At 44.6% G+C, this 285243-nt stretch overlaps 5 protein-coding genes and 1 non-coding gene across 25 annotated transcripts; 3 read left to right on the top strand and 3 right to left on the bottom strand.

Moving 5' to 3' along the window:
- The first annotated feature begins 22184 nt into the window (after positions 1 to 22184).
- Positions 22185 to 50225, top strand: KMT5B (lysine methyltransferase 5B). Of its 9 annotated transcripts, none has more exons than XM_058827873.1 (10): positions 22185 to 22816; positions 29581 to 29817; positions 30453 to 30600; positions 39886 to 40051; positions 41210 to 41319; positions 43113 to 43279; positions 43932 to 43951; positions 44102 to 44238; positions 46025 to 46221; positions 47547 to 50225. In XM_058827873.1, exons 2-10 carry the CDS (start codon positions 29664 to 29666, stop codon positions 49010 to 49012), a joined length of 2565 nt encoding a protein of 854 aa, XP_058683856.1. In that variant the 5' UTR covers positions 22185 to 22816; positions 29581 to 29663; the 3' UTR covers positions 49013 to 50225. The 9 variants fall into 9 exon arrangements, with proteins under 9 accessions (XP_058683856.1, XP_058683934.1, XP_058684254.1 ...); XM_058827951.1 differs by having other exon boundaries at positions 29578 to 29817; XM_058828271.1 differs by having other exon boundaries at positions 22189 to 22816; positions 46025 to 46212.
- Positions 50226 to 80490: 30265 nt separating this feature from the next.
- Positions 80491 to 102515, top strand: CHKA (choline kinase alpha). Of its 2 annotated transcripts, XM_058828562.1 has the most exons (12): positions 80497 to 80886; positions 84089 to 84200; positions 91124 to 91177; positions 94899 to 95012; positions 95637 to 95770; positions 96041 to 96145; positions 96511 to 96569; positions 98231 to 98318; positions 99245 to 99353; positions 99835 to 99941; positions 100273 to 100354; positions 101116 to 102515. In XM_058828562.1, the coding sequence occupies exons 1-12, from the start codon at positions 80576 to 80578 to the stop codon at positions 101173 to 101175; spliced, it is 1335 nt and encodes a 444-aa protein (XP_058684545.1). In that variant the 5' UTR covers positions 80497 to 80575; the 3' UTR covers positions 101176 to 102515. The 2 variants fall into 2 exon arrangements, with proteins under 2 accessions (XP_058684613.1, XP_058684545.1); XM_058828630.1 differs by lacking the exon at positions 91124 to 91177 and having other exon boundaries at positions 80491 to 80886.
- Positions 102516 to 137403: 34888 nt separating this feature from the next.
- Positions 137404 to 150474, bottom strand: RNH1 (ribonuclease/angiogenin inhibitor 1). 4 transcript variants are annotated; one of them, XM_058862204.1, is made up of 10 exons: positions 148389 to 148409; positions 146717 to 146822; positions 144889 to 145059; positions 142889 to 143059; positions 142076 to 142246; positions 141123 to 141293; positions 140462 to 140632; positions 139355 to 139525; positions 138462 to 138632; positions 137404 to 138248 (listed from the first exon to the last, which is right to left on the bottom strand). In XM_058862204.1, exons 2-10 carry the CDS (start codon positions 146800 to 146802, stop codon positions 138161 to 138163), a joined length of 1371 nt encoding a protein of 456 aa, XP_058718187.1. In that variant the 5' UTR covers positions 146803 to 146822; positions 148389 to 148409; the 3' UTR covers positions 137404 to 138160. The 4 variants fall into 4 exon arrangements, with proteins under 4 accessions (XP_058718187.1, XP_058718162.1, XP_058718171.1 ...); XM_058862179.1 differs by lacking the exon at positions 148389 to 148409 and adding an exon at positions 150383 to 150474 and having other exon boundaries at positions 137405 to 138248; XM_058862188.1 differs by having other exon boundaries at positions 137405 to 138248; positions 148303 to 148444.
- Positions 150475 to 155859: 5385 nt separating this feature from the next.
- TRNAA-AGC (transfer RNA alanine (anticodon AGC)) lies at positions 155860 to 155932 on the bottom strand. The gene has a single exon. It is a non-coding gene; the product is annotated as a tRNA-Ala (tRNA).
- Positions 155933 to 156028: 96 nt separating this feature from the next.
- LOC131574544 (USP6 N-terminal-like protein) lies at positions 156029 to 239590 on the top strand. 5 transcript variants are annotated; one of them, XM_058829040.1, is made up of 17 exons: positions 156029 to 156109; positions 168270 to 168351; positions 187705 to 187854; positions 200921 to 201204; positions 206812 to 206885; positions 207413 to 207498; positions 208333 to 208372; positions 209091 to 209171; positions 216973 to 217080; positions 220103 to 220212; positions 220770 to 220818; positions 221890 to 222010; positions 222908 to 223002; positions 224480 to 224545; positions 225937 to 226036; positions 227238 to 227390; positions 227581 to 239590. In XM_058829040.1, exons 5-17 carry the CDS (start codon positions 206820 to 206822, stop codon positions 228864 to 228866), a joined length of 2361 nt encoding a protein of 786 aa, XP_058685023.1. In that variant the 5' UTR covers positions 156029 to 156109; positions 168270 to 168351; positions 187705 to 187854; positions 200921 to 201204; positions 206812 to 206819; the 3' UTR covers positions 228867 to 239590. The 5 variants fall into 5 exon arrangements, with proteins under 5 accessions (XP_058685023.1, XP_058685004.1, XP_058685012.1 ...); XM_058829029.1 differs by lacking the exon at positions 187705 to 187854 and adding an exon at positions 166674 to 166767 and having other exon boundaries at positions 156068 to 156109; XM_058829021.1 differs by lacking the exon at positions 187705 to 187854.
- Positions 239434 to 279284, bottom strand: HRAS (HRas proto-oncogene, GTPase). 4 transcript variants are annotated; one of them, XM_058829047.1, is made up of 8 exons: positions 278895 to 279284; positions 258687 to 258754; positions 251372 to 251434; positions 249752 to 249905; positions 245019 to 245197; positions 242642 to 242801; positions 241798 to 241922; positions 239434 to 239727 (listed from the first exon to the last, which is right to left on the bottom strand). In XM_058829047.1, exons 4-7 carry the CDS (start codon positions 249860 to 249862, stop codon positions 241803 to 241805), a joined length of 570 nt encoding a protein of 189 aa, XP_058685030.1. In that variant the 5' UTR covers positions 249863 to 249905; positions 251372 to 251434; positions 258687 to 258754; positions 278895 to 279284; the 3' UTR covers positions 239434 to 239727; positions 241798 to 241802. The 4 variants fall into 4 exon arrangements, with proteins under 4 accessions (XP_058685030.1, XP_058685031.1, XP_058685028.1 ...); XM_058829048.1 differs by lacking the exon at positions 258687 to 258754; XM_058829045.1 differs by lacking the exon at positions 251372 to 251434 and having other exon boundaries at positions 278895 to 279283.
- Between the last annotated feature and the right edge of the window lie 5959 nt (positions 279285 to 285243).

Genomic DNA, 285243 nt, shown 5'->3' with positions numbered 1-285243 from the left:
CTAGGTGGACGAAGGAATATCAGTGTAAATCAAACACCAGTGTTCACACACGCATCCCCACCCCAAGCTCACGCTTCTTGTTTGCCCTTTCTAAGCACTTTGTTCCAAAGGTTTTTGTTTAGCCGGGATGCTCAGGGAATGGCAGCATTTCATACCAATAGCTGCATACTGACACAAACAGAGCGGAAACAAAGGAACTGCCTCTAACTCGTTTACTACAGTCTTCACGGATTAAAACAAAAAAACAAACCAACAGCCATCCAAGACACCAAGAACAGGAACAAACCCTCAGCTAACTGGTAACTTCCACAGCTCTGAATTCCCAGTCTCACTTTCTCCCGTCATTCTCCGTGCTGTGTTTTGTAAGAGCAAGTTTGCAAGAACAAAGCTCTGCAGAGAAGCAGATAATATGCACATATAGTGCCTTCTACTTGGCACTCCAAAACCAAGCTTTTCTCCAGGCTGTGGTAATAGTAGTGTGGAGTAATAGCAGTGTACAGAGATTAGTCAACGCATGATACAAAAGCAACTCAAACATGCTAAAACAACTTCCTAGAGAACAAAGTAAATAGAAAGTAAAAATTACACATTTTGCTTAACAGCTGCACCAACAACATCAAACCCATCAGCAAGTATCATCAGAGATTTAATAGCCAGGGCATTGTCTCTTTCAGTAAGCAGTAGGAATATGTATCAATTGGCAGGCTCAGGATAAAATTCCTTGAGTTGGGGCAGCAGGGGTCTAAAGCAGAGGAAGGTCAACACTTGAGCCTTCTCCAGTTGCTTGAGTTTATCTCAAGTGTAGCAATTCCTTATGCTGTACAGGTCAGATTTAGATTCCTGGGGACCCAGGATTTATGCAGGGCTGCAGACTACACATTCCTGCCAATGATTTGATGGGATTGCCACTGCTGCATTCCCCACAGAATGCTTCTGTATCATACCATTGAGTATAATCTGACTGCACAAGGCACAGCTAAAGGATGGTATGAACCTTAACTACTGCACATTCAGCTTCAGCTTTCAATATATTCATGTGTGCAGGTGTGGGCTGATTCCTGAAATAAATGGAAAGTGAGAAAGTGCAAATATTTAATCACCATTTCTTGCCAATCCTGCCCCTCAGTAGGAAATGTGATGCCGAACTAGGACCACACATTTTCACTTTTTCTGTATGAAAATGACAGAGGTCTCAGCATAACCTAAAAGAAAGCTGAGGAGGCAAGAGGAAAACAGTAGAATTAGCAGGTAGATCCTGTGAGAAACTGAGACCTTTTCTATCCTGCCTCTGTAATCTAGCTGGAACATCTGCTATCCAAGTTGACATCAGCAGTCCAGCTAAAGAGAAATGCCTCCTGTCCCTTTACAGCCCCTGATGTGTTGCATCAAATGCTGTCAGTTCAAATTAAGCACTGATGTTTTCTCCCTGTGTCCTGCCCGCTGCCTGACTTGTTGCACATCTGCATCCAGCTGCAGTGTATGTACCCTGGCAGAGGCTGGTAATTGCCCTGCTCCCTGAGTGGTTTGAGGATGCAGCATGGCCAAGTTGGCAAATCACCATAGTAAGAATCAGCCCTGCACATCTCCGAAACTGGTCCTTTCCCTCACTGTTTATCTCCAACTTTTTGTTTAGACAGAAAGATTGCAATCTAGCAGCCATTCAGAACAGAAGTCTTGTGCTTGTGCAGTCCCCAGAAAACAGATTTCCAGACTCTGCTAAGTACATGGTCTCAAATGAAATGGAGCAGCACTAAAAATAAGTGGAGTGCACCCATCTTCTGTGGTACTGTATATTTAATAGTGTTTCATATCCAGATGCTTCTACTTTTTCTAAAGACCAGTTTTCTACTGATGTGAAATATCAACAGGGACCATTCAAAAAGTACAAATAGATACAATACTGAAGCAAGGATTTTTGGAGGAGATTAAAAATCTCAAACTGTCAAGATGTAAAATTATATTCTTCTGAAAACTGGAATATATAAAACTCATATATAATTTTTTTGGATCCTGTGGCTTGTCCTCCCAATTCTTAGATTAAATATCTTTCTGGATCTAAGACTGTCATGGTTCAACACCAGCTGGCAACTCAGACAGATAGAGCCACTCACTCAATCCCCCACAATGGGATGGGGGAGAGAATCAGAAGGGTAAAAGTGGGTTGAGATAAAGACAGTTTAATAGGGAAAGCAAAAGCCATGTGCATACAAGCAAAACAATACAAGTAATTACTTCACCTCCCATGGGCAGGTGTCCAGCCTTCCCCAGGAAAGGAGGGCTCTGTCTTGTATAACGGTGACTTGGGAAGGCGAACGTCATCCAGCCCTTCCTTCTTCTTCCCCCAGCTTCATGTGTTGAGCACAATGCCGTATGGTCCGGAATATCCCTTTGGTCAGCTGGGGTCAGCTGTCCTGGCTGTGTGCCTTCCCAAATCCTTGTGCACCTCCAGCCTCCTCGCTGGTGGAGTGGTGTGAGAAACAGGAAAGGCCTTGACTCTGTGTAAGAAGAGCTCAATGATAACTGAAGCATCCCTGAATTTTCAGAGCTGTTTCCAGAACAAATCCAAAACACAGACCCACACTACCTATTGTGATGAGAATTAACTCTACCCCAACAAAATCAGCACAAAGACCAAACACTCTTCATTTCCTCTCATCTCTTAAATGACATCACTGGACTATTGAGCATAAGAGATTAAATCTCGGCAAACACAAATTTCCCTCAGAACACACTGAAGATCATCTTTGACACCATGCCAGACTCTTAAAGGCTACCAAATTAACGCTGTTTCATCTCCACAAACTAGCAGGCACTGAGATTCCAAGGCTTTTAGAAGCCATGTGCACAAGGTTTCAGACTGGCTACTTCAGGAAGACAAGTGTGGGTCAGAAAAATCTTTTGCTTTGCTCTGGGTTGGAAAAACACTTTTATCTCTCCTGATTTTAGAAACTATCTTCCTTTTTCAGATGCTCCGATAACATTTTAGAGCTTCATCTGTTGGACAAAATGATTTTTACAGTCCAAGCTTTCTTCCTATATTCATCCCGGAGATGTTGCCCTTACAAACATCTTGCCTAATGCAGCCGTTGTCTCCAGCTGCCATGATGCCCCTAGGTCCATGTGGCGATGGGAATGTCTTCCCTACCCCCATCTGATTGGAGCAATTCCTTGCTAGGGCATATTTTTGATTTGTCAAGACACACATTTCATTGCAGAGCTGTTATTTGTTGAGCAATAAAGGAAGCTGCCTTCTCTTGCTAGTACAAAACAAGGTGCTCAGAAGGAAATGTCTCTTTTTGCAATTTATTCACAAAGCCTGCCCAAAAGAAAAACAACAGAAGAAGTACAGGTTTAGGTCCCTTAAAGTGTCCTGAGAATTGTATACACTATTTGATTAGACTGTAGTGTGATATAATGGGAGCACTGGAGCCATAATGAACCCACAGGACATCCTGACAAGTTTCCAGACTAAACATAAAACCATAGTCTCTTGACTATTTCATTTGTGTTTCTTTTTCCCTTGCATTTCTTCTCTGGTTCCCAGAGCATTAATTTATCTTGTCCACAGCCCTGAAAAGCTTCTAAATACTATGAATACTGCATTCTCTGCCTGCTCCCTCTCAGGCAGAGCATTGCCTTACTACTGAAGTCTTCAAGAGGGTTTCCAGCCAGGTAAAGAAGTGCAACTGGCACTTGCTGGGACTTGCACATACAACCACACCCTTTCAAACACTTTAGAAGGAGTGTCTCTGAGCAGGTTTTCCCTCTGAGAGACGTGATCTTCCACCTGATGACCTCTGGAATGGAAATTAAGAAGGAACGTGTCTTAGTAGGCCATGCAAGTGTTGGGATAAATTCTGCTCCTGGTACTGCTGAGAAAATCCTCTACTCCTTTTTTCTTTCAACCCTTCTTCCCAAATTGAAGAAGCACTTCTCATTTGATGTGTCTATTAAATTTAGAGACACCCCGCTGCATAAGAAAGGCTGATGCAATGAAGGATTCTGCAGTCTCTTTCCAGCACCTCATGGTGCTAAAACAAATACCAGACATTCACCATGGAACACCAAACAGGTGAGCACAACCCAGCCCAAACTGGTCATGCCATAGGGAAAACCTCACTTACAGCAATGTGGAGATTGAAAACTGGTGGGCTTCCAGTGTCATCATAGCATGGAGTATGAAAAGAGCCAGCCCAGATCCTGAAATCCCTGGAGCACATGCAGCAGAAAGCTTCATAGAGGCTAATTTACACCTGCTACTCTGCAGTTAGTTTGAATATCTCCATGGAGTTTTCCTGAAGGCAGTGCTTACTATAAGGACAACTAACAATGATCCCTCTGTGATCATATAGCAGAATAAATTGATTGGAAAGAGCACGCAAGAAGTGTTTGTTAAAGCAAAGAATCTACTGCACTTCATTCTTCCCTCCAATTTTTGCACAGTTTTGGCACTTTCATTTAGCAAATGTTGTAGTGCCTCTCACTGAACAAGAATTAGGTGTTAGAATAAGCCTCTGCCAATAATGCTGACTACACACTTGTGATGCCAAGCAGATGGAGAAATGCAGCAGAGTGGCATCACATGGATTTTATTAATTTCTCCTTTCTGCTTCTATCCTAGTCTCCACTATTACAATAAAGATTGCTGAATCTACTGAATCCTTCCCCATATAGGGTCAATATCCAATTGCTTCTGCAATATGGTCTACTGCTTTATCAGTCCAGTCTTACATGTGTCATAACAATGTTTTCATCATTTTCTTTGTGAGGTAATTCATCAGTCTCCTAGACAAAATGACGGTAGTGCATAGGTCTAAAAATTAGGCAAGAGAAGCTGTATTCTAATTCCTCTGTAAGACATCTGGTAAACAAACCTGGCTCCACAACTTCTCTCTTCAAGTATTTCAACTACTACCAGATAGTTATCAAACCTCTGTAGCATGGCCAAGTTCCTCTTGCTTGAGTCTTTTTTTTTTTCCTCATTGTCCTGTTTGAATGTAAATGTAATGCCTGGTTAGAACCAGTAGCTGTGTACTGTCACTAGGTAATTTTTAGCCTTGTTCCACACACAATGAAGTGACCAAGCATTTCATTTTAATCCAGATGTTCCCAGTTCTTTATTGAAAGTTGCTAAGATAGGTTTGACACATTTTTCTAACCACTCTGAGTTGCTCTGTTTTCTCAGTTTCCCATAGAGATCTTTCTCATTTAATAAAGCCTTTCTTCTACCAGAATGAAGTATGTTGGATCAGACATTAATTTTTTCTAATGTCTGGCACTTGTCCTTGTTAGGACAGAGATCAAATACACCCATAGAGAGAGGATTCCTAATTGTGTAATAAATGGTCCTTGTTTAACCCAAGGCTGTATGTATGAGCAGAGGCTTCTGCACAGTTGAAGTTGCAACATTTTTTAGTTTGCCAGTAACCATACTCTTATTGGAAGTCTTCAGTGACATCTACACAAAGGCCCAAATCCTAAGAAGTTGCTTAAGCAACAAAGTGGAAATTAGAAATCCCATTACTCATGGGATTGCAAAAAAAATATAACTTATTCAAAGTGATGACCAGGACGTGTATTCAGCAATTCTGAAATGCAGCCATGCTCAGGATCTTCAGCCCAAACTCTTATATAAAATAGGGTGAATCACAATGAATACAACTGCCTTGAAGGTCTCTCAAAGACCACTGGGAGCTTGCCACACCTGTGCAGCAACAATCAAAAGGAGATCCATCCTTGTCAAGATTTGAACTGAAACTCTGTCATACATGAAACTTGAAGTTAGTTGATAATTACTTCTGTAGCCAAGCAGTAGTAGGTTAAAATTTTATAATATGGGGATTGGAATCAACATAATAGGAAGAAGGCAGCAACTAAGAAGAAAACTCAGCAGAGAATTCTGAGGAGACAGTACCTTTTCCTCATATCTTAATTATCACTGAAAGAAATGCACCAGGACAGGCTGGGGGGAACCTGCTGGGAAGCAGCTCTGTGGAGAAGGACTCGGGGATCCTGGTGGACAACAAGCTGTCCCTGACCACAAGTGTCCTTGTGGCCAAGAAGGCAAATGGGATCTTGAGGAGCATTATGAAGAGCATTGCCAGCAGGTCAAAGGAAGGTGATCCTACCCCTCTACTCAACCCTGGTGAAGCACATCTGGAGTCCTGTGTCCAGTTCTGTGCTCCTCAGGACAAGAGAGACATGGAGCTCCTGAAACAAGTCCAGTGGACGGCATCAAAGAGTATTAAGGGACTGAAGCATCTCACAAGGAAATGCTGAGGGAACTGGGCCTTCAGCCTCAGGAAGAGAAGACTCAGAGGAGACCTCATCAATGTTAGTAAGTATCTGAAGTGAGGGTGCCAAGAGGAGGGAGCCAAGCAATAGGAAAAGAGGCAGTGGTCAGAAACTGATGCACAGGAAATATAATCTGAACACATGGAAGAACTTCTTTCCTGTGTGGGTGATCACATGCTGGATTGTCCAGAGAGGGTGTGGAATGTCCCTCACTGGAGATATCCAGAATCTATCTGGACACAATCCTGTTCCGTGTGCTCTGGGATGGCCCTGCTTAAGCAGGAAGGTTTGATCAGATCACTGTGGTCTCTTCCAACCTGACCCATTCTGTGATTCTTTGAAATGGTCCCAAACAGACAAATATGATTATATACTTTTAACATTCTGGATCCTAAAAATTGAGATTCAGTTCTAAAGCATGAATCTGTAACACAAAAGGCTTTTTAGGTATAATTAAGTACAGTATTTTGCTAAATCGGGAAGATAATTGCCTGCCTGGCTGCTGACTTCGAAACATTTCCATCACTTTTTTAAGAAAGAAAATGTAGTGTCTTAGTGATTCCCCCTATTATTGAAAGACTTTTCTTCTTCTTTAAATGGGCCATCATAAATGCTCAGAGATTCACAAGGAATGCACAAAGCAAAAAATGGTGTAATGCAAGCACGCAGTTTTTTCCTCCCTTTAAAACATACTACCTATCAAAGAAAACACATATCTTAGTTTAGCTCCAGACCATTCAGAGATGGGTGAAATATTCATTCAGAAATTCAGGAATTCATTCATGTACAAGAGAGGAGAAAGTGCTGTTGCTGAAAGGAATAAAAAAAGGGAGGGGAACCATAGATACGAAACATAATATTCCTCAAGCTATTATGTTGTTATACCCACTTGTGTTAATATCCAATATTTCTTATTTTAAATTGCAACTTGTATGCCCTGTATTTTAAGGCATCAAATTATACTGCCATATTGAGGATTATTTAAACAATCTCAGTAAGTAGGTCAGTCAGTAATTTACTCTTGTTTTATTAGAGGCTGCTAAAAGAAAAGAGCAACACCGTTATTTGTTAAATTAACAGCTAGACCCAAATTGTTGGGGGAAAAAAAGTCATTAGTTGAGGAACTGTTTTGCTAAGATTTCTAGCATAATGAAAAGTATGGCAAAACCTTTGTTTACCACAAAAATTTGTGTAGGGAGCAAACACAATTAGAGCAGCCTCCTTCGCATAGCAGGTTGGATTAAGCATCAGGAGGAACAAAGCAAAGAAGAGCTCTGATGACCCAGGGGACCAAGACAGGGGATGCATTTGGTCTTGTGCAGCTTCATTAGACCAGGTTTTTCCACAACCAGAATGGAAAGACTCTAGAAGCTGCTGCTGAGAGAAAAGAAAGAAAAAAGGATCTCAGTCAAATTTCTTTAGAATCACAAGCAAGAAGCATTCAGTTATGATTTTGACATACACAAAAGCAAAAAATTATTAAATTGTACTTATGAAACGAGAACAGCCTTCTGGCACTAGACCTCATATATTTACTTGATAAGTAATCTCCAATTTCCCAGTGTTCCCACTGGAAATTCTCTCCAGTACTGTAATGCATCAAATGAATTCTAAAGAGAAGGTATTGATTTTGATGTGTGGCTGTAGGTAAATATATAAGGCTAGAATAAAGCATTTAAAAGGCACTAGCTGAATGGCATAGAAGGGGTGAAAAGGGCAAAGATCTGCTCTTAAAGGGACACATCAAGGCCCTGACACTCATTCTTCCTTCTGAAAGCAGCATCAGCAACCCCTCCATGTGAATACTCTGTGGTGAGGGATTTTCATGGGTTTGGCTAGAGATGGTGGTAATGTCCTGCCTATGCATCCTCATCACCACCCAGAATGGACAATTGTGCGCACTAACACTTAGAGTCATAACAGAGCTAATAAATGGTAATATTCCTTTGGCTCAGTTATTTTACATCAGTATAACTGTTCCCAGGCTGTGGTAATAAACCAAATGTTTTGCTGATGTTGGCCTCAAGAGTTTCCTTGAATGCTAGATCTCAGTTACAGTTTGTCTTTTCCTTTGCTTAGAAACGTTGTTCCATAAAAACAAGTTTTATTCATGAACCTAGCTGTAGCTGGCCTTCCTCAGTGCAAGAGACTGATTCAAAAGTTCAGCTTCCTTCTCCTCCCTCACAAAGAAATTTTTTTTCATAACCTGTGAAGCAAAAACATAATTAAATTTCCAAATCACTGCTACAGGATTTTATGTGAGGCTTAACTTTCCAGAAGAGTATGCAATAAATCAGAAAAACTTTATTAAGAGCTAATTTAAAATATCCTGGTAATTTTTTTGCCCTTACAGAAACAGAGAGAAAGTAAGATCATCACATTGTTCTGCTATAGAAAAGAAGTAATTTGGGGCAGTGAGCAAGAAATGGGTAGTCAGAAGGTCAGTACTGGGACAATTCCTGGTCTCTATTTAGTTCTCACTTTTCTAAGCTCACAGCCTGTAGAGGGTAACAGGATCCTCCTATTAAATATTGGAGAATGTTAAGTAGTTACAGAATACAATTTTTGAACTTAGTACAAGAACCAGCTTTCCACAGAAGGCAGTATGTCCAAGTCCCTACTGTTCAGAGCATTAGGAAACTTTGGACAAATGCATACACACAGGCATTTGCACTTCTAAGGACTCAGGAAAACAAGTATAGACACAAAATATGAAAGTCAATCCATTAGGGTACCAGCCCGATAGGGGAAAAACATTTCATCAGAAATTAATTTTCAAGGAAAGCCCTAGATCCTTTTCTGGCAACTGTCTTGTGACTTACTAGCCCAGATACCTCAGACAGTCTTGTAGCCAGCAGTATCAGCTCCTCTTCTCCATGTAACCAGGAATCAACCCATTTAGGACATCATGCATCACATTTCATCTGGCAATCCAGAAGCCAGCACAAATAGTTGTTTCCTGAAGAAAACACTCTGCCCATTGACTCTTGAAGCTCATGCTAATCCAGAGGCACAGGCAGTGTGAAGAACACAGAGTTTGTGTGAAATCCTTCAGGTGGCACAAGCATAGACTGCTGTTTTATCCAAATTCCTAACCTAAATTCATTCCTGACAGCTCAGTGGTGACCTCATTGTGTCCAGCCCTACATCCTGCCAGTAGGATAATGCATAGCTGAATAAACAAACCCAAACAAGAAATTCAATACCTTGCAGATGGCATGGCCTGAGTGGTCTCACTATTACCTTGAAATGGCTCTAGCACTGAGGAGAAGCTGACAGAAAAACTGACAATTCTCAATTCACTTTGAGATGAGGAGCATGAGAGAGTCAAAACAGGTAAGCCAAGCTTACTAGTGTCTTTTGCCAAGGCCATTAGAGAACATATGTGTCCCTGCCACAATGCCTAAGCATGTCAGTATTTCCACAGTCAAGGGAATCAGAGAGATGACCCAAAAGGATCAAATGTTGACCACAGGAAGCCACAAAACTAATGCAGTCACCCAAGTTTGTACAGGGTATACAAACTATCCAGGCTCCAGAGAGTCAGTGGGAGTCAGGCATCATGAGGGATGAATCACCTTTTTCACAATTCTCTCCCAAAATATGAGGACTAAGCACAGACTTATAAATAAGAGAGAGCTAACAGCAGGACAGCAAAGAAGATCCAACAATCCCTTGTTTGAAAGCAAGCCTGACTCTGTGCTTTGCCCCCACAAAAATGGCCTTGTCAGTCTGTCCTGTCTATACCTACCATCTCACCATAAGAGGTTACAGAGACACAGTACATTAACATATTTCCTTAGAAAAATTCCACTTCACAAAACCTTTTACTTCAAAAGAAACTGAAAATTAACATAAAAATCAGATCATCTGGCCCATGAGATATGAGAAAACTTTCCACAACAAGAAACAGAGAGCTGAACAGCTATATTAAGGCAGCAAGATTTTGCAAAATGCCTGCTCTATAGCGTCTGTCTGATATCATGAATCAATAGGTTACTGGCCTATGACCTGTGGAGTTTCCCTTCCTTTATGGAGCAGAGAGGAATATGGGCTAGGACATGTTCTAGCAGAACAACTCAGTAGTACAGCACTTAGGCATTAGCTACAAAATGCTGATGAAAAATACACCAAAAGTAGAGCCCCTCCTGGAAATTCCATTTACTAGTATTTTAACCAAACACATTTTTCTGCCTTGAGTAAACAAGCATAAGAGGAAAAAATGAACAGCTAAGAGAGGTTTTGGACTTTTTTTCTTTTTTTTTATGTCTAGCTTAAGTAACAGATATCTGGCTTCTACACTGATGACTTCTCAGTTAGGAGGGGCCATTTGGCTTTTAAAAGATTAACAGGGACTGTAACTAGATTACTGCTGCTTGTTTGTCAAATGTGTAACCTAAAATTCCATCCCCAACACAAAGCAATTGGAAGAAGATGCAAAAGTGTCTGCATTTCTGTGTAAATGCAGAAGGTACGGCCTCAAATCCACACAAAGAGTTCAGGTTCAAAGATGCAGCAGCCTCATGAGGGGTGTCCACTGCCCAACCCGAGCATGGCCAGATGGTCAGAGCAGCTCTGACACAATGCCTGGGGGAGGGGGCTTCACAGCAAAGTGGCCTCTTTGGGGCAAGGATGCTGAGGCTGGCCAGCCCTGTCCTACAAGCTCTGCCTGCTACAGCTAATGGATGGATACTGGATGAAAAGGATAAAAGCCTAGAGAACAGTCTAATGGTTATTATGGCGTATAATAGGACTGGCAGACCAGGGATCATACACAGACTGTAGCCTCACAAAGAAGCTGAGGCAGGGTAGGATCTTGCAATCTAGAATCCTGGAGATTATTTTACTACTAAAAAAAACACCAAACAAAACATAATTGAAAACATTTATCTGTTCTGTGTATCTATACTTCCTGGACAAAAAAAGATAGCAGAAACCAAAAGCATACCTGTATCAGATGTTAGGTGTTACTATTAAAAAGTTAAAGTGAATTTATATTATTTAACAATAATAAAAAGAAGACCAAGACCTTTTTGAGAGCTATAACAAAGAACAAGTTCTGATTTCAGTCATGGAGTCCTTTAAAGACATTGCTCTTACATACCAGGTCTAAGGCTTTCTTAAGGAGAGGAGCTCACTACCAAAAGCAAAGCTGGACTGGAAAAAGGAAGGTTATTTTTCTGTACTTCTCAGTTTCAGCACAGAAGCTATTTCAAAGCAAAGAATAAAGTTGCTGTATTTCTTGAGGCAGCTGAGGAAAACCTTCAGGGTTTGCTGTGAAGGTGCAGTAATCTCTGCATTCAGCACAACACTGCACATGCAGCAACATCTTTGGCAGCTGGGCCTTACACACAGTGCCCTTTATGCACAGGAACACAAGGCAGTCCTTAATGCCTGATCTCAAGCCTGGAATTCTGTTCATGAGACAGAGCCTATCAGACTACTTAGACATTTAAGAGGACATTGCTCTTACCCTCAAGGTTCCTCAGTGAAACCAAGGCCTTCCCACTGACTTCAGCTTTCCCTGAAAAATCACTGCATCTTGTAGCCACGTAGACAGCTGTTCCCTACCATCCCCCTGCCATGTCACCATGTCATGCCATTTGAACCCAGCAGCCTTTTCTTGGGAATAATCATTTATTAGCTGCCAGCAAGTAGCTATTTTTCCAGAGTAGTTGAGATGTGAAAAAGGCTGTATTGATAAACTGGGCTCTGAGCCCCTGAGAGAGAGAACAGCCTCTCCCTGCTCATGGCAGGTCAGGCAGATATGACCTCTCATGCTGGAAGCAGCTTTCTGACATGATGGCACATCATGTTCACCTTTGTGTGAAAAAATACTGACTAGAAAACCCAGAGCTCCTTAAAAGAAAAAGGGGGTTCCCATCAATATTAAAGAATCAAGAAAAATTTCCCCTATCATCAGATGTTCTTTTGCATTCAGATAATGGGAATGAGAATGGACAGCAAAGCAGGAGAAGCAAAACTGATTTGTTTTATGTAGATTTGTGTGCAAGTATCTTCTCTGATCACTCCATTCATGTTCTCACTAACTCTAACAGGAAAACTCCTTTTTTATCCTGGTGTGTCACTGGCCAGATTTCCCTGTTTATCTCTACCTCCCCTCAGAGGCATCTTGGAATTCTTCAAAGTAAATGGGTTTGGCATTTAAGTGACTGGCCTTCAGCTACAGACTCAGCACCCTGAATCATGTGAGCCAGACATGCCCTCAGTCTTGGAGCACAGGCTGCATCTTTGTCAACACTTCATTAAAGCAGTATCTCCACACTGGGCCCTCCTTGCTGCTGCTGGTGAAACTATACCCTCCTAGAAAGCTGATCCAGGTCTTCAAAATCCACAGAAATTTCAAGAAAGCCAAAACTGCCAATCAGCCTTCGTCTTGCAAGACCTATGACTGCACTGCCATGACCATGGTTACTTCTGTCTGAAGGCTGAGAAGGAATGTCAGAAAGTTACAGCAAATCAAAATGAACTTTTTTTCTAGTTCACCTAGAAAGCTGGATACAAGTTCATTCTTCCTCTAAATAAAGGGAAATGAGGAAGATGTGAAAGGCTGAATTTCAGGAGGATCTTTTACTTCACTGCAATGCACTTTTCAAACACCCTTAAGTCATACTGCAAACCTCTGGGGTAGACTTCATTAACTTACTGATAGGGAATAAGAAAGAAGATTAGAAAGACAATGAAATAACAGAGGGAGACAGGAGATTAGTGAAATGTTTCACATGCAAAACTAGAACTGCATTGAGGAATCTGTCATCCCAGCCTTTCCCTATCCTCTAATAGCACCATTTCCAGCAAAGGATTTTGTGTTTCCATTATGCTCCCTCTGCAAACTGCTAGTGAAGTGTTACAACTGAGAAGAAAAGCAGACAGACAGCTTCTGAGACTGACCAAGAGGAAGGTGCTGTCTGCAGAAAAACAAAGTCAGAAGAATAGGCAGGAATGTCTAGAACACATTACAACCCTTCTTTTCTGATTCTATCCTTCTGTGATTTAAAAATACCAGCCCACTCACCAACTTCAGAACTTGCAATCCTGCCTCTTGCATCTACCACTGTGGTTTCACACAAATGCCAAAGTCATCAGGATGGAGTCCATAAAGGAGAAAAAAAAAAACAAAAAAAACCCACCAAAAACAGAAAACAACCAAACCCTGTCAGGCAAAAAAAATCCCTTGTTGCCAAGGTAAAGCCCAGTCCAGATGTGTGGGTAATTTCTCACTTGCCTGTATGAAAAAATGAGTACAGACAAAATTTCCATCTCTTGCCTTCCATTCTGCTTCCAGGAATAACACAGTCTTTCCATACCTTAGAACAGAGGCATTAAGCCTCCTCCATGTACATCCATGGCAGTAACCAATTTTTTTTTTTTTCCCATGCTTTAGTCCCAGACAGAGCTGAGAGGAGAGTGAAAAGGCCTTTTACAGTAACATATTTCAATGTGCTTTACAGCCACAAGGAAGCAGGTCAATTATGACAGTTCCTAAAGTGATAATAACTGAGGCAGATTTACTGCACTGCTCTTTGGAGTCCAGCAAGACTTTCTATCATATTTAGGGAAGACATCTTATCAAATCTGTAATTCCATTGCACTGAGATACACATACTCATCACAAGCACACTGAGGGAAAGCCTAAAAAGTAAGCACAGACAAATGATTTATTTTTCTTTCACTCTGAGTAAACAAATTATTTATCACAGAGACTTTAGCAGAATTCAATATTACATGAACAAAGTAGGCAACTGTCCATTATGACCAAAATTTTGAAAAGCAGACAGAGACATAGGTGCCCACTTTGTGACATTTTACAGTGATCTCTGATTGCCAAAAGAAGAGAGCAACAATTTCTCTCAATCAGCCTAAGCTTGGCACCTTAAATGGATAATGATTTTGAAAAACCAAAAGCAAAGTCATTGACAATTTCACCTCTACAGAGTGAAATTGCCTTGGACCTTCATGAACCTCTCCTGAGGCTGATCAAATAGTTTCAGGGCCAACAACGTGTAAAATGGTGTGACACTCCCATCTGCAGAATTGTAAGGGCGATACAGCAAAGCAGATACATTGCACTCTAGAGTTGAATCACCAGAGGAACACCAAGACTCCTGTATGTCTTTCAACATCAAATAAAACCAAAGTGGCTTCTCCCACATAACTGATAGGTGGTACTGTATCCAAATGTCTAACAAAAATTGGCTGGCTTTAAAAGAGATTTTTTTCTGGCTTCATTCCAAACTGCTCTCAAACCTGCCTCCATAAGATGCAAGCCTCCAATGTAACAGACATTCAAGAAAAAAATATGCTCAGCAGTTGCATATATTAAATCCTGAGACATTTTCCACTATTGCAGGTGTTGTTAGATTATCTGGTCCAAACTTACTTCAGCTCATACTTTTTATTCTTAACCAAAATACATAAATTAAGCAAAACCAGATTTTTTTAAGTCCTCTTCCTGCCATTCCCTAAATTAACCTCTTACATTCTTCCAAAATGTGTAATCACATGGTAGAAGACATTATTTCCCTTTCTGAGCAAGAAGTGAACAAGTAAACTCCATTTTGTTCAATGGAAATGCTGCAGAGATGCACTCAACTCATTTTTTGCCACTTGACAGAAATACTCTATATTTTCCTTTTATTTTCCCTTTTCCTTTTTTTTTTTTTTTTTTTTTTTCCAAGGAGAGAAATTTTTGTGCCAGCCCTGGGATATGAAGTCAAAATTACAAGTGCACAAATTATCCATGTTACTGCACCATTGCTGGGTAAGGCAGCCTCTTTGAAAACAATAGCTGAGGCTTGAGGTATCCACAGGGAAAAGAGAACATCGTGCTTGATTTACTGCCCTTCTCATGGGATTTACTCTTGGCAAAGTGCCTGTGTGGTTTATGTCAGAAGGGATACATGATTTGCATGTGCATCCAGTGCTCTCTGTGAGGTAACTCTTTACTGCTGATGGAACATAAAAGCACTGAGCATGCCATGAATTAAAAAAAACCAACAAAACAAAACCCAGCTAAAAAAACTCTTGAGAACCATCCTCCATCAGGAAAAGCCAAAGGCCTGAGGCTCTGGTAGGAGAGGGAGAAAGATGAATATCCGCATCTCTCTCCAACAAATCCAAAAGCAATGATGAGAATAAATTACTGTTAGATTCCATAATTAGATAATGGCAGATCAGTGTCAGTGCATGAAAATCTGCATCAAGAACATGAAAGAAGCACATTTCTGGATCCTTTTTGCCCTTTTTCTGCTCTGAACACTTTAGAAACAGACACTACTTTTTCCAGGTGTGTATTAGTACAAGCAATATAGATAAATATAGATGGACAAATAACACTTTGACCAGCATACTCAGATGGAATCAGATCAGTGTCCATCAGAAATATTCCATGATCCTGTACATTTAAAGACAAAACAAAAAAACAAAAAAACAAAAAAAAACCACCTCAAAACCAAAATAACTCCCTCCAAGAAAAGAAAAGCACCCACCCAAGGTTTTTACAAGAACAAAGGTTGCAAGGTGAAATCCATGGTTTTGCTCTATCACTTGACACAAAGGTTCCCACTGCTGCTCACACGGCTGGAGACCATTCACTAACAGAACTGCAAATACCATCTCTCTGGACTCAGCAATCTGTAATGGATGAATGAAATTCCTTCCTCCCTTCTAACAGGTGTGGTCCAGTCAGCCCAAAGGGTCTGCATAGGAGAACCTGGTTAACTGCTATTTACCATGAGAGATATTAAGCACTTCATTGTTTCTTCTGGTGGCCACTCAGGATTACATCAGCTGTAGAACAACTACCTCTGCTTCATCTCTATTTTAGAGGACCTGGGGGACTGACAGCACCAGGCATCTTGCTGCTGTTTGTGGAAAAAAATTGTCTCAGAACTTGCAGAATAACCAGGAATGGGGAGAAACACTCTGTATCCTTGGGACTCTGTCGGCTTGCACGTCTTGATTTGCCTGTCTGTGCAGGGAGGAAAAGGCTGGTTATAAAGAGAGACACAGAATAAGCAGCCTTCCTTGTTGGTATGGCAAAAGAAAATGAAAAACTCACACCAATACAATGAATTTCTGAGTAACAATGGAGCTTTGGGAAGACAGTAACAATTTCTCCCTCCAAAGCATGAAAATCACAGAGATCAATACAGCTTAAGAGAAATACTTGCCAAGCTCTAAATATTTTTGCATAGCAGCCTTCATACAAACTGCATCCAAAGTAAGCAAGCAAAGCAAAGACACATAGAAACAAGGAAAAGCAACCCCAGCCAGCCTGAGTTGAGTTTGAAAAGAAAGGGGATGGATTCAGGTACAATTCAAGAGGAAATGGAGGATGCTTTCACAACTACCCTGAAAGTTGCAAATCATGGGCCGGCCGTGGTCCAGCTGGTCACCTGCTGTATGCACAGTTCCTATGAAGCTGAAGGTGAGCTAGGAGAGTCAAGTTTCCAGAGATATGCTACTACAAAACCATAAGCAATTTTAAAAGCATCCAGAAGTGAGCATTTAGTTCCAGGAAAAACAAAGCAAAACAAAAAAACCCACATCTTTATTCAAAATACCTTTTTGATACCTTTCTCTGCATTTCTATAATATCTAACATTGTGGGTCCCTGATGTGATTGGATTTTGTCCATGACACTCTAAGAGCAATAACAGACTTACTGAAATTAGTAAACTCATCATAAATTGAAAGATCTTTGCCTCAAGGCTGTGAACAATACCTGGAGCCTGTTTTCCTTCAAGTTCTAACCTTTGTTTTCTGTACAAATACCACCATCCTTCTATTCATACCTCTCACACAAGAGACAGGTCAGACAGACAGACACTGGTGAAGGAAAGGAGGAGCAAAGCTGTATTTGCTCAACAGCAAATCAGAATTCCTTGCTGAGGACAATACCTGCAGCACCATTCCAAGGACTGGTGAAATCTAAACTATCAACAAAAGAAGCTAATCTCAGAGAAGAGAAAAGAGAAAACTGGAAGGGTTTTCACTGGGTTCTAACTGTCATCCAAACATTTGCTGTGAGTACTCTCAAGAAATTCTGCATCTTTAGCAAACGTAATGTGCATAGTTATTTGCAAATGAATTCTGACTGTTCCTTCCTGCCATGCAATTCTTCATAATTTATTCTCATCTCCCTTTTCCACTTCCTCTACAACTCGAATTACATTTTGGAAATACATCTTGTTTGAGAAACAGGATTTAATATCATCCTAATCAGCTCCAATTTTTTGGGGAGGCAGAAGGAGGAATTGAAATTAATATTGTTTCAGTTGCTTTCATATGTTAGAAGGCTGTGACAAATCTAGGATACATATTCAGAACATTTTTACTTTCACCATTCAAGAATTTTATGGAAGAAAGGAAGGCTTTCTCCCTGAACAGGGAGAGTCTCCTCCCTGTACACAAATACTTTTGGTTTCCAGGCACCTTTTCTAGCCTTCTATGTCTCTTGCCTTCTTCCTAAACAGCAAAATCCAGTCATTACTAGAGATATTAACCACTTACAGCTAAACTCCATTTTGCTCTCAACTCTCTCCCAGCTTTTTGTGCTGGACACAGCCCAAGGTGTGCAGAGGCTGTGACTACATTGAGTGACAGAGGTTCCCGTACCTGAAGATAATGACATCGCTTGTATTTTATGGTGGGGGCAAAAAAAAACCAAAACAGGACTTATGTAAACCTCTACAGATATTGATTAGCTGATTTCAAAAATAAAGAAAAGTGATGATGTTGATATGCAGCAGTGAAGAAAATCTGCCTTGAATCACAGGCAGGTATCTGAGCCTTTATAGTCAGCATTTCTTCACTGTGCCCCTGTATTAGAGTCACAGAAGAGATCCCTATAATCATCAAGAAATTCAAATCTACACATTTTATAAATAAAAATCTGCAGACCCTGAGTGAATACAAGGATGTAATTCAGCCTAGGATTTCTGCAGCTGTTAATAAATCACTCAAGCTGCACTCTGGCAGCTTATGACATCAGCAGATCCCCTCAAGTGAATTACAGCCATTCATTTACACAGAGGAGGCCATCTATCATCTATTATTGACCATCTGCTACTAAGAATACGCACATTTTTGATAAATTAATAAGCCTGTGGCGGGAAACATATTTTATTTTCTTCCTAAGCATAGTCACTTATGATATCCAGCTTTGGGTTTGTGACTGTCAGTCAAAACCAACTTGTGACATCAGCCAGAGGTGGTCACACCTTGATGGCTTGGGTTCACTTGCCAGCACCTCAGGCAAGGCATGGTGGCTGTTGCTTAATATCCTGCTCCTGCACAGAGGGAAGGGACTGATTCTCTCACAGGTACCACAGGAAGGTATTTACTCACCCAGCACACAAAGAAAAAAATTCTCAAGAGTGACCATGCCAACAGAGGAGTGTTGCTGTTTGCAATGTGAAACCTGTTACCTCTTTGCACATCATTTCTTCCCAGTAGTGAAAGTGGCAGCTACAGAGCAACTCCTTGCCCTGCACAGAATATAAACCACCACCATAAATGAAAGATCAGGGTCATTAGACCTGATGATTTCTTCTGTCTCCTTCCATGTAAGACTCTCTGCTTCCTCATACTTCACCTCCACTCAGTGATATTGCTGGGCTCCTAAGACTGTGAGATCTGATGGTAAGGATTTGGGCACAGTATTTCCAGTTTAGAATTCCAACACAAGTTCTATGTAAGACATAGCGCAAGTCATGATGTGCTTTAAAACTTCTGTGGCATGAGGGTGCCTTAGAGCCTGGCAGGCATGCTAAAGAGACAGAACATACATGACAACTCGGCTTTGACACTGGCACAGGAACACTCCCAGATGTCTGTGCCACAGCTGCTGATGCTGGGGCTCTGTAAAAGCACTGCAGAATAAAAGTCAGGAAAAAAAACCCAACGCCTGCATGGCAGAGTAGAACTGTCAAGCAGGTGATGGACTTTTCAATTGTATGTTTGCAGCTCTCCACATCACCCACTGCCACAACCTGTAAATCAGATTTGCAAATAAAGTCAGAGTGGGCACAGAACACCATTTGCTCGGCTAGAGCTGTATCTTTTTCAGCTTAAGCTGGATTTGGCTTCATATCAATAGAAAGGTTTTGTTGCAGGGTGGTTTGGAAGAGGGAGGCTCGGGGCTGGATTCTGACCCTGTAGCCATGGGCAGAGGTCTGGGCTCACACAAAGCCCCAGAAATCACAGTGCAGCAGCTTCTACACACAGCTCAAGCCACCTTTTGCTTCTTACAAGATACAGCTTGTACAAAACCACTCAGTACATTAATATTTAACTAACTACAAATTTTTAGTAAAAACTGGATGACCAGAAACGTTTACAATATTAGAGCTGTGCTCTCATAGCATATATGGGATGCTGAAAATGAAAAAAGTGGGAACATCTACAGAATCTGCAAAAAGCAAATTTTTTTTTATAACTATAACAATTTAGGAAGACTACTTTGGGAATTTAAAACTACTGATTCTTGCCAATGCACACTGAAACTCATCTATGGCTTGCTGCATGCTGAAAATCTTTTGGTCTAATAGTACCAGAAAAAAAAGTCTCCAGAAGTCACAAAAGCAACATAGACACGTTGAGTAACCTATGACTGACTGAAATTTTTACATCTTTAACAACTGAATTTATCATTCCCATCCTTTGATAACTAAGTAGAAAACAACAGAGGTTTATTACCTGAGATTTTTCATGTTCTGGTGAGGGTCTAGGCTAATGTGGTAACATTAACTTCAAAAGTAAAGCCAATGTTTAAATTAACCTAAATAGTTTCTAAATTGAAGTCTGAACATACTATACAAAATATAATAAATTACCACAATTACATTTAGTGGGCGACAGTTGCCATTTTTGGTTTCCAAAACAAAAACAATCCAAACCAAATCAAACAAATAAACAAAAAAAACCCAAAACCAAAAGGCACGTTTAACATAGTAAACTTATTCTTGAAGCATCCTATCATGATTTGACCATGGTTTGATCACCCAACTTCCTTATTTTTGAAGACAGTATTTTGTTCTATTGAATCAAAGGCCTACAATGCAAAACCGCTATAATGCGGAAGAAACAACAAATCCAGCTGTAATTGAAGTGGAAATAGTGATTATTTTTTCATTTAATTTTTGCCATTGTTACCAGAAGAAGAAATAAGTCTCAGATAAATGAATTCTGGAAAAAAAAAATTAAAATAGTCCTTTCAGATGCAGCCAGGGCTTTGTCAGCAGATCACCTGCCAGAGTCTAGGGAAAGGATGTAAACAGGGGCTTTTCTGTGTCCTGTTTTCAACCACACTAAGGATTCGCCAGCCAGAGCTATGGAAAATTCTTGTTGCCGTAAAGACTGAAGTCAGCATCTTCCAATCTAGCAACATCCAACCTTCCAAGAGGACTGGATTAGCTGTTCCCATAAACCTACAGAGCAACCTGGTGCACTAGAAAGCAATATACACATATTATTAGTAATATTATCACAGTGCTACTGCTCGCAATGCTGCTGACAGTCCATTCTGGTTTGAATTAAATCTTTTAGACATTTATAATTTACCTGTATGTTAACCTGGTTTAGCAACTGGGTAGGCAAAATTTCAGCTTCAGAGGCAATTTCTTGTTATCAAATTAGAGTAAAATCAATTTGTCTAGCAATTTGGCTTGTTGAGACACATGGCATTTCCAAATATCATCTCGCTGGTGTTATTAAAGCAAAATTAAACAAAGTCACATGCAAAATTACGTTCAATTGAAAATCTTTAGCAACCTACTATGCATAAAGCTGAGGATTTGGTATTCTGGGTGAGTAGCTGTTGACAGGATAGATGTTACACGGCGAATATTTCCCTTAGAAAAAGGGGTTTCTGGTTGCCTTAGACTGAGTGCAAACAATCCAAAAGCTCTAGGAAACTTATAAAAATAAAGCTTCTATTTGAGAATAGTTTGTTCTGCCACAAGCGTATTGTACAATAAAATACAGAATGTGCAACGTGAAACATCACGCACATCACAGAATTCCTGAACTTCCACGAGGAAAACGTTGGCCCGCGCGCTTTCCAAGCCCGGCGAATGTAGTACCGCTCAATAGCTACTGCACTGACGAGCATTTATTCCCCACAAGCGCCCGTTCCTGCCCCTGGGGGCTATCGCAGCCGTCCCGCCCCGCTATCGCGACAGGGCGCGACATTGACGCCGCCGCCTTTGTTCGGGCGCAGGGGGCGCGGCCGCGCCCCGCCACTGGGGGGCGCTCCCGGAGCCACCGCTCCGTGAGGGCCGCGGCCACCGCCCGCCGCCGCTGCCTTCGGCGCTGCCCCGGGGAGGGGAGGAGAAGGGAGGGAGGTACCGTCCCAGCCCTTCCAGCCCGCGGGGGCCATTTTTAAATGGCTCTGTCAGACAGCGGCGCGGGGGGGGAGCAGGTGCCGGAAGAGCTCAGTTTGCGGTCCCACTCCCCTCTCAGGCGGGGCAGGGCGAGCTGTCGCCGCACGAACCGCCGAGACCGGCACGGCAGGGGAACCGCGAGGCAGCACAAGGAGGCCCACCCCAGCTGCATGCCGGTGCGCGCCCCGCGGCGGGGAGTCCCCCGCGTTTAAAGGGCAGCACCGCGCGGAGGGATCCCGGAGCGGGACTTCTTCCCCGCACACACGGCCGTGCGGGGCGGCCCGGGCCTCGTTCCCCTCCCTCGGCGGGATCCCTCCGCCGCGCCGGGCGGTCATGGGCCCCGCGGCCGCCGCCGTCCGCGCTCCGCGGCCGGACGGGCTACCCCGGCTGCCCCTGCGCCGCCCGCGGTGAAGCGGCGGCGGCAGGAGGCGGCGGCGGGGAGCGGCGCGGCTGGGGGCGGGCTGTGTTTCCTTGCCAGCGGTGTATCCTTCCGCGGCGGCGGGAGTGCGCGGCGGCGGGTGTCCGCGGTGTCCCTCCGCCGCCGGGAGCGCAGGGGCACTCGGCGTCTCCCCGGACGGGGCGAGGAGGTCGCGGGCTCCGCCGGGAGGAACAAGAAGAAACTTCGGGGCGCGGCGGCCAGCGCGGCGCTCGCCTGGCTCGGCGGGGCGGCGGAACGAGGGCTCCCCGCAGGGAAGGAGGAGAAGGAGGAGGAAGCGGCGGCCGGTCCGCGCCGCCACCCCGCGGGGTCTCTGCGGGGGAGCCCGGGGGACTCTTTCTCGCGGGGCGCGGCGGAGGGATCTCCAGGCGGCTCTCCCCGCCGCCTCCCCCCTGCGCCGCTCGCCCCTCGGCGCCGCCATCTTGGATTTTAATCCGCCATTTTTTTTCCTCCCCCACTCGGAATTATTTTTTATCACTATCGCCGCTTTTTTTTTTTCTCCCCCCTTCCTTAGTTTTCCTCCCCAGTCCGCCCCTGCCTGACTCGGTCTTCACTTTCCCCTCTTCAGCTTCCTCCCTTCCCCCTTCCCTCCCCTCCCGCACCCTTGCCTTTGATGATTCATTTTCCCCCCGTGGCAGCGGGGGCAGCGCCGGCGGCGGGGGACCCCCAGCGCGGGGCGGTGAGTTTGTGTCTCTGGGGAGGGTCTGTGTGTGCTCTGTGGGGCGGGGGAGGTGCCGGGGCCGTGAGGGGGATGCGCCCCTGAGCACGGCGGGGGGGGCCCGTGAGGAACCGCGCCCGGCGTCCGGCAGCGTGCGGGGCCGCCGCGGGCAGGCCGGGGGCGGCTGTCGGGGCGCTGACAGCGGCGGGCGCAGCGGGGACCCGCGGGCGGAGGGGCGGCCGCGGGCGGGGCCGGGCCCCGGGGCCGGGGGCGGTGGGGGCCGCGCGGGGCCGGGGCGTGCGGCGGCGCCGGCGCGCGGAGAACGCCAGGGGGCAGCAACGGGCGCGGGGGCGGCGCCGCCCGGGCCGGAGCCGGTCCCGCTCCCGCTCCCCTTCCGCCGGCCCGGCCCTGCGCTCTGGGCCGGGAGTTTCGGCCAGTTGCAGCAGTAGTTCCACGTCTGGGTGGATGGTTTTAGTGTCCCTCTCGATCTTGCCTCGGTTTAATGGAATGGCCGGACTAGTTGCCTTGGGGGGTTTTTGGTATGTTTTTATTTTTTTTGGTTGGGGGTTTCTTTTTGTGTTTTTTTATCGGAGGATACATGCCATTAGGGAAGGGGTAAAAGGCATGTCTTCATGCAACATCTGTATCTGAAACTTTAAAGTGAAGTTACCTTTAAGACGTTACTCTCGGAAACGCGAAAACCGGTGAGTGAGAGGGAGAGTGCGTGGTGTTTTGTCAGGGTGTGTCACAGGCAGTGGGAGAACCTGAAGTGTAGAACTTTGTGGAGTTTTCTGGTGCCTTAAATTCAGTGCAGGGCAACATGTCTCAGGACAAGATGACAGTCATAATTTGTGCCGGGGCAGGTTTAGGTTGGACATCAAGAATTGCTTCACAGAAGGGGTGATTAGACGTTGGAATAGGCTGCTCAGGGAGGTGGTGGAGTCACCGTCCCTGGAGGTGTTTAAGGAAAGACTGGACGTGGCAGTTAATGCCATGGTCTACTTGAAAGGGTGGTGTTCAGTCACAGATTGGACTCGATGATCTCAGAGGTCTTTCCCAACCTAATTGATTCTGTGATATGAGATGGCAGTCTGATCAGTGTTTAATAGCGTAACTATAAATACATACTGGCAGGTTTTTATCAATGAGGATAAAATGTGTATTGTAGGATAGGTTCTCATGGAGCCATGCCTTGTTTTCATAATCTGACCACTATAACTATGGATGCAGCTGCTTCAATTTTCACCAATACTGAACTTTTCAGTTCTTTGCTTTTTTCCTTGCGAGTAAAAATGTGGGAGGAAAGCAAGGCTTATTTGGTTGAAAAGTTGAGTGTTATTGTTTCTTTATCAGGCTTCTTTTCTTATTAGGGCCAGATAGACACATGCATCTCTGCTCTATACCCACTAGAACTCACAAACTGGAAATTCAGACTAATGTGAAGCAATTGCTTAATGTATTGCATATAAAGTTAAGGAGTGGGATGATGTATCCTTGTGTACTCAGTAACAGGACTGACTGGGGCTGCTGAACGCTTTTCTTGCTCTGTTAGCGCTATCCTATTCTAGGACTACATTTCCCAGTGTGCTCTTCACTGCAAGCACCACATGCTTTAAGGCAACAGACAGTTGCCCAAGTCAGCTTGGTAAGTGTAAGGTGTGATATTCCTGTGCCAAACCAGTGCTGTGGTTTGAAGATGCAAAGAAGTCCCAGCTTAAGTACTCCTGACCATTTCCCTGACTGTGTTCTCCCTGCCCCATAACATCCACTCATGGTTCAAGCCAGCCAGGTTCAAATTTGTCTGGTAACTCTCCTGATTCGGTGACCAAATCATTCAGGTCACTTGGCTCTGCATTTGTTTTGCTGGCGCAGGGGGAGGATGGTATGGAAGTGGGCACAAGCAGGTGGGGAGGCAGCAACACTACTTTTGGAATTACACTGGTTTGGGGTCTTCATTGATCTGTTTAATCCAGCCGTGGTGGGGCTGCCCTGAAGTGAACCTGAATCTGTGTAAGTCACATAGCTGCACACACAGAGTTAATTTGGGTTATGGAGAGGTCCACGGAGCACTGGAATTGGTGGAGATAGTTGTGTGAATTGGCAAGTGGGAGGAAGGAGGTTCTCCCTCTCCTGGAAGCAGCAAGCTTTTATATTGTCTCTGACTGCTGAACACTGGAGTTGTTTCAGTGGCTTGGGGTAATCACATAGGCTTTGGGGTGCTATGCTCAGCCTCACCCTGAGAGAGGACCCAGTGGAGAACATAGCAGGGCAGGGGAGAAGGGGCAGGAACTGCTGAAGTGTAATTTGCTCTCTGACACTCACTTTGTGCTGGTACTGGATTGCTTCTGTGTCTGTACTGTGCTTGGATTACTATCCAAATTGACACACAAAAATCACATGACGGCAGAAGAGAAAAGGGGAATGTACAGGCTGAGCTGTTGGTGAGAGATTGGAGCCTGGGTTTGGGTCAGTTTTGGATCCAGGTGTGCTCTCTCAAACCTGCATCCTGGGCCTGCAGTTCTGCAACAGTCTGGACTGACCAGAGTCAGTTTTGACACAGTCTTAGAGCCTCCCCATGCCACTGTTAATCTCTGTCCAGTTCTGCACTGAGCTTATTCTCAGCACTAAGTAGCTGAAAAGAAACACTCAAAAACATTTTCTGGGGGTCCCATTTACTGAACCAGTTTATCCTAAATGTGGTTACCAAAATAAGACTTGAGACTGTTTTAGATAGCTTCTTAAAGCTGTGCAAATTTTCCTTCAACTTTGATTTTGATCAGTCATTTTTATTCTGGTGATCCCATAGAGAAACTAGTTGCACAGTTTTGCTCTGCTTTCCAAATTCTAAGTTCTGTTACTTTTTGTAGGGCTATCTATAATGAAACCTATGTCTTTTCTCTTGATACCTCTGATTTGTGCAGAAGAGCTGAGGCTGGGTTTATTGTTTTGGGGGTTTTTTGTGTCTTATATTTGCTTTAAGTCGCTGTCTTGTTGAAGCTTCTTGCAGCTATTGTTAATTTAAAGGAAAAAAAAAAAAACAACAAAAAGGCAAGCCAAAATGTAGGTGTTAGAGTTCTTTAAAATAATAATAATAAAAAAATCCATAAACTATATTTTAAAGGAGGTCCATTGCCTGTCTGTGCTAATTGTGTTTGTGCTTCAGTTGTTCAATGGTGCTTCTGAATGTGACTGACATGCAAATAATGCTCAGAAAGTGTTAATAGGTTTAATAAATTTAGAATCAAGTAAATGAAACTTGAGTTTTCATTTTTGAGAGTACTGTTACAATGAAATGCCAGATACCTCAGTGAGAGGTAGCAAATGCAATTGAGCTATGTTTTAGCATTTGAGGAAATGTGCCTGTTAAACTAGTGTAATAGAATTGCTAAAAGCAGTGTCATTTAAAGAGTAGTGCTGTTATTAATAAAGGGTTAAAACAGCCGTGTGATCATTCATATTGAAATATAAAAGGTCCCTTGGAAGCTCTAATGGTGCTGGTAAAACTACTTCACAGTTACAGGTAAACCTGAAGTCCTAAGTGGTCCAGGTGTGGTGTTAGATCTTGATGGCAGAGCTCTGTAGCAAGAGTTTTGAGGCATCTGGTGGTCTAAGTATATTTAAGTGTTTCCTTGAATGGCAAGATAGTGTTCATCTCTGCCTTTTCTCTCTCAGTTCCTAAAGGACTTGTCGGTATGAATCTGATGTAGAAAGCAGTGAGGACAAACCACATTGGACAAGATACTAAATACCACGTGGTGGTGGTTATTGGTTCATCTCTTGCTCCCTTTCAGGTTTTCTGTTGGCATTAGTAGCTGTGATATTCATGGAGAAAGGAATCCTGGCTGTTGTTTCTGGCTTTTTATATCATGTCTGGAAAGCAGTTTTTTGGTACTGGGAGAAGGACTCACAGAATTCCAGAATGGGTCAGGCTGGAAGGGACCTCAGTGGGTCCTCCAGCCCAACCTCCCTGCTCAAGCAGGGCCATCCCAGATCACACAGCGCAGGAATGTGTCCAGATAGATCCTGAGTATCTCGATTGAGGGAGACTCCACATCCTCTCTGGGCAGTCTGTTCCACTGCTTGTTCACCCACACAGTAAAGTGATGCTTCCTCGTATTCAGGTGGAACTTCTGTTCATCTGTTTCTGCCCATTGCGTCTTGTCCTACTGAATAGAGGCTGAAGAAGCACACTTGCTGTCTTCAGGTTTGTAGTTTGGCTGATACTAGAAAACAGAGGCAGCAGTAGATGGAGGCAAAGGTTTTCTTGCTCATTAGGCTGGTGAGCCCTGAACAAATAATGTTTTTTCACCAGAATTCTGCTGTACATCACTAAATGACCTGATTTTACTTGAGTAGGACTTACGTTGCTGTCTATAGGAGGCTTGTAGGAGACTTAAATTGCTGTTTTGGAGCAGAACAAAGTATTTTTCCTAACGTTTAGTATAGTTTGAGTATCATTCTGTGCCACGTTGCTTCTTACCTTTGCAGTGGTACTTTCCTTGTCATTGCTGTTACTGATGAAGCAGAAGTGTGTTACCACAGACAGTACTCAACCTACCCAAACAGCCCTTGCGAAAGATGGGTTCCTCCTGTGACTACTGTACCTGGTGATTGTCAGGAAGTACCACAGTAAGCATTTCCCCCAGACTGCTGGATACGATACAGGATTCATCTACAGTCAGACTTCATGGTAATTTTGTTCACCTGTACTGCTTCTGAGCTGTAGCACAGCACAGCGTGGAGTTCAGTCCTGGTGTACAAAGACACCAAGACTGAATTTCATGCAAGTCTTTAATGTAGTTTCTGTTTTAATGCTGTTTATTACCAAAGTTACAAAAACATGGCAGAATGGGGGTTAATTAGAGTATATAGACCTGTAAGATTAATAGATTAAGAAATAAGAAAAGCAAAGTTTGAGAGTGGGTTTGTCATTAAGTGTTTATGTCAGTCAGTCAGTGGCAGACCTTCACAGAGTTGGTCTTCTGACAGAAGTTCAGGTGGGATGCTTAACAAGGAAGTTTAAGGGGATTGGTTGTTTTTGAAGTTTTGTTGGGGTTTTGGTTTTTTTTAGATGATTGTTATCATAAACTTACATGTATATGTTATCAAGCAAGCTCTGTGAATTAAAAAAAGCCTATCCAAGAGTGTTTTGGAGGTATTTTGTAAAAAGGGCTGTGTCTACTTGTAGTTGAATAAATAGAATTAATCTTGAGATTAAACAAAATCCCTTCTGTTACTGGCAGCAAGAAAATTCTTTATCCACTGAAACAATCTCAGTTTTTCTTGATACTGATGCAGTAACTGAGCCAGCTTTTGCTCAGTGTGATTCTGTTACACTTTGTTGATAGTTTTTACTGCCCTCTGTAACAATTTGTAAAAGGTTCTAAAATCCATCAGTTTCTGGGTGATAGGCTCTAGCAAGATGTTTGAGCCAGTGCATCTGTTAATATACAGTACACTTGTCTGTACTGTGTTTCCCTAATTGCCTCAATCTTCTTCATCTTTGTAAATAATTTAATTACAAATTATCTGGCTATAAACATTTCTTTAGGTAGCTGGATCACATAGGTGTCTAAGAGAAGTCTAGTCATTTACTACTCTTACCTGATAAAAAGCAGAATTTCTACAATAGACAGTATTACAAGCATCTGTTAGTTTGTTGTGACTTTCTTTCACCAGATTGAAGTGTGTGTTACAATGGCCTGTTACCAGCTGTGAGCAGAGTGCTGACTTTTTTTTTTATAATTACAGTAAAGTGAAAAGGCACAATTTATTTCTTTGTGAGGAAGCAGTAGGGAGGAGGGTGAATTAAAATCAAGAGAACGAATAACTAATGCATAAATGCAATTGTAAAATAGTTGTGTAAATCAGATCTTTTCCTGCAAGTTATACAGAGTGAGACACAACTGTGTACAAAAACATTATTAGCTTTCTTATAATTATTTATGCAAAAGACATTAAGACTACAGACAAAAACTATAATGTGCTTTTCTAGACATTTATATACTGTAAAATTTCAACTCTACTTGTGACCCCACTTAGTATTGGTATGTTGAACCACGTGTGTTGTGACTGGTTTGTTTTTTAATATGGAACCGTAAGAATAGTAGCCTGGGTCCTCTAGGTCATTGCTGAGGGTTTCTTGAACTCTGATTCTTGAATAAATATTTAACATCTTTCCCCTAGCCCCATTTCAAAAATGTCCATTTTCTGGTTGGGTTTTTTCCTTTGTTTTTCTAAACTCTGCTCATCTTTAGTTCTTGGAGGATGCTTGTAAAATGGTCTTTGCTGTAGAGTTCCCAATAGGTTATGGATTTTATGTATTAGGAGATGAAAACTTAATTGGATATGTATTTGAAAATACTGTGGGTCTGGAGTCACATAGCTCTGGGCGTGTTTATCCATGTGTCCATATGCCTGTACAGCTATGTCCATGGGTATAGTCCAGCTCTTAAAAATGTGCTGTCAGTAGCAATTTACCAGCTTTAGAATTCCGTCCTTGCTGCCAGATGCCATTGTAAGTTGTAGGACAATAGTTCACCTGTTCACAGTTCCGTGTACCAGTGCTAATGAACAGCTTTTCTTTTTTCCCAGTGCAGATGCAGATTGCTATTTCCCCCACTTTTTCTTTGGAGGTGGGGGTGTTTCAGTTTTCTTTTACTATTACTATTATTATTATTATTGTTGTTGTTGGGCTAGTATTATTATTATTTTTTGTTAAACTCCGTGTCTTGAAATCACTTTCCCAGTAAGTTCTAATCATGTATATGTTTTACTTCCAGTAGGAATTGGAACTGAATTTATTCATCCACTTCTCCAAGCCTTTTGAAAAGTGACTAAATGCAACTGAGTCAGATTGTCTGTGGGTATGAAGTGGCTGGGAGAATCCAAGAACATGGTAGTGAATGGCCGGAGAAGTGGAAGCAAGTCATCTAATGACCACGCGCAGACCAAATTGCAGCATGCAGGAAAGGAGAATCCAAAGACGGGCAAAAATGGAGTTGAGAGAAGATCAAGCAGATGTATGTACATGTTTGTGCTGCTTAGTGCTATGATTTACTTCCTAGTTTTCAAGCCAGGCTTCTGTCTTACCTTAAATCGCGAGGGAGGTCTGCAGTCAGCATGAAGCTAACATCAGAAATATTTGTTACATATGTATTTTCTGGGTGTGTTAACTCCCTTCAGGAATATAGATCTCCTCAGATCAATTTAAAAGTCAAGTAAGAATAACTGGGTGGAAATGAATTTTGAATTGTTGTAATTATAAAATGCGTGATTGGCACTAAATGAAGTCTAGTATCATTTGAAGTGAATAACTTAATTTGAACTACTTGCTCAACTTTCAGTAAACGCACTGGTAGAAGTAAATCCCATTTTTTAAACAGGTCAGTTATACCAATAGCCATTTTGCAGTGGTTTTAAGAAATATGGATTCTTATTTTTGCTATTGGTCTGGGATGAAGAATTAAAGGCAAATTAAAGTCCTTTATTCAGATGTCCTTTAAAGTCCTTTATTCTGCTTCTCCAGGTATTTCATCATCTTCCTCAATCGTTCTGTATTTTTTGCCACCAGCCTGTGTGTCTGTCTGTCCTCAAATGTAACTGGGCTCTGTAATGTCCCTTAAGTGATACCTAATTTGTGCTCTCTTATTCGCAGGTAGCGGTGCTTCAGGATTTGAGGGTCAAAGTCGTTATGTGCCTTCCTCTGGAATGTCTGCCAAGGAACTCTGTGAAAATGATGACCTAGCAACTAGTTTGGTTCTTGATCCCTATTTAGGTTTTCAGACACACAAAATGAATACTAGGTAACTTGTCTTTATTTTTCTAGAAAAGAATTCATCTTCTTAGTTGATGTAAATCAGCAAAACCATGGATTTTTGTGCCTGTTTTAAGAAAGTGACAGAATGCAAATGTGTGAATAGCTTCTGCCTTTAAAACAGTGTTGCATGTGAGTCTGGAACGCATCACTACAAATGCAGCCTCTCACAGTGCTCCATCATAGGTCTTTCCATTAGTCTCATGTATTTGTGCTATAGAACAGGTTGGTAATAGGCACTATTATCTAGCTTATACAGTTAACTATTTGTAAGTTTGAAACCAGTAGTCATTTGAAATCTTTCAAAGGCAGAAGCCAGATTTTGGTAACTTTTCCGTTTATTCCATCTGCCTGGATGCCTTTTTTTTCCCTTCCTTACTCTTAAACATCAGAAGAAAGATGCAGCCTCTGAGCAGTTCAGTGTTGGTGCTACTTGATCTGAAGTTCTTGCAGACCCTTGCTGAAGGAATTGCTACTGAGACGTGTCTGTATGGATAAGATAAATGAATGTGCAGCTGGAAACTTGCTTAATAGAGTTGCACCTACTTTTGCACTGTTACGCATATGTCTGAATGCTTTGGTGAATTCTTTGTAGTCTCAGGGTTTAAAAGCTGCTTGTGCTTCTCCTTCGGTTCCAGATGTACCGCTGATGATAACTGTGTTCAATCAATCTCTCTTAAGCTGGTTTGTATACAAGATCTGTACTGATAGCTCAGTGGGGAAATTGTATATAAACTATATGTTTCTAAGGACAGGAATTGTGTGCTTACTACTGTGCAATAATAAGAGCTGAAGTTTCCAGGCAGCACATCTTGGGAAACAGATTCTCAGCCTTTCAAATTGTTGCTGTGATTATTTTTAAAGGACAGTTCACCTGTGCAGCACAGTCACATACACACACTATCAGTTAAACAAATTGTATGTATGCAGTGAACTTACTGATTCAGAAATGACTGCTGGATGAATTGGTGTTGTCACATAAATAGTTGCTAATATAGCCTGACATGACAGCATCAGCTGTACATGAAATTGCAGCAGTGTGAGTGGAATAACTGTAAAGACTTACTCCAAGAGATACTTTATTTTTTTTTTTCTGGAGGGTGCAACATCTACCTTTAAGGAGGATGTTGGAGTTTTTCCTCTTCCCTCCCTGCTATTGGTTACAGTAGCACATTGTCCGGGTAGATATTCTTACAGTTCAAATTGAAGTGTCTTTGTATTTTCATCAGTTAATCAAGGTAAGAATATATGCTGAAAGAAATTTTCTGGTTTGTTGCATGAATGATAGTTTGCAGGTTATGTACAGGTTGTTAGTTCTTGTGCTTTTTGCTATAAAAGTGAATCCTGTTTAGTAGTCGGAGAAGCTACTTTCATAAATGTTGTTTTATATTGATAGGCTGTCAACTAAAATATTTATTTAATTACTGTTTTGAACCAAAAGGCTACACAAAGCCCATCATCATGTATTTCTTCCTTTCTCAGATTTGGAGAACAGTTACAGGCAGTCTTCAAGGACAGTAGTTAATAATCTTGGAGCACTATGGGAAATACTTAGGTGAGGCTTAAAACTCCTACCAGATGCACACTTCCTGCCTCTGTCATATTGTCCCATTGAGAAAGTTTCTGATTTTGTGATAATTAAAGTCCAGGCATCAGCATAGTTCTTATCTTTTTGGTGCAGTGATGATACCTGCTTGTTACTGTGGCTGTGATGCTCAGATTACCTTTTTCCATCTAGTAAACTGCAGTCTTTCTAAAGAGCTCCTGAGGGCTCTAGAGGTCATTACTGTTGATTTAATGGCTTTGAGGGAAGGTGCAGGGAAAGCAGGTGTGAAAAAACCATACTGCTTCCAAAATGCCAGGTGACAGTACCCAAATATTATGATGTAGTAGAAACAAAGATTTGCAGCTTAAGTTGGGGCATCATCTGCTTAAGTGCCATGGCGTCATATTAGTTACATAGTTTGTGTATGGAGGTGTGCTTAAAATGAAACAGCCAGTTATGGTGGCAAGCAAAGATTTCTTATTTCCCTTGTTCTAATATGCTTGATGATGCCCTGTGAAAGTGTCTGTGCCACCATTCTGTGGTGACATTCAGCACCAGTCTGTGATGTGTTGGAAACATGTAAGAGGTTTGTATTTTTGCAGCCCATTGTAAGTTGATGATCACTTACTAGTTCTGCTTCCCCTTACATCTGGAAGCCAGGTCTGTATTTTTGTATGCATGAGTGTCTTCCCTGTAAGCCCTTTTTCTACTTAATTCTTCCTGTTGGAGAGTTTGTAAATTTGATTTATCCAGAGTATATTGATTAAAGAAAAAAAACCCTTATGGTAAGGTATCAAGATCGATATTGAAATGTCCTTGTTTTCCATCTTCTTTATATTGAGTTAATGATCTTATGGTAGGGTGGTGACAATAACATGACTGTTACTTTGCTTGCTGGGTTTTTGTGTTTTGATTAGGTGTTTTTTTCTGGGTGTATAAAAATAAAGTCCTGCAGTTTGTGAACACCCACCATCTTGGTAATAGGGCTGTTGGCTCTGTAAACTGTCAACTCAGGAATTCCTGAAAGAGCTGAAGACTGTTTCTTAAAAGCTTACAGCTGAATCCCCTAATGTGTTTGTCCAGTGTTCCTCTGAAATGTTTTGTTGTCACTAGGGATTTGAAGGACAGTATAACATGTAGCTCTGGAAATGTCCTCAGTGGCTTTACCCAGAAGTATTTTTTTTCATCCTCTTGGATTTCCAAGAGAAAACAGGATGTTTTCAGAGCTTCCAACCCTCTTTTACAGGCCCAGTTGTCATTCTTTCATCAAATTTGTGGCTCTTATCTCAACAGAATAGCAGCTTAGCGTTAATAAAAGAAACACCATGTCTTAGAAAGCATGTTCTTCTCAAGTATCACTGTTCTAAGAGGTTTTCTTGCTTCTTGTACAAATTCTGTTATATCAGTCTTTGTTGGTTTGTAAGACAGTTTGTCTACCAAAACAAAACTCATTTTGCGAGCTACACTTCTGGGTTGAAGGTTGACAAACACTAGAGATTAAAACTGACGCTTGTAAAATGCCAAGTGAATTCTTGCCTGTCTTACCATCTCTTACTTTTGGGTGCATTTCCCTAGGCTGAGCACTGAATCTTGAAGTCACATGCCTTAGTGGCTAATCTGCTCTTTATACTATCTCACGAAGATGTTACTGTTTAAACCTTGAGCCAGACTCCTGATCATATTGCTGCTGTTTCCAGTCAGTGTTGTTTCCTGGTTTCCTAAAGCACCAGCATCATGCTAGGGAATACTGACAGCACTTCCAACGTGTCTTTAAATTTGCAAGTGGTTTAGGAAGTCAGCTATGTTGCAGTCTGCTGCTTTCAGTGAAGTTAAAAACAGGTGTGTGATGTGGGTGGTTTTGTCTGATTACGTGGGACTAACAGATCAAGCTTTAAGAATTTCCATGTTTTCCATTGGAATCAATGAAGTGGGTGGGGCAGATGTACAGGATCTGCTTGTCTGGACACTGCCTCAACAGCAGTCACTGACTTGGGTGACTGAACTTGACAGGGTGCATCACTCTTCATCCCTTAGTCACCACTAGGCAGTAGAGACAAAAAGCACAAAGCAGTTCTGTATCGTTGCATTTATGAGCCTGTGCTGAATCTCCTCTGCTTTCTTTAGCTCATTTCAATATAATAATAAGAAGGTTCAGTATTCATCTTGAGTGAAGTCTGGAGGCTGAGGGAGTGATTTGGGTTCTGCTAAATAAGGTTATGTGGCCATACAGTTCAGCTTCAGTGTTGAGGTGCTGTGGAGATACTGGATTAGAGGTACACGGCTCTTATGTAGTGATAATCTGTTTCAAAGTGAAGCTTTCACATTCTTCAGACCTCAGTGTCTGTGTACTTTACAAAATGGTTTTGTTTGACTTTTGCATAAAATCTGATTTTTTCCATTTTTTCTAGATTATTTTTACTGGTAGCTTAATTCAGTAAAGTCCTTTACCTTGCTCCTGGTTGTCTTCTTTCAGTGTGTATAAATCACACAGTGATTACATTGGAACCAACAGTTTCGCTGTTCTCAAGTGTCTTGGATTAAAAAATAAAAAAACAACCAAAAAAACACCCTAAACAACCATGCCCTGCCCCTCAAACCAACACCCACCACCTTACTTTTACAGTTTTCTTATTTGTACTTTTAGCTTCAACAAAAAGTGTTACATCTTCAAAACATGGAGTGACTTGCTTCCAGTAGTCACATTAATTGCTTAATTAAATTTACCATGTGGAGTGTTGGAATAGGATTAGAGGACAGTTTTAGGTTGTTGATTTGGAGGGTTTCTTGTGTCCCCCATATTTATTTTTAAAAAGTACTTCTTTGCTAACCATATTAAGGAGAGTGAAATTGTGTGTCTTAGAGTTTTCTTTGTTTTGATCACACTGATGTGTATTTAGTATAAGAAATTTAAGTAATGTGAATTACTTTCTTCATTAAAAGTGCTGTTTTGAAATTTGGCCTTTAAAGAACATGAGTTTTCTTCTGTATGAAAACACTGGCAAGAAAGGCAGAACCAGTTGATCATAACTTGTATAACTAGCTTTGAGGAAAAAATACTCATACTACAGGATTGGGCAGGGAGGAAGCCAAAATGCGTGTTAATTAAATTGTTTATGCTTATTTTAAAGACATGATTTTCAACTCTTGTTCTGCTTCTTGAATGCTTAACAGACTTGCAGTTGTAGCTTCTGTGCTCAATCTCTGGTACGAGGTGAAAATAAACGTGGTGTTTTCCAGAACTGCTTAAACAGAAATACCATCCCGACAAGGTGTCTGTTGTTAAAAGGCTAATGGGTCGATACGGTTTGATAAATTCACTCTTCTTGATGTTCCCTAGTCAGAAGTTAAGAAATAAGGTTTGGAAGTCAAACCCTTTATCATGCACTGGTATGCTGTGTGGAGTTCCATACTGGATCTCTTGCAGGATCAATTTATCCTTTTTGTTCAAACTCACTGCTCTCAGTGACTGAGACTGAGCAAAGTACTGTGCTTCTGAACTTACCAGAAACTCTCCTTTAACTTCCTTTATAGGCAAGCATCTCACTGACCTTTGGCTTTATACCTTGGAGTTCCAAGAGTCTTTAAGTACTCCTGAGGTAAGAGAAACTTGAGAGAGAAAGAGCTTTGCTTCCCTGAGCCATTTTCCTACATCTTCCTTATTGAGACCATATATGTTTGCCCTTAATTGGGATGAAATCATCTTCTATCTGATTCTGAAACTGCAGTAGCCACAGCTTTATCAGATCTTGTTGACTAGGAAAAAAATAAGTCTTTTCTAGGGAAGTGTGAAAAGCTTCTGTTCCTCAGGTTGTCAGGAAGAAGGGCTGATATTATTTCTTTAAAGACACTGTCATAGCTGAGGTGTTTATTCTTTGCTCATTTCCAACACCTGTCTTGCAGCAGACTTCGTGTCCTATGAGACCTGACCTGTGAACTGCTCATAGCGTGGCTCAAGGAGTCTGTGCCTGTGAGCAGATTCAAACATCAATGTGTCTTGTTCAGTTGCCATGATGGAATTTAATAAAGGTACTGTTCAGAGGAGGAAAGCAGAAGTCTGGATAAGCAATTCTGATTTTAATTGCCTCTGTTCAGAGACTGGGTTGGCTGGTTTGTTCTGTTGGTTTCCTTGTGCTCTTTCTATCTCTCTTTGAACTAGTCTCTTGTTTTACTGATGCTTAAAAGTCAGTTTCTCTGGCTCATTTTATATGTATACATTTAGCTATGGGGCCTTTTCAGGCTCTTTTCATGGTGGAGCTCAAAAACAGTTGTGGAGATGCTTCCAGCAGATCTGTAGGTTTTTGGGTTTGGTTTTTTTTTATGTTGTGTAAATGTGGATGCCCTGTAACACCAAAATGCTAGTATGCAAGGTTGCTTCTCAAAATCAACTGGCTTTTAGGTTGCAAAAAACTAATGAATAAACTAATTAATTATACTCCTGGGAGAAGTGAAGTATCTATCAGCAGCCCCAAATTCTTAAGGAATACTTCCAGGTTTTCTTGGCTTCTTCAGTGTCTCAAATGAGAAGATACCTTTTAAAGTATATATGGAGATACACATGTGAAAGACTAAATCTTTCATGAGGAGTCTGGACTGTAGTATTCTGAGTTTGCTTAGAAACTTTGTATGCTCTCAGTGCAATTTATATGTGCTGCTGAACTGTGAATAGCTCTCTAACTCAGGCTTAGGGTCGTTCTGATTCACAGTGTTCTGATTCATCAGTTTGGGAACCCTTGGAAGTGAAATGTGGAACATAATGCTGGTTTCCAGCGTCTTTCCATGTGCTTGTGGATGCTTCTTGGTTATTTGGATTCCTGTTTTTCTTTTCTCATATTCTCTGTCCTGTCACTATGTAAGAACTACATTTTGATAGGGGTGCTGTAGAGAGTCCTCAGTATTAATTTTTGAACCCCTGGGCGCAGAGAGTCATCTCTTTCAAAAACACAGTTCCTGTTTGAAATGCCTGCCATGCAGTCCGGCATTCATCTGACTGTGTAATGCCTTGGGGGTTTTACAATCTCTTCATCCCGTTCTTGTTTCCAGCCATCTTTTTGGCCTTCGCAGGGCTTGAGCATACACTAACTATTTTACATCATTGGAGTGGTTTACAGAAGTTTCTGCTAATCACTTAGATGAATTCCACCAGCAATGTGGTGCTTGAGACAAGAATCTTGAGAATAGAGGCACCTGCTGAATGTGATCCACGGAAGTGTGCCAGCGACTTTCAAGGGCTAGGGCCAGATTCCAAGCTGCCTAAGGTAGCTGTTCAGGTAGACATCAAGCCAGCCTCTGAGAATAATGTATGTGAAAGTCCTAAAATATGAGGACTTGAGGCTGTAATTCAGTGCTTTGAACTACTAGAAAACATAGGGTGTTGGTTCTTTTTCTGTAGGTCTTGAGAGCCACTGTTAAGCTTAGCATCTGCCCTCCTTTTTTTTTCTGTATTTCTTTTCCACACTGATGGTTCAGTTGGGGTACTGCTTTCTTTAGCTAGCCTAGACCAAGCTTCTTGGTGATAAACAAGTGTGATGACGTCTATCAGTACATACACTGCTTGTCTCAGGTGCTAATGCAATTTCAAATATGATGGCTTTTCCACCTATCTTTGCTCCTGTGGGTCACTTAGCTAAAAAATTGTGTATTTCAACATGTAAAATACAGTGTAAGGGAGAGGGCCATCACTCATGTAGCCCAGCAAGAACAGACATACTGAAGACCAATTTTATCTGTAAATCCTGTGGGTTTTTCCTGTGTGTAATGTTTGCAGATGGAGGTGTAAGTGAGATACTGCTCTTTCATGAATGTGCAAATTGGTGAGCTCTCTACTTCTGATGTAAGTGCAGTTGGCTCCTTGCTGGGAAACTTGTTCCTGTTGAAACTGAAAGTGAGTGCAAGTCCTGTTCTGAAACTAGTCAGATTTAGTTCTAGCTATATGATTTTAAATTCCCTTTGTGTATGAGGAAGCTCTTTGAGTTACGGCTATCAAATTTGGGCAAAGTCTTTCTGGTTTTGGGAGAACAGAGATATTCATATGTGTGACTGGCAAGTTGAGGAAGACTTTGGTGTGCTGCAGAACAAAAACAATGATTGTGTCATCTCTAGGCTGAGGAGAGTTTTCTTGCATGATAAGGTCTTATCAGCTTGTTAGGTAGTTAGCTTTTTGGGATGATGATACAAGTATATTCTTTAATAAAGAACTTGACTTGAAACTTCATGGTGTGGTGTGTGCTACAGTTGTAAGCAGGCATCTCTTTCTTGGCTGACTCCAGCTGTCTTGTTCAATTGTCATATGTCAGCAAGAAGAGAACTGAACCTGATGTTTGCTCAGAACTCCTTACTGTGCCATGTCTTCTGAAAGCCCAGAGGTTTATGGTGGTAAATTTTGCTGGATTCAAAAAGATCTAAAAGGGTACTTAGTTATTGTGTCACAATGAAGTTTTTCCGATGGAAATTCGAGAGATTTGTAAAAGCAGCATGGAACGCTGATAACCTGCTGAAAGTGATTGTGCTCTTGGGGGATCTGTCTTCATTGTATCAGGAGCATAAATACAGCATCTTCCTTCTAAGGAAGGAAATTGAATCCTCATCGTTGTTACTTATTTCTGATTAGATTCTTAGTATTTTACAAAGTGAAACAAAATCAGGAGGTAACACTTCCTTGTTTCTTTTATACAAGTTGCATGGAAGAAGCAAATAGTATGTGGTCATTTAAAAGAAGTTACTTGCAACAGACAAGATTCTAAGGTGACAATAGCCCAGTTCATGTGGCAATTTAAAAATCAGGTTGTCAGTGAGGAAGTTGATTGAGGTTTCCTTCCATCAACTTCAAGAATTATTTTCCCCCCTTGTTTACTTTTGTAATGAAATACAGATTTCATTTAGCACAGAAGAGGAAATAAAATAAGCATAGTAATGAACTTCTAGCAGCAAGTAACAGGACTTAGTCTTACATGTTTGCTCAGAAGCTCTTGGTTTGTTTAGCACTTTTGTCATATGCTCTGTGCATTTGACTTGTAAGAAGAGCTGCAGAAAACTGTTTCTCATGATCCTGGGGAATTTTTATCTTTGTGAAGAGTCCCCTGGGGTGTAGCACACATTTAAGAATACCTATACCCCACCTCTGCCCCAAAGCAGAGCTTATATGGGTATGTGCTCAGTCAAAGGCAATTTATAGGGCTTTGGCGAAAATCTCTAAGTGCCGCTTTCTCTTGGTGGTTTTGCAGCTCAAAAATGGAGCTCCCACTTCTGGCAGTCATGCAGGTTTTTTCTGTTACTTTTTCCTACTGAAGATAGGAAGGGTAGCTTTTCTTAAATCTCAATCTTTGGGAAGAAAGGAGAATTCTCTGCTAATGTACAGGTGTTTGTTTTCTTATTTACATGCCCAAGATTTCCTGTTTTGGGGAAAGAATTCTTACGATTGCACTAACTTGTGGAACCTTAATCTTCCACAGATGTAGCATCTGCCATGTGTCAGTATTTGTAGATATTTCTTGCGTTGTCATTAAGAGCTCTATTTTATATGAATGACCATGTTAAGTTTGCAATCCACATAAACCCATGTACTGAATTTATCAATATAAAAAGGCTTTGGGTTTGGCAGAAGTTGGTCAGTGTCTTTATGCAGGGAGTTACACATTTATATGGGTAGCAAAAGAACTGTGCTGTGAGTAACTGAGGAAGAATTGAGAATGACTGATGGTGGACTGGAATAGCTTTATTTTTTTATTTCAGATTTCGACCTATTAAAGGAAGGCAAGAAGAACTCAAAGAGGTGATTGAACGTTTTAAGAAAGATGAGCACTTAGAAAAAGCCTTCAAGTCCTTGACGTCAGGTGACTGGGCCCGGCACTATTTTCTTAACAAGAACAAAATGCAGGAAAGGTTGTTCAAGGAACATGTAGGTGTATTTGTAATTAATGTGCTTTTTCAGATGGTTGAAAGGCAAAGAAAACAAAAATTTCTTAAGAATGTAGCAATAGTAAAGCAGTCAATTGCTCTGTTATATGTTGTTTTATTGTTTTTTTAAGATAAACTTCCTTTGTTTTTGTAAAGCCTAACTAGACACACCCTCAGTTTTTTTTTTTTGGTGGGACTTTTTGTTTCTTTTTTTTCAGTTAACTTTCGTTGCCTTTTATTAATAGAGTGTAGAAAGGAAGGGGGTTTTTCCCTTTCATTGTTTGTTTGTATTGTGGTTTGGTTGGGGTTTCTGTTTTTCGGGGGGCTTTTGGGGTTTTAGGTTTCTTTTACTTACAGCTGTTGTAAATTAAATTGGGTGACAAAGGAAGATAAAGGAAAAGGGAGTTGTTACCTCAAAATACCCCACTTCCCCCACTCCAAATCTATTTTGATTCTCAAAGTTCAAAGAAAAAAGCCATAGTATTGTTTATGTAACAAAAAAAAAAAACGATGCTTCTTCAGGAGTCTATTGTTTCCAGGTGTAACCAAAAGGAATTTGGACTACTTTAAAATGCACCAAATCTAATAATGCAAGAAAGAGTTAGCAGGAAAAGTTCTTCTTTGTTACAGTGGTTTTTAGAGTAACACAATCAGACCCCAACTAAAAAAAAAATTATTCAACAGTCCCTGAATTCAGCATCTAGGTTTGTTGTGGAAGTAATACCTTTTTTCAGAACTTGAAATAATAAAATGGATTCCTATAGATTATTAGGTCTCAGTGGTTGTTAAAGATAGAAGAAGATTTCTTGAATGCAAGTATTCAGCAATTTAAGAAAAAAACTACCTATTTGCATTAGTTGGACCAAATTTGTACCACTCCAAGTATCTTTTATTTTCTTAAACTTTTTGGATAATTACATTACTAGTGTGAGGATTCCTGCAAGTCACTGTGAAGAAATAAGATCAACATAGTATGTACAGATTAAACATGTAGAAACATTATAAAACATACAGAAATGCATTTCAGCAGACAGTATCCCGCTCCAGTATCCATTTTGTGTGTGTTTCTGTACAGTTCACTTTTCATTATTTATATAAGAAGTTCCTCACTGCTTTCATTTTGCATGTAACAGACAAGTACTGGGTTTTTTCATTGCAGGTATTTATTTATTTACGAATGTTTGCAACTGACAGTGGGTTTGAGATACTGCCTTGCAATCGGTATTCTTCTGAGCAAAATGGAGCCAAAATCGTTGCAACAAAAGAATGGTAAGAAATACAGTTTACTGTTGTGTCCTGTTTCCGTCAATTATTTGAAAGAATCTATAAAAATATATTTATAAGTGTGATTTAGAAATAAAACTGCAGCCAGTGAAATAGTTTTGTATTGTTACTTACAAACTGAATTTTCTCTCTATTTTTCGCTAAGTATTTAATACAGGATCCATGTCTGTGGAAGATACTCCTTTGTATATTTGGGGTTATGCGTATAGTGTTCATTAAACTTTTTTTTTTTAAATCTTGTTTTCAGTCAGATAGTTGTTTTTCTCTACTCAAGAGTTCTTAGCCTTCCATGAGAAACATGACATCATGGCAGATTTGTTACACAGCAAATAATTGAGGCAAAAATGAGGTTTTAGCCTTTTTTTAAACAGGTGTTACTTGCGTATTTTGACTGTGGAAAATAAATCTCTCCTGGAAACACAAGGCTGGAACCCCAGTGTATTTCCCCATCTCATTTTGGCACATCTGAGTTTCATCATAAGCATGTATGTGGCAGCACCAGTATGTGGCTTAATTCAGATTTTAGAATCACTTCAGATGTAGACACCAATTGTATGAGCTTTGCTTTGTGGCAATACCCATTTGTAGCAGCACACCTGATGTGAGGAAATACAGTTATGTTCACACTGGGATTGAGCAGCTGGATATCCTGCTGGTGGCAACACAACCTCTACCTCTTAGACAGGAAGCTTTAAATAGGCTGAGGCCTGTTTCCAGCTCTTCATAACCAGAGATGAAAGTTCCACAACCATGATACAACCCAAAAAATACTGACTGGGTTTTTTTTTCTTGGTTTGTATTTGTTTTTTGTTGGGGGGGGGGGGGGTGTTCGTGTTTTTGTTGTTTGCTGCTGCTTGAATTCACCCCTTGGCTGATTCTTTGGGGTAGAAGCTTTGCATGTAGGTGTATTGAAAATAGATGAACTTTTCATACTCAAAATCTAGAGTAGGCTGAGAAGTGAGCGAGACAGGAGGGCTGCATCTTAACCCTGCTGATATCTGGAAAACTGCTAAGACTCAAAACTGATTAGAATTCTCAGAACTCTCTCTCAAAGGAGAAATTTGAACTTAAAAGACTTCTAATTTGTGTCCTTCATGTACCCTTAGTATATCCATGTTCATCTCTGACAGAGTATTCTGGCCAAAATACGGAATGGCCACTCTGAAGAACAGTAGAAACAACGCCCATGCAAGAAAATGGAAACTGTGCTCCTACTAGACTGAGCATTCAGTGCCTTTCCACTGCTCTAGTCATGATGGCACATTGGCTGTCTGCACACAAAGCCTTTGTGGTTTTGTTCATTTTTGTAGGTGTCATTCCCCCTCCTCACTCTATTTCAAGGACCACCTTCATGCTCATGAGAGAGGAAAGCGTCTTGCTTGAATTCCAGCCTTTGTTTGAGTCACTACTGGGCCTCATTTAAAAAGCCATGGAGCTCTAAGCATTTTCATTATGCTGGGTTTTCCTGGCCCAGGAGGAAGTTTAGGAAACACAAGCAAGAGCAGCTGGAGGAAGTCAAAATTTCTCAAGTGGTGATGGGGAGGGAGTGTACACAAATGAAAAGATCTTGCTTTTGGTTTTAACAATTGCAGAAGCTGAAGTAATCAACTCTTGCAATTTCTTGCCTGCAGTCTCAGGAAATTGTAGAAACAATGGTGGTAATTGTTTCTGACGTCAGATTTGTTGTAATTGATTCTATAACAACTTCTCTTTCTGTGAAATTATTTTGTGACTTTGGCACATGTAGTCCTATTTTTGCTACTCTTTCTACATTAAAGGAAACGAAATGATAAAATAGAATTACTTGTGGGCTGTATTGCTGAACTATCAGAAATGGAAGAAAACATGCTGCTGAGACATGGGGAAAATGACTTCAGCGTCATGTATTCCACACGAAAAAACTGTGCACAACTGTGGCTTGGTCCTGCTGCATTTATCAATCATGGTGAGTAATAAGTATAAGAAGCATGTTGAAGGGCATAAGAAATTCAGAAGTGTTGTATGTGAGCCAAACAACACAGAAACTTGGAGAAAAATTTCTGAATCTGACATACTGTATTACTGTAGGACAAAATCATATTGGGATTTTCCCAGCCAGAGCTGATCAGCTGAGAAATTCAGAGAAGGCTCTAGGGAAGCAATGACTTCTTCCTTGAAGGAGACTTTGGAACTGGCAGCTAAATTAGTGGAATATATTGTGGGTTACCTTGAATTCTTTGTGAACTCAGTCAACAATAACATCTTTATTAGATGAAGTTCTTACGGCTGTTTAACCTTTTGCACAGAAGTTTAGCAGATTGTGTTGCATTTGTGTGCCAAAGGAAGAGCAGGTAGGATTTAAGATGAAGCTGTTTGCTCTAAAGAGGAGGGAAACTGGACATTTGTGATAGCATAGGAAAGAGCTCAGAAACGCAGCTATATCAAAGCAGAAATCTTTTGATGCATGGCTTTGTGCAGTACTAACTTAACTCCCAGTATTTAGTTGAGATTCTGCAGTCATTGAAGTCAAAGTGAATCCTTACTTTAGATATCTACAACTATTCATGTTTCAGGTCTTATCCACAGTTAATTGACTTTATCTTTTGGACCTTTTTCAGATTGCAGACCTAACTGTAAGGTAAGCAAGAAATTATAAATAAATAAAGTACCCCACTTTTATTTCTTTCTCCTTCCAACTTTTCTTCCCCAAGTGTTTTATTTCTTACTCAGATACTGTTCAGCCTTAATGATTAACCTTTTTTTCACTTCCTGTCATCTCTTTTTCCAGTTTGTATCAACGGGCAGAGATACAGCATGTGTGAAAGCTCTAAGAGATATTGAACCTGGAGAAGAAATCTCTTGTTACTACGGAGATGGGTTTTTTGGAGAAAATAATGAATACTGCGAATGTTATACCTGTGAAAGGTATGCATTGTTGTAAAAAGCTTTCAAATGCAATTGGGCATATTCATGATCTGTTTTGTGAACCTGAAAGTCCTTGATTATGAGTACTCAGATTTTTGGACACAAAATAATTGCTTCCTACCTATTTGATGTAATGATTTTTCTGTGTTGTTACAGAATGGTGATGATTCCTGAGAAATCTGTATTCTCTTAATCTTTTGATTCTCTGTTCTGGAGAGAATCCAGAACAAAATGAGGCAGAACAAAACAGGGGCGTAGATTCTTAAAAATGCTTGTACTGAATAAAGTAGAATTGGAAGGAAAAGCAGTTACAGCTTCTACAAGACCATTGTGAACTGATCCCCAACTTTTGCTCTTCTTTGCACTTGATAAAGCAAATTCCATTAATGTTTTATTTGTGGACCTGAAGTTCTCTTCTGCTGGGTATGGGCAAACTAGTTTTTCACCCAGTTTTGTTAGAACTTGGGGATTTGTGTATTTGTAAATATCTACTGGTTTGGACAGTATTTGCTTCTCTCTGTCCATCACTCAATATTTGTTTTTAATGTGCTGTCCCAACCTGGTTTCTTCACAAAATCAGTTGAAAGAATTCCATAGTTGGTTTTTGCCATGTTGAAACTTCTGCTCACTGTGAGCACGGAGGCTCGACATCATCTGTGAGAGCTTCACTCTGTTCCAAGAGGAGCTGCACAGAACTCACTGTTGTGTTTGATCTAACTGTAGGAAGATCAATCTATAACTGCATAACCTCTAACTGTAGAAATAAAAACCCTATAAAGGTCAAAATATTGCTCATATTGAGAAATAGCTTAGTGCACCTGCATATAAATAGTTTAATAATACTATTTCCATTTTTATTGGCTACTTTGGTCACTAACATATCTTGAAATTAAAGGGAAAATACTCTGGTATGGACCTCCAAGCTTATGTGATGTTGGTAGGCCATTCCAAGTGAAGGGTGCAGTCTCAGACTTTATCTCGAGAGCAGTTAGTAAAAATGTACTTCAGTCCTGGAGACTAAAGTGATGAACAAATAGGCACCAGAATTGTTCTTCCCTTGTTACATGGAGCAATGGCGGGTTTTTCTCAAGTTCTTTTGATCGCTGATTTCAGTGTAATTTGAACATACTTTCCTTTGCAGGACAAACTAGTTTTGTGTGTCTGAACATTTTCATTAACTTGTTTTTGTATTTTAAGTACATGTTAAGTTATTTTTTAAAGCTAATGTTTGAGTAATTTTAACTTTAGGAATCTGCTTTTCAGATGCAAAGCTGTGGTAGAGGTAACCAAATATATAAGATTTTATTTCAGGGGGAGTTAGTAAGGACTCATTTTTTGCTTGTTTGAAGACTGAAGAGGCAACAGTCACTTTGTACACCACAAAAATTTAAATGTCCCAATTTTAGCTATGCTGTAAAGAATGTTAATTTGCAATGTTAAAATGCTGGGATCTAAGGATCTGTGGTATGTTCGGAGCAGTGGGAGATTTGGTGCAGTACAATTTCTTTCAAGCCTCCAAAAGTCATCACCAGTAAGATTTGCGTCTCTTTACATATGTCCATGTACTCTTCCTAAGTGATCCTGCTGTTCTTGCTGGCCAGCTGAGACATTTAGGCACCCAAGATGACAGGTAGAAGACAGGACAGGCCACAAACTGCTAACCAGTTCTGTGGCTGTTGGTGTCATTGGTCTAGATACACCTGGGATCCAAACTACTGTATATGAAACAACACTCGAAATTTACATTAAGATTTATTAATACCTTCTGTGCTCCTTTTATCTGTAGACGTGGAACTGGTGCTTTTAAATCAAGAGTGGGATTGCCAGCACCTACTCCTGTGATTAACAGTAAATATGGACTGAGAGAAACAGACAAACGATTGAACAGACTTAAAAAGTTGGGTGACAGCAGCAAGAATTCAGACAGCCAGTCCGTCAGTTCTAACACTGATGCAGATACCACTCAGGAAAAAGGTAATGCAAGTAAGTAAGGGGAAGAGCTTGGAGTCATTGAAGGCTTCACAAAAACATGGAAAATTTTCACAGTGATAGAATTCTTCTCTTAGTTTTGAGATGCTTCTCACATACTGGTCGTTAAAACTAATTTATTCAGGAATCCATAGGCAGTTTAAACAGCAAATTAATGGTTTTCCACAAGTGTTAGAAGAACAATAGGTGGTATGTTCTTCTTTTGTTTTCTTTTTTTAATATCAAAAGCAAATATTTATAAACATGTGAGTTAAAGTCCTGCCAATAATTTCTGTATTTCAAAATACAGTAAACTACCACAGGCAGTAGTATGGTTTAGGAAAGAAAACTTATATAGTTTGAATTCTTAGGAAAATAAATTTTAAATAAATACTCTTAGTAGTTATTATTAAACAAGTAGTTGTTTCCTTTAGAAGTCTTTGAAATTGGGCAGCTGTTCCCTTTCCACATCCAGAATTGATAGTTCAGGCACCTCTTATGCAGTGAAAGTGCATAGGTAGTAATTTCAGAAGAAATTTGAAGGGATTTTTGTTTGTAATCTTCCTGCAAGAGTTCTGTCTATGGAGTAGTGAGTATGATTTATTTCCTTTCCCCGCTTTCCCACCTCCACCAACCTCAGTATGGGCAAATACAAATAATTTAAACTTTGATTTAAGTGGTAAACAGGTTTGGAGCTACTTAAAATACTGCGGTTCCGTCTCCTCTTTGCTGCTAATATTAAAAAAAAACCAAAACACAAAAACAAAACATCAAAACCCAACCAATCAATAAAAACCCTAAAAAATGTCCCAAAATCTTTTTATGGCCTCTAATTGCCAGTATTAGAATTGCACCTCTGTTGGGCAGACAAAACCCCTTAGCTTGCCACAGTAGGCAGTAGTTTCACCTGAAACTGAAACCATTACATTAGATAAAGGTGTTTGGGGTTTTTCCTCCTTCTCCATGAAAAAAATCCTGGAAATAATATTAGATCATGCTGATCCTCATATTTTTGCTGGAACAATACCCAGCAAAAGATGTAGATAATGTCAAATTGATTTTTTTTTTTTTTAATTGGTAGAAGAAGAAATTCAGTAAAAACACCAGGGGGTAGTGAGGGGAAGTGTACCTGGAAATATTGATGTACTTGTGGCCTGTTTGGCAATTCCTTTCATGTGTTGAGTTGCAAGTTAAGCAGTCTCATTCCTTACTACATACTATCTATCCTGTCTCATGGATTTTTTTGAAGTGCCCCAAATAAATGAAAAAACTGCAGTATTTGGGAGTGGGAAATTCAGGATATAGCAGTGTCATAACAAAACTGCTTTTTTCTTTTTCAGCTAGCAGAAAATCTTCAATTGGCGTAAAAAAGAACAGCAAAAATAGAACGTTAACCAGACAGTCTATATCAAGAATTCCAGCATCATCAAATTCTACCTCATCTAAACTAACTCATATAAATAATTCCAGGGTACCAAAGAGACTGAAAAAGCCTGCAAAGCCTTTACTTTCAAAGATAAAGTTGAGAAATCAGTGCAAAAGGCCAGAGCAAAAGAATGCTTCTCGAAAGCTTGAAATGGGAAATTTAGTTCTCAAAGAGCCTAAAGTAGTTTTGTATAAAAACTTGCCCATTAAAAAGGATAAAGAATTGGAGGGACCAGTCAAAGTTGCAGTCTCTAGCGGATGCTTAACGAGGCATGCAGCAAGAGAACATAAACTGAATTCTGTGAAAGGTGCTTATGAGCATGGTGATATTGCACCCTGCACATATATCACAAGGAGGTCGATGAGAACAAGGATGAGTTTGAAGGAGACCTCTGACACAAAGCTTGAACCAAATACGTTGGATAGCTATAAGAGTAACTTGACTGGAACACAATCGGACATTGCAGAGCAGCAGTCTCGTGCATTAAACGACAACAATGTGGCTCATGGACCATCACATAAAGGGGAGGGTCGGTGCCAGAAAAGTGATGCAGGCACATCAAAAAAGAAATCTCGACAAGGAAAGCTTATGAAACCATCTTCAAAAACAGAGGAAACTGATACTATGCACAACACACCTGTGAAGGATGAAGTACCGGATTTGATTAGTTCTCATTCAGAACTCGAAGAAAGGAATAACGTGGTGGACACACCTGTTGGCTTTAAAGACTGTATCCCTGGATCTGGTGGCTGCTCTGTAGCAACTGACAATTTTAAAGCAAAAGACAGCTTTAGAACTGCAAAAAGTAAAAAGAAAAGACGAATTACGAGGTATGATGCACAACTTATCCTTGAAAATAGCTCTGGGATCCCTAAACTGACTCTTCGTAGGCGTCATGATAGCAGTAGCAAGGCAAATGATCAAGAGAGTGATGGCATGAATTCTTCAAAAATAAGCATAAAATTAAGTAAAGACCATGAAAAAGATAATAATTTATATGTAGCAAAGCTAAATAATGGGTTTAACTCAGGATCAGGCAATAGTTCAACAAAATTAAAAATACAGCTAAAACGAGAGGATGAAAACAGAGGGACGTACCCAGAGGACCTTCATGAAAATGGTGTGTGTTGTAGTGAAACTCTCTCCCTTTTGGAGTCGAGAATGGAAGTAGATGATTATGGTCACTATGAAGAGGAAACAGCAGATGAATCTTCATCAGAAGAGGATGATGAAGAGGAAGATGACTATGATGATGAATTTGATGACTTTATTCCTCTTCCTCCAGCGAAGAGATTAAGGCTTATTGTTGGCAAGGATTCAATAGATATTGATATTTCTTCCAGGAGGAGAGAAGATCAGTCTTTAAGGCTCAATGCATAAGCTTATAGGTCTTAAACTGACCTGGATGTCATTTCTAAAAAAAAATAAAAATAATTTAAAAAAATAATAATAATAAAAAACCCAACAAAAATTCCATTTGATTATTCCTCAACTAAAGAACTTTCTGAAAAACTTAGTGGCAGCACTTCTTTATTCACCTATCAACGTAATATTGTAGAAAGTGTACAGCATACTGACTCTTCTTAAGTCTGATTTGTGCAGATTTTTATTGTACTTTTTAATAGCCTTCTTATGTGCAATTCCGAGTTAGAGGTAATGCTCTGTTGTAAAATAAAGGCTCAAGCAAAGTTACGAAATTGCATCAGATCTTTCCATGCAGGACAATGAGAATACAGTGTGGCTACAGAATTATTTTTGATCAGTAGGAGCGTTAGTTTGCTCTTACAATATTTGACTAAACAATTTACAAAATCATAGTAGCAGCATATTAAGGTTTTCTAGTATATGTTAATATCACCAGCAATGATCTACAGCTTTCCAATTTATTTGCTAGATGGTTTTTTCCCCTTGGAGTTTGTCAGTTTTAACACTGTATGCTGTCCCAGACGTACTGTTTGTGGCCTTTGTTATAGTAGCAAACCGTTGGTTGGAAGTCAAATTGATTTCTTTAAAAAAAGAGAAAAAAAATATTAAAAGATGTTGACAATTTGCTGACTTTTTAGTACATTATATGTACAAGGGTAGCAGTATGCAGAATAAAGTTTGGATATGGTGTATTTATTGCTTGTTACGTAAATTAAACACCTTGTATTTAACACTTTTCAATACTTTTAGATAAAATTGTTCTTTGCAAGAATGATTGGTGCTTATTTTTTCAAGAATTTGCTGTGAAATAATGTGATTACGACGGGCAACATTTATCCAATGAACTGCAGCTATCCTAAATTGGTTCTTCATATTTTTCTGTTGCACTTGTAAAATGCTACAAGGAATTTAAAGAAAAATCTATTCACTTTAACTTATGATAGTTTTATCAAATTAAAAACAACTAAGTCACAGCTTTTGTTCTGTGGTAACCTATGATTTGTTTGTCTTTTAAGAACCAGTTGTAAAAGACTGAAAAAATATGTATATGTTGTAAATATTTGTGTGTTGTGAGAAATTTTGTCATAAGAAATTGAGATAACTTGCCAGAAGGGTTTTTAAGTTTAGAAATACATCCATGCCAATAAAATAGGAAACTGTAAACCTAGTTTTAAACTCTGCATCAGTTGGGAGTCCTTTGCTCATACATAGTTCACTTAATACTTCAGAGTCTGCTTTATAACAATGAAGAGCATCAGGGCAATCTTTGGCTCTTTGGTTTTTAATAAAAGAATGTTAGGAAACTTCTGGGCACAATGGATTGTTTGTATGTATAAATCAGCTTTCTAAGCCATTTCTTTCAAGCAGGTGTGAAACATCAGAGTTGACATAACTATTGCTTTGGTCTGTGGTATTTGTGTTTCTACTCAACTGTGGATTAAGATTTCAAGTTTTTGTATCTAGGGGTGTAGAAACACAAGTTTCATCCTAAAACAGGTGCTGTTGGCTGAATTCAGGTGCCTGAATCCACTGTTGGCTGCTCAGGATTTTCATGTCAAGTCCAACTCTCTGCCCTAAAGAGCTTGATCCATTACACATGGCCACTGTTACCCGTGAACGTTTCATTATGTGAAAGCATTAGTGGAGAGAATTGAGTGTAGAATTGAACCTAATACTTGTAACTCTGTCAGTCCCTGGGAAAAGCCTTGTGTCATGCCAGGGTGTGTATGGTTTTAGAACATGGGTGGGTCTGTCTGTGCAGTCCATGGCTCAGACTGTGATACCTTGGCCCTCAGTTCAGGGAAGGCTACACAAACACCATGGTGAGTATGCTCATAGCTGCAGGGACTTGTCCTGTGGGGTCTTTAATTGTACTGTATCATTAAATGGGTTAAAGGAGAGAGAGGTGGGTTATTAAGAGCTTGTCTTAAAATCTGGAGTGTCCAGGAAACAGCTGATGACCAATGGCACTAATACGGCTCTTCCCTCCAGAATTCACAGGTGTTGTCACTGGGTGCTATGCTCTACAAGCATTTCTGGCTGTGCCAGCAAAAATTGAACATAGTCTCCACACACTTTCACCTGCAGCCATTCTGTGACCCTGCTCCTCCTGTTTGCAGGTTCATACTCGGTGCTGCTCTGGCAGCCTCAGTGGGTGCAGTGGCGGGCGGGGCTTGGTTTGCAGAAACGTCATTCACATGGCAAGGGAAAGGGGGTCAAATCAACAACTAAGCATCGCCCACCGTTGTGGGTATTTATGACCAGTGTGCTCGAGAGCAAGGTTAGGGCTTGCCAAACCAGCAGCAAGCAATGAGAGCAGATGATAAAATGGGGAAGAAATTGTAAGTGAATCCTGCCCCTAGAGGGCGAAGCTGTTCTCCTGGGCTGGATGATCCTTCTAAGTCATAGTTCAGACAGCCCTTTAATGAGAGCTGCTTTCCTTTTCATTTAATGTGAAGGTAAGTACAAGTAACTCTGGGCATCAAGATCTCTGGGTTTGTCTTGTTCTTTGAACAACCTTCTTGTTTTGGAGAACCTGGAACAAAAGCTCCTAGTTGTTTCCATGGCCGTGTCCTGCTATGTAGGTGTTTGTGTTACAGATACCTTGAAAACAATTAAATGTGTTCCCCCAAGTGGGTCAGGCAGGCAGGGCTTCCACAACCCCAGTCGTACCTCCTTCCCCTGACACAAGTGGGCTTTTTTTTTTTTTGTCATCTGTATGTGAATTGGTGGATCTCAATGTTTCCATAACCTTAGTTGCAGGGGAAGGTGTATGACACCTGTAAGAGAATCTGACAGTTGGGCCATGTTTCTTGTCCAGATTGCAAAGCACTGTGGAGCTCATAGTAGTTTGACTGCCAGGAACCCTCTCTATCCTTGATGTCTCATTGACCAGGATGCTGGTAAGAAAAGATGCCATAGCTGAGTAGGTTTGGGGTGAGCACAGCACCTTTTTAACAGGTTGAAGAACTGGAGGAAGTGTATTATAGTTGGGCTTTGCCAGCTTGTGTGTTATAACACATAACAGTTGTGTGTTACCTGTAACAGGTTGTTCAGCTACAGAAGAAACATCCCAACCACTATGAAAATGTCAGGCTGGCTACGTATTTGGGAGCATCCTGTCATGCAGTTATGCTGCCAACCCCTTACAAAGTATGTTCATGTCTCCTTTTGGCTGGGGTGTTTTTTTCTGGTTTCTTGTGCATTTTGCCTAATTCTGCCAGTTTACCTTTAAAATCAGCTCAGAAGCAGAATGAATTTGCTCCCCCATATTTGTGTGGTTGGTTGTCCTTGAATGAGAGTGAAGGCTTGGGAGCTGTGCAGAATGAGACCTACTGGAAGTCAGCTAAGTTTGCATTGTATTTCTAGTGCTATGCCTTTTCCTAAATCCCCCTCCCTGTGAATATTTTCTTGTTTAGGCTGGGTCTTAAGCAAACTTATGGCCTTGCGTGATCTGTTTCCCCTTCTTAAACTCTTGATTTCACGAAGTAGGGAGGTTGTGGTGGGTTGCTGTTCTTTAGCATCACTTCATGGCAGCAACAGTAACATATATTTGCTCATTTTTGCCTGCTATAGCTCCCAATTTTTGCCAACCAAGGGAACTTCTGTGGCAGTTGTACTTGAGTTCACATACCTTGATTACAAATATTTTACAATTGTTTTTATTTTTGCAAGGTATACAGGTTGTTTCAGTTTTACTCCTTCCTACAAAGGAAATCCATTACTTCTTCCCAGGCATCCACATTTGATTTAACTGTAATTTACGTGGATTCATCCTTGCAAGAAATTTGATCAGAACGGTTCCTGCCACAGACACAGAAGCTTAGGTGGTCAAGTGGTGGTGTTGGAGGACCCCTTGTTGCATCTGTAGGTATCTCAATGCTGAAACAGATAGGGGCCCAGTGAAATTGTATTGCTTGAGAATGGCTTTACTTTAGCAAGCAGAGATTTGTGTGTTCAGTATTGAGTTTCAGTCAAGCATGGAGCTATTGATGGATCAAACAAACCATAGGTTTTTCCACTGGTGCTTTATGATGTTCATCAGAAGTTGGTTCTATTAAATAATTAGATTTTTAGTATTTTTTTGCTTCAATCCCCATTCATTTAAGAGTTAGACTTAATGATCCTTGTGGGTCCCTCCCAACTCAGAATATTCTGTGATTCTGTGTAATTCCCATATTGGCCACACTTCCAACAGAATTGGTGGTAAACTGGTAGATCCAATAAAATGTGGCCAGCAGGTCGAGGGAGTAATTCTCACCCTTGCCCTGGAGTGCTGTGTCCAGGTCTGGAGTGCTCAGTACAGGAAAGACACAGACCTGTGGAATGGGTCCAGAGGAGGGACACAGAGCTGGTCAGAGGGCTAGAGCACTCTAGGCTCCATAAGGCTGGAGACTGAGACTGTGAGGACAGCCTGAGAGAGCTGGGGTTGTTCAGCTTGGAGAAGGGCCCACAGACACCATATAGCACCTTCCAGCACTGAAAGGGGGCCTCCAGGAAGCCTTGAGAAGGACTTTTCACAAGTGATAGGACAAGGGGCGATGGCTATGAACAGCAAGACAGGAGGTTTAGATTAGATTTTAGGAAGAAATTCTTTACTGTGAGGGTTGTGAGACACTGGATCAGGTTTCCCAGAGAAGTTGTGGATGCCCCATCCCTGTCAGTATACTCACGTGTTTGTTCATCGTGCCCCTTCGGCAGGATTCTCGCACCCTGTCTCTTTCCAAGAGAGTCCCTATCTTGCTACAGAAATATTTTTCAAAATGCTTTTCTTTTCCTCCTTTTGAGTTTGTAATGAAATTCTGAAGTCAATAAAACTCAAGGCAATACTGTCTGCAACTTGCAAAAATGTTCTAAGTGGTAAAAAGATGAAACTTAACTGATCAACAGCAAAATCTTTGCGACTGACTTGGAAATACAATTTTTCACAAAACAATAACCTCCCATTTTTGAACAATAAACAAAATCATGAGGCTGTATTATATTAAATTATATTAAAGCTCCCCTAAAACTCAGTGTAGAGAAGCAGGAATTTTCAGAAGTTCAAATTTGACCAGATGGAATTTTACCCATCATTGGAGAAAAAGTGTTAGAATAATTCAAAAAGGAACAAATAAGAAATTCAAACTCTGCTTTTATATCCCCCAATAAAGTCAGCTGGTTCTTCTCTGTGCATTGGTTTAGGATAGCAGTATTTTGCTTGTGGAAATTGCTCTGTAAAATGCTTGTTGCATTTTACTGGTTCATCTTCCACACCTGCACTACTTACAGGTTTACCTGTTTCACACCATGCTCCAGAGGGGATGTCAGTATTACTCAGCAAAATTTTCCTGTCTGAGTGACACTGTTTTTCCCTGGACTTGCCTGTGCCAAGGACAGAGCTGGCATCTGCCAGCTGCAGCTATCTGTGCAGTTACAGCAGAAGTGTGACTTGGAGCTTCTGTCTGGGGTCAGGGCAAAAGTTGCTCGCTGTAACCCACCTGTCCCTTCATAAAAGAACTCTACCCTACAGCGGGATATTGGGAGTGACGCTGGTTTGTACCAAGAGGAAAGATCTCCAAAAGCCAAAACACCTAATGCAGCTTTGCTCCAACGACAGCTTCTCCTCCCCTTTCTCTCTTGCTGTTCTGGACAAGCTTTTATCCGTTGACTGTTACCGTTCCCAGCACAAGGTGGCACTAAGATTCCAACAGAGGGACTTCTCAGCCCTGCAGCCCTGCTCCTGGTTAAGAGACCAGTGCGTAGTAGTTAGAAGCTGTTTGGCCATTTATTGTTTTGTACTGAGAGGTATCCTGGGAATGCATCTGAGCGTTACACAGGGGGAGAAAACAACCAGCCATGCTCGGCAAGGACAGTTTGGGAATAACTTGGTGCTGAATGCTGCTGTGCTCTTAACGATTTTCATGCGAGTTTCCCCGTTTAGCACTTTACAGCCTTCTCCATGCCTGTCTCGAGTTGCTGTTTCCATTAGTCAGAGCAGCTCCTGCCAAGGGCAGACAGGCCACATGTGCTGCTGTGCCTCGCATCCTGCTGGGAGCCGCTTGCCACTGTGTTAAAGGTCCTTGTGCAAGGGGCACTACAAGTACAGGAGCAGTGGGGCATGAGGGGAAAAGAGTGGAAAAAATCGAGCAGTGTATCATCCTCCTCTCGTCCCCTGAGTCTATAGGAATTCTCTCTTGGTCGACATCCAGTATTAACACTTGCCTCAGGAATGCCGTATGGGTTCTTGAGGGGGAAGGGTTGTTGGCTGGTCTTACAGCTCCCAAAATCAAGTGAGAGCAAGTTGGCTGCTGCCTGTCATGTTGCTAAGCAGTTCTTTTAAATTAGTGTTTGCTATGGGGTTGCACCTCTGTGCTATGTGCTATCAGCAGTAGGAAGATCCTGGCCATCTAAGTAGCACCTCTTTCTGGAATACTGAACTCTCTCATGTTTGGTTTACTTTCTATTCTCCCCTACACAGTGAGGTATTTATTATCTGAGCAGACCTGGTAGAATAATTTCTGTGAAGTCTTAATAAAAATTATGGATGAATACAAAAAATGAAAGATGAAGCTGAACACTACCTGACCTTCCTTCAACCCAAGCTATGTGGCCATTTTTCTCTGTTCTGCAGCCCTGCCTTGCTGCTCTCAGAGAAACCATGGGGTTCCATCTACAGACTCTTACTTTTATCCATGAGTCTTTTTTAGATCAAGAATAACCCAGAACAATGCAGCAAGTCTATCATGTGTCCCAATGGACTTGAAGGAGATCAGAGTTACAGTTAGCAGTTAGTTCCTTAAGGGAACAGAGCAGTGACACACTCTGAAATAGCACTGATCTCCTAAACACTGATTAAAGTGCAGAGAAAATACCTTCTGTGGAGGTTTAAGAATACCCTGACTGGCTGGGACATCCAGTCAGGGGTGACAATGGTCAGGGGTGCTGGAAATCTTGGTTGACTATTATAAGCTGCTTGTGTGCCTTTGAACTGGGTCCCAGAACCCAAATTTTATTTGTTTAGAAAAAACAGAACAATACCCAAATGGTGATCTGCTCTGAAAGTCTGGCTTAGGTTGGGTGCTCCAGAAAGTCAAATTGACTCACAGAAATGAAGGTGAGGAGATAGGAGGCTCTACCAAATCTATGAAATCTACCAAATCTACCAAAACAGCATATATAGATGCTTTTAACAGTGACTGAGTAGTCGTAGTTATCAGTGGGTTAAGGGCCCTGAGAACTGAGCTTTTCCACAGTTTACTGAGAAATGCCTCTTCCAGAAGTAGCAGGCTGGGGAGGCAGAAGGGGATCTGTCCCCTCTCTGCTGCCCTCCCAGTCTGCACACATGATCTGTGGTTGAGGTGGGTTGGTGACTAGTACAGCACTGTACACTGTGGAGTCTGAGCCATCCTGTGCTGCCATTCCATGCTGCAGTCCCTGCAGCAGAGGGGCGATCTCTGGAGGAAAGGAGCCGTTTGTTTGAATGCCTGGGAATCAAGACTCCTTGGCTGCATTGCTCAAGGGAGATTGCAATGGGTATTATTTTGTATAGTCCTGAACTTTTCCACCTTATATTTATTACTTCTGTTCTTGTGCTTCCTTCAGACTCACCTTATTAGGCTTACCTTACACATCACCGAAGCATTTGAAGTTTGACTCCTGATCTGTGATCTGCCTGCAAAACAGATATGATCCTGCCCATCACCTAATAAAGCCTTTAAGTCAAATAAAGATATAAGCTCCTCAGGACAAGGACTTTTCCTAGTTATGCAAATTTTTATGTATGTAGTATGAGCCTTGAATTAGGTACCTGTATCTTACATAGTTAGAACACTAAAATTATTAGAGCACTTTTTTTCTTTTAGATTGTAGAAGATATAGGGCAACAATGACTTTCCTACATTTCTTTTTATCTTTTGGAAAAGCTTTCACCCCTGTCCCAACCTACCATATCTGTACAAGTGAGACTTGCATCTCTTTCATGCTGCCAAGCAGATGCAGTTGCAGCCAGTAAGAATCCATTTAGACTAATTAGATGTTGCAAATCCATTATGGCTCTCTTGTTGGCACCTGTAGACACAAAAAAATTATGTGCCCCTTACATGGTCTGACTTATGGCAGGGCTTCCCAGGGCTTGGCAGGCAGGAGTGCTGCTGCACTTGACTTCAAAATGGTGTAAGAAGGAGGAATCTTGGCTGTGGAAAGCAGCTGTAAAGCCAAGAGGAACGGCTGTGTGTCTTATGACCTTTGCTGATTGCATGATTGCCTGACGTGGTATCATATGATAACTCTCAGAGACCATTAAGAATCAAGCAAGGCTTTTTTACATCCTTGCATCACCAGGATGAAAGGTTCCACAAAGCTGTTATAGCACGTGCAAGTAGACAAGGTGGATGACTTTGGTCAAACTCCAGGGATCTGGAAAGTATTGGTTTGTTTGGTTTTTTACACCCTGCAACTGCTTTCTGTTTACAGGCAAGCCTGTCCCCCTCCCTGTAAAATGGAAATAATTCTTTTCTCATTTTTAATTGTGTGCATTTAAATCATCGCTTTTCCACACCAAAGGTCATCAACTGGGAAAGAATTTAGAAGGAAGAGGCATTACTCATACACCAGTATCAGCCAGTATGTTATATGCTCATGAGCCGTTAAGCTCAGCAGAGCCTTTTACCTCTCTAGGGCTGGTTCATGTGGGTATTTACTGGCTGCAGTAATGTGCCATTTTTTACCAGCTGGTTCTAATCTTATTGCAAGATCTTCTGAGCTAGCTTCACTGCAAAGATTTTAACTGGACTTTGGAGTCCTAAAGCAGCAAAGATTAAGTAAGTGGTGAACATTTCTCACCATGAGAGTATGTTTCAAGGTTGTCCTTCCAGTTCCTCATTCACAGACTCTAAAATTAATTTCTGTGGCAAAAAATTGTCAGTCCTTACCAGCAATATAGATTGGAACTGGTGATTTCTGTCCAATTCCCAGCAAAGAGGAAATTGTACTCCAGCATTTACTCCGAAAAGTGCTTGCAAGCACTGTTTCCTGGAGCCTCGCCTGTTGCGCCACTGGACAATTCCAGTGGTTTGAGAGTGGAGGATGGTCTGGGTGGTGCTTGGAAGCAGCACCAAGCAGAGAGAAGACAGTGCTGCTGTTGTCTGCACAGGCTGGAGCAGTGCTTAGCTGTGCATGTCCAGAGGTCACAACTGGCTTCACCACCCCGGGGCTCCTGTAGCCAGGACACAGCCTGTTTGGGAAGGGCAGCACAGGGGTCTTGCACCTTGCCCTCTCCAGCTTGAACCTGGAAGCAGGGGGCCTGTCTGCCTGTGAACTCTGGGGGTGCATTGTTTGCTTGAAGACTGCTTTGGGTTGTGATTTTAACTTTTTTTCAAGTTTTCCCCAGGAGAGGGAGCAGTCCACACAAACCATGTCGAAGGGAATGAATCTGCTTATTCCAGCTCCAGCTTGACTGTGTTTGCTGTATTGCTGTCAATGCCTTCTTTCCTCATGCTCCTCATCATCAGCTCTTTTTGCTTCACCTTCTGACTCCTCTGGTAACCTTGCAACAGCTCTGGCAGTGCTGGCCCTTCGAGGCAGGCATTCAGGGCAGGAATTGCAGCCCTTTTCTCTGTAAACCACTTTTCCCAGCACAGTACGCCCAAGGCTGCTCCCAGGGCCTGGTCCCACAGCCCACATCCCCATCACCAGGCCCTGAGTCAGTCACTAAATTCCCAGCACGGTGTCCCGTTCCCGTCCGTCCCAAGCCGCAGGGCACTGGCTCGGCGGCAGCTCCTGTGGTCACTATGGTGACAGTGGCCCGGCAAAGGAGGGCATCAGCTAATTCAGGAACATAGGGCTGCTTTGCTGAAAATCTCCTTTTTATTCTAGCAATAGTAGCTTCCAGAGGCTTGCTGCTGCTTAGGTATCCATTTGGGGTTGACTGCTTCCCTAGCAGATGATTATATTTCCAGTAACATATGCATAGAAAAACGGAGGAAAGTTGGGGGTTGTAGAGTTCAAAACCACTGCTGCCAAAGTTCCTGTCTTCATGGTGTCTTTTGTTGTATCAGGAAAAGTTCCAAAGCACAGTAGCCTGGTTACCACTTAAGGAATGGATTGTGGGTTCTTGTTGACTTACTTCACTATTTATTCCTTCCTTTCCTTCTTTCTTTTTTAAATAACCAAGGGGGGAATATAACAGAGCTAACTTTGTGATACTCAAGCCTCTGCTGCATTGTATCCCAGTGCACCTGATATAAAACCATCTACTGACACGTGCTGTGATTCTTAGCACTGCTGTAAACTGAACCACTCTGGGAAAATTTCCAAGGAATAATGGGAGGAACTCTCAAGGACAAGATGAGGAGGACAGCACAAGGTATCTGTTCAACAGCATTCCTGGGAAACTAGTGTGCCAGGGAGGCTGTTGTAGCAGTGACTCGCATGAATAACAGTATTAATCTTTATTTTGATGTGCCACTGGAAAGATCTAAGAGGTTTTGTGCATGGATGACCCTCAAATTAAGGGCAAAATTTGAGTAGGGAATTTTGCAGCAGACCTGAAGTTATATAGATGTTAGGGAAACAAACTGGACGAGATCTGCAGCTGTCTGCTTGGAGATGGTCATCTCTGGTAAAGACATTCCCTGGGACAGATGCAGTCTTTTAAGAGCACATAGCTGCAACAACAATTGCATCTCTGCAGTGTGCTATCTCTGAATGTCTGATACAAAGACTACAGACACATGCTGTGATTTTTAATGCTACTGTCAGCTGAACCACTGGGAAATTTTCCAGGGAGCATCGGGCAGATCTCTGAAGGACAGATTGAGGACAGTGCAAGGTATTAATGCTAACAGCACTCCTAGGAGACTACTGTTGTAGAGCCATAGCCTGAAACAGGGTAAACTTTTAAGAGTATAGCCTCATTTAAGTTAGTACAAGCAGACATGCTGAAGGCACCTGCAAAAAGCTTGTGTTGTGCACAGCCCCCTCTACTCCCATGTAACAGTATGTAGGCCATGCTTACATCCCCTTTTCTGTACGTGAGCACAGTGGGATTTGAGATGTAAAGCTGTGTGTGTCCTTTCTTTGGCTGGAGGGGTATATTACACCTGAGCAGCGTTGCAGCTCATGGAGCACTAGTCGGAGTTTGACAGTTTGCTCTGTCTCTGTAGGTGAGTGTTATCTGAACCATCAGATCATGTAGTTCATATTCATTTTGCAGCCTGGTGGGTGACACTACACAGCAGTCAGGGTAAACATTTCACACAGCAGCCAAAGTTCACTCTTGCAGGTCTGAGTTGTCATCTCTGCTTCCAGGTTGCATTGACAAAATGGCATAAAAAATGAAGGAGGTAAGTGGAAGTGGGTGAGGCAGTTTAACTCCTATCATTGATGTGTCCATTCAAAGGGCAACATCCAAGTCAGCTGAGCATGAGTAAATTCCCATTTATGATGGCCTGACCTTAGACTCTGGACCTCCACAGCCTCACTATAGAGCCACAGAATTACATTTTTATTGAAAAAAGCATGACTTGAATGCCAATATAAATACCATCTCCACCTCAGCCTTGTAATGTACTCTGAGATAACAGTATGTATTACTTCATTTTGCCATCTCACCATAGACCTGTTGGCTGGTGCCATCCAAGGGACAAGACTCTTAGGCAGTTGATAATCTCAGTCTTACAATCCTTTTGTTTAGAAGACATCTCTAGGCAAGGAATTCTTGCTTTCTGTTAAGGCTGGGTGTGCAGCAAATTTTGTCTGTTGATGTTGGCTAGACTCTTTAGGCTTCATTTTGGTGTCTTTTTAGCTCTTTGCTTACATGTTTCATTACTTCATTGTGTGCCTTAAGTTAAAGTTATTTTCAGATGTTCTTTCTACTTGCTGGCACTGCAGTGCCTGGATATGTCTGTATCTAAAAGCACAACAGTGATGCTTAAACTGTGACAGTCATGCATAGTGGGTCTCCCAGGATTTTTATTGTCACTTTTTGCTTGAGTCTGGGCATTTATTTAAACATGGAGAAAAAGCACCAAACAGGATAGGTTCTTGCAAGAAGCTAAGTTCAGCTGAAGTTTTGGATGTGGCCTTAGATGGGTTCTGACAACTGCCAGGCTCTCTCCCTCCTACTTGCATACCAATTTATGTAGGGAAGAAGTTCCATTTTAAAGGGTTGTGATTTTGTCAGTTTGTGTTGGAGTCTGATAAAGGGCAGATTTCCAAGTGCTATTAGGAAGAAAAAGACATTTGTCTAGATAGCTACTGTCCGTTCTCTCAACAGCGCTGTGGATGAAAGATGTTTACAATTCTACAGTGGGATCGAGAAAACAGCCCAAGTTCACAAAGCCCAAGGGTGGCATTTTTCAATAGTACCAGCTGCTTCATAAGCCAATGGCCGATTTGACCCTGACCTCCATGGTAGTGGCACCAGGCCAACACTGTATGCTCCAGCAAATCATTCCCTCAGGCTCTGTAAATCCTGTGCTATTGTCCTGCTTCTGGGCCAGTGAGAGGACACCCTATGTCGCTCATGCACTGAGAGCAAACTATGCAGTAGCAGTGGCGACAGTGTTTTAAGCTGTTGCACTCAGCATGCAGAGATGGAGCTGAATCCCTAATTTTGGAATACCAATAGCTAGACCACTGCCAGTGAGTGAACATCACTTGTCTGCTTTGGTGTTTGCAGAAGAGCATGTGCCAAACTACCTGCTGAACATGGGGCTGTGGAAAATGGAGGCCTCCTGAGCTGTGAATCAGAAATAGAGCAGCTGATACCATGGACTGCCCTTATTCTCAGTTGGAAGTACTATTTTCTGCAGTTCAAACTGAACACAGCCTCACAGCCCTTCCTGCTCTGTCTCTCCTCTGCTCTTACAGCCAACATGTACCAAACTTCTTGTTACAAACTGAGACATTATGTGAGAACATAATGTCTTCACCCAGAGCAGAAAGGCGAAGTCTCTTTGCAAAGACTTCCACTTATGAGAGACAGCAGAAACATTGGTCCTGTAGCCAGGTTTGAAAGCTGTTGTTTCTCCTGTTTCAACCCATTTCCTGTCTTTCAGCTGTTCTGGAAAGGGATAAAGAATGGATGAGTTAGCAAGAGACAACAGAGGAGGTGAGTGGCATTTGCATGAAAGATGATAACAGAAGAAGAAGAGGGGAGGTAGAAAGAATGGAACAAGAACAGAGATAAGATTGACCTTGGCAGGAGAGAATAACAGACAGTGAAGGCCCAGGAGAAGGAAGGGCAAACAGACAGTGGAAAGAGGAGACCTTGGAAAGATTAACGAGACTAAACTGTGCTGAGGCAGAGGGACCTTGCACTGAGATTTCCAGGCAACTGGAAATGCAACCATTTTCTCATGCAGTGAAAGACATAAATGTATACAACATGTGGTAGAAAGCAGAAATACAAGAGTAAGGGATTTTTCTGTTTCTTTTCCCAATTTTGTGAAAAATTTTGCCCCTTCTCCAGAGTTGGGTTTTCTTCTAGAAGCTACTTCTCCAGAAGACATAGTCGAGTTTGCAGTTCCCCAGGGTCTGGATTTTAACTATACATACAGTATAATGCCTTTTTTTGAAGAAGTGTTATACACAAACAGAAATCTGAGATTTTATGGCTGGTAGAGCAATAATGATTTAAAGGAAATTCTTCTCTCTGTACAAGTTAAGACATGTCAAATTAACTTCTCCTCTAAAGTTTGTGGCACCATCCATGCAAGCTAGTCTGAGCAGGTAACATTTTTCATCTTCTTTGAAGTTCTAGTCAGTGGCAGACCAGACCCACTGAGAGACTCAGTGAAATCTGTCCTGCCAACTCCACCACACACTTGGCAGGTTCACCAAAGCCTGTAGTGTGGATGTCAGTGCACTGTTGAGTTAAAAAAAAACCTTGAAGCTGCACCAGTTTTACTGATGTAGCTCGCTCTTGGGTCCTAGAAGTGGTATGCAAGAGCTGGCTGTTTCTTACCTTTTTCCTCAAGTTCATTCCAGTGCACATGGAGAACAGGCCTCACTTTCCCTTTAGGAATCTAGGCAGGGCCTCATTACTCAGCTTTGCTTCAGGGAAAAACTGAGGATGGATTCTCTTGCCTACAGGAGTACAAAACTAACAGGAAGCACCTGACTGGGCACTGCCCATCCTGTTGCAGTTCAGAGCTTCTCTGATGTGCCCCTGGCAGATGGATTTCTCCCTTTGCTCAGGATTTGTGTGTGTGACATTGGGTCCCAGAGGAATAGCCGTAGCACAACAGTGGTGTTCTCTGTGCAGGACATGCTCTGTAGAGTCTGTCTCTGGCTATAGCATTTGGGAAACTGGGCCAAGGCAGCTTGCCTGATATGCCACAGTCTGGACATTCCAGCTGAAAGGGACACCCCACCCCTCAGCAGTGCTGGGGCTGCAGCTTTGGTACCCGGGCTCCTCGGCTCTGGACTGCAGCTCTGTTTGTCTCTAACACTGCCATGCTGGAGGATCCCCAGTCCGATGGCTCTGGCAGAGCCCCTTTCCCACTGAGCCCCAGGCAGCAGAAGCTTGTCTCAGGAGGGGTTTCATGGTACTGAAATGGATGCATCCTGTCCAACAAGCCTTTCCATGCCCTACATGCCTGGGAAAGACTGAGCTGCCTTCTACCAGTGCTATAGGTCAACAGTGACAGTGAATGGGTTGAACATTGGAGGAATCTCTCCTTTGAACACCAATACTATTGGTGTTAGTAGATTGCCAGAATAGAGAAAATTCAGAGTTAAGTGAATTGATTTATTCCTTCCTCTCATTTTTTCTCATTTAAAACATAATTTATATGTTAAATTAATATTTTATATTCAGCAAATCAATTAACTGTGCCTGCCACTGTGTATGAAACACTGAAATTTGCTTTAATTCTTCTTTCAGAAAACTCTGCTTATCCTGCCTGTGTACAAGATATGTGCCTACAGCTTACTTAGGAGACCTCTATTTGCACGGGGTGACTAAAAGGTATTTTGGAATAGCTGGTTCAGCTGTCCCTGATTATGTGTTCCTAACACAGATCTCAGGAATGGGGCAGATGGTGGCATAGAACCTCAAGTGTTTGGTTTGGTTGATGGCATCTTGTTTCAAGTAATACAAGTGAACCTGGATACAAGAAAGGAGATGTTATTGACTGGTGTTTTTCCAGAGGTTTACACTGCTAAGTTGGCAACTAGCCCTGTTTTCATTTCCCCTCAAATTGACTTGCCTACTCTTCCTGCCAATTTAAGCGCCAAGCTACAGTGATTTGCATTCTTTCCTTCTAGAAGTGAAGTTTCTTAACCAATTATAAATGAGCAGATGTTTCTTGACAGTCATTTTATCTGTCTAGAAATGATAAGAATTAATCCAATGGACAAAGGTATTTCACAGTCAGAATAGTTCAGGAAGGACTTTTAGGATGTATTAAAGAGGGCTCCATACTGTATCTCATTCTTTCCCACAAGAGCCCTAGACAATGGAGAACAAGTCCTTGATATGCTAGGCTGGTGGTTAGTGCAGTAGGGACAAAGGTCTTTTACTAAGCACTGGTTTGTAGAGGTGAGAAGTTTAAAAGATACGGGAAATTAGGGAAGTGCTTGTGAGAAAATTTAACTCATGGTGTCTGCAAGGTGTTTAAGTGTTGGATAGGTAGGGTAAGATGGAGACAGCATAGGAAAGATTATTACAAAAGCAGAGATGGTCTTTAAAACTATGATGACTTTTCTTGCCTGAAACGGGCAGATGAGCAACTTCTTTTTCTGGCTGTTGGAAGCTGTTGAATTGATGAGCTGCAAGCATTTGACCCCACAGCTATGGAGGGGATCATCCTCTAAAAGCAGCCTGCCTTCCAAGGTTGTATCCAGACCCACCACATGTTTGGAAAGACACTGATATGTTGCTGATTTGTGGAATTTTCATTTCCCATGATGATTTTGCCTCACAAAGGGAAGCTGGGGTTAACACTGGAGCTGGAGAGAAAATTTTGATTTGTGTGGGGCTTGGAGGGGAGAGGAGGGAGCCCACTGTTACTGTCTCAGAGGGGCAGTGGGCTGGAGGACTACTTCTATGAGAAGTGCAGGCGTTTCCTAGAGAAGGATCTTTGACGTACCTGCTGACTGAAACATTCCAGGCATTCCTGCACTGTGCTGCTAAGCTCCCACAGCAGCAGCTCATGCTGCTCAGGCTGCATGAGCAGCCTGGCCTCAGCAAGTGTGTCCTGGTCAGGGACTGACACACAACTCTCCTTAGCAAATTCGCTGTGTGGAGTAGCACTGTAAGAATTTGCAGCTGTAAGAGAAGATGGATGTGATTTTAGTGTGCTGCTGTTGTGAACAGACCTTCCAAGAGCAGGTAAAGGGTTGCAGAGGGCTAGTCACCACTGTATTTTCTCCAAAGATTTCCTGGGTGCTTTGTGTACAGGCTGGAAACTGTAGTTCTCTGTAGCCCTTACTGCTCCTATAGCTGCTCTCTCAAGCTGTGTTTGCATCTACTGTAAGGGGCAGAAACTCGCACCATCTCAGTGTCAACAAGCTTGTAAATCATCTACTTAATAGTCACAGGTGAGATAACATATTAAATACTAAAGGCAGTAAAAAATCCTTCCCACCTCACTCACCCTCCCCTCCAAGTACTGAATCTTGTCCAAAGCTGCACAAACAGGATTCTAAGATAAAGACCTTGGGTAAGAATTACTAAAACAAACAAAGCGTGGCATGGTTTGTTAAGGGACTGGCTTCTCAAGGCCAAAGGGTGGGTGTGGAAGAACACACCATACACCTTACAGAGGGGAAAGCTAAGAATGTTTAAAAAGTACATTTTGGAACTAAGCCCTCCTCAGAAGTCTGTAATATTTTAAATAAGTTGATGTAGCATCGGAAGAGAATCATACAAGTACAATGCAAAGTATATTGTCTGTGATTTCAATAACTAACAACACAAAAGCTTTCTAAGAAGTAGAGGGATTCTATTCTGATTAGCATGATGCAGTGCAGTGGATTTATTCAGAGTTAATGCAGTTCTAGCAAGGAAACTGCTCCAAGCTACATTTCTGTCTTTCCTTTAAGAATGCTTTGAAAGAATTTACCATTCAGCTGCAAACTACCTGATTCTGAACATAAATAAAAGAGCAGAAATTTCCCAGTTCACTTCTTCCCTGCCCTGCCATGTGCAGGAAATCTCTCCATAGCAGGACAGTTCCTGGGGGCACATTAGTTCAGTCACCATGCAGTGACTATTGACGGCTGGCTCAATGTCAGGGTTTCTTTCCTATTTTTGTCGTTGCATGGATGAAATCCACTGCTATAGCATTATCTGCTATTGACAGGGGATACGTTCTGATCTAAAGGCAAAAAACTTCATGTCTGTGATCTTGCTAGCCTGTGACCAGCACCTGGGGGAGATATTTGAAGGTGGAACATGATGAGCCACAGGACTACAGTTTTAGGCAATATCTCAAAACTTATTCCTTTTGCAGGTTGATTTTTTCCCCAGAAGAATATGTGGTCTATAGCTTTAGTCTGTGCCTAGGGGTAATCTCTACATCCCCTTGACTCAAGGCTTGTTTAACTTTCCTATGCTGCTGCAAAGCTATTGTTAGTTTGCAGATAAGGAAGTGTTATCATTTTAGCACAGTCTAAGAGAAAAGGATAGGAGGGAGCTATTAGATTCTCTCTTGTGTTACTCTCTATCTGGTGGCAGGATTGCCCTTCACACTGATCTCTCAAATGTGGTAATAATAACAGTAAAGTTTTATTTTTACTGGTTATCAGCCAAAAGCAACAACTAGACTAAAACAGAAAATACCATCCTTTCTGCCTTTGCAACGTGTATGCTCAATCTTTGTGCTGATGCTGATTCTTCCCTAGCTCTTTTCTGAAGAAACAAGGAGACACAGACACAGACACCTTCATCCCTCCCCAAACAACCTGGTCTACCTAATCCTGGCCATCATCTAAAAACAGGCCCTCTGCCCTCTTCACAGCAGGCCAACACACATTCTCACCCTTCCAGTGCAAATCTGCAACAGCCCCCTTCTGTCCTAGCTTGCTTTCCCATTAAGACATGGTAGACTTTTCACAGCTACTTGTTGCTGCCTGTAGCAGTTGCTACATCTTCCTCTGTGTGTGCCTGGCAGTCTTCTGTCATTTCAAGAGGGCCTTATCACAAACAAATTGCCAAGCTTGAAACCAAGGAAGACAAAGGATATGTCTGACCAAAAAGCCCCTGTAAGGGCCAGAACTGGGAAAACACATGGACTGATCCTTGTGTGAGCACCTTGCATCTCTCTGGACTGCAAATGCTCTTTAAGGACATAACAGAGACTGTCTCACCCAAGGTGTTGAAGACTATACAGAATTTAGGTGGCTCTAATCTCATGTTTGTGCTTTAAAAGAAAGAAACCTTGCTGCAAAGATTACAAACCAAAAGGAAGTCTGGCCCTCCTACTGGAAAAAAGAGCATGTTCCTGGCATGCTTAGATTTCCCTTCATTTGTGTGAACAGTAAGAAAATAATCAAGAGGCTAAATCCTGTTCAGACAGAGTTCAGTGTCACTTTTCATGGTGTACATCTTCATTCTAGATATCTGCAAAGTAGAGGTGTACACCAAGCTAGCCAGTCTGGGTTCCTTTAATTAGCCAAAGGAAAGAAAATAGCAGTCGTTTGAAGAATTTTCAGGGTTAAGTGAAGCTCGCCCTTGGTGCTGTTGACTGCACACAGGAGTTTGGGCTGAGCCAAGACCCAGGTGTCTGTGGTGAAACTCCACTCCTGGTGTAATAAAATCCCGAGGGAGATCCTGAGGCCCAAGTCATTTTGCACTGTGAAAGGAGGTATGGATCACAATAAGAGTGTGAATGAAAAACCCATTAAGAACAAAAAATCCTTTCCAGGTTGTGACTCTACCAAATTTACAAGAAGGTGGATGGTTTTTCAATAGGGAAAAATAGGTGTAACAGACCCCTGCAGGCTTCGGTGTGGGGAACAAAACATTGCAGGCAGAAAGTCATTCTTTTCAGGGCTGGCTTGCTGACTGTGTAGCTGTACAAAACTGAAGCTCTTGTGAAGCTTGCCAGTAGGTGCAAATGATGGAAATTGGATTTTCTAGGAAGGCAGGTGATGACTGCGTAGCACTTCTATTTTTGTTTTTTGAGGTCACCCTATTTGTTTTGAAGTCATTCTAATTCAGGACAGGAAGGGACCAGGAGTTGTTTTTTTTGGCTACAAATTCAGTTTGAACTTTAACAAGTTGAGCAGTGTCTTTCTGTGGCATGCAGCCATGCAGCCATGAGGAACAGTTTTGAAGGGCAGCAAAGAGGCAGGATTGGCAGCATCCCTCAGGCTGAATTGACAGACTGGTCATGCACAAGTGCCAGATTGGCCTGACCCAGCCTGGTGCCATCACTGCTGGACCTATGCCTCTCACCTCCTTGGGATAACAGGACTGCTGGGGCTGTGCCAGGGAACAGCAACGGCCAGGCAGATAAGGGGACATTGGTGTCCTTCTAAAGACAAATACAGGATGTCCCAAGCCAAATAGGCTAATGACAGAGAAGAGGTGGCCTGGTTCTGCTCTTGTGTTGACATACCATGTGGCTGTGGTTTTGTCACCATGTTCTCAACAAGGAACCTCCAGGAGGAGGGGAATTGTCCTCCTGTACAATTCTCTTGTCACAAGACAAGAGGATAGCTGCAGACTTCAAACCTTCTGCATGGGGAGCATCTTATTGACATCCTGCATACCCTGTCAGTGTGCTAAACAAGTTTTCCATCCCTGAATCAAACTCTTCTAAGAAATAGCCTTAGCAGCCATAGCCATGAAAGAAGGAAACCCCTTACAAAGGTTTAAATAGGTTTTCCATGATTCCACAAGGAAAACTAGCTCTTCACTTAGCATAAATGCAGGTTTCAAAGAGCCCTGCAAAACAATGTGTGGTAAAATCTATGTGCAGGAATAAGGAAACAAACTAAGGGCGTGTGTTTGGAAGAGCTTATTCTTATTTGAATGCTCTGTAAGACAGTCCTGAAACCTCCAAGTGACAGGAACATTACAGATATTGTGCTTGGAGGCAAAATTAAGTTGGATATTTTTCTGGTTCTTGTGCAAACCTGTAATTACAATAATTTTTGCTTTAAATGGTCAATGAGCTAGAATTATTTCTCATAGCAGAGCCAATTGCTGAGATAGAGTATTTTGATGCCCAGAAAGCACACTACTCTTATATGCTATTGTTGAGAAGCTGGGAGAAAATCCTCTACATAAAGTAATGTCTGTGTCATTGGTACAAAATTGCCCCCTTGAACCCAGCACTAGAGAAGGGTGGAGAGGGAATGACATAACAATCAATCAAACCTTGCTTACAATACTTTCTCTGCTCCCATGTGGCACTGAGAACCTCAAAGTGGCTCAGGAGATCTTTTCTCAGCAGAAAAGGTGCACATCAGGTCCAGAGCAGCACTTCTTGAAGTTAGTTCCTAAATTAGTTGTTTCAGCATACGTCTAATGTAGCTGTGATTCTGTTGGGTATCACACAGTTTTGGTTCTCCAAGTTGCCACTGAATCTGCTGCTGGCATTTCTCCAAATGGCAGCACAAGCTTTCCCAGGCAGCTAGAGCACAGGTCCTACCATGATATATAGAGGAAAGAGTGCTGTGGTCACTCTCATCCTCCTGCCCAGATGCAGCAATGAATCACTCTGTCCATCATCAGACGTCTGGCTGTGAGGCATGACATGTTTTGATGAGCTGTATAGCTGAGATCCCTGATGTCCTACTGGAATTCGTGACAGAGAAGTCCCATATGCTGCTGCCAGAGGTCCTCTGCTCTTCCAAGGTGGTGGATATGCCAGGCCCATGTCAAAGTCTGAAGAGAAACTAAGGCAGAGCTCCACCTGGCAAAATCCCATCCCAAAAAGGAAGCTAAGTTTGAAGAAGACTGGCAAACTGAATTCCTCCAACTGGTATAGAGGAAAAGATATGGCTACAATGAGCTGGGAACCACCATGTTTGTTTCAGCTGCGGCAGCTGGATTGCAATAGCAAAAAATGATCCTTAACACTTCAGTAGTTTGTCAACCAGTGGACAAAAGAACCGATTGTGCAATTCAGAGCAATCTGCTAACTACATTTGTAAGGAAAGGGTTTTAAATTGCACAATGTGCTGAAGAATGATACATGTAGGGATTTTGTCTTACAGCTATTGGCAATTAGAAGGAATGGAGAGATAACAGAATTTGCTCTGTTCTCCATTCCATGGAGTGTAGGGAGGCTCAACCACAGCAGATACTGCAGACCAGAAATATTCAGTTTGGCATGCATGGGATGTGTCCGTGGCAAGGAGAGTCTGCACAGAGTTCAAGGGACAATCTGCTATGTGCTATGGCATTGTGAAAAGCATATCACAGTAGAGATGCCACCAAGAGAATGTTTGGTTGGGCTAGTTAGATATTAGAAAAAAGCTCTTCACCAAAGGGGTGCTCAAGCACTGGAACAAGCTTCCCAGGGAAGTGGTCATGGCACCAAGCCTGTCACTATTCCAGAAGCATTTGGGCAACACACTTAGATTGTTTAGCCTTTTTTTAGGTTGCTCTATATGCACTCAGAAGTTGGATTTTATGATTCTCATGGGTCCCTTCCAGCTCAGGATATTCTATTATTTTAATATTAGAATATCTGAATACAGTCTGAATTCAGTGACTAGTTAGGTATTATTTACTTCTAAATGTTATGATTTATATCATGTCGCATGTGATGTGATGCTCTAAGCATTGATTCCAACAGAATTGTTACAAATATTATTAAGAAAACAGTGTTAGTTTGATAGCCAAGATAATGCATAGATTTATTTTCTGTGCCTTTAAATAATAGAAACAATGAGCTATTCTAAGAGATAGAAGTAGGCCAGGTTGAGCTGTTTTTATGTAAATGTACTTATCTTAAATTGCTCAAAACAGGAACTTCATTTTTGTGAAGCATTTTCTTAGCAACTGGCTTAGTCAATATTGCAATTACAGAGCCACTCTTAAAATGAGTATCTGCAACACATGAAGATTTAGAGCACCTGGCTTATGTTATCCACAGTCCACTGATTCAGACTGGTTGGAATGGAGTATACATGCTCTTTTTTCTAACTGCTGCCTAAGGACTTACCAAGACAGCAGTGCCCAGGAGACTGGGGAAATTCATTCTCATTTAGATCGCTAACTGTGAAGAAGAACTGTGCTTGTCCTACTCAGAAGAACAGCTGGGATTCAAGGCTAAGTGAGGCAGATCACTGTATTGCAATGGAAGAGCAGATTGCCTGTGTAGATGTGACTCACAATACCTCGTTAGAGTTGTAACAAATGGGATGCAGCACTCCTTTTTCCTTGAGCTTCCTCCAGCTGATGAGAGACTCCTATTTTCCAAAGTGTTGAAGACAGTTTTTCATTTTGATGTTCACTGTTTCCTTAACTTCATATTCCTTTTTCTGCTTGTTCACTTATTTTTGTGTAGCAGTTGTTACAGCATCTGTAAGTGGGAAAAAATACCTCCATGTCCCACTCCCCTCCTGCTTTTAGTGCCCCATAAATAATAACTTCTTGTGTCTCACTCTCCTCTTCCCAGATGTTACATGTCTCTGGAGTATAAATAACTGAATAACTTGGTACTTAAACACGATGTGATACCTTTGATTTTAGCACATCAAAACTAGGTTCTGATAGAGACTGTCAGTATCAAAAGTGAAGGCAAATGCTCTGTTCTCATGAATTCAAACTGAAGTGAGCACTTTGATGTCGATCTCAAATGAACACGGAGGGAGCAGTACTCTCTGAAGTGGTTAGGTCAGCACCTGTAACCTCTTCAACTGCAGCCCTATCTCTCCTGGGAATCAATATTTGAACCAATATTGACTTAGGACTCCGGCATGATTTATATGGGAGTCTTGGTATTGCAACAACTGCTGTGTTACTCAATCAGATTCCCAGATGACTAGTTAATACATAACAAACCGGATTTGTAAATTTAGTCGGCATGTGTTATCATCAGAATGGAAAGGGGAAATTAATTCTATCATGGTGCATTTAATTCATAAATCTGTTAAATACCTGTAACTGAGTACTACATGCTCTGTTTAAAGAGGCAATGGGTTTTATTCTCTTTTCAGAGGATTAATCCGGATTAATTTCTTGGTGACTAATATTTTCTAGTTATCATGAGTAATTGTTATCATGAGTGTTTCAAAATGGAAACAAATTAGGATTAAATTAGTTACTTACAAAATTTCACATTAAAAAGCTCTGTAGTGTACAGCACTGTTCTGGTACAAATTAACAGTGAGCTTAATTCTGGGGTCAAACACCAATCTACAGCTGTTATGCTTAGGTAGTTTAGGTGTATCACAAAATCACTCTGGCTGTCTATAAAGTTACCCTCACCTCCCAGGCATTATCAGTGACTGTTTCTGAAAGAAGGCCATTAATCTGGATGAATTTGAGTGTTTCACACAAAAATCCACTCCACTCATTTTGTGATGGTATGGCAATTACAAGATTATTGAAAGTCTAAAGACCTGTACAATAACAAGATACTGTTTGTCAAAGATACTAGGTCAGAGGACTGACTTTAAAAATACTATTTGATCTTTTGGGAGAATTTATACATATATATATATATAAAATAAATGAGCACAGAAAATTTAGAGTGATGTGTTTCCTCCTATAAATGGCAATATAACTTAAATCTCATCAGATAAGCTAAGAAATTGTCAGTGTCTGTGCAAAATAGACAAGACCTGTAGTTTTCCAGGTTTCAGGCTAGAGAACTTGAAAATCAATGTGTATATGTGTGTGAGGAAGAACACGGCCAGCCCTTGAAATGCTCCAACCTCTTTGTTCTGGTAACCCTCCTGTGTTTACACTGTCTGCCCTCCACGTGTGTGCTCCAAGTCCACTGACCACTTTGGCAGTCGGTTCACCATGAATAATCACACTGGGTCTATGTGGAATAATCTTCTAACTCAATGACCTCTCTGTAACTTCAGACTGTTAATTGTTATCACTGGCAAGAAACAAATGGGTCTGAGTGAAGTGAGTAGGTGAAGATGTCTAGAACATGTGTCTTGCCCCAGGCAGAGTTCCACTGCTGTTTTTGCTGAAGGTTTGGCTCACCAAAGATTCCAAAACTTCCCTCTGCCACCTCCTTATGCTGACTGTTAGAGGTTTAATGGTCCATGAAGAAATAACCAGTTAGAAACCATTCTCTGGCTTAAATGGGAAACTGCCAGGATGCCATAAACACTTTGCCAATTGCTTAAGTATAATCAGCACCTGATTCAAAACTATGGTGTCTGGAATCCATATCTGGAATCCACCTTTTTACATCCTAACATAGGGGGAAACTGTATCATGCTTGAATAACCAGCAGTACTGGAGTTACAAGTTCCATCACAAATCAGTTATTTCAGCTTGCTATTAGTCCATTGCTATGCATGCTTTGCATAGCAAATTGTTGCATAACAAGCAAAAAGAGTGAAAAAAAAGATATTTTAAAAGTCCAAATCATTTTAAGATTAGTCTGTGACCTACCTCATTATTTGGATCAATAATAGATCTTGAAATGTTTTAGAAATGCATGCACATTTCTATTTTACTACTGGCTGTTGTTCAAGCAACATATTGATGTGGGTGTGTTCTGGTATCTTTTTATTGTGTTGTACTTAAATATAGAGCATTTACTATCATGGTAATGACAGCTACATGAACATAAGGAACTCTTCTAGCTGCCTAGTCTGTCCCAGTGTCCAGTCAATGCTTTTGAGTCCTTCACAGCACACAGACTGAGCATTTAACACAAGCAGTGACAGTGCTTGGTGCCTTGTTGTAGTGTACTGTCTGCTCTACATGATTCCCTGCAGCCTCTTATTAGTGGCCAAAACTACATCTACAATAATTAATTCCATGGCTTTCCCCCACTGCCCCAGTCACCACATTGTAACCTCCTGAGTCCACTTTCTGTCAGTGGAACACACCCCACCTTGTTGAGGCAATTTGTCTGTATTGCACAGGCAGAACTAGAGGTGGATCTGGAATGTTATTCCTTGTACCAGGTTTGTTTGGCTCCCAGCTACACTCTTCCACAATGGAATTCATAATGCAGAAAACTATTAGTGTAATGCCTGACCACAGCAGACATATTGGAAAAGATACAGTTTAGCATAGTTGAGAATTTACTCAGTGTTTTGTGGTAATTTATAACCCTAAGAAGAGTTGCAAAAATGTGCTATCAAAGAAAATAAACTGTATTCAGTTTCTTTTTCCGCTGCAATCTATCCCAGTGAGGCTGCAAAGGATGTGCAATGAAGGCTGCGATGGCAACTGGCAGGTCTGCTCTTGGACAAGATAGCAGTAGGGTTCCACCACAAGCTGGGACAGGAACGGAAAACAAAGTGCCCGTCCCTCTGCAGCTCGGGTGGCTCTGTGACAAAAGGACAGTGCTGGCAACCCTCACACAGGACATTCTTCAGCAGGCAAAGTAAGCAAGCAACAACCACCTGATGGGTGAGGACCCCCCGCCCCCTCCAGCGTCTTGCATGCATTCCTCCAGCCTGCAGAACCAAGCACAGCCCTGAACTGACGAGCTGTTTCTCGCCCAGAACTAATAAAACCAGAGAAGATTAAGAGGCAAGAGAGAGCCAATTCCGTGCAGGTAGAGCAGTGGTTACTATAGCAACTGTTTCTTCTTTGAGCATAGGTTGGGAGGGACTCCCTTGCAAGAGGATTTCTGTGCAGTCCCCAGGCTGGGGAGGGAAGTTGCTACAAGAATCTCGTTTGACAAAGGTTGCGTGGCTGCACTCTTGAACTCTGGGTGGGAGGGGGGGTGGAGCTGGGATAGGGTTGTGGAAGAGTTTGGCTCCTGTCCAAAAGTAAAGCAGATGTTGAAGAGCCTGTATTTAAAAGTGATACTCACGTCACGGTGTATTGTTCTGTGGGCTGCAGCTACATCTGAAGCTGGTGTTGTACCATAATACATGCCATAACCAGGGTTTCAAGGCTAGAGTTTTTAACAGACGTAAGAGAATATTTAGCTTATTACTACTGGATTTTTAAATCTGAGGTCCTAAGAAAGTTTCCCAGATTTATTTCTTCAATGAGACCAAATTGGTGCGAAGTAAGAAATTAAGTATCTTGTAATATAATAAGCTTGGTCAATTTGACTCTGGGAAAAGTCATTCTCTGGGACTAGGGCCAGGTAATGTTATCTTAGTGTACTGCTTGGAGTACCTGGCACTGTACAAGCTCTAGGTCTTTGTGGTTACCTTAGACCAACATAGCAAATGAATAAGCATATTATCCTTTGGCTAGGGCTGCTTTCTGGTGGAACACACGCCTTGCATTCACAGGAGACACAAATACCGAGCAGTGCCTAGGGTAAGCCCCTCCCCTTTACCCTCCTTAACCCTGTATGCTCTGGCAGGTATACTTCAAGGACCAAAGTTGCACCTCGGTTTTTTGCTACTATTTCTTGCTGGAAACTAAAAAACACATCAGAAAAATAAAACAACCTATATTTGTCTCAAATTTAGTCCTGAAACTTTCTGTCTCACAGTGCCAAAGCACAAAAGATGAAAATTCTTTTGGGAAGGGACAAGCAAAGGGAGCTTTGTATGAAACATTATGCTCCTCTATTCTCCCTGGACTGCTTATTGTCTGTTTTTCCATGCAATATTTTTGCTGGAGACACAGATCTACAAGAATGTTGTCTGGCACAATCTCATCACCCTTCCTATCACTGAGGAAGAGGAAAGGGGGACAGCTGTGCAGCCTCTCTCTTGCAGCTGCATTTTGCCTAGGTGTCAAATCCAACCGCAAACCTGCAAACCTTCTGAATCCCTGTCTTTCCAAGTAGCATTTTCTTGGCCATTGATTCAGGGAGCAAGAAACAGCAGCCTTCATTTTTGTTTAAAATTCAGCAAGCGTTTGACCAGATGTAGAACCAAGGAGTCATAAAACAAAAACAGGCTCCCTGCTCCAAGTGCAACCTGAATGCAGGAGTAGGCTGGGAGTACTTTGCTATGGCAAAATGCTCCCCTTTGAGCAGTGCACTCAGGAGGTAAGCCAAGAGGCTGAGGCACTCAAGGACAGCTCTGAACTCTCACTCAGAATGCAACAACTGCACAGTTCCCACATCAAAGTCTTGGGCTCAGCCTAGCTTCAAAATTCACAGACTCAGTATCAACCTGCTACTGGTTCATAAAGAATCAACAACTTATCAACAACTGCTACTATGATGTCTGCAAGCTTTCCAGTTGAAATAAGTATCTGCACCCTGTCATTCTGTCTATGCCATGTGGCAGATCTGGCCTTAGATGGCATCTGATCTTGCCAGTAAAATCTGCTGCTGCTTGGAATAGAAGAGAGAAACTTGTGAAAGAAAGTTGAGTGCTTTATGAGTCAGAACTGTAGACTTAGCTTTTTTTGTGAGCAATAAGAAATATCTGCTATAACAATGCAATTGGTGTGAATAAAATCACATAAAATTGCATCAAGCCAACAGCAATTCCCTTTCCTCCAGATACATAAGTTTTACAGAAAAATGGGGAAAAATATTTCAATAAGCTTTACTAAATTACACTAATTAATAAATTAACAAAAGGCTCATATTATACTGTCATAGACAAGAGACATGATTGGCTGTTTCCTGAATATATGATTAAGGCTGCATTCAAAGCCAATGGAAAATAAAAATTTCCATCAAGGCTTGCAGAAGTGTCTCCATTACTTCAAAGGATGTAGTGGACTCACTGACAATTCTATTCTCTTCAGCCATTGAAGTAACAGATTATATGATCATGGTATGGAGTTGAAGGCAAAGTAAATTACAGAGAAAAAAAAATGTGTTTTACTGTCTGAGGGGAAGGAGATTTCTGTGACTGGCAGTTTTGTCTCCATGTTGATAGCAGAGGTCATACAAAGTCCCAAGGCTCTGCTCACACCAGAAGTGGGTAGCTTAGTCCAGCTTGTACCTTGCTTACAGCAGAATTAGTCATTATGTGTTTGTCTGTGGCCTAACCTTCCTTATCTCAGTTACTTCCTTTACAGGCTTTAAAGCCAGGTTATCATGGGGATACAGGCAGCTGAGGAATTATTCTCTTAATAGGTCTCATTTATTAGATGCTACATCAAATTAACCTATTAGATTGAGGCAGAAGTTGAACATAATACAGAACCCACGTCTCCTACAAAAGTGTGCTAATGCAGTTTGGTTGCTATGGTGTAAAATTCAACATAAGGATCATGAAGACACGTTTGCCTTTTCCCATTACTGAAGAAGATGGCTGGTTGACTGACTAATCCATGAGATAGGATAAAGCATTGGTCCTAACAACAAGGTGCTTCTCAATGGAAACAAACATCAGTTGCTGCTGAGAACGTAATCAGTCTTCACGAACCCAAGTTCAGTACTTTAACTAGTCAGTCAGTCTTGGAGCTTCTGAGCCTTAGTTTTGTTAAATTTGATTACGAGCATTACCTAAGTGTAATTGGTTCCTCCTCAGGAGAAGAAAAATATTACACTTATGAGTAGAAGAAATAGTTTTGTTTTCTTTTTTTCTTAACTGTTTTATTTGAATGTGGACTTAAAACTTACAACAAGTACATCTTAGTAGGTCTCTAAGGAAAATATCTCATACTGTTTATCTGTTTAATGCACACTGCATAAAGAAGAGCAGTATAAATTTCTGATGCATTGTTCCTCCTGAATGCTTTGAGCCAAACTGGGGAAGTTCTTAGATAACAGCAGAAAATTTTCTTGGATAAGAACAGATTTGTTTTCCTATCTTTCCACATACTATACTGAGTTTTGAATCGCCTTCAGACCATGCACTTCATATCTCTGGCACTGCTGCCTAAGATTTCAGTCAGAGCAAGCTTGTGCCACTGCTGTCACATTGCTTCCCGCCCACTCCAGCCAACCGCACTTGAAATGCACAGTGCAGGGTACCGTGGCTAAAAGAACCCCTACCCACAATGTAAACATGAGCATCATCGTAAGCAATAACCAATATTTACTTTTAGGCACAATGAAATAAAAATCATTTTGGCAAGTAACGTATCTATTTGCCTACATATCAACTAAACCTGCAGCCACTTATGCTTATTCACCTTATGCATATCACAAGTTCTATTACAAGTATTTTGTTCTTGCCTTTATTGTGCTGTGCAGTGTTGTGGCTCCCCGGGAGAGAGACAGTGTTTATTGGAAAACAGAGTGAATTGTTTTCAGGTGAGTTACACCCTTTTTGTAAAATCAACAGTGAATGGCTATGAGTTGCTCACTGCTAAGAAAGCACGAAACCAATAAACAGTGTCATGAGCAGAACAAGCGTCTAAAGGCAACATGCATGTGGCCCTCACATGGATCCAGGATATTTATCAAAACGGAAGTCATTAAAGGACTGAAACCCGAGCTAAACTTACACTAAGAAAGGGTGTGTTGTAATAAAAAGGTTATAAAAAATAGTTCATAATTTTCCTATCTCCTTTTAAATTCTCTGATTCATTGGAAGAGATTATTGGAGGTTTTGAAGCAAAGATTTTGAACAACTGTCAGCGAAATGGCCAGTAGCAACGAGATGGAGTTTTCTTGTCTAATAAAAGTGGGTAGAATTCTCTATATCCAGGAAAAACAAATGTTTCTTTTCTCTGATTTTACTGCCTTTTCTTTCTACACTGATAGCAATCTAGAGAAAAAAAATCAGTCAAATAACTCTAATTAGGAAAAAAAACGCAAGTCCTGTTATTCATGCTATCATGACAAGCCAGTGTGAAGTTCGAGCAGCTGGAAATAGAAGAGCCTGTGTGTAAGGCATATTTTTTGCTATTTTCACCCCTTCTTCTCACATATTTTTTCTGTTGAGATATTCAACATCAGCGATGTTGTCAAGTACTTGAGCAGGGTCCTGAAAAAGAAAGGACTCCTCTGCAGTCCTGAGTAGCCATCTCCAGCAGCAACTGCATGTCTCCTCTCCAGCACCCTAATCTCTGCCTGAGTTAAAGGATTTTATTTCATAAATGAAGAGCTGTGGTATAAAGAGAAAAGAAAACCTCTGTTTCTTCTGTCCCGGTTTGGCATTCCTAACTCATACATCACTCTTCCTCTTAACTAGAGTCTGGTATGCCTCAGCCAAAACAGCTTTGGTTGTGCTGAAGCTGCTTTGCCAGCACAAAGCCTGTTCCAAAGCCACTTCTGGACCTTTCCTGCCACTTCCCAGAAAATCCGCAGGCTCCTTGGGGGTTTTCCAGCACTAGAGTGCCAAAGTGAAGCATGCAACAAAATGAGAAAGCATCCCGTGTGGCGAAATAGTTTGGGGAAGGATGAGGGAAGGAGCCTATCAGGAACTCCCTCACAACCCAGCAATTCCCACCTTTAACAATGATCACCACAATAATGGCATCTTTTATTACAAGAGGCTGCAAGTCTCTCGTATACAGAAAAGGACCATCAAGGGTGAACAGCCAAAGGAGGCGGGGAAAAAAATCAGGGAAGTGCAGAGGTAGTTCAAGGCTTGAAGGGATTTATTGCTTTACAGCTCATTTATGACGAGGTGATATAAGATATGAGGCGACAGTCCCACCCGCTCCGCTGGAGGGGCGGGAAGGCCTCGGCTCCTCCAGCGGGTTGTGACATCACCGCTCCCACACTCGGATGCTGGGGGGGAAGGACCGTAAGGCAGGTGCTGATCTTTCCCAAAACAGGAAAGCCATGCCAAAACTATAAGAAACTCATGTCCAAAGCACTGCGTGTAGACATTATTCTTGCTCCCGTAGCTCTACCCTTCTGTTCAGGCGTGATCCCGAGCCACGAGAGACCAGTTCACCAAGCGGGCATAAGCCAGCCCTCACACTGTAACTAACTCAGTCGCTTTCATTAAGGAGCGGACTTTAAATACGGTTATTAATCGGTTGCCGCGACCCACTTCGCACCGTGCGGAGATTTCCCACATATTTCGGTATCACGTCACGGAGTGAATAACACAGGCGCATTGAGCAGCCCTAAGCAAGGCCAGCCCCGCCTGAGGGGGTGCCAGTCCCATTCAGCGCCGCATCACGGCGGACCCAGCAGCGGCAGCTCCACGGCACAGCGCATCGTGAGGTGTCCCCCCTCTCCATTCCTCCCTCCTTTTTTTGTTCCTTCCCTCCCTCCCTCTCACCTTCCCTCAGCGCTCCCCTCAGGCTCAGCCCCCGCCCCGCGGGCGAGCGCCTCGTGCTCCCCTCGCGCGCGCGCACCAATCACAGACGCCTGGAGGGGCCGCGAGCCGGGTGCGCGCGCCCTCCCGCTCCCTTTCCCTACCCACCCCCGCTCCAAGGGCGGAACCGAGAGCCCGCTCCAACCAATCACAGGCAAACGGGCGTGAAGCGTGAGGCGCGAGCGGGCCCGCGTGCCGAGACGCCGTATAAAAGGCAGGCCGGGCGCGAGCGCGGGGCTCACTCGCCGCCGGCACTGACGGCGGAGGGACGCACGCGAGCTACCGCCCCCGCCCGCCGCCTCAACGGCCGCCGCGCCCCCCCCGCGCCACGCCATGAAAACCAAGTTCTGCAACGGCGATGCCGACCCGTCCCCGCTCGGACTCATCCTTAGCCGCGGGTCCGCCGCGGCCGGGCAGCCGCCCTCGCCGCTTGCTCACCCCGAACCCGAGGGAAAGGACCCCACCGCGGCGGGCAGAGGCGGTGGCGTCTCGCCCCTGCCCCCGGCGCTGCCTCCGCCGCTCGAGGAGGAGTCGCCGCCGCTCGACCCCCGGACGCGGCGCCGGGCGTATCTGTGGTGCAAAGAGTTCCTGCCGGGGGCCTGGCGGGGGCTGCAGGAGGAGCAGCTGCGCATCAGCCCCATCAGGTCAGCGCGGAGGGGGAGGTGGCCCATCCAGGGGGCGGGGACGGGGGCTCGCCGCGGGTTCGAGCCGACCCCGGCGGGAGAGGCGAGGGGCTCCGTCTTTAATTTCGTTTTATTCTTTTAAATCCCTCCCGAATTGGGTTTACTGGGCGGTGAGAGCGGGCTGGCTGCCGCGGGGGCGGTGCCGGGTGCGCCCCCGGCCCGGAGCGGGTGGTGGTGCGGGGGGGCGGCGGCTGCTGCTGCTGCTGCATCGCGACGGCCCCGTCTCGGCCCCGCGCCGGGGGAGGGGCCCCGCGCCCGGCCGGGAGAGGGATGGAGCCGGCAGAAACCGCTGCACCGCGCCCCGAGCTCCCTGCCGGGGGAAAGGGCCCTGCTGGGCTGGCCCTGGCTGCTCCGCACTGAGAAATCATCAGGTAAACGCGGTGTACCGGTGATGTGAGTCATCTTCTACAGCACACAGTAACGAGTGCTTGTGACTCAGCACGTTGGCAGCAGAAATATGTAAATTGGGGACGTTCTGGAAGCCATATGATGTAATGTGCTGGAGATCTTTGCCTGCTTTGCAAAATTAAATAGCATCTTTATTTTGCTTTAACTAAACCAATGTTAGTTCAGAGTTTGCCCTTTAAGCACCGCTTGTCTCCCATCTTCCAGACTGATTGTTCTACCTGATCAAACATAGAGTCAGGGACAGTTTCAAAGGATACTATTGTCAGTTTGCTTTCCCAATGTTTCTACTTTTGTCCGTTCACAAAACACGCACTTATCTACCCTAGGTACCTAAGGGACCATACACAGTTGAGAAAGCTCTGATGTATAAAAGTATGACTAAAACATATCTTGCTCATTCCTAAATTTATTTTAAAAGCATTATTGAAAAATGAGCTACTCACTGAGACCCAGTGCAGGTAGTATTTGTTTTTCTAGATAGTTTCTCCTCATTTGACATGATCATAAGGAGTTAATGAAAGGAGAGAATTTTAACAAAACCAATACAATTCCTAAACAGTAGAGTAGTCTGATGCGTCTAGTTTGAGTTGCTTAATTAAGTTTCCATCTGTATTAGTGCTGATTTTAGCACTTACTGTTTAAAGCCTTACATTTTAGCACGGTTATCTTTGCATTTCTTGGAAACCTCTGTGTGAGACACCACTTCAAAATAGCTTTGTGATTTCCAAATTTGGCAGAAGAGGAGCTGAAACTTAAGAATGTGTAAAGCCATGCTAATTGGTAGTTGGGGTTTTTTTTGGCAAAAGTCTTCTCACCACTTTCATCTCTGGACGATGCATCATATTGGTTTAATGATTCTGGTTTCAGTCAGTCTGCATTCTCCAATGTGTCCATTAATACTGTAAAATCATCTTGAACAGCTGTCAGTTAAATAACTGGTAGCTTTATCTGTATGAGTGAGATGTGCCCTTTTGACCTTTAAACAAGCTGCTGAATCAACTGACCTTTCAGAAGAACAGTGCCTTTTATTATGCTTCTGTATGGATTTCCTTGATAACTTTTCCAGGTAACTTTTGAAGTTTTAAATGCAATAGTGAACTTAAACTATAGTGAAACTTCTGTTTAGTGGAGTTCAGCATCCACTTTGACTTGTCTGGTGTAAAAAAAGAATTTCTGGGCTTTCACACACTGTGCAGGCTGAGCATTTGTTTAAGTCATGTAACTATACAGATTCAGTATTTCTTATATTTTTCAGTGTGCTTAGTTCTTCTATTTAATTATTGATATTTTCACCAGAGTTTTCATCAGAGGCATAGAAGAGGTGGCAAATGTGCTGTCTAGCACAGTTCAGATAAAGCCGAAAGTGTAGTTAGTATAACTAACCAATGTTTGGATTGCCTTTTAATAGCTGGCTCTGCTCTTCCTGTGATATTCTTTCCATCTGTCTCTTGGTTTTTTTTCCAACCTGTTAACCTTCATGGTTCAAAGTTACTTCATATCTTGTCTCTAAACATCCTTTTTTGGGTGCCTGCCAAGCCACCTGGTTCTTTTGTCTCCTTTCTTAAGCATATTGTGCAGCTGCTGTTTTACTCTGTTTTCTTGAGATTTCTTTTTTGCTTCTCAGTTGTTGACTTTGGATATGTAGGCCAGCCACTGTCTCCTTCTTGGTAGCCTTTTTTTCCAGAAAATCTTTTCTGCTTCCCCACTGTGCTGAAAGAGAGCCGAGAACAATATTTGAGAAAGCATTGAAAGGAATGTCAGGTTAGGACTGAGAATTGCATTTTAGACACTACATTTTGGATCTGCTGTGGATTCTTGTAATCCAAGGTCACTGAAAGGTATTACATGTTACAGTCAAAATCATTTGCAGAAGGAAAATTTGAAGATTTCATTCTTGATAATAATAAGAATGCAGAAAGGCAATGCAGTAAAGAAAATGTGGGTTGAGTAGATGGGTGTTCTTATGAGCTACAAGAAGATCAGAAAACTTAGAATCTCATCAAGATAGGCACAAACTAGGAAAATCTATGCTTCAGTCATTCAGATGATACACAAACATGTTGGTTTTTAAATATAATTACTGTTTAACATCAGTATTTTTAGAGGAAAAAGTGGTAGCATTTGTTTTGTTTTCCACAGCTTTATCAATCTAGATAGATGCTAGACCAGAGAAACTGAGTGTGATTTTAGATTTGACAAATACATGAGAAATTTATTTTAAATAAAGAACTGCTTTAATTGTAAATTAAAAAAAAATTGAAAATGTGTCCCTAAGAAAGACAGCAGAAGTAAGACTTTCATCAGCAATGCTTTATAGCTGAATTTTGAGCTGCCACTCCCAGTGATAGCAGCTCTTAATTCAAACTTGAAGTTTTATATTCGCTGCATGGTTTTAAACTTATTCTGCCATAGCTTTGCTTGTGTAGCCAAGTGTATCTGTCGAGACTCCAACATTGCTGAAAATAATTTGCTTAGATCTAGATAGTTGTTTGTTGCATTTTACATCTGTTTGTTAATAGCTTGAGCTGTTATTTGGATCAGTGGCTCTGGGTGGTGAACTGTACATTAAGAAGCATGAAGCTGCCATTGTTTTATCGAAGCCTCATATGTTATGAGTTATTGGTACTGCTGGAAAACTTTCTTGTTAGAGCAGACCAATTAATCACACCCAAAGGATTTTTAGTGCACCTCTAATCTGCTGAAAACAAAACGTGTGCTTATCCAGGTTACCTAATCAATGTATTTCTGTCTCCAGAGGTGGCCTCAGCAACATGCTGTTTCAGTGCTCGCTACCTGATACCATTGAGACAGTTGCAGATGAACCACGGAAAGTTCTCCTGCGTTTATACGGTGCAATCCTGCAGATGGTGAGTACATAGAGTGCTTTGGGAGTGGGAGGGTTTCTGTAGCTTCACTGTAATATGTTTGGAGATCTTCATTTGTGACACTATGGAGCTTTATCCTTTAGGGAATGTTTCTGTGGTGGGGGGTAGATTGCAAGCTGAAAACAGTTTTTTAATGATTTATTATTGTCTAGGACTTACACTCCTTTCTACGCAGATCCCAACTGGTGTGAATTAGCTGAAGGCTCATTTGCTGTTTGTTTGGGCACTAATGTTTTCTTTATGGTCTTAAGTTTGGACTGTGGTGTTTCAAAAAAATTTGCTTCTGTACAGAATGTAGGACTTTGACATAACTAGCTAGATTGCGAGACTAAACTGCTTAATTTTAATCTTGATAGCACTTATGAATCTTGGAGGTTAGTTGAAGGTTTTGTCAAGCTTGTACACTGCTCAAGCATTTTATTAGATATCATGGGTAATTGTGCTGCTAGAAAATTTGAAAATATAGTTTTAGAATAAGAATGAAGTGTGAACATCAATACTGTACAGTCATCTCATTCCCAAATATGCTTTCCTGAATGTGTGGAGTGCCGTATAGCTGGCATAGAAGCTTAACCAGATGTTTTGTCTAACTCTTTTAATGATACTTTTATTTGGCTAGTAAAATGTAAATAGTATTGACATTTGTCACACCTTAAGTGAAGCAGTTGAAAAATCTGTTTCAAATAGTAGCACTTAAAAGCAAGACTATTTTGTACATGTGGTCTCTTCTAAAGCTGACAGACTGTTACTCTAGGACTGTACAGCAGATCTTCTCTTATCCATCTGCTACACATAATGATTACATTGTAAATAAGCAATCATAATGTAAGTGTTTAACCTTATGAAAAATTGCAGCTTCATAACATTACATCTGTATGTTGGCAATTGTTTCTATTTGACTTAGAGGGTCTGGTTTTATTATCCATTAATTTTATATTTTCCAGTACTCAATCACTTGCTTTGAACAACTGATCCAATATCTGCAGAAGATTTTCTGTTCCTGAAATTTCAGCCCATTCTTCCTGCTTCTGCTGTCTTGACCAAGCTCACTATTAAAAATCTCATTAGATATTGTTGCTTTACTTTGAGGTGTTCCTTTATTATATCATGTGACTTGTTAACTTTCCTGTGGTAACAAACTTTACCAGAAATATGTAAAATATTCCAGTGGTTTGGAAGAGCATGAATTGCTTGGCTACAGCACCATATGTTTTGGGAAAGCTAAACTCTTAAGGAAAGTGTGTAGAAGGTCAGTAATTCAAGCTTAAATAGTCTTAAGTTTTAAAGAGAAACTAAAAGCAGAGTGAAAAAAGGGTCATGTGAAACTTTGTTTTCAAAATGACTCCTAGGATTGATGCTAAGTTGGGGTTCTTTTCAAGAACTATTAATGGTTTCAATGTAATGCTGAGTTAATATGTAGAAAGCTTGAGTAGGAACATGGGCTGTAAAACTATTGTAGTGGTAGAGCTTCTGTTTCCCAAGAGCTGTAAAGAAATATGTCCTTTCCCTTATTTTTCAAAAGTAAAATAAAGTAGACTCTAGAATTTGGCTGCCCTCTTCTTCCTTCAGGGTATTTTTTAACTTGCCTCTTCTCTGCCCCTATCTACTGAAGAAATCAAAATAAATTTTTGGGCTCTAAAATTAGAACCAATTTGGTTTGAAAATTGAAAGTGTGTTCATAACTTTCTAACCTTTCTGCTCTTGGTGTTGAAGGATCTTTTGAGATGTCTAACTTCCTTTATTTCCATAGTGGCAGTGAAATGACTGCTCTTGTTGGTGCAGTTCACTAATGGTTAAGTAAGCAGAGAAAGTCCCAAGGTAAAACTTTGATTGCATTGAGGTTCACAATTTTTGTCAACAAACATTTGTCTCTTCCAGCCCCTTTACCTTAAATGCAAGTTAAAATATAAGCAAACTGTTTTATTGGGTATTTTGAAAACCTCACATAGGATTCCTATGAGAGTCTGGGTGGCATAAGCAGAATGTTGTGACAAGCCTGTTAAGAGGGAGTAATTTGATACTTTTAGTAAAGTTGCTCAAGTTAAAAACCTTGTAGAAATTAAGGAACACTGCTTAAGTAAGTTGAGTTTTGAGACCTTATGCTAAAATCACAGTTTAATTTTCAATGACTTAATTGTAACTGCCACTGGGTATTAGTAGTTACCACTTGTTTGTTTGAGCCTTTGTAGCATGTTTTAACTCTTGTCCATTTTACCTTCTGTTGAAATTGGAGCACAAACCAGTGATATCAGTTCTTTATCCCTTTACTGTAAATACTGTGTATCTATAGCAACCTGCACCAAATTCTTGTACATACAGAAGATAAGTTTAAGTTAAAATTTTGAATACAAGTGAAATATAGATCCCTGATTACTAACTTAAGAATGAATGATACTGGCACCATAATTCTTTGAGCCACCTTTTAAAGGAACCTTTTTTGCAGTTTGAAAATAGCTCCAGTTTGCTTATTATGACTCTTGGAAGACACAAATGTCAGTACATGAAACTCATCCAATATAAACCATGCCAGCTGGCTGAAGCTGCCACACAGGGAAGGCTTTGTGCCTTCCTCTGTCATAGCTGATACGTTTAAACCAATTTTTTGTGTGCATGACTGTTTGGGGGGAGCTGGGTGGAGATGAACTGGACTGGCTCGGCCATTATTATGAATGGTCACACTGGCATGGATGTTTATAAATCAAGGACTTCTCCTGAGTATATCCTTGAGCAGAACTTTTTTTTTTTAAGACGAGTATTGTACTTGTGATAGGTTAAAGTACTAACCACATTAAAACTCCAATGTTTGAGGCACAATGCAGATATGTCCTACACTAAAAAAAGGCAAATGTTTTACTCTGCTTCACTTATGATTGCTCCAGCTTAGTTGCTAAATTTAAATGGGAGCATTGAAAGTAAAACTTGTTGTGACAAAATGTCTTTAACTTGTTGTATTAGTGTTAACAACTGAAACAAAAGGCTATCCAACAATATGCCATTTAATGTCCAGACTTTAAAATTGGATTTCATACTCATATCACTATAGTGTTTCTACTCAAATTCAAAGTAGCATCTTGAAAATGCTAATAGGATTGTGACATTAGGTGGCATCAACAAAAAATAAGCTCAAATTAAGGTGAAATTAAGTTCACCTCTCAAAAGGTAAATCAGGGATTGATTCCCATTCTTTTACATGTGTCAAAAGAACCTTGAACTCTGACTCACTGGGGCTCTGTTACTTTACAACAGCCAAAACAAAATCTTGTATACAAATGAGGAAAAACAAACCAGTATACCTAATGTTCCTTTCTGGTCTCTCAATTTCTATGTGAACAGATGCAAAATGAGTATAAATGGTTGCCACAGTTCTGTGGTAAATATTTTTCCATACCTGCCTTGCTGCCTTTTATTTTGTGTAACTAAATAAAATGCAGACTGCTGTGTAACTGTAATTATCAACGTCTTCTGTGGTTGTTGGTGTCCATGTCTGTTTGTAGCATGGAGTAACTACAAATCCCTGGCACTGGCAGAAGGCTTGAAAGAAACCAAGCACCTCTTACGGGGATATATTTGTGTTGGGTGGCATTAAGGGTTTTCTGGGGGTAATGTACCACTTTAGTTGTATATGCATGTGTTCTCTGCTGCAGGCTTGCCCATGCGATCGTGCCTAGAGCACTCTGGTTTCCAGGTGACAGACACGATTCACGGTATAGTATGAGATCTCTGAAGTGGAGCATTCTCTACAGCTTTCATTTTCTTTAGTACTGGATTTCGTTGTTTAAAAGTAAGCCTTAAGTAGCACCAGCTACTGTCTGTGCATCTGAATGTTTATGGCAATAACAGAATATCAAAAAGCTGTCCCTTCCTTTTCTCTGCTCCCTCATAACAGAATGGTAACTTGAGATGTAGAGGATTTGAGTTGTGGCTTTTGTAGAGCTTGAATTGGGGATTCTTCACATGCTAGATTTTTAGGACTTCAGCAAATTAGCATCAGTTCCTTCAGGTCTGACAGGGATAAGGGATCAATGGCAGATCCTTACAAGCAGAAATAGTTATTGCTGAATCTAACCCTGGTTTTGTTCCATACACTGAAGTTCAAACTGATGTCTGTCAACAGCTTCTAGAAAAGTTTTCCCTGCACAGGTCACATCTAACCTCTGAGACAATTGCTTGTAATGTTGTGATTTCCTAGCAATTTATCTAATTCCAAGTGCTGCAGTATTTTAAAGTATTGCAAATCAAGCTGAGTAAGCTGAGAAAAATTGGGTTATATTTAAATTTGCGAGCAGAGCTCAAAGTTATGTAAGATAAAAAGAGATAAAAGTTCCTTCTCTGTGCAGAATTCTTTGGCCAAGCATCATTTGGGTTTTTTGATAAACGACTTCATCTTTCAGCCACAAAAGAAATAAATTGGGGGCATTAGGAAGAAAATGTTAAACTCGATTTTCTGTATTAAATTACCAGATGTCTAATCACTGTCTGGTCATCTGAGCACAGATCAATGTGTACTGTTTCCCATTCTAGGACTTTTATCTTGTATCCTGCATTAAAATCAATTTACATGATCACAAATTAGACTCTAAACTACTTCTATTGAATATAGTTGTCCTCCCTTACTAAAACTCTAGTGAACTTTCTCAGGGCTTTGAGAATAAATCGTCCCACAATAAAAGCCCTGAACAAATATTTGAAGAAATCTTGAACCTGTAGAACATGTCGATTTCTAATTAGTTTCCATGTAGAGAGAGTGATTAAAAAGCTCTAGCAGTTACTCAGTGAGCCTCTTTTTCAGGTAATTAAAATCACCTCATTTCTGTTGACGTATTTAGCTCCCAGAATTGGACATTAGTTGGAGTGGGCTATTAGGGTTATGGAAAAACTGAAATTGATAGATTTAGCCAAGAACAAGTGAGCTAAATAGGTTGACAGATTAAAGTAGTGGAATTTGATTATTTCCTGATTCCACAATCACCTCTGAGAACAGTGGTTCAAAATAAGGTATCTGATATAACTTGATCAAACTCTTAAACTTTTGGTACATAATATTGCATCCTGCTTACTTTGTTCTCATTGCCCATGTATAGTGAAGAATTTCCTAATCCTAGGCTGAGTACATGGCCACTTGTGAAGACTAATCCTCTCCAAGCTCCCATTCATATTTGCAAGTTATTTACATATTTGTGTTCTTTTTCTTGTGGAAACTAATGCTTCATGCTGAGGGAACAGAAAAGAGGGAAGGGATGCTGCAGAAGTCTCCTCTTGTGATGACTCTGCAGTAAAGCCCTAACTGTCCCTTTCTAATGGCACAGTAGATGCCATTAGGCTGTCTCCAACACTAATTTGAGGTGGACTTTTGGAACTGGCTAGCTCTTTATACAGTATGACCTCTGGAAAGCAGATGCCAGTTCAGGTTCTAGGGAAAACTCTAATGTGATTACCTTCTGATTGAACTGAACCATTCTGAGAGCACCATTTTTCAGGAAAGACTCCTGAATGGTGAGTAACTTTGACTGTTCAAGAAAAATCTGAGAGTGGTATTGATGTAGAACATGCTTGTTCAGAGAAGCCCTCCGTAAATGATTTTAATGCTATTCAGTAGTTACATATTTAGCTGTAGTGAATATGTTTGGACTTTATTAATTTCCTTGAAAGTAATATAAAGTAATAGTAGTTTCCATATTGTCTTGTTTTAAACTTATATAGTAGTGTTATGGGAAGTACTTGCTGAAAGACCATCGATTGTTGTTAACTATCCTTCTTCTATAGCTTCTGAAATACTGTAACTGCAGAGCTTGTGTAAATCATTAGTTTGTTGTATTGTACTTAAGGCAGCTGGTGTTGCTTAACTGTATTCCATTAAGTTCATATTTCCACCCTTGTTTTGGACATGTTAGAGCTTTGGAACAGGAAGGTATGCACATGGTTCTGTGAATGCAATGTTTGTGTTCAGAAGGTGGAGATGCTGGCTGCCTTTATGGGCCTGTAAAGCTAGTCTGGTTTAAACAGTCAATGCTGGAATTGCAACATAAATAGCAGCCACAAACTGTCACTAATTCTAAGCAGATACTTGCTTTCTCTTCTCCGTACCTTCAAGCCCTTTAAAGGACAAGGTTTATAATACATCTTGAATTTTTAAATGTGCAGCTCTATTAAAAGCATGTGCCATTGAGGGTTCGGTTGCTGAGAGTATGGTTTAATATTCTGAAACTGCTTTATAATGACTCTTAACAACCATAGCACAATACAGCATGCATGGAACTTGTTGAAGTTTTGCTAGTATACTGTGGCTCCTACTGAGAGACCTTTAACTGATGTGGGCAGTTCATTCTAAGAAAAATCTTGTATTTGCACAGCCAGTGGTACACTGGACAAACAGCCAAGAAGACCCACTCTAAATAAGGAAATTCTAGCCACAAGAAATTTGGAAAATAAGGTAATAAGCAAAAGAAGTGCTTTGCAACCTTCATGACATGCCTCTTCCAGTAGTCCTTCTAAGGCTTTTATGTACTCTGTAATGTGTCTCAAGTGCTTTGGCTGGAAGAATCTCATCCCAGATGTAATGCAGTGGGACTTAATTTTCTCTTAATTAAAAACGTTCCTCTGAGCTTATGGTACATTGAAATTGTGTTTTGAAAGACTGGGGAATAATAAAAATATAAGTGAAAATCAGGTATTTACATGAGTGTCTTGGTCTCAGTGGCACATCCTTTTGAAAGACTTTGGAATTTTTGAAAATGTGGTGGTCAGAGGTCAGATGGATACTAGTGCTGTAGCTGTCACAGATCCAAGACAGTGTTGAGACTTTTAGTTAACTGTAGCTGGTACTTCTACTCCCTTTGTTCTGGTGGTTGCAGGTTAATAACTTTAAATTTCATCCTCTCATTGTGTTTGCTTTTTCTCATTCATAGAGGTCGTGTAATAAGGGAGAGTCTGTACAGTCTCAGAAGGAAAATGACTTGCAAGTGAGTAATTAAATTTGCTTATTTCACAGAATTTTATAAATTATAGGGAAATGTGGTGATCCTGCTTGTTTTAAACCAGTAGTTATTCCACCTGGACTGTGTCTAGAAAATGTAAAAAGTAATGAAGGAAAGAAATTTATTTACTCACAGAAGCAGCATTATGTGAGTGTCTGGACATAGTTTGGAAAGATTCAAGCATCCCACATTATGAAGAAAAAGCCCCCCCTGTTCTACTCTAAATGGTTTCTTACCATTTTGAATATTGGCATCAACACTGCTATTTCTAGTATCAGACTCTTCTTAAGTAGATGAACAACTGTTCTCTGCTTTACCTAATCCCTAATTTTTTAATGTATTGGTGAACTCCTGTGAGGAAGGTACATGGAGCTGGAGAGAACTTGCTCTTGAACATGAAGTGTTCCTGATTAGCACTGTGCTTGGATCATCTCTGCTCTGAAAACTTTGAAGTTCTTGCATTTGGAATAATTTCTTCTCCTGCAGCATAATGTTTCACTGAGTTATCTTTTCATTAAGTCATGTGAATGGGATTTGGTAATTTAGATTTCTACTGTGGCAGTATTTTCTCAGTAAGGGAAAGGATTGCAGCATGCTAGCCAGATGCCTTGGTTGTTATGTTCTCTGTTTTCAGCTCTGTAATGGCAGTGACTAGGGAAAAGTAAATTTTACTTAATTGATAAGTGCTGCTTTTCTCCCCTTGTATTTTTTGCCTTCTGGCAATGCCATCTGAAACATTTTCAAGCATTTGTTTGGTTTCAGGGGTTTTTTTTCCTACTGAGTTGAAACTGGCTTTAAATTTTTTTGTTGTTGAATGACTGCTTTTGAAGTTTTGTTGAACTTTGTTTAGCTTACTGGAACAGCTTCAATCAGTTGAACCAAGATTGAATTTAAAAATGTAGTGGTTTGATACCTCAGTTTTCAAAGATGAAAAATGGAGATGGCTTGATTTCTTCTCTGCCATAATCCTGTAAAAAATAAAAGTTAGTTTAAAAAAACCCAAGAGTCCAAACAAGCCCCACTCCCGTGACAAAAGCTCATAGAAATTTTGCAGTATAGGAAACAAGGTTTTGAACATCAGAAATTCATTTGTGGTATTTGTTACTTGAAAATACTTATTCTCTGCTGATAGGTGGTTTTCTGCTGTTAATCTCATAGTGCTGAAACGTCACTCTTGAATTAGTGTTCTCAAGAATTACTGTCAGGATGGATTTGTTAATTTTCTTGTGTCTAGGTTATGAGAGGAGATGTTATCCTTTAGAGAGAATCAAATTCTCTGGGTTCGCTAGCAAAAGCATTGTAGCTTCTGAGCTGCCTGGTGTGTGACAATTGTCTAAACATTGGATAGTCTTGTCAGCTCATAAGGCCTTTTAACAAGAATTTGTTTTACTTTGGTTTTGCTATAATTTGCAGTAATTTTCCTTAGAATATGACTCTTTGTGTATTTTATAGTGAAATTTTTGCTAAGGCACTTCAGTTCCATCTGAAGTGTAGAAAGGTTTCTGATCTCTCCTTGCCTGTATGGGATTTGCATCCTGGGGAAGTCTTGTAACAAATGTGTATAATAGTTAGCTTTGAAACAAAACATTGATCTTTAAGTATTCATTTAAAAACATGAGTGGTCCAATTTTCTCCAGAAATCTAAATACAAGTGCTTATGGGTGAATCTCTGAAACTGGTCAAAATTGAGAGCTTTAGATCTTAATAACAGGTTGTCTTGGCAAGCATGAGTATGTTGCAAAGTGTTTGGAGTCACTGAAGTACATCATTTCCTTGGCTGCAATGCTTGATCCTTTAAAGTAATCAGGTGAACATTAATCTGAAGAGTCAGATTCCTGGATTTGTTCAGTCTCTATGAAGTATGCTATAGAATTTTTTTAATGTCCTTTAGTAGTTTATTTCCACACCTATCCCATGTTCGACAGTAGTGTGTGGAAAAGGTAAAAAGTCCCATGGGTAAAAGGTCCCATGGTATTAGGAAGGAGAAGCCTTTGTGCCTGAGATTACATGGATGGTATTTTTCCAAAACTCTCGTTGGACTTGTGCTCAAATAACCATTTGGTTTCAGTGAGGAAGTTGTTCTAGTGCTAGCACTGCTGATGCATGAAGAGATGTCTTAATGAGTAACAGGATTTTTTTGTACTTCCTGTTATCCAAGAATAGTGAACTGCTTTTCAGTAAGATATGGAAACAAGTAACTGACATCTTAATGGGAAGAGACTTAAAAATGCCTGGTGTTGTACCAGGCGCTGTCCAAGTCAGTTTTGGTTAATAATAGTGGACATTCAGTAGCTTGCAACTAATTTTCTTTTTGGTGCTTGGCATTAAGTTTCAAAACTGAACAGAAGGAGTTCAGACCTGTAATGATGAGGGCATGTGAAATGATTAAAAACATTTTTGGTGTGTTAGTGGCTAAAGCATTTGGTGCTTTGAGGAGCTGGCATGAAAAAATGGTGGAGAACATAGATGCAAAACATTCATATGCAAATTGTCTTAAAGTCTCAGTATTCCAGAACACAGTTACATGAGTCTTTACTGCACTTCAATATGAAACACTAGAACTTATTGAAGATCTCAGAATAATTAGGTGTGGAACAATAATAAAAATAATTTCTCAACACTGCTGCCTGGAGTGTACTCAGGAGTGGAACTTCTATAGAGTTATATACTGTCTGATACTCTGTTGACTACAATAATGCAAAAGGATCTGTGGTCAGAAATACCTGAGAGCTTTCTTGATGTTGTGCTTTTTATTCTTATGCTTTTAAGTGTTACGGGTTTGACTTTGAGATGAGCTGCTCAAAAGTAGACAGAGGCTTGGCAGATCTTTAGGATTTGAGTAGAGCTGGATTCTGGTGAACATAATCGCAAGTAGAGATTTATAATGTGACCTCTGTGTTTACTTATAGATAATCTTACCCATCCAGAAAGCTACACTTCAGTGATTTTTAACTGTGTTTTTGAGACTAAATATTTCATATTTCTATTAATTAAGCATTCGTATTAAAAAGCTGTCTGCTTGTCATTGTTAAGAACCAAGCCTATTGATGTAAGACAAAGAGAAAACTTGAGTTATGTTTGGTGGTAGAAAGGGTAGAACACACACATGTTCCTTAACAGAAGCTTAAATTACTCCCTCACTTGAAAAAATAAAAAAGGAAATACTTAAAATGTTCTTAATGGAAGGAAAACCAAGTCATTCTTCTAAATGAAAAGTTGTTTTATTCAATAAAAACAATATTTTATTATTGTCTGTTCACTTCATTCACTTTTGTAGCTAAAATGTCCTTTTGAGAGGCGGTGTTCTGGAGAGTGTTAAAATAGCTGATATAGGATAATATTTGTTGTTCCTTGTTGTGTTTCAGTGGGACGAACTCCTCCAGGAAATGAATTTGCAGAGTTCCCACAGGTTAGAGAGGAGGTGTTTTGGTTTTTGCAGTGTTTTTTTTTTTATCTGGCCCACAGAAGTACCTGCTAAGTAATACAGATTTTCCTCCCCAGCTTTAATTTGAAAGCAAAATACTTGTATTGCTCCCATCCTGACTATAAGTTATTAGTCAAGAAACTTTGATTAGTAAAATGCTGAGTCTTTTCAAAGCTAGCCCTAAAATTTCTCACTTGATAACAGTTTAGCTATTGTGCGCACCCGAGGTAATGTCTGTGCATTCATATTAGTGAATAACTAATACTTTAATTTTTTTGGTAGGGGGCAGAAGCCATGGTTCTGGAAAGTGTTATGTTTGCCATTCTTGCAGAGAGAGCACTTGGGCCAAAGCTGTATGGAATCTTCCCACAAGGGCGACTGGAGGAATTCATTCCCGTAAGTCTGGTCATAATTAGTCAGTGGGCTGCTGGAAGCTGTTTTAATTGATCATGACAAGGAGGTCTCTGGACTGCCCAGAAAAGCAGGGATGTGGGAATGGAATACTTGACCGCCTGTAGTAATTGCTGGCTGTCATTTGATACAGTTAAGAGAGTGGGTGTTGGAGAGCCCCATTGTAGCTCTTGCCAAGGGGAGATATCTAAAAACTCTTCAACTCTAGCAGAGGCTAATAAATGAAGATAAAAAGCCTGTTAGATACCAAACATAGCATGGGGAAGCTGTGGAGTAACACTTCCCTTTAACAGCAACAAGAGCAGATGCTTTTGATGTTCTTAAATATTTATACTTGATCTGCTTTGAAGATATTCTTAGTGTGAGATGTGATACTCCCCAGGTCTTGAATCTAGAAGTGACTTGATTAAGTTGTAAGTAGGGCTGGCTAGCAGCTTTTCCAAAGGCAGCAACTTTGTAAGTTCATCTGTGAGCAAAAAAGAGTATTGCTTGAGTACTATGCTAGTGTTTCACATGGTACTGCATGGAGCCTAATGCTAGTTTATAATTAGTCATAGTTGTGTAACTCATCAATTAACTGCATTTTAAGAATACTGTATTTTATTACAGAGCAGGAAACTGAGCACTGAAGAACTAAGCTTACCTGACATATCTGCTGAAATAGCTGAGAAGATGGCCAGATTTCATGGCATGAAAATGCCATTTAATAAGGAACCTAAGTGGCTTTTTGGAACAATGGAAAAGTAAGTTATGCAATACTTTATGGAAAAAAGGTGACCTGTTGTAATTTTGATAAGCAGATCATTATTTCTGAATGCCTGAGAAGACAAGCTTTCACTGTACCCAGAAACTAACAGATAAAGGACTTCAGTTACCTTGAAGAACAGTAATGTTTTCTTCAGTTACTCTTTCAAACTTCCATTATTTTAGTTTAAATGGCATCATAGTATGGGAAGAATAATATACTCATTGTTACAAATCCTGTATTCTTGTTTCTTTTTTTTTTATAACAGGTATCTAAATCAAGTGCTGAGAATTAAATTTACCAGAGAATCCCAAACCAGAAAACTAAACAAACTTCTCAGCTACAATCTCCCCCAGGAAATGAAAAATCTAAGGTAGGTTTATTTTGTCTACTACTGTCTTCTAATCTCCACAGTTTCTGGATGGGTTTTTGTATACTTGTTCAGACATGTTATACAGTATAAAACTTTATATTCATTTTACTTTGCAAGCTGGGGATTGTTTTTGGTTCTGTGACCAACCTGAGTCTCATACAAGTACAAAATTCTATGATGAAATTGCTGATCTGACTTCCTGATGGTGATGTCAAATTTCACTGGGCTGATGTTTTGTTCCTAATTGAGAAAACAGGCCATTGGCAGGAGGAATAGTGTTTCAAATTCTTAACAAAAAATTACGTGGAAGTGGAACTGAACTTTGTGATTTGTTACTTAAAAGATGCTATGTTGCTTTTTTCTAGAGCAATGCTTGAAGCTACTTTTTCACCAGTTGTGTTTTGCCACAATGATTGTCAAGAGGGTAAGCTGCTAATACTTCAGTATTGCTCAGTAATGTACTGTTGAGCCTTTTCTGGTTGTTTGCTCACTGAAAGGTAGCCACATTCAGAGCTACTGCCCTGAAGCAGCAGCCTGTGTACTCTGGTGTACTCCAGTACCAAAGCAAAGTATGGGCTTCTGCAACCCTTCAGGCTTCTTCAGAGAGCTCTGGTGTCATGAGTGGGTTAAGCCAAGAATGTATTCATGCTCTGTTAGTACAGGTCAGTTGACGAAGGGAGCCTTATGTGTTTTTTGTTTAGACCATACCTTGCTTTGCTGCAATATACATGATTGGAGTAGGGGATACCCAAGTCATTTTAAAAGAAAGAAGCTGAAGAAGTGCAGTGAGTGACAGTGACAATGGAGAGTAGGGTAGTTTGATGTGGCAGTTTTTAACTTGTACTGGTAAAAAACATTAGGAAAACCTTATTCACCTTTTTTTAGTGTTCTCTGGGAGTCATGGAAGGAAAAGCAATTTTCCTGAGACAATTACTGAAAAAGATGAGGAGGAAGCAAGGCTGAAGGTGTGTTGGGTATGCTGTGTTTGTGTGCCCTGTCACCTGAACGGTGGGTAAGCTGGGCTGAGCTGGAAGGATGCTCTAGTGGGCCTGTGTTCAGGGCTGTATTCCTGTTAGTGGTCCCAGCTTTGTCAGCTAAGGCTGAGGAATTGCCCTGCAGGATAGTCACATAAGGATAGGCAGCACAGGGGAAAAATGCTGATATGAGAGATGCTGTGAAATTTATATAAATCTCAAGCTGTGGAAAGAAACAATGCAGCAAGGACTGCTAAGGCTGACAGGGCCACCTGAGCCAGCTGCAGGCTAAACTGGGGAAAGAGAATCCTTGGGAGATGAAATCTGCCTATCCCTGTACAGAAGAAACTTTGCTTTCAGCTTTATAAGGTAAAGCTATATATCTCAGATTCCAGAGAGCTGGAAAACAGTCAGTGCAACCTGGCTTTTCCTGTTGTCATGGTTTAACTAAACCCAGCTGGCAACTCAGCCCCACAGAGCCACTCAGTCTTCCCAGTGAGATTGGGAAGAGAATTGGACAGATAGAAGTGAGAACTCATGGGCTGAGATAAAGGCAGTTAATTAGGGAAAGCAAAAGCTGCTCACACAAGCAAAGTAAGCAAAGATGATTTCACTGCTACCCACGGGCAGGCAGGTGTTCAGCCATCCCCAGGAGAGCAGGGCCCCATCACACACAACAGTGACTTGCAGAGACAAACACCATCACTCCAATCCCCTCTTCCTCCTTCTTCCCACTCTATATAGTGAGCATATAGTATGGAATAGTCCTTTGGTCAGTTGTTCAGCTGTATTTCCTCACAACTCTGCCTGCACCCCCAGTCAGTTTTTGGGCTGGGGTGTGAGGCAGAAAAGACCTTGACACTCTACAGAAGCACTGCTCAGCAGTAACAAAAACATGCCTGTGTTATCAACACCACAAATCCAAACATAGCCTTGTGCCAGCTACTATGAAGAAAGTTAACTACTCCTGCCAAAACCAGCACACCTATAATTCTTCCATGCAGATGTAAGGGATAACTGGGATTAGCTGAAGAATGTTCCTTGAGATAAAGTGTTGCTTTTCTCTGATTTTCCTGCATTATTAAATATGCTGTATTATCTTAATTTTCAGGTAATATCTTACTTCTGGAAGGCAGAGAGAGTTCAGAAAACCAAAAGCTGATGCTCATTGACTTTGAATACAGCAGCTATAATTACCGGTAAACACTTTATTTTCTCTTCAGCACAGGAGTGTGTTCCTTTCTGCATGCTACAGGGAGACCAAGTCAATAATATCATCAAAGTCATCAATAATACTGATTATTTGTCTATTCTAGTGAATTGTGTTCTGCTCTGATGGTGATGGTTAGCAAATATAACTAATCAAAACAGCTCTGGTTCTGATTCTGTTGAGTTTAGGCACACAGCAGAGGCAAAGTTGTTGGGGCTTCTTGGTTGCTCAGATTAGAGGGCTTGTTTACGCACAAATGGCTTCTTGCTTGCACGTCAAGATTTCTTTCTAGTGGGAAGTTGAGGAGAGTAGATTTTGTGAGCATGTCAGCTTTGCTTTTGTGTTCTTTCCTTCTATCCTTTCTAATGACTTTTTCACCTTTGCAGATGAGAATACAAGTTTTTCACTACGTGGTTATGCAACATGATTGTTTTTCTTCCCTCAGCCATCTAGTTAAGTGTTTTTAAGGATGATCAAGAGTGTATAGTTAATGAGATTAAACATCACCATAGCTGGAATAGCAAATTCCAATAATGTAACAGTGGAATATATTGAAAACTTTGATTATGATCTCTTTGCCTGCAATAATGCGAATATTAGAGACGTCTGACTTCACACTGAGATACAGTGCATACTCAAGTATTTTTACTGTCTCCATTGGTATAAAGTTTGCTAGCAAAGTCTAGTATTTTCATGTAGCTGGTAGCTTTCATTCTGAACTGCCCCTCTTTACGAACTGTTTTATAATAACTTGCAAAAATTTGTTTTCAATTATCAATCAATTAGGTTGATCAATTCTCTACCTCCAGCAAAACTGCAGTAAATTGACTAGCCCAGTGCTTTTAAACTTGATTTTGCTTTAAAAAAAACAGATTGCTACTTTGCAAATACTGAGGTACTTTATTTCTTTTTCAGAGGCTTTGACATTGGAAATCACTTCTGTGAATGGATGTATGATTACTCGTATGAGAAATACCCATTCTTCAAAGCCAGTGTTCTTAAATATCCTTCAAAGAAACAACAGGTAGACACAAAAGACATAGTTAAATGCCAGTGTCCACAGTCTTCACATATTAACTCTTTTTTAATTCTCTTTTGGACTTACTGTGTCCCAAGATATTTCTTCCATGACTTCCTTAAGTGTGTAATACTTTCTGTAATCCTGACTACCTTTGCTTTAAAAATCATAGTAACTTAATAGCTGTTCAGGATAGAATATTTACTGTGTGCTGTGTAGCCATCCACCACAAAAAGTCCAGTAGTTGTAGACTGCAACTATGAAATTAGCTGGCAGTAGCAATGTGTTGCCTGTCCTAATATAACTTTTCTTAAATCAGACTTTCAAGCAATTGTTAGATGCACCATTAATCTTAAAGCTAACTCCAACAGCTGTTGATGTTCGGAAAAAGTAAATGCCAACTTATTAAAAGGACTGCCTAGGTCTGAAAGAAAACAATATATCTTGAGATGAAAAGTTGTAACTCAGTTGTTTACTTGCCTTCCAGCTTCATTTCCTCTCCAGTTACCTGTCTGCATTCCATGATGGCTTTGAAAATCTGAGCAATGAAGAGAAGTCCAAACTAGAAGAAGAAGTGTTGGTAGAAGTTAACAGGTAACTTGCCTTGTACAACTGCATCTTCAGGCTTCCACCATGGTACCTGTACTTGTATCTGTCGCACTGGGTGGAGGAACTTGAGCCGAGAGAGATTGAAAGCTATATGTGGTAAAGAACAATCTGTCCACTGTAACATTAGATATGTGATATACACTAATAGTGGAGTAAACAGAATACTACTCCATGGGGCATTATTTTTATAGTATTATAATTGAATAAAAGGTGTGGATATCCCCAAACTAGGGAATACTGTTCTAAGATGACATTGAAATAAGGTGTTGTGACTTAGCTGAGTCTTTATTTCAGTAACATAGCCTTGTAATTTCAGGTTTGCCCTTGCATCACACTTCTTCTGGGGTCTGTGGTCTATTATACAAGCAAAGATCTCATCCATTGAGTTTGGGTACCTGGTAAGTTTTTTAATTGTAGTTTTACACAAGTGAAAATGAGTAATATAAGTAACCTGTGGTACAGTGTTGAAAAGGCAATGGAATGGCCTCTCACAGCAACTAGTATCTAAGTGGAGTAAAGCTTTTAAAACTCCATTTGTTAACTACTTTGTGCTCTTTCATTAAGAATGTAAAGAACATCCAAGATCATAAAAACTTCAGAAATTGTTCCCATGGTTATGTAGAGAGTGTATAGCCTTGTCAGGCTATATTGCAGCATTATTCTGCAGTAAGACATCCCAGGCAAGACAGGCCAAGATGCAGTGAGAATTTTGAACCGAGTACTCAAAATGCACATGTCCTATGGTGATGTTCAGTGTGCAGCAATATTTGTGCCAGGTAGCAACTTGTACTTGAGAAACTGATCAGTCTGGCTCTTGGACTGTGCTCAGTGTACTGTAAGGTGATAGGACTGGCCGGTATGTGGAATATCTTACCAGAAGTGTTGCAAGAGCCAGCCTTTTCAGTGAAGTCCTGGTCTTTTTAGTACCTGTTTTTTCTGACATTTTGGCAGAAGCTAATTGTGTTAGAGTTGAAACAAAACTGGAGGAAATGTTAAGACACCAGAACACCTCTGGAGAGATTATCCTTCTAAATAGAGCTAATTAGTGCATTGAGATGATGGATTAGCAAAGTAACACAGTTAATACCTTCATTATGTTTCCCCATCCCAAAAAGAAAACAGCTGTTTATTGAGTACTGAGTGTCCCTTATTTCTCCAGGAATATGCGTTATCCAGATTTGATGCCTACTTTGATCAGAAGAGAAAGCTGAAGGTGTGAATGTGGGAGGAGTGGCCTGTTGGTTACTGTATGAAGAGGGCAGCTGGACAGAACTTTCACTGTGCTTAGGCTACTGTATCTCTAATGAAGGTGTCACTGAATTCCAGTTCCTGGGAATGCAGGTGTACAGTACTGAGGACTATAAAAATTACTTGTTTACAGTTCCGTAAATAGTTGGAATGAGATTGGGAGGCAAAAGTAAAATACAACCATGCAATATCTTTAAATCTTTTCAATCTAGAAGCTATTTTGTATTATGGGAGAAGCTTACAATTAAGTGTCAATACCACATGCATCAGAGCAAACTTGCTGTGGGTACATTTTTGGGGGGGTGTTGGCATTCTGGTTTTTGTTGTAAGCAGAACAGCTGTAAAATCTGATTGTAGACACTGCCTCTTAAGGAGAAGGAAAAGCAAAGGAGACAACTGCTAAACTGTGAAGTAGGCTTAAAAACTTACTGTGAGTTGAAGTTCACCATGCCCCAAGAACACTATCTTCAAAGCTGCTGATACCTTACATCACTTTAACCAGAAGCAACTAAACACATTGAAGCAGTGTGCTTTAAAGTGTTAGTGACACACACATGAATGTCTCTCTTAGGCTGGTGTGCCTGGGAAGTGAAGTATGAATGAGCTTTGAACTTGACATTCTGAAGGAGTTTATTTTGAACTGTTTGTTCCATGTTGTTCAAGAACCCAGCCTGGTTCTCTTAAAATGCTGTGTCCTGCACAGGGGGTTCTGTGGGCTAGCAGTACTGGGAAGAGTGCCTTGAATTGCTCTAGCAGCTCCCCAGATAACTGGATTGGCATTGACAGTACTGGTAATTGAGGCCTGTCTCTCTTCTTGTGTTGCTACAGTATATGGCTGTAATAAATAGTAAAGCCAAAGACTGTGGAGAACACTTCAGGAAATTGCTGTTCTGCCCATCCAGTTCTTATGTGGCTTGAGAGGTGCTTTTCTTGCACCTTCAATTCTCATCATGTTCCAGGAATCCAATAAAGTGGAGCATCTTGTGGGGAACAATAACATGTATATTGAAACTTGAGTATAATCTGTGTACATGCCATCTAAAGATTTCTTTTGATTTTTGGGAGCTTGTTTATTTTGAATGTTACTTGTTTGTGCTTTCTAACACACTGTATTATAAACAAACTTCTAAGTTTACTCTTTTTGACTTGTATAGCAAATACTGTTTGAAGCGGCTGAAAAAAATCTGCAGCATTTCATGTACTGTATAGCAGAACTTGTAAAAGCTGTCATGTTACTCTCTTGTACAGAGAATCATTTTCCATAAGTTTAGTTATTAATACTTTATAATAAATATAAAGCACTTAAAAACACTGTTGCTGATATTCTTGAGTCTGTTACAGCTGCGGGATAAAATTTCTGGCCTTAATCTCTTGGATCCTTGCAAAGGCAGACTGAGATACAGGCTCAGTGCTCTGGGATACATCTTCTACTTAAATGTGTCTTCAGTAGTTATTGTATAATTGAATTCTAATAAAAAGAAAGGTGTTTAAAGCAAACAATGAAAAGCAGACAACATCAGTTCCTAAGTCTATAGCTTTAGAGGTGGGAAGAGTTTTAGTGGAAGCACTTCAATCTCTCTGCACTGTTGACTACCCTCAATGCAAAGGTAAAAGGTACCAGCACACATTGAATTTTACTACAAACACTTCATGTGGTGTGCCAGTATGAACAGCCAGGTCACTTCTCTAAGATCCGGAAGGCTTCAATTACAATACTGTTGCACACAGCAAACCCAGTGGAAATGGCAGTATAGGGAAAGGGATGGGAACAAAGAGTTCAAAATGAGGCTTTGTGGGTAATTGAAATTATTATTGATCTGTAATAGGTGTCTGGCATCTTGGAAAGTATTCCAAGGGTAAATTGAAGTTCTTGAGAAGCCACACGTGGATACTGACTCATCACTTCACGTTTCTCAGAACAGGGAGAGGACTTCCCAAATAGGGAAGAGGACTCAGTCACAGTAGTGCTAACTGTAATAAAAGGTGTGATTGGAGGTGATCCCCTTTAAGGGAGTTGCAGCGCCTCTTAAATTGAGAGAGGAAACTCAAGTTCCCTGGTGAGATGATTTGGGTAAGTCCCAGAACTACACTTGTACACCAGCACCTCTACTGTCACCTCACCAGGTGAGGAAAGACCTTGAAGGGAAAGCAAAGCATGCTCCAGCCTGTGCCTTCTGTAAATTGGCTTTTAAAGGGATGAGATGCCTCTGAGTGTTGTGTGGTACATTTGGTGGGGACATAGGTAAGTCAACAGTTGTGAGCAGAGACAATCTTAGTCACTTTCTGGTATTTTTTTCAGTCTTGCCTGTTGGTGGCAAGTTCTTTCTGTTTTCTTGGAGAACTTAGAGTAGACAAAGGAATTGGGAGTAAAACCTTCTCTTACTCATAGTCACTGAATATTAGAGCTGATATTTATAGGCTGATAAAGCAGCTATTTAAATGTGTTTGTACTTCAAAAGATTTAATATAAAGGTAGTTAAGTATTTCTTGGTTCTTTAATTTCAAAATTCTTATAGTCGAGCTGATTTGCTTTTCAGAAAGGCAGTTTTTAAACTACCGATTGATCCTCCTTTCACTTGATCTGTAAAAACAATTTGTGCTTGAGCTCTTTCTTGAAACTGCCGGGTTTTATCTCCCCTTTGTGAATTCTTGTCTCTAGACTTGCTAATAGCAATAGAAAATGTGACTTTTTGGTACAAAAGTTAAAAGAAGAAAATTTTTTAAAGAAAGCTATTGCTTGTCTAGCCAGACAACTCATCTCAGCCACCACTTGGATGTGATTCAGTGGGTAATTGGCCCAGTTTACTGTGTACCCCCATCACTCCTACAACCACTTACTGTAAGACAAAAAATACAAATGATCAAAGTGCCTCACTACAGCTCATTAAGGATTTTCCCTGCGCAGTCTTAGGGCCTTCTCTTTAACTGGAAAAGTAGGTGTTTCTGGGCTGAATTGGATACCATTGATGAGTAAATTAAACGTCTTTGATAGCTGTGATGCTACTAAATAGAATGACACTATTTTTGGAGTTGCTCTTCTCCACAGAATCGATTAGAGAAGAAGTTTAATTCCAGCCATCCTCGGGGAAGGAGAGCAAGGAGAAACAGTAGCAAAAAGCAACAGCAGCTTTTGCTCTCTGACTTTGGGCTTTTCCACCAAATGCAAAGGTACTTGCCTTAGTGGGAAGAAGCTGAGATTTACTAGCATTTTGATCTCTTACTGTTTGAGAACTGCTGTGTTTTCACTGCAAGGCTTCTTCACTTAAAAAAACCCTGTTCCCTGCACTGAACGAACTTCTGGGAAAATTTCACCAGGATTGTTTGGCATTTTTCTTTACCTCAGCTTGGAGGAGTGATAAGTGTTCTGAAAAACCTGTAAATGTTAACTGTCCAAATAAATTCTCTTTCACCAAAAATTTGCTACTATCAATAAGACTTTCTGTTTTTTCTCTTCATATTGACTTGGCTGAGGTTGCACTGCAGCTTAAAGGGAATCAGCTGGGTTTCACTCCTCCAGCTGGATGTAATTATTTCTCCTCGGTGATTATGGCTGTGGAAACCCCTCAAGGGCACTGGGGCTTGCAGCCTCGTTGTTCAGGGACCTGATATGTCCTGCAATTTTATTAGACATGTTGATGGGAAGGCAGGAACCTGGCTTAATTCTGCTAGAGTCTCTAGGACTTGGAGCTGAAGAATGAATCCTCTGATTTGCAATAGAAAATAAGAAGGCAAATTCATTCCGAGAATAAAGAAAGATGACTGTCCTTAGCCCAAGTGCCAGCACCTCAGCTTTATGTATTCTTTCCAACTGCAGTGCTGTGAATTCCTGGGGTTCAGCTGATGAGTGATGCTGTGGTAAATCACACTGAATCTGCTGGTGTCTCAAGACACCAGTCTTGTCTTGTCTGCAGACTACATCAGCAAGTCATCACAGATTTTCCAGGTTAGTAAAATCTCAAATCCAGCAGTCTCTGCTGCTTTCTCCACCCCAGTTCAGCTATCCCACTTGATACAGCCAACAGCTGCTGCACAGCACAGCCTTGCATTCTTTCAGTGGCTTACAGAAAAGCAGATAGGTGAAGGATCACTGTTTTCTGGGCCTTACCAAGACAATAAGGCTTTTGAGAATTCAAATCCCCCCTTGAAAGATCCTTGAGGCAGCCTTGGGTGAGTTCCCTCACCAGGCAGGGAGGATTGTCCCCGATGCCAGCCTGGGTCTATCTGAAGCAGCAAATGGAGCACTTCTGTGGAGATGGATAAATGGCCATAATGGCTCTGGACTGAAATAAAATACAGCATGCTCTTACAGGCTCCTGGCAAAAAGCAAAAAGGAGCTTCTGTACTTGGTACCCAGGCAACAAAGCTGATCACTAAGAAACAGGCTACTTGTTTTTTCCTTATGCAAGATTCACTTTTTATGGCTTTCATTTTCAAAGTATGCAGAGCTCCTATTACCTCAGCATTAAGTGCTATTGTATTATAATGCACAAACACAGCTATGTGTGTGTGTGTGTATATATATATACACAACTTCTTACCAGCCTCATTAAATAGGGATTAGCTCATAAAGTCTGAATGCAGTCTAGTCTGCCCTGCATGAATACAATGAGTCCTGCCTTTGGAGAAAACATCCTGAACAGAAGCTGTTTGAGATGTGGTATAGGCACTGGAGTACTTGTCTGAGGAATGGTGCTAAAAAAGGCGAGAGAGCAAGCAGAGGTGAAGGGGTTTGTTACAGGTCACAGACATGCTCTGGCAGAGCCAGGAACAGCATACAGCACTTGAATTCAGCCCAGCATGCTGGACTAAATATCTTCTGAGAAAGCTTTACAGATGCTGCCTCTTCTGCCAATCCAAAGGAACGTTACTTTTATTCATTGTTCATTTTATTCATTGTTTCTTTCTTATGAAAATCAAGTACACCTTGGGGGTCAGCCATCCTTCCTAATTTTCAAAGCCCACAACTTTGAAGGAACTTTAAAGCCAGGGCTAGCAACTGCTGTGTAAAGAGCTCTGATGTTCTGTGAGGGCAGCCATGAGAAGCTCCCAGCTCCCACCAAGTGAAAAATACAGCAGAGCCAAAAGGCACAGCCTTGAACAGAACTGAAGCATTACCAGTTGCCTGTGTCCTGACTCAAGATAGAGATCTCCTCCCCAGCAGTACACTCAACATTTAGTTGGGCAGTGGAAAAGCACTGCCTGCAATCATCTCAAACATTTGCTGACCTCTGCTCTGGTGTTTGCCATCTGGAAACTCTCAGAGTTTCCTCTCTGCATGTGCTTTTTTCTCCCTGCCGTTGCACTTCCTCCTACAGTCTGTGAGGCAGCTGTTACGCTGTGTTTGTCTAGATATGTGTATTGAAGGCAAAGGGCACTGCAGTTTCTGTGTTGAAAACCCAAGTCTTCCATGCTGAATAATCCCTCCAAGCCCATGTCCCAGCACTTCTTGCTGCATCTCACCGAATAATACACTGGAAAACAGCAGAGACTGTGGCCCTAGGAACCCATTGCAAATGTACATAAAGAGAACAAGGAATTGAAAGGAGGAAAGAAGCCTGCTGTAATTACCCAGCACAAAGAACACTAAATAATACAATAATTTCCTCAGGAAGAGATTATAGAGGATTGTGTGTAATGTCTCAGGTCTGAAGGGTTTAAAAATTCACCTCAGAATGAAAGTCTAATTAGAAGGCTACCATTGCAAAGACAAGTTATTATTTCACAAATCCCTCATTAGAGTTGTTTGGAAAAATACTGGTTTGTCTGTAGAAATAAGATGAATAATTTTTTCATTTTTTAATCATACTTCATTTACATTGAATTATGTTTTGGATGAAGGCTCAAGACAAAAATTTTAGTTTTTTGAAATTCTTTGAGGTCTTTTCACTCCAGTCTGAAAGTATGAGCAACCTAAAATAAAATGGAAGTTTTTCCTAATGTCTTCATTTATTTTCCTTTCTGACCTCTGCCAACTAGTTTTGATTTTTTTCTATATTTTTGCTCAGTTTAATTAGAAATATGCAGGCTTGTACACCTACAAAAGTATTGAGTAACTGACAGGTAGTGATGCTTCCTAAGGAGCAATTGGATCTCATGGTTATGATCCCTTCTACTGTTCAACTTAATCAAAAGAAAACAAAACAAGAACTAGTAAGTCATACTTAAGCAGAAATCTCCATGGCTGAATGCTCCAGCTGTGTTATATGTGAAACCACACTTGGTGTCACAATTTCTGTTCTCATTTCCCAAGAAAGTAAAGACCAAAAAAAAAAAAGGACAGGATGGAAAAGAAAGACAAAACTGGAGAGGCTGTAAATAGCAGTTCTAAAATGCCCTTTTTGCACAAGTCACTGATTCTCGTTGGGCATCCTCAGGGCCTTGATCTGATAAGGTCTTCCAGGGCACCATGAGGTGATGCTCTGCACCAGAGTAAGATGGCAACACAGAAACATGGATCTTCCAGGGAAGGGGCTTCCCAATCTCCAGCTCATGATGCTTCTGCTTTTGCCTGGCTGCTTCAAGGCTCAAAGTCTCCCAGGCTATGAGCTTGGCACTGTGCCAAGAGCTGCCAATAGAAGAAAGTGGCTTCACATGAACCTGGGATACTGGATTAGAAAAGTCCAGCAAAGGTCCTCCAGTCAGGAATGCCCTGAGGAAGGGGATGCCAGCATCCTCACCTGTCATTTTAGGCACCCAAACTAGGCCTCTTGCTTTCACTTGCTGCTCAATGTAAGAATGCAGCATCCAGAGCACTAACAAAACTGCAGTCTCCCACTGAAATATTTATATATTGCAAAGAGTTTCTAGCTCAGATGCCAGACTTCCTAGTAATGTTTCACTTTTATCTTCACCTGTGGGAGAGACCCAGGCTTTCAGAATTCAGCTGTAAATTAAGTCTCTAGATACAGGTTTATCAATTGGATTCTTCTAGTATGGGTTTGCATCAGACACATTTTAGCACTCCTGCCTTTGGCATAACAAGCTGGTTTACACTACCTTGAGAACCTTATGCTCTTCTCCTGTCAAGTCTTGGACTCCTCATGTCAAGTCTAAGTCATCACTGAACAGTGCAGTGGACTAGAAATCTTGGCAGGGATCTGACCAAATCTGTAAGGTAATTGCTGTGTGCTCTCACAGAATATTTTGCTTCAGGACTAACCTTACCTCCAGTATTTGTGTGTCAGAGATTGCTTCAGTGGTAGTGTAAGGCTGGCATTGTGCATCTATGAGCAAGCTTTGTTTTGGAAAGCTGCTGGTATTGTATCACTGCATGGGCTCTGGCGTAACTGGACGTTCTGTGACTACAAGCTTGCTGACCTCTGAAAAGTGTAACAGGATGATGTGTTTGGCCCAAGAAACATGAAATTGCAAAGGCACTGGGCAGGAGATGTAGGAAATTTGGCTTTAAAAGCTTATCTCCACTGGGTCAAACTGGTGATGATCCTGTGGATCTTGGTATGCTGCCAGCTGAAGCAGCAGTAGGTGATGATTCTTAAAGAAGCTACTTTAAAAGCTCTAAGTGGTGCTCACCAGAACCTGACCTGAGGGAGCAGGACTATGGGTCTAGTGGAGCTCAGTGGAACTTTCTACTTGGTTTACCCTCTTCCAGTAGCTGGAGTTCAGTGGGTCAATAGCATATATACATATTTTTGTCCCAGAAATTGCAATATAGCTTTACCTATCCTGACTCTGATCCTTCCCCAGGGGAAGCTTTAGTCATAAGCTTCTCCTACAGTTCCCAGAAGCTTTCAGATCACTGGAAGTGAACTCATTGGTCTTCTCTGCATCCTCCCTGAAGAATGAGGGCCTCCCTGAAGAAACAGGACCAAGCAGTTGATGTAAAGGCCAACTGCCCTTTATGTAGGACTTCTAATCCTACAGAAGGATAATACAGAAGATGAGGATGTCACTCAGAAGGGGAAATATTATTTTAATTGTGCTTTCTCCTCAAGATCTAGCTAAATTACAGATTTCTTGGCTTAACCGTTACCTGCCACCAATACAGAGCAGAAGACTGGCCCTTATCATCAGTCCATCCATACTTTTACTACATCAAGATTTCTGTGAACAGTGCAAGCACTGAGTTACTGAAAAGCTGTTCAGCCCTGCCTTTCTACGACAAAATTATTTGGATGCTGCATTAGTACAGGGAAAGGACTGCACAAGTTCTGTAAACATACGATAAAAGAGAACATTTTTGGCCCAGTAACCTGAATCTGTACTCCCTTCAGCTCCCATGTGCCTGGCAATGGCTGCAGACTCTGCTTTTTCCTTTCCCATGCCAGTTTTCCCCTCCTGTTGCTGGAAACCCTGGGAACTTTCAGTTGATGGCACCAGTTTGTTTACAGAGCTGGCTTGATGTGTCCTGTGTACACACAGACATTAAAAGAAACCAACCCTCTCTTTCCAGGCCATTCGGTACCTGGATGTCCTTTTCAGTAACTGATTTTGGCTTCAGTATTTGAAAGCAAATACTCTGTTTGTGAAGTGAGTGCGACCATGACTGACTGGAGTCAGAGCATTTGTAGGACAGCTGATAAAGATGCTGGGCTGACAAAGGGAGGCGATCAGCCCCTGGGGCAGCTTCCTTGCAAGCCAAACCACCAGCGTGACTTCTGTGCCTCCAGCTCTCACTGGCTCCCCTGTCCTTGGCCTTAAGAAAATCAAAGCAAACTCTGTCTTCCAAGGTCACACCTTAGGTTTCACTTGTTTCACACAGTGCAGCTTCCCTGCACCTGCACAAGACTACTGGAATGTCTGCCTACATCACAAACACCAAACTAAAAAAAAACAAAACACCAACAAATTAGCTTGGGGATGCCTTGATTAAAAACTTTGTGAGTTTTTGTGAGCCTAGTTGTTCCTTTTGGGGTTGACCTGAACTCCCTCTCCTGCATGCTAGAGGGCAAATCTGAAAACCACTGAACTTGAGAACAGCTCAGCAATGTCTGTATGCTTTTGATTAAAATGGGATGGTAAGAGGAATCCAGGGGAGAAACCTCTTTTTAAGCTGTAAAGAGACCAAAGTAAAGTCCTCCTGGGATGTATATCAGAGTTCAGTCCTGTGTTTGCTGCAGATCAGCAACTAGGGGGGAACATCTATAGTCAATGTAAGCAATAATGCACCATGGGTTGTGAGTGGCCTCTGCTCAGTGCCCTCCCAGCCACTTGAACTGGGATGTTTCCTGATGGCCCTTAACGAGATCTCCATCTAAACTCCTGCTCTCTAAGCTGCAGGGAAATTGTGCAGATTATGGTTAATGATTAAGATATTCTTCTGGGAGTCGTGACTCTGCTTGGAGGCACTGGTTTGTTCATTAACACGCATCTAAAAACAGATGTCAAGGACATTCCCCAGAAGGCACACGTTTAGTATGGTTTTGACCCAAAAACACAAGTCTCTATTTCTCTTAGGGAAGGAATTGTTTCACTTCCAGTGAGTAAGAATAACAAGTTTTCAGACTGCATGCTGAGGGTATTTTCTCAAATTCCCACAGTGCATCACTTAAGAAAATGGCTCAGTACAAAACAGGGCTATGGAAGAGATGAGGATAGTGAGAGGGACATCTCCAAAATAATGTCAGCCCTGAACACTCCTCAGTCCCCATGCAGAAAGCGTTTTAGAAAAGGCACAAAGGTACCATTTCCCTATTAAACAACCTGGAGACTGGGATGATAGGGCCTAATCTTAAGTAAATGAAGAGAAACTAATCCATTAATTGGAGAACAAACAGTCTGAGGCACCAACACTAGTTATTTCTAAAAATTTCTATTTCTAAAGCATGTATGTACACAGGGCATGCTGCAGTCTGTACCACCTGAATTACTTTCAGGACTCTTCTTATTTATAATTTTCAGTGTTCATTGAAATGTGATCATTTCCAACTGCCAGTCTTGCTTTACTAAAATAAAAACTGTTCAAATGCTGCCCTTGAAAATACGGGTGCAATAAACATTTGCAGGTTTCTTTTGAGTGAGAGTAAGGAAAACTAAACACACAGTAAAATGCCCAAACATGCCACTCTGGTAAGGATTGAGTTTTCCAGGATGTACTCAAATTTCATGAGAAATTAGGTGCCCTTACAATGTTAGATGGGGTCTTTAACTGCTGGGGCACCAAAAAACACTCAATAGATTTAATTTATTTTTTTTTCCTCACCCTGCCCAGCTGCCTTTGGATGGCAAACCTTCCCTGTAGGGTAGGAGCAGAGCTGGTTCCAGAAGAGGGCAACAGAAGGGTTTGTTCCCAAAGCTCTCTGGGCCATGGTCTGAGTTGAACCGGTGTTTTTATCTCGCTTCAAAGAACAACAGCGAAGTCAGTGCTTGGGCGGATCCCTGGCACATGAAGAAGACCTCTCCCTTCAGTCTCATTTGGCTCACCATAGCATTTCCTCCTTTTGCTTACATTGCTTCTTCCTCTCCCCGCCTCGGCCCCCACGTGTCTTTTTTCCAGTGTAGTTTTTCCTGCCACGTTGTTATCCCTATCGGGACCACAGCAAGATATTGCTTGAGCCAGAAGCTGAATGGTGCGTGCATTCCATTCAGGAATTCCTTCCCTTTAACCAGAGGATATGTTGCACCTGTTGTCCGAGCTCCACCGTGCTCGCTGCAGGCAGGCAGTGCCAGCAGGGGTGTCTGGAGGGGTGGGTGCTGGGCTTCCCCTGCATTGGCAGGAAGAGGAAACTGTCGGGAGATCTTCGCATCTGCTGGGGCAGAAAGCCAGGCTCAGCTCACTGGGGATGCTCACAGTGGGGCACCAGTGGGTCCTCAGCAAGGAAAAGCTGAGCCTCTGCTCTCCTCAGATTTGACAAGGGCAGGTGTCCAGGGAAACAGGGCTACAGATTAAGCATCGTGGGCCAAATACGCTGCCTTTGATCCCTGTGCTAAATCCTAGAGCCATAAGAACTCAGACTTCTGCTTCCCCAACCTTTTATCCCCCTGCCACTTTCCCAACCTCCTATTTTTTTAAAAAAAACATATTAATTTTAACCCAGGATTAGAACCAGGTAGCACCTTTCATCTTCTCATTTCTGCCCCAGCCACAGGATAAAATGGTTTCCTAGCAGTGTCTTTGGTGAGAAATGGTTTGTAGGGAGATCAGCTGCACACCCACATGGAGTAAAGCCTCTGTCTGCAGCTAATGAGCAATACTAGGGCTCCACAGGTTTAAATTCTCTTCCTTCTTTTTAGCAAGCTTTCTCGGTGAGTTCAATCAATGTGCCCTTATCTCTAGCATGAAATAATACTTACCTCCCAGCTAGTTTGCTGGAAAAGGTAAATCAGTCATGAAGCCTCTTAGCTTCAGTGATGAGAGCCTTGGAAAAGGAGATAAGTGCTATGTGGGGAAGCAGATGCTTATCTAGAGCCAAGCAGACCTTGGAGGCTGCCAGATCAGGCTGCTGCTCTGTTCTCCAGGGGAACCGACTGCTCCTCCTTTGAAAGGTTGTTGTCTTGGTGATGCTGCCGTAGGCCCTGCAAGAGTTGACACAGTGACACAGACATGACACCTGGTCCCCTGCCAGTTCCCTGCCGTTTGTTTTTTTCAACACATTTTCATTTTGTTTCTGTGGGGTAAATACAGGGGGAAGAAAGCACAAATTCTGACTGCTGGCTGTCAGTACAAACCCCTGCTTTGGTTGCCTGGGTGGGGCCGTGGGAAGTTCCCAGAGGGATCATATCCCCATGCAGATTGTGTGAGTGGTGTGGGGGGAGACACGGCTGCATGGGGGCAGGAACAGCTAGGGCATCTTCTTGGCTCCCTGTTTTTGACCTCTCACTGTATGTGATGGTTTAGCCTTGTCTGAGACTCCAGTTTGAGTGGGAGATGTTGCCCAGCATCAGGCCCTCTGTGTCAAAGGCCAAGTTCGGCATTTCTGGAGGAGTAAGGCGCTGTATTCATCGGAAATATTTCTGAAGGAATATTGGTGCAGCTGGGAACGGCTGGCAGGGACAGCAGCTTCTGTCCAAGGTCATCAGGGACACTCCTGATGAGGGATTGTTCTTATCAGGACTGCTTTGGCTAGGTCGGATTAGGAATAATCACATGCTTTTTATTTCCAGAGAAGATGCCTCGTTGGTTTTCCCAGCAGCAGCCACTAGCATGCAGGGGGAAGGCTGGGGACAGGCAAGTGTGCTGTTTCACCTCACCAGCAAACACCATTGTACCATCACTGACATGATCCTCATCCAGGAGGGTTAGAATCATCCTGGATTGGATTTTTCAAGTCAACAGTAAGGGAGAAACAGCATCCAGAGCTGGTTTGGTCCTCAAGGGGTTTCACCTGCTCCTGAAGGTATGGACCCCTGCCAGGGAGGAAGCTGAGGATGCACAGGGAGGCAAGCAGGGCAAGTCTCAGCACTTTAGACTCTTCCCATGACAACCCATCACAAACTGGCACTTTGAAAGATCCCCACTCCCCACTCCAGCACTCCAGCAGCTACTACTGTCCCCAAGGACAGCTGCACAGGCCAGGAGGAGGGGACCCCAGCAGGACACAGGGCCGAGAGCTGCCAGCCTGGCTGCTGCAGGCAGGGGAGGGAGGGAGGACTCACATTTGGCAGATTTTGGGTGGCTTTTGTTTACCCAAAGGGCCCATATGGGGCATGAGAAGCACAGTCAAGAATGACTTTTCGGTCATGGTGGGAAGACTGCTAAAGGCCCAGCAGGACAGAGAGCATGGGAATGGTGGGAGAGATGCCTGGGCTTGATGCAGAGCTCATGATCTGGGCAGCTCCCTTTTGTCTCTTCCTTTCAGCTGAGGAGACACGTCTGGAGAGCAGAACTTGCATTGCACAATGACTGAACTGGCAGGGATGGGGAGAGACAGGGCTCCACTCCCTCCCTTGCCATGGAAAGCAGGTGCTTAGAGAGGAGGAGAGAGGCAAGGGTGGATATGGGAGGTTTGCCAGGCACCAAAGCAGCCGGGAGATTCTGGGAGGAGACATGTGGCACGGGTGGGCAGATTAACAAGCTGAGCCGATCAAAGGCTGCTCAATCCTGCATCCATGTGCCTGGGCTGGCTGCCAGCACCTCTGAAATTATTTTTCCTGGCCAGCAGCTGAAGGAAGGTGCTGTTCAATCCGACAAATCCATAATAATTTTGTTTCTACCAGCCAAGACTTGTCTGAAGACCCTCATGGCTGGGACCAAGTCTTAGATGCCACAGCTCTCAAAGTGTTCAGTGACACATCCTGGCTACCTTCAGAGTTCCCAGAATGGCAGCATAGCACAGGACACTGTAGCTTAGGGGACTTGTAACTAAATGCTGAATTGGTCTGACCCCAAAATTTGTCTCCAGAGATTAATCTCAGGTTTGCCATAGTTTGAGGAGACCTAACATGAGCGTAGAACAAAAGGGATCTAAGAACTTTGGTGTTCAGGTGTGCTTGAACTGGACATGTTGCTTCAAGTCCAATTACATGGTGTTTTGCCATTAAATAAACATTAAGTAAAAAAGGTCCCTTCAGGCCTGTTTTTAACAGAAAAGCAAAGCATGTGACACTTTTGTCCCTGAGGCAACTACAGGAGCTCAAGGTGAGAAATCCCCCTTCTTAGCCCTTCCCTCCCAGCCATTTGTAGGGGAGAGCTTGTCTTCATTGCAATGCATGAAGTCTGTGGACAGAAACCCTGTGATGCTGGGGGCTTCTGCTGGTCCCAGGCCGAACTTGCACTGGGCCCTTGGGACCGGATCCTGGCTCCAGAAAAGCAGCTGTTCATTGAGATCATGCAAATCTGCTGGTACCTGCATGAGAGCCCAGCACTACAAAGCCAAGCCTGGAGAAGGAAGCACAAACCCTGGAAAATACAAAGAAAAATCCCAGGTAATTAAGGCCTCTTGCTGAAGCCACAAAGACCAAAGGAAAAGCCTTCGTGTCTCTATTCTGTGATGCTTTCATTCTGATTCCCAGTCCCTGTGTGTTTCCTGGGACTCTCCAGTGCATCACCAATTTTTTTTTTTGCTACTTCAGTAGAGTATTCTGCTTTATAACCCAAAGAACATCATTGCCTGTAGTTACTACAGGTAGGCAGGAGAGCAAGGACTCGAGCCTGCAGTTCACTGTCAGAGCTATCCCAGGCACACCCAAACCAGCTGAACACGGCCAACAGCCAGGACTGCCAATTGCACAGGACTGAACCTCCAATTCATGTTAATAGCTCCAAACCTAAAATTGACAGAGGCTAATTATGGAAGCTTTGAAACTTTGAGGAGTAAAATTATCTTAATAGTTTAACTGTATAAACAGAGTGACTCATACTGAGGGTGGAATAACAGTCTCCTGAGCAGTGTGTTCACCTGTAAGTCAGAAGTTGGCTTCTTCTCCACCTTTGCCTTGAGATAGGGAAATCTGAGATAGGAAGAAAGGAAAGTTATGGCTCTGTGGTTTGATAGTACTTTACTCCAGAGATATTTTCCTGGTAGGTTTTGCAGAGCTATTTGCCCAACTGTCTGTCCTTCTGCCCGAATTTATTTAAATATTTTTATAGACACATAATAATATATATTTATATAGAAACACTATGCATTTAGTTATAAGCCTCTTTTTTCTTCCTCAACTCAGCACTCCCTGGCTGCATCTGGAATCATACCTGTTGTCCGTCTGTGCTTATGTGAAGGCACACGGCACCAGACCTGGTGAACTTCAAGTGAACTCTAATGTATTGTTTTTGGGAGTGAAAAATTGTCCACCGTAGAAGACCTGAGCAAGTGGTTGTCTTGGGGTGACTTATGATGATAATCTGTTCCATGATCCTCCGCTTTGTGCCCCAAAGTGGTTGCCGTATCTATAAGGTGTGTGGCCGGGGTTGCGGGTAGCCTTGGGCTCTTTGCCACGCTTTTTCTAAGCCTCACTCCCCAGGGTGCTGCACAGTCTGATTTTCCTTGGCTAGCTTGGTTTTGTTAGCCCAGGCAAGAAGTTTTTCCCTTCCCTGGCCTTGGAGAAGCTGCAGCAGCAAACCTTCAGCTATCTTTGAGGTGAACTGGACAGCTTGTTAGCCCGAGACTAGAGAAACGGGAGAGGGGCCGCTCCGTTCCGGCCCCACACCTCGGGAAGCCGAGCTGGGGAGAGAAAGGAAACCAAGAGGTTCCAGCTCAGCTGCTTCCCCTGCCCTGGAGAGGAGGTCAACGCCAGAGGGTCACCAGGTTTTCATCTGTTGCCCGAACTGCTGCGTGAAGCTCTTGTTTGTTTGGGTCTTTTTCCCTGAGGGAGACACGGACGCCATTTTGTAGCGTGCCTCACATTGTGAGTGAGTGTTATCCCTGGCATTTCGGGGTTTTGTTCGGGGGATGGGGGGGGGGGGGGGAGATCTGACAGTTTAATATCTAGCATTTATCTACGTTTTTCCTCTTGCCTTGTGGGCATTCTGATTGTTAATAAACTGTTGGGGTGGTTTTTTTTCCCCACTTTCATCCATTAGTATTAATTTCCTATTGGTGGGAAGGGATTGTTGGAACCTTTTAGAGAGACAACTCATTCCAGAGTGTCTTCTCCTGAACTTGTCTCTAAACTGAGGCAGTTGTACATCCTCAAAGAGGCCACAGAAAGCCTGTGCCCCATGGTGGCAGTCAGGGTGACACTGCTGCTGCTGCTGTGTGTGGACAGCTTTGGAGATTGAAGCTTGGAAGGGCTGGAAATGGTCATGGATGAAAGGAGGAAGACCCCAAAGACAACCAAATTACGTTTGGCCTCTGCAGGAAGGGGCAGACAGAGGATGACAAGAAGAGTTCTTACTTTCTGTTCTCTCCTTGCAGCTCTAAAATCCTGTTTACCTGGACATCTTTCATAGCCCAGAAGCCAACCTCCCCCAGTTAGCCCTGAGCTGTCACCCACTGTCTGAACACTGGGCTCTGGGGACACCCCATCCCAGCTCGCACACCCGCTCCAGCCTGCAGTGCATCACAGCCTTTCTCTGCTCTTCCTCCTCCAAGCTTCCTTCTTCCTGCTTGCACAGGACCCGGGAGCCAGGCCTGTGCTGCCACCCAAAGACATTCCATAGGGCAAGCAAACACGGGAGGAACTGTGCAAAGATGGGGATGGCTGCAGGGTTATGCATTTAAACACAGCACTTCCCCCTCCCTCCCTCCCATTTTTTTACTGGCTTCCTTTTACTTGCTTTCCACACCAGCGTAAGCCTCTGTGACCTTACTATTTTATTTTTGTGTTACTTTGCGCAAAACCCATCCACACATTTAACAGATTTCTCAGGAGATGAAACTTTTTATGTCTTGTACCTAGAGCATAGTGGCAGGATTTTTAAGCAGTGCTGCTAAGAAAAAATGCAAAACAAAGGAAGACTGGCATTCCAGCCCACACCTGCCTGCAGGCAAGTCAGAGGATGGTTCTTTTATGAGAGAATCTGCCACTTTGAAAGCCTGGGACATCAGTCACAAGACAGGCTGGGAGTATAGGAAATGATAAATGTGTCTCTCTTATCACATCATGATGGTGAAACAGGTGAAAGGAAATTTTAAGCTGTGAAAATCTGTTTTTCTTTAATTTATTTTCCCCTATGACATCCAATGAGCATGCCCCAGAAATTCCCAAGGGCAAAAATACATCAAGAGTCAGAGAAAGGCTAAATAGATATGGACAGCAAGAATATCAGGATTCATTAGAATTAATGCCAGTAAAAATGTCATCAGGTATATTAAACTCCCTGCTCCAGGGTGCAGAAAACATTTGAGCCGTTAGATCCAGCTGGAGTGGGGAGAAGAAGGGTGGGAAAGCAGATCCAGCTTCAGCCCTCCCTGAGGATCTATCACAGGTTCCTGCAGCAGGAGGATGATGTGGGATGGGCAGATACCCAGTGTGTCTCACATGGTGTTCTCTTGGACATGGAGACAGGGCAGGGCCCCGCAGCCACGGCCACCTTGGTGCTGCCAGGTTCTTGCCCTGCCAGTGCTGGGTGCTGGGTGCAGCTTCCTTCCCTGGAGAAATTGCTTCTGCATGGAGGTCAGAGATGAGATATGACCCTTGTGCCTGCAGCACAGGAGAGGTGCCCATGCTCAGTTTGGGGATGGCTGTACTGCAGTGGAGAACCTCTGTCTGGTATCCCCGAGTAGAGAGGTGGAGAATCCATTCCCATTACCAGCCTGTTCTGTGCAAGCACAGTAGGGGTCACACCAAGACACTTTGACTTCAATATCCCCAAAGTCTGTTTTCACTCTTTCTGGCAGACTACTAGGAAAAAAAACAGTGATGGCTTTCTGAGATGCCAGAGAGGATCTCAATACAGATTCAAGCTCCCAGCTACATTTCTTGAGATTGGACAAATCAATCAATCTTCTAGTGTCTTTACCTTCTAGTTGTGCATCCATATTGTTATAAATGCAAAGGCAATTTTGGGATAAAATCAAAGAGAAATTTATTAATAAACAATAATAAACAGAAACAGCGATAAAAACCCACAATAAAAAGAACAGCGCAGCGCTGGGTGGACAGGGGTCTACACCGGAGGTATAGGTTTCCCAAATCCACGTCTGAGCAGCCTCAGGATTGGGGTTTTATAGGATTTTTAAGTCCTCAGGCCAAAATTCCAGGCAAGTTCCATTCACCAAGTGTCCTTGATTGTCCAGTGAATGGATTTCCTGCCCTAGAATGATGATATTATTTTTGTGTCCGGCCAGAGTCTCCTCTCATGCAAAGGAGACTCTGTGTGTTGCAAAGTTAAGTTTTTCATGACAGGGTGGTGGAATCCGGGTTGGTGCCGATGAATATCTTGGCCGGGTTTCCTCCTTTGTTTTCCCTGATTGCTTCTTCGACACAGAGATGTTTGAGTCTGGCGAAGCTTTTCTTTTGGAACTTGTCTTTTTCGATTGATCAGTTTCTCTACCCACTGGAATCCGCAGGGCGTTGCTTGGATCCGGAGGTAGATAATTTCCCGAGCCAGTGTCATTGTTTTCCTGATGGTCCGTGTCCTGTGTGTTTGTTTGGGTTGATGGGCCGGTTTTGGTTAGTTATCTTGGGCGTTGCTGGTAATCAGCAACCCCTCGGCAGAAAGCCTCATCCCACTTGGGGGGAGAGGCTTTTCCATGCTTTATATTTTGTTTTGTTTCTACAAAACATATCTTTCTTATATACTCCGAATTTTTAATACAACCATAATTTATTACAGTCCCCCACCTAATAATTTATCACATTTAAAAATTCGTTATTTTACACTCTTTTTAAAGAAAAGTATCCTTTTCTTATTCTTTTTCCATCATCATTTTTCTTTGTCTAATTGTCAATTTTGGTGGTCAGCATATGTTCGTTTTCAAATTTTTCTAAGGCCCTTAATGCCTTATTACTCTCTTTCTCTTCTTCTAAAACCAGCAATTTAGAAAGAAGGGCACTTTTATCTTGTGATTTTTCTGGATCTATTGGGAGGGCGGCAATTTGCATTCCTTGCACTACAGATTGTATTAGCCTAATCAGGCAAGGAATTAAACAAGGTAAAAAGATGATTCCGGCTATTGAACATCCTATAAAGAACACTAGCTTTTTCCACCAAGCCCCTTGACCGAAAATTTGATCCCACCAAGAGGCTTGTAGAATAGAATTCCATTTTTGAACGGGCACATGTGCCACTTTCTTGATTTCTGCAGCTAGTCCCTTTATAGTTTCGCCATAATCATCTATTTCCATGCAACACTCCGATTCATTGAATCTCCCGCACACCCCTCCCTCCTCAGCTAGCAAGTAATCGAGGGCTAGTCTGTTCTGGTAAACAAAGGCCCTCATTTGAGAATGTTGCCTTGCTAGGAGTTCCAGGGCTTCTGAGGTGTGATTGGAAACTACCTCCATTACCGCTTGCAGTCGAATGAGCCGATTCAGAAGATAAATGGGGGTTCTATAACCCCAACTGCCATCATTCGCCCAGGTGGCCGGACCATAGTATTGTATGATTCTCTCGGCCGGCCATTCTTCCTCGTTCCATTTCTGGCTCCCTCCTGCTATCGGTAATATCTTTTTTAGATCCCTCTTTTGTCGAGCTAAAGTTTCAAAGAGGGGAGCCCCTAGGGATTTACTCTCATCTTTTGGTAGGGTGAAGAAAAACGGCCGAATTAGTCCCAGTGTGCATGACCCTTTCCACTTCCGAGGTAATTCACTGTATGCCTTTTTCCCGCATATCCAGTAAATTCCATCGGGAGCTTCCCAGTTTTTATTAGTTTTTGCCGGATCCTCCCAATAATCCCTCAGGCCTATGAAAACATGGAAGGGATTGGCCCCCGGTTTCTTGTTCCAACACAATCCAATAGTCTCTACCCATTCACAATTGTTTTCCCGATAGGAGATCCAATATCCTTCGGGCGATTCCGGGTGCCAGATTTTTGTTTTCTTTTCTGAGTTTACCGTGAGTGTATTCACACACGGAGTGTATCCTACCAAATCGGTAAACTCTTTTCCCTCCCGGCTAATGCAAAACGTTCCAATTATTCGGTCATCTATGACCCATCCCTCTGGCCTCCGGGTAGTTTTTGAGAATTTTAATTCTGTCCCTTTTAATATTTGTTCCGGGGTCAATCCCTCTCCTTTCCATGGCCACCTCTCTGCTGATTTTAAACCACCGCATATCCAGCAGTTGGATATACCTAATTCAGTGGCTATTTCCTGCATTAAGTCAACAAACAAGTTTTGGTTAGGGCTGGGTAATTTCCAATTATCGTATTGTTTCTCTAATAATTCATATTGTTCGCTGAGAGAGTTTAACCTCTCTTGCTCCAGCCTTTTCTTTTTATTTTCCATTTCTTTCCGTTTTAAATCTATAGCTATTTGCTTTATTTTACTTTCTGGATCCAATCCCTTTTCATCCTTTGAAAAGCAAAACACTGGGTCGAATTGAAGACACGAGTTCTCATCGTCTGACTTCAATAATTCCAAAATTATAGGTTCATTATTGAATGTCAGCCTTGTCTCGTGTTTTACATTTTTCCCTTCCCAGTACAGCTTTCCCCCCATCATGCACGGTTTTAAGCTTGCTTCATTGTAGCAGGTAGGGTTAACTCGGTGGTATGCCAAAAACGTCGAATGCTTCTTTCCCCCAATCCAGACAGTCTTATTACACTGTCCACAGACCTCGATTGGGGGAATTCCCTTTATTTCTCTTTTGTTTCGGAAGTGGGTCTCAGCAGCCCCTATTCCTTCCAAGTTCCGAATAGGTTTTTCCTCGATACTTGCTCCCGAGTTTGAGCACCAGATTTTCCTTTCTGATTTACATAATTCAAGCTGAGTGCCGTTTAACCAACAAATACCTGCCTGTAGTTCCGAAGGGCACTTGGTCATGAGTTCGCTTTCTGGGGCAGTCTGACACTGCTCACACTTCCCCTGGGGAGCCTCCCCTAGGGGGGCCTCGGCCTCTATTTTCTTGATCGAGTACATGACTAGGCTCAGGGACATCAGGATTCCCCACAATTGCATCCCTCTGCCATTCCCTCCGCCCGTACAAAAGTATACGGCGGGGATAACCATCTTCCCGGCAGCAAGGACTGTCTTCAGGGGCCCTTGATGTCCTGATGGCAAACCTCCGCTTGAAGGTTGCCCACCGAGAGGCTTTAACTGGTTCAAATCTACAAGGTACTTTTATGGTCCTTCGGCACTCAATTTCCAAGGGGTCTGCTTTGCAATCAAGCTGACCCCTTAATCCTTTTTGGTAAAACAGGAACCACTCCGGAGAGTCAAGTTCCAAAAGGCCCGCTCGAGTCGCAAGTATCAGGAATCGATTGGTCTGGTCTAGCTCTTTTTCGTAGCACCTAGTGCACAATCCCCTTGGTTTAAAACCCCTTATGCAATGAGTTACCCAAATCTGCTTACAATAAGCGCACTTAAAATGTATAAACGGGAAACAATAACAATCGCGGATATTACAACTTATCTTCTCGCTATTGTTCATTTGTTGTGCCTTCGGAGCTTGATTTTCAAATCTCCTGGCGGGGTGGTGATCTTCCACTCGGGGGCTTGGCAATCCGGAACCTTCTTGGCCCGAGAAAAGTGTGTCCACCCTTTCTCGGCCGTTCGCACAGCAGTGTCCGTGGTCAGGAGAACGAGGAAGGGACCTTCCCAATGCGGACTGAGGGGAAGTTCCCTCCACACTTTAATCAATACTTTGTCGCCCGGCTGGATTTTGTGAACTGGAAATCCCAATGTTGTGCTCTGAGGAATCAATCCCTTTTTCCGGAGTTCCTGTAGATTTTTATTTATAGAAATGAGATAAGGTTGTAATTGCACATCCTCTATTTGAGGGTGTGCCACCGGCATCCCATGCCTATATGGCATTCCATATAGCATTTCAAAAGGGGATAAACCGGTTTCAGAATGAGGCATGGTCCGGATGTTTAACAAAGCTAAAGGAAGACATCGGATCCAAGTCATTTTTGTTTCGATTATTAATTTGGATAATTGTGACTTTAAGGTTTGATTCATCCTCTCCACTTGTCCCGAGCTTTGAGGGTGCCAGGGGGTGTGATATTGCCATCTGATTCCCAATGCATCTGACAGTTGTTTGATGATTTTGGAAGTGAAGTGAGTCCCTTGATCAGAATCGATATGGTCTACTATCCCATATCTAGGAATTATTTCCTCTAGTAGAATTTTAGATACGGTTTGGGCCGTAGCCTTTGCTCTGGGAAATGCCTCGACCCAATGTGTCAGTTTATCCACTATCACTAATAAATATCTATTTCTCCCAATCTTTGGTAGTTCCGTGAAATCTACCTGGATTCTCTCGAATGGCCTATACGAAAGTGGCCGGCCACCCCAATTTGTTTGTTTTGAATTGGCACGATTTACTTTCTGGCATATCACGCACCCCTGTACCTCTTGCTTGGCAAGTTCAAAAATTCCTTTACATCCGAAAAATTTTAAAAATTGTTCAGCCAGTGCCCGGGTTCCCCAGTGGGTTTGTTCATGCAATCTCCTGAGTATTCCTCTCGCTATACTTTTTGGAACCAGCTCCCTCCCGTCTGGCAACCACCATTTATTTTCTTTAAAATATCCACCTACCTTCTGGAAATCTTCTTGCTCCTTCTCTGAAGGAAGCACGGACACTTCTGGGGTTTCTTTGGGACTGATCTCGGGAATACTTACCGCCAGTAACGCAGCTCGTTTCGCCTCTTTGTCCGCTAGATTGTTTCCCCTGGTGTGAAACCGCCACCCAGTTTGGTGTCCTTTTACATGGACTACTGATATCTCCTGGGGCTCCCTGATAGCTTCTAAGATTTGTTTAATTATTTCTCCATGTATTAATCTTTTTCCCTTGGTGTTTATTAAACCTCTTTCTTCCCATATTTTTCCAAAAGTATGCACTACCCCAAATGCATACTTCGAATCGGTGAAAATAGTTCCCCTTTTTCCCTTCAGGCCTTTGAGGGCTCTTAAGAGTGCAAACAGTTCACAGGCTTGAGCCGACCAACATGCTTGCAAAGGACCTGATTCTATGATTTGTTCGGTCTTACCATTTATGATGGCATAACCTGACTTTCTTTTTCCTTCTACCACTTTTGATGAACCATCAATAAACCATTTTTCTCCCCCCTCTAACTCTTGATCTTCCAGATCTGGTCTTACCTTAGTTTGCAATTCCACTGCTTCAATGCAATTATGCAACAGCTCACCTGTTGGTTCCCCAAACAAAAACTGCGCCGGGTTTTGGACAGTAGTTGTCCTCAACTCGAGGCCCGGCGAACTAATTAGCATGGCTTCATATTTCAGAAGCCTCGAATCAGTTAGCCATTTCTCGGCTTTTTGTTGTAAGATAGTTCTTACATCGTGTGGGGTGTAGACTGTCAAAGAGGCTCCAAAAGTTATCTTTTTTGCTTCCCCGACTAACAGAGCTACTGCAACAATTGCTTGCAAGCAAGTGGGCCACCCTCGACTGACTGGATCTAGGATTTTTGATAAAAATCCTATGGGCTTCTTCTTTTCTGCCCACTCCTGGGTCAGAACTCCTTGGGCTGTTTGTCCACTTACATCAACAAATAGCTGGAATTCTTTATTTGTGTCTGGTAAGGTTAGAACAGGAGCAGTTATAAGTGCAGTTTTCAATTCCTGAAACTTGCTTTCATCCTGTGTGGTCCATTTTACTCTATCTGTGTTTAATCTCTCATACAAAAATTTTACTTTTTCACTGTATCCTTCAATCCACTGTCTGCAATATCCCAGGAGCCCTAAAAATTGCCTGATTTGTCTTTTCGTTTTTGGGGCCGGGAGCACCAGAATCCCGGCCACTCTGTCAGGATCTAGCATCTTTTTCCCCTGAGAAATCCAATGTCCCAGATATTTTACCTCGGGCTCCGTGAACTGCAGTTTGGATTTTGATACTTTCAACCCCTTTTTCCCCAGAAAATTCAATAATGAAATTGTACTTTTTCTGACCTTTTCCTCCATGGTTTCAGCAATTAATAAATCATCTACATATTGTAAGAGCTTTGTCCCTTCTTCTGGAATGAATTCAGTAAGTAATTGTTCCAATGCCTGTCCAAATAAATTGGGTGATTCCACAAACCCCTGTGGGAGGACCGTCCACCTTAACTGTTGATTTCTGTTTGTGTCCGGATCCTCCCATTGAAAGGCAAAGAAGTTCCTACTCCCTTCATCCAAAGGACAAGTCCAAAATGCGTCTTTTAAATCAATTACACTGTACCATACATCCTCGGGTGAGAGTCTGTTAAGTAAAGTATAAGGATTTGCCACTACCGGAAACCTGGTTCGGGTTCTAGCATTTACTGCCCTGAGATCCTGCACCAGTCGGAAGCTCCCATCCGCTTTCTTCACTGCCAGGATGGGGGTGTTATGTTGAGACATGCAGGGTTCGAGGGTACCTCCTCTAAGGAGGTCATCAATTACTAGTTTCAGACCCCTTTTCCCTTCTATCGGGATGGGGTATTGTTTTACCCTTATCGGGTCCTCTGGGTTTTCTATTTCAATTTTGATGGGGGTAATATCTAATTTCCCCACCTCCCCTTTTGAATGCCACACTTTGGGATCGATTTCCTTTTCATCTTTTGGAGTCAAATGGAATATCTTTATTACTAATTCAGAATTCTTTACGACAATGTTTATACCCAATGAGACAATCATATCTCTTCCTAACAAATTGTAATCGGCTTCTTCTACTAATAACAAATTTCCTAGGCATATTTTATTTTCAGACTCTATTTCCACATTTTTAATTACAGAAACTTTGAAGGGATCTCCCTTCGCACCGATTACCACTACCTTTTCCTTACTTACCACGCATCCCCGTGGTAATTTTTGCAGGGTGCTTCTCTCAGCTCCCGTGTCAACCAAAAATTCTATTTCCTCGCGATGGGGACCTACTTTTAATTTTATCAAGGGCTCTTTTGCTGTTATCATCCCCATCTGAAAGAGCCCAAGACCTCCCTAATCTTCTTGAAATACCTTTTCATCTTTTATTTTCTGGTGGCAATTCCTTTGTATGTGTCCTACTTTCTTACAGTAAAAACATTCTGGGGGATCTCTCCGCGGGGCGGAGCCATTCTTCTGTGGCTCCTGCGGCTTTTTCGGCGCTGTTTTAAACTTGCCGTGTGCCTGTTCTTGTTTCTGAGCTTCTTTTACTGCGGCTACCAGTATTTTGGCCTGAAGTTTCTGTTTCTCGTCTTCTCTCCTCATGTAAATCTTTTGAGCTTCCCTCAGAAGCTCTTGGAGACCTTTCTCCTGCCACCCTTCAATCTTTTCCAATTTCTTTCTAATATCCTCCCATGATTTCGCCACGAACTGTGTTTTAAGTAACACTTCTCCTACCGGAGAACTAGGGTCCGTCCCAGAATAGATCTGCAGACTTCGCCGTAATCTTTCCAACCACTCGGTGGGGGATTCCTCTTTCCCCTGACATTCCCCAAACACCTTACTAATATTTTGGCCCCGGGGAACCGCTTCCCTTATTCCTTGCACAATTATATTCCTTAAATCATTCATGCTCCTTCTACCATCCTCCGTTTGGGCGTTCCAACTCGGGCTTACGCTCGGCCACTTTTGAGTGCCTGGCGTTCCCTGAGGGTTTCGCCGCTCCCACTCCCTGATACCAGCTTGTTTAATCATTTCTCTTTCCTCTTGACTAAACAGAGATCTCAAGATAGCCATGAGATCTTCATAGGTATAAATGCTACTGCCTAAAAATTCCTCCAACCTTTCTGCCACTCCAAACGGATCATCCAACAATCTTCCCATCTCTTTCTTAAATGCCCGCACATCCCCTGAATTTAGGGGTACATTCACAAATCCAATCACTCCTGGAGCAGTAGGCACTTCCCTGAGAGGGAACATTCTGTGCCTACTCTCATTCTCTTCCCATTCCTCACTCATCTGTCTAGACTTAAACCGAGTCCTGCTTGAGGGGGGGGAATAGGGGTTTTTGAGAGTTTGTTCCTTTATTGCTGATGAAAAATCAGTTGCCGCTAGGTTATTATGAAGGATCCCCCTTTCCAAAGTTGGGGGATCTGGCTGCGGCAACGGGACAGGCAATGGGGGATACGGAGATCCCCTATTTTGCGCTACCATGGTTTCTTGGGAAACCGCAGCGGTCGCGGTTCCCACAGGAGGAGCCAGGGGAGGGGCCACCGGAACCACTGCTGGCGCCGGTTCCCCTGTTCGCGATGTGTGTGCTTCACTTGGTTGTGCCAGCTGGCTCGTGGGAGCTGATGGCACCACTTGGTCCACCACGGGAGACCCTGCAGGCCCGTGGTATGGAGGAGGTAAATGATCCAGGGGCTCCCAGGTTTCTGTTTTTGTTTCATCTTTTAGTTTGATCGGAAATAGTCCTACTCTGGCCTTTAGCCAGAGTCGGGCATATTCCGGTTCCTCGGAGTCCGAGGGAACCTTGCTCTCTACATACGAGAGTAACTCATTGCACGTCCACTTTTCAAATGTTCCTAATATTGGCCAAGTGAGATGGGGCCTCAGTTTCTGTCCACCCCAAACCTCGGCACAATAGTAGATCATTTTTGCCTTGGACTTCCTTTTCCTTTCAGGGCAATTTTCCCACTCTTTTAACAACCAACCCAAAGGACTTTCTGGTGGGATGTCTAACAATTCCTTCGTTTCTATGGAAGGGTTTCTCGTGTCTACTGGTTTTTGCACTTTACTCTTTTTCTGTCCCATGGTGAAGGAAAAAAACAAAAGTCTTACCTAGTATTCTGCGTTGTGTTTGTAGTTTGAGAGTCAAAAAGTCTGCTAATACTCACCTTCTCGGATTGCTGTTCCGGGGTTTTTTCTTAGCGCTTTGATCTCTCCTCCGGACCTCTCCTGGGTCCTGATTGCTAGAAGAGTTTACTCTTTCCCGAGCTCTACTGGACGTCCTCTTCCTCTTCCAGCCCTTCGTGACCAGTCCCCCAGAGCACCCCTTTGGCCCCAGGCTTTACAAACGTGTAGAGAGAGTCCTCTCACCCCGACTCGCTTCCTCCGTGGCCGGCCAATTCCCTCGCGGGAGGATGGAACCGCGGCTTTGGAGTCCGCTCTCGCTCCGTGATCAGATCACGTCTCACACACGCTTGCCCAATCACTCCGCTCAACCTTGCAGTACTTACAGCAATTTTCCTGCGAGGATGTCTTCGTGCACAACTGACTTTTTATGAGCTACCAAGCCGCGGCTTCTTTTCCCGAGCTCTTCCTGGATCCGTATTTCTCTTTTATTGTGGTTTTTACCTCAGCCTAAATTTGGTTCGGGTGTCGGAGTGAACTGCGGAGGTTCTCGGCTTCCCAGGCCGCTGAAATCAGCGGGGGTACCCCCCTGGATAGCGAGGTTCTCCCACAGTTTTTCCGATCCGAGTCACAGCACCAATCTGTTATAAATGCAAAGGCAATTTTGGGATAAAATCAAAGAGAAATTTATTAATAAACAATAATAAACAGAAACAGCGATAAAAACCCACAATAAAAAGAACAGCGCAGCGCTGGGTGGACAGGGGTCTACACCGGAGGTATAGGTTTCCCAAATCCACGTCTGAGCAGCCTCAGGATTGGGGTTTTATAGGATTTTTAAGTCCTCAGGCCAAAATTCCAGGCAAGTTCCATTCACCAAGTGTCCTTGATTGTCCAGTGAATGGATTTCCTGCCCTAGAATGATGATATTATTTTTGTGTCCGGCCAGAGTCTCCTCTCATGCAAAGGAGACTCTGTGTGTTGCAAAGTTAAGTTTTTCATGACAGGGTGGTGGAATCCGGGTTGGTGCCGATGAATATCTTGGCCGGGTTTCCTCCTTTGTTTTCCCTGATTGCTTCTTCGACACAGAGATGTTTGAGTCTGGCGAAGCTTTTCTTTTGGAACTTGTCTTTTTCGATTGATCAGTTTCTCTACCCACTGGAATCCGCAGGGCGTTGCTTGGATCCGGAGGTAGATAATTTCCCGAGCCAGTGTCATTGTTTTCCTGATGGTCCGTGTCCTGTGTGTTTGTTTGGGTTGATGGGCCGGTTTTGGTTAGTTATCTTGGGCGTTGCTGGTAATCAGCAACCCCTCGGCAGAAAGCCTCATCCCACTTGGGGGGAGAGGCTTTTCCATGCTTTATATTTTGTTTTGTTTCTACAAAACATATCTTTCTTATATACTCCGAATTTTTAATACAACCATAATTTATTACAATATGGTATACAGCTGAACTCATTCAAGGGATCCTTCCTGAGTTTAGGGCCTGTGTTCATGTGTTTCCCTTCACAATCATGGGCTTTTGGATTGGGCTCTTATGCTAGCAAAGGGGCCTGTGTTAAGAAGGGAAATTCAGGTGCTTTCTTTCTGTGGTATCAGCCTAAAAACCTCTTCTGCTATGGTTCCACCCAGCTAATGACCTAGTGCTCATGAACATCAAGCAGCATTAAGTCACCCTGTCCCCTTTCTCAGACAGCCTTAAACAGGCTGTGTGGGGGCCATGGTCCCTCCACCCTTGCTGAGTCCTGCCCTTCCTCCATGCAAAATTTGCCAGGGCTGTGTGGAGAGCCCGGGATGCTGGAGTCCCCTTGCACAAGGGCACATCCTCTGCCAGCTGCCCACACTTGCTCCATGGTGGCTTGGGCCTGTCACTGTGCATTCTCACACACGGTTTCAGCCCTCAGTACCCTCTTTGTGTCCCCCCTCCACAGCTGTTTCTCCAGCATGGAGCCATTTCCCACATCCAGTTCAAGCTCCCTGAGTTTCTGCTTGCTACCCCAGGAAAACATAGGGGGCAAATCAAAGGGGCTTTGAAATAATGTGCTACTGAACACTTGTCAAGGAACATGATATCTGTAGCAGCAAGTGGGAACCGCCATTCAGGTTCAGAGCCTCAAGCTATCTAGTCCAGCAGTGCTTTTAGGAGCAGCAATCACTCTAAAATTGCCAGCAATTGCTGGCTGCTCCTGCAAGGAGCAAACATACCTAAGACCAGAAAAGGATTATGTGGCCCCAGGAAAGCCATCAATCCTTGGCTGGTTACACCCCTAGCTAACAACAGGAGAGCTTGCACCAGCTCTGCAGTACCAGCTTGTCTTTATCCTGCTGGTGCAACTCCAGATTTCTGGGTGACCTTCTTCCCTCTACATCCAGCTGAGCTCCTAGGCACCATGGCATAATGTGAAAAGGGCTTCAAAGTACAAAGCCTTCAGTTTCATGCACTTTCTTACTGCCAGCCCATGGTGTCTGCAGATCATGTGCAGGGAATAGTTGGTTGAAAAATGAAACACAGATTTTGGGGAGATCAATTCCCTCCACTACATCAATAATGCAGAGCCCAAAAATAAGATGCCCAAGTAATTGGTAGGGCACCCATTTTGAAAGCTAAAGCGTTTGGGGGGTTCTGGGCTTTCTGAACCTTCTGATTGCTGATAGCAATTTTGAGGTGTTATGTTGCAAAGGGCCAGCCTCTCATTTGGCTGTACAATGAGGCCTGGTGACTGCCTCATTCTGTTCCTTAGAGGGTTAGGAGAAGGAGTCATCTCCAGAAGCCACTACACATTTCTTATCAGGGCAAGGCACCATTCTTTATGGCTACTGGGCTCATACCCTGTCTCACTTCCCACTTCTGGGTGCTTCTCTCTTAGCACCCTGCAGGGAGCAGAGTGATCCTAAATACTGGTCTGCTGCAGTTCTCCACCACTCATTTTTGCCCTCCTGGACCACACACTGGAGTCTGGGGATGTGGGATGAGACCTGCCTGAGCAGCTGGACCCAGATAGGAAGGCAGGAAGGAAGGAGGAGATGGTTCTAGTAGCAGAATTCATGCTGCTGAGGTCCTTGGTCTTATTGAAGGAGATGATGGAGTAGGAGCATGGCTTGTTCAGCTCAGTTTGTAACAGCTCCACCTAAGGAAAATGAAGACAAGAGGAAGAGAGAGGTATGGATCTTGTATAGTCTGGCCGTGTTGAACTTCTCTCCTGTTCCTACAGTGGTAGTAAGAAAAGAAGGTATGTTTAGACCTGGTACCTTTGCAGTAGAGCCAGGAGACCCATGAGGGGTTGTGTGGTGCAGCCAGGACTCCTGACATAACATGAGCATCTAGTCCTGGGTCAGGCAGTGGGAAGAAAGAGCTGGAAAGAGCATGGCCTTGCTCAGGAGCTGAGTGTCAGCTCAGGGTGGACAGTGAATGAACTGCACAGCCCAGCCTGTGCTGCAAGAGAAAGAGTAAGCATATGCTACTTCCCTCACCCCTGGCCATGCAGGACAGGCTTTTTCAGATCTTAATCCCCCTCTTGCCGTGCTTTTCTTTCTGTCCTTGTCTCTTAATCAGAGGAGCAGCTGCAACCCTCTAATAGCTTCTAATAGTTTGTTCTTAGCAGCTGTCTGTGGTATTTTGGTGCTGCCTCCTCTCTCCTGTTGCTGAGCTGGCTATTTCCTCACTGCAGAGTTGCCTGCCTGGGCTTTCTCCTGTAGGAAGGTCACTGGGAACTTGAGGAATTAATTTTACTGGAAACCACATCCAGTAACCAAGACACAGGCTGGAGTGGGAGAAGAAACTGTTTTTGTTTGGTTATAAGGGAAGAAAATGGTATGGGAAAAGTTTGCAATTGCTTTTTTCAGTGAAAATTTAGGAGATGGATAAAGGATAAGGAAGTAAATTAAAACTATTGGTCAGGTGAGAGGAAACCTCTCTGCCAGTGTTTTCCGTTCTCCTAGTCTTGTACTTCAAAAGCTCTGAAGCTCCCCTTACTGCACAAGGAAACAAACCAAGGTCCCTGTCCCACACGGTGATACCTCTTCACCATATTTTCCTTGCATCCCAAAGAGCTGATCTCCCCATTTCCCTGTTGTGCATCTCTGTGACTGGTCTAGTCCTGATCCTGGTGCACACATGGGAAGAGCTTCTGTTGTAGTGAAAAAACAAGATTTACTGTTACTAGAATATAAATTGAAGTGCAACGTTGCACATAAAATATCTTGTGTTGTGTTTTGCTCCATTCTGTTCCAGGTTATTCTATTCTGCTTTGTGTCTCTAGTATGTTCAGACTCTGTTGCATGTGTGGTGCACACCTGGGAAGAGCTCCTGCTGGAGTGAAAGAGGAATATTTTCCACTACTATGATATAAATGGAATGTAGGAAGGGCTTATGTTTGAGGGAAAGAGCAGGATTTGATATTACTGGGATAGACATGGAAGTGAAATATTGTGTAGAAAACATATTGTTTGAGTTCCTCTCTCTTTTGAGAATGAGTTCTAAAAAAGGCCTGCCAAATAAGATGGGCACTATTGGGTTGTGATAAGGCAGTTTAGTAAAGCAAAAAAGGGAAACAAAAGTTTTCTCATATGTAAGCAAAGGAAAAAATTCTTCTCTAATTCCATCAGTGAGGATGCTCTGGAGAGGAAACACTATAGAATAAAAAATGCCCCCGGTTCCTTTTCCCTCCCTTAGCTTTTCTATTTGAGCTGATGTCATATAATATGTAATATTCCTTTGGAGTTGCTTTGGGTGAGCTGGTCCCCTTCCAGGACCTTGCCCACTCCCAGGCCTTTCATGGGAGAGAAGGAATGCCACAGGGACAGCACTGCTCAGCAACAACCAAAATGCAGGTGTGTTACCAACACTCTCCCAGCTCCCATAGCCTTTTTCACTTTCTGGTAACTCATATGGTGCTGCTTCTCAGGCACTGTTCCAAAATCTCTGCCTTCTGGCCAGTTCATGATCTCTTCTAAGACTCCTAGGAAATACAGTTTTCCCATTTGGCTGTGTTGTGTAATTAACGCTACCCACTTACTCCATCTAGCGCTGGTTATGTGATTTGTTGAGGGGATGTTTCCTTGTAACATCCAGTGTAGGACAGGCAATAGTGCTGCCAAAAGGAGATTCTTCTGTCCCAGCAACTCCTGAGGTGACTTGAACTTGCTAATTTCTCTCTTTCAGTGGGAGTATAGTGGGCTTCTGGTCCTTGATAACTCCAGCTCCAAAACCCTAATGGTTGACTTTGGGTTTCTCCTGAGGTCCTTTGCCAGAGGCTCCAGGTGAGCCCCTGCTCCCCAGCTGCAGTGTAGAGTGTATTTTGCACATCTCCATCTCCGCAGCAGACACTCTCATTCCAAACAAATTCATTAACTCACTGTCACTCACCAAAGAAAAATCACTCTGCAAGGTGGGAGCCAATATTGGTGAAGCCAGGTCAGAACAGGGCATACATGGGGAAGGAACAAGGTGGAGAGGCTGCTGCTTCATTAACTCTAGCCAAACTCTGGAGGGCTGCTGTTTTGGGTGTCTGCTTTGAAAATCCAGCTGTCAGAGTCACAATGAGAGCTGCTCCATATCTGCTCCCTTGCAGGTCCTGGGAGAGGCCCAGCAGGCACCAGGCAGGACATGAAGGAAATCAGGCTGAGCTCTTGAGGGGCTTGCAGGAGAATAATTCTAACCTCTTGCTGAACTTGGTAACACCAATCCACATTGCCTCGTGAAGTCCTTCCAGCACTGCAAACCCTTCATGGGGCACAGCATAAATGAATGTGCCAAGAGTATGTGTTTTCCACTTCCTTTTGCTATGCAGCTGTTTTAAATCTACTTTCTCTATCCAAAGCAGCAGGTTTTTGGTTTGTTTTTTTTTTGACAAACATATCCTGTAGCAGCTTGATGCCAGCAGTAATACTCTTTAATTTTTGCACACACTTCTGGAGCTGGATCCATAGTCTCAGATGTGCCAAAGCCATTCCCATACCATTTCAGTTCCTAAAATCCAGGAACCTAGAAAGGCTTGAAACACTTAGCAGCAATGAGCCATCTGAAAAGCAGGAGTGGTTCTCTCTTTCAGAAGATGGTGCTAAATTACATGGAGATTACAGGGCGAAGAACTCTGCAGGGAGTCGAGAAAGGATGTAGAACATCATCCTCCAGTGCTTTCCTTCCTCCCTCATCTGGTTTTCACTCCTTATCCTGCCTGGGCTTTGATGAACTTCTCTGAGAAGTCCCATTTTCTCTCTCCAGCCTTGGAAGCTCTGCTTGCTTTCTCTCAAGTGATCAAATCCAGCCAGATTTCCTCCCCAGAGCATTCATTAGGTGACTCTAACCCATGTCAGTGGGATTACAGCTATTTTTGGCCCTGCTGTAGTTAGGAGACAGGGCTGCATGCCGTATAGTGTGTCTAATTTAGATTTGCTTTGCATCCTGTGGCACAGAGCAGGGAATGGATCCCCCGGGAGCCTGATGTGTAGAAAGCAACAAGTCCCCACTGGAGGCAGGGATGAACAAAACAGTCTTCTTTTTCCTCTTTGTGGGAAGTGCCACGGGGCAAACTCTTTGGTGCTTTATATTCTAACTATGAGTGCGGTCTCATGCCTTGGTTTACAGTTATGGCATGTGAGAGATGAGCTGACACCTCTAACCTGGCTACCAGGAGCCGGTTCAGCTGAGCTGCACCCAGAAGTCATGGAAGCAGGCAGCACTTCTCAGATAATCCCAATATGGCCTGTAGAGCCCTTCTGTACCCAGGAGCAAAGAGGTGCTTTAATCATCTGCCAAGCATAATTGGCATAAGTGTTTCAGTGAAGGGTAGACAAGGCAGAAGCAACACGGAGGGGATGTAAAGAAGTTGGGGTGGGCAGTGCTAAGGTGCGAATGGCACCAGATAATCACCAGTGAAGTAGGAAACGGGGAGCAGCAGGGGAGGATCTGCATGAGCTGCACGTAGGGTACCTGTGCAAGTGACAGCTCTGCTGGCACTTTATTTCCCTCTGCGGATATTATGGGCTGCTGTGTGCCAGCCTGAGGGCAGCACAGCCTTGCTTAAGACTTTTCCTGAGTGTTTGCTCTGGAACACCTTCAAGGGCTTTAGGAAGTGCCAACAATTCACCTCTCCCACTGCATACCTGCCTCTAATTGCAAACCAGATAGGCTCTTACACGATATTGGCTAATTTAAGTTTCCATCCCCCTCCAGCCACATGGTCCTGCATCCCACATGCCGCTGATTTGCCCTCAAGCTTGGAAAGGCTTATCATCTGTGATGTCATCTAACCCTGCAGAGTTTCTTCCTCCGGCTGGGGACAGCGTTTCTTCTCGTAGTGGATGCAGCTGGCTTTAGCTGAGAGAGGCAAGACTAACCTCACATAATCATCAACCTGCCAATTTGCAGGTCCTTTCCAAGCTAGGAGTGCACTGGACTGGCTGGCATTTGTGGTGTGAGTGCCAGAGGAGTGGGCATCCCTCAGTAAGGAGGGGCTGTGACACTGTGCCCCAGGAGGAGAAATTTCCAATGGTTCATTTGCAGCTGTGAGGAGGGGAATGGGTAAAGTAGATCAAAATTCTTCTTACCATACGGGGAGAAAGACTTTCCTGCCTGGTGATTTGTTTGGAGTTTTTTCCCCTTTAGAAAAAGATGAAATAGAGGTGTGGAAGAAGGGTAGACTGATGAAATCGGCGCACAGAAAGGTGGAAATATATTGTAAATGATAGTTGAAAATCAAAATTATCTGTGTGAAAGAGGAATTCAGGCATGTCCCTTTTAGACTGTTTTAGTAGAGGTTTGGGAGTGACTCAGATGGCAAGCACTGTTTTCAAAACAGGGAGCTGTGTGGTTAACTCTTCAAAGACAGTGGTCTTGATTTCCCCTTTCAGATTCAACTGGAGCACTGTAATTGCTGGTAGCATCACTATTATTTGAAGCTGGTATCTGGGGCCTTGTGCTGGAACTGCTTTCCAAAAAGCCCAGGCATCAAGACAGCAGTCAGGGACACCAGGGGAGCCATGACTTGATATTTCAAAGCAAGTAGATTTGGTTAGGGTATAAACTGTGAGGACAGTAATATTTGTTTAACTGCTTCTGCCAATGTTAACTGGAATGCTGTGACCTCTCAGCTCAAGATCATATGCTGTGATGAATAAAAAATTAGATTTATTGTAGAATCTGAAACTCCTAGCAGAAACCTGAAGTTTTGCTACACCCTAAACCACTGTCGCTGTTACTGAGGTCCAAAATACAGGCCTGTTTTCTCTGAATTCAAGACCTCTGGGGCATGTCTTTTAAAGTTCTGGTATTTGCTTTAAGTGAAAGTCATACTTGTATTTCTTAATCTTCTATTTTGGCTGCATAATTTTGCCCTTAAGCTTCATTATATGAGGTGAAACTCAGCCGTTGCTGCTAGAAAGTCACTACTTGCAAACCACTGTATCAAGGGGGTACAAGCATTTGCCCTGAGAACCAGGATGTGACTGCAATGTCCCAGGAACTGCGGAGTTCTCTAGTGGTGATCCTGGTAGGAGTAAGGCTTTGCCTGACAGCCTACTACTAGTCCACATGAAAGATTTGTGATTCAGTTCCTGACTACTTCAGCTTAAAATGCTGCCTACCCACACATCTAAAATGCAGAAGCAAATTCCTGTGTCTTTCAGCTCTCTCAAGGTCACGGCTGTGACAAAGTTTGTCAGGAAAGTGAGCTAGACCAACAAACATATTAATAAAAACAAATGAGTTTTTAGGAATAGAAATAGAAATCTTTCTTTGAGTCTCATTTGTGATTACAAGTGTCTCTTGCTACAGGGCTTGCTCCTGGATCCTGGGATTTCTACCTGCATTTTAGAGCCAAGCACAGGACTTGATGTTGTCCTAAAGCACAGTACAGGTTCTGAGTGCAGATATTCATCCCCATCTGGTAGAGCTCTGCCAGGCTGGCCTGGCCTCAAATGCCTTGAGCTCATGAGGCAAAATACAGCTCTTGTGGTTTTCCTTGCTGTGGCTGGGAGCTGGACACATGGCATTTGCTGCAGAGACTTTTCCAAATTCTGTCTGCATTCTTGGAGGAAATGCAGAGCCACTCAGGATCAAAGGCTGGCATTGACTTCAGTCTTGGTGGGAGCAGGCTGTCCCAGGCTGAACAGCCCCAGTGGGGCCATGGTGGCAGGCCCTTCCCAATGCGCATCTGCCTGTGGAGGAGGAAGAGGAGGCATTTTCCATGCATTGCAGCTGCAGTGCGAGAGCAGAGTGTCCTGCCTCAGGTAGCCAGGATGGGGAAAATCCACTTTTAATACTATTTGCTGTGTCTTTTTAGAGAGCTGTTTTTACACCCTCCCAGATGCCTGATTTTTCTGGCTCTCCCTACACATCCCTTTACCCTCTGGAGTCCTGTCTTCTCTCCCAGCATGAAATTAATCTGGGCATCTGTGCATGCCAAATCCAGGAGAGACCATGAACTGAAAAGTGTGTTTATGAGCCCCTTAGAATGGGAAAATTTTTATTGATGGAGAGGACCAAAGCAAAAAGGAGTGGGTTTTTAGCATTTTGGGCAGCTATGAGAGACATGCCTTGAGGAAAAAACCAAATCCTATCCTTCACACCTGCCTGAAGACACAGGGAAGCTATTTCTCGTGCACCGTTTTAGGTTTGTGAAGGCTACTGTAAAAACTGCTTAGGTCAAATCTTCCAGGACAACGAAAGGCCAGTTGTGGCCTCTATGGGATGAATGTGAGCAGCAAAAAGCAAAGCCTGGAGAACACCTTTACCTTGGGTGCCACACAGAATTTGTCAGTGAAGAAAACACCAAGTGACCACTCCAGGAAGACACGCTGGAAAATGGGATTTTTTTGGCATTCATCCTGCAAGGCCAGCCAAGGCCAATGCCAGGCTTGCCTTCTGTATTTTTAAAGCTATATTCACTCTTTTGTGGTTTAGGTGTGCAGCAGCTGCATTTTCTGTTGGAATAAGGGTTTGTTCTAACTCTGGGCACGAAACACCAGTGTCTCCTGAAAACTGAAATATCTTTTAGGCTTGTTCTTTACCTAAAGCCTTGACTAAGATCCTCTCCTGACAAGTTTCAGCTAGGGACTTACAAAAAACAAACAAGTAAAACAAGGTGTTAGTAGTATTGCAGTTCACAAATAACTAGATTGGTCTTTAAGGAGAAATATACAGATATATTTTATTTTTATAAGTAGAAAAATTAAGTATAAAGTTCCTGTAGAACTACTCTTTGCCAGATCAAACATATCAATCATTTAATCATTTCCCATACTAGCAGAAATGCACACAGCATCTTTTGTTTGTAGGAAAATCACTTTTCAAAGGACATGAATTTTGACATTACACAGCTGAACAGCTGCTCATTTCTTTTTTTCTCTAGTGCCTTGGCCACCACTGCTTTTCCAAGAACTCTTTTAGGGAAAGACAAGGGAGAGCTCAATTTAAATTAAAAACATTTAGGTTTTTTTGAGAGCCTTCCCCAGAGACCTACCAAAAGCACCACCCAGTAACAATGCGTAGTTCTCTTGCCTTGGGAAAGGAGCTCTCTTTAAAGCCCAACTAATTCGTTAGAAGGGATTATAGGATTAAAGAGCTCCTAAAGGCTAGAGACCCACTTCTACAAGACAGTAATTGTTTATTTCAAGGATAGTGATGCTGCAGCTTTCATGAGTCTCAGAGTTAGTACTTCCAGAGACGCAGAGAAGGTGGAGCAGCTCCCCAGACACCCACTCAGGGAATGCACAAATGGTTTTGGTACAAGAAAATTCCCTATTAAGTTAATTAGTTTTACATATGAAAAATTCAGATTAAGAAGAAGACATTGCTTTGATGTTGTTCTGCAGGCAGTCACCACTCATGAAATGATCTTCACTTCAGGCTTGGACTCTTCCAAGGCTCTCAATTCATCATCCACTTCAGAACTCCACAAAATGTCATACAAACTACAAAAGAAAACAGCACGTGAGATTTAGTGAGCATTCTCCTGTTAAGGGAAGAGAAAGATGCACAACTGGCCAGTATGGGAAGGTCATATGCCAGGAGGAACCCCATCTACCTTTGAGAGCAGCCAAAAATTGGCTTTAAGTCCCAACACCCCCTTACTCCCTTACCAGCACCAGCCTCCCACCCCTGCCAGGGCTACCACCATATCTCACATTAACTGCTGCACATTGCAGCTGGGCTTCCTCAAGGCTTCACAGATCTTCCTGATGCCTTCATCCTCCAGAGGGTTATAGCTCAGGTCCAGCTCGGTGAGGCACTGCTTGGTGACCATGGCAGTGGCAAGGGTGGCACAGCAGCCTGATGTCAGGTCACAGTTACCCAGCCTGCAGGGAGAGGAGGAAGAGGCCTGCACAGTAAGCCCGGATCCAGGAAACACTGCCCACACCTGGGCAGCAGGTGCAGACATCATGGCACAGACCAGAGATCCTTGCGAAGATGGCATCTCCGAGACATCAGCAGGGTCTTGCCACAGAGACAAGACACAGAGCTGCCCTCATGCTGACTGCTGAACACCCCAAAGGCCTCCCTAAAGCATAACAGTATGTGGCTATGGGTGTAGAAGGAACCCATTGAAGTTATTCCCTATTTCATCATCATGGATCATCTCTTATTACTATACTTGAGATTTGCAACCACCTCTCTAAACAGAGCAACTGAGGCCTCTCGGTTGATGACCAAGTAGCTTTAAGTGGTCAAAAGACATAACTTTCTGGGACAGACTTGCAATGACCCATCTGCTCCACTCACTCACTGTGAAATTAGGCATCAGAGCACAGCTTTAGGTTCTGTCCAGTGGCATGGAGAGAACAAGCATGGGGCCCTGAGCATCACAGAGCCCAGAGCTTGGCCCAGCTGGGAAGGGAACAGCTCATGGGGAAGGCAAATCCCACCCCAGGGCTGGAGGTGATGCTCCAGTTGGCTGCCTGCTCCTTCTAATGAGGCTGGACCAGCACTTGTGCTGGCACCCATAAGCACCTTGGAAGTAGAAGACAAAGGGTGAATTCAGACAGCAAGAGAGAACATGACTTCTGGGAGTGCACCTTACCATAGGGACTGGATGTTGCAGTTGGGGTGCATCAGCCCTTCACACAGGAGCTCGACACCTGCATCTCCCAGCTTGTTCTCGCCTATGTGCAGTACTTTCAGGTGCTTGTTGGTGCTGAGAGCAGAGCTGACAGCCTTGCAGCAAGCAGTGGTGAGCCCACACTCCCTAACCCTGAAAGGAAAAAGTGACATGAGATCTAGGTGGAACACCTAGAGACTGTCAGGCACCATTCACTTCTTTATATTTACTTAACAGAAGCCCAGACAGTGGGAACAGAGGAACCAGAGCTTTCCTTCAATCACTGTACTCCTCTCAATGCCTGTCTGCTCAGTCCTTTACAGGCAGCACCTTTCCCACCCTTTATGTGGGATGTGTCTTGGAGTGTGCACCTAGGAAAGGCCCCTGCCCAAAAAGCACAGGAACAAAGTATTAATGTGCAGTATAGTGTGCTGCTCTAACAGTCACTGTTGGCTCCACTGCCTGGGGCACCCCACTGACTTCCAGGCCACCGGGCAGGGGAAGAACCCAGCTGGGGGCAGGAGCTGAATCTGCAGTGGAGGAAAATTCAAGTTCTAAGTGAAAAACAAATTTCCGCTCCCAGCCACCAGACCATCCCAGCCTAAAAGGTAACACAGTCAACATGACAGGATGCTGAGAAATGTTTAATGTCACTAGAGCTTTCTTTTGTTTCACCAGTGAGAGAGTTTAGCTCCAGTGGAGAACCTGAGATATCTGATCACAGCACCTATTTTACTATTCCATCAGGCCTTTCAAAGTTCAAAAGCCTCTTAACTGCCATCTGTTGCACAATAAAACAATTAATTAGAAACTCCGCAAGTGATGCTTGGTCTCCTTTTGCTTGTAACAGGATAACTGTGATGGGGCACATCTTCAAAGTGTCTACAAGTTTAGAAGTACAAATCCTTTTAAAGTCTTTAAGTCTAGAAAAGCCATTTTTAACTCTAAATCTTTTCAGTAACAACCAGCAGGAGTTGCTTATGGAACCATCACAACTGAGGATCTGTGTGGGCATTACTTCACTTACAACTTTCTTCAGTGAGGCCTCCAAAGAAGGCAATGGGTACATGAAACTTGACAGCAGCTCACCATAGCTCCTGAAGTTTAGATTTCGGATCCTTGAGTGCCTGACAGAGCATTTCCATCCCTGAGTCTCTCAGGTTATTGTCTATCAGACTGATCTCTGTGAGGGTCTCCTTTGTACTGATGAGTCTTGAGAGATCTTTACAGCTGGCACTTGTGAGATCACAGTCCCATAACCTGCAAGGAAGAACAAAATATTATTTTCTCCCAGTAATGACTTAGATCAGAAAACAAAGTCCTGGTTTTTAGTATTCTGAATTTCTGGTGACATTGTCTCATTTTCTTGTATCCTTTCATACATCATACTACACAGCTTTCTCCTTTCCTTACTTTCCACTTGCTGCACCAAAAGCTCTGCTTGTAACACACACAAAAAAAGAAACAGAAATATGCAATTCTAGTAGACAGATAATTCAACTGGAAGCCAAGACAATGCCATCACAGACTTCCATTTGCCCTCTTCCCAGAATTTGATCCAAGCAATTTCAGTGTGGCCCTACTTGTTCGTGGTGTTCTCCACCCAGTTTTTGGGAATTAACTGATTTGCAGCTGAGACACCTTTTTGACCTAACGGGTAAATGAGAAACACTTAGGAGCAAACCAGCAGCACAACCTAAACAGCTCAGAGGCTGCAGAAGGGATATGAGAAACCTCTGCCCACACTTACCACAGCTTCTGGATTTTGCAGCTAGGATGCATCATTCCCTGGCACAGCAGAGCCAGACCAGAGTCCCCAATCTTGTTGTCCCCCACAGAGAGATCCATCAGAGATGACTTGCTCCTGAGAACAGCACTAATCTCCATACAGCTATCACTGGTTATGCCACAGTTCTCCAGGCTGCAGGAAAAAGCACAGTTGGAGTTGGTGCTCCAGACCCACTGTGTTAGATACACCCCAATAACCCAGTTCAGACTGAGAAGGGTCTATGGGCTGTTTCCTTGCTGCAAACCAGTGCAGCTCAACCAGGCAGTGCTACATCCTGCAAGGTTCAGAGAAGATACAGGTGTCCAAATGGGACTCTGGGTGAGGCAACACACTGCTCCCGCCTTTCATGAGGCTGCAGGGCATTTTGATCCAGCCATTTATATGCATTAATACAAGGATTGTTCTTGCCAAACTTCCCCTTTTTATCAGTCATCCTTTTTAAGAGAAACTTTGGCAGTATCACACAGTGACTCCCCCAGCCAACCCCTGCTGAACCTCAGGGGCAAGATAAAATGAATCGTGCTTTTCCCAGAAAGCCCTTCATGTGCTTTACCCCAGAAATGAGGCCAAATCCAGCACCTTTGTTTTGTAGCAAAAAAAAGCCTCTGAGTAAGTATTCTCAATGGGCTGGTAATTCCAGTTTAAGAACTAGAGCCACTGAGGGTGATTGCTCTTCTGCTCTGAGACACAGGTGAGCAGTCTCCCTTAGTAAGTGGTGGTTTAACCTGGAGCGCCAAAAACTCCCAAACTGAAAGCTCCAGACATTTGTGTGAAGTTTCCAGTTACATAAATCTGAGCCAGCAAAAAATCTGTCCTACGTTTCAAGCATTCCTGACAACAATTTTTCCTGTCCTATGGATGGTGTGACTAGCAGCAGCACTAGTTGCCATTAGAGATGAGCAGCTCTTCCTTACTGTAGTAGCTCTAGGTTGCAGCTTGCCTCCACCAGGCCCCGGCACAGCTGCTTTACAGCTGTATCTCCCAGCGTGTTGTTGCTCAGGCTAAGCTCTTTCAGGGTGGGCTTGCTTTGCAGAGCAGCATTGAGAGCTTCCACAATATCAGCTGTGAGTTCACAGTACTCCAGCCTGCAAGAAGAAAAGAAGTCCAGGCAAAAAGACAACCCTCCTCACACATCCTGCTACCACAAGAATCAGCTGAGCCTGGTGTGTTAGCCAGGGCAGAAAACACACCAATGTGAGTTGAGATCAGACAATGCCTAAAACCAGAGATACACTGTAAGAGTTTTTAACAGCATCTCTCTGCTCATTTCAGGAAGCATCAATTCTTAAACTAGATCCCAGTGGACCTTAGCAGGACCAATTTTTACTAGGCCTCCATTAAACCAGCGTACAGGCAGCTTGGAGCACAGGGCTGAGCTCTGCACTGCAACACCATCAACTCTGGGCCTGACCGGGGGGAGCTGGGGGCTGCAAATACACCCAGGTCCAGCTCAGTCATGAAACAAGGAGCAAGGGCAGCAGAATCTGATGTTCCCTGAGCATCTGAGAGGTCCTGCATTCACAGCCACCACTGCCAGGAAGGCTAAACAAAGCCTGTGGGAACAGACACCTGAATTCCAAACCCGCAAGACCCACCAGCATGAGTAAGCATGATAATTTCAGGTAAAACAAGAACAAATCCACACCTGGCAACGAAACTCCTATTTGTCTCAAGGGAAAGGCAGGCATGGCCTGTTTGATAACCAAAAAAACCCAGTGACTACTTACTGCAGCTTCTGCAGCTTACAGCTGGGGTTCATCATCCCTTGGCACAGCACCTTCACTCCAGCAGTTCCCAGTCTGTTATCCCCTACATGCAGCTCTGTCAGGGATGGCTGGGCACTGAGGACAGAGCGCAGGGTCTCACAGCTGGCACTTGTCAGATTGCAGTTTTGTAGCCTGCAGGAGAGAGGCAAGAGGGGTGACGGAAATGCACTCCTAGAATTACAGTCTCTTCTGTAATAAAGAGAGATTTATCTGCCGCGGTTGAAGCTTGGAAAGGACACCACAGCTCTGATGATGCATAACCCTCTAGGAAGTGGTTTGTCCAGGTTAGTGCCATTATTTTACAGGTATGCCGTAATAGTTTATCAATTATACTCGTGCCACAAACAATAGTTTGCATGCTTCCTTCAATCCACTCCTTCCAATCACTCATACAGCATCTCCAGCAGAATAACAATTCACCCGACAGGTAGCCCCACAACTGGTTTATAGAAGTGGTTTAAATACAGGAGGCTGACCCCATAGATAAAGCAAAGGCATCTTATGATTTCTTGCCTCCTCTAGAAATGTGATACAGAGTAGATAGAAGTTAAAATCTCATCCAACCATGGATATAATTTTGTTTAATGGTATAGTACAAGAAGGATCTATGAAGCTGATCCTTCAGCACTCAGTCTTGGAAAAGCAGCATAGGAACAGTGCTAGTATTGCTATGGGGTGTTTATAGAGCTATTGGATAAGACTTTGGCTCAATGGAGAGGTGTTGTTCAGGGAAGTTTGACTTGGGTTTGGTTGCTCTTTTATTTCCTCTTATTCCTCTTATTTATTCCTCTTTATATTCCTCTTCCTCTTACTTCCTTTTTATTTGGTTTCTCTTTTAAGGCACCTTACCAGAACACCAAAAATGGACAATTTTATTTCTACAGAACTGAAAAACCCTAATCCAGGTTGTTACTTGAGCATGTGGAGAAGTCAGAAGCCTGGGGCAAACTCTCTGAAAAATTGCTTAAGTCTTCCAGTACTTCCACAGTTACTTCTTGAAGGCCCATCAGAGAGCTGCAGTTTCATCAGCTTCACAGTCAACTTTCTTTCTATTTGCCTGAGTCCTCATTGCAGGGGGCACAGGGACTTTAATATCTGATCTAAAAGACAAATTATTTTTACAAGGTAGGATCCCGTAAATCCAGAGTGAGGATCCCAGATTCGCCTCAGGAGCTGGAGGATTCCTGCAGCCTGCAGAAGAGATGCTGGACAGAGAACTGGCATTTCTTTGTGGCCTTCTGAAGAGCAGAGGCAGCAGTCACTGTCTCTGACTAAAGCTCCTGGACCTTTTAGTTGCTGAGGGAAGCCCACTAATGCTATAATGTGGTGGGGTGCCTCTATAAAATGCCTCTCAGAGCCAGGGAACTCTCCAGTTTGCTACATTCCGAGGTTTGCTGAACGATGACAGACCCTGGGCTGGCACCCCCAGTCCACATGGCTCAACCTCAAAGGCATCTGATGTGAGTCTTTCACTGAATTTGAGGGGAAATTTCCATAGGTGAGCACCTTGTACATACTCCTTTAGCTTTGTGTAGTTGTGAGTGGGAATATGCTATAACAAATGGACTGTGTCTATTGCTGTCCTAGAGTGTTTAAGTACTGTTAAAACTTGCAGACCTAAAGTGTTGGTCCAGTCCAGGACTCAGTTTAGCAAAGATTCTAAACCTTGGAATTCAGAAGGACTATCTTCTTTATTCACCCTTTCCTGTCCTGACCCTTCCACTTCTCCCAGCCTCCATGTAGATAATTCTTCAGTTGACACTGGTTATTGACTTTAGATTTTTGTTTGCTTTTTCTCTATGTGCTTTAACCATCTAGTAAGTAGCAGAGTGAACCTTGTCAACAAACTGTTGTGCTTTCACTTTTATATTAAAGCTGCCTCTGCCAGTGATGCTTTAAGAGACCTCAAAACACTAATTTGTGACAGCATGATAGAACAAGACAATGAGTGGGGGCTTTACCATAACTTCTGTAGGCTACAGCTTGGCGTCAGCAACCCTTTACACAGGTATTCAACACCTGCATCTCCCAGCTCATTGTTGTTCAGCTTCAGCTCTGTGAGGGATGGATTTGTATTGATGATGGAAGAGAGATCCTGGCAGTTACTGCTGGAGAGATTGCAATCATCCAACCTGAAAGACAAGGAGAGAGGAGCACATTAGTCCTCAGAGTTGCTCTGCTCTCCCTGGCAGGGTCACTGCTCATGAAGGCAGAGTGGGCAATATTCTTGCAGGTCCTGGGATGCCTTCATAAGTATGTGCAGGACCTGCTGGGTGTTGCATGGCCCAAACCAAGGTGTGCTCTGGGATGCACCACAGGATGAGCTGGATAGCAGCTTCCCAAGCCTTGCTCCTCCTCTGTGCTGCACAGAAGACAGCACAAGTCATCCCCCTACAGCTGGAGGAAACACCTTCATTTAAACAGTGAGAGTGACAAACCACCTGCCAGCTCACAGGCTGTCTGACTGGTTCTGCACTGAGAACAGCCTAGCTGGGTCTGCAGCCAGCCCCAAGTGACACTCATCAGCAGGTTGGTGTCTTGCAGGTGAGTCATGCTGGTTTGCACCATCTCCCTCCAGAAGGAATCTCAGCACACCAGCCCTGAGTTTGCAGTTTGCAGCAGTTTCTCCCACTGGACATCAGCATTCTTCTAGGTGCTGCTAAATTTACAGGGATGAATTTAATTGAGAGGAGAGCCAAGGAAAGGATCAGGAGCACAGGACAGCCAGGGAGGTATAGAGGGCAGCAGAAAAGACACAGAGCAAAAGGAAGGGATCATGAAGAACTGTACAGCCCCAGGCAAAGCCAGGATTACCAGAAGCTGCCTAGTCATTTCTCCTTAGATAACAGTATGGAAACTGAGACTCTATGAAGGTTCTCCTTCCCTCCCCCGGCAAGAAGACATGACTTCCAGTGGGATCATGTTCAACACTGATGGAATAATCCCTGCAGCAGTCACCCTCATCCACTGCCTCTGGAGCAGCCCAGCCTCTGCCCAGGAGACAACCATCCCACTGCCTTCTGCCACCCAAGGCAGGCCTTGGGAAGTCAAGGCCAGACCCATGCAGCTTTGCCTGTAAAGGCTCCTTTGCAAAGGAAAAGTTGCCCTCACCAGGTCCAAAGCCCTCTGAGGCACTGCTGGCATGAAGTGGCTCATCTTCTCCAGCCCCAGCAGGATGATGCCATCCCATGAAGTGTGAATTCCTAGCCAGGAGAGGGGAAAGATTGCAGTAGCAATTCTTCTGGGCCCTGTCCTACACCTTACAACCCAGGAGATGGTTCCCTCCCATCGTTTGCTCAACAATCAAGGCTGGTACTTCTGAAGGTCAAATGAAGAATTAAAATGGCACATGGCTTGTACCTGACTACTGATTGACAGCATCAAGCCTGCAACCCAAAGAGTGTGCAACCTAATAAGCACAGCAATCCTAAAAAAAGCACAGGAATCCTGAAGATTCCTGTCTTCCCCCTCTTGAGAGACAAAGGCAGAATAACCAAAATGGTGGTCAAATATTTAAATCACATTACCTAGCTGAGCCCTATGGCACACCAAGAAACAGGGCAATATTACTTCATATCAAAGGATATTTTACCCGTAGTTGAAAAAGTTTTGCAAGAGGTGGGGGGGTTATCCCCCCTTTAAATTAACTCTCTGGATAAAAATAGGTAGACTCATTCCTGTTGCCATGCAATTTCTAAGTCCCAGGTCAAACAGTTCTGAAGATGAAAAGCACTGAAGAGAAATGCAACAGTTCTTACTCAAAAGAGATGATACACAACTAGCTACTACCTGATGGTTTTGCAGGATTTCATTGTGGTCAGAAGTTCAGCCCATCTAGATGGGCTCATCTCTTCACACTGAATGTCAAGCTCCATTTTGACGGTTGAGATAAGACCTGAAAATTAAAACAAAATAAAACCACTCTTTTTAAAAATGGACTGAGAAGCAACGACGTTCCTCAGTTCCCCCAGCTCTCAGCCATCAGTCATACTGTGCAAAGGGAACAGATTATAATTTTCCAAAACCTGCAAACACTAGTATAAGGCCAGAAGAGTTGGAATGGTTTTGTCTGGGACTTGGGAAGGCCTTCTTCTGAGAGGAAAAAAGCACAGGAATCCTGAAGAGACATGGCAAAAGCCTGTTACTCACACAAGGCTGCTTGTGTGTGAATAAGACTCTCCCCTTCCCCCTCCAAGAGAACTTAACCATAAGGAGCTTTATAGGGGGAGTGGTGCTACTCACTATTGCACTGCTAAGCCACACAGACACAAAGTTCCACCAGCATGGCATACCTGACCCATTGTGGAACCTCAAGCTGTAGTTAAACTTGGGGTATTTTTGAGATAATTTGGGTCAGTGAGGAAGATGAGCATGAGAACTACCTGGGCTCAAGTTAAAAATCCCGCTGCACATGTGTCTGTATGTGAGAAGTGGAACTTGTGAGGATGGGAGAAGTGTTCCTCCACAATTTGATATCCCAGGTTTAAAAGATCACTCTGGTTGGGTAAATCCAAGTACAGAGACGCTTGTAAGAACAATTTGTTTTGTTTTGGTTTTTTTTCTGCAGTCAAACTGCATTTCTGGAGTGATGTAGCCACAGCGCAGTGCAGAACGGCTCCAGATACACATGCACAAAAACATGCCAAGGGCAGTAGCTGAGCTCTAGGTTTAGTCTACAAAGGATAAGGTTAAAGTCAGCGCTGCAGTAGGTGACAAAGCAGCCTTGGTCTCCTGGTTTGGCCAGCATGACTCAGACTGGCATTTGTAAAAGAAATAATCCCTGAGCTATCCCATCGGAATGTGAGCTGCAGTCAGCCACCGTCTCCCTCATCCCAGTCCGGAACATCGCGGGGACCCCAAACTCGCTTTTCGCAGAGGCCGGCTGGGTACCAGCGCTCCCTCAGCTCGCACCCACAACAAACGCGGCACCCACGTGGGGAGGGCGGCGCTCGGGAAGCGCGGCGGGAGCGGGACACGGCGCCAGCGGGATCCTGAGCTCACCGACACGCTCGGCCTCTGCCCTTCCCCTCCCAACGCGAGCGCTGCCGGGAATCCCGGCCCACGGCCTCCGTGGGATGGCACCACAGCCCCACGTGCCGCGGGCTGATGGGGACCGCAGCCAGCGGCGACACGCGAGGGGACGGTGGCAGGCGGACTGTCACAGCCCGCCCCGCGCCGCTCGGGCACTCTCCCGTCCGGATCGAGAAAGGGTTCTCCCCGCAGCCCCGAGTTCTGCACCCTCCTGCGAGCCGAGGGGGATATCCCGTTCGGGATCCCGGGCAGCGGCCCGCTCCTATCCCGGGCACAGCCGCCACCGCTGCCACCCCTGCCCCGTTCCCCCGCCCCGGTGCTCACCGCCCCGCCGCCTCCCGCACCGCAGGCAGCGCTTTTCCTCCCAGGCTTTCTTCCTTCCCTGCTCGCCTCGCCCCGGCCCGGCCCGGCCCGGCTCCCCAGCTCCTACCGCCGCGCCGCCACCGCGCAGCTGCCGCCGGCTCCGGCCCGGCTCCGCCTCGTATCGCGGAGGGGAGGAGCACGATCTGTCTCTCCTCCCCTTTTTCCCTTTCTTCCCCCTTTTCCTCTTTCTCTCCCTTTTTCTTCCTCTTTTCCCTCCGTTTTCCCCCCTCTCCGTTTTTTCTTGCCCTCTCTGACACTTAGCGCCCTTTTCCTTCTCTTTCCCACTTCTTGTCTTTCCCTTTCTCAATTTTTCCTGACTCCTCCCTGCTTCCCTTTCCTCCTCTTTTCCGACTTTCTTTCCCCCTTTCACCTTCTTTCTTCCCCCCTCCACTCTGTTTTATCTATTTCCTTCCTACCTCTTTCCTTCCTATCTTTTTCCTCACTTTCTTCTTCTTTTTCCCTTTTCCCTTTCTACTTTATTCTCATGTGCTTTCCCCTTCCCTCTTTCTTTCCTCTAGTTTTTTCCTCTCCTTCCTTCCTTCCTTCCTTCCTTCCTTCCTTCCTTCCTTCCTTCCTTCCTTCCTTCCTTCCTTCCTTCCTTCCTTCCTTCCTTCCTTCCTTCCTTCCTTCCTTCCTTCCTTCCTTCCTTCCTTCCTTCCTTCCTTCCTTCCTTCCTTCCTTCCTTCCTTCCTTCCTTCCTTCCTTCCTTCCTTCCTTCCTTCCTCCCTCCCTCCCTCCCTCCCTCCCTCCCTCCCTCCCTCCTTCCCTTCCTCCCTCCCTTCCTTCCTCCCTCCCCCCCTCCCTCCCCCTCACTTCCCTCCTTCTTCTCCTTCTCCCTTCTTTCACCATTCTTTTGTTCCTTCTGCCATCTCTCCTCTTACTCTGTCTTCCCTCTTTCTCCTCTACTCACCAACTTCTCCATTTTCATCCTCTTTTCCTCCCTTTCCTTTTATTCCTATCTCCTGTTGCCCCCCCCCCCCCCTTTTTTTTTTTTCATCCACCCTGATCTCCCTGATGCTCTTACCCCCTGAGCAGGAGCATTGGGACATACAGGAAACAAGACAGGATTAAGAGAAATCCCTATAATGAGAGGATGCACAAAGGGTGGGAGTATCAAACATAAAATGAGGTAGTGTCCCAGCTGGCTGGGAGGGCAACCTCTCCTGTGTGCCGGGATCTGGAGCAAGATGGGAATGCATGCAGGTCACCCAGGGCAGAGGCACCACGGCAAGGTCGCGGCCAGGGGAGACAGGACTTCCCCAAGGAGCTCGGAACTAGGAATTGTTCGAAACGGAAACAACAAAAATATCCTCAGTGGTCCCCCTGACTTCCAGGTTGCAGACAGCTGTGCACGGGGGCCAGCTTGGAGGGCCTGGGATGTCCCTGCTCTCCATCCCTGTCACCGCTCCTACCCACGGCTATCTGTGTCCCTCATTAGCGCAACACGTTGAGGAGAGAGCGGCACCTCGCTGGCACAAAGGCCTCTCTGAGCTCTTCGAACTAAGCTGTAGAGCAGTGGAGGATGGGCGCCTCGGGCTTGTGCTGCTGCCAGGCCCGCTGCCCTCCCGGCCTCTCTCCGTGCCACTGCCCCCACCCGACCCCAGGGACCAGTGGCTGTCCTGCACATCCGTCCCGAGGCGGGGCGAGGGTGGCAGCGCTTGGTCAGGGCTGGAAGGGATTCGTCATCCCTTGGCTCGCTTCCTCCTCCGCTTGCCGGCTACTCCCTGTCTCCCTCCCTATTGTTTCCCGGTAGTTTTAGTCCCGGTAAAACCTCATTCAGATTTTCACAAGACAGAACAAAGAAAGGTTTTGAAGTGCCGAGAGGCATTAGGCAACACCCCGATTTGCTTTCCTCCCTGCACCCCCGAAATCTCAGCATCTCCCCCAGTTTTTTCTTCCTACGAACACTCTCTTCCCATAACCCTGGCTCGACAGTTCAACTAAGCACAACCAGCTGTTCCCTTACAAAGCACGGCTTTAAAATGGTTCCGTGGTCCTCCCCGGAAAGCAGGAGGGAAAGTTTCGGGAGTTCTAGAGCCTGCTTTTGCCGCTGGTACGTACCTTGCTGTTGTCGGTGCTGTGCGGGAGCGAGGGGGGGCAGAGCTGGCGCCTTCCTGCTGCCGTTACCACGCAACCTCTGCTGTCGTACACATGGTGCCTGCTAGAGGGAGGGAAACACTTTTGGGCTCTGACGGCTTTTTTCCTCCCGTGGCAGCTCTTCAGGGCCTTGCAGAGCAAGCACTGTGTACACGGTTGTGTCTGGCTTGTGACAAAGCAAATGTTGTAAAAAGCCCGTGATGATGACAAAGGCAGCTTTAACTTCTCGCACCGAATTATGTGGCCACTTGGCATGGTTTAGCCCAGAGCAAGGGAGTGGTTGCCACTGAAGGATCCATCTGAAAATTAGGCCACCACGGTGTTAAAGTCTGGATAAAGATGATGAAGTTTGTGTAGTTTCTCCATTCTCCAGGTAATGCTGTCCTGCCAGGCCTAGGAGCGATGCTGAGCACATTACTGCCTACCTGTCACCTCACCTGGGGGTTCTGCATCCCATCTCCCAGCAGGGGCTAAGGCACAGGCAGTCCTCTGCTTCTGCACAAGCTGAATGCTCACACTGCCCAGAAGGGTCCATTGGGCATACCCCTGGTCATGTCTCCCTAAAGCTGCTCCTCAGCAGCAAGCATGGACCTCAGTCCTACACCTCCTCCCAAATTCCTACTGGCTCTTCTCCTCCTCAAGGAAAACTCTGCCATCACTAGAGCTGCATTGCACAATAGTTGTGGGTTGAAGTAATCCGCTTTCTTACCCCATTCTCAATGGTGTGAAGATGAATTAATGTTTCAATAGTTTGCAAATGATCCAGGAGCAGAAGGACAGATCTGTTTTTCCCTCCTGTGCCTGCAGATGCTGACAGATGGCGGTGGAATGATGGCCTGGGAAACAGAGCCTTTGTTGAGCCACAGGAGAAACACTAGAGGCTTTCCCTCCAGCTGCTTTTCTTATCCTTCTCCTGGAGGAGATGGGAACCAATCTTCGGGAGAGCTCAGTGAGCTAAAATCCACCTTCCTCAGTGCCCAGACAAGAGTTGAAAGCCAGAGAATTCTCCTCTTCCTCACTCCCTCTCAGGAAAACAGGGTCATCCACACAAAAAGTTTGCTGGAACAGTCCTTGTGCTTCTGGGTCTGATCAGAAACCTGCTGAAGCACAGGCAAGAGTTTGGGGATGGCCCAAGCTCCCAGCTTTAGTGCTTGTTAGGATGTTCCCTGGCAGGCAAATGGAGGGGATGCTGTGGCTGGTGAAGGATGTCTCTGCCCCTCTTTCTTGGCATGATGCTTTCAGGAAGACCACTAATGTTGGGAATAAAGTTTATGCTGGCAGGAGATCCACCGGTCAACCAGGCAATTTGAAGTGAGATGCCTGTCATTCAGCCCAACAGCAAAAGTGTCATTTCCTATCCAGCCCCTGCTGGCATCTCTCCGCTCTTGGTTCCCACTACGCTGCACTTATCAGGAGTCTCTAAAGGACAAAGTCTAGTGTTTGTTAGAAGTTTCAGAGAGATTTATGTCACGTGGATCTTCTGTAGACCTCCTGCCCTGGGCAAAGCACCCAATACCCTCTGATCTGTGTTGGTGAAATATTAGATTTACAGGCCAAATAACTATGCCAAAAAGTTATGTGCTTCTGTCTCCCTGTGAACTCTTTGGCTGCCCTCACTGTGGGGACAACAAAAGGCATCTCTGGAAAAATCTATTGCCCTTTCCCCAGCAAGCAGGACCAGGCCACCCTGCTCATTGAGATACACACAAATCCAGAGGAAATGACACAAAATGGGACTGGAAAAGCCAACAGCAAACACCAGTGAGAAATACCTGTGTATGTCTTGCCACGGAAACAGCGAAAGACTCCTGACATGGAAGGCATGTCCATTTGGTTTTTTGTACAGACTCAGGCTGATTCCTTGACTCCTCAAGATTCCTTAAGGAGCCTGGCAGTGACATCTGCCCTGTGTTCCCTTCTTTATCACAGTTTCCCATTACCCTTTCTGAGTTCATTCAAATTTATCTCCTTTTTTTTTTGGATCCTCTCTCTCTTTTGGTCTTTGTAGCAGGGAAGGAGGGCACAGTGATGCCCATCTTGCCCCTGCTGCTTTTGGGCGCAGCTGGCATGAACACATGAAGTGCAGGTCTTGTGTCTTGGGATCTGAGGAAGTTGAGATGTGTCTCTGCATTTAAGATGACTTTATTTTAAAAACTAAATTTATGCACGTAACCCTAGAGCAAACTTACAAAAGAATACTTAAATTAAGGCCATTAGTGTAAACTGAAAAATCTGCCTTTTCCCCTTCTAGCAGTTTCCTGTTTTGTCCTCTCTGCTCTCATGATACCTATGTGCATATACTTAATGGTAATTAAAGACAACTAACTTCTAAGAGTAGTGACAGACCTTTTTCTAACTTGACTATGTGAGCCCGACCAGAAAATTCATTCCATAAATTCATCTGTGGAGATCAAAACAAAAAAAGCGAGTTGTAAGCATGTGCCCAGCGCCATTTGTTGTAGTGAGTGATTTGTTTATATCCTATTTGATCCATTGCTGGAAGCCATTTGTTCCTTGAGTTTGTGTGCAAACTTAAAGTAAGGCTTTGTAGGGTGAGGAAATGCAAAACTTGGATAATTCCTGAAGAGTTAGTGGGCTGATTAAGCACTGGGGAGCGAAGTATCTGAGGAGCAAAAAAACTGGGGAGCTAGAGTGGAGAACCTGACACTGTGGCTTAACTGATGCCTCAGGAGCTAAAACAATAAATAAAAGGAGGTCAATAAACAGGTGCTGGTAGCAAGCTATTAGCGATTTGGCTGAGCAAGGTTTGGGTTTTTCAGCAAATACTCAGGCAATTGCTCACCCTGACTTGCATGCGTGCTCACATACACATATGGATGTTCCATACTGTGGCAGCTCATTATAGATTCCCACAAGAAAACCATTAGAGAGGAAATTCTTGCTGTTCTGATGTGGTCGCCTTGTTCTTGTAAAAGAAAAGCTGTTGTTTCTATTTTGCACTGGTTTTGTTTCTTGGGGGAGTGGAGAGCATTATAATGAAATAGTGCTGTGAGTGTATGTGTAATATTTTATCCCTGTGGATACAGTCTTTCACAGTGGGTCCAGTGAAAGTAGAGCCCCAGGAAAATGGAGATTTCCAGATAGGTTCGTCAACCAACACACCTGCAGAAAAAGTACTGACAGGAATTTTTCTCACATCCTTGCTTTTCTTCATCTTCTGCCTCAGCCTGTGGCAGTGTTTGCCTGCCCGTCTGCAGAGGGCGATGCAGCATCAGTTTGACTAGACTTAAGGTCCTCTGGTTTTCCCGAAGTTGCCCTTGGTCACCAAGGCATTGCAGGGGTTGAGAGTTGAGATGGGGCCACAGCTAGGGGGGAAAATGAGAAGCCCAGACCAGAAACAGAGCTGTATTTCACAACACAATCTCTTCATGTTATGTGTAGCAGCTGATGAAATAGGAGACTACAATGGGTTTCACTTTCCTGTTAAATCCTGCTGCACAGGAAGGTTTGAATAATTTGCTGAATCTCTGAAGGCCACTGTAGGGACAGCTGGTTATTTCATGAGTTTGTACAGGACTCAGAAGTGTGAGTTTAAATCAGCTTTAAAAGGCAAGAATGAAATCTTGAAGCTAAAAGAACCCCACTCATCTGTTTTTCAGACTTCAGTTTGCATGTTACCATTGCCTTTTTGCAGAAAGGAACAGTAGATGTCCTCTGCCAGTAGAGGCATCTCTCTCTAGTCTCCATGAAAGTACCCATGAGAATTCATGGGTATTTGTGCCCAAAAAAATCACTTTGTATCCTGGAGTCACAAACGTTGGAAAAGATCTCAAAATGATCATGTCCATCTGTTAACCCAGCATCACTGTGTTCATCACTGAACCACAGCCCAGAGTGCCACATCCACATGTCTTCTGAACGCTTCCAGGGACAGTGATTCCAGCACTTACCCAGGCAGCCTGTTCCAATGTCTGATCATCCTTTCAGAGAATATTTTTTTTCCTAATATCCTATCTAAACCTCCCATGACACAACTTGAGGCCATTTCCGCTCATCCTGTAACTTGTCACATGTGAGAAGAGACCCCCTCACCTCACCAAAACTCCTTTCGGGTAGTTGTAGACAGTGATGGGGTCTCTCCTGAGCTTCCTTTTCTCCAGGCTAAACAACTCCAGATCCCTCAGCTGCTCCCCATAAGTCTTGTGCCGTAAAAATCCCAATGCATCCTTTCTTTAATCCAGTTCTTCCTTAGACTATCAGAATTAATTTGCTGCAAAGGTATGGGGGTGGGATATTTTGCAGTCTTTAGGTATAGACTGGGGCCTGTGAGCAGCTTGAAAGCTGAATTTCATCCTTTGTCATTGAAATTTGCCAGAAAGGTAATTTCCTCGTCCGTGTAACTGAGGAACATGCTCAGAATTGTTTTCCTCCATTGATTCTCAGTTTAGTTTGTGGCAGAGATAGAAATGCCAGCTGAGTGTAATCCTGTGGGGTTGGTTTTTTTTCCATGATACACTTATCAGTTTTTAAAAACTGCTTCTCTTTTTTTAAAAGCTTTTGGTTATTCCTTGTGGCTTGTTGCAGTAGAATAGGAGCAGAGTGTGAAGCACTCGCTTGAACTTTGCACCTGGATAAATTCAGGGAGCAAAGTCCTGACCTTTTTTTTTTAATAAATGGCACCTACATCAATGACTCCTTGAGGTGTTTTGATTCCTTCTAAACTTTACACAAGGTGAACAAGTGTTTTGGCTCTACTAGAGGCCTCCAGGTGAAGGGATCTCTAAAAACTTTCCTGCTTTTGGGTGGGGTGAGAAAGGGAGGGCTGGGGCCAGAGGTATGTGGGAAGAACTGGATGCAGTGGGTGCTGCTCACCGTTGTGTTGTCCAGTGTTCAATAAGGAAACAAAAGACCCTCTTGCAGTGCCAGGAATACACAGACAGTGCTCTGCCTGCCTTAAGCATGGGACAGGCAAAAGTATCTGTGCAGCCCTACTGGAGCAGCTGAGGTCACCCACTCTGCTGCGCCTGGAGAAGACTGAGGAGAGACCTCATCGTAGCTACAACTTCCCTGTGAGGGGAAGAGGAGGGGCAGGCACGGATCGCCTCCCTCTGTTCAGCGGTGACAGGACCCGAGGGAATGGCCTGAAGTTGTGTCAGGGGAGGTTTAGGTTGGATATTAGAAGAAAGTTCTTCACGCAGAGGGTGGATGACCACTGGAACAGGCTCCCCAGTGAACTGGTCACAGCACCAAGCCTGACAGAGTTAAAGCGTTTGGACACTGCTCTCAGGAACGTGGTGTGACTTGTGGTGTCCTGTGCAGGGCCGAGAGTTGGACTCGGTGATCCTTGTGGGTCCCTTCCAACTCGGTATATTCTGTGGTCTTGAAGAATGTCGAGGAAGCAAATAGAATATGAGGAATTTAAAAGGGCAAAACCAGTATTGCTGTGGTTTGCAATGGAAGCCGGCGGCAGGAAAAAGAACTGGAGAATGCGGGCATCGATCCCGCTACCTCTCGCATGCTAAGCGAGCGCTCTACCATTTGAGCTAATTCCCCACCTTGACATACGGCCCAACCAGTGCATACATATTCACTTCTCGCGAGACGCCGGGCGCCGCTGGCCGTTACACATCCCGCTCGGGGCTCCCAGTGCGCCTGCGCGGGAGCGCGACGGCCGGGGCTCGGCGGCGGGCCGGGCAGGGCGCGCGCCGGGAGAGGAGGATGCGCCCCGCGGTGAGACCGGGAGCGGGAACGGGGCGGGAATGGGAACTGGAACGGGGCGGGAATGGGAAGGAGATGGCAGTGGGAACGGGAATGGTGGGTGGCTGCGAAGGGCTGTGTGTTTGGGGGGCAGGATGCGTACGGCTGTGTGTGTGTGTGTGTGTGGGGCGGCGGTGCGTGTGGAGGGCAGAGCAGGGGGCTGCAGCTCCCGGCACAGGCTCTGCCAGGGGCCTGGGCTGGTCCTCTGAGACGCGGTGGGGCTGCTTTGAGGTCAAAATAGAACGAAACAACCAAACAAAAAAGCCCCCCACAAAATATCGAGCCCCCCCCCGAGCTGGTGAAGGGCGCAGGAGCCGCCCGGGTGACCCCGGTTACTGTTCGGGGAGGCTTCGCCGAGCCGGCAGCCCCTGACGGCCCTCGGGGCACAGAGCCCGCAGCACCCCTGCGCCCCGCGGGGGCTCGGGGTGACGCTCGGCCTGGCTGGGCAGCCCGGGCAGCCCCCAGGACTTGCTGCCATCCGTGTGGGACATCCGGGCTGGGTCCCTACGTATGGCTGGGGCTGCTGGCATGCCCAAGTGCCTGGATGAGCAAACCTGCTGCGGGTAGTTGGTTCTCCCCGCCTTGCCTTTCTCCTTTGAAAACAACACCCACAGAAGTGAAATCTGGCATCGTGGTGAATCGTGAGGTCTTTTCCTTCAACAAATGGTTCCGATTGCTCTTGTGCTTCAGCTGGAGTAAAGGCAACAATTTCCCTGCTGGACAAGGAAGGAGATGCTGGCTCTGGAGCAGGGAACTTCAGGTGCCTGTCGAAGTGGCAGATGGGGGCATGTGCTGGAGTCTTCTGGGGAGCTGCATTGACCAGATGGGTTTTTGGTGCCCGTTTTGGGTACAGGAAAAGAGGATGCCCTCAATCAAGGAGTGCATAGCAAAGCAGATGAGAGCATTGGGTCATTTCTCTGAGAGTGCTATGCTGAGGAAGACAAAGCTACTGGTGGCATTTAATTAAAGCTGTGTTCAGCAGTAGCAATATCCAGAACTCAGTTAAAAGCCTATCATTCTGGTAAATATCTTGCCTTGTGCTCAGTCACTTTTCTTCCCCTTTGATATTCTTGAGTCCGAAAAGGCAAACCTGAAAAAACGTTGATGGCCACTGCAAAATACTTGCTGAACCAAGAAGATTACAAAATAACCTTGTTGTATAACCTCGGTGGTGGCTGCTTAACACCTAGCTATGTGGAGAGCAGCAGAGTCCTGGGCTGAGCTGGCCAGGCTGCAGGCAGTGATCCTGGTCACCAAGTCACTGCAATTCCATGAGCCAGCAGGGAATTTAGTGAGAGTGATGTGACTTGCTGTGGCTTTTGCTCCATTGTGTTCCTGGGTGCTTTACACTTTGCTTTCCTGCAGTGCTTTTCTACTTCTACCTTGGCTGTGTTCAAGCCATTGTTCTGTTGGATTCAAAACCATTCTCTGTTCAATTTTACACCCTTCCTGAGGGATTTGCCTTACTTCTGCCTCCGATATACAAGTTACTTTTTTTGGACACATTTGCTGAGCTATCCTCCTCCAGACTATGAATTTCTGATTAAATACTCCTATATATCAACAGCTTTGCAAATGAAATAGGTGCAAAACATTATTTATTTATTTATTTAATTTGACAGGTTTCAGGCTCTGTGAATTGGGTCTGCTTTTTGCAGAGTTTGCTTAATAGGTTCTCTGAATGATATTTTATTGAAATACTTGAAATTTTAAATTTACTCCTCTTTTGTTCTTTTTGACGTGTTGCATCTTACTTTAAAGGGTCTGTGAAGCATGACCTCAGAGCTGTTCAGAAACTCTCCCATCTTTCATTTATCATTTTCATGGTTGTGAGCTTCCTTCTGTGTGTGCTTTTTTTTTCTTTTTTTTTTTTTTTTTTTTGCCAGAGAGAAGATTGGCCAACAAACATGTTCTGAAAGACATGTTTATCTTTAAGAAAAAACCCAACAGCGACCAAACAAGCAGGCAGCCGCACCCATCCAGCAGCATGATTTCTTATCTCGGAGCTTGACTCATAATTTTGATGGCTCCTTACCCTTATTGGTTTTTTGGAAAATAAAGTATTTTTGTAGCTCTTCCCCTGGGTGCGACACTGGAAAGCATTGCACATGTGTAATTTTTTTTTTCTCATGTCCTCCTGTCTCTTTTACATCACCCTGAGCTGCAGAACCCCACAATCTTACCCCAGGCTTCTCTTTTTATTTATTTTTTTCTTTTTTTTCTGATACGGAGAAAGCAAGGAGATGCTTGAGAGTCTCTCTTGCTGAGGAATCTCACTTTCAGTGCACAGGACAGCATTTCACCAGCTTGGCTTTGCTGACTATCAAGCTGACTCCGTGGAGCTGGAAAATATGTTTCAGGCTGTGTTTTGCATAGATGTTCTCAGATGTGAGGTTTCACCACCTGGGTGTTACATGTGTTTTTCCTGTCACGGGGCAGTCTGCCTCTGAATCGTGTTTCTGGGAGCTCCTGGCAGAGCAAATGCAGGGGCAGGGGGAAGAGAGTCCTGTCTTCAGCCTTGCTTTGTCAACCCCAGCCACAGCCCTCCCTCTTTTGTGCCTTGTTTGGTTTAATAACAGAGTTGTACAGCAGCTTTTCCCACAGCAAAACATCTTTTTTCCTTTTCTTGAGAATTAAAATCTCACAAAAGAATGTGTGGTAAGGTGGACTTTGAAACTCAAAGCTTGTCAGTCCTTCACAGTTATGGTGGAGTAATTCCTGTGCTTTTCTCCTTCATTGTAATTATAGGGGAGAGTAGTTCAGCTCCCACACCTCAAGCTGTTGGAAGGATATGTCTATGCTCTGCAAATAAAGTTTGTGCTTGCTTTCTTCTTTCTGTCTTCCACTTTCTCTGTCAGAGCTGTGCTCCTGAACAATGCTGGGCAAGTATTGTTCAGGTTTTGGTGCATTTCTGTTTTCTCCTTGTGCTTTTCCATGCTGGGATTATAGAAGTTGCCTTGCAGGTGACTGGGAATATACCCCCTAAAGAAGCCTACAGCTGCTCTGTGTAAAGAGCAGCCCCCACAGATGCTGAAGTCACAGAGCTATCAGTGCAGCTTTATGGAAGGGTTGCTTGCTGCATGCCCTTCGGCTTTCTGCAGCCTGGGACATCCCAGTTGTCCATTTTACTGGGTAATGCAGGGGCTCTTTAAGGGGCTGGTTCGTGCCATGCTGCAGATTGCTCAGCATGGCACTGCAAGAGCTGCTGTGTGGTGGAAGGCAGATTTCTATGATGTGAAAGATACTCTCATGTGCTGAGAGTAGCAGTCTCGGCTGGTTTGCTACCATGCACCTTCCCGTTTGAAGTAGCAGTGGGTATTTCTGAAGCAAGTACTCAGACTGGAGTGCTTGCACTGATTTTCAGGGTGGGTGCTCTCCGTAGCTGTGGGTTTGCTTTGATACCCTCAGCTTAAGGTATTTGCAGAGGGACCGGTGTAGATTGTCCCCACTAAGTGTCTGCTCAAGTGCCAGCCACGCTTGCCGGCTCCGCGTCCCGCCGGGTTGCTCCTGCGCGTGTCATCCCCCTCTGCACTGCAGAAGAGCTAAATCGGGGTTGGAAGAGAGCTGGCAAGAAGCCTGGATGTTCCTAGAAAGATATTGATTGCCCTGGACAGTTCGGGGTTGTTCCTTTTGTTTCCCTGGTTCTCGTCACGGGGTCGGGCTCGCTCGGGTGGCAGTTTGCTGGAGGATGGAGAAACAGTGCCGGCTTTGCGGGCTGAGGCTGGAGCACAGCCATCCCAGCCCGCCTCTTTCAAGTGTTAAGTCTGAAGCAGCCTGCCTGGTAATTCCATTAATGAGAGCCTAGTGCCAGAGAGATAAATGTAATTCCACGGTAAAGCTAACGCTCGGGCTCAAACAGAGAGGATTTGCTGGTTCTCCCGGGTGCACTGCTGTGAGTAATGTACTCCAGTATTACCTACAAACGATGTTTAAAGTGTACAAGTCACTGCAAAGACTGGGCAGCGATAAAAAAATCTGCTGCTAAATCTTCATGTGAGGAAATCCTTAGCTCCAGAGCTTAGCTGTTTCTGCAATGGGTTTTACAGGGAATAAAAGTTTCCTGCTTAACTCCTGACATGCAGGATGACACCATGCTGAGCAGCCAGCTGATCCAGGAGACAGCTTGCATGGGCTACAGCCAGAATGAGCTCTCTGTGTATAATCAATGCAGAACAGAAATTATATACCCTGTGTGTGTCACACCAGAAAGCTTGCAAGCACCCCAGAGCCAGCCACCACAATTGCAAGTAGCACAAGCTTCTCTACATTTTTGGCGATGAGGTCCATGCTTGAATTCAGAGCTAACGGTCCTGGCTAGCTGTTTTTTTTAGTTTGATCTCTTTTTGAAATATTTTTTTTCTGATTTCTCACTTCCCTTAATTTGATTTGCAGATCACATCTTCCTTGTTTGCAGTTGTGTAACGTCATTGCAGCACCATCATCAAGTCTTATGTTGAAAATGAATGGTTAATTGGAATATTTTCAGCTCTCCTTATGGCTTGGATCCTGGAAATCAAACGCAGGAGCCAGCACCATTCAGCTTTCTGCAGAGGAGCCTCCCATGCAGGCAGCAGCTGAGCAGTTGTGTCTGGCAGGGTGGGAGCGCACAGTGCCTGTGAGCCCCAGGGCTGTGATAGCCAGGAGTTCAAGCAAACAAATAATTTGCCTCATCTTTTGGAGCTCAGTGAAGGTTTTTCCTTGCCATCAGTCCAAGGGGGGGGAAAGTTCAATGTAGAAGAAGCAGGTGCTGGGGATGCTTAGCCCCTTGAGTGTCCCCAGCACTCCAGCTTTGCTGATGAGTGCCCATCAGTACACATCTGATCTCCTTAGTTAGGACCTGGGTCCCTGCTGGTGTCCTGACAGCAGAAATAAAGCCAGCTTGCTCAAAATGCTTGTTGGTGTATTCAGCAGCTTGCTGGTGCCTCCTGCTGTAAAAGGTACTGGGGGACAGTGGCTCATTGAGCAAAGTGAGGTGCATGCTTTGCTGGTGACCTAGCAGCAGCTGGGACAGCCAGCCTGTCTGCAGCCTGCTCCTGCATCTCTTACTTCTCTTTGCAGCAGCTGTGCAGACATGCTTGCCTTCTTTGTGCACATGTTGGGGGCCAATTCACTCACCAGAAATCAGGGTCAAAAGCAGATTGTCTTGAGTTTTAAAATCTCCTGCCTCCCCTTTCCTTCAGTTTTGTACATTAATCAGGGAAGGCCATGCGTGTGCAAGCCACATCTGCCACTCACTGCTGCAGTGGCAGGATGTTGGGGGAATACAGTATCAGCCAGAGCTACTGCAGTTGCTTTTTTTAAAAAAAAAATTCTCCTGTTTGCATCATAGCTAACTACAGAAGTTTTAGCTTGTTAGTGTGGTTTTCTCACCCTAAGTTAAAATTTTTGTGTGTCTGATTTGGGCTTGAGTGGAGCAAGGTTGCACTGATACTGAGTAGTAGATGAAGGACCAGGTAAGAGAATGACCTGTGTATTTAGAAATTCAGTTTCTTGAAAACTGTGGTGCCTTGTTCTTACATTATCTCTCTTCCCTCCTCCTTCATTTCCATGAGTCAAAAGTGACCATGAAAGTGTTGGTATATTATTGGGGGGGATTTATAAGGAAGGTTGTAATGTGTTGGTTCCTGTGATGGTAACAAAGTGGGTCAAAAGTGTTACCTGTGCTGTTGCTGCTGCTTAAGATGCTAACCAGATAAAGTTATTGAAATTAGTTAAAAGTCTTTGCTCCTTGACTTGCTGGATAAGTTTCACTGGGAAACCTGTATCTGACCTGCAAGGCATTGATTTGTTTGATGGCTTTTGTGGCCTAGGTGCACGGTTGAGCCACCTTGGTGCTGCCACATCTAGGTGGTCTGCCACTGGATTTTTTCTTTACCAACTTATTTTTGAAGCACTGCTGCATTCCCATCAGGTTCCCTGCAGAGCTGACCAGGCTGATGGTAGCTATGGTGGGCAGACACCCACCACTTGGCTCCCTTGGATAAAGGGCTGGTAGGATCATCACTTGGCCTCCCAGAGATGCTCTGAATGTCTGGAGGCTGAGCACAGCCTGATACATTGTCCTTCTGCCTGCCTTGAATTTATGGTGTAAATCCCACAGCAGGCTTAGCAAGGTCATAGCAAAGGTGACCTGATGGCTGTGCTTTGATACCTCTGTATAGTGAAGGCTGGAGTTTGCTCAGGGTCTCCCATGCTGTGAGAGAAGGAAGGATGCCATGAGATGCAGCAGGTGGAACTTGGAGTGAGAAGGGGGCATATGTAACATACAGCTGAGAAAACCAATAAGCTTCACAAGATCCTAACCACTGAAGGGGCTGAGCTTGTTTCCAGTTGATCTGTTTAAAATGTGATTAGTCACCTCCTAAAAGTAGGGTGCTGTAATCCAGTTTCTGTGGAAAAAATTGCACCACACGTGTCAATACAAGGGGCAGACTCAGCTCAGCACACACGTGTGTGTGTCTGTGTGTGTGTGTGTGTGTGTGTGCGCGCGCGTGCGCGTGCGCGCTTTCAGGCTTGGTCTATAAATCCCTTCAGCTATTGTGGCACTCTGCAGACTTGTGAGAACTCAGGAAGTTTTCTTTCCTGCAGCATTGCCCTTGTCATGCTTTTAACATCTGAACGTCTGGATGGAAATCACTGTCATCTTGCCCTCTTATATGCCAGTCTGATGGCAGGCAGACTCCATGGCAGCCAGAGCTTTTCCCTTCAGCAGACAGGAGGAAATAGGAGGGAGAAGGGGCAGGGGCTATCTCTGCCCCTCTTTGGTAGTAGGCTGTTGTCAGTCTCCTGTATGTCCAAGGAAACAGTTTTTCAAGATTTTTGTCTGGATTTTACAAGGATCTCTTCCCTTACTGCATTCCTGCCTTAGGCATGTATGCCAGCTGGATCTCCACTGACCTCATCCTGTGGCATATCCAAGCAGATCACTGCTTGGGAGACCGCACATCACCTACAGCAGGGTGTTGGATCTGGCATGGGGACAGCTGGAATGCACAGAGAGGTCCATTCCCAGAGAGGCTGGGCAGCAGAGGTGTTCGACCCTGGGAAATGCATCCCTGGTCTTTAGTTTGTGACTCAAAGAGTGTTTCTACTCCATATTCTCTGACTGCTGGAAGTGGCAGACTGAAATTAAAAGATTGGGTTAGTGAGTATCGTGCCGGAGCTCAGAGGGAATGAATTTAGCTGTTCTTGTTTGATTTCAAGAAATTGCATTAAATTGAGCAAAGAGGCTGTGCACCGGAGGCTGCTTCCGCTGCAGGCATCTGCTTGCAAAACTGTTGCAGAGCGATTGCTGCTGCTGCTGCTGCAAAGCTGGTGGGGAGAGCAAAGCTGTGGCACGGGCCAGGAGACCTCTGAGGAGCTGCAGCTGAAGGGCCTGGCTCGCTTGATTGCTTTGGCAGCTCATCTGTACTTGGAAACAGGTGTGGGCATTGCTTCCATCTGTTGGCAGTGGTCACTGGTGTCTTGGTGAGTGCAGTGAGCTGCGTTTCCTTGCAAGCTGAAGAGCCATCTCTGCCCCAAGTCCCTGCTGCTGGGAGGTGGCACACAGGCAACTGTAAGGTCCCCAGCATGAATGTTGGATGTGTAATTTGATGGCTCTTGTGTCCTGCCTCACATGAGCTCTGTGGTTACACCAAGCTGCAGCTGACTTCTGAAGCTCTTCTCGGTAAAAATTGACCTGAATTGATCTGTTGTGGTTTGTTTATTTTTTTAAAAAAACTTTTTTTTTTAAACTATTTATTTATTTTTTTTAAGCAGAGGTGAAAACTTGAGCTTTATTATAAAGTCCATTATTTGCTTAAGGATGCTTTGGGATATTTTGGGGCTGTGCATGTGGTCTGCATGGTAACAGTTATCAGAAAAACTGGGAACAGGTCAGTTGGAGATGAGTAGCTGGTTAATTGATTTTAATGTCATGGAAACTCAATTTGAGTAACTTGGTGCTTTTTCTGGTGGGGGGGGAAAAGAGCTGCATTAAGTGGAGGGGCAGCTTTGGGTATTTCTGTGAAAAGTGTGTAAAGGAGGCTTGAATGAGTTGAACTGTGCTTGTCTGTTCGTGTCAAGAGTTGGTGGTTTCAGTGGGAGCATACAGCAACCATCGGAGGCAAGGCTTGCCTGGGGGCCCTGGGGCAGAAGCTTGTGTGACTAATGTTGTGTAACTCAGAAAAACAAGGCAGGATTAGCTCTGTCTCCTTCCCCTCTGTAAGGAGCTGGTGGTGGGGAGCTCTGTCAGAGTGGTGCTGGAATGCTTGGATGGGACCTCTGGGCAAGCTGATGTATCGGCTCCCTCCACTCAGTGCAGCTTTGTGGCGTTTACGTTTTAGTTGTGAACTGTGCTTCTTGCTAGTTTCAGAGGTGAGGTGACTGGCTGGCGTGTGAAGGCTTGTGCTGGCAGCCCCTCTGATGGGTATCCTGAGCTGCAGCTGTGTCTGCTGCAAGTCCTGCATCCAACACCTGTGCCAGAGGAGAAGCAGGGTGGGGGGTGGAGGGGGCTCGAGCTTCCTGGGGCTGGGGACAAGCCAGCCTGTGGGGACCATGTGGGGCTGTGTTGTGCTCCTCCCTCTGCGTTCCTGGTGCTGCTGAAGTTGGTCATGTGTTGGGATGAAGGTCTGGCTTAGAGTTTGAGCCTGTGCTCCTACTTTTTTATAATTATTTTCCAAGGTTACTCTGCAAGGAATTGGAAAATCCCTTCTATGGGCTGCCGTGACAGCCATAGAAATATGCAGATGGATTTGAACTTGGTGCTGCAAAGGGCTTTGCGTATTTACTTTCAGCTTCCTGCTGTCTGCTTTGCTTAAGAGCTTTTGCTAGATCCTTTGCATGTGCTTGTCCTTGCTCCTCTGCTCCTGGAAACCATTTGAGAACACCCTTCAGCTATGACAAAACACACTCCCCCCTCCAAAAAAAAAAAAAAATCCCCAAACCTCTTGGAGGAATTTTGTTTTACTGCTATGCCTTAGTAAGCTGCAAGGCTTGCATAGCTGTGGTGTATTGCTGTTTGGGTGCATCAGCCTGGTTTGGAGACCTCAGAGAGTAAATAACCAGGCTGTTTTGGATGGGTCTTTAGAAAAGTGAGTGCCTGGGCCGGCTCGGTAGTGAATGGAGCTGTTAAACTGATTTTACTTGACTTAGCCCTGTGCAAAGACAAATATATGATGGGTTGAAGCCTCATCTAGGTTTCCATATGTACCACTGTGCCATCTTTCTGAGGTCATGCTTCTCATCAGCTTTAGCTGATCTCATGTTGTTCTCCTGCCAGAAATTCTTCCCCTTTATTTTCTTATTTTTGGGACAGCTTCCAATTGGATCAAGCAGATAATGGTTGCTACCTCTACTGTAGAGATGACTGGGATGTGTAAAAGTGGGGGGAGGGAAAAGGCAGGACTGTCTCTTGTTACAGTCGAGGGTAGTTTCAGATCAGGCGAACTGATGTGCATATTGGAGTGGGCTGAAGAGCAGCTGTGTAGCCCCTGGTAGAACGTGTCCTGCTTCTACTCCAGTTTGCTTCCATGTAAAAGGGTGGTATGGATTGCCAAGTACATTAACATTTCTGGGAGGCTACAGTGTTGGAAGAGTCCTTTGTGGGGCACTGCTGACTGATGGTTTCGTGTATATGCTGCAAGAGTTTGGCTTCCCAGCTGACCCAGCAGAGGTTTCCCTCTGGGAGGGCTTTGAGCACAGCTCTTAAATAAAGCTTCCTGCTCAGTGTATCAAGCAGAATATTAGATTGAACGTAAGGGAGAAGTTTTCTATGATGAGGGTGGTGATGCACTGGAACAGGTTGCCTCCAGAAGTTGTGGATGTCCCATCTTTGTTGTCACTCAGTATCATTCAGTCCTCTGCTGCCTTGCTTCATAAGCTTTTTGTAAACTCTGGTGAATCTTTGTTTGCTGCATTAGATGAAACAAAAGGTTATCATGTTTCTACAGCGTTATTTCAGTCTGCAACAAGCAAGGGGTTGTCTTGGCCAAGGATAGAGAGGGTCTGCAGGGGTGGTGACACTGAGAAATACATGTTTTGATGGACAGGTTGGAGCTGCGGGAAGGCAGCAGAGGAGCTTAGCTGTCATAGGTGTGCCATCCATGCTCTGCATTACCTGGTTGTGTCTTGGGAAGGAGCAGTCCTGGGACAAGTGACAAGGCACTGCGAGAAGGAAGTTTGGGAACCAAGGGGGAGGCTGAGCAGTCTGATTCCCTGGCACTCCACTGTGTTTCCAATATATTTGTCTGCTGTGGGACAAAGCTTTGTCTGAGAGCTGCAGTTGCTTTGGGAATGCAAGCCAAGCCACCTTCATATGGCTCTGATTAAATCCAGCAGCACTTAAGAAAGCTTCAGGCATCTCTTTTTGCCTTGCTTGGCAGTACTGGAAAGTGAGGACTTAGAACTTTGCCAGTGATGTTTCTGCAGTGTTGTCTTAGAGTAGGAGTTACACTGAGAAAGTTGTTAAATTGAAAAGGAACTGGAGGAGAGAGGGAGAAAAGGTTGTGTCTGTATGGGAGTCATGTTGATACTACCCATGTGCTCGTCCCTGGTGCAGGTATGGGTCAATACTCATGTGTGGTACCCAGTACAGATGAAGTCCTACAAAGCTAAAGCAGCCCCCCTTCAGATTTAAGCCATGTGAAGTTAAGGTATGTATTTCCTTGCTTTCCATACCTTTATACATAAGCTAACACTGAAGGTTATTGGCCAGGTTGGATTTGTCCTGTTACTTCTGTCCTTGTAGAGCTGCTAAACAGTGTTCATTCACTGGCTTCACAAGAACAACAGAAGACCCTCCTGGAGGTACATAATAGGAGTAGATAACTCTTGTATTTTGGTTAATGTAGAGCGACAGGGTGATGGAAAAATTTGTGATTGAGGCTGGAGTCCAAAGTCTGTGCTGTGATCTTGTGGCTTTCAGCATTGTTTTCATCCTTAGAAATGCCTTCAGCCCTTCCATAATGGGAAAGGGGAAAATGAGTGAGGGGGAGCCACAAATGAATTATACTTTTTCTCAGTTCTTTAAATACCAGCTGGCAGTAACAGGTCTCTGAATCACCTGCAGAGACTGGGGAAAGCAGGCAAGTCTCTCTCAGTCCAAGGTAAACTGATATGCTGCATGACTAAGTTTTCTCACAGTACATAATAAGGTCCAGTTGGCAGGAAGTACATGAGACATCGTCAGGCTGATTCTGTACCTTCCTCCTGCTGGTTTGGTGTTTTGACTAGAGATGTTGTCTCACTGTTTCCTTACCTCCCTCAGCTTCCAGATCCTCTCTGCATTACAGAGATCCTCTCTCATCCAGCATCTTCCTTGCTATCCCCAAACAATTTACTGCATTGCACAGCAATTGCATGAACAGCATGGGAAAAGTAAAATTACATTAGATGTGGTGACCTTTGCTTCAGTTGTATCATCAGAAAAACTTCTCCTTGTGGCTGCTTAGAATTGTTTCCAGTAAAACATTTTTGCTATCTCTTCTTTGATATGCAGCAGGCACTTCAAATGCCTGAAGTGAGGTGTTTTTGCAGCCCTCAGAGGTGACTTCTGTCATAGCTCTTGCTCAGTGCTGGTTAAATGTTTTCTCTGTGACTAAGGTACAAAAGCTTTATACAGCCATCAGTGGAAAATAGAAAGCCTTTTTTATTATGAAACTATAATGATGAATCAATAATGATAATGAAAAAATGGAAGTGGCCTGGCTCTGATATCATGTGGGATTTGCTTCCTCTGCAAACTAGAAGAAATTCTACAGGTGCTGTGGAGCAGATCTTCAGCAGCATCTCAGGGAGCACGGTAGGGGCATTGTAGGTGATCCCTTCCATCCCATTTGCGAGCCTCTTTTCTGCCCCTGCACATAGACATTATCTTCAGTGCACTGGGTTGTTGAGGAGGCTTTACTGGATGAACAGCATTGATTTGGGACTCGTCATCTCACCTTTTACTTTGGCTTCCTTTTGTGATTTTGGAGAAATCCCCTGACAGCCTGATGCTGCATACCTCTGCTATGATGCCAGGGCTAGACAGGAGTGTGTTCAGGACAGGGATCTAACACCTTCCCAATTCTCGCGAGATTGCTTTGGCATCCTTCCTTTTCACCAGCCAGCTCTTATTAGTGTCACTAATTACTATTCTCTCTAATGCTTACAGGATTTGCCAGTTCCTGTATGCTGATGGGAATCGTGTTCTGGCTCCTTGTCAGTGCTATAGAAGAAGCTGATGCTCTGAACAGGTATGTTTGTCATGTTCCTGGGGAAGGGAAGCGGGGCTGCATGTGGCCAGGGGTGAAATGTGTGCAGGATTTGCCTGATGGGTGTGGAATGGATCCTGTGGTGCAGACTGCTCTACAGTGAATAGTTTTTTTTCCTGTCCAGAGGTTTTGTGAAAACACCCAGGCAGAAGATAAGGTTTGCATTTAGCCTTGCTGACAGCCCTCTGAGGGGAGGGCTGGAAAACAGCATTGCTGCAGAGCAGCTCCTGGGAGGCCATGCTCCTTCCTAACACTGGCACTGCCTTTTCCTTCCCGGAGCACCAGCTGGGGAATCCCAGCCAAGCTCGCGGCTGCGCAGGCGGCTGCTGCGCCCTCCTGCTCAGCTGGCCTTTGGCAGCTCCCCCATGGCGTGCATCCGCCTGCGTCCTGAGCGGGGTGGGAGGGAGCTGTGTGCGTGTTGGTAACCAACCATGAACAAATCTGCTGTTGTTTCCTTAATGTATGGCAAGAACAGCCTGTAGCAGCTTATTCCTCCCTGGATAATTACTGCTCTGCTCTGCCCCTGATTGCTCTCAGGAGCAGTGGAGTAGTGCCTCCCCTGCGCTGCCCTGTGCATCCTTTTGCCTGAGTTATTTGGTTTGTTATTGCTTTAAGGCATCAGTGCTCAAATGAAAAATCTAATCAGTGCTCTTGGCAACTGACATTCTAAGTGCATTGCCCAAGTCGGTTGAAGTCCCCGAGATGCCAAATAAGCTTTCAGTGATGCCCCTTGGTATGCTACCAGCAGGTCTGCTTGCATCTCGATTTCAATTTCTGGATTACTTTTAGGACAGGAAAATATAGGGCTGGGTTGCAGTCTACTATTGTATTATCTGGAATTGTGTTCCCAGCTGATCAGAAGTGTGCGTGCAACTGGAATTGGAGTGGAATATTTTGCCATCTGTGGTTGCTTAGGGGAGGTCTGAAAAGCAGGTGGATGATCCTGCTGTGGGAGTGTTAATGGACAAGGAGGATTGGCCTGGCACGCTGAGCTTGAACCGTCAGCTTGCCCTAGGAGCAAAAGAAGCTCCTGCAAACATCCATCCCTCGTGAATCTCATCAAAATGGCATTGCCTTACATTTAGCTTGCCTGATGGCCCATTTGATTGTATAAGGATATAACTAGCTGCATCAAGCTTTCTTGATCCTTAAAAAGTGAAATGGATTAATTATGGAAAGAAATCTTTCTTGAAAACCTGGTTCATCCAGGACTGTTTGGGCGGAGCTGCAGACCTACTGGAGGAGTAGGAGTCAGGGTGGAGCTGTTTCCACCTAATTCTCCTGTATTTCCCGGGGTTTATCACAGCATGCAGGCAAATGTGCCCTCCACTTTGGAGCTGAAAGCAGAACTAGTTAGTTGAGCACTGCCTGTGCTTCCCATGCTAGCCTTCTCCTTATGCTTTCCTTTTCTTCAATTACCTTTCTGCTGTTAAAGGCCTCTTCTTAAAGGGAAAACCACAATAGGAAGTGGAACAGCAGAGGTAGGAGTGCCTGCATTTGCTAGCAAGCTGTTGCAGGTGAGTTGAGGGAGCCAGCACTGAGTCAGTGTCCCAGACTCCTGGTGACTCAGGTGGCAAAATCCCAGGTCATTCCCTTCTCGTTCCTGAATTGCAGCAAATTTCCTGTAACAAACTCTCGCCTTCTGTTAGTGACCATGCAGGGAATGCTATCCTCTCCCTCTCGTATATGGTATGACCAGCTTGGTTCGCTGGGGATGCAAGCAAGTGGCGGTAGTGGCACTTCCTGCCACCACAGGTTGAAATTTGATTTATCTCAGCACCCTCAACCGTACTGCTCTCCTTTTTTTCCCCTCCTTTGTTTTTTTTTTAAGATGGGATAAGTCACAGGAGTTGCAGCTCTCTGTTGAGCTTGAGGAGATTCTTATGCAAATCTGGAGGCTGTGTTCTCCTGGCAGATCTGCTTGCATGCATTATCCACTACTTCATTGTACTGGAAGGGGATCTATTTTCTGAAACACGGTTTATTTTTAGTCAAGACTTTCCCAGTCTAACTGGCAAAAGTTCAGCATTTGCAGTGGGATTTGCAGAAGAAGTAATTTTGCCAAATCCTCGGACTGGGGGAAGGGAGAGGAAATGTTATATTAGCTAGCAAAAAAAGCTATATGCTGACTTGAAAAACAGCTTAGGACACTGTTGTGAGAGCGTAAGGGTTGGATAGTGCAGGTTGAGAACGGTGTTGTGTTGCTGCAGTGGGTAACTCAGTCTGGGTTGCTCTTGCTTTTCCTTTTTACAGCTGCCACAGAGGTTAACCAGCAGTGAGTAGGAAGTGCTGCTCAGGGGCAGGTGGTCAATGAGCAACCTTTTGGCCTGACCCTGAGCAGTGAATTAGCAAAGTCACCATAACCTCAGTGTCCATGGGAAAAGTTCTGTCCCTGCAGCGCATTGCGCTGTCCTGTTGCACCTGTCTTTGGGGCCACTGGAGGCTCACCGAGGGCTGAGCTTTTTGGTGATGTGGAATGTATCATGCCCATGTTTAAGTACCTTTGTCAGATACCCTGAAATGAATAGGGTGGCACATGGGATGTCCTGGGGCAGTGCTGCAGCTGTCTTCTCTCTTCCCCAGCTGCTGTTCCAGGGACAAACTGTCTTCACATGCCTCACTGCTTTCACCAACTGCTTCTAGCTGCTCTGGGTCTTGTACTGATTTCTCACATGAGCAGCAACCTTTCAGGGGTGCAGGGATATTTTCTTCTTGGTTTTGCATCTCCTCAGACATTTCCATCACTCCTTTAACAGAGTCATCTTTGTTACCTTTAGCTAGTAGTGCTGCAAGCACCAGACATCTGAGAATGACACCAGAGAGTGGATGACTGTTCAAAGCCTTTGGTACTTACTCATCTGAAAAAATGAGAGTTGATTCCACATGTGGGCATGTAAATGATTTGTTGCCTGCTGCGGGTTAACTCCAGCAGTTTGCTTTATCTTTCTTTTTCTCCCTGCCCCAGCCCTCCAAGAGACAATTGCACAGCAACTTTGTCATGGTTCCATTAAGAAAACAAGGAGAAATCCTTCACTTCCAATTTTTTTCTGAATGTTTGGAAACCAGGAAAAAAGAGAGGAATTTAGGTGTATTCTGCATTTGGTCAAAGTGCCAAATATATATGTTGCCTGCAGGTAACAGACCTGCATCTTTATGAAAGGATTGGGGATGAAGCAAAATTTTAAGTGCTTTTTCAGTCATTGGGGTAGAAGCGCCATGAGAATCAAGGTAGGAGCGCTCTCAACTGCCTAGAGCAGTAATCTTCCTGAAGGAATTAATCTAATTTAACCTGATAAAAGAATTTATGCCGTGGGGGAAGTCTCTACCATTTCCTGCCAAGCTTCCTGAGAAGACTAGGAAAAAATAAGTGCTGAAATGACACTCTTCTCTCTGTGGGGGAGGTGGCCTATGTTTTCCTACAGCCTGTTACTATCTTTCTGTTAAAACCCATCTATATTAGCAGGAAAATCAGGATTGTTTTAGCCGATCAATTTTCACTAGTTCCCTGGAGACTTTCTAGTTGCAAACTTATTTGCAAATCCCCTGTCCGTGTGGGACACAGATGATCTTGTGTGCCCCGGTGTTGATGCAGCAGTTGGCCTCATGCTTGTCATACACCCAATGGCCTGTGAATGTGGAGACTTCAGAAGTTTGAAGTGCTTCCTTAGGGAAGTTTGTGGGTGGTTGGGTTTTGTGGTTTTTCCTTACATTGCTAATTATTTCAGGGAAATTCCTGTCTTATTAGCATTTTCTCCCCAAAAGCAATTCTCTTCCTCTCTGTCTTTTCCCCTCAGAGGCTGGAAGAGCACTGATACGTTAGGAAAGCCAGTCTCTGCTTTAAATGGCCTTAAGCATGTCAATATTCAGCTCAATTTCTTCTTAGAGTGCCTTGCTACAAAATGAGCGGGAATCTCAGGGCATCTCTGGGTCAGCTTCTTTTCTGATGCTTAGGAGGGTTTTGTTCCAGACAGGTGAGTTTATGAAGGAGGAGACGTCCACCTTGAGTTTTGAGTACTCTGATAGAAAAATATTTTTTCTATCAGTGAATGCTCATTGATTGCTTAAAGTATGTGGATGATATATCTTGTAATCTGCTGGCAAAGGCACTGAAAATCACTGTCCTGGGTTGGCCCAAAGGTGCATGTAAACTGCTAATGTCTGAATCAATACCCTGTCTCCAGTGGTGTAACAGGAACTGCTCTGGAAGGAGTTGGATGGAGGCTGAGCAGCCTAATTCAGCCTTCCATCTGCTCTAACTTGACCCTGTGCCTTGCAAATGTGCTGGGTTTTAAGCAGACTGAGAGCTGAACTTGGTTGGCAACCTCCAGTCCCAGGTGCTGGGGCAGGTGAGGAGCTGCTGTGTCTGTGGCTGAATGCTGGAACCCACATCTGCATGGGAGGGTGCAGCAGTGGGAATTCTGGCAGACTGTGGGTTACTTCAGATTACCGTTTTTAAAACCTTGGTTTAGTGCAGGTGAGCAGTTCTGTGGGCGTTCCATAGTTTGTGCTTACCTAGCTCTCCCAGCACAACTGTGCTGGTGTCCCTCAGCTTGGTTTCACAAGCAGAGACCTCATGCAGCCCTCATGGAGGGTCAGCATTTGGTGACTGCCTGAATTGTTGCTTATCCCCAAAGGCGCTTCTGCTCTGCTTTGCTCTGTAATTACTTGCCACGCATTGCGTCCTCCCCAGCAGCTTTCTCTGCAGTTTTTAAAAGAGAAGAGAAGGAACAGTGGACAGATGGACATCTGGGAGGACTGCTGGTAGTGGGCAGGGGGAGTGGTTTTAGCCCTGGTACTTGCATGCAGCATACTCTCCAGGCAGATCCCACTGTGATTCTTGATGAAGTTTCCCTTTTCTTGGCTGGCTCATTGGAAAACCCTTTTCACTCCAAGTTTTGTTTGGAAAGAGAGACGCCCACACAGATGGCTGCTCTTCAGTTGTCATTCATGTTGGGATTTTTAATGTTCCTTTTTGCATTACCCTCAGGTGAAATCCAGGCTTGCCAAAAAAACATATCCCAGATTTAGAAAGAAACTAAACAGTAAGAATATTCTGCTGCTTCTCTCTGAGCTGGGAGTGCAGTGGGCTATCTCACATTTTATCAGTTCACAAGGGATTGTATTACTTTTTCTTTTTGGCTGGGTTTCCATGCAGTTCACTTGTTTGTTTTCCTCAGAGAAGAGGTACAGCTTTCATTAAGGGTGGTTTTGGCTGTTTTACTCCTTCCTTGAGACTGTCTGAGTGGTTCCACTTTTTCCAGACAAGTGCCAATGCTCTGCTTTGGAGTCCTGCTGGTCTCATTTGATAAGATTTGGGATGTTTTTTCCTCCTAAGTACTCTCAGAATTGCTGGATTGATAAATAATAAGTGGTTTTAGGTCTTTGAGGTATTGTGGCAGAGAGGAAGGGGAGGAGAACAATAGCATTGCTGGAAAACATGGGTTTGGTATGCTGGGGATTTATGAAACTAAAGTTACAGCCTCTTGCTTCGACTTGTTGCTGGGTTCCAGGATGCTGTGGATGGAACAGTCCATAAAACCTGAGTGGTTGCATCACTCCTGGCCTTTTAGCTGCAGAGAAGAAGCAGAGTTAAGTCACAGCTAGCCATTGTGCAGCTGTGGTTGCACTTCACTCTCTAAGTGCCCTGGAGAGTATGCTGGAGGGTCCCACACCAGGGTGCCAGCCTTAGAAAGATGAGGCTGAGAAGAAAGGTGAAAATGGTAACATGAAATGGCAAAGGTTTCTGGTAGGTTTCTAGAATTGTGGCTTACTATCTATTTCCTTCTTTATTTATCTAACCCTGCAAAATTTCTGTGGCAGGGCTGGTGGTAGGCTTTGGGAGGCTGGAAAGATGCCAGTTCAAGGAGGTGGCTGGTGCTTTCTTCCAAGGGTGTTAACTCATTCCTGAAGTATGCATTTCTTCTAAAAAAAATAGTTTCTAGGGTAGATGTTTTTGGGGCCTCAGTGGTCATGCTTTGAGTGGAAATGAGACAGTCAAAGGGTTCTTCAGGAGGGCAGGGCCAGGCACATACGTAGCCTTTGATGGTGCTGACAGTGCTGCCATCAGCCCCACGTTTCCAGACCTCCGTGTTGCATGGTGAGGAGCACACCAAGGAAAAGCGTAGTCCCCCAGGGTTTTAGCATGTTGCATCTATGTCAAAGAGGATTTTTCTAAGGGATTGACAATCAATCTTCCACTCCTTGTTTTTTGCCCTGGCACAGTGCCGGCAGCCCAGGTGTGGTGGTTGGACTTGTCCCACATCCAGGTAGATGCTGTGGGAGAATTGGAGTGGGGAGGATTGGGGGTGGAACTCTGCATGGTGTGAATGCCAGAAGCTGGCAAAACTCCTGTGCCAGTTTTCTACTAAATGCAGTCCTGAATTAAATGGAGTAAAAACCAGGCTTATGTGAGACAGGATAAACGGGTTGACCACGGTGGTTTTCTTTCTGGTCTTTATTTCCTAGCATGCAATTGCTGTAATTCTTCTGTGTAACTTTTATCATTCTTGATTTCTGAAAGTATATTTTCCTTTTTTTATTCTTTTCCTGAGGGTTTTGGGCAGTGTTTTCCAAAGCAATTGTGGTGGGTATTTCCCCTTTTCTCTCAGAAGCAGCTTTCATTTTGAAATGAATAGCTCATCATTGTTCACATTGTATTCCACTTTTATGGGCTTTTTTTCCCCTTTTGACTTTGACAAAAGGGGAAAGCAGTCTCCTAAATACTTTGGGAGTCTTTTGGGTCACTTTATAGAAAATATTTCGTTCCTGTTACAGAAGTATTCAAAGTTCCAGGCAGGAAAGCTGTTTGCAGTGCTCACATTAGAATTTCTGAAAGTGTGGCTCTTGAGCAGCTTTTGCTTGGTTTTGGCCAGTTTCAGTTAAGATTGTGCTGAATTCACCTTTGAGCAGCACTTCATAACCATGTCAGAGTTATCTTTCATTGAAACATTTCTAGTGACATAACCTGCTCTTACTGGTTTCTACAGACCATCCCTTGTGTTAAACCTGTTCCACTCTTCCAGACCAATGCCTATTTTCAAACTCCCCAATTCCCTGCAGAAATATCAGGTTATTAATAGGATCTTTATGCATGTGTGTTTACCAGACTTGACACAGCTTTGCACCAAGGTGTCTCTCTACCTACACTGCACTCAGAAGCTGAACTCTGTGGTCAGCATGATGTACATCTGCAAACCTTCCTTGGTTTGTTCAGAGCGTGATGATCTGGCTGTACAAACACTTCATTTTGCTTCCCTAATTTAAAATGAGTTGCAATAAAGAATTTATCCACTCAGGTTCTTACGGAACTAAATATTGTTTATTTGAGATAGGGGTTGATTTGCATTTTTGGGTTTTCCCCCTTCTACTGCAACAATGGTGCAGAGCTTTGGGTTACATCAGCCCAGGTATATGGTACTATAGCAGTGATGTTTCCTAGAATGTGTCTGACTTCTTCCCCTCTCTTCTAATGATCACTGGTCTTGTTGAGTGGGCACAAGGTCTCCTGACCTGTTGGGTCCTGGGAGTCTGCTGATCCAGCAGTGAGGAGGCTGTGGTGAGCCAGCTGCTCAGGGACAGGATGTGAGGCGCTAACCACAGCAAGTCACTACGATCTTCTCAGCTGCCACTCGTTACCATGACCTTGCAGCATTCGCAGTGTGTGATCTGATGCTCAGGAGAGAGGTTTCCTGAGTGGTAACTGTCTGAAGGTGCAATCCCTTGTTGCAGCTGACCAGCCAAGTTGGATACACTCTGACAAACAATGTGCTCCTTTGGCTATAGTTCCCCTTAAGATGGAGGGGAGGGAAGAGGGTGGAGGGAGAGAATGGGGCACATGTAGACATTAATAACCTCTTCTCAAGTCCTTATTCTCTTTCATCCTTTGAGTTAGCTTTTCTCCCCCTAGTGTGACAACAGAATTTTGTAATAAAATGCACATGGGAGAAACCAAGTGGTGTGCTTTCTAGTCAAAGCAGTCTTCATGTCATCTGTTTATTCAGATGGCAGTAGAGAAGTGTTTGGATTAAAAGACTAGAGGCTGAATGCATGTTGAATGAATTCGTTTCTCCCCTTTAATGATGTAATGATGATGCTGTTAGAGAAACCACAAAAGAAGAATGTTTCTCAGAGCATCTCTTCTGAGTTCGTGTGTATAAACTGCGAACTCAAGTCCTTTTAGTCTCAGTTAAAACCATTGGGGTTTTTTGGGAGATGCTTTTTCTTGGTTGGGTTTTTTGGTGGGGCAGCAATATGTGCTTGTTGCTGACAATGGGTTGGTCTTAGAGCAGAGAAGCTTGTCCTTTGTCAGCCCTTGTTCTCCTTTCAAGTCATGCCATACTGTATCAACCCCCCTGAGGAGACTGGTGATAGGTGTGAAGGCCTAATAATTATTTCTCTTCAAAACAATGTTGCAGTATGAAGTTCAAAGAAGACCATTTTCTTCACAACTGTTTGCTTATATTGACCTGGAGTAATACTCCAAGCATGGTGATGACTTTTATTTCCATAGGAAAAGATGCACTTTCCTTCCTTCCTTAATTCAGTTTCCCCTTAAAGTTGCTTGAAGCAGCTGTTCCTTTTGCTGTTTACAGATATCAGCCAAAAATACTGGTGTGCAGCCTTCAGAAGGCTTTATGTGTAGGTTAAATGAAGGGGTAATTTACTAAAGGACCTAGCCCTGGTACTGCAGCATCCCTTAGGTAGGTGTAGTCATAATTACCTAAAAATCCCTAAGGTATAATAAGAGCTTGATGGTGCCCCTCCTTGAAAAATCTGATTAGAATTAGAGGTCAATTAAAAAAATGTAATTTTTAGAAGGACTCATATTTGACTTTTTGAATATTATTTCTGAGTGAAAATGCTGTTTCCTTCTCTTTCTTCCACCGAAAGGGAGATCCGCTTCAGGCATCCAAGGCGAGAGGACCAGTAGGCATCTCCATGCTGCAGGAGTTTCTCTCTTTGACTCTTTTTGCCTGGTAGATTAAAATCCCTTCAGATAGGCTAGGTTGTGTTTAAATTAGCTTATCCTCTACCTTATCTACAAAGCTCTCCTGAATATTTTTTATTGTTAGTGTTGAGAGAGAACATTTCTGTAAGTAGCCTGATGCCAAGGCTATCAGGAAGTTAATTGTGGGTTAAAAAAAAAAAAGAAAAAGGAAAAAAAAGTCTATGGACAATATGCTTGAGCTTCCTAGCCTTGGAGGTTTGGCAGGCATGTTGTGAAAGAGACTCCTGCTTTCCTGATGGAAACCCTTTGAATTAAACTTTCTTTGAGTTAAGGGACTTTGTATGTCTGTCTACATATAGAAAAGCCTGCAAGTGTACTCATCTTTCGGTGTCTGTGGAAAAACCAGCTGCTGTGTCTGCTTGTGAGTGTTTGTCCTGGGGATCTGCCTGAAAAGCTGTTTTTTCCATTGCTTGAGCAGAATATCAGGCTTGGTACTATAGCATGCAAAGTGATACAGATAGGGTTGGCAGCTGGCACACCTTTTAAAGAGCCTGTTATTATAATCGTGCCATAGCTCATTAATTATGCTGCTGAGGTAATGATAGTGGTATACTAGTCTAGCTAAAACACCTCCTATACAAGCCAAGGTTCACTTTGGTTCTGTTCTTCCAGTTTGGCATGCTGCAAAGGTACAAGGCAGCATGTGCTGTATTCTGTACTGTACAGCATTCTGTACTTCCTCCCTCATGTATGTATTGGTATTTGGATAAAATAATCCCCTGCTGTTCCTAACCAGGTTGCAAAAGCCACAAGGATGATGTGTGGGAAAACAAACTTGGTGTTAATAATTTAGCAGCTAGATCATAGATCAGAGTGGTTTGGGTTGCAAGAGACCTTAAAGATCATCTCATTCAGCTCCCCTGTCATAAGCAGGAACACCTTCCACTAGACCATGTATAAGATGCCTAATGCTTTTTTAATACTTGCAGATGTACATGTGAGAATATGATTCATGTGATTGATAAGAACACCCTGCAAAAGGTATACAGCGTGAATTTTTACCTATGTAAAGCCTCACTTGTAGATGTAACTGTTCATATTTATACCTAACTATGAATATATCTAATGAAGGATTAGATATTTGACTGCACTTGAAAAGTCACAGTGGTTGTGCTTACTGAGAACTCTGTAAAGCTGCATTGATCTGTAAATTGGGCAATCACCTCCTTTTTTGTTGAAATGTGACCCCAACAAAGAGAAGTCTTTAGATTAATTTCAGTTACATATTGTTTTCCTTACAAATCTAGAATTCCAATTTATGAAAGTAGCAGGGGAACAGAGGCTTATTGGATGTTCTTTAGGGGATTTTTGGGATACCCTTTGCAGCAAAGAGGCAAGGAGCTGTCAGCTTTCCCCATTTGCGGAGCTTGTCCCCTGGTGTGCTCTTGTCTACGGAGCAAATGCTGGAGGGCACCAGCTCAGTGCAAGCTCTGCACCAAAGTGCTCTGCTGGTCTGAGTAAGTGTAATTGCTGTGTCTCTTTCCTGGGGGCTGAGCTATTCGCATTCCCTGGAAATGAAGAGGAAAAAAATCGGCTTTATTAGCAGATCAAAAAAGAGCAATCTGCCAGCCTTCCTAATGCACAGGTCACACCATGCCCGGAGCTGGGCTTTTTATTAAGAGCAGCTCAAATAAGAAAAGCAAGCAAACCTCCAAACAAAACAGAAACCAAAATTAACAAAGGAAGCATCTGCTGTTCGGATGAACTGATATAGGTGAGGGAGGAAAAAACAAGTCATCAGAGACTTCCAAAGGCTTACTGCTTTGGCCAGAAATCTGCAGCTTGGAGATGGCAGGCACTTCATAGTGTGATGGTGGTGCAGATGGTTCTATGGTGCTATCCTAGGCAAAAGCAGACTGGGTGATGAGAAGTGGCTGATGATTCTGAGCTAGGATGCAGGAAGGCCAAGACTCTGGTCTTGCTCTGTTTAGAAGAGTTGAGATGCGCCTCTCCAGGGCAGCTCTGGTTCTGTTCACTGTGGTTTCGATGCAGTGAGAGGAACTGTGAGAAGGAAGGAAGGAAACTTTGTCCCAGTATTGGCCTCTATTTTAATTTTTCATTGTAAAGCAGAGTGTGGCACTGGTTTGTAGCAGTGCTGAGGGACTTGTTTGGCCACTCTGAATGCGCATCTCTCCACGGCAGCAGGAGAGGAGCCCTTGTCTGCAGGGCACTTCAGGCTGAGGTGGGCTGGTTCATTTGAAAGTCTGGCACAAGGCAGTGATGCTTAGGTTACTGTTTTTATTACCATAGCATTTGTAATGCTGGGTTAAGGATGCATCCCTGCAAGCATGTGAGCAGGAGGACTGTTTGTTCTCGTCACTCTCCTAGTTGCCAGAAGCCCAACTGGCTTGAGGTGAAAGAAGAAAGAAGAGAAAGGGTTGTTTTAGCTGGATGCCAAACACAAAGAGGAGGTATAATGTGCCCACAGGCTGCATTGTCGGCACATAAGCCTAGTGAACAGGAGAGAGAACTGACTGCTTGTGTGGATACTGCTGTCAGCTTTCATTTTCTCACAGCTGGGGGACCATGAATGCACAGACCCCATTGATGGGATGTCCTGGTTTTAACCTTCTTAGTTGAGGGATTTGTTGGCCCCAAAGCATAACATGTGTCTATGTGCACCTTTCCAGTAGCAAAGACTTTTACCCCCTTTGCTGAGTGGTCCCTACCAGCCTCAGAGCTGGTTAGTGCCATATTGCTTACCTGCTCCTCTCTGTGGAGTGAGAGATGACTGGCCCACAGTTTCTAAGTGTGATCATCACTCTCATTATTACTGTCTGCAATGTCCATAGAGCTCAGTTTCTTATTTAACCAGTAACTGGTGAGAGAATCCTCATGAAATTCTGGTAGTTTATCATTTTAGTTCCTTAAAATTCTTGGCTTCTTCTAGTCAGAAATGAGTAATCTGGTGTGACAGTACCTCAGTGCTCTTAGTGTGCATGAACACTTGAAGCAGCTGCCTAGAATGGGGGAAGCACAAGAGTAGCACACAGAATCAGAAGCATTTTGTCAGCCTGGTTGGGAAGTAGCTACAGCAGTGAGCAAATGTTTCCTTTTATGTGCACATGCAGTGTCTGACATCCAGGCAGAATGCTGACAAGCTGCTGTGGCTTGGAGGACAAGTTGAATGATCTGCATAAAGTCCTTATGATTTCCTCTTCCAAAGCAGAAGTGGCGAAAACCTTCAGAAGAAGAGGCCTGTCTGATTTTGTTGTTGTTAATTTGTTCTGGAGGGTTGGTTGCCACAAGGAGAAGGATGTCTGCTCCACATTACTGGTTTTGGATCTGTTCCTGGTTCAAGGAGATAGAGGTGTCTGCTGTGTAAGCCATTAATCTGTTCCTGGACCTTGCGTTCATGCATCTTCTGACAGACAGAGCAGCCTTTGAGTCGAGTGGATCAGCTTCCTCCCTGCTGTGAATGTTTCCACTGTTAATGAAAGATATTTTTGTTTTGGTGGCAAAACACTCCCAAAGACACCCTGGGTTTTTTTGTGCCAGGTTTTGACTCAGATACTTAGTGAAACAGAGGAACAGCTTGAAAATAGTGCCCTGGTCCTTCAGCTGCCTGAGGAGAAGTGCAGGAGTAAAGTGACTTAAAGCTCCTTCAGTTCAGCAGTGTTCACAGCACTGCCTTCCTGTTCCTTGTGAGTGCTCTGATTTTCACAGCCTTCCAGCATCAGCTGCCAATTAATGGCTTTGGGAGGGTTTGATGTAAGTGGGAAAGTTGTGGTGTAGAGGTGATCTTGCTGTGTCTTCCTGGAAGTTTGTTGTGTCTGGTGCAAGAGGTTTGTAAGTATGATCTGCTTGCTGCAGCATCCAAGATTGCAGTAGTCTGTGTGGCAGGGATGCCCAAGCAGTAGAGATGCCTCTTGCCCTCAGGTCCTCTACAAAGTTTGTGGCCTTTTAATCATGAGGAGGATGTATGTCTTTTCTAAAGGACTGATAGTTGTAGATGCTGGATAAATTTTGTGCTACACATTGGGGATGTCTGTCCTGGAGTTTGAGCTGCCTTTTGGTAGATGAAGGGTTGCACTTCTTCTTGTCTCTGAATGTACTTGCAGCTTCTGTTTCAGAGTGTCTCACTGTGGGGAAGACAGGACATGCTGTGTCTCACTGCCTGGGGCTCTGCAACAGAGAAAACATTTCCTCTCTGAATCCTCTGTCCAGGAAAGATGTTCTCTGCAAGAACAGTTGGAAGTTATCTGTGATCCCCTCTTGCTCTGCTTGTATTTCAGAGCCCTGTCAGAGACAGTCTCTTAAGATGCCAGGTCAAAGGGTTTAAATGCTGGACCCCAAAGTTCTCCCAGCTTTGCTGTAATGCCCATGTGTGGTAGCTCAAGAGTGGAAGACCTGCCACGCTGGCTCCAGCCAAGGTCCAGATTGGCCAGTATCCCTTCCTCTGGTGACAGCCAGAGTGGATCCTCAGGGAAGGAGGAGTCTTAAGAGCTGCACCAGTGTTGTCCTCCTGCAGTTTCCATGGTACTTTGCAGACACCTTCTATAACTTGCTCTGAGTAGCAGAACATGCCACAACACAACTGTGGGTCACTTGGAAGAAGTATTTCCTCCTTCTGGTTAATTTTTTTTTAATCTGCTGTCTCATGTCTCTCACTGTGAAGAGTTGTTCTTTGCTCCTAACATGGTTTGCATGACACCACTGGGTCCTGCAGGTTGTTTTCTTTCTTGCCTCGGTACATAGGTACCTTTTTTTGTGGTGCTCGCAGCTTTATATTTCATGATGATGCACTGTCTGCTTTGACTGTGCTGCTCTGGAGTCTGAATTCAGGCAAATGCTTTGTGGATACTTTGGAAGGGATTAGAACTGACCTCTAATTAAAGGGGAAAAAGGAGTAATGGCAGGCTTAGTTGCAAAAGCATTCTGTGCTTCTAGCTGGAAGAGCTGTTGAACATACCAAAGAGAAGGAATTCAGAAACATACCCACATCTATTACTCAGCAGGCATTTTTTTTTGCACATCTTGCATTTATTTTCTTGCTAAAACTTTAGGCAATTTATCAGTGTTGCCATTCTGTAACTGGACACCCCTTTGCACTCTCTGCCTCTCTAGCCAAAAACAAAGTGAGAGTGATGTTAGCTAACGGCGTGATCTCAGCAATTCATCTAGATGAAGACAGAAGTTGGCTGCTCTCTCCATTTATTCACTTAGTTTTAAGTACTGAAAGCCACAAATTAACTTGTTTCAGTTTTCCAAATGCTGTGATAAGAAAATAACCAGCCCCATTTCCTAAAATTTTCCAGAGCCAATGTCCATGGACATAGAAAAATCCAACATATCCAAAGGCCAGCTCACAGATTCCTATACAAAAGCTTGAGATGACTTGATGGAAATAATGGTGCATCCAACAAATTGATCGTCATGTTCCACAACAGATAGTACACTTCACAGCAGCCTAACTTCCTGTGTGGTCTGTAGGTTTTTCTGCTCTCCCCTAAGAAAATATTTTATATTTGAACATCTGTGGATTCCTGTGTTCTGCATATTGCTTGGTGTGGACTTCAGGGGCAAGCTTTGCCATCTCTTGCTCTGGGTGAGGTGAGGAAAGGAGCAGGCCAGAGGTGAAGCCTACAGATTTCTACTTCTCTGCTAAGCCTTGCATTTTCTCTGTGCTGGTCCATGTTGGAGGACTGGAGGTCCATCAACAACAATAGAGTAAAAACTGTGTGGTAACTCATTCTGGTGAAACTTTCCTGTGTGTCTTGGTTTCTCTTTCCAATGGAATTTCCTTGAAACTCTCTCCCCATCTTCTGGTGACTGTTCCTATGTCAGATTGAGAAGGGCCTTTGTCCATGGTAAGGTCTCCCAAGCACTAAGATTACTAATTGATGAGTCTGAGCAGAGGAAATAGCTTCCTGCCTGATTAGATGCTGATGGGGTGGCGGGATGTTTCCTCTCCTCCTGCTTTTTGGGTGGTCCCACAGTACCTGTTGTAGTTTCCTGTGAAACTTGTATTCATTGTGCATGCAGGATTTGTTCTTCACCTGAGACCAGAATGTGACTGGTGTTTCTTTAGGAATAACAGAAGCAGAACCAGGTAGCTGTCATCTGCTCTCCAGAAAGCATTTGGTTGCTGTTTTCTCTTATGCTACAACAAAGCACTGCAGACTTCTGTCTTTTGTTCCAAATGCAAGTAGCTTTCTTTGGTCTTTTATGTTCCTGAAGAACCTTGTGGCAACACTACACCAAAATTCTGCTGTTCAAGTTGAATTGTGCCCTGGATATATCCTTCCCCTGAAGGGAGGAGCAGAGCCTGGACCAAAGGTGACAGATGTTATGCATTAAACAAGGTGGCTTGCCACAGTGCAGCTGTCATCAGTGGTCCTGGGAGCTAAACTTTGGGTTTGGTGTGCCCACGTGTCCTTTCCACCATGAGGTGAAACTTGGCACAGTCTGGCTTTGCAAAGCACTGTAAAATGCTGTTGGAGAACTTACTCTTGACCTGGAGCAGAGCCTGCAGAGTGCCTACCTTTGTCAATGTGAAGTCAAGGGGTTGCTGTCCCCCCAAGGTGCAGGGGATGGAGAAGCCTTGCGGCAGGTTGGGAGCAGGGAGCATCTGTGGCTGTGTGAGTGTTCTGTGCCCACGTGGCAGAGAGTGTCTGTCAAGAGACAGGTTTACAAACAGAGAAGCTCATTAGTTGGAGCAGCCGGATGGTGTGGCAGAAGGCCCGGGTTTGGGTAAGCTTTCGGGCAGCTACTCGAAGGAGGAGGCAATTGCTGAAACATTCATAAACTTGACTGTGAGCAGACTTCCCAGTTGCCTCATCCTCAGTAGAGACAAGGAAGTGCAGCCAGGAGCTGCTGTACTCATCCCAGGAGAGATGGCAGGGAGCAGCAGGCTCCAGAGCTAATTCTCTTCATTAATTTCTACCTTCAAAAGCCTAAATGAGCAGAGGCCTGCCAGAGCAATACCCCGAGAGGTAGCTTTTCCTATTTTTTTTTTTTTTTCTCATCCTGTAAGTTTCAAATGGAGGAGGATGTTCTTGGAGTCTCAACAAAAATAGCAACAAAACAATGCTAAACATTGGCTATAAAAAACGTACTTATTTGTTGCACACGTTGAAATGTGACAATTGGGGCACCTTGTGCAAGCCCCTTGTTATTTTGGCTTTTATTCTTTGCCTCATATGTAAGTTGTAATACTTTTTTAAATATTGTTCCCTTATATTTGGAAATAAGGGTACAGTGGTTTAGCTTCCAAACACCTTCATTCTCTGCATATTTCTCAAGGCAGCCAGGTGTGCTGTACCTGGTTTTATGGCTCCATGTCTCACCCAAGCTAGGCTGTCTCGGTTTTGGAAGACGGGTCTCTGCTAGGGAGGGCAGGAGCCTCCCTTGGAATGAAAGAATGTAAACCCCCTCCCTCCGAATTATTATAATTCTGAAATCAAGGGGCTTTCAGGTAGAGATCTGGGGATAGGAATAACAGTTCTTTACTGGTGTGTTTAACAAGGCAAATAAACAACAATAACTACAGCATTAGCAAGAAAACAGAACCAGGGACCCTGTGACAGCCCTCTCGGCTGAGACAGGGCGGGATGGAGGAGAGGCTTTGCTTCACAAACCCCCTCGGGCGGGCAGTCCCGGGTGCTCCTGCAGGGCTCCGAGGAACAGTCGGCTGGAACAGCAGGGATGAGCTGAGATCCTGGGCTGGTGGCTGAGGTGGATCAGCAGCTCCAGGGCGGTGCCTGGCACTGCCACACGTCCCGGCAGGACAGGGGATGCGAGGCCACCAACGAAGAGGGGAGAAGGAGAAGCAGCAGCAGCTCCGTCTGAGTGATGGCGAAATTCCCTTCTCTCCCCCGCAACAGCTCTGCATCCAAAGTGTCCTTCTCCAAAGCTGAAGAAAGCCCGCCAAACTGTCCCCACCTTCCTTTCCTGCCCTCTTCCCCCCCTGGGCCCGGCCGAGCTCTTTGTCTTCTCTCAAGCACCCACCAAGTACCCACAGTTAGGTTGTCCCCTCAACTAATGGGTAAAAATTCCACAGGCAAGCCAGAACTAAAAAAAAAGGACACCTAACCCCCAACACTGACCTATCTGGTTGAGAGCATTTTCCCACACTGTTGTCTTGCTTTCCTTTTTAAGTTTTCTCCTGTTTTCGTCCTGAAAAGTAACAGTGGATGGTGTGAGGAGCAGACTCAGGAATTCAAGGATAATGCTGCACTTAGCCTCAGTTCATCCCCTCACATCTCTCGCCACAACAGCCTGTTAGCAAAGATGACAGTGGGTTAGCCAGAAGAAGGAAATATTTTGCTGTTTGAGGAATTGCTAATTACTACATGTCTCAGTTTCCCCATTTAAGAATGTGTTCTTTAAAACTGTCTGTTTTCTCCCAAGTCTGTACCTCTTTCAAACAGGCATGAATTTTGTTATAAGGTCCTCTGCAGCAAGGCTGTCATGAATCCAATGCTGCTTCCTCCAGAGAGGCTCAAAGTGCTTCTGTGCATCAGTTAGGGAATGGCCTCCATAACAGGATAGAACTTGAAAGGGGTTCTTTCCAATATTTTTTAAGGTACTTTTACAGATTTTGTGGTTAAAGGCTTCTATTTTTAAAACCCTAAATCTTGGAATGTGGCTCCATAACAGTACATAGTGGGATTTGGAAAAAGTCTGCTAAAATTGTATATTAGGAATAGTGAAGCAGTTAGGTCATGTTAAAGTTGTTAGACTTCCCGGTGCTAGTGCATGTCTTTTGGGAGGTTTTTTTTTTTTAATGAATGCTTTTCTTTTTAAAAATACAAATAATGAACCTTCCATTTTAGACAAATGTTCCTTTTTTACGATGGTGGTTTTTTTCCTAGTAAATGGCTTTTTTAGTGGGAACTGCCTTGCTCTTTCCATCTGATCTCTGTGCCCACGTCTCTGAATGTTTCCATTTCAGAAAGGAGGAGGATTCTGGTGCCAGCAGGCAAACTTCAAAAGCTGCCATGCAGGAAAATTCACAGTTCAGAGGCATTTGGAATGAGCGATAAATAAAAAACCACCAAAAATCCCTTAAACTTTTACTGCCGTGCAAAAATAACAGGAAAACTTGTTTCTTGGTTCCTGTAGTCCTTGTCATGCTACAGTACTGAAACTGAATATTCTTGTCATCCCCTGAAAAGAACCTGAGATATTTAGGAGCACCCAATAGCTTTTAAAGAAAATACAATGTTTTAGCTGTTGAATGCTGCAGTTGTGGTGTCACACTTGATGACTTCAGATGAGACTTTTGGGTGTTGTTTTGATGCAGGACACAGGTAATGGCTCTCTTTCCCCTCATGCAGTGCTATTACTGCTGTTTGTCACACCACAGACCCAAGTGGTTCCTGGTAGTCATGCTCACCCTTATTCTCAGCACCCAACTCCAGCCATCCTTGTGGAGCTGAGTTTGGATTAGGCGTAATTTTTTTTTCTGTCCAAGCCTCCTAAGAGCCTATTGAGAGGGAAGGGGAATGGCTTTTCTTTCCAAGAGCAGCTGAATGTGGTGCCCTAGTTACCATGGTTTTTTAAATGGAGTACTTCAGAGGATGTATAAAAGCATCTTTAGTACTTGCAGTACAAGGAGAATGAAAGGGCCTAGATTATGTCAGCAGTGTACCAGAGGCTTAAGTGAGTATCATTCATTTATTGTTAGATGATGACCCAATTTGGATTGTATTTATGGAGTTGGAGGGGAGAATGGACCTGTTTCAGATTACTTTTGAGCTTTAAATGTACTTACAGGCTTTGTGTAGGAATTGCATTGGCTCCCGCTGGGTAAACAGAGCCTTTCAGAGGGTGTTCCCCATGTAGTGGAGCAGTGATGCATCCTCGCTTGTCTTGTGCTGCCAAAATGGGTTGATTCATACCACTTCTCTCCACGTGGCCATGTACTGAATGGGAAAAAAAAATTAGTTGTCAGACAGAACTTGCCCAGCTGATTTTTATTTATTTTATTGCATTTTCCTGCAAGGATTTTAAAGCCTCCAGTTAGTGTATAATTTGCCAACTGGTTCCAGCTAAGCAGATTCTTAGCTGAAAGCTGTGGCCCTGCAAAGGACTGGTAAAGGTAATAGGTTGTGATGTCTGTACACAGTAGGATGCTTATTTTGGCTGCATTTCACACCTGCCCTCCACACCTTCCTGTAAAACAGTGGGTAGTCTGTTCTAAACGACACCTGTGTCATGATCCATTGCCTCCTTTTTACCTGGCTGTGATGGCAATATCTGCATCTCCTTCTGGGAGTCTCCTACTGTCCTTTAAACAATTTCGGTACTGCTGAGAGGAACATGCCATCTGCAGATCCTGTGACGGATGTAATTTCTTGAATTATTTTTTTTTCTCCTGCAAGGGTTCCTGTAGTCATTAAGCTCACCCCTGATGATGCAAACTGCTTTGAGAAGAGTCCAGAGCGGAAGCTGCTGTTCTTAAACCCATCTGCAAATTTGAGAGGGGGAAGTGAGAAGATGAGCATGGAAAACTCATAAGGAAATGAAGCTTGGTAAAGTTCAGCAAACACTACATGTTAGCTCAGATGAGCCTCATGTGAAAAGCAGTGGAAATATGGGTTGCATTGTAATTAGCAGCATTGACATTCATTTCAGTGGAGCCAGGGTTGCATCTCCCACTAACCAACACTTTATAAGTCTGTGTTTCTTCCCCTGGAGAGGCACATCTGCCTCACATCCTCTGCAGCTTGCTTTTAAAGGGAGCCCTTTCCCCGTGAAGAGGGGGAGAAGTGCATCCATGCCTTCCTACAGCTGTCCCAGCAAGCCATAGTCTGGTCTGCTCCAAAGGGGGGCTGTATTCCAGCTCTGGAGGTGTGTGGCAGGATGGTCACTGGGACAAACTGTGGAGGAGGAGAGGGCTGCAAGCACTTAGAGACTGTCTGGACTTGTTCCTTTGAAGATACCATCAGCTGCAAAGTCTGGATGCATCCAAGCACCAGTGCATCCACGTCCAGGCTGTGCTGGCACCACTTGGCTTCTGCATTAAGAGAAGTTGTTGCTCTGTAAGAGCAATCCAATGCTTTTCGGTTTATAGAGAACCTGCTGGCTGGGAAAGCTTTTTTGTTTGTTGGCCAGAGTACCAGAAGTGTGTTAAAGGCAGGTGTACTGCACAGCTGGAGGTGGGGGTGGGCAGGTGGTCTCACAGGGGAGGGTCCCTGGGGTCTGCCAGCACGTCAAGGTCAGAACAGCACCAGGTTGCCTGCAGCAACTGCAGAATCGAATATGTAGGGGCAAACTGGCATTTCCTTCTTCTCATGGCTTTCTCAGGAGTGCAGATGGCAGGTTTTGATAACTAAAGGCTTAGTACAGAGACGTCTGTCTAGTGTGGGATATGTAAACCTCAATTCAGGCTTGGATATGTTCCTTTGCTGTCTGTAGGAGGTTTAGGCTGATTTTTCTGTTCTGTTCCTTTTTTCCTTCCTGGTGGATTTTTATGTTGTTGTTATTGTTGGGTTTGTGTTATTGTTGTTGTTTTGGTTTTTTTTACTCCAATTTCATTTGTAGTGTTGGTCCAAGTAATGGATAATGAAAATTAAGTAGCTTGGCTTGCCTTTTACACAGCTACTGCTGTATGTAGTTTGCAGTTTAATGAGAAATGAGGCAAGGCAGGACTCATTTTCCTCTCATATAGCCAAACTGGCTATGCGGGACTTAGGAGTAAGGTGGGATAGTAATCGAGTATGATGTTGTGATATTTAGAGCAAGATCACAGGAAAAGCATTGTATTCCTTCGAACAGGATGGAGCCTTTCACGTGATTTTTTTTTTTTAAACTTTAATTCTGTAATCTTGATCTGTTATCTAAGAGCAGGAAGATGTCCTATATTTGGAAATGTATTTCATATGCTCGAGGAGCAAAAGATTCCATCTTGGTCTGTCTAGGGAGGCCTGGTGTTCCCCCTGGTGTGAGGCATCTTGTTTGGCAAATGCTGGGGGGTGCTGTGCCCAGGGTGACGCCCTGAGTGACCTTTAAACTTGCTTTAGGGCTGGAGGGTTTTTTGTCTGTTGCTGTTGGCTCACCTCCAAGGTATGTTGTGGGCTGTGCACTGCTTGCCCACTGCTGTTCCCCAGACTTCCCCTTCACTGTGTCTCTCATACCTGAGAAGTCACTCCAGAGCAGCTCTTCACTGGTGCTTCCCACTTGGTGAAATCTGTCTGTATGGACAGTCTGTTGTTGATCTGACCTGATTTGTAGGCTTACACCTTCCAGAGCTCACCGGAGTTTCAGAAGGAATAAAAAAATAGCTTTAATGTCAGTGGCCTGGTGTCAGGAGGTTTGATTACTGCTTTTTTGTTCATCCTGCTAGCTTTTCTCCTAGACTTCTTAGGCATGTGCAGTTTATGATTTAATTTCTTCTTGACTTAAATAACTTTGAAAGGAGTAAAAAGCTGTTCAGAGTTGTGACTGGGGATGCAGAAACTTTCATGCCTTTCTCTTCTACAGCACATGATGCTTCAGGTGCAAGGGGGAATGGGGGGCTGTCCTGTAAAGCAATCCACTGCATATCTGCAGCCAGAGTCCCATTTCAAGCCCTATAGGGTAATGTGGGGATACTCTTTTAATCTCATGTGTGACCCTCAGCTTTTAAAGAGCACAGCTGAGCCTGCTTTTTTACTTTGTCAAGTTTGAGTCCCACACACTGTGGTCCTCAAGGCCAGAGTGGCTTTTCTGCCACTGCACTTCCCCTTAAGCTTTTACCCTGGTTTCAATATAACATCCCTGCCTGCTTTCTCTTGCCCCATTTCACCCGCATTTGTATGGAGTGGAAACACTACAGAGTTTTTTTACTACTTTCTGGAGAGATGTAGTCTTAAGTTAATTGAGGGAAGACAGATGGGACCTGCCAGCTTTTCATATGCCAGCAGCTCATCAAGGGTAGAAATTAAATGTCTGATGGCTTGCCAAGATGAGCTTGTTAGTGTATTGCCACGGGGTGGTTAGGACTCGGGGGGGGCACAGGGAATGACTTCTTACAAAGTTGGGGTGCAGTAGTTGAAGTGTTCACGGAACAAGTGGCACACATGCCCCACTCTTTGGAGATTGCTGCATGGTGCAGCCGCCCAAGGACCCGCTGCCTGGAAGGGAGAGTCGTGGTGTGGATTGGTCGTGGTGTGACATCCTTGAGCATCCCTACCGTGGCTGGGTGTGGAAGTTCCAGGGCTGGCTTGCTCATCACCTGCCTGGGCTCCCCTGTTGAGCTCTTGAATCCCCGAGGGGAATTGTGAACTCTTTTCTTGAAAGACAAAAGGCAAAGTGCTACAAACCACAACAACTTCCACGCTAAAAATACCATAAAAGGCTGTGTCCTTAGGAGCTGGGCATGGGAGCAGTTCCCACCCACATTACTGCAGCATGAGTCACCAGGCTATTGCAACTGCTCTCCATGTGGATGCCCGGCTGAAGACGCACGGTGGAACAGAGGGAGGAAGGGGAACTGCTCCATGGTGCTGTGGATGTGATGAAGTTATGAAGAAGAGGATGACATGTGGGCATATGTGAACACTTTGCTTTCCTTTTGCTAGATTTTTTTGTTTGTTTTTGTTTTTTGTTTTGTTTTTAACTTCCAGCAAATGGTATTTGCTGATGATTTGAGCTTAAGGCTTTTGCAGCCAAGAGACTCCTGAATATGCAGAACCCCCCACTTTGGTTTTACAGCACAGTGATTGCCACATGATTAATATGAAGCTGAAAAACCCATCTGACATGGAAGTACGTTTTATTTACTCTCTTTAAGCCAAGTTTTTTTTTTTCTTTCACTGTTCTCTCTCCTCATCTTCATCCTTTTCCCCCTACCCTGATGCAAAAATAGGCTGTGTGTCCTTGTGACAGATGGTGTAACATCTCCCTTACATTGTGCCCTGCTCTTCCCTGTGCTTTATATTCAACAAGCAGGTATTAGCGAGTAAATTTGTTTAGGTTGTTTGGGTTTCTTTCCTGAGACACCACCCACTTAGGCTATGAGTATTGTTTTCCCTTTTCCTTCCCTTCTGCTTGACGTCTTGGCTATCGGGGTTTACCGGAATAAGTTTGTCAGTGAGAATTTCTTTAAAAAGCTTCCTTTATTTAGACACCAACGTAGTAATGACATCATGTGGGCAAATCTTCCAAGTTCCTCCAGGCTGAGTGACAGAGGGAGGTGGTGGCTGTGAATCTGAGCCCTGCCCCTTTCCCAGTACACTCCTGTGGTTCTGTTCAGTGGCTGTCCCTCAAAATAACTCCAGTCTTCCTCCTCCTCCTCCTCCTTTGGGGAGAGAGCAGGGAGGCCCCCCAGCACACTGATGTATCTTTAGCAAATGTTTTAGCAGTAGAATATAGCTGTGGTGGTCTGTTTGTCTTCCTACTCATCACTTCCAGGTTAGTCCTTTGCAGTGCTCTTTGGTGGATATTCACCTTGACCACTCAGGGAAGCAGGAGGCTTGCATGCTCAGCCTCTTTGATTCTACCAAATTTTGCATCAGTCCAGTTTCCAATAACTTTAACAGGGAAGTAGGTGAAGAAAGTTAAAAATGTCTGCATGGACAGGCAGAAAGCAGCGGGAACGGGCATATATGAGATGTACTGCTTGTTTTATGGTGGAGGGAAGGATGCATTGGGCAGGGAGCAGCAGAGCAGGAGCTGGCCACCAAAGTAATGCACTGTCAAACTTATTTTGTGAGTGATTTCTTAAAAAAAGTATTGTTGAGTGTTTCTGAGTGGGGGAAAGGTGTATATTTGTTAAGGATTAAAAAGTGGTGAGTGTGACCTGGACAAGATTTTGTGGACCTTCTGGAGAAGTTATTCCTGAGTTCCATATCATTTGTCTTTGGAGAAGAAAGCATGCTATGGTGTGCTAAGCTTCCCCTTGTATGTGCTCAGTTTGTTAAAATGTTATCACAGGTATTTCCTTACCTGCCTGCAGTAACTCCTGGGTGGTTTTTTTATGCGATCAATAAACCAGAGCTTATTTAATCAATGGAAAGGTATAAAACTCTCTTGAGGGAATTTAATTGACTTCCTTGATTCTGCTCATCCTACTGTTGAAGTAAACTCTAAGGCTGACGTACATCATGGCTATTGCTCTTTAGATCTGGGAGACTTTGAGCAGCAGACTTACTAATTCAATGTGTCCATAATGCAAATTTTTCTAGTTGTGTCTAGAATGTGGGTCAGGTGAGCAGCAGTTTCCAGCCCTGTGCTGATACCTGCTCTGCACTGCTGCTGCAGTTGTTGTCTTTCCAATATTGATCTTCTTGATACTCTGAATTAATAAAAACCAAAATTAATCCATATTGCACAAATACCTTGCAACATCGCATGGATGGCCACAATACTTTGTTCTCTATAGAAAGTTATTTTGCAAACTTAGGTGGTGTTAGAAGAAAATACAAATTTGCATGTGCCAGTTTCCGAGAGTCTTTCAATCAGGTAGCACAGAGAAGTGGGATCTTTGGGGGAACAAACAAGGTCTTTTCCTAGGGTCTCTTGTGGTCCTTGGCAAAAAAAAAAGAGAAAAAAAAATCCAGTGCCCAAAATGCAACTTTAATGAACCTTAATTAAAACATAAATATGTTTTTACTACTGGGAAGTGACGCCTGATAATGTTTTCTCTAAAGATGGGGTGTGGGGATTGGGTATTTTAAGCTGCAGCTATTCTCAAGTTGTTGTTTTGTGACCTTCTTCTAATAATACATTTCTTTAATACTTTCTTTAGAGTTTATGTAGTTCTATAAGCTTTTTCAGACAAAGATGGGGGAAAAGAAAAGGGAGCAGCAGCCCATTGGGATAACTACTGAAATCTGTGTTCTGATGGATATTGGTGCCTAAGGGGGTGCAGTGTTAGAGTTGGGTGTACCTTGTGAAGGACCTTTCCCACGTCAGAGAGATGGCTTGTGCTTCAGCTTTTCCTCTGGCTGTAGCAACTGTCTGATTGACACTGCCTGCTTCTTAAAAGCAATTGGAAACAGGATCAAGGTTTAAATAGCTGAAAGAGGAAATCTTGGACTGAGGAATGATGTGCAGATAGAGATGCTGTAGTGCAGGAATCCCAGGGAAGGGCAGGTGTAAGAAATGTCAGTTTAAATTTCAGGTCTTTATGGTTTGGGGTGTGGCTGACTCTCTGGAGTCTCTTGGGATTTACCTGCAAATGTTGTCTCTGAGATAAGAGAGCCAATAAATTCCCATGTGAAACCTGAAGTTCTTCATCATCCAAGGGCTGCTGGGCTTCTCATCCCCTCTTGCTGACAGACTGAAAAGCAAGCACAGATCTTGAGGGACCAGTGAGAGCTGATCCTGGGCTTTTGTGAACATCAAAGATGCCATGAAAAAGTTTCTCAAAGAGAAGTTATGTACAAGATAGGAGAGAAGAAGCATTTTCAGGTTGAGATGCTGACGTTATCTGTGTCTCAGTAGCTACCCATGGAAATGGTCTGGCTCTCCAAAGGGAGCAGCAGTTACGTGTTTCCCCATGTTTGCTTCTGGTGGTATTGTGGGAGGAAAGCAATTAAACTGATGGTAAATAATAAACACATATGAAAGCAGCCAAGCTGAAGGAACAACAGGCAAGAGTGGTCTGTGCTGCATCTGTGGTGTGCTGCTCCATCTCAGAGAGCATCAGGAAAGTTCTCTAGGAAGAACCTGGTGGTGGGGCTGGAGAGCTGTTTGGCTGAAGGGATAATGAAAGTGTTTATGGAGTTGTTTACTTGTTTATATATATTTTTTTTTCAGAACCCAGATCAGTGGTTTCTACTAGTTGCTAAATTAAATGAGCTGAGGCCATTTTGCTTCCCAGCAAATCCTTTTATGCTGTGGTGCCTTTTCAATGACCAGAGGCACAGTCAGAAATGACAGCCCAGTCTACTGGAGGTGTTAAGACCACATGTCCAGCCTTGTGTCAGGAAAAGAAAAAGGTTGCTACTCCCCAAAATATACTGAGCCCTCTTCCTGTGGCCACTGGTTGGGAGAGTGGGCTGTGTGGAGTGGAGTGCTTGCAAATCCCACACTGCTCCAGGGCTTGGCTTGCCACAGTAGAGAGAATCTTGCTTGAAAGAGGTTATGGATCATTCAACATCAGAAACTTGCAAAAGTGGTCCTTTCTGCACCGCCCTCCCTTCCTCCATATTCTCGGACCAAGAAATTACTTACTTATTTTGAAACTCATATTTTTGAAATCTGTCTTTGGCAGAGCCTTGTGCCAAGATGAAGGCCAGAGTTAAGGCCTCTGGGAGCTTTCATCAAGAGATGATGCAAGGCTGGTGCTGAGCTGCTGCAGGTGCTGGTTTTGCATTTTCCCTTACATCAAATTTGGGACACAAAGTCATTATCTGGGTAATCCTTTCATTGCAAGGAACCCCACTTGTGGATGAAAGCTGTTTGGGCTTGGTATTGGCAGTCATGGGCAGGTTTCAGTCATGAGTCTGCAGTGGGTCAGCTTGGGTGGCCATAGCTGAGCATTTCATATCCTGAATAATACTTGGACTTTTGGTGCCCTTCTTAGGTTTAGGACCTGACATTTGATATTGTGGTTGCCTAAAAAAAGATTAAATTAAAAATAAAGAGTGACTGAGTAGTGCTTTTTTGGAAACTCTAACCTTGGTGCTCTGTTTTCATGTCATGCCTGGGTTTAATTCTTTATTATAACTCATTAGCAGAAGTGCCACAGGCTTAGTGCCTGATGTAGAAAGTTTCTTTTGGTTACTGAATAAAAGTGCAGCACCAGCAAGAGTGGAAGCTTCATCTGTGTCGTTTGGGGATGATGGTGATATTGTCTGGCAGGAAGGAAGTGCAGTGTGTGGTGAGAAGAGCAGGTTCTTAAGGGAGCATATCTAGAATACAGCAAGTACTCAGGATGGGCACAGTATCTTCTGGGGTGGTTTGCAGCTGGAAAACATGGGCAGCTGCTTGAAGCCAGTTCAGTGGTGCAGAAGTGGCTCTGTCTCTTCAAGCCATGCTGCTGGAACATTGTCTTCTCCACGGGACCTGTAATGGGATGGAGGAGGTGCTGGAGACTGCACGGCTGGGAAGGGCAGGACCGGGCTGTGCCCAGTCTGGGCTGGGTTTGCTGGGTGGGCTTAAATCACCCCCTGCTGCTTATTGTTGGGAGTGAACTGTTACTCTACTAAAAACCCTTCTGAAACAAGGGAGACAGAAACAATTTGGGAAAGCAAATATTTCCTGATAACAGTGAGCAACAAGCTTTTGTTTGCTGTCAATGGAAGGAAGTGGGAGAAACGTGTAGTAACTGTAACGCAGCAAGGCTTTACTGCTGGAAAAGAGATTTAGTGCACACAGTCCTCTGGCAGGGGACATATCCATGACAAAGGGCTGCTTAAAAGTGGGTGGGAAAGGCGCAGCTTTTGTTTTGCTGCAGCAGTGTATCTATGTGGAGCAGATGCTAAAAGAGGGTCTGTGACCAAGGTGGTAATCCAGGTCCGCACTTACATGGGAAGTGGGAAACAGGGAGATGAAGTCCTTGGTTTGTATTCAGCCAGGACAAGTTTGAAGCAACTGTGCTTTAAGTTAAAGGGAGGCTCCTCTCTACTTAACTGTGATAAAGTGTGAACCAGCTCTGATCTCTGTTCTCTGGAAAGAACCTTCCTGCTGAGGAACTTTATACTTTGGTTAAAAAAAAAAAAGCTCCCATGCAATATTAGATTTGAAGTCTTATCTGGCAGCCTGCAGGCATGTTCTAACTCATGTAGGGATCTTATTCTTTGTGTTGGACCCATTCTTTACATTAAGGGAAAAAAAAAGTTTTTTTCTTATCAAAAGGCGCTCCACTGCCCTTAGATGCTTATTTATTTGCAACTTCCCTTTTCCAAGCTTTCTTGCACAGTGTAGATTCCAACTGCCCTTCAGTAGGATGCATTGTGGTTTCCCAGGTTTTGATCTTGGAACAGGAAGATTAATTTCTCAAGCTACTGAGGAAATCATCATCCTGCTTGCAAATGCCTTTTATAACAGTTAACTGAAATTTTGTACTTATAAGCAAACAGTTTAAAGTGAACTGTCTAGTTGTTGCTTTGTTGGGTATATGTTAAAGAATTTATATATTAAATATTAAAGAACTTATATATTAAAGAATAAAAAAAGGTAAATTCACCTTTCAAGTTCAAAGTACCTTTTTTTCTTCAGATGAGCATGTTTTCAGCCAAGTAGAACTGCATCTTGAAATGCAGGTGATACTTGAGTTTATTTATTTCCCAGAGAGAACAGCATCTGCTGCTGCTTTTCTGGACAGCCTTGCATGGGCCTCCATCCTACCAAATGCTTGTCTTTATATCATGGCCACAAGTTCTCATGTACTTAAACTTCTCCCTCTCCTTTTTTAAACTTCCTCCTCTTTTATCTCATCTAAGAAAAGGTTTTGTGAGTTTTTTAGTTCTTCCATTCATACTGTCACTTCCTTCATGCAAGCTCCAGCTTTCACTGGAAAAACCTTTCTCAAGTATTTCTGTCAATAGACTTGAGCCTGCTCTGGTCCCCTTTGACTTGCTTTTATCCCACTCCTATTGCTGTCCATTATTCACATCACAAGTGCTGAGGACATGCAAAACAGTAAATGTTGGCAATAGATCCTCTGTGGTTCTGAGCTCAGGCTTTTCTGAAGTTCTTTGTGTTGCTTTCTCAAGCATGTTTGATCAAAGGTTCTGAATGCCTCTGAAAACCTAGAAATGGAAAGGTGGCATCTGGTTTGATGTCTTTCCGTGTCACCTGGCTCCCTCAGTTGTACATTGCCTTGGATCCTGGGCTCCAGGATCCAGCACCAGCCCACCTGGCTATTCTTCCACCACTCCCCTGAGCATTGTACTTAAATACAGAAACTGCTAGTGAAATAATATGGCTTGCTCCAAAATGTCGGTACCATTTGGTTTTCCCTGTCTGGAAAGCTGTGTGTCTCTTTCGGCCCCTGTGGCAGTTTTATAGTTTATAAAACTATAAAAAGTTTATATCATCCACAGTAAAATGCTGACAGCCAAATACACGGTAAATTGTGAGATGTGTTTCAAAGCTCTGACCAAATGGCACAGATTTTGTTTTCAACACTGTTCACAAACCACAAGAATACTTGAGTGATTTTCATATTAACTCCTAATCTGGAAAGCTGCTTTTAACAGGGTGTCCTATGTGACCATTGCTGTTTCATAAGCTGAAGTATTACCTCTGCCTTAAGTCTTCACCTATGGTTGGGTCTTATAAACATGTTTTCCACTAGGAGAAGAAGGGAGGACTTCTTGTGTGGACAATTCCCTCAAAGGGAAGACAGCCACTATGAAGAGGGAAAACTGGTAGTAACAGATCTGGATCAGGCTTAGGTACTTAGCAATTTTTTTACTTCATTCTTCATTGGCAGTCAGACTTTCCACATCTCTCAGGTGGGAACTGGGGGAGTTAAGTCCCTCCCAGTGTAAGCGAAGAGCCACATTCAAGACTATCTGGTGAAACTGGATAAGCACAAGTCTGTGGGGCCTGATGACATGCATTCCAGGATTCTAAGGGAACTGGGTGATATTGTTGGCAAGTCATTTTCTGGAATTTTTGAAAAGTCACAATGATCAGGCAAAGTCCCTGGTGACTGGAACCAAGGGAAGCATCATATCTGTTTTTAAGAAAGGTAGAAAGGGGGACCTTGGCAATGCTACAGATCAGTGAACCTCACCTCTGTGGCTGGGAAGATCATGGAACAGATCCTCACGGAGGCAATGCTAATGCACGTCCAAAAGACAAGGAGGTGATCTGACACAGCCAGCACAGCTTCACTGTGGGCCCATTGTGCCTGACCAACCGTGGTGGCATTCTCTGGTGGAGTGACTGCAGCACTCAACAAGGGAAGACCAATCGGTCTCATCTACATGAGTTCTGTAAGGCCTTTCACTTGGTCTCACATGACACCCTTTTCTTTAAAGTGAAGAGATACAGATTTGAAGGGTGGGCTGCTGGATAGAAAAGAAATTGGCTGGTTGGATGTAGTCAGAGAGTTGTGGTCAGTGGCTCTATGTCCAGGTGGAGGCCAGTGACAAGTGATGTCCCTCAGGGTTCTGTCTTGGAGCCAGCTCTTCACGAGTCAGCAGTGTATGCTCATCGACCAGAAAGCCAATGCATCATGGGCTGCAGTCAAAGCAGCTTTTCAAGCTTTGGAACTACATGCTTTGTTTTAACCTTGTTAAAAAAGCTTTGGGAGACGTTTTCTCAGTACTTTCCGGTGTTGGATCAAATACTTCTTGTTGCCCTCAAGTTTTCTATTACTGGATATGCTTGTATGGGGCTTTGATAGAAGAAAACAAGTTAACAAAAGCTCATGAATTAGCATCTGGAGATGCTGTTTGAAGGTAATGCAAGTCCAGGATACTGCCAGTAAAATGGTCAGGGAGTGTCCTCAGCAGAGACTGCCAAAGACAAATAATTTCCTGCAAGGGTTCTGTATTTGGAGGCAGTGTGTGCTGATTAAACTCATTAAAGTGCTTGAAGGAATGAGGGTGGTTCCTAGCGGCTGAGCATTAGTTGGGGTCAGGCTAATGGCTGAAGATCCCTCCCTCCTAAGAAAGAGGCGAAGCCAGAGGCTCTGGAAAGCAGTGTAAGACACAGAGTCAGAATAAGTCTCACTTCAACTCAAATATCTGCAGCATACAAGTCATTCCCCTCAATAATTGTTTTGGATAAGTTTTTCACAGACAAGCTGCATCTTGTTTGTGGATTTTTAACTTCCTGCTCTTTTATTTCATTGGCTGTACCAGCAACTTTATATAATGATACATTTTTTGTTTCCTTACATGTGTTTTAAAAAAGATGCTGCCTGTCTGTGCCAAAGAGAGCACAGGGTGGTGGTAGCATGATCAGTTATGTTTGCATCCTTGTTCCTTTGGTTTTGGCTAGGGAGCATCACTAGCTCCACAGTGCCCAGGCTGAGATCTTGGGTATCAGCCAGGACATGTGTCCTCCCTCTGCTGCTTTGCGCACATGTTGGGGGTGGGTGGCCTCTGGCTGACAGTGCCAAAACCGGGGAAAGTTTTAAGTAGCAAAAGGAGCCTTTAGCTTACCCAAAATTGCCAAGTATAGCTGGAGGCAACAATGACAGGGGAGGAGTAATGTGTCCTGTAGTGTTGGTACATATACCAAAAAGAATAAAATACAGTGTTTCAGGAGGAGTGCCTGTCCAAGTGGAGAATGACCATCATTGTAGCTTCCTTTAGTTTCTGGTTAAAGAAATGCAAACTGCTTTTCTAGTCTTAAGCAAATAGAAGAAGCCAGTTACTAAGCTCTTGTCTGATACAGTTCCCTTCCAAGTCAGTGCATCACCCCCAAAAAAGAGGATTTTTGTTTTGTTTTCCCTCTGGCTTTTTTTTGTGTCCCCTTTTAATAGACACTGGAATAGAAAAAGAAGGGAATGCAAAGAGAAAATTAATCTTCAATTCCCAAAAGAAGCATGCGGACCTTTGCATTCTTCATTTTACTTTTTTTTTTCAAATGAAAACTCATTTATATAATGATGTTTTAAAAAAATAACTCATGCATCTTTGATTTTTGTGCAGTGCTTTGTCTGGATTTTTTTTTTGCTACTGTTGTCTCTAGAAGATCAGCTCACATTAAAAAGAGTTTCAGAAATGTTTGGATGCTCTTTTATTCCCCATGAGGTCTAAAAATAGAAGCTGACAAAGAATTGCTTATAGATTCACTCCTCTGTTAAGAGGGTTTAGCTTATGTCTAAAGCTGAATTTTCTGGCTTTGCAACAGAGTTGAGCTGGGCTTACTGAGCATAAGCAGAGAGGAGACCAAATCTCTTTATCAGCCCTCCTGTTTATCTCCTCCCATCTCCATCCTTGGGGAGAAAAGTGCCAGGGCACCAAAAATGTGTGTGAGAATGAGAGCCTGTAAGTACTGGGAGCAAAGGAAGAGGGGTAGTAGAGAGAGGGTTGAGAGAGGTTTTATTTATTGGTAGTGCTGCTCGTGTTGAGGGGGATGGATAGCATAGAGTTGCAGTCTTACATGTCTTTTTAGTTATTTCTATAACTAGAAGACTTGGCCAATGTATTTGGGTTTCTTGATATTGCTGTAGTCTAGCAGCAAAATGTTGTCATCGTTGTCACCACAGCTTGCAATTGTACTGTAAAAACTTGGTGCAAATTAGGAGAATAGAGGCAATTGTGTGTAATCTGCATTTAATGTGTGTAAGACACATTATAACTTGCTAGGTGATAACATATATAAAATATAATCTTTGTGATGGGTTGCTTGATTATGATAGTGGCTACCTCTGAAAGGGTGTGAGACCTGCTGAGTTACCAGTGCAATGTACCTGCTGGTATAAAGGTGTGTTGGGCTTTCAGACCTGCATGGGAAATCCTAGGACCTAACCAGGGTAGAAAATGGCAAGAAAAACCACACCAGGTTGTTTCTTTTGCAATGGAAAAGGAGCATAGTTTACTTTCTGCCATTGTATGCCCTGCCATAACAGAGTATTCCTTCCCCACCAGCTCCAAAGGGACCTGCCTTTCATCTGTATTCAAAGACTCCTGTGCTGGTAAAGGGTGGTGCCTTTGCTGTGCCAGAACTGGAAAACTGACCAACTTCTTATTTCCCTTGCAGTGAGCCCAGGGGACGAGAGAGTGTGGATTGCCTCCTGCCTTGCCTCTTCTCCCAGCCGCCTGCAGTGAGCTCTCACGTGCCAGAGGACGACGGTGGAGGAGAGCAGCCACGTGAAGCTGGGGTGGTGGGGGTGAGCCAGAGGGTATTCCACTGGTGGGCTGTGAGAACTGAGGGTCCCCACCACCCTGCAGCAGAGACAACTGGCTCCTGCCAGGTAAATGCCTTCAGGGGAGTGGACAACTCCAGCTGAACTGATGAATCTTGGCACCCGATACAAGGCTCAGGTAAGGGCACATTGCTTGGAGCTGGGGTTGTGTTTTTATCCTGTCTTCTCCAAACTCACAAACTGGCTCTGGAGCAAATGAGAATCACACTGAGGGCTGTCATATACAGTGGTTACACATGCTAGTAAATCAGCAGGATCTCATCTACAATGATGCTGGATGCTCTGGCTTGTTGGGGTATTGCTGGTGGCATCAAAGTGAGTTGCAGTTGGTGTTCCCACTACTTCTGCTGAGGGAGGTGACTGTGGTTTTATCTAGCCCAGCATCCAGTGCAGTTTCAGATGCAATGCAAGTTTACTAGGACAGGATACTATTTGAATTTTCTGTAGCACATCTGTGATTCATCTAAAGTGATCTATGGGCAGTCACTTTCAAAGACCCAAAGACAGTTAAAACAAACCTTCCTGCAATTCAGCTGGCTTAGTGCTCCTTATGCTCTTAAAACAAACAAACAAAAAAGCTTGCTTGTGTTCTCCTGGGTTGTAGTCAAGGAAATAAATATGCAAACAGGATCTCCTGTATCTTGGTTCATCCTGCTTGATAGTAATTTCATTCCTGAAGCCGTAGTTCACTTTGTAAGTGCTGGTTTTGATTTCCTTTCTGGTAGCAGAGATGTAATCGTGTGCCGGGTTTGAGCTAAGGTTGGGGATGCACAGTCCAGTGCTGCATTTTGAAGTGGTGCTGGCCAGGATTCTGGGTTTGTTAATGAGTGAGAATCTGGAGATCTGGGGGTCAGTACAAGTCCTCGATGCAAGTGCACTGAATGTGTTGTCCATTCTGGAGTAGAAACTTGGGGATCTAGTAAAAAAATCGCTGCTGCAGCAGCTGCAATACCAGAGATGAGGGTGCTGGTCAGTCTTGTACCCAGCCTCAGGAGCAGGCTGACTTCCGCATGGGGCTGGTTCTCAGGAAGCAAAAGCTCTGCCTGCAGTCAGCAGCGTGGCCATCACTTCCTCCTCGGCTCATCACCTCACAGGCACACAGCCAGGCATGCCAGTGCCCGCCTGTAACAGCCCACGGCCCTTCCTGAGTGCCTTGGGGGTCTTTGAGGTTTCCTCAGGCTGTGGTGATGCAGTCAGAGCAGTCCCAAAGCTGAGCTCACTTTGGCTGTGCATGGTAGGTATGTGCAGTGGTGTAATGCTGTGGCATTGCTTCTGAAAGGCTTTGAGCACGTGGGAAAAGAGCCTCTGATGACAGCTCTTCTTGGCTTGCAGCTGCTGGCTGTCCCCCCCAGATGCTACCACGCAGCCAGGATGAGCAGGTTGCTCCAAGCCCTTAGCCTGTGTGGTTTGAATCATTTCAAGGTGCCTGTTTCATGCACTTAAAAAGCCCTGATGGGGCTTACTCAACTTCTCTCAGCTTGCTTTAGTTGCTTTCACTGCTTTGCATGGGCAGGTTTATTCCAGGGTGTGCAAGTCCATGAGTCACTGTTACAGCTAGTAGTAGCTTTACAAGTGAGTAGTAGCTTTAAAAGTGCCTGCAGACTGCATGTGTATGTTGTGAGAGGCTTTTGCCTCTTAGCAAATGTATATGCATTTTCACTTACATAGGTGTATATGCTTTTCCTTTAAAACTGTTTCCATAAATCAAAAATTGCAGGCTGATACCATAGATGGCTAAAGACATAAAATGCTGTGCTTAAATGTGCTTTTAAAATAGAATGTGAAACAGGAACGGTGATTTGTGTTTCGACAGTGGTGGGTGTTACTGTAGTGAGTACATACCTTTTTTACTTTATTCCACAGCAGTAGTTTCACTCTGATAGAGGCCAGAGTTGTAGTGAAGTACGGTGTGTGAAAACTTGCCTTTTTTTTTTTCTCCTTGCAGCAGTCTCTATTTAAAGTTAAGTGGACACATTCAGAATGAGAACACACATTTACCTAAACCCATTTCTGCTTTTTCAGTGACCTTCTGCCTAATAGAAACCAACTACAAACATGTAGTCTTAATGTCAAATGGCTTGAGTAGTTCCTGTTCTACAGCACAAAAGATTTAAAAACTGTGTTCCAGAATATCCTCAAATCCATCCTGAGACTGAGAACATGTTGCTATGCTGTGTTTCCTAAGAAGCGATTTTATTGATATTTTCATTTTCAAAAGCCCATCTGCCAAGCACGATGACTGCTGATGAACTGATAAGCGTGAGACATTGTGTCGTGGCTGGGGGTGACAGGGGACACGTATGTGTCCTGGGCTGTGTCACAAGGAGCACTGCTGCTGGCCATGGGAAATGCTCAGTTCTCCTGGGCAGCAAGCAGGGCTGCAGCACTGGGCTGGTGACTGGTGGGCAGAGGTTCCCCTCTCCCAGCCAGGCTGGTCCTGTCGGGTGCTATCATATATGGGACAGTGGGAGCTTGGCAGATCTGACTGGAAAAATACAGGGCTTGTGGGAAGAGTGTAACAGTAAAGCTGATTTATAGAGAACAAGTCTTGGATTTTTGATGCAGATACTTTCTTCTCACTGCCAGTATTTGAGATCCCAGCTGGTGAATTAATTTAAGGAAAGTTGCTTTCATTCAAAAATTGGATATTTTATGTCAGGTTTGCTGATGGCTAGATAATGTGCAATGTGGGTAGGCAGTAACACGTGCCTTTTCATTAAACATCTTTAGGCTTATTGTCATTGGTATTAATTTTTACTTCCTTAAATTGTAAACTGGAAGCTGCAAGTGTTAGTGTGAGATGACAGATTGTGGGTGTTTTCATTCTTTCTAAAAGGAGCTAATTCATGACTTTATTTTAGGGTTGAATTTAAATATGCATGGTTCAGGGCTTTCTGTTGCTTATATCCTAGTAAATTATCTAATACCATTGTTGCATAGTTCACATTTTCTTACTATTTCTGTTCACAGCAGCTTCATCTTGTGTGTTTGTCATGGGAAAAAATATCTCTTTGCTAGGAAAATACAGTGCTCTCAGGAGAAAATTTGGGGGCAGGCTTGAGAAAGTAATTTGAGTTTTTTGTGTATTTAGAAAAAAAAAGTAGGCAGCCATACATAGGTATATGGAGAGGCATGGCAGATACAACCTGTTCCTATTTATAGGAAGCCTGTTTGCATCAAGTAAAAAATGATGTGTTTCATCAAATCTTTCTGAAAATAAATCTCAGTAGTTTTGATGCACACGAGGTGTCATTTCCCTCAAGTAAAGGCTAAATAACATCATGATGTCAAAACTACTCTGGAGTTTAAGCATGTGCAGAATTAAATAATAAAAATACCCCTATTCAGTATATGTTGTTACAGAACTAAGCTGTGTTCTGTTCCCTCTCCAGAGTACTTTGACAACCACCTTCATGAGCGCAGCACTGTGTGGTCACATCCCAAGGCTGGTGAAGCCACTTGCCATCTCCATCCTTCCCGCTGGCATCAGCCATTTTCTCTGCTTTCAAGTTTTTCCTAAATTTGGACTTTTGCACTGTTACAGAAAGAGAAAACAAATGTGCATATTCTAGGCATGAGATGAAAAACTGGCTCCTTTGCACAAGTCTGGTGTTTCTGGCTGCAGAGAGGCTTTTGCAGAGGTGAATGCCAAAATATATGTGTTCTTGCTGTGTAAATCCTCCCATGGTACCAAGTTGCTCTTCCTTTGTTATTCTCTTAGAGTGTGGCCAGAGATGTTCAGAATAGCTTTCACTTTGTAAGTGTCTTGAAAAATTGCCCATTTAATCTGATGTACAGTTTATTTTTCCCCTGTCGCCTGCTGAATATTTATATTTTTAGCAGCATGTAAAAGACATCATTGGAATTTTTTGGCCCCATAACAGGAACAACAACAAAGTCAGAACTGGGGGAGTGAAATTGCCTATAAGTTTCACAGGAGATGTGAGAAGGAGGAGATGCAGAAGCATTAGGTGATATGGTGAGACAGTTACTCAGACCTTGCTACATTTGAAAATTAAACTGTGATTAACATGTACTGATCGAAGTTCTCATTTGAAGTAGGAGCTGCAGCTTGGAAAAATAAAAGAACAAATTACACTTTATTTCTGTCCTTGCTCGCTTTTGATTGTGGAGCCAATAACAGAGGAAGATACACCCATTGCTGGTGTGAATTTGAAGAATTTACGTTTTTCCAGTATCTGAATGGATGAGTGTAAAGTGGTGCCATGCCTGTGCCGCTGCCTGATAAGGGGTCATGGAAGAACCCTGATTATGTTGCATGTGATACAATATTTCTATCACACAGCTGACAACTAGGAGAAATAGCTGCTTTCAAAAGGAAGAGTTAGGGAAAGCTGAGTCTCTTGGCCATTTCCATCCAGGCCTGAAAGATATGGTGGTAGCAAGCAGGTTGCATTAAGGAGTTGTCAAGATGACACAATCTCTTCCAGGTGTCTGAAGGCACAGACAAGTGGGGTGAGCCTTGGAGAGTGCTGATGCTTTTGCTCATCATATCTCCCTGATATCTCCCTGATATCTCCTCCTTAATTTATCCCACTCATCAGATGATCCTAAGTGATGCCTTTGGCTGCTCTCTGTCAGTGTTCAGCACCACTGCTGAGATGTGTCTTCAGTCAGATGCTGGGATAGCATGTCCTATGGGAAGAACCCTTCAAGGGAGGTCTGGATGGCTCCTTGTTGTGGTTTAAGCTGTCCATTAGAGAGCTACAATGGTCAAAAGGTTTGGTATTGTGGCCTGGCTTTTGGTGGTGCCATAGCTGTTATGTGGTCTGAGCTGGGCTGTCATGGCTCCATAGAGTTTCAGAGGAGGAGGACTTGGTGGACCTTCCCTCAGCACTCTTCCTGGCAGCCATCCCTGGGAACTGCAGTTTCCTGGGGGTTTTCTTTGCCTACGTCTTCTCCTTGGTGTGTTAGATCCACCTTTGGTGAATGAGGAACTAGTTATGGCTTGACAGTGAGGGTGCTTCTTTGGGCTTGTACAGGACAACACTCAAAGTGTGTTTGATGTGAGAAGTTACCTTGCTCATACATATGTGTATGGGATGAAGCAGAACAGTGGGCACAGACCTCAGGTACCTAGACTGGGTCTTGCTTAGACCAAGACTGGTCCTTCTCAGCCCAGGTGGGGACATCTTGCTGCTGTGTTGTTTTCTTTTGGAGTTGGGTATAGAAGGTAATCACCTAGAGACCAATTCACTTGTCTTATGCACACTTTAGTAGGAAAAAACTTCTTTCAGTTTCTTCTTTGATGTTAAATCTGCCTCTGGATGCCCCTGCAGAGCATCTCCTGGCTTCCCATCCATAGGTGGGGCAGGAGCGCAGTGGTTTGCTGTCATCCACATGGATGCTGTGTGCCCAACTGGCACCTGTGCTGGGCCAGGGCTCTTGGGTGGTTTGCGTCTGGATTTAAAAGCCATGTCTTTCATACTGTCATGTGTGTGCCTGAGAACAAAGACAAGACTCCCCTTGCTCAGGCTGGGCTGTGTCCCAGAGCAGGGAGCTGGAGGTCCTACTGTGTGCAGGCAAGCTCTACAAACGCTCTGTACAGCGGCTGTGCAACCTCAGCCTAATTTTAGCTGTGGGATATGGCTGGAAGCTAAAATTGTCAGCAAACGTTTTTTGTATTAGCACTTCCCTAAAATATTTCACATGCTGTGTACACTTACTTATCTCTTTTCCCTCTTGCTTCTTTTTCCCCTTACAGCTTCTGATATGAAGAAGGATATAGAGTCTTTAATAGCCCAGGAAAAAGCAGAAATCGTCGCCAAGTATGAGAAGGTACCAGCCTCGTGCCTCTCCCCAGCATGCTGGCTGGGGCTGAAGCTGTTTAATCAATTAGGAAAGCATCAGATAAGAACTTTTGCCTCCCTGCAGGCATTGCCCCAGTAACCCTCATGCCATCAGGCTTCATGCCAGCTCTCCCTTCCTATATATCCCCTCTTACTACATCCCTGGATTTTATTGAGGGTCCCATGCCTGTTCAGCATAGATACTAAAAGGTGCTGAGCTTCTGGTTCTTCAAAGCTCCCTTAACAGCAGCATGGCATATGCCAAACAGCACTGTTTTTTCTGATGTACAGTTTTTCCTAGCCTCTAGCAGAAGCATACATAGAATGCTGGATAGGCTGAACTTGGCATTTTTCTCTTGTCTGCCTTGTATTTGGCTCTTTAGTCCAGGTTTTGCTCTCTTGGTTCTGTGCCTTTTATCATTTGAGAGAGATGGATGTGGGCTTTGGGTGCGGGGTGCAGGCACTGGGGCATTCCTGATGCTGGGACCAGCTCACAGGTGTCCTTTCTGCTTTCAGGGCAGACAGGAAGGAGCTCAGATTGACCAGTGGGAAGATGCCGATTTCACGCTCTACAAAGTTACAGACCGGTTTGGATTCCTGCAGTAAGTCCTCCTGCCCTCTCCTTTCCTCTCTGACCTCTGTGTGTGTGTGGACCATCCTTCTGCACTGAGCATGACTGGCCCAGCATCTCTCCCATAAGCTGCTCTGTGGCTTGGCTTGATCAATCCCAAATGCAGGAGGAAAGACTAAATGGGCCTCCTTCCTCAACTGTGCACGTCCAGACACTGATGCTTTAAATCTGCTGCAAGGCAGGGCTCAGAAATGGTTTTCTACCACAAGCCTGGCGTTAGAAGGTGCAGGCTGGTATTCCTGTGCCTCTGTGGTGTGTCAGAGGGAGAGGCCCTTGTGTTTGCACCTGATGATTCAGGGAGGCACAGGAAGAGACCAGACAAGATACCTGATCGTCTTTGGTTCCCTTAGGAAATCTCCATCCTAACCAAGGTGAACATGAATTAGATACACACCCTGTGCCTGCGAAGAGTCCTTAGAAACTATTTTTATTCTGATTCTGAACAAAAGCTATAATAGTAGGTGTTCTGTGTGCAGGAGGGGGATGGTTTAAGAAATTGCTGTCCAGAAATTCTGCTTCCCTACCCTTTAAATTGCTGATCATGTGTGTATTAAAGAGGAGATACATGCCCAGGATTTCCAGTTATGTCCAGTGCTTGATTGCCCCCCAGAGCTCCTGTTGAGTGGTGGAATTTTGGATGGTGCTTCCCCTGCCTCTTTCATACTGGGGACAGCTGTAGGAACGGTACAAAATCCCGAGGACATACCCCCTCAGGTGTCTGAGGTTGTCCATGAGCTGCAGCATCCTGTGCTCCTCCACACCCTTTCTTGCCTGTGGAGTAACCAGTGACCCCTTGCTTTTCCAGCGAGCAGGAGCTGCCAACCCGCACCGCCTTGGAGGAGAAGGTGAGAGCTGCCAGCTCTGTCATCATGGATGTGGCATCCTTCTCACACCAGCTGGGGAGGGAATGCTTTTTTGGGGAAACGAGTGAGCAAGTAAGAGTAAAGCAGGCAGCCAGCACTGACTGGTCACTGCTGCTCACCCAGAGGTGAGGACTCTGCACAATGCCCAGCTGTTGGAGTTTTTATTTTGCTGTGTCAGACAACTTTCCTCTCCACACGACACTGAAAAAGCACCTCTTAAAGCAATATTGAGCTTTTCCCTCTGCTTTGGCACAGTGCTCAGCAGCTGTGGCTCATCAAGGGGACTGCATATGCAAGGGAATATGGTGGAAGTTGTAGGTAACCATCATCTCCATCCTCATCTCCCCTGAGACTGAGAGCATGTCCTCTGTTAGAACCCTATTAATGAATCATGTTTCTGCTGATCTGATACAGTGATAGGATTTGAGTCTAGCTTGACCTGCAAGGATTTTTATTGTCAGGGAATAGTCTTGGGAATGCTTTCTCTGTGTTAAGCCTGTGCATCTTGTCATTTTCACCAATGCTGCTTTTAATTACCAAGTGCTGAAATTACCGGTTTCTGTGGATTGTTTCCAATCTTGATGTGAGGTCTTTGCATAGAAGTTTAAACCTAAGAGAATAAAGTTTTGTGTTTTCAGGAGGCATCTCCTGGGGCTTTTTTTCTTAAATTTCTCTTGTCTTTTCTTCTCTCTTGCACCAGCAAAAACAGCAGGAAATAGAACGTGTGGACAAGTGGCTTAAGATGCTGAAGAAATGGGGCAAATACAGAAACAGTGACAAGGTAAGGAGGAAAAGAAAAAATATATGTATGGAAGGGTAGGTGTGGTGGATCCTTATGATAAGACAGGCTTTCAAAAAAAGTCAATAGAAAAACCAGAGATCTCTGGAACATTGCCTGATTCTACTCATTAGTCTTTAATATTTTAAAGCTTTCCTAGAAATTTCTGGGTTATCAGTAGAGGTAAAAGTCCTATTCTGACTTACATAGCTTTAAAAAAAGGTTTCCTAAATGCTGCTGCCATGTTTGCACTTCTGGTTCCCTGTGCAAGCAGGAGCACAGCAGGGACGTCCGTGTGCCCAGCTGGCTCCCTGCCCTGTGAGAGCAGAGGGCATTGCACACCACAGGTCGCTTCTGTATCTCCACCTCCTAGAAATGATGTGATGTAGGAGATGTGACTGATGCAGCCCAGTTGATGTTCCTTGTAAATCTCCCTGGGGGGAGAATTATTTGTCTAGAATGATGCTTAGATGTTGTATTTTGCTCCTAGCTGTGTCCGTGAGAAGCCACCAAGGTATTACATTGTATACACCTGCCTGTGAAAATCAGGAATGGAAACACTAACATTATGTCTTGGCTTTGGTGTTAAAATGAACTCTGCACCAAACACCACTTCGAAACTGAATTGTTTTTAATAAACAGTATCTGTTATTATGTTCCTCTTACAAACCTTATGGATCAAAAACCCCTTTGAACCTTATGACCAGACCCTTACTGGTAAGGAGAGGAGTGTTGTGTCTGACCTGCTCTGCTTGCAGCACCCTGCACAGGAGAGGGCTGAAGCCTGGCATTACCTTGTTGCCATGGCCTCTGCAGCCTTCATGTTCAGCAGCAGGAGTGGGGTGTTTGGCTGGACTGCTTCTAGCTCCTGCTGAAAGTCTTTGGGAGAAAATTGAGCTTGGTTAAAAGGGCTGAATAGAGAGGAATATCTGAAGAATATTTACATAGCTGTAGGGACAACATCGGGCAGAGCATCCTCCTTACCCAGCTATCAGGAGTCATATCCAGTTCAGCCAGCCAAGAACCAGCTGTAGTCTCAATCTTTTTAAAAAAACCAAAACAGAAACAAAATCATCTTAATGACAGCAGGGATGGGGTGGAGGTGGGCTTGGGGTTTTATAATCCTTCTGTTCACTTCAGGGTGGTTCTAATTATGTTGTTAATCACGTTGCTCCACAGGCAAAATTGGAGGTTCTCCTGTGACTTAGTTCTTTCTAATTAGAAGTTAGCACTAATTGGTTAGTGACCTTGTGGGTAAACCACAAATTCCAGTGGGGTACAGGGAATTCCTTCAGGTCCTGGAGGGTGATTGGGGTGGGTAATGATGAGTGGTTTTAGCACATCTTGGCTTTCCTGGGTCAGATGATGAGGGCAGGCAGGATCCAGCATGACTGCTGTGGAGTGGTGGCGATCTCTGATCCCTGTTTTAGATTTCCCTTAATAATTAGTGGGAGTATTAAGCATGTGGTAGCTGATGTCACTCAGATCTGCTGGATGGTGAAGGGTCAGACTGGCAAGTGGGTTTTGAGGGTCTTTGGGTCAGAAAATCAGAAAGCTCTTGTAGTAGAATAAAAGATGTTATAAATAACAGCCTGTAAATGGTCAATGGCTCTTGAACACAGAGATGGCATTGTTCCATGCTTAGAGACCAGCAATGGCTATCCCCTCTCCCAGCAAACAGAGCAGTGCTTGGCCCCAGGCAGGGAAGGAGCAGTCTAGTGACCCTGGGGACTAGAAAGGAGCTTTGGTTTCAGTCCTATTCAGCCTAACATCCATTGCCTTGCACTAAGGCAAGTGCAGGCTTGTAAGGTCTATAGCAGCCACACATGCAAAGATGCTGAAAGGCACAAAAGAAGTGTGCCTTCTTATAATAATAATTAAAAAAAAAAAAAGTAAAATTAGGTTGTATCCTACACCTAGATGTGAAACCCCATGCTCTTGTGTCAGGAGCATGGAAGCTACTCAGATATTCCTGCTGCCAGAGCTGGATGCAGTTCAGCTGTGGCATTTCGAGGACCTTATGCTGGGATCACAGTCATGTCACAGGGCTATGTGTTTTGTTCTAGCTAAAGTAAATGTGACAAGCCCTTGATCTGATTTCTTAAAGCAGAGTGGGTTGGTTTTGTTCCTTCTCTGAGCACTCAGGCTCCCACATCTGCATTGCATGTTTCCTTCAGGTTTGTTTTCACCACTTGGCTGACATGATAGAAACTCAGATGTCACAAGACAGCCTCTCTGTGTTATTTTAACAGTAACTAAGGTGTCATCTTTGAAAAAACCCTCTTATTGAAAACAAGAACCTTCCCTTTGATGTTAATTTTGATATGCTGTGGGGATATGCTATTAGAGGGGGAAAAATAATCTTGTTGCAGGAACCGCAAGCAGTTTCACAGGGAAGTTGCCCTGACTTTGACTCTGCTTGAATGATGTAGAAACCTATCTTATTTTCCAGACTGGGACTTCCTGGACTTCAGGGCCAACCTTTTCAGTGTCTGTTCATGTACTGGAGCTGGTAGACGTGATCATAACTAGTGCTTGATGAAAAGGGACTCAGCAAGCAAGTCTTTGTATTTTGCAGCATCTTAGTATCTGATTGAGGCTTAGGTTGTTGTCTCATCTTCTGTGTTGTGAAATGTCAACAGGAGGAGCAGGGTTGTGTACCTATCCAGGGCACTGACCCCAAAGCAGCCACCTGTCAGTGGGCAGGAAAGCAGCTTTTTCAGACCCTTGGCATGAGCTATCGCCAGAGAGCAGTAGGTTTGGCTTTTTGTTCCCCCCACCTGCAGCCTGTGTGCATCCTTGCATGCCGCTGATTGCAGTCTGGGTCTTGTGACTGTCACAGATTATAGGAAATAAGGCTGAAAAAAAAGAGGGAGACCTTTTACAGTTCCTTGCTTAGAATGGCCTGGCTAGGAACTGAAATAATTTCTGGCATAACCTGTTTCAGGATGAGCAACAAATAGGATTATCTTAATTAAAGTAATGCCCTGGGGCTCCCTGTGCTCATCATTGCCTTAGATCTGTCTCCATCTCTCATCTAGACACATTTTGTAACAATCTGATTTAATTTCAGTAGCAAGATCAGCAAAAAGTGACACCCAGCACAATCCTTCACATGGGTGGGGTTAGAATGATGCAACTGCACCTTTTTCTGGCTGAACTTCCACAAGGGAAAGGGTACAAAAATAAAGGATGATATTGTTTTGCAGAGTTAAGGTATGTCAAACTTGCAAAGAAGTGCTAAACTGTGTTATTCAGGGTTCAGCACAGGGAGGCTCAGATGGTCTGTCTCTTCACTGCTGATTTGAGCCCAAGTTTAAACACCAGCCTGACTCTGCTTGGGAAGGTTAGGAAATGGCTGCTGCCATGTAAGAATCCACACAGTTCAGGCAGCACAGTTCTGCAGATAAAAAAGGCTGTTCTGTGTGCACTGCAACAGCAGGATAATTTATTCATTGTAGCCCTGAAATGGATTTCAGCCAGAAGCATCAGTCATAGGAGGAGGATATGACCTCTGCATCATTTGCAAGCTGCATCTTACTGCTGCCTGTGTGGGATGGGACCTTTAGAGAGGGATGTCTTTGCTCGTAGATGTCTGGTTTTCAGGCAAAGCCTGCCTTTGTGCAGGGGGAAAGCCTTGTCTCTGCTAAGGTCACGGGAGTGCAGGGCGCTTAATCCAGTGCATGCCAGCAAAGCAGTTTAGGATGAATTGGGGATCTGTATGGACTGACACAGACCCCCAAGAGCGAACAGTCTGCTAATGCCAGGGAGAGCCAGCAGACGTTTGTCATGCCAGGGCTGGCTGAAGTCAGATGTCCTGCCTCAAACGCCATGAGAAGGAAAAGGGGCTGTGTCTGGGAGCTGCAGGGTGGCTTCGCCTGCTTCCCCCCGCCCCATTTTGGAAAGGCAGGTAGCATTTTCCTTTCCTCCAAAGGTAGCCTGGGGAATAACTGTAAATGCCTGCCCATGGCTCACCAGCTTTAGGATTTAAATTTGCCCTTGCTTTGCTGGCACCCCATCAGGAATAGCTGCATAGGCTCCAGCTGCAGGTACAACAGCTGAGTTGGGAGCAATCATAACTGTATAGAAAGAAAACCATACGTGCTGATGTCCAGTCTGCCAAAGGTCCTGCACGGCCACATCGTCTGTCAGCAGGCTTTGTGGTACTAAAAGGAAATCCTCCACTCCAGGTGAGGATTTGCACAGCTCAGTTCCCCTGGTGCTCCACTGGTAGAGGACGTGAAAAAGTCCTTTGTCTTCAGAAAGATCACTCTTTGAGCCCTAGAGGAATTGAGGAAGGAGAGCTGCCCCCACTTTAGTGTGTTGGAGACATATGCTGGACATACTCAAAAGCTTGAAAGGGATATCACCATGCATACCCAAAATTTGGGTGTTGCTCCTGCAGTCTCTTCCTGGTGATCCATGCACATGGCTGAGAAGTTAACAGTGACAGACTCCAAAGTGTGAAGGTGAACTGCAATGTGTATATTCTGCTTCAAAAACCAATCCACCAATCCCAAATCCTTTTTAACTTCACTGTCTTTACTACTGCAAAAAGATGTTCTGTCTTTAAAGGCAGTGACTCCATCCCTCTTATTCAAGACCTGGAACAATTGGTTGGGTACTTCTCAGAGAAGATTGCTGGTGCAGGAAGATGGAGCTCAAGTCTGTGCTTCCATAGTCTTCCCCATCCAATCTACTGCAAAGAAAATCTTTGGGCAGGGGAGAGATAGCAATGGGGTGATGATGGCCTCTGTGCTATGAGCTTTGTGTATTAAAGCCTGGAGAGGGAAGATGATCCCATGGCAAAACCTGGAGCAAGTTTTAGACTGTGTGGTTTCAGTCCTTGGCTGAAACAGCCTTTCTAGTGTCTTGAATTATTGCTTTGACCACCAGCATCTCCCTTTGTGAAGCAGAATGAAGCAGACTTGCCTGTGCAAGTCTGGCAGCCTGCATGGGACATGATCTAGGTGCTCTCTTCCCATCTGTAAGGGTTGAATGGTCTATAAGAGACCAAAGAGAGTGACCTTGAGGGTTCTTTTTGTATGTCATGTGGTACAAGAATTATCATCACATGCTGCCTTACCTCTGTCTTTTTATCCCATCATAAATACCACTTGTATGGTAACTTCCCTGATTTCCTTCAAGTTTCACAATGAGGAAAAGTTGCTCATTTTTTTCTGGGTGACTCACTCAGCTCTGAGGTTGTATCACTTTCATGTCTGGAGGTGGTGGGAGGAGGAAAGCCGTTGGATAAATAACAGGAAGGCATTTCATTTCAGTTTGTTTTGTACCTCCCCTGTTCCTTTAGCACTTGTGCAAAGAAAATCATTAGACACATTTACTATATCCCACTAAGGGTTGAATTCATTAAAGTATAACAATACCAGCTCTGGAAATTCAAAACAATTATTTCCTTCCCACGGACCTGAGTGTCATCGTATGCATTGGCAGCTGCCAGTCAGTCTCTCGTAATCCATTGGAAATAAGAAATCTTTTCTGAATTAGTGTTTTTGTCAGAATTGGCACATATTCTAGTTTCTTGATTCCACTTCAGCTTTTGCTTCATAAAAGCATGAGTGCTTGCAGTAGCCAGGCTATTGTGGGCAGCTACTGCTTTGGAGATGTGGTTCATCTAATCCTGCTGCTTTGTGTCTCTTGATGCATTGCATCCACTTCTTTCATCCTGATTTAATGACTCTTTGGAAATGGGTCTTTCATCTGTGGGGATGAATCTGTCCCACATGCTGTGAAGGTTTGCTGTCCTTAAAACACCTCCTTACGTAAGCCTTTGGGTGTGCAGATGGTGAATTAGTGATGTCCCACTCGAAATGCAGGATGTTTTTGAACAGGATGGTGGCTTTCCATGGGCATGTCTTGCTGGTGAGGTTGCTTTTAGGGGACAGCTTTTATTTGGTGCATACAGAAGGAAGGCAGGATCTGGTTTAGGATTTCTGCAGGATTTGGTCCTGGCTAGGCACTGGACCTTGACAGCTGGTGCTAAGCAATGCTTGAGACACAGCAAACATTTGGGAAGTTCTGAGGATGGCATTTTAAATGTTGTATGTCCATTAAACTTCCAGGATCAAGATATATTACAGACACGTTCTCTGTCAGGAGAAATACTGAAATATTTATTGTAATGGAGTGGAAAAGCATTCTCATAAACATCTGGTTCTCCTGGTCCTACAGAGTGATCTTGGCATTTACTACAGAATTATTTTATATACTTTTTTTGACCAGGATAGTGGTGTTAGTTCTTTCCTGTCCTCTAGCCTGTCTGCTTGAAACCCACCTCCTGTCTTACTTTCTGGTCTTGTAACTCTTTGGGACAAGGGCCACCATTTCTGGGTTTTGCCCTCAGTAGACATAATGCTGCCATGAAGACAGTAAGGAAATGAGGAGTGTCGGTTTGTGCTCATGGAGGCAGTGAGCCAGCACAGTGCCATGTTTAAGGTCTTTATGTCCTTGTGAGAGGCTGACCTTAAAAAGTCAGGTTGGAAATGAAAGAGCTGGTGGTGCAAGGTGGGTCTGAAAGATAAGGTAAGAGAAGCAGGTGTTCAACTGGATGTGGCAATGGCAGTGTGGCAGGCCCACATCCAGAAAACCTTCTACTAGGATCATGTGCTTCCCTGGGGATTGCAGTCCTTCTCTTATATCAGCCTGAATTGCATGAAGCAGAACACCCTATGGAAAAAGAAGAGGGATTTTGATGGTGGTTGGATGCAGTTGTACCAGGCAGTGACAGTAGCTCCAGCTGATTGCCTGATCGGGCACCGCCCTTCTCAGCTCCAAGCCCATTCCCATGACTGGAAATCTGGAATCTCTGTCCCCTCCCAAGAAATTGCCTGGTTCTGAGGGTGCATCATGAGGCAACATAAATGCCCTCCATGGCTGGAGTTAGGGCATGTGTCACAGGTCCTTCAGTGTACCCAAGGGTACTCAGGAATCTGAGTGCTGCAGTGGGTTTTGTAGTACAGCTGCAAGGCATTTCACAGGTGGGATGAATGAAAGGAAGGAAGGTATTCAGAAGACAATATTTTTCTTTCTTATGAAGCTTTTTCTTTTAATGGAAGCAGTCAGCAATGGCAAAAAAAGCTCTTTCCCCCACCCCGTTTTCCATTGAAATTTAATGGGGGCTTTGTGACAAGAAAAAGGGAAGAAGCATGTGTGAGATGAAGTGAATGAGGACCTGTCTTCTATGAAGACAGGTTGAGTTGTTCAGCCCGAAGAAGAGAAAGCTCTGAGGAGACCTCAGTGGTCTTCCAGTACTTAAAGAGGGCTTATAAAAACAAGGGAGAATGACTTTTTACACAGGCAGATAGGACCAGAGACTACAGTTTTAAATTAAAAGAGGGCAGGTTTAGATTACATGTAAGGAAGAAATTCTTTACTGTGAGGGTGCTGAGGCCCTGGCACAGGTTGTCCAGAGAAACTGTGGATGCCCCATCCCTGGAAATGTTCAAGGCCAGGTTGGATGGGATTATGAGTAGTCTGATGTAGTGAAAGGTGTTCCTGCACATGGCAAGGATGTTGGCACTAGATGATCTGTAAGGTCCCTTTCAACCAAACTGTTCTATGATTCTGGGGTTCTATGATTTTGACTGAGTAGCTGTCTTTGATGGATGCAGGTACTCAGCTCATCCATCAGATTGGAAATGCCCTCTCTGCGCCACCACAAGGAGAGTAAGTGATTGCCTGGGGTGTCTGTTTAGATGGCTGATTATCTGCAGCAGCAAACCATGGAGGAAATGTTTGCCACCAGCAGGGCCCAGTAACCTTGCATGTGTTTTCCTCCCTGCAGATGTGCCGGCGTGTGTATAAAGGGATCCCGCTTCAGGTGCGAGGCCAGGTCTGGTCACTTCTGCTGGATGTTGAGAAGATGAAGAAGGAGAATGAAGGAAAGTATGAGGTATGGGCTCTACCTGGCAAAGACAGCAGGAGCAAGGTGATAGGGAGGTTAGATTGGTTGATGAAGCTGGTTTGATGAGGACTGAAAATGCAAAGGGTATCAACTCTTTGTCCTTGGGTTTATATTAAGCTGGGGTCTTTCAGCATGTTAGCTGGCTGCTTTCTATAATATGCTGCATCCATTTATTCTGCTGGAAGTTGGGAGCAAAGCTGCTGTCAATGTTACTGCGTCTTTAGAGAAAGATGCAGGGAAGAGTGAGGGGAAGCTTTCCATAGGCAGCATGTGGAAGCTCTTGGTGGATAATTAACTTATTTTCCAAGCCTGTGTTATGATTTATCTTGCATCATGAACCAGGGTGAGGATCCGGGTGTTGTGGAAACAATTATTTTTCAGAGGCAGGAGGTTGAGTGCTGTTTCCAACAGGTGTTTCTAAAAATCCCTGCCTATTAAGCAGGATGATGCTAACACTCATTATAGTCAGTCAAGCGTGGATGTTACTGGTGAGGTGCTGCAGGGATGGAGGCACACGCAGGGGCTGGGGGAAGGTGGGCTGGGCTCACTGCAGTAAGCACAGATAAGGAAGCTCTCCCAGCATGCAGATTAAAAATTGTGCTCCCTCCCTCAAAGCTGTGCTTCGCAGGCAGGGAAGCATTCCAAACAAATGAAAGTCACAAGGAGTTTATCTGTGCTCCAGAGGGGTCTCTGATAAACAGGAGCTTCAGGGCTAATAGGCTTTGCTGGATGCAAACCCTCTACAAGATCATCTTAATCTACCTCTTCTTCGGTGCTGCCTGCTGCCAGTAATTAGCTCTCCCCTAACTTCCTCCAGGAGAGGCTCAGTGCAGATCCTGGATGAGGAGTTTTGCTTTCAAGAAGGGACTAAGCCTCAGCCTCAGACTTGTGTCCTGGAGGGACTGGTTCCAAGGCCACCCCATTTCCCCCTGAGGCATAACCTATGGCACAAAATCCTGAAGGCTACCATGGGATATTCCACGCTTGTTTGTGATGTAGGTGCGATGCTGTGCTTCCCTGGGGTTTGTTAGCTGCAGCCAGAGGGCTTGAGGGGAGCTTGAGAAGGCAGCAGGAGAAACATTGGCCATGGGGCAGAGCAGAGGCATCCTGGCTTTTACCCACTGCTTTTTACAAGGTCTTTGAGATGGGACTTCAAGCTTCCCAGCCTCTGCTCTGCCATCAGCTTGCAGGACTCACAGCACTCATGAGTTCAACAGAGCATCTGTGGAGCTCCCACGTTATTTACACTAGGGAAAAAGGGAGAATAACCCATCCTGTGTTTCCTTTTTAATATCTCCACAATTAGTAAAGCCTCCTAGGTGCATGGAGGTGACAAAGTGCTGTGTGGCCTACCTGCTATTCATGTGCAATGATGAAAAAATACCCAAAGTAGGGTATTTACAGTCTTTGGGGGAGATTTCTGTGTTGTTCTGGCAGGGAAAACAAGAGGGCCTTTAGCAGGAAAATTTGAACTGAAGTGACCCAGTGCACATGAATAGTCATGAATATTCTCTCAGGTAGTCTGCCTGCTTTATAGAGGGCAAGAAGCCACCGGATACAGAGACCTCAGTATTTACAGCAGGGAAATGATGTTGTTCATCAGATCTTAATTCCATCATCACTTTTATCCTCACTTGTCCTGTGCAGGCAATAATTCAGAATAGCCCCTGTACTGTATGCTCCTCCATACAGCTGCTTTCAAGGCTGGAGTTAATATTCCCAAGATGCTGTGATCATCCTAGGTGTTAGCTGTGCTGGACACATGTGGCTGCTGATGACCTTCTGATGTTCCCCAGAGCTGATACGGCCACCTTGGGAGGTCAGCAGCAGCCTGGAGGTGCCTGGTGTCAGGCTGACAAGCATTCATAGGATGGCAGCTGCTGGAGCAGATGATAAGTATGTGTGCAGATGTCCTATCTTCTGTCTCCTCTGCAAGCCAGGAGGGGTCCTGACCCTGGACTCAAGGCAGGTTGGGCTTGCTGCTCATCTCTGCTGCCTCCAACCTGCTGGTGACTCTCAGTGGGCCTCAAGACAGTCACAAAATGTATTTTCTTCATGCAATTTACCCTGCAGACATTAAAGGAGGAGGGCATGATGACTGGTGGTATCTAAAGGCTGTGAGATGAGATGCTTAGCTATAGCATACTGGTCCCTGTCTGCAGTACAGAGCTGAACTGTGGGACTGCAGTGCAAATGGGACTGCAGTGAGATTTGTCCATGGAGTATCTTCATCTTGGGGCTCTGAGGGCACAATTGGTTGAGGTGGTCTTAAACTTCCATTTGAATTTCCATTTTTTTTGCAGTGGACTTCAGTCCTTTTTCTATATGATGCTGCCTTAAATGATTAGCCAGCCTGGGGGGAACATGGGGATTCTTGGCTTTGAGTTTAGCTTCTGTTCTGGACTCTGCCAGTTTCTTAAAATTTCTACCAGTCCAAGGGAATATTCCAGGACTGCTTTTCTGGTGGAAACTCCTTAAATCAAAGATGATTCTCTTCTGCAGGGAAAGTAGTAGTTGGAGATCACAGAATCTGTCATGACAGTTTGGACTTTATTATGATTGAGACTCTGAAAAGCTGAGAGTGCTGTGTACATCTGTGTATTAGTTCCTTAAGGATCAACAGAGCTTTCAATGCTTTATGACAGCCAGCCAGGCCAAGAAATCAAAATAAATCAGAGTGGAATTGAATTGTAAAGGTTTTAGATTCTGAAAACTCAGTATCTGCATTGGAAGATGGGTGAAGGCTGGGTTAGCAGCTGCTGCTGTCTTAGTTTGTGGTGTCATCCTCTTCTCCCTGGGCCAGTGGCACAGACAAGGGGTCAGGGGCTCACCTCCAGGCTGCAGTTCATTGCTCACTGCAGGACATCAATGTCCCCTGCTCTGCATAGCTTTGTGCAGCTTTCAAGCTGCCCCTCCTGCTGCAGGAATCCTGCCTTCTCACTGTGTGGAGAGAGGTATAGGCTGAGATGGTCTCTGATTCCTGCCTCTTGTCTGCCCCTGTCCCTTCCAGCAAATGAAAGAACAAGCGAAGAGTTTTTCATCGGAAATCAAGCAGATAGATTTGGATGTTAACCGCACCTTCCGAAACCACATAATGTTTCGGGATCGCTACGGTGTGAAGTGAGTATGGAAGGCTTCTGTGGCTTATATGGGCAGTAGTGCCAGTGCGTATGTGAGGGATGAGCTGGATGGGGTGGCCAGCAGTCCCCTGGCTGGTCTTCTTTGCCTTCTTCTCAAACCATTACCCCACAGTGCGACCCACAGGTGCTGGGCTGCTGATTCTCTCTTCAGAGAGGTCCACACTGGAGCAGGCTCAGCCCCAGTTCTTGAGCCAAGCAACAGCCTGTTGCAGTGCCTTGTCCCCCAAGGGTCACAGTTGCAGAAGACTTGGTTTGGGTTGGCTGGGATGATGGGGTGGGCCCATCAGGATCTGGGAGGATGGGGTTGGAAGGGTTTGACAAAGTGACTTTGTCACTGGGAGAAGTCACACCTGGCTACCCTACAGAGTTTCCAAGGAATGAGCTTTCCGGTTCTGTCAGTCCTGCTCCTTGCAAAAGCCTTAAGTACCAGCTGGCTGGGTGCTTTCATAATCTTTGCTCTCTGTGTTTATGCACTGATGTGCTCATGAAGCTGGAGACCTCATGCTCAGGTGTTTTAATATCCTGCTTTCTCCCCAGGCAACAGGCACTCTTCCACGTCCTGTCAGCATACTCGGTTTATAACACTGTAAGTAGTAAGTTCGGTTAACATGAAGAGCATTGTGCTTAATATATATATAAAGATTTTAAAAAAAGCTTTATATATGTGTGTATTTGTGTAGACATATATATTTTCATGTATATATATACATAATAAATCTATTTAGCCAGTGGTAATTCCAATTTTAAGTCCTAATAGTGGGTTGTACAAAGAGCTGCAAGGCTCTTGGGCAGCACAAGAATCTTTCCACAGTTGTTTCATTCCCTTGTTCATTTTGTCACCTGGTAAATGACATCTGGCAGATTTAGTTTGGGCAAGTGTCAGCAAAGAACAAGGGATTGCCCTTCTGCTTTTCAGCAACACTAGGCTTCTGGCAGTCTGTCATGTTTCTGACTTCTTGTCTCACACCAAATGGCATCCTTGTTGAAAACAATTATTTACTACAGCAAACCAGTCATTTTTAGCTGAAGGACACAGGCAGAATAAGCAGAAATTAGCAGCTGAACCTACTGTCTCCACCTCCAGAAGGGAACAGTTATCCCAGAAGATGCTCAGGGGGTTAGTTAAGGAGCCTCCCTCATGCCAGATAAATGCTTACCAGATTTATTTACTGTTTATTAATTACTTCTGTGCTCATATGGCTGAAGGAATCCGAAACAGCATTGGAGCCACATGCTGTTTGTCATTCCAAAGATAGATTGAACATAAGGAAGACATTTTTTACAGTGAGTGTGGTGAGGCATGGAAATAATTGCTCAGAGAAGTTGTGGATGCCTTATCCTGGAACTGTTCCAAGTCTGTTTGGATGGGACTTTGAGCAACCTGGTGTGGTGGAAGCTGTCCCTGCCCATGATAGCAGGAGGATTGGATGAAATGATCTTCAAAGGTTCTTTTCCAACCCAAACTACTCCATGAGTCATTGACATGGTAGATTCTGTAGACATATGGGAGCTGTGAATTTGGACATACTTTTTTACATAAAGTAAACACTTTGAAATGGGACGGACCTTGGAAGAGGAGAGGGAAATACAGGCAGCTTTAGCACTGTGGTAGGCTCTGCCAACATGGCAGCATGTTTGCCCCTCTTGACTATTGCAGGAAGTGAGCTACTGCCAAGGGATGAGCCAGATTGCAGCCATCCTCCTGATGTACTTGAACGAAGAGGATGCGTTCTGGGCACTGGCACAGCTGCTTACCAACCAGCGCCACGCCATGCATGGTAAGGCTGGGCTGGGGGTGGGGAGTGTTTGGCAAAGGAAGGGAAGATTGTTCAGGTTGGTCAGTAGAGCCTTGCTTCTTCTCACATATTTGTTTAATTAAAGTGGGTCAGGCTTAACTACTTGTGCAGCCTGACTAGGGAGCTGAACTTCACTCTTGGAGGCAGATGAGCTCTTATTAAAAAAATGAGTTTTATCCACCTGAGCTTTAGCACTCAGTAATTAACACTTTCACAGACGTGCTGTCCTCCCTCCAGGGTACCTTGCCCTTGGCAATCAATTAGCTCAAGGTTATGAGTTTATAAGAAGCCTCACAGAAGTACATCCAAGAATATCCACAATAAATGTGGATGTAATTCCACTAAATGTGTGATGTATTGTTTTACTTTGAACACATTAAAGATCCTTTCATCTTCCTTGTGGTTAGCAGTAATCTATGCACAGAGGGTTATTTCATGGGCAGAGAGCTAAACCTTATGGCTTGATAATTTTGGACAGTCTTAAATGTGTGTTCCACTAGATTACAGGGAACAAACTTGTGGTGTTCAAACATCTTCAGCATTTCTCTGAGCCTTGGTAAGCACTCTGAGGCGTGTTTGGAGAGATCTTGGCCAAGCCAAGTCGCAGGCAGGCAGGCAGGCAGTGGGAGCTGTGTGGGCCTCCTCCATGGGGCTAGGTGGGAGGGACCAGCTGGACTTCTTCTGAGGGTCCTGTTGTTCAGATGGGATGAGGAGTGACTTCTGGAAAGCAAGGTGAAAAGGAGGTAGCTGGGCACCCTGTGGTTCAGCCAACTTCAACAGGTGATGCAAGAGATGAGTTTATAGAAAATTAGGCTATCCATGTCACTGCTGCAGAGCTTTCCTGATTTTTTTTTATTTCTCTTGTCTTCTCTTGTTAAGGTTTTTTCATTCCTGGGTTCCCGAAGCTGCAGAGGTTTCAAGCCCATCATGAGCAAATTTTAAACAAACTCTTCCCCAAACTGAAGAAGCACATGGTATCTCTTTACTATCAGTCTTCCTATAATAATGCCACATTTTAATGGTTAAGCAGTTCATACAGTGTTCTGCCACACAGATGCACAGCTGAACGTATTTCTAACCATATAGGACTGCTTCAGCTGCAGAGGCAGGCATTTGTTAAATGGGTTGCCCAAATCTTGCTGAGGTGAATGGTAATCATTTGCTTGCTGGTCACCATTAGTGGAGGGACTGCTAAAATTTAAAGGCCTCCCTAGGATAGCCAGGCAGGAAGGCTTACAGAGCCTGCAACAGGAGGAGTAGCAGTGAGGCTGGGTTGTGTTCTTAGACCAGCTGCAAGGCCCAAAGGCTGATGCTGGTCTCTCTGGAATCTTATTTCAGTAATTATTAGCTCCAAGTGCTTTGCTGTTGTTTTATGTCAGGAGACACATAAGATTTGCTGGGTGTTTTGTTGCTTGGGCATGTCCAGTTGCTTTTCTGTCTAACAGATGGTACAGGCCCACTTGGTGGCTGCAGGAGCATCTGCAGGGCACACTGACTCCAGTCTAATGTCCAGGCCACTGTTTTGCAGCACCTGCTCTCTCACTTTTTTTTTTCCTCGTCCCTCTTTGCATTTGGTGTAGACAGTTGGTGTTCAGTGGCTAGATTCCTAAAGTTTTCTTATACTCCCAAGAGGTTTGGTGGCCCCCATCTCCAGCAAAAGGTGTTTGTATTAACATCATGTGCAACAGCTCTTGCTTTATGCTGCAAATGGCTGTAAAAGTGAAACAGAGCCATGTTAGGTTTTCACTTATAGTCATGGGCAGGGGAGGGGATGGGAATAACTCAGAAAGCTGCTCATTCCTCCTTCTCCAGGCTTGCAGGTACACAGCACCAGCTAAAAGCAAAGGCTGGAGCTGGCTGTTGATCTCATGGGCTTCTTACTTTTCCCATCCCCATTGCTTTGTTGGCTTTGCAGCAGAGGTCATGTCAGCTCTTCACACATCCCAGCACTGGGCATCAGATGGAGAAGTGTTAGACCAAGGTGGTGATGGGGAGGTTTTAGCCTGTCAGGCTGTCCTGCTCCTGCAGCAGCCATGCCATGTAAACGAGGTGGTACTTCCAAAGTTAGCTTGACTGTGCACTGAGAGGCTTGCATAGGAATTGCTCTGGAAACAAAAATGGTAGTCTGCAAGGAGTGAGTGGTTTGGGTTCCTGGGAGTTTTTTATAAATCCCTGGAGTAGGTATTAGGCCAGAAAAGCCTCTCCCAGAAATTCCTCTCCAATGCGGTGGCTGAAGTCTGGCTACATTGAGGATCAGGTTCAATGGATGCCTTGGGCAAAGGACCAAAGCAGGGCCTCAACACTGGTACTTAGGGGCTTTGTTGGGAGATGGAAGATGAACCACAGCCACATCCTGCATCCAGACCCCAGAATCAGTAAACCAACCAACCTCCCACAAAGCCAGTTACTAGCCTGGTGAAATGCCTGTCTCTATTTGCTGTCTTCCCCCAGGACAAGGAGCAGATGACTACTGGGATTTACACAACCAAGTGGTTCCTGCAGTGTTTCATTGACCGGGTGAGGATGCTCTGGGGGTTTTTTGCTGCTCTGCTGTTTGCATGCATGGTTAATCTGCCTGTGATTTTTTGTAAATATCATACTTTGAAGAAGATGTTAATATTTTATAAGGTGGGATATTATGCACACTCTCATAAGGCAAAAAAATTAATAAGGGAGAAGCTAAAAATAACTGCATGTCAATGATGACAAGCCAAATCCTGCTGCTTCATCACAAGCAGTTGTGGGGAGATGGCTCAGCATGAGCAGTATAAACTTCAGAGTTGGGAAAGATCTTTCTCTTGCCCATTGGCACTGCTGCAAAGGCAATTAACCTCACTTTGGCTCTGGAAATAACATAGAAGGAAGAAGAGCTGGGGGCATAAACCTCAACAAACAGCAGTGCAGCAGCTGCAGGCAAAGGAGTGGATTGGGACTAGAAACATGTGAAAGCGTGAGAAAATTACCCTGATTTGTCCAGAGCTAATTTGCTAGTCCAGAGCCAAGACTACTTTGTTTTTAGAGTCAGCATTGTGCTTATTGGACTTGAATGCAATGTCCAGACTTGCTAATATTTAAGACATCAATGTGCTCCAGTTTCAATTTTCTGCTGTCTTGTCTTCTATAAAACAGTGGACAGCCCCTTCCCTTCAAGAGGGAGCTCACTGCCTTTGCCACTACAAGCTGTATAAAATGCAAAATCCCTTTAACTGCTGTAGCATGTCTTAAGAGCTGCAATGGTCCAGTTGTGCCAAACTGTGGAGAGTCACTGCAGTATCCTAAATTTGAACCTAAACATCTCAGTAGGATTAGTATTAATTTCTGTGTTGGTGAGGTGCCTTAGATCTTTGCTGGGAGGTATGGTCTGCTCCATCACTTTGGGTATCAGTTCAATCCTGTTTGTCAGATTGCATCTGTATGCAAATGAAAACCTCTTGCAGAGGTGTTTTCAGCAGGCAGAAATAAGCCTGTATGTAAGAAAGACCTTTCCTTTGGACACCAGATTAATGATTTTTTGAATGCTTACTGATGCATCATTGGGCTTTCAGACCTATCCCATAAATAGCCCTTCTGGGAAATCTGGATGGATACAGGAGTTGTTTTTTGCGCTCACAGGGCTGAAAGATAATGGTATTCCTTCTAGGGTAGAGGAATACACATGCTAGCATGATTGGGAGGGAAGTTTATCTTTTTTCTGTGTTCATGGATGGGTTTTAAGTATTTCCCCGGCCACCCAAGTTCATTAGCTTTAAGGCAAAATCGTAGATGGTAAAAGATGTTTTTGTGTCTTAAATGAATTCCTGACTTGGAAAGCCTAGCCCTGTTGTGTGTTGTGGTGCAAGGTGATGCAGTGATGGCAGCAGCCTCTGTTTCATCATCCCATTTATGATTTGTTTGTGTGTTTAAAACAGACTCCATTCACTCTGACCTTGCGGCTGTGGGATATCTACATCCTGGAAGGGGAGCGGGTGCTGACGGCCATGGCTTACACCATCCTCAAACTGCACAAAAGTAAGATCCCACCTGACTGCATCCCCTATGGCTGTGGTGGCACTGTGCTGGGCCACCCTTGTGCTGCTGACCTGAAAAAAGCCTTGCTGGCCACTTCCAGCCTCTTGGTGCCCTGCACTGGCTGCAAAAGGCACAGTCCAGGGGAGGAAATGACATGCCACAAGGGTTAACTTGCTGTGCTCAGCACACAGAAACCACACCTGAAATGCTCCCAGCTGTGTCTTCCTAAGTACTGTGCCTCACAAATTGCTTTTAGGGGTAATACAGACAGCAGCCCATCTGTCAGCAGAACTTTGTGGTGGGTCAACTGAAAAGTCTGTAGAGAGACAAGTAAATCCATTAATACAATTCTAAAATTATCAAAACCTGGTTTTCTTGCATAACATTAAGGCAGTGATGTTTCTACCTTGAAACAAAGTTCTTTGTAACTTTGGACCCCTTCACTCCTATAAGTTGATAGCCTTGCTGTGTCACTCTTTTCGCCTTCATCTGGGGCAGGAATGCATGATGAGAACATTCAGACCAGCAGAATTTAGGGGTCTGCCTCTGAAAACAGCCACCCTGGTTTTCCTTCAGTTAAATGAAAACAGACTATCCAGAAATAATCTTGAAGTATCCTATTTGTCTGCAAAAAGTGGGAAACTGGCAGGCAGATGTTTCAGTTTGGCTGTGAAATCTCGCTTCCCTGAGGAAGGTGTAGTGTGGGTTGGCATCTCTTCCTACAACCCATTCCTGTCCGTATCCACCCCAGTCTGCAATCTTTTAAGGGCCAGCACCTCTTCCTGCATCCCTGCCTGCTGGCTGGTGCAAGTTGGCATCCCTGGCTGGTGGTGGCAGCTGTCGGCAATGGCTGTTCAGCCTGACGCTCAGGGCCTGTCTCATGGAGCTTTTCCTCCTCCTAGAGGCATTGGTGAGAACTTCCAGAAGTGGCCCAAAACCTGCATCCTCCTCAGCACAGCTCCCAGCCCTGCCATTGTCCTGCCATTGAGAAGCTACTGCTCAGGTGGCATGGGTATATATACATGTATTGATTGACCCTGAGCAATAGTGGGAAGGTGGGAGAGGCAAAAGCGTTCAGGCTGTCTCACTTGTTGGGAACAGCAACAGAATCCCAGATACATCCAGTATGGTGTAACGCCTGCTTGTGCTACCCCGAAATTTGTCTGTGCCACTGTCATTATTCCTTTCTCCCATCCCCCAGAGCGTTTGCTGAAGATGACACTGGAAGATTTACGTGAATTTCTGCAGGAGAAAATTGCTGCTTCCCTGCAGTATGAGGATGATGCTGTCATTGAGCAGCTGCAGGTGTCAATGACTGAGCTACGCAAGATGAAATTTGACCTGCCCCCACCAGGTGGGTAGAGGGGAAGGTGGGCAGCCCAGCAGGGACCAGAGCATCCTGCTGGTGCAGCTGGGAGCCCAGGCAGCCTAGAGGAGCTGGCACCTGTTGTGGGGAAGCATCTGTCTTCCTCACATTCAGGGCACGCAAAAACAAACTGATGCACAGTTTGGGTTTTACTTTGTTTTCTCTGCTTCCAATGCAGCAAAGCCTGAGGAGTTTCCAAGGAAACCCCTGGGCCTGGAGCTCTCCCTCAACCCAGTAGCCATAAAGGAAAACGCAGCAGCCAATGGCCAGAATGGCCGGGTGGGTGAGCACACTCCAGACAGGGAGCCCCATCCCCACAGAGTTCCTGGCACACCAGGAGGAGTGACAGTGGTGGAAGCGAGGATTCCAACCTCCCAGGGTAGTGAAGCAGCTGAAGCAACGAACGTGCTTGATTCGGGTGGGCGGCCACCGGATGAGGAGGGTCAGGTGGAGCACATCCTGGATGGGCAGCCATCATCTCTTCTGAAGGCAAGCGAGATGCAAGCCCAGCAACACCTCCTGCCCACGGTCCTGCCTCCAGAGCAGCCTCTTCTTGCTCCTGGCTGTGCCGTGGTGGACCATGGAGTCTCCCTCCATGCCCCAGATGAGTACAGCTCCTTAGATTCCTCTCTCCAAAACAGGCCGGCTCCTCCTGACTCCAGCACCGTTGAGCTTTCCGCTATGGACCAGGCAGTGTGGGAGCCAAATCCCACTGTCCTGCCAGCAGAACAGGCATCTTCCCTGGGCAGAGACGCAGTGCTCCAAGCAGCCCCCCATCCTCTGCCAGCCGGCTGCCGGCAGCTCTCCTGCACATCACAGAGCGATGGCTCCCCTGAGAGCGAGCGCGGGGAGGAGGCTGCGGATGACAGGCACTGCAGGGCGGTGCTGCCGGACAAAACAGGCCTGAAGTGCTCAGCATCCAAAGCTGCATCCACAGGAGAGCTCCTCAGCCTGCAGCACAACGGGCTGGGCAGTGGCACCGGCACCACGTGCTGGCCCGAGGCCGTGCTGCCTGCGCAGAGGTGGGCAGGGGGCAGTGTGCCCATCTTGTCCAGCAGAGAGCCGGAGGCAGCAGGGCCAGCCGAGGTCTGCCCCGCCCAGCGGGCACCGTCCCCTGTGGTGGAAGGGAACAGCCCCTACGTTGTTATCAAAACCACCACTCCCCTCCACCTGGCCCATGCGACAGAGCAGGACTTCTTGAACAGAAAGCAGGTGGCATTGCCTCTGACAGAGACTGGACATCCCCTGCCTACCACCTCCATGCTGCCACCTCTTACGCCAGACCCAGAGGAGGTAGAGGTCCAGAAAAGCCTCCAGAAACCATTAAATGCACTGAAAACCCCAAGACCCCCATTGAGCCCCAAACCAAAATTACTGCCACAGGTTGCCAAATCCCACTCAGAGAACAGTTTCCTTTCAGGCTCTTCATCCCTGGCAAAGCTGCCCAAATCAGTGACATTCTAGTCGGGATGGGGAAGGGGAAGTTAAGGGAGAAGAAGTGGCTTCTGGAAAAGCACCCTTGCCCCATCTACAGGATCCCCTTCTGTCAGCAGGGCTGTTGGGGTGACAGCACAGCACCATCGCACGTCAAGCTGTGCTTTGGTACGAGCAACCAGTGAGGAGACAAAGCGGTGGCCACCAGTGCTAGGAGACACCAGCAGATTGGATTTGCATGTTTCCTAAGGACAAATTGGAAAATGCTTTCATTTTCTGTTCCCTAAAGGTCCCCAAGCTTCATCACTTGGGGGAAGAGGCAGGGCTGGTGAGTTTGTTGCTTATTTTCTCCTGCTCCTGTCTGCTGTGGAAACCCATGACCAAGCAAGCAGGCACAAGGTGTTGGAGTCCGAAATGCTTTCTTTCAAATGCCCCATCGGCGCAGCCACAGCATTGCTTTCAAAGGCCTTTGTAGCAATAGATCTTTATTTCATTTCCCAGACCTGCAGTTGTAGGCAGCAGAATTTCCAGGCAGTGCTATGGCATCCTGGCAGGACACAGGCAGCCCGCTGCCCCCTCTATGCAATTCCACAAAACAGTGCCCAGCTGTATCTGGCTCCTGCTGCTGTGGTGGATGGTGTTCAGAAGGACAGATTTAACAGCTGCTGAGTCCCTGGGACATCTCCTTGGTGTCACCCTGGGGGCTGCCAGCAGTGGTTCTTTCTCAAGTTCTCAAGGTGACAAGGACAGTGATGAAGGTGGAGCCTGGTCTCAAGCTGAGTGCCCTTTCTGCTGGCCTTTCCTTTGCAGGGCCAGTGCGGCGAGCGGGCTCGCTGCCTTTCTGTTCCCTGAACAGGAAAAGGGGCTGCTGGCTTGGGAAACCTGCCTGCACTACCAAGCTGCTGGAGGTGTGAGGACATCTAATCATAGTGCCCCAGATAAGTCCACTTTTGCTTTGAGTAAGCTAAGTGTCAGAGTGGAAGGGGCCTAGGAATTGAGGAAGGGGGAGCACATTGCCCAGAATCTGATCTTAAACCTTCTGATTGAGCCCACACAGGGGCTTCCTTGAGTAAGGAAACTTGGGCATGATGGGTGCCCACATGCCCCCTTGCCCTTCATGCACCAAGTCCTAGAGGTCCATCTCCTCCCCATCCCAGGGTGCTGCTGCTGCACAGCCCAGGCCATTGGCTGGAGGTGTGCAGGGGTCTGGGGAGACACCTCATAGAAAGAGCTGGTCCAAAATTCTGGTTCCAGCATGTACTTCATCCCTAGAGGTGAAGGGACTTCATCAGGAAGGCAGATCATTGAAAAAGCAGGAGGTAGTCCAGATATGCTGGATTTGACTTTGCTGCCCAGAAGGGGTATCTGCAAGTGCTGCCTTAGGTGGGACTGCAAGTGTGATTTCCATTCCTTCAACAGAGATCCTGGGCAAAAGCTCCTTTAAGTTCTAGGGAGACTTTGAATACTATTTTTTTATCTCACAGGCTGCTTCAATTGCATAACCTGATCTAAAGCCTACCTGAAAGCCTAGCAGAAAACTTCCATTAAATTACTTTGTGGGTTCCAGGAGCTGGACTTTATGATCCTGGTGGATCCCTTCCAACTCAGCATATTCTATGGTTCTATGATTTATCAGGGTTTATTTTGGCTTGTGTACGTGTGGTGGTTTATGTTTGCAGCAGGGAGTGTCAAAGGGAGCACTGGATCTTTGTTTGGATGTAGCCAGCCAGACCACAGCACCCTCAGTTTTCATTGGAACCCCAGCTCTGTCCCAGGCCCCATCTTCCACTGAGCCTCCAACCTTGCCCATCCTCTCCCTCTGTAGAGCAGGGATACCCCTATTAGCTACCTCGCAGGGTGTTGTGAGGAGTCAAGCATTGCTGTTTGAGGAAAAGTGCTCTTTGAATGTTCAGTATTTGTGTTTTGAGACACCACAGGTCCTTTCTAGGACAATGGTGCTTGAATTGTTTTTCATTTAGAGTATGTTTTCAGTAACTGTGCGTAGTTAAGCGTATTTGTGTGCTAAAATGCCTGAGCAGTATTTCAGGACAGATATCCACTGCCTTTTGCTAGCAGCCCACTGGCCACAGGAGCTCACTGGGAAGCAACAAGAAGCATCTGAGAGCTGTTGGTCACATCTTGGCTTGGCTTCTGTAGCTTGGGCGCTCTGTCCTCTCCTTGAAGCCCACATAAGATTCCTTCTAATGCATCTCGAGCATCATGCATGCAAGAGCTGAGACCTCTTTCCCCTTGTTTTAACCCATTTTTCCTCATTTTAGGCACAAAGCCTTTGCACATCACGTTGCTTGTGCACCTGGACTCCTCGCGCAGTGTGTGTCTGGGATGTTTTGCAGTATTAACATTTAGAAAGGTGGTTTGCTTTAATTTTGGAGAGCTGTCAAATGCACTGTATTCATTGCATGGCATTTGGTTCATGACGTTCAACCTGAATTTTGACAGGGCAAAGGGTGGGGGTTGTCCTTCCCTCCAAGCCCTAATGGGAATGAGCAGCAAGGTCCTCAGTCATCTTCAGGCCTGGGGAACCACCAGCCATGTGCATTGCTGTCCTTGGTGTGATGCTCTCACTTGAACACATCAATACATGATCCCTAAGGAGATGCCCACTCCTGTCTCCTCCTCTGCCTCTTGCTGCAGACAAAGCTGCAGCCATGGTGGGTCTGTGGCAGCAAGGCCTGGCCCAGCCCCAGCTCTTTTATTGAATTTTGGGAATAGGAAGGGAAGGAGAAGAATGAGGTGGCAGCTCAGCAGGACAAATTACCTAATGCAAGCCACCTGCAGCCCTGCCCAGCCCTGCAAGAGTCTCAACCCCTCAGCAAAAACTACTCTTACTATGAGCAAAGGTGGGAAAGCAGCTCCCCCCATCCTTGCTCTTGCAGCCCTGAGACAACTCTGGCCTTGCTGCCTTCCATGTAAAGGTAAAGACCAATGCTGTGGGTTTGGGTCTTTTAGGTTTAGTGTGTTTTTCTTTGTGTTGTTTGTTTGTGATAGAGCACTTTGAGTGGTTGCAGCACTGGCAGGCAGCAGGAGCCACAGGACCCAGCTCCAGCAGGGGCCAGAGGTTTCTTGGCCATGCACTTTGAGAGCCTGGCTACCATCTGCTTTCCTTTTTATTTGCTATTCTTGTTTACAGCATGGAATGCTTCTTCCATGACTCTTTCTAATGTATTGTAATTATTACTTTTAAGAAAAAAAACATTTTTATGTCTGCTTTTTTGTTTGCTCAGTTTGTTTTTTTAAAAGGAAGGTTTTTTTGGGGGAAAAAAAGCCAGTCATTCCTTTTTTCACTGATCCAAACTGTCCAGAGAGTTTGATGCTGTGTTTTACATGGTTGTAATATTAATGGTTAAAGAAGTTTAGCATAAATTCAGACTCTGCGAGGTTTCTTACAGGAACAGAAGCTGCAACCAGAAGACTGGTTGCCTTCTCCTGATGACTTTTAGCTTGGTCCACTGGGTATGCTTCAGCTACAACAGGTACATCCTGCTCCATCTTTGCTTTCCTCCCTAATTTTCTACAGTAATTAAATCCAGGCATCCCCAGCAGCAGTGGAAAGAAAAATGTTCCTTTCTACTTACCACCATCCTCTCCTAGCTGAGCAAAGGGCAGCATCCCTTCTGACACATGGCTGCCAAACAGCAGCACTGCTGAAGCTTGTTTTTTGGCCAAGATTTTGTGTTTGGAGTTTGTTTTCCTGCCTGTAGGCAGTGTAGGGAGGGTTGGACGGGACAGGGAACGGGTGGACACAGCTCCTTGCACAGCAGGTGGGTGGGTGGGTGCGACTCACACTCATGAGTCAGGGCTGAGTCACGGTTACAGCAGTCACTGGGAGCCTAAGGTGGTGCTGCTGACAGCTGAAGATGCATTTTAAAAAGCTGTGAGTGAGCAGTACCTCTGACACACCCCAGATTTCATGGCCAGGGCTTCCTGGGCTTAGATGACCATGGTGCTATTTCCTTTGACGTGTTCAATAAGAGCAGTGTTCTGGCTCCCATGAGAGAAAGCTGCCACTCGATGTTAAGCAGCATGTTTATGGTTAACACAGGGCATCGGTCTCTGCCATGGTAGCACAGAGGGCCCAAAGGCTGACAGCAGACAGAGGGGCCAGAATTAGCTAAATGGCACCCTAAGATTTAAGAGCAGTGCCTGAAATTGGAATCCCCATGTGTCTGTTACCCACTGAGTGCTATAGGCTGGTCTTCCTGCTTCCATCACTGCCCTCCGTCTCATCTAAGAGGTCAAACAGGAACAAAAATTGCTCTCCAGTGCCCTTAAATTAGCTCATTTATATTAACTGGTTAAAACCTGGTCTGAAACACCACAGAAAAACAAAAAGAAAGCTCTAGCACCACTGAACACCGCAGTGTTTACTGGTACAGAAGCACCCTGAGGATGCAGCTTTTGGCACATCTCCTGTGCCATTTCACACTGGATGCCAGCACAGCGATGCAGCACTCTTAACAAGGGTGAGCTCCCCAGGCTGGAATGAAGCAAACCTCATCACTCCTGTGTTCCAGGTGCTCACAAGCAGCCTCATTGCAAAGCTGCTTTGTGTCACCTCCTAGCCACCAGCTCCCATGAACCTGTTGGCTCTCAGGCAGTGCCAAGTAACATCTGCCATGGTTACTTACCTTGACAGGCAGTGCAGGGTTTAGATAGGGCATTTATCCAACTGCTAAAACAGCATCACTGCCAAGGAGAGAGCAGAAGTGTCCATTAAACAGCCTTGGTTCATTTGGTTGTTAAAAAAAAATGGAGTGTGATACTGCTTATTGGTATCCTTGATTCCCAGACTCCATGTACGTGCCTGGTTATGGCCTCGTGGCTGTGGTACTCTCACCCTGTCCCTGTAGGGACCAGGGACAGGCATGGCTCCACCACCTCCTCTGACAGCATCCATCCAGCTGATACAGGAGCCACAGAGGTACCCAGCCTTGAATTGGTGCTTGATGGGGCTCTCAGGTATGGTTTCGGGGTGCCAAGCATCCACTGCAGAGAGTCCTTCCCAGGGGAAGATGCCCACAGGTAATCCTAAGCCCTTCCCTGCCTTACCAGAGCAGTGCAAGACCTCAGGGGAAACATAAGCCATGCCTGGTGTCCAGCTGCTGCCAGGAACACCAGGTCGTGGCATGCTCCCTGCAGCAAGGAGGCAGGCATCAGCACAGGAGGTGCTTGTGTCCCTGAAGGGATGGGAGGGTAAACAGCCCCTGTGTCATTCCAGCAGTACCCCTTGTCCCCTCCTGTGCCCCCCAGGGCCTGAGGGCTGCTTGCAGGAGACAAAGAGCAGGATAATCCCAAAGCCCATGATTACAGCTACCCACTTGCTGGACAGCTCTGGGACCAGTAGCAAATGAATGCCATAGATGGTGTTGAAGCTGCTGCTTAAATTCTAGTGGTCCTATCAGCCAGGGACTGGTCCTCTTACTGCCTCTTCCTCTGCACTTGGTATTTGCCAGTATTATCTATCCCCCTTTTCCTGGTGGAGCCACTGCTGTCGTCACAGCAGCTCTACAGCTCCCAGGGCTGGTCCCCAAGCAGAACTGCAAACTCCCCAAGCTGTGCTCAGCTCTGGTGTCCTGGCACCCCCTGTGGCTCCTGTCCTTCCTGGCTCAGGAACAGCCAAAACAGCAGCACCAGGAGGTGGGACAGGCAGCAGACCATATCTGTCCTCACTGGCTCTGCCAAGCCCCGGCTGTGCTCGTCACCATCCCAGCCCACCTCCCACAACACGGAAAGCTCATCTACCCCTGCGTGCCACCGCAAGGCTTCAGCCAGTCAGCACTGAATAATTGATGCTAAGTGGAGCCTGGAGCAGAGCCAAACTGAGGGAGGGAGCAAGGCTTTGTGCTGGTTTAGGCTCTGTTCCCAGGATATAGCAGGGGGAGAGAGATGGGTGTGCTGTGTCTGGCAGTTTTGTGCCCCAGCCAGTTTGGCAGAGCCAGTTAGAGTTTGGCTGGGCCTGGGGGCGTTCCTCCTCTTGGGCTCACTGTGCTGCTCACCTGCTGCTGTGTCCTACTGCCATGGTGGTGCTGCTCTCATGCTCCTCGTGTGCTGCAGAGGGGCCCTGGCAGTGGTGGAGGGGGGCTGGGAGCAGAGCAAGGGCACCCCCAATCCCAGCAGCCCTTGCTAGGGCTGGTACCTTGGTTCTCCTATGCTACAGACCCTGTACTCAACCCATAGCAAAAGCAAAGGAGTTGCATGTGGGGCCAGTCCCATGTGCCTCTTCCCCTTTCCACCGGTTGCTAGTGGCCAGGATGGTGGCTGTCGCACCAACCTCTGAGCAATGTCACCTCCTTCCTACAGCACATCCCCAAATATAAAGCAGCATATGGAGCAAATGACAGCCTGGCAATTTAAAGAGGCATGTCTGAACCACTTCCCAAACCATCTCCCAAATCCTACCACCTCAGCAGCTGAGGAGGCCCACAGGGCACACACCAGCATCCTCTTCACCTAGAAGGATGTGGGTACCAGGACAGTGCAGGAGACAACCAAACCACAGCTGAAACATCTCACTAGGAGATGCGGCAGGTGAGCCCATCCCATGAGCATCCTTACTCACTGGCAGCAGTTACAAAAGAGCCCAAGATGTGGATGGAGAAGGCTTAGAAGACGCACACAAAGACATGAGTCCAAGGGATTTGAGTCACTAACGCCTGGCTATTATTCTTCCATACAGTAAAACAGGTTCCTCCTAAGACACAGAGAAAAGTAAACTAAGAAACTTCCAATTTTGTCCAAAACTGGTATGAGCTCCCTTAAAGGTACCTGTGGCTAAATGGAATGCAGTATCACAAGCCCCTCTTCCAACCATCCCATTAAGAGCCTGGGCCACTCTGGTGCCCTGGAGGCCACTAAGCCTGGCCTCACATCAGAGCCCTGCTCCTGGAACATCTAAGCCTACAGACTTAGATAACCTCAGGCCTGGGGAAGCTGAGTGGTTTTGCTTACCTTTATGGTGAAGGCAAGAAGTGATACAGAAATACTGCTTAGGTTGGAAAGGTTCGCAACAGTGGCTGTAGTCCAGAATCTGGTCTGCTCCTCTACCCAGCCACACTACAGGTGAGGAGTATGAGGCCAGCATTTAGTCAAGCCTGCTCTGTAAAACTCAGCCTTTCATCCAGCTCCCCCCATCACCACCCTCACATCTCAGTTCTCACTCCAGCACTGAGTCATTGCCAGCTCCTGCACAGCCCAGGTCTTTGCCAAAGCCCTCAGCAAGCACCATGCACTCACCTGCTTTGGAGTCACCCTCTCTGCTGGCTTAGGAGAATGCTCCTGTGGAAGCCCTCACAGACTAAAAGGTATGAGATCTGTTCCAGCATTTGATCAGCATCTTTAAGGATTTGTAAGCAATTCAGGCAGTTGATTTAGCTGCGATGTCTCTAGAGCCCCAACCCCCCTGTAACAAGGTGTGGGGCACTTGAATGGTGCGAGAGAAGAACATGTATTGGATGTCTGTCCTGAGACATCTGGACCTGACCAGACTAGAACAGACCTCATCAGCTATTCTGTCATTTAAGTATGGGTTCAAAGGTGGCACTCCTCCATCACAGGATATGCAGTCCCAACATAACAAGTAGGATGCTGACTGAAGCTTTCTCAGAGCTGGTTTTCACACTGGCTGGAGAACCACAACACAGCACATGTTTAGTTCAGCTTTGCCATGGCCAGCTGAAGAGATCACAACAGCCAGAGATGAGCTGATGTACTGAAATTAGCAAAAAGCTTACCTCTGTGGACCCATTTCCAGCTTCAGCTATGCAACAGGAATAATCAAAATTACTGTACATTCTGCTCACCTAAGCTCGTGCCTCTGAAGCACAACTGAGGTACACAGCAAACTCCTTATCATAAGGGAAACAACTGCAGTGTCTGAAAACTCCATCTTCCAGTCCAGGTACTTAACAAATGTGCCTTGAATAACTACGGGGAAAATCAACTCCAAACCCCTCAATTTCTCCTCCAAATCTACAGTCACTCCAGTGAGACTGTAATCCTGGTATTACTTTCAGACTCAAGAAGTTCAGCTAGCAGAGAACACATCGTGAGCTCATGTACTGACCTCCTGCCTGTCAGAGGCCAGCAACATGATGTACTGTCCACAAATCATCAGTACCAAGAAAAAGCCCAGTCAAGAGTAACAACTCCACCTCAGAGTGATACAATCTGGTTTTTGCCACCAGCAAAGATAGACCAGATCACAGCTGATGTATGAGCTGTTGTGATTTTCCTCCTGGAAAAAAGATGCATTAATACACAATTAATACGTTTTTTGAAGAAGAGCTGTGGGGTCAAGCTTTTAGCACCTCCTTTTGCTCCTACCTACCTCCAATTTTCAGCGTGGACTTGAACAATGACCCAAGTCTGGATTTCTTGTGACCTACTTACAGCAAAAAGCTACCCAGAGCCTGTGGTGGTCTGTCACTTACCAGGACTGTTTGACAAGCTTGAAAACCTTACCCTGAGTGCAGAAACCTCTCTGAAAAGGAGAGGTGCTCCTACTTCAGCTTTCTGCTGCTTAACAAACTCTTGTAAGTAGTTTGGCCAGTGCTGTTCTAGCACACCGCCAACCAAGATGTGCCAGTTTCTTGGAACTGCAGCTATTGCTGGCCCTGTGAAGACAACTTGGCCCTGGTGCTCTCTGGAGCTCCTCCGCTTCCTTGACCTCAGCTCCTAGTACTTGACTATGGCATTTGGCTCCCAGCCAGAAATGACAGGAGTCTCTCAGTGGTTAGAGCCATCCAGTCTGAAAGAACACCAGAGTGTTACTTCTCTGAAGGCCTCCATTTAGATCTATCCCATCCTTCACCACAGGCCTGGGGAAGAATGGGATAAGTTCTACTGCAGATGAAGAGCACCAGGTTCCTAGTGCAGTGGTAACACTACCAAGCAAGGGTCCCCATGTCATCTTCTAGAAGGACAAAGTACCCCTGTCCTGTGGCCAGTTGTGCACAAGACGCTAACCTTAGGAACAAACCCCAGACTTCACATTAGAAACAACTCAAGAGTGGGAGGTTTTCTGTGAGTCTCTGGTCCAGTCCCACCATGTAACACCAGGCTCAGCATTTTCAGCAATGCTCCAGCACAGGAACAGATGCTGGTGCAAACAGCACACCCAGCTAAAGGCAGGGCATTCTCCCCTTGGGCAGCTTCTCCCACTCCAGCTGGTATCAGCCCTTCTTCTGCATGAACAGGGTGCCAGGCAGCTGCAGCCAGGGTGAGGACTGTGCCCTACAGCAGTTCAGAGCAGGCTTTTACAGAAAGCAAGCCATTAACACAAGTCCTCTCTTGCCCAGGCCAAAAGCAAAGGCAGCATCCCCAAGAAGCATGGGAGTTGAATTCTGTTGCTTTAATTCTGCTGCTGCCTGGCATGACAGAGGGTGGGGAGTGGGATGGGAAGTTGCTCACATGGATGCTGGGAAGCCCTGGGTGGGCTGTGGCTTTGTGCTGGGGGTGACCAGGGTTTCTGTGCTGGTTTTGCCATGTGAGGCATGTGACTCACACGCCACCCTCGCCGCTCCCAACCCATACCAACCTTGGCTGCCAAGCCCAGCACCTCTTCAGGCCTGGGCTAGCCCATGCAGAACAGCTCCCTGCCGCACTCAGCTAGATCACCTTCCCCCTTTGATGCTTCTAATTCTGGATGCCAGTTAAATTAGCCAGTGAAATAGCTTGGAGGAGGGAAAGACAGTGAGTACCAAGCCACCCGCTGCACTGAGTGCAATGTCTTGTCTTGAGGCTGCAAGTGAAAGACACATAGGTCAGACCTCAGGCAAAAACCCCAAAGGAGCAGAGCTGAGCAAAGACAGGAATCCCAACAGATTACCCCTTACCCAAAATCCTCTTACCCACTCTAAACCTAGAGGCTGGAAGCCTGAATCCTTTAGTCTTAGTTGCTGAGCAGCCAGACAGCTTCTGCAGTGCAGGAGAGCCATTCTCAACATGCAGTAAGGAAGCTATGCACAGGGCAGATAAGGATTTGCTTACCTGTACATACTGGAGCAGCCCAAGGTGTACGTGCTATACAGGTGTTACCATAGACAGGAGCACAGAGGCTGGAGGGGACCAGAAAGTCTTAATTCTACCTCTAGAGCACAAGAGATGATGGAGGTCTTGTGCCAGAAAGAGCTGACAGGAAAGGAATCAGGGAAGCAACAAACTGGTACCAGCTGGGGTGAACCCAACTCTCAAATCTCTTCCCTGATGCTTATTCTCTTCCTGGCATTGTATCTGAGGCTATAAATCCCACAAGGACTAGGCTGAAAGCAAAGCACTCAAGGGGTGCCAAGGATAGGCTTGGACTGGTTGCACTCTTCCACCCTCCCAAACTTGGGGCCAGCAGAGTTTCATGTGGGCTGGGGAGGACATGACAAAGACTTGCTGGAGACAGAGACAAGCTGTCCTGACCTGAGAGCTTGTCTCTCCCACTCCAATCACCTCCATAATCTACAGCATGACCTTGGTCTGTGGAGAGCAAATCTCAGCACCCTTTCCTCCCCGCCATCCCACCAGCAATCCTTCCGGAGCAGCAGCAGGAGCAGCAGCCTCTGGAAGGAGGACACAGCCATCAAGGTGATTTGTTGAGACGATCAAATAATAATTTACTGTGATTCAATCTGTGGCTTTGTACAGTTGCCGGGGTGAGAGGAGCCAAAGGATGAGGGGATGGGGATAAAAAAAAAAAGAAGTTGTTTGCCGCAGGCTTGGGTGAAGTGCGAGATAGTCCTTGGAGTCATGCTCCCCCTGTCCTCTTCCTCTTCCTCCTCCTCTCCCCCCCATACTCCTCTGAATCCATTTGCTTCTTCCTTTGCTTCACCTTTTTCCTTGAGCACTGCACGGTGGGAACCTTGCCAAGACACGGTCCAGACAGCTGAAACAGAAGAGGACACTCATGAGCACCCATTCCCCATCAGAACAAGCAGGGCTGTTCCCAGTACTCACCCCTCACATTTTGGGATGACCCTGCTAGTGCCCACAGAGTGAAAGCAAAAAGGCTACACAGGTCTTAATGTGGGCATGGCTCAGCAAAGCATCTGCACATCTGCTGAAAGGAACAAGTCTTGGAGTCATTGGAATGATGGGGGAGCTTTGGACACTTCACCAGACTTTCCACCTATTTCTGAACCTCCTTGTGGGAAGGGGCACTGTTTGGCAAGATCTTTCCACCTCATCCAGGGATGATGGAAATTATAAAATGAGTCCAAGGCAAATGCAGCCAAATTTTGTTGGCCACACACCCACCCTTTTCCCCAAATCCTAGCATATCTTTGCCTCACTTCTCCTTTTTTGCTTTGATGTTCCTCCCTCTCTGCTCTTGCATTGCAGCTAGATTAAGCTGGGATGTCTGGCTTCCAGTTTCTGCCAGAGAGCAGAGAAAGACATAGGCAACTCACAGGGCATGTTCTCTTAACTGAGAGGAATGTTTCCAAGTGACCCTTTCCCAGCCCTTCTTGCCCAAGCTGGTACTGCCCCTGGGCTGTGACAGGGATTGGGCTCCTGGCAGTTGGTGTAAGGGAGCAGAAGTGCATGCCAAGCCCATGCCGTCAGCTGTGAGCCAGAGCAGGAAACAAGCCTTTAGCTCATATCCCCATCTGGAGGAAATGCTCCTGAACATCTGGAGGACACAAACATCTGGAAAATCTCCCTTAGCAGTGATAAGTGTGCTGGGCACAGCATTCAGCTCGGCCCCCAGCCGACCTCACACGCCTCAGCTAGGAGCGGAGGGGTGGGGTTCTGGGGTGGGTGTTTGCTCATAGGAAGCAAATGTTGCCAGCACTGTTTTGTTGGGTTTTTTTCTTGGGAGTGGGGGGCAGGAGGAAAAGCTCTGCTGTGCTCATGGCCTCTTGCTCAAAAGGCATCAGAGAAAACCTGCTGTCCATCTCCACCTTCACAAGACCCTCTTAACACCATCCCTTGATACAGTGCACATCTCTTTAGGACTCCAGCAGTTATTTAAAGGGGTGAAGGACCAGTCCAGGTGCTTGGGAGAGTCCCCAACACATTAAAGGCAATGTTCACGCATGCTTTTGTCCCAGTCCCAGATGTCCTTAGATACAGATCTCCTTGGAGGACTCATTCCCAGTTACCCCTCTCTAAATTTCTGCCATGGAAGAAGTTGGTTACACAGACAGATATTCCCAGGCAGGTCACTTAATGCCAGCCAGCACATGCAGGGACAATAATAGGAACTCTCCCTGACTCCTATCCAGCAGTGTTTTAAATAAACTCATAATTAAAAAAAAAAAAAAATTGAGGAAAGAAAAAGAAGAAAAACAGTCAAGTGAACATAAACAATCTGAAAAACACTGTTTCTGGCTCCAGCACGCACAATTTATAAAAGCAAACAGCCCCCTTATGGCTAATTCTCAACATTGCATCAGTTCCAAATATCCCAGGGGATTTATCTAATGGGGAAAACTCTTCTGAGGAACGCAGGACTTTTCACAGCAAGACAGGTTTACTCTAAAGCTTTAGGATGAGGCAATTTATATAAGTGCATTACAAGGCAATGCACCCAGCCAGCTCTTCATCTGAACCCTTCTAGAGCCAGTCTGGTGAGCATGCAGTGATCTGTACACCTTCAACACCAGCTTAATTCCTCTTTCAAAGCAGCAGCATGGAAAGAAGCTTTCCTGGGGAAGGCACGACAAAACATGCTTTTTAAAAAAATTCAGTTGTATAGAATTTTGTTGCACAAAATGAGGGGGAAAAATAAACAACCCTTTCCTGCCACACACTTCCTCAGGAAAGTGGGAATTTTGGCTTACCTATGTTTTGACAGAAAAATGCTATTTCAGTCTGAAAGGTGTTTCATTAAAAAATACCTGCTGCTGAAATTGATCCTGCTGCATTTGTTTGCAGGCTAGTGCATCTGCAGTCATCTCCTGCCCTGCTTCCAATGCTCCCCCACAGCACCCCATGTCCTGCTTCCACCACTTACCATAGTCACGATACCACACATTTACAGTTCATGCAGCCAGGGCCGCTCTCATCTGGGGGATTCAGCTTGCGCAGCTTATGCTGCCGGATCTCCCGCACCAAGGTGTAGAAGGCATCCTCAACGCCCTGGGGAGAAAGCACAGCTTGAAGCAGCTGCCCACTCTAACAAGGGACAGTGGAGAGAGGAGAGGGCTCTGCTCCCCAGCAAGGTGTCCCTAGCACTGTCCAGCAGTGCCAATTGCAGAGTTAAAGGTACAGAACCAAGCTGGGAGGACTAACAAGGACCTGAGTGTGGCTGTAAAACGGAGAGCAAGACTGAATAAGCAACCATGAGGATAAGGAGCTCTGAAGTCCCTGAGATTCAGCAGCTCTCAGCAGTCTGAATGAGGTCTACCACCCAAGAGAAAAGCCACCACTAGACCACTGAAGGTGTCAGTTCCATTTCCTCCCCTGTGCTCTGGGAGCTTGACATGGTCCTTTCATCAGCACTGGTATATTCTGCCTGTAGGTCTGCCCAAATAAACCATGGATGAGGTTAGCCAAGTGACCTGAGCTTAGCTGACCTGCAGTGACTATGGAGGTTATTCCAGAGCCTTAGAGAATGCCCTGAGAAGGCATCTTGTCTTCACTGCTGCCACAGCATGATGATGCACTTCTCATGATGGGAGGCTCAAGCCTGGACTGGGAAGGGAACATCCTGAGAGAGCATTTAGCCCTGAAGAAGCAACTAAGCCCATCCCTAACACCAATCTGTCTGCAAGGCAGTGCCTGCCCGTTCCTGCCCCTCCAGGGCAGCAATGGAGGAAAGAAAAGAAAAAGCATTTTGTTTAAAAGTCTCCTCCTACCTGTCTGGTTTTGGCAGATGTTTCTATGTAGGGGATCCCGTAGCTCCGGGCCAGGTCCTGCGCTTGCCGGGTCTCCACTGTCCGTGCAGGGAGGTCACATTTATTCCCCACCAGCACCATGGGAACATCATCTGAGTCTTTCACCCTCTTGATCTGCTCCCTGCAAGAAGAGGAGGTGTGAAGAAGTGAAGGGGCAGCTCCAGAACACTCCCCACCGGTTTCTTTGTTGAGATTTAACAACTACCCATCGCTCCTGTTGAGTGCCTTGTGTTGAGCTTTCAGAAAAATGTAAATGACTACGGCACACAAGTGAGTAAACAGCAAAACAGGGCACTTCTGGAAATGAAAACTAAACATACTTCTGCTTTAAATGCAGCTGTTTACAAAACAACTTGAATTATGACAATCTATATTAAGACATGAGCTTAAGATAGTTTAAGTTAAATAAAGATGAATTCTCAAGCAGTTACCTGTGCTATTTCCAACATTTTAGATTAAGTAATTGCACCAAGTGAGGAGAAAAGAATAAAAAATCACCTGCAACCAGAATTTGCTGAGCTGATAAAGCAGCTTTTGGCAGTGGTAGCCTTTTCTGCAGATGCACAGGCAGTATTTGCTCCCTTTCAGTTTAGTTCAGGTCACTCAAAGTTGAGAAACCAACTGGGAACTAAAAAAGCTGTAATGCTCACTTCTTCATTCCAACATTGGATCTAAAACTAGGTGGGCGAGGATGAGATCTACCACTTCTAAAAATCTTGAAGGCCATTATGACCACAAACAATTCATTCAATTCCCTTCTGATAGATAATAACTTCCTTTGCTTAATAAATCATTTAACTTTAAATGCAAAACAACTTTTTTTTTGCTAGTAGGTCCAGAACATTTAACATTATTTTAATTTAACAAATAAGAGATTTAAAATGCCAATTTCTGCATTTTAATTGAATGCAAATCTCCATCCAAAGGCAGCTGGACATTTATCACACAAAAGAATCAATCATCTTTTTCTAATGTAGTAGAACATAGAAATGAAGCCTGACTATATGCATGATATGCCATAAGGCCATTTAAATGTTCTGTGTAACATCCTGACCAGCAAATACAAGTACTAAATTTAGTGCATAGGCTACACTTAGCTGAAAAGAGATACCTCCAAATGGTTACTAACCAGGGAGAGCCAGCATTTCTCTGGGGAATATTCTTTTAAAAGTGCAAACACAAAGAGCACAGGCTAAAGGAGATGAAAGCCAGTGATTTACATCATGATGGCTTGAAATCGAGCCATCCTACCAGCAATGCACAGCAACCAGCCCCAGCACAAGGATGAACACTCCTCAATCCCTCAGGTGCTTTAGGAAAATCCCGTCCTTTGGTTCAGCTAAAAGAAGCCAAATTAGTGCACCTGTGCAGCTATTACACTGAGCAGCCTTTTGGATGAAACTAAAACATCTCAGCAGCTCCAAGCAGCACCTCTGATGGTAGAGCAAGGAAGGGATGTGCCTGTCCTCAGAACAACAAGATTACTGGGACTCTGGTTTATGATGAGGGACTGGGATATACAGTCCCTTGTGGGACAGAGCAGGGACGGGCAGAGCCGTTTCCTGCATCCTCTGCAAGTACTTCCCATCGCAGCCAAGCCATAGGAAAAGGCACAAGCAGAACGATCCCTCCCTAAGGTAGCATCGGGGTAAACAAGGAAGATTCCTGCTGTATTTACATCATCCTCTTGACTCTTCAGCTCTGCAGGGGCGACATCAACAGAGAGGAGAATGGGGATGGGTACTGGGACAGGGTCCCTGCTTTGCCACCACTTCCCCAGACATCTTCTTGGGCAAATCACCTCATTGGAGCCCTGACTCCCATTCTGCTCCATCTTTGCCCTGGTTGAAACCAAGCTTCAGTGGGGCAAGACTGTCTCTCCACATGTGTGTGCAGTTGGCAGACCACAGCCTGGTTGTGACAGTGGACAGCAGGGCAAGCAGCTTTCCCTGTCCTTCCCAGCCTCCTCTCCCAGCTCTAGGGCCAGTAGAAGTCACTGAGATTGATTGCGCTAACAAAGCAATTCCACTAATTAGGGAGGGAAGGGAGGGGGGTCATACAGGATCAGCTCTCTCTTTAGTCACCATAAACACTTAAACATTACATTACCAGGTCCCCAAAGGCCACAAGCAATCCCTTCGGAAGGGTTTTATTGGAGTCACTGACATTAGCCGTCTGCTCTGTCTTTTCCCTGGGGAATGGCCACTTGAGCTAATTGTCTTTGCTGGCAGTCTGTGCTTCCAGTGTGGGGCCTGATCTGAAAGGGTGGGCAGGAGAGTGCAGCAGCAAGGCCTCTCTGCACAAGGCAAGAGGAAAGGGCCCTTCCCAGGATACTGACCTGTACTGGTGAATATCTTCAAAGGACTTGGTGTTGTTGATGGCAAAGACACACAGGAATCCTTCCCCCGTTCTCATGTACTGGTCTCTCATGGCACTGTACTCCTCCTGCCCTGCAGTGTCCAAGATGTCTAACAAACAGGTCTCTCCATCGATGACTACTTGCTTTCTGTAGGAATCCTGCAGGACAGGAGAAGGAAAGGAAGGAGGATGCATTTAGGGAGGGCTTGCATCTGGCTAAACAAAACGATGCAGCGAGTGCATCCCTGGGAAGATGCCAGGTCATGCTCTGCCTGTGTTCAGCTTCCATTGAAGAGACGACTCAATCTGTTTCAAACATGGGAGGGAAAAGAAAAATAATTAAAAAAAAAAACCAAAGGAAAAAGTGAGCAGCTAAGCAGGTTTCTCCTTGTCTGTCAGAACCACAGAGAAGACAGCTCCCAGCTTGCCCTCCCCATTCCCAGCCCTGCCTCTGGCAGACCAGGTGCAGCTTCAGCTCTACCACGCTGCATAGCCCTGAACAAGTATTTCCTAAGCATTGTTTAGTCTCAGTTCTAATTCCTTCTGCTCGAAGAGTAAGGACACTCAGGAGCTCTGACCAGCCAGGGCTTCCAGTCACTATCTGTGATCTGCAGGGCTGGAAAGTGTTTAAGATAACCTGGAAATCCAGTGCCTCCAATGCATCTCAAATCAGGCACCAGAGGCAATGTTGCCACCAGTAAGGTTTCAGACTGGGTTTGATGGTAAACCTCTTCTTTAAACATGAGGAAAAAAAAAAAATCAAATCACACTGTGAACAGGGTGTTTCCCACAACCAGTCTGTGCCCAGAGGGCTACAGGAGAGGTAAGAACTATCCAGGCAGGTCCTTTGAAGGTGGGGGTTTTCCCTGCAGCAAAGGCAATCACAGTTTATCATAGATGTGAGAAGCTCTGGAAATCACCCAGTGCATCCCTCAGAAGGTTTCATTTTCACAGCAGGCTCCTCAAAGCACTGCCCCTCCCCACTATGCTTCTCCCTGTGCTCAGTCTCATCAGCAGAGATGCTTTGGGGCAGCCCTGCACAGAGGACATCCCTCATCCCTCTCCAACACCCATCTCCTGTGGACAATGCAGCATCCTCAACTCTCAGCAAGAGAAGGAAGACAAAATGAAAGGTATGGAAAAGATACAAGTCAGCAGTACAACCACACAGTGCTTTGCAGCCACTCGCAGAGGCTACAGCTGCAGTTTAAAATTAATTCAAATGTCGGCTGCTCTTCCAATGACCACAACAATGTTATCAGATGAGCTTTGCAGGTCTGCAGACAAACAGCCAACACAGCAAAGGTCACCAACAGGACTGGCAGCAGCACAGAAAGGGAATGGGGCCAACACGGCCTCTATCCTTTGGTTCATTACCACAACGTCATTTGCTGGGGCTAATTAAAGTCTTTCCTCACCTTGCAGAGAGGGGTGTGAAATCAGAGATGCAATCTGCTCTGCCACGACCTTCTCAGCTGTGCCTTCCCAAAAAGTGGACTGCTGACCCATCGAGAATAAGCATGGAGTGAAAGGCTGGCTTCCAGCCAACTGCTCTGAAGGCAACTGGCAGGCTGCCCTGCAGGAATGTGCTCCCATTTCTAATCAATAATGTATCTGGAGCCTCCCTTGTGCAAGAGGTCTCGAGTGCCTCCTCTGTCCCACAAAGCATCCTCCCACCTCTGCACCTTGTCTTGGGACAGAGGACCAGCCTCTCGGCACACATGTTCACAGTTAATTGCCAACTCCCCAGTTCCAGGATGTTTCACCAGCACCCAGCATGCTGACAAAGAAGAGATCCCACACTTCAGCTCAGGGCATCAACAGGCTACCCATAAGGCCAGCCAGCTGGCTCACAAGGCAGAGACGTCAAACAATCTTGCAGAGGATGCTTTGCAAAGGAAGGGGACAAGCTTTCCCCATCAACACTTTGTGTACAGCTTCATTTGACCTCCCGCTCCCCAGGAAGCTCAGGATGTCAGCTCAGCTGTCCCTGCCACATACCCAGGTGACATGGCTGCCACTGCAGGGCTAGCTGCCACCAGCCCACAGCAGCAGCCTGCAGCCTCAGCGCTCCTCTGCAGCCCTGCATGTCCCACCCCACCACAAGCAGAGGGGAATGCAGCCAGACCCAGCTGTGAAGTGCCAGGCAGCAGAAACATGTTTGGGGTCCAGACTCAAGATCCCAGGCAGATGTTGGGAGCATCCCAGCTGTGCTGGGGGACCAGGCCAAGAGGCCCATTTGCTAAGCACTACAGTCAGGATATGACCAGAGGTTTGGGAAGCCATTACTAGCTAGCTACTAAGAGCTGGAAGATGAACCAAAGAATTTCTCAACACAGTGAAACTCTTTATTCCATCCCTGCTTATTCACCATGGGACAATGCCAGTGGCATAGCTTTCCTTGCTGCCTTGGCCCTCCTGTTCCCAAAACAAAAGTCCTAAGATCCTTGGCAGCGCAAGAGCTGGCCTGTGAGAGTGTGCTGTAGTGGGGTGGACAGTGTTGAGTTACACAGCCAAACATTTGCACACGTGAATCCGGAGGGTACAGGGTGTCAGGGTGACACCCAGTCAGGGTCTCTGCTCCAGACAGGGGACAAACCTCCACACCTCCTGCTCTGGGAGCATCTTCTCAGTGCACCCCAATCTGCTTGCACACCCCTTTGTCTGTGCTCAGTCCATGTGGGCGATGGGCAATGCCTTTGCTACATGCACGTATCCTCTTTTTCCCCTGCTTTTATCCTGCTCGTTTCAGCATTGCTGTGCTGCTTGTTAGCTGGCTGAACAGTCATAGTCAGCTCCTGGGCACAATCCAAAGCAGCTTAGTCACAGGAAGGTGGTTTGTTGGTCACATTTGGATGGCTAGCAGGTAGCTCTCTGTCTCTTAAATCCCCATAAAATGAAGCATAATTAAAAGGAATCACCCTGAAATGAATCAGTAGTTGGCCAGGGGACCAGGAGAAGCAGGGTACAACCAAGGGAACTGCAAAGGCATCAGGGTTCTGGTGGTACCCGCAGGTGGAAAAGTACCAACGGTGAGAGGGCTGAAGAGCAGCTTGAGGCAGCTTTTGGAAGAGGAGAACAGAATGGGCTGGAGTGAACAGTGGAGGAGAGAGCAAGTGTCTCCCAGAGCAGTGCAGAAGTGGGTAGGGTGAGGAGAGTGTTCTGGGAAATGCCATGCAAGGTTTACATTCCCTGCTGCCTGTTTACATGGAGAAAATTCCCTGCAGGGAGCAGGCAGCTGGAGACAAAAAACACAGGATGCCAAAACCCAACACTTCACTGGGTAAGAGTTGCATCTGCCCACCTAAGGTCCAAGAGAGACCATGCAGATGTCTCCCCAGGGAGGTTACTCTCCATGAGAGGATCTTTTGCCAAAATCAACCCAGAATGGGTTTCTGTGAAAAGTATACAATAATACTGAGGACAAACACATAAGGGGAGAGGAGCTGGGGACGAAGGCAGTTGCATCCATAAGCAAGGAGACTCAGGAGCCCTGAATTAAATTCCAGTCTCTGCCATGGACTTTCTAGGTGACCTTGGCCAAATGATGTAATAGCACGTGCTTTTTAAGTGCTTTCTCTCCTTCCCATCTGAAGGATTGTAAGACTATTTCTGCCTTTCTACCAAACCTTGTCTTGCTTGTTTATGTAAGTTGTAAGCTCTTCAGGGTGGGGACTACACAGACAACACCTACCAGAATAGATTTCTCATCCCAGCTGGGGCCTTTAGCCATTATGATAATAATAACTGCAGCAACCACAGCTGCATTTATACGCATCTGGTAAAGAATCCTTTAGGACTGCAGACAGGGAGGTTATTGTCCAAGAGGCATGACAGAGCTGCAATTTGCCTTCTTAGGGTGGACTTTACTCCTTGTGCAGAGCAGTGGCTGCTGTCTACATCTCACTCAACAAAGGTGTCAGTCATGCAGAGGCTAATTAGCATGTCGCTAACTATGGTGAAAGCAGATAGAGAATGGAATATATTTTTGGAAAATTAAAGAAAATAATAATAGCACAACAGATATTGAAGACTGGATCCCAATCTGCCCCCACACAGCCTGTGAGAACCACAGAGTCCCTGTCTGCTTCTTCAGGCAGGGTGCTGAGCTAGACAGGTCAATGCTGCCATCCACACCGACTGAGACAAACACATCACCCTTTTAACTCGTTGTGAAGAAGCAGAGGCAGCACTCTGGGAGCCACAGCAGTTCAGCTGCTCAGCACGTCTCGCTCAAACTGCAAGACATACATAATACAACCAAGCTCTGATAAAACCCATTTCATCAGTAAAGCTCAAAACATCCTGCAGAAAAAGTCAATACATTTACTCTGATTTCACGGGAGAAGAAATGGAAGCACAGGCACAAAATGGCTCTTCAATTCTAAACCTTTAATCCCTCCCTATGTTGTCATCTCATCAGAAAGGAAGACTTTTGTGCTGCCTCTCAGCCCCTGCCCTGCTCTGCCAGTCTCTGTTGCTTCCCATGTCACCTCTCTTCAGCAGACACCACTATCCTTCTGCAGGAGATGTTAAGTCGGTCACTGTGACCTCTGAACACACACATAGTGACTCAGAATAGCTCTGCAAAGCAGAGGAATATCCCTGCTCAAGTTCAGACTTGAGACCAAACTGAGCATGCTCTGGGTTGGAGATGAGGTGGAGAAGACAAAAACGTGCAGACAGACTGACCCCATGCCCAGAGCCACTTACCTCTATTGTGGGGTCATACTCATCAACAAAATGGTTCTGAATGAGCTGTATTGTCAAAGCACTCTTCCCAACACCACCTGCTCCCACCACCACCAGCTTGTACTCGGTCATCTTCCAGCTGACCCCAGCTCAGGACCTCCAGGAGCACCACCACCTGCAAGGACAAACATGGTCACTATGCTAAGAGAGGTTACTTTAAAATGGGAAAAATAATCCATCAAACCAAGTACAAAAAATCTGCTTATCCTGTGGTCTGTTGCAATCCTTCAGCCTGACTGTCTGGATGCAAACTTCACAGGTTACTTAAGCAAACTTCAGGAGGTAGGAGAGCATTACTGATGAGAAAACAAGAGGTACAGGCTGTGTACATCAACCCCTAAAGTAACCAGTTTAAGAAGTCTGGTTTTGCAGAAGTGCTCAGCACTGTCCCTGATTTACCTTATCTCAAGCTGACAATCTGAAATCTTTAGATAAATTTGAAACCCTTGGACAACAAGGTTGGAATGTCAATTCCCACAAGAGCAGGGAAAAGCCCTGCCCAAATATGCTCCATGTGTTCACCCTCAAAGCTGCATTAAACCTCAAACCACACAGCAGAGTTGAAACAGTGGCACATCCCCACCCTCTGCCTGTCCTCCAGCTAACGGTGGTGCTATCATAAGAACTGCAGAAGGGGCATCCCTGCTCCCTGAGCTGAATTTGGCACACCCAACAGGGGAAAAGAGATGCTGTCACAAAAGGTGCTGACTGACAACGATGATTAGGGTCAGGATGAGCAAACCACACTTCCGCAGTACCTCCCATGGCCCTTCAGCAGCAGAAGATTCACATCTCCCCAGCTCCTCCCTTAAATTTCTGCTCCAAGTCTGCTGAGAAAGAGGAACTAACTCAGGAAGACTACAAAACCCCAAAGGTTTAAATAGAAATCCACCCTCATTGGACTGCAGGCCCTGCCCACTGAAAGTCACTCCAGGGTCAGATACTCGTTCTCAGCCACCGTCTGCAAGCTCTGGGGAAGCCACCCAAAATGCAGCAGGTAGCAGGAAGACAAACTCCCAGTTCCCCTTGTCAGAAACACTTCAGTATTCACAGGGATTAAAACCCCCTCCTCCACCCTCCCACCCCAGACAGTTAAATCACTCCACCCTCCCCCTCCCCAGGCTTGCCAGCCCTGCTCCTAAACTCTGGAAGTTGCTACAAACTGTGCCAGCAAAGGCTGCTCTAGACCCAGACCACAGCTGATGCATTTGCTAATATAGCAAAGATCTAATGGCAAGGAGGCCAGAACTTTCTGCCTTCAATCCCCACCTGACTGCAACCCTAAACCCTCCAGAGAGTTCCATCTCCATCTCGAGGAGGGAGCAATCAGACAACCACCTCTTGCCGAAGCCCTTTCCTGAGCTGCTATCTGATAGCAGAAAGGCAAACAAAGCTCATGCCCTTCTCAGCATCCAGAATCCTAAAGAAGGGAAAAGGAGCAAAAGAGCAACCAGGTTAATAAATATGATGCCAAGCAGGACCTCTAGTTTGCTATGCTGGAGAAGCAGTTAAACACGATGGAAAAGTGGTGAATGGCAGGGGTATAGTAAGTGCAAATAATGCCATACCCTAGGTACCTACCTGAAAGTGACACTGCTTCCCCTCAGAGTCCAATGTGCCTCTGTTCTGGCAGCCAGGAAAGAGCTGCAGATTGAAAGCAAGGTTTCAGGAGAGAATCCAAGTGACCTCACTAATTGACTCTGCACACACATTACTCTGCATGCCCTCATGTCTATGATGTTCTCACATGCACTACTTCTCAGGGACAAGAGAGATCCTCACCCCGGGCTTCTGATCTCTCTGGGAAGAGACACAGTGAAAAGGGGACTGAGGAGCAAATGTTGACTGACCATCTCCACCAGCACAGCTGTCTGGGGAGGATTGCTCCTTCAGCAAACAGCTTCACAGCTGAACGCAGAGGGGTCCTGGGGGTCTGAAGAAGCGCTGTGACCAGCTCCCACCTTTTATTACAGAGCAGGGAGATCTGCAACCCCCAGAAAAACACAAGGACTTTGCTCTGCATCTGATACTGATGATGAAGCAATTGCCACAAAGATGCTCAAGGAAAACAGCACAACTGCCCAGGCCTGTAGGACTTGCTAAGGCAATGAAAGCTTTGACTCAATACAGGGAGGAGAAGACGTAAGTTCTCTAGGAGAGGGTTCTCCCTCAAGACCACCCCAGTGGAAAGCATTGCCTACTCCTTTGGAAGACCCCCCCAGCACACACAGCCATAGCAGCTTTATGGTCCACACTGCAGCAGGAGGTAGGGGACAAGGTGGTCACCCACATCAGCTTAAATGTCTTCCTGCTCCAGACCCCAGCTGAGCTCCATTGCACAGCAGAGGGGTGGCCACACACCAGCAAGCTCTGCCTATCACCACCTTAGCACAGAGTTTTAAGATCTGGCTCCTCCACAGAAACACAAATCCACATCTTCTTGCCCCTCACATACCCAAGAGGCAGGGAAAATGAGGAGGCCAAAGGAGCTATTGCTACTCTCCGCTTGTGGCCCACACATGGACAATTTACATACAAGACCCCTGCAATGTTGGTGTTTGTTCACTGACACCATCCCTCCAAGGTGCTGTCACCTCAACTAACTCTCCACTACTCTGCCATCCTCGCCCCTGCAGTGGCAGGACAGATTCTGCAGCTTGCAAAGGAGTGCAGGTCCAGCCTACCCGCTCCATACCATTGCTGCAAAACATGTCCTAATGCAGAGCGAGAGCGTGGGGAATGATGGACAGCTCTGGGCATGAGAGCTGCCTGAATCAATGTGGGCTAAAATCAATGCTCAGGGGAGCTTGTTTCCTTTCCCCAGTCCAAGCTCCTCACACGGGCAGCATGCAGACCCAACTGCACACCAGAGCATGGGCAAATCCCACAGAAGAAGCAGCCTGGCCAAAAGCTGCAGGGAAAGCAGAGATTTCCATATGGCCAAACTCTGCCACAGAGTTGGGCAACCGGTCCTATCCTTAAGCTTACCAACACCATCTCGTAATTCCCCCATCACACTTTTTGCTCCTGAGCATGGGAAGAGCAAGGCTGCTCTTTGATGCACCTATAGTTTCAACACAGGGGTGGCTGTTCCTCTGCGCCACAGGAACATCACCACCATCACCATAGGGGCTAGTTCAAGGAACAACCATCCCAAAAAGCAGTGTTTCTGGCTTTCTATAAAACAGACACAGGGGAGAGAGAGCAGGGCTCCCATCAGATAGATGGTAACAGACACCCCAGTTTTCATGCTGGTGACACACCGGATGGAGCTTTACAGCCTGTTGGTGGTTGTGAAAGCTTCTCCTGATGCGAGGATTTCCAGTTTCTATTGCTCAGCAGCCAACACAGAGCCCACACACAGCTGACCACAAAATAACAGAGGGAAACAAAAGCACAGCCTCCCAGTCCCACACAGAGCAGGAGCAATGCTTCTTCCATCTTCTTCAAGCTCTTCAAGATCTGGAAGTCTGATCCAGGTCACCATCTAGTGTTTCTCTATCCAAATTTATCACCTCTGCAGCACTCTGCTACTACACTCTCCAAAAGCCACACACAGGGCTGTCAAGCAACAGCTGAGAGAGACAGCAAGGAGGAGAGCAGTTCCAGGAGCACCGTCTGGAAAGAGGAGGGCTGGGATCCGCGTGCCAAGCCAACGGCCCCAGCGTGGAGCCGGAGCTGCTGCTGCATTTCCTGACCTCGTGGATTTTCTCCTGTAGCGAGAGGGCTCCTGGCTCCCGTTCAAAGCTGTCTAGGAAAGCCTCACCGAGTGCTTCCGCCTGGCAGCAGCAGCTGCTCCCAGCCCAGTAGCCAGAGCCATACAGCTCCAGCAAACAGGAGCCATCTGCCAGCCTTGTGCAGGAAGCAGGGAGAGCAAGCACCCAGCCCCGATGGAGACCAACATCCTACCTTTGTCTCACAGAGAGGGGATGGAGGCGTGGGTGAGGGCAGAGGGCACACCACCTCCCCTGCCTGCACATGCTGGGTGGCAGCATGGAGGCCCTGCCTGCAGAAACAAGGACCAAGATGCTTGGCAGAAGCTGTCATGGGGCTAGGACCTAAAGTAGGTCTGAGCATCAAGGCTACAGGTGTTACCCAGAGATCCAGCTGCAACAAACAACCCGATCTCTTCACAGTCCCTATTCTCTAGCCTAGAGAGATAGTTTGGGAGACCTGACTTATGAAGCCTTCAGAAACTCACTCAGCAGAGGTAAGGAACTCAAGGGGCTTGGCCCCATCAGTAAATCCCATGTCAGCACTACAGTTTTAACAAGAGCTCAGGCATCAAGCAGAAGGGATACATGGTGGGTTTCCAACACATTCACCACAAGGGAGCCTCTGACACCCTTCCAACAGAACAACAAGGAGCTTTGTCTGTGTCCCCTGTTTCCTCCCATCACTTTGTTTCTCTCCCAGGACAGACACCAAGCCAACTAAACAAGTCAAGAGACAGATTTCTGCACAACACTGCTGTAGTAAGGCCAGCCATGCCAGAAGTTTTACAGCTGTTCATTACTGAGCATTCACCATCACTGCACCTGCCCACTGGGATTTTCTGCATTTAAAGGCATCAGAAGTCAGTTTAAACTCTGCAAATATCTTTGGGGTCATCTCAGATCCTTTCCTCCAAAGCCCTGTCCAGAGAAGCCATATGACCACAAATGCCACTGTGTTTGATTTTATTTCCCTTCAACAGAGATGCCCTGCACACAGAAATGGTCTGTAGTCCTCTAGGACAACTACACTTATCCCAGTCTTTTACCAGCAGTCATCCACACCCACACATCAGGAATCCTACTCAGTGATTTCTGAGCACTGATAAAGCAAAACTTTGTTGGCTTGCCCCAGTGACTGTCTGGTCACCTCCATTTTCTCACGCACCAGAGTGTGAGCAACATCACAAAGCACAGCCTGTGGAGGGACTGAAGGAGCCTCTCCAGCAGTGTGAAATGCCACCTTTTGTTTTCACTCAAGGACCAAAATGCTGATATTCTCTGTGGCCTGTCCAGCCTTAAAGAGATTAGGGAACTGAGGTGGGACAGCTGACACTCTGTCATGAGGCCTATCCAATGCTTCGTTTTAATTTACTTGTTGCTTTTTAAGGCAACAGGTGAGCTACAAATCTAACCAATTTATGCCTGTTGTTGGCTTGCTGGCTGTATACCTGCAAACTCAGACAGTGCACCTCACAGATGAAAAGAGAGAGAGGGATGCCAAAGAGAGAATAGAAGTTGCAAATACTAGCTCTGCTTTGGAGAGATAACTTGGAGATAATAAATGTCTTCTATTAGGGTGAAAAAAAGAAAAAACACCAAAAAGGAGCAGAATGGCTTCTTCCATCCTCTGCTAGCTCTTCAAGATCTGAAGGAAAAGGCAGCCTGTCCCAAGGGACTGAGCACAAAAATATTGCTGCAGAGGAAAGGAAGAAAAGGGGTAAGGAATGACATAATGTAGGAGGCTGAAAATACAGATGTGCATTCAAGGAGAAGCCTGTGAGGAAGAACAGCAGAAAGCTGCAGCAGGTCCGAGGGATAGGCAGGTCTGGAAGAGAGGGACTGCCTCTCCACAGCAGCCATAAACATGTCCCAGCAGCAATGTGCAAGCCTCAGCTTTGTACAGAGTCTTGAACAGGCATGGACTGGTCACTGCACCAGGCCAGCCCTCACAGTTTCCAGTCAAAGCACCTCTGGCAACACAACCCCTCTGCCAGAGACTACCCAACCACAAAGGGCTTGGGAAAATAGGGAAGGACAAAGGAAAACAAGACAGTATTATTCTCTCCAAAACTGCTACCTGTTCTCTGCTCCCTGGTTCCTGCTTCAGCTGTCAGATATTTAAGTAAAAGACAAAGCTTTGCAATCACCTGCTGTTGGCAGTAGGAGTGTGACTAGACTGTTCTTGCTTTCCCTCTAAAAAAAATAGATATTCTTAATAAAGTTCTTCATTGGCAGCTTATGCCAAGAAAAACAACTGACAGGTAGCTATAACTACCCAAAATAGCAAACAACTAAGTAAGCTGTAACACTACTAAATAAGTCATTAACACAATAAACCCAGAAAACAAACCAGCTACCCATGAGCTTCCCTCTAGATGAAGGAATTGCCCCCCACTCTCCACACCCAATAGAGGCCATCAAAATTGCTATTTTCCAAAGAAACATGAGCATGCCTATTATTCCAGAAACTTCTAAGTCAGGACTGCTCATGCCCATGTCTCCAGCGTTATGAATGTGGCATGAGGAGCAGCACACAGTCAGGAAACTCTGGAAAGTGCTGGGATATGCTTGAGAACCATAGTGGGACCTTCACCCCGACCACCACTCTATTTGTCTCCCTGATACCAAGTCGCTCATCCCACTACAGTCTCTGCAGAAGAGCCAATCTTCCAAGCTACCTTCCACAGAGGGAAAGCACACTGCTCTGTGGGTTAATTGCTGCCAGCCCACAGAAAGAAAAAAATGTATCTCACACCACTGCTAAACACAGACCATTAAAAAAAAAATCACATGCAGATGGGAGAGACTACTTGTGATAGCACCCAAGAAACAGTTCTCTGCATCTGGCAGGGCTGGTGATGTGAAAAAACTGAAGACAGTTTTAAAATTACACTTGTGATTTATGATCCAACACTTCAGCGCTCTTTGAGATCTACATGAGCAAGAGGAACCTGCATAAGGAAAGAGGAGACTGGAGTTGTGTCTGAAAGTTGGTGAAGATGGATAACAAAGGCATGAAGAGGCCATAGTGCAGGTCGGGACAATGGAGACACTTAAATAAAAGCTGAACTCCTATCTTGCAGTCAGGACTTAGGACTTAGTGTTGAACATAGCAACATGTGTGGGAAAGCAGTGTGAAGGAGGAAAAGCTCTCACAGTCAAGATGCAGAAGGCTGCAAACTGCCAGGACTCCTCCACTTTCATCTCCTCTCCAGCCTCCCAGGGCTGAGTAGGTGGTTCAGAGGCAGACATTTCCCTGCCTGGGCTGGCAACCCTCCACCTCACCCTGGAAAAGAGACTTCTCTCAGGCCTCCCAGTCTTTTTCAGAAAAACAAATGGTACTCTGTACAATAGAGCTCAAGAGAAGAGGCAACTTTTAACTTTGCTTTACATTAAAATCTCACCTATAAGCATTAATGGGATGCGTGAAAGGCAGTCTGATGTATTTTGAGTATATAAAAAGATGGACAGGTAACCAGGAAACTTCAAAACAAGACCCACATTATAGATGTCAGTAAATGCTTAGTGCTAAAACACATGGTACGGATCCATGAACCCAGGCTCTGAACACTCTCTTGGCTTGCCAGTCTCAGTACCAAATTGTATTGATTTTCCCACAAGATATAAGGTGCAATGAAGTAGAAACTTGGAGCAGATGAGTATGCAGCACCAGTGTAAGTGGATCTCTGCAATTACAGCTATTAGAGAATATCAGGCTTTGGGGAAAACACTGCCCAATAATGGTGTGGAATTACAAGAGATGCTGTCTCCAGGCTGGTTTCCTAAGGTACCTGGTATGTTCTGCCTGGTCCTCTTGCTGATGAAAGGAGCAGCTGCCAAGAAGCTGCCGGGGAAAGGTCCAGCCTCTCCCATGCCCAGCGGTCCTGTCATCATGCTAGGGCAGGTTGCAGCCGTCTGGCTCTGCTGCAACAGCACAAGAAGGGACAAATTCAGATCTCACTACCAAGCTGCAACTGATGGAGCACCCAGTGCTAGAGATGGAGGCGGTGACCATGCATGAACAGAAACACCATCCTACTCACTGCAGAGACAGGCAAGGGGATGCAAACAAGCCAAGGGACTGGCCCAAAGCCATCAATGGTGGTAAAGCTGGGAACTAAATTCAGGCAATGTAATTTCCCATCTGGGGTTTTCACCTGAGACAAAAAGCTCCCAGCAGAAGTTTTGGATGGGAAAGCTGTTGATCTCCTGCTGAGTCTTTGTGTTGGGCTGTCAGAGCTGGCAGTTCATCCCAGCTTCCCAAAGCAGAAACAATTGGGGAGGCAGGGTACATCAAGTGGGAAAGCACAGAGTGCTGCAAGAGAGGCCCTGCTCTCCAATTATCCTGATGAAATCACAATTGGGTCATGGGCACAGGCAGCCAGCAGAGAAGCAGATGCTCTGATCCACAGATAAGCACCCAGAGATGCAGGTAGGGCTGGAAGTAGAGGGGCAGGCTCTGCTGTTTTCCTCACTTGAAGCCCAGCTACAAGAAAGAGGGAAGTCACTGCTGTAAGGTGGGCCACAAAAGGGCCAATCCCAACCTGAGCACCACTGATGCACAGCAAAAAAAGGATGCCAGAGTCAAGAAACACATTCTCCCTACAAGCTTTCTGTTCTCCTCCCCTTCCCTATCCTTCCTTATTCCTGCCAAATGACTGTTGACAAAGAAAAATTAGGAAACTGGTTTCAGGAAATGCATACAAGCCCTTTTCACTGAGAAGGATTTGCAATGGAAATAGGTATGGTTGTTCAACTTCCTCCTTGCTTTAAATCCTAAGACATGTATTTTACCAGCAAATTCATGGATAAAAAACCAAGGTAGTTGCATCTGGGAAGTTTCAAGAATTGTTTTGATAATGCTTTTAGGTGTTTGTTTTGATTTTTTGTTGGTTTTTTTAGCATTTGACGGTTAAGAGATTTTTTTAAAGGTCAGGTTTTAGAGCAAAATAGGATTTATAAGAGTATTGGTGAATTCTAGTCTCCAGGAACAGAATGGTTCACACAGGACATGTCCTATTGGACTACAGCTCCTGCAGCAGAAAGTTCCAGACAGCCAGTGGCATTGGCTTTGGGTGATAAAAGGTGGAAGCTGTTGGCCAGCAGCATAAAAGCAGACAAATGAGTATCCTGGGACAGCAGGAGCCCACCCAGTCTGCTCCTGCCTATGCAGCACTCACCCTCTGGATGGCTAATGAGCTCCCACAGAGAAATAGGGTCCTCTCGTCTGGGAATGGTTCAAGTCCCCCTGGAAGAAAGAATACAGAGCAGGAATGAGAGGGATCCCTCTCTTCAGGGACAGATAGTCCTGGTTGTGTTGGACTCGGGCAGATCTCAGGATACACTTTGGTTTGTACCCAAGTTGGTTTCCCCAGCTTCCCTGGACAGCCCTTTGGATCTTGTACTGAAAGAAGAAAAGCAGAGTCAACCCCCATCCATCATCTCTCACATATGTATTTTCACAGGCTGCTAATCATACCTTACAAAATTTTATTTATTTCAGGGAAAGGTGGTACAGCATTTTTCTTCCTCCTTGTTTTTCAAGGCAGAGGATAAAGCAGCACAGGTGCAACAGCATCTTCTCCACACATGAGTTGTAGGTGAGGGACAGTCCATTTCGATATGAGGGACAAAAACTGAGCTTCCTTCTCGCTCTTCCTTTCCCAATGGGACACCAATAAAAGCTCGTTCAAAAACAGAGCTCAAAGGAACAGCCAAGACCAGATACTTCCACAGTGTATTTTTATTAGTCATCCTTTTAATTTACATGCTAAAACATAATGTTCATTTAGTCCTTGCAGGGCCTTTGCAGGCACACACCCTGATTTATTAGCAGAGCAGGGATGGAGGGGAAGGAGGTGCCACAGCAAAAAGCAAACCTGCAGGGCTCACTTTAGCTCATCTGGGAGAAGCAGCTGGGGAAAATACATTAAAAACCAAGAGAAGGGATGTCTTAGTGAGCCAAAGACATGGTGGCAGCAGAAAGAAGAGATAAAATGAAGCAAGGAGGCACTAGCTACTGGGACACTGTCCCTGTTTTCCTTCTCACCAAGACACATTATTAGCAGGGTGACACAATGTTGTAGCAGACATGAATATGCATCAGTCATTATGCAGCAGATATTCACGAGCACGCTGCTGATTTATGGACCTGGCAGCTGCAGCACCAGCCAGCTACAGCCTAGAGTGATGGGGACAGCGAGCATTGCTGGCAGAGAGGTCCACAGAAGACCTCCAAACCCAGCTCTTCAACAGCCATGGTGAATGAATTCATCACAACCAGGTCTGTAGCCATGCAGAACCAACCAGTGCATGGTATGTGCAATGCTGGGAAACCATCACACGCAACCAGACAAATGTCCAAAGGTTACGGTGTGAGGTTTAAGTTTGGATCAGCAGAATTTTATTTAAAGTTAGGGTCCTGAATTACCCAAACCTCACTTTGCTGCCCATAGTAAATCTCAGCCACATCAGTCTTGTTAATGTGATGCTCACATCCCCTCCCTCTGCAGAAGTCTGGATTTAAAATAAATCGAAGCAATGTTGTTGTGGGTGAATTAAGTGCATCACTGTCACATCACAGACCTGCTACAAAAAAGACTGAAGATGTGAGGATTTCAGCTCTCCACTGTGAAAAGGAAGGCATTTTCCTTTTGGCTCTGGAGCAACAAAGGGACACTCTCCAAGGACTCATCCTGCCTTGCAGGTATCACAGAACTGGACACAGGAGACATGTTCTTTCAATTCTGAGTGGACTTCACACAGATTCATATATCCCACCCCTCAGAAACACATGACTGGCACAGCAGATCAAGGAACAAGGAACTCCACCCTGCAATGAAGAATGCACAACAATTCAGTGACTTCCTGATGGTCACACAGGAAACTTATGGTAAAGCTGGTAATTTCTGTTCCCCCACATTCAAGCTTTCGTCGTGAAACACATGCTCATCAGTGGCTGTGGTTGAGTGTGCAGGGGACAGGAGCACAAAGCCTTCTCCACCACCTCCATCACAGCCTCCAGCATCTGCTGGATGACCTGCACAATCAGCAAAAGCCAGGGGGGTTTCCTTCCAGAGCTTCCTTGGGAGTCCACAGCAACAATGACAAGCAGGATTTGGGTGGGCTCGCAGCCAGCATCTGCAGGCCAAGTAAGGCTGAAAAGAAACCACAGAAATGCAAGACACCAAGCCTGTGTCAGATGTGGTTCCTCAACACTGGAACCCAACAAGCTGATGCACAAATAAGCAATGCCCCTGAGAGCAGTAGAGTGGTTGAAGTCCCTCTGATAATGCCTAAAGGTTAGGTGTACCTACATCTTTGTATAAACCCTCATCTCCAGTCCCTCGGACAACCCTGGTAGATCCAGATCTGCCTTTGGCACTGCACGTGGCCATAAAACTCCAAAGACCCTGCCCAACTTAGGTGTTCCTCTACACACATCAACAGTTGATGGAGAAAAGAGCAACACTAGGCTCTGGTCCTCACTTGCACCAGGCACAATAGAGTGGGTAAACACTCACTCCAGTCATATCAACCAGATTTGCTTGATTGAAAGGGTACAGACAGGAAGCAAACCATGCCCTGAGCTTCAGGGATGACATCTTGCTGTGGAAGAGTGTCAGAAACACCACGAAGCAAATCGACAAAGAGATGCAAGGGAGTCCGGACACAATCGCCTAATTGCAAATAGAAAGAAGAAAACCTTTAAGTCTTTAGATCACAAATGTCTTCAGTAGGAGATGTCAGCCAGAGACCAACACCTGCATGCAGTTGGTACTCCCCTGGCAAGCACAGGTGACCAGACACAGCTGACACTTAAAACAACTTGGCCTCAGCAACTGATTTATCCTGACAGCACAGAAAGAGACCATGCAAAGTACAGCCCAAAACATCTGCAACATGAGCTGGAGGAGTCACAGCTTGGGAAATGGGGCAACATGATTCTGCAGGTGCCCTTCTAAGCTGAAGCATCCTTCTGTCAGGCATGACAACACAACCTCCATCACAGATCAACCTCTGTATAGCAAAGACCCCAGACAAATCCCATGCAGTAGCAGGAAAAGCTCCTGCACATTTGAAAATAAACAAATCAAAACAAAAACAAACACCTCCCAAAACAAACAAAAAACCCCCCAGAAAACCCAAAGAAACAAAATAAAAAATGGGCTTCTGAATTTTGAACTGTAATGCATTGTAATTACTGTGATGTAACTTCTTTAGGGCAGTGTAAGCAATGGCTGGGCATCAATTACATTGTTGGGGATTCTCCACTGCCCAAAACTTTCTTCTACTCTTTTCAGTGGAAACCCTCTTTGGTTCCAGAACAGGGTCTCATCCTGCCAGATTATCTGAAAAGCCAAAAAGGAGGCCTCTAGCACCAGCTTTCTCTTTGAAATATGTCTAGCTCTGTTTGTCCTGCTGTCCATACAACACTCAAATCTTTATCTTCTAAACCCACTGACTTCCCTAACACCTTGCAGCAATGAGATGCCAAAACTATAAACATCACTTCTTTTTATATGTATATGCATGGCTTCCCATCTTCTTTCCTGGTGTCCAGCCATCTCCCCTCCAGCCCCTCAGATTTTCTGGTCTTGCTTTGCTCAAGCACAGCTTTGCAGCACTGAGGAAGTACACACTGCAGAGATATTTAGAAACACAGCACCATTCATTGGATTTATTCTTGGACTTTATAAGGCTCATGCAAACAGTTCTGTATTTGACCTGAAAAAAATAACCACAGAAGGCAAACTCAGAACTTCAAAGATGACTTCTCCTGACAGCCTTAAGCCATTATCTACATGTAGTATGGACAAGGTACAAGTCTCTATAGCTTCCCAAAGGAAGGGAGAGGACAGTCCAAGCCAAGGAGTAAGAACCAGACAACTGAGTGCCACAACTGAAAGCTCACCTTGAAGGTTCACCCTAAGGAAAGGACAAAAAGTAGTCCTTGCATTGATACCACTAAAGCCAAGAAAATCAACACTGGTTGAGGATCTCACTTGGTCTATTTTAATTTTCAACCTTAGCCCATTTGGAGCACTTATCCCTCTCTGCATCTTGAGACAGCAGCAAGGCAGACTGACATTACCTTTGAAAGCGCAAATATGCCTTTGTTCAGTCAGGGAGGTACACAGAGTGCCGGCAGAGCAACTATAAAACTCAGCCATCATAAAGGAGAAGAAGGAAAGAGGTGGCAGAGTTGTTTCCTCCTCCCTAGAGATCTGGCTGCTGTGAGGAATTGCATATGGTGCTGGCACAGAGAACTTGCTCCTAGGATCAGCAGCTGAGTGTTCTCCCAGGACGCTCTGCTAAGAGGATTTCCCATACCACTGGCTCCTAAGCATACATAGAGCCTCCTTAAGGAGTTTCTGCAACAGGGTGACAAAAATAAGTCTGCAGTCTCTGGGTTCATCCAGCCTTGTGTGGGTACAGGCATCTGTTAGACAATGCCTGGGGACCATGGTACAGGAACTGCAGCAGTGAGGATCAAGCTGACTCATAGTTCTTTGGCTTTGGTTTAACATATAATTAATAAATAAATAAACCAAAATCTGATCCTTCCTTCAGCCCACTGGGAAAAATCCAAGCATCTGCCTTCAATTCCCTAGCACATAATAATACAACTTCATTATTACAAGTAAAATTATTGTATTTTCTATATGCTGTGTGTGTGAAGATCTGTTACATGACCTGCATCACCTGCAAGTCACTGACTGCTGGAAGTATTTAATACTATCACCCTTTGCCATCTGTCCCCAGTGAATGAATCCTGACCTTTTACTCAACTGGTCATCCCTGCCCTCACAAACACCAGCAAAGACACAAGAACAGAAGCTCTTATAACTTAAGCCATGATCTCTGGAAAGGGGGTTAAAAACTGGACCTCAGGGCACCTAAAAACTCATACAACTACTTCCTGGGCTACAGCAAATACCACTAAAAGCAGCTCCAGGCAGGGCTGGGAGGACATAGAGATGGGATGTGCACCAAAAGACCTATGTTTGTTCATACTGGTGGCTGCATCATCCCTTTTCACACCTTCAGGCTTTTTTTGGTCTGCTACTATAAATACAGACAGTAACAGCTAAGAAGGCAGTGTTCAAGTAGTGAGAACCTGGTGCTATGGATGATCTGAGGTTCCTCTCCAATTCTGCTCACCCACACCCACAAAATTTGCCTTTTGCTGACCGTTCAAGACTGCAAGAGTGTATGAGTAATGCTAAATATCACAAGGCTGCTAGGGCTTTATTTCTTTCCCCAGTGGTTTGGAAAAAGCAAGAAATGGACAGGTGATTTGAACTAGCACTGTTAAAGATGATCCAGTCTAATAAGATCATGCAAACTTCCTGGCTCTTGTCATGACCCCATCTGTCTTGTGGGCTTTGAGCTGCATTAAAGAATCCCACACAAGCTATGAAAATGATCCCCCTGAGGAAACAGCCATTTGGAACAACTACAGAAAATCTTCACTTTTGGACAAGAACCTCCTTCAGAGTTCTGGTGGTTTGGGGTTTTGCTTTTTTTTTTCTTAAGGGAGCAGGGAATCACAACGGTATCTGCAGTCAGAGGTTCTGCTCTGTGGATCCGTATCTCCTCAGATCCTTGGTACAGCAAAATTCTCTTTCCTTAGAAGAATAACTTCAGAGCTTAAACTTGAACTCTGAATTTTTACAGTCTTGCCAATATTATGAGATCTCAAACATGATCATGTACCTTCACAGGAGCCTGGCAGAGATAAGCCACAGTTAGATTTTGAACAGAGGTGATGTGTGGATAAAGCTTCCTCTTCACTTAAGGGTAGTGGAGCTCACCATGTGTTGTTTTTCCAGGCTCCTAAAGAACATCCAGCAGTCTCTCACTCTTGTACATCATTCACACCTAGCCAGAAATAAATTGCTGCTTGGTTTCTCCCTTAAAATACTCTTATTTTCAGAAAGCAACACCCTGAGGACCATGTGTATCCCTACAATGAACCTTCAAGGCCACAGCATGGTGTAGTGGCTATAGTTCCTACACAGCTCTCATTGTTCCTGCACAGGAACTTCAACTGAAGAAATAAAATTAAAGAAATTAATCAAATATTTGCAAAAAGCTTTTTCTAAAAATGGAAAAATCCCTCAGAAAGCCACCATCTCACAAACCAGACAACTTTAACCTGAAGCACCACTCAAGTAAAAAGACAAACTGCAATGCTTTGTAATGTGAGTATATTAACATGAGATAAAAATTCCTATTCCAACAGCAAGGAAAAATTAGAGCTCAGAAGACTGAAAGTTTGTCAACTTAGCCTCACAATCCATCCTTAAAAGCTTACAGTACAGCTTGTCTCACTCCTTATCAATCCCCTCCATCAAAGGCTGATTAGGCTCTAGGATCTACCATTATTGCCTTTTACCTGTAGATTTAAGATTAGGACAGAGAGGGTGAAGACCTGCGTTGAAGGAAGATACATTTGAGGTTAGTATTTCTTGCCCAAATGGAGAGCTTCCATAAAGAAGCTGTTCCAAGTGGTGGCTGCCATTCCATGGGCTTCATCTTTCCTCGCTTCCTGAGTTTTGACCAAACTCAGGACTATACTATGTCAACTCCAACAGGAAATCTGAATTAAGCTAACAGTCAAAACCCTGATCAGATACAAACCTTCATGTAGTTGGCCTTCTTTTCCTCCCTTTCAAGTGGCTGGATGGTCATATGACAATATGGACATGTGATTGGCCAAGGTCATTGTGAAACACACAGCCAACAGCCCAGGCTGAATTTTATAGGGTGACAACTCTTCCATACCACTTTAGGCAAGTGTTTTATTCTTTATTCTACAAGTATACACTTTAACTCAGTGTTTTATCATTTACTCTACAGCCCCAAAGGTGCTCATGTTTTGCAGAGCACAAAACAAAAATGCAAATTCAGAGAGTATTCCGAAAAACACAATGAACACAGACTTCATAAAGTTCACTCAAAGGTTTTCCACTGTACCTAAACATGAAGTGTGCTCTCTAGGTCTAAACTAGACACCTTTTCTTAAACCTGTGGAGGCAATTTACCTTCTAGACTAGCCACTTTTCATCCAGTAGCTCAGAAGAGAGCACACAAGGTATCTCCGAGAGCTGTGTGGGTGCCTGACAGAGCTGTGACAAGCACACTTCATGCATCCCTCTTAAGACAAGGCTGCCACAGCTAAACGAGGCAGAGAAAAGGTATTTGCTTGAAACAGATTCTCATTCCTTTGACAACATCCCATGGTGTGAACTTTGCTGTTCTTGCATGGTCTGGAGCAAGGCAAGGACTCTCATCTCCCAGCCACCACCAAGTGAGTGTGGGAATGCAGTGGGAAAGAAGGATCCTGCTGCTCGGCTGGGCTGGCATTCCCTCCAACCAGACCAGGCTCACAGGCTGGGTACCCACAGCACCACGTGTTGTCTGTGCCTTGCCCGCAGCAGCTGCAGCGCCAGCGGACAAAAGCTCCCACAACCTCTCCGAAGCTGAATTTGCAGCAACACGTTGCTCCTCAAGGAAAAAACCACAACGTGCTCATTTCAAAGTAGCCAGCTGGTGAAGAACAACAACACGGAGAGAGGAAAAAAAACACAAACCACTTAGTACCACTTCCCTTTCTTTCTCTCACAGAGTTGAGAAGCTTATATTAATTGCAAAGCATGAGAATCTGAACGAACACTCTCCTTGGGCAACCAGGGCCAACCCCAGGAAAAAATTTGCATCTATGGGATGTGCAAGTTGTGCAACCAGCAAAATATCAAGACAGATAAGGCAGGGACCTTTCATTAGGATCTACAGAAACTCCCAACTCTGTAGCTGACTCAGGCTAAGATAAGCCACTTTAGTTTTCCCTCCTTTGCTCTAGCCTTCACAGGGAAACTAATACCAGCCAAATTCATATCCAATCTGAAGCCACTAGATGGTATTTGCAGAGCTGAATCAGAACCCAAAGCAGCCTTTGGTGGACTACCCTTTGGTGGGTTTCATGCAATGGGAATTCTCTTCCCACCCTAAAGATAAAATCTTAAGGAAGTTCTTGGTGCAATAAGATTGGGTCTACCATGGACACAAAAGGCAACTGGATGGTATTACACAATTTCCATGCCCAAGGCTTGATACAGCCTTGTCTGCCTAGATTTAATTACATACATATGTTATTAGAGAGTTATTCTTAGGAAAATTAGTTAGAAGGTCATATAGTTAAAAAACCTTTGTGAAAGGTATGGATAGATCGATCTTCGTTTCTCCTGCCAGCTTTCAAAGACCTATATGTGCACGTGTTCAACCAGGAGAGCAAACAGCTGAGTGACACTGCTGCAAATCTTCCAGAGACCTATAAACCATCTCCTGTTGACAAGGTAACCAGCGTGCTGTCAGTGCCAGAAATTAACAAATGAAAAGTACTGTTTTGTCACAGTGCACCCAGCCAGCAGCAGGCTGGTACCAGCAAAAGGCCAGCCCTAAGCATGTACCTAGGAATGCATGTGAGCTGCAAGGACCCAATGCTGTGCCAGGTGCCTGTTGGGATGCTCTTCAAACACTGTTAGCTGTTTACTGTACCAATGGTCAGAGGGAAAGGACAACAAGGATAGTATCAGAGAAAAAACGTATGGTAACTGCAAGCCCTGATACACCTTCCTTACTGAATTAAAACCTCCTGAGGGTTTTTATACTTGCTCTCTCTGTTCCCTAGAAGCATGAGATGAAAAGTACAGAAGTTTGTGGTGGGGACATGTAGCCAGGAAAGACATCAGGGAGAGATCAGATGCATTATGAAGTGAGGAAAATATACCATATAATGTAATATAAGGTATTATTTCTCCTTTTTATGTAGCACAGTATGTGTGTTTCCCACCCAGGACCAGCCAGAAATTTCACCTCTAACAGACTTCCCGCTATTGTAAAGTTAGAAGCGACTGCAGCGCGCACTCACACTAGACAGACTCTCCAGAGCACCATTTAATGGGTGTCTGAAGTGATGGGAATTACAGCATGAGTATCAACAACAACCAAAATCAGGGTATAAAACTGACTTATTTTTTTTTCAGGGCTTAGCATTGAATCATGCTGACAACACAGGCTTGAGATGGAGGGTAAAGACTGTGGCATGGCACCATCCCCTACTGAGCAGGCTTGCAAACAGCTGTCAGCACAGGGACTCAGAGGCAGAGTACAAGCTCTGTGGGCTCTTGCTGCAGACGGGTTTCTCACTCCCAAAACACCCAGTATACTGCATTTCTGCCACTGGGCTAATTCTTCCCCAGCAAAAGGCATGATGGAACAAGTGCTCCAAATCAAAGGGGAAACTCAGCCAGTCAAGAAAATCCTCCCCAGGGTATCAGGCTTTATTCCTTTCCATTGGCTTAACTTCATTTTTCTAGCTCCTTCAAGAACAGCTCTAGGCCTCCTCCAACCTGCTCCCTGTAGACCACGCCAGGGTCTTCAGAGAAACCATGAAGGTTCAGGTCAAATGGGACACAACATACAGAAATTCGCTCCATCATCCTCAAAGCCACAATATAGCATTTAGCAGTGCTTCAGTGTTAGGAAAAAGCCTTTTTCCCCTAACAGAAAGAGTTCTACCCACCAAGCCTGGACGACCCAGACGTGCAGCCCTTTTTGAGACTCTGGAGGGCTCCTGCTGCTATCACCTGCTGGTTTGCAATCCAAAGTGCCCATGCCATTGTTTCAGCTCTAGATTTAGAGGTCTCAAGTCTTCCCCCACTCCAATACGATACCTCTTTGGACACATGCAGGATCTCAGGAGCTCTTGAGAAGTACCCAAGTAATCCTTGACCTACCTATGTTAGCAGCTACTTGGCCTCAGTATGAAAGGATGAACCAAGGACAAAACTGTTCCATTCGTACCCACAGTTTCTGCCTTCATTTGGTTAAAATATCTCTTGGTCCAGAGCCAGGAAGGATTGGAGCTCTGTCCTAGGAGCACCTCTGAGAAATGTTTAATTCGGTCTTCCAGTTGCTGTCTGGATGACACCACTCTCCTCCACTCTTGGCCAGCAAGGAATCAAAGTGAAGGGTGGCTTCTTAAGCAAAGGAAGATGAACATGTTTACCAGATCAGACAGCCAAGGACAGACCGCATTCAATAGTCTTGCCTCCTTTTTGTGCTACCCCAACATGCTCAGTGCAGCTAGTCAAGGTGGGGCTCATCTCACCTACAGCAAAGATACGTCCACAAGAGCTCATCATCCAGAGCCTCTCTATCATCAATGAACAGAGACAGGCACAGTCTGTCTGATCTGTTTCAGGTATCCACCTGCATTACAATGAGGTGGAAGTGCTCATTTCCTCTGCTCCATCTATAGGGGGACTGAGATGTTAGGTGCCATCTGGACAGGGGAATTGCACCCTGACATTCCCCATCTTGCACTTTACTGGTAAGCTTTTCAGAGAGAGAATCTCACCCTGCAGCTAACATGAAAACACTTCAGTCTCTAAGGCCTGAGGGTAACACTACACTTCAAGTGGGAGATGAGAGGCCCATGCCCTTAAGTGTTTACCATCAAGAAAACTTCACAACACCTTCCCTGTAATGATGTTCCAAGTGGATCCAAATTATTTAGGGGGATGGCTGAAGAGAAGGCACCTCTTCAGGTCTCAGCCTGCCTCTGTGTTAGCAGGTGAATAAAGGAGAACATCCCAGGGACCAAACCCTTCATGCCATGAGAACCCAGAGAGCCTGCAAGGCTCACTTTGTGCTCATCAAGAGATGCACCATGACAGGCAGGGAAGGATGAACACATGGAGCAGGGCTGGGTCAAGGACAGGGGAGAGGACTGCAATTTCTTCTAGTAGACAGACTTGGGATTTACAGGCCAGCCTTGAGGACTCTTCTCCTTTTCATGACTTCTGATATACAATCCTTTTGGGCAGGCAACACAGGAGCTTGATGCAGACATCTGCAAAATAATGAGTCTAGGGACAGGAAGCCAAAGGAGACAGCGCACGTTAAATGAAGCTGTCATGATGCTGGGCTGGCCAGGGGAGAGATGGAGGAGTTATTCTGAGATTTGTGAAGCCATCAGTCCTCATGCTACGGAGAACAACAAAATTAAGCTCAGACGGGGATTGCAGGCAGAATAACTTCCCTGATACCAGGGTGCATAGGGGATAAGTTGCTACAAAGGGCCCTCAAATCAAACAGAGGGAAAAAAGCAAGCATGGAAGAGACTGCACAACATTCACCCATGGTGGGACTGAACTGAACTGAAGGGTTCAGAAGGAAATGAGAAGTTTAATTCAGCTCCCTGAAAGGGTGACTTACTGTTGGCAGAGCTTTTTCTTCCACCCCAGCATTCAGTTGTCACTAAGCTCACCAGCTCCTACCTCAGATTTTAAACATTATCTCTTTGCACTCTAATCCCGACAGTACTTGCTCCCGATGCCCCAGCAGAGCAAGCCATGCTAACAAAGTGTGACTGCTGGTTGTCCACCTCCACGCAGCAGCTGCCAGTCACATCTCAGTTCCACAACACAACCCATTTGATTCTTTTGATCTGTTCAGGTGGTAGTGTTCTTTTTTTCCTCCTCTGGGATTTCTTCTGAAATTGAATAAACTAATTCCATGTGCAGAGATTTTGAAACAAAGGAGATGAAAACCCAAACTGACCTGAGAGATGCACTGCCCACCACCCCAGCCACTGCAGTCAATAGAGTTCAACCAGCTTCAGCTGAATCTGAACAAGACCTCACAATCCCACTGCAATGTAATTGCAAGGCTTGCAAAAAAAAAAAAAAAAAAGCCATGTACTTAGTAGCATGCTCTGAGAAAGCCCAGCCCTCTTCTAGGCACTCAGCTTCCCACTTCTTCACAAGGAGCACACTTTAGATAAGCAACTCTATACTTTTTTTTTTTAAAACTTCCATTAAAACTCAGGAGGGCTTTCCTTAGCCTTCTCAAGAGCATCCTTGTTCTCCCTTTCCAAGGCAATTCCCTTGTTTTTCCTTTAAAACAGCAGAAATTTCAAGCCAGCTTTTACAGCTCAGTTTGCATCCTTGGATTGGTGACTACAAAATCCAACTAGCTGCCCTGGGCCTTTACAAATCCCCAAAACCTGTACCTTATGGGCTGTAATCCTCCCCCCATTTAATCTCTAAAGCTGGCTAGCATCAGAGGCTCTTCCCTACCACCTCCCTCAGAGAATCACCACCAAAACCTCCCTTGTTGCCACAGCAAGGGCTCAGCAACAACTGCCCTGTTTAGAATATTTGAACAGACTACAGCCCCATTAGAATCAAAGGAAGACAAACCTAAATCCCAGGAATTACGCCTCTGCATGGGCGGTTTCATCTCTGCAGCCTCCCTTTGCTCACCTCCCATCCTGAACAGGTTTATCATCCTCTCCACAGTTGCTCTGAATTACCCCCAGAGGTGAGCATATTTCAGCAACAAATTAAACTGTCACGATACATTCCTTTCTACACTGTTTTTTAAAACATGTGAGCCCTGGCTGCCAGAGATTTGTTTTGGAAAGATTAGATTAGGTGCCTCGGAAACTGCTTTGGAAAAAAAAGTAAAGGGTTTTCACTTCTTGAAGAAACCCACCTTTTTTTTTTTTTTTTTTTTCCCTGGGAAGTTTGTTTTATTTTTTAACCTCAAAAATTTGATCAATTAACTTCATCTTGTTTTTTATATCTTTCCACAACAAGTGCCTCAGTGCACCAACACAAATTAAGATCCGAAAGCCCTCTGATTTTTAAAACAATCCCTATCCAGAGGCCTCCAACATTTCTATTAAATTGACCAAATCTTCTTACTCTTTTTGCAGCTCATAATAAGACACTCAGTTTTACCAGGGAATGTCTATCTGTTTATTCAGACACAAACCCCACTTACAGCCTGGAAGACTGGAAGCAAAGGACTGCCAACCCAGCCCTCCACTCACATCACTTCTCAAACCAGACACCTAAAATATTTTAATAACAGTCAAGACAGCCTTGCTTGAAATGATAAAAGGAAACAAACCCCCACCTTCTCAGGATTCATTGTGATAAGAAAGCATTTCTCTCATCAGAAAATCAGATTAGCAACACGTCAACAGCTGGGTGCTGAATCTTTTGACGCTCATCAGTCACCAAAGGAAATGGGAAGCTGACCTTGCAGTCAAAGTGCCAGACTGCGACAACAATTTCTGTTCTTAGCTCTGCTCTAGGCTCCTGTTAATGTGAATTTTCATTCCCCGGTTCCCAGCTGTAAAACAAAGGGTGTCTCTCCTCTCCCTGCTTGGTGTTTGCCTCAGCTACAGGCACTGGTAGACACTTGGCAATTTTTCACTTTCTAGCAGATATGAGGGGCAGCCAAGCCTGGACATTTAATAGACTGGAAAAGGCTGGCTGCTTGAGATACACACCACAGAGGAGGGGCAGAAGTAAAAACTGATGTCTACTGAACACAGATTAATGTGCTCATCATAGAAGGAATGTGAAGCAGGATATCTTGTCAGGCCCCTGATAATGAGGTGCAGTAATTGTGAGGATCAGATGACTATAATTTGCTCATGAATCAGAGATTTCCACCTTCATCTACCTCCCTGCTCTGCCAGACCTGGTGGAGACCCTGCACATGGTCCCTGTGACTGAGCCACACCAGTACATAGCCTTGTTTCTGTGGAAAAGCAAGGGCTGGAGCACTTTTCCACGTCTAGATCTGACTCTCTCACACCTCTGTTTCCTACCTCATCTAAAGTCATGGTAGTAATTTCTTTACAGTGCATATGTTTTGGGAATCAATACCTTGATATTTGGAAAATATAGGGGCCACCAGAATAGCTACAGAGCCATCAGCTGCACAGCAGAATGGAGGACATGCAGCTGTACTCTTAGGAGCTCAGAGAGAAGATCTGACCCTCCAAGGCTTCAGTACAGCCACCACACACCCCAGGAGAACAATGAGGCAGAAAGTGAAGCAGGGATCTGTGTGCAGCTCCTCATCCATCAGCAGCTACACTGACTGCCAGATGGGAGGTGACACCACCAACCAGCACAGTGATGTCCTCCCCCTGCCCAGCCCCCAGCACTTACCCTCACCCTGCCTCCCCCAGCAGTGGAGCAAGAAGCCGGCACATGTTTGTCGAAGCAGGTCAGGGAGCAGACCACTCGCCCAAGGCTGCCTGTGTGGAAAGTGGGACAAGCCTTCCAGAAAAAGCCGACTGGCCTCTTACAATATCGTGCAAATCAGGAAAAGGCCGGGAGAAACAAGACTGGGAGAAACCTTGCAAGACCAAGGTTATATTGTACGGTTACATATGCATCCCCTGTGCACAAGAGGAGGAAGCAAGGGGTGTGCATGCACACACCAGGCAGGAGGTATCTCCTGCTTTCACCAGCATTTGCTAGGTTTGCATTCTACAAAGCAGGGTTGTGCTGTTCACAGCAGGAATCTCACAGAGTGGGACCCAAAAGGAGCCATTGCATCTACAGAGATCCAAAGGGAGATAGTGAAAAAAATTTATCACAGAATTAGCATACACACAAGCCAGGATCAGTCCCATACAAGAAACAGTGATGTTTTATTTACTTAACATAGTCAACTACTGGTTTATCTATTTATCATACCAACCAAAGCCTGATTTCTCAAGCCCAGCCTTTTCCTGGAGAATGAATTACAGTCCCTCACATAACATTATGTCCCTGACATCCAATGCAAAGCCATCAGCAGGGAAGCAGCACACGTTCACTACAGAAACAGAGGACCTAGTACCACACCGGGAATACTGCTCTGGCTGCTGCAGTGGCTATCTGGGGTGGGATGGAATCCATCATTTGCAGGCTCCAAAATTATTCATTCAAGCTTATTCTATACACATGGTTTGAAGCAGGCTGAATAGAGCTGGATGTAAGCCACAGAATTGCTGAAGATAGCATGGAGTGTCAGAGCGCTCAACGTGATCCTGGAGCAGGCTGACACAATGGCTGCCTGTTACCCCAAAAAACTGCTGATGAACAGAGGTCACCTCTCAACAAGCCTCTAAACAAGATCCCAGCTTGCCTCAGGCACAAGCACTTGCTGGCCAGACTTTTTGGAGATTTTTCTTGCCTTTCTCAGGGAATATGGCCCCACGCACTTCCACTGCCAGTCAGCCATGCCTTGGTTCAGCCCTGACCAGCAGGAGAACCAACACACCACTCTGCAAAACAGCAGCTTCCACAATGCCTTTTTCCACTGATCTCCTCCTCACTTCTCTCTCTGCAGAGCCTTAGCCAGGGAGAACAGGGCAGCCTGGAGCAGCCCCCGCTGTGCACACCTGCATCCCTCATTTCACTCCTACTCCCTGGCTTTTTAGATCTTGCTCCTCTTCTTCTCCCAGTAAGAGCACGACATCCTCTTCATTTCACAGGCCACAGCCTCTCCCTCACGTCTGCTGTTCTCTCAATGATGCTAAACAAGCAGAAGACATACAGACATCTTCCCAGAGACACTGCAGCAATGTCTCTTTTTTGTATTCGTGAAGTTACTGCTCCCACACACACACATTTAAACTCAGCTCCACCAGCTCTTGAATTTAACTTGCATACGAGCAGTCTGATCTATAATGGATTTAGCTAAAGGAAAAATCCTCCTAAAGTTTGGCCCAAAGCAAGTACCTGGGCTGCCACTGCCTCTACGTTATCAGAGTGCCTCACCCAGGGCATCCTACCCCTTTAGCAGATAGGCTGGATATTTGCTGGGTATGTGCTAGGTCAGTATCCCTCCTAAAGAAAAGTCCAGTGAGATAAGCAACCAGCCAGGTTCATAAGGCCAGATGGGGGGGTCAGGACTCCCTAGTTCACAATCCTGTGGCTTCAACCACAGTCAACTTTCAGCACAGAGCAGCTATTCCAAGAAGCCACATCACTGTCAGGTGGTACCACAGGCAGGTCATGCATTAGGACAGCAAGCATGGAAAGACTTCCCTCTGTAAGCATTCAGGTCAGTTAGCACCACACACAGGAAGCTATAGAATCATATCCCACTGGTGAGAAGTTGGTAATGGGGTTTTGGTTTTACTGAGCCGGTCATTAAACAGTGCTGGTCCCACATTACAGAGAAACAGGTAGCAACACACAGAATAAACCAGATCATCCTGAAGTATTTACCTCTGGATATCTGTAATTATAAACCAAACATCATCAGCTTCTCTCTCTCCCTGCAGTAAATAATTAACTGCAAAAGAATATTCCTCTTGGCTCCATCCTCCCCAATCAATTCTGCTTTGCAACGATGTGCCGCCTGGATTGCTCGCTGTATCTGTGCACCCCGTGTAACCCAAACCCCCTTGGAAGACAGAGGAGAGCTGGTAATGTGCTTCAGTACAGCAGAGACCTTTCCTTCAGGGTACAAGGGGGCATAACCCCCAGCACTTCCAGCAGACAGCTATGACATACTCAGCTTAGCTCATGCACTGCTGCAACATCACTGCAACCATCAGCGGAGGCGAATCACGCACTCTGAGCACTCCCATCACACCCCTCTGGACTGCCTGAGTTTTATTGCCAAGGCAGAGCAAATTTCCTCCCTGAAAGACAAGGTTTTCTATTTCTTTCACTGTTTTTGAATTATCCTCCCCACCCGTAGATTTCATCCATGGGTACAAAAAAAAAAAAAAATCAAACCAAGTCTTCTTTATAACAAACTTCATTTTTTGGGAGACTTTAATTTTTGAATTCTAGATCAAAGTTGAATATTGTGACTGCTCGGTCATGCACTGTAACCTGCACAATGACCTGTTCACTTCTTGCCACCTACCCTCATCAACCTGAATTTCATACAGACTCTACAAGTAGTAGGTAAACCAGAAAACGTCCAGAGCACTCATTCTTTTTGCCCTACTGAAAGACACCTCCTGGCTATAAACCCAGTGGGGAGGAAGGATAATGCCAGGAGGAAAGAAAAACTGGCTGGCAGGAAGGCTGGGTTTGGTCAGACAGCAGATGGAAGCAGGCTGCATACAGATACACAACCAGGGAACAACACAAGGACTGCCATTTGATCTTGGTTGCCTTCTTAAGATACAAAGTCAAATTCACTTTTCACAGAGGCATAAGGAGAACACAAGCAAAAATGAGAGCTGGGGAAAACCTCCAGAACTGCAGGAACACCCTTCCTGCAACAGCCAGAAAACACAGGGAGAGGCAGAGGAGCATTACCACCAAACATCTTCATACTCACATACAATCTGGGTTCAGTTTCACATTTTTTATGTGTTTAAACACATACCAGATTTAGTTGAGCTGACTATGAAGTGTTCAATAAAAAACTCCACCAGGAAGGTAGAGTAAAAGAGAAAAAAAGGCTAATTTAGACTGAAAAAGCATGGAAAGAGAGGTTCAAGAAAGAGGTAGAAAAAAGAATGGAAGGAAAACCATGACATAAAAGAGATAAACGAAACAGATACCAGGGACAGTTTAGGAAAAGATAAACCATGCAAAAATGGAATGAAAACTGGAAGGGAAAGATAAGAGAACGAGGAACATGCCATGGCAGATCAGTTGAATTGCAGTTGGCAAATGGATAATTTATTTAATCTCATCCGTATTTGTGAAATAATTTGTTTGATTAACACTCTTTTGTGGTCTTCAGCCAGGTATAGAGCTCATCAAATATATCACAAAGGTATTATTAGATTAATACAAGTAAAATTCAAATACATTCGACATTTTTATCTCCTGCTTAATAAGCTCTGGTTCTAAGTTTACAGTTCAAAAATGTTAAAACAGAAAGCTGGGAATAAATTACAATTAAAGATTACTTGAAGTACAACCATTTTGCTTTTCTTAGACTGACAAAAACACATTTTACTGTATAACTCATCTTGAGAGACAGAAGAGAATCACCACCCTCCCACAAGGAATCCCTCTCTATAGGCAGTACTTTTTGTCTTGATTTTATTTTGTTGAATGTTTCCCCAATATTAAACTTTTTTACTCCATAAAGGTTTTTTTGCCCCAAGAAAACCTGGTGACTCCAAGGGCAGCCTAATAGAAAGGTAAATTTGGGGTGCACTGGTAGTAGGAGGGAAGGCAGTGGGAGCATATCCAGCTTGGAAGCAAGTGTTTATGTTTGAGCTAAGCTTTGCTCCTCTTAAAGGAAATCAGGTGAAAAATGGACAAGGATGCCTCAGGATCTCTACTCTCACAGGGAAAAGTTTCCCACACTACCAGCAACCTTCTCCTGAAAAACCAAGGGAAAAAAAAGGTCAATTGGCAATTTTTCAGCCTGTTTTTATCCCCCCTCCCCCAAGACAATAGAAAGGTCCCCTTGAGAGTCTTCAGACCACGGGGTGAAAGCCACCAAAGGCAGACCATCCCCACACGCGTGGTGGCAGGGCTGCCAGGGAGCCCTGGGAAGCAGAACCAGGCTCAATAAGGAAACTGGCCATGGCTTTCTAGGCCGACATCAAAGGAACACGAGGCTACTCCCACTGCTGTTCTACCTTTACCACAGCAGCCAAGAATCAAATTCACCACAGGAGAGAACCACAACAAGGGTAACTCCCTGGGGCCGGAAAAGTGTCCCTCAGGTCATAAGTCCTGTTTAAATATCTCAGCAATATCCCAAACTGAGATAATTATTGCTAATTACAAGATCATTTTTATGTAAACATGAAGGGTATTACCACGCATACTTCATCTCTTTTTAATTAAAAGAAGTAAGAGGTTCACTGAGATAAAAAAAAAGACATGCTGACAGCTCCCACCCAAAAGCAGACTTTTCTGCAGTGATAACACCCATCAGCCTCCAGACCCACTGAGAAGACTGAACAGAGAAATCAATCAGCATCAGCCTCCCCAGTGCTGAAATGAAGCAGTTGGCACATTATTAATCACATAGGAAAAACGTTTTACGAAGAGAAGGAAAGGACCAGGCACACAAAAGGGGGATACACATGCATTCAGTCATGGCTGTCTTAAAATCACTTGGGAAAATCACACAAACCACCAGCTGTAGAATTAAAATACTTCAGAGCTGTGAGGGATAAGCACATCAGCAATTCTGACTACAGCAACTCTTTAACTGAGCCCACACCGAACCTCATGTGCTTTCCTCCATTCAAAACCAGTTCCTGCTCCAAGGTGCACATCCTACTCATGCCAACCAGACTGAAGTACATTGTGACACAGCCTCACCAGCAGTTTGTACACCCTTTCTGCATTTCAAAGACCCATCCAGGAGCAACTTGCACATCACAAGAGAGATATGACCATCCAGCTTAGGACACTGAAATAGTAAATGGCTTGACTTGTCATGCAATGGCTTAACAAGCCATTCCTGCTGCACAGTCCTGTTTCCAGCTGTCCTAAGCATTTCTCCAGCAGCTCCAGAGTTCGCCAGTCCACTCTGACTTCTCATCGCCTCTTGTGTCTCCAGGCAATTTAAAACACATCCCCAGTTAGGACCGGTATGGGCCAAGCAAGCCATCGGATGCACCTTCACTTGGGGTGAAGACGCTGCAGCTCCGGCCGCCGCACCACCCTTTGCAGGGCAGCAGGGTGCAGGCAGCCTCGGCACGCCGCAGAGCCCCGGCGGCGAGCGTCCCTACGAGGGAGGGAGGTGTCACCAGCTCCGCAGAGCCGCATGCTCGCAGAACGGGGAACCTCGCTCACTTGCTCACAGATACACACAAATACCTGCGCCTCCGCCACCTGCCTGCCCCCTCCGCGCCTCGCTCCGGGCCTGGTGACGCCTGGCACCGCCATGGAGCTGGTCTCTCCTGGGGGTGTCCGAGCCCAGCAGGTATCTGCTTTGGCAAAGAGTGGGGAGTCTGGGGCTCCCCCTTTGAAGCATCACAGGAGCGGCGTGAGGGATGCAAGGGGATGAGGAAAGACGGGAGCAGTGGGCTGCAAACTGGGGGTGCTGAGAAGAGGAGGTGAACACGGCTGCAGCTAAGAGAAATGGAGGGGAGCGGGACGGCAAGGCGGGAGGAGGAAAAAGGGCTGCAGCTTGGAAGGGGGAGGACAGGAGGAGTGCACAGTGGGTGCAGGGCAGGGGATGGAGGGCAAAGGGGGTACAGAGGCTGTGGCTCGGTGGTAGCCCACCACCCTCCCACCCCGGCGGCCTGCCGGGGCTCGGGTCGGCAGGCAGCGCGCAGGCAGCAGAGTCATGGCGCGGCCAGGCGAGCAGGTGGGTGGCCGCCACCGCCCCCAACACCCCGGGCCCCGCCGCCGCCCACCGGGCCGAGGGTCAGTCCCTTTTCACCGCCGCCCCGGGCACGGCGGGGCAAACCCAGCACAGCAGGGGTACGAACTTGGCGGCGGGAGGAGCAGCCCCGCTAACAGGTGGCGGCGGCGCTGCCCACCCGTCCCCGCCGAGCCGGTGGGCGCTGCCCCTGCGCGACGGCGCGTCCCACCCACCCCGACCCAGCGCCGCCGCTCCCGGCGGTCACTCACCGGCTCGTCCACCCCGCCGGGCGGGATGCGGGTCCTGGAGAGCGGAGCGCGGAAGTTTAAACCCGGGCAAGAGTATTATTCGCTTTTGCCCTTCCAACGTAGGAAAAACCAAACTAGGCGAGGCGCCCCCCCAGGCGGGCGAAACCCCGCTCCGCTCCTCCCCGCCGGGGGCTTCAGCCGCGCGTCGGCCCGGCGGCGAGGGGAAGTTTCCACCGCGGTGGTGGAGGCGCCCCCGGCGTGCCGCGCCCGCCCCGCATTGGCACGGGGCGCCGGGGCGCTGTGCCGCCGCCGCGCCCGGACAATGTGCGTGCGGGGAGAGCGGGAGCGGAGCGGGAGCGCGCCCCGCCGGCGGCCGCGGCACACGCCCAGCCCGCGCCCCGCCCTCCCGCCACCCGGGCCCGCCCGCCGCCCCGGATTGGCGGCCCCCGCCGCCTCCGCCCTCCGGGTGGGCCGCGCCGCCTGTCAATCAGCGCCGCTCGGCGCCCGCCCGCCGCGGCCCGGCCGCGGGGCGGTCCCTGGGGCGGCGGCGGCGGCGGCTGCGGGGGGGCCGGGCGCTGCCTCGCCCCGGCGGGTGACCCCCCGCTGCCTCGGCTGCCCGGGAGCCGCCGGGATCCCGTCCTTTCCCCTCGGAGAGCCCTCTGCGCTTCCCGGCCCGCGGCGGCCCCTCCGCAGGAGCGCCTCGCACCCGAGGGGAGGGGAGGGGAAGGCCTGGCGGCCGCCGCTCCCGCAGCCCGCCCTTCCCCGCGGGACTGCCCGGAGCTGCGCTGCCTTTGTCGGCGCCCTACGGAGGCGTTCTGGGGAGGAGAGCCAGAGACCCCTGAAATGTAGCGTCGATTGCCAGTCAGGGTCCTGCCTGATAACGCGATGCGCTAAACTCGGCTCGCAGAGTGCATTTATCAAGCCCCTCTAAACGCCTAGAAAAATAGATGACTCCAAATTATTGAAGTGCAATTAAGGCCACAAAATAAAAGACACCTGAACTGACTCTGTATAAGGCAGACGGGGTTCAGTTAGGCTTAGCAGCAGAGATATGCGCTGTCTGAGCAGAATTACTGCAATTTCAGATGAAGGTCCAAGCGTGTCGAAAGGCTCTTGTCTGATCCTATTTGAGTCCCACAAGGAGCACCGCTGAAGCAGAGCTAGTAAATATTGATGGATTTGAGCTTCATGTCCTGAAATCAGGTCTGTCAATGCAGTGCTTCCCGTTCTGTCACAGCACACCAGACATTTTCTACTCTTGGGCACCGTGATTCCCCTATTACTATTTGGAAACTGGATAGTGGATTGCATAGTCACTCTATTATCCCGCAGCTTGCAGAAGTAATCAAGCTTTGATGCAGAATATGATGTCAAATAAAGTACACGTTCCTGGTACTGGAAAAACACTGTTCTCTCTGACATATGTTTCAAGCACGCTTTCACAATTTATTGTTTCCATTAGAAAAGTATCTAGTAATCTGAAAATCGATCTGAAAACCATTGTTCTAGATACTACACCTGACACATAATAAAAAGAAAGCTCATGCCCTGCAGAGCTTGTAGCAAGAGCAGATTAAACATGTTCTAAGGATACCCGTTGAGAGAGTTGTGCAGGTTTTCTCAGGTCTCCCAAACGTGTTGCACCAGCACAAACAAACCTGCCAGAGCACTTTTCCAAAAACCAGCACGCAAACACAGGTCCAAAGAAAAAGGCTGAAGCTTTAACCTACCTCAGAACTCTTCCCTTGCTTCTAACAAGCCCTTCTGACTCTGAATGACCTCTCGGTTCTCCACAGAAGCGAGGGCCGCAGCTCACGGGAAGCCAGCATCTCTCCCGAGCGAGCGAGGGCAGAGCAGCAGCACGCACAAAGGTGATGGGTTTCTCCACAGGCACACACACGCACGCACCGTGCACCGCCTCTCCGGGCTACCTGTCTCGTCTTGTTTTAGCCGTTTCTAACGAGCAGGCAGGCTACTGGAGCATGCAGAAATCTTGCTTTTTGAAGCACCCTGGAAACAGGCTTGTGTTTTTTGGTACCTAGGTGGCCCAGAAGAACTTGTCAGGAGGCAAGCACCAAATAGGTAGTAAAATAGGCACAGTTATGGGGGAACCTCAGTTTCGTGCTTCTTGGGCTTCTCAGTGACCTACAAGAACCAAGAAGTACCAGAAGAGGAGACTGAAACTGCCTCTCTCTTGCTCCTTCTACAGTGCCAGATCACATCAGGCCATAAGACACCTGAGGACTGTTTGTTTGCAGACTGCTGGAAGACAGAGACGGAATCACCTATTGGTGAGTCATAACCACACAATCGCAGAGGAGAGATGGCACAGACTTGCAAAGACACAGAGAGTGATAACAGCTTAAAACTGTCTTCTTTCCCCTTCTACTTTTTGATAAAAAAACAAAATACTGGGACTAGATTCTCAGCTGGGGCAAAGGAAAGTAACTCCATTGCTTTTGTCACAGCACACATTTACATTTTCTGAGGTTGTAGCCCGTTCTGTTTGTCAAAAATTGTTCTTCCTGAGTAGATTATTCCTTCCTTTCTATAAACTTGAGTTTAATTCTTGGAAAATGGCTGGCTGGCAATGTTCTTAACTGTTGTAAGCCTTGCTTGACAGGGAAAGGAAGGCTAATCAAACACTGGGCCACTGGCATGCAGAGCAATAAAAAGGAAAATGAGAGTATCTTAGGTCCTTACTGCCACAGTAAAACTCCAAAAATAAAATGTTTTGTTGCAAAATGCAGAAGAGTTGAAAAGCTCTTCCATTATTCCCATCCTCCATTTTTTTATGATTGTTTTCACCAAACTCTGCGTGGCTTGCAGTTGGAAGGCCATAACTCATAGACGTGCTTATCCTGCCATGGCTTTTTGTACCCATTGTAAATTCAATCTGTAAAGGTACATTACTGATTCTTGTGGGTGCTGTGACCCAAAATTAACTCCTTGGTATTTTCATCTCCTCTTTAACTTCTGTAAGAGGGGCATTGTAGACAAGACCTAAACTTAACTGTCCACTGTGTGACATACAGACATGCCAAGAGCTTAGTGATCAACTGAACTTCCTCATCAGCTATAGATCAAGGCTACATTTTTAAAATTAGAATAATTTTTTTTTTCTCCCTAGTAAAAAAAACTCAAAAGAACATGAAAGGGTCTTCTTGTGACCATCAAAATCATCATCAAAGTAATAGTAATTTTTTAGCTTCACAAGGTGACATGCTTAAATACATGCAGATATGCACCATATATTTTTGATATACTGGAGGGTTTATCAGTTCGCAGCAGACACAGAGAGTAGATTAGTGGTGTCAGTTTCTATTGTTGTTCTGGATCTCCTGTTGTCACCATATCTACTAGTTCACCTGACTTTTCATGCATATTGTTTTCTGGTTGTTTCCATGGCTTTTGAGCACTCCTTAGTCCATTTTCCTGGATGCACACCTTTCCTGTGTAACCAAAACTTTCTTGGAAAGTGTTTGCAAGGAAGGCTCTGTCACTGTGCTCCCTTTAACAATGTCTCTGAGAGCATACTGAGAAAAGCAAAGATCTCTGTGAGTTTTGCTTCCCCATTGCACCATATTCTTCATGATTTTTTAATTTAGTCCTCCTACAGATACACTAGACTCAGGAAACCTGCAAGTCCTTTTCTCATACTGGAATGTTTTCTTGCTCATCTTTCCCTAAGCTTAGAGGATGAGTAGTGTCATGGCAGAAAGCAAACTGATAAGTAATAGACTTTTAAAAATTTCTATCTTTCTAGGGAATGCAAATTGTTTCCTTGTAGTATCAGACAGAGTAACACAAGTAACTTGCCATGGCAACCACCTTATGGAACAGAAAAATATATATCATTATAAGGTGCTTTGTTACTGTAACACGGAAAGAAGCTGAGACCTTATCAGTTTTGTTCACTTGTGTGTCATGCATCATCTAGGTAGCAGAACCTGTCAGTAGAAGTTTGTATTCGATTCAATGCAAGTCATCTGCCTTGTGGGCCTATCTGATACTTGGATCAAAGCTGAAGTGCAGTCAGAAGGAAAGAAGGAAGTGTTCAGAAGAATTGAAACAAGGCTGTATTCTCAGAGGCACAAAGACAAAGCCATTTCCTCAGCAAGCTGATGCAACTCTGAAGATGCCAGTAAGGGATGAACCAATTTTGAAATTAATTTGGCTTGCATTCTCTGACAGTCTCCATTATTTTACTGTCCTCCTTTATTTTTTTTTTAGTGAAGTAAGTCTGCAGATCTGTAAGTGTTTTGGATTTACCTGGGAGAAACGATGGAACAGGCTTGCAAAGTCTGTCTTCAAACCCATTCTCTTTACAGGGATGCTTCTGGGAAGGACAGACTCATTGCCACTCAGCTTGCTTGGGTTAGTGAGTCAATTTAGAAATGGCAAAGGGGATCAGAGGGCAGAGAGGGGAAACCCTCTAGTTACCACTTTGAGAGGAAATAAAATAGGTCTAGTAACCACTTTGAGTTTTGTATCTCAGAGGAGGACAATTTTGAAAACTGTTGTTTGTGCAGAGAGGCCAGTGGAACTACCCTGTGCTGAGGATAGGCTCATGTGTAGATCTGGAGTGGGTCTAGGGTATGCTTTACACTGGAGCTGGGAACTATGTCTTCTGTGGGACAGATTTGAAAAGTGAAGGATAAGCTGAAAGTTTCTTAATCCCTTGACTACTGATTTGAGCTACGAGTAACACAGCTCCACCTGTGTGATGGACTGAAGTGTATGCTCCCCCTTCTATTTTAAAAACACTCTCTCCCAGTTAACATTTATGCTGTTCATGCACTACTACTAATGCTTGAGAAACAGTGGCCAGCTTTCTAAGCTGCCTGGGGCCTAAACGAATTCACAGCTAAAATTCTCGTGACTCATGGACAATTCTCTTCTAGCTTCCTGGTGAGGTTGTAGAGAAAATACTGCTAGATTACAAACCCTGACAATAGCATGACTTGGAAAGAAGCCTTTGAAAAGAAACTCTTAATGTATCAGATAAATCTATGTGAGATGCAAAGCTAGAGCTCACTCTTGACAATGAATTCTTATACTGTGAGTGACTGACTATAAAAAGACTTGGGAAAAATCTGAGTCTCCTGCAACACAAAGAAACCATGAGATAAATGAAAGTCATCTCAAAGGAGCCATGCTAAAACCGTTCAACACTGTAATTTAACACAGTCTCCTAGACACTGGGAAAAGTCAGCGGGCTTATCCTTACTGCAGGTTGTACTGACAGAGATTTAGCCACAAGAGACATCACAAGTGTTAAATGCCACAAGTGTGCGCTGTCATCTCAGGGGCCTGGGAATCTTGGAGATACCTAAGACTTGGAAGCAGCAGTCCAACTGCTGAAAAAAAGACCAGTCAGTCCTGGCAGCAAATGGTTTTTAAGACTGACACTGAACTGGAAAGATCTCCTGGAATAATCAATTAACAAAAGAAAACACTGAATTAATTAATCAATCCTCAATAAATCAACAAGATCTTCTTCTGTATCATCTCCGAAGACATGACATTGCTTCAGATGACCCAAGGGACCACTTTGTTTTTAATTCCCAAAATAATGGCATTAATATTGGATTAAATTCAACTAAATAAGAGTGCTCAGGCTTCTTTCAACCAAACCATTTGAAATGTTGCAGAAGATTCTCAGTGGGCAGGGCAAAGTTGTCACTTCTGGAGGGTTATCTGATCCAGGACAAGATCTTTCTTATGACGGATTTCCTTTATGAAATAAGCAAAGCAGCATCTTGCCATGTGCCTGGCCCAAGCTCCACCAAAACTGGAGAAGGAAAAGATTCCTGTTGACTGAAATAAATTTTTCTAACAGTTGGATTGGGTCAATTTTGAACTGAGAATAGAAACTTGCAGAGATGATGCTCTGGAATCACAGAAATGAAAAGCTTTGTAATCAGAGCTTGGAAGTGGAAAGAGATTCATGTTCCATAGTTTAAAAATATGGACAGCTGCTGATTCCTTTTTTTGCTATTAAAAACCCCACAACCCAAACACACACACACACACACAAAAGACATAATTCAAAGACTGGTCATTTCCCAGTCAGCCTTTTTGTTGAGACACTGTGGGAATGAGCCACCATCACATCTCCCTAGATGTGGTACGCAATAGTTGGTAACATGAGGCCTTCCCCTGAGTGGATGATGAGATGGTTGGACTTCAGATTTTGCTGTGTGGGGTGAGCAGTGGGGAGAGATGAGATGTGGGTTTGATCTCTGGGTATTTACAAGCAGTGTGGCTTTCTACAACTACCTGCTGGTTTCAGTCTGATCTGAAGCACACTGCCCTCTGCAGTGTCCCGTTTGTTCCTGTAGCTGTTTGCTTAAGCCCCCAACAAATG

This window comes from Poecile atricapillus, chromosome 1 (genome assembly GCF_030490865.1).
Source record: "Poecile atricapillus isolate bPoeAtr1 chromosome 1, bPoeAtr1.hap1, whole genome shotgun sequence".
In the NCBI taxonomy this organism is placed as follows: domain Eukaryota; kingdom Metazoa; phylum Chordata; class Aves; order Passeriformes; family Paridae; genus Poecile; species Poecile atricapillus.
This window is presented reverse-complemented; position numbering and strand designations above follow the sequence as displayed.

Excerpts from the sequence above, each read along its gene's own strand:
- KMT5B (XM_058827873.1), top strand. The coding sequence starts at position 29,664 with ATGAAGTGGCTGGGAGAATCCAAGAACATGGTAGTGAATGGCCGGAGA. Across the intron at positions 41,320-43,112 it reads ATCGTTGCAACAAAAGAATG|GAAACGAAATGATAAAATAG; the intron begins GTAAGAAATACA and ends TCTACATTAAAG. Across the intron at positions 46,222-47,546 it reads TCAGGAAAAAGGTAATGCAA|CTAGCAGAAAATCTTCAATT; the intron begins GTAAGTAAGGGG and ends TTTCTTTTTCAG.
- LOC131574544 (XM_058829021.1), top strand. The coding sequence starts at position 206,820 with ATGAAGAAGGATATAGAGTCTTTAATAGCCCAGGAAAAAGCAGAAATC. Across the intron at positions 206,886-207,412 it reads TCGTCGCCAAGTATGAGAAG|GGCAGACAGGAAGGAGCTCA; the intron begins GTACCAGCCTCG and ends TTCTGCTTTCAG. Across the intron at positions 220,819-221,889 it reads CATACTCGGTTTATAACACT|GAAGTGAGCTACTGCCAAGG; the intron begins GTAAGTAGTAAG and ends TGACTATTGCAG.
- RNH1 (XM_058862179.1), bottom strand. The coding sequence starts at position 146,802 with ATGGAGCTTGACATTCAGTGTGAAGAGATGAGCCCATCTAGATGGGCT. Across the intron at positions 138,633-139,354 it reads TGCAACATCCAGTCCCTATG|GCTGGGTAACTGTGACCTGA; the intron begins GTAAGGTGCACT and ends CTCTCCCTGCAG. Across the intron at positions 138,249-138,461 it reads TGCAATGTGCAGCAGTTAAT|TTTGTATGACATTTTGTGGA; the intron begins GTGAGATATGGT and ends TTTCTTTTGTAG.
- CHKA (XM_058828562.1), top strand. The coding sequence starts at position 80,576 with ATGAAAACCAAGTTCTGCAACGGCGATGCCGACCCGTCCCCGCTCGGA. Across the intron at positions 95,013-95,636 it reads GACTGGAGGAATTCATTCCC|AGCAGGAAACTGAGCACTGA; the intron begins GTAAGTCTGGTC and ends ATTTTATTACAG. Across the intron at positions 100,355-101,115 it reads CCATTGAGTTTGGGTACCTG|GAATATGCGTTATCCAGATT; the intron begins GTAAGTTTTTTA and ends TTATTTCTCCAG.
- HRAS (XM_058829047.1), bottom strand. The coding sequence starts at position 249,862 with ATGACCGAGTACAAGCTGGTGGTGGTGGGAGCAGGTGGTGTTGGGAAG. Across the intron at positions 245,198-249,751 it reads AGTATGACCCCACAATAGAG|GATTCCTACAGAAAGCAAGT; the intron begins GTAAGTGGCTCT and ends CCTGTCCTGCAG. Across the intron at positions 241,923-242,641 it reads CATCTGCCAAAACCAGACAG|GGCGTTGAGGATGCCTTCTA; the intron begins GTAGGAGGAGAC and ends CTTTCTCCCCAG.